This window comes from Callithrix jacchus, chromosome X (assembly GCF_049354715.1).
Source record: "Callithrix jacchus isolate 240 chromosome X, calJac240_pri, whole genome shotgun sequence".
NCBI lineage: Eukaryota > Metazoa > Chordata > Mammalia > Primates > Cebidae > Callithrix > Callithrix jacchus.
In genome coordinates this window covers 20,660,679-20,938,328 of record NC_133524.1, presented here as the reverse complement: position 1 = coordinate 20,938,328, position 277,650 = coordinate 20,660,679, and the positions used below count along the sequence as shown (strand labels likewise).

Below are 277,650 nucleotides of genomic sequence, written 5' to 3'. Positions count from 1 at the left end.
TGGGCCTACTACATAAACAATATCTACATAACATTCATGATCCAGGTTTCAGTTATCTACGCTTGCATAGCAAAGTATCCCCAAACTTAGCTTCTTAAAGCAACAAATAGCTTATTTAATCACAGTTCTGCAATCTGGCCTGGACTCAGCTAAGCAGTTCTGCTGGTCTCGCCAGCAATCACTCATGTGCCTGGGCTCGGCTGCAACACTGGGATGCTTAGGTCTCTCTCTCTCTCTCTCTCTCTCTCTCTCTCTCTCTCTCTCCCGCCCCCCCCCCACATGGCCTCTTCATATGTTCTCTTCAACAAGGGAGTCAGACATTTTTTATGGTGGTTCAGAGCTCCCAAGAATACAAAAGCAGAAAGTAGTAGGTCTTCCTAAAGCTTAATCTTTGAATACACTCTACTAATTAAAATAAGTCACAAGGCCAACCCAGGTTCAAGGGACGGGAACTACACAAGGGCAGGAGTATAGGCAGACATAATTCATCGAGGCTATGGATGGAATAGACTACCACAACTGCCCTCATACTCTAGTCCTAGGTGCTTTAGGCTATTCTTTCATTAAATAAATCTAGAGGGATCCTCATTTTATAAACGATTAAAGTGAGGTTTACAAAGGTTAAGAAAGTATTCCAAAGTCATCCAGTTTGACTTGAATCCAAAGGCAGTGCTCAATCCACTAACCACAGGATGTCATACTAGCTTCAGAATACGCAATTAAATTCAGTTCCTGGGAAGATTTTCATCAGGTGTTTCAACTGGGTGTTCCCTGGCAAAAGGGCAAAACACTGATGCCCTTTTATCTTCTCTTCTCACTTCCTTATCCTCTACCCCAATATCAGCATCCTCTACTTCTGGACTTCCAGCAACTCAGATTTCAAAGGTAATCTCATCTGTTTTTTTCTGGGCACAAAATTAGTGGGTGTCCACATACAAAATGACACCCACTTAATAGCTAAGGCTGAGCTCAAGCACATCTACACCTGGGCTTCCCTTGTCCCTGATTCCCCAGCCTTCCATGTCCCAAGGTGAAGGCTCTCAATACTCCTCAAAGGTGCTACTATGCTGCCACTCCCCACTTTGAGGTCCTTGAATCAGCTTTCAGCCCAGGTAGTAGCATCAAAGGGGTCTTGAGGCTGTAGACTGTGGGCCATTGAGCTGAAGGTGACAAGCCTAGACTGACAATCTCAGAAGGAGGAGAGGGCACCTCAGGATATAGAGTCAGGAATCCATGTGTAGGAGTTCCAAAAGCCACCAGGAAAGGGTGTTTTTTAATTAATCAATATCCCCAAAAACTTACCAGAGATTTAATCTATTCACAAATAACTTTAAAACATACTGACATAAAAAATTGACTTTACCAGCTATTCCTAGAAGACTGGTACCAAGCCAGTACACTGTTCAATTTCAGTTCCTGTTTTCCCTGCCTTGGGCACCAAGATGGCTTGGGAAGATAAGGAACAAAGAAAACGAACAGAAGGCCCACTTGAGTCACACTTGGGTACACTGTTCCTCACATGTCAGTAGTACACCCTCCTCCTATGATGCCACCACTCTCAAGCCCACAGTCTATTACCCAGAGCCTTACAGCCTTAAAACCTCCTTGACACCTACAACCCAGGCTGAAAGATATTCGAGGACCCCAAGGTGGAAAGCAGCAGCATAGGAACTCTTTTGAGGAACATTGACAATCTCCACCTTGGGCCCTAGAGGGGTGATGAATGAGGGACAGTGGAAGCCCACATGTTGGTATATTTCAGCCCAGCCTCAGCTTTAAGTGGGTGCCATTTTGTGTGTGCATGTGACACAATTTGAGATGAGAGAAAAATCTCATCTGCATCAGAACGAGAAGAGAAAAGCACAAAAATTGATTCCCCTCTGTAAATGTAATATTAATTACATCATTTAAGTGATCTGATTACCTTTTAAGCTAAATTACCCTTTAGTATTAATAGCAATTATGTACATATCATTAACATGTGTCCTGTTGATATGGTTTCAATTTACAGTTGATTATGACAGTAATCCATGAGACTTACTCTATGAGAAGTAATATATGAATATGAAATCAATCTTTTCGCTTTATAATTATATCATGAATTTTCAGTCTGTAATTTGCTGCTCATAAAATACATTGTAGTCACAACTTAAACAATTAAATGTTAACTATTACTCAAATCATAATATTGTTTTCTCTCTATTTAATCATTTGTCAAAAATTCTGTAATTTTCTATTTAAATTATGATCCTTGGCTGTAGCACCATGAAATTTCTTTTTTTTTTTCTATCAGACATACTTTTAAATACATGGTGATATGGTTTGTCTCTGTCCCCACCCCAATCTCATCTTGAACTGTAGCTCTCATAATCCCCACATGTCATGGGAGGGACCCGGTGTGAGGTAATCGAATCATGGGGGCAGGTTTTTCCCATGCTGTTCTCATGATAGTGAATAAGTCTCATGAGATCTGGTGATTTTATAAAGGGAAGTTTCCCTGCCCATGTGCTCTTACCTGCTGCCATGTAAGACATGTCTTTGCTGTTCCTCTACCTTCTGCCATGATTATGAGGCCTCCATAATCATGGAGCCATATGGAACTGTGCATCCATTAAACCTCTTTTTCTTTATAAATTACCCAGTCTTGGGTATTTCTTCATAGCAGGATGAAAATGGACTATAATACATATGGTGTTTCTCTTCGGTTACGCTTAGGCACATCTAACATCTTGTATTTCCTAGGACCAGGGCCTTAGAAGGAAAATGTAGCAGAACATTTCACCTTTACCTTTCATCTATACATAATTTTTTAAAAAGTTTACCTGAGCTTTATTGCTGGGCATTAGGAAAGCCATATATGGGAGAAAGTGAAATCCCAGTTATCGAGGTGGTGGAGTACCCAGCTGCATAAGAATGATTTTTTTTCCCAATTCTTTTGGGCAGGGGCTATACATTACAAGATGCTAAGGGCCAGGGATGATAGGATTCCTGGGTGAGATCGCAACAAGAAGGCAAGTATCTCCAAACTGAAACAAAGATTGCATGAGCAGGTTTACCCTTCCATTTGCTTCCAATAAGATACCTGCTACAAAATGCCCTAAGCAAATCTGTGATTCACACATTTTAGGATTTTTTGGATGCACAGGGGTAGCCTTCAAGAGTTAGAAACAGGTCTTCTCACCAACAACCTCACTATCAAGTAGTGTGTTATAATAAAAGCAAGTATCAGACCAAATGCTGACACTCATACAGTCATGCAAAGAGACATCTAGAATGTCTAATCTAGACTACAGCCATCTAATCGGTTCTGGAAGTTCAATGTTCTATCTTGGTGACCCTTTAGCTGCTCCTACTACATCTTACATGACGGTTCACATGAGGTAAATGTGCAATGTTGATTGAAACTGGTGAATTTACCAAAACTTCTAGACATAATCAGGCAATCAAGTCCTCCAATAAACAGCTAAACAAGGGACCAGTCTGGAATCCTAAGCCCAGAGTGCCATTTTAAAGGTCTGTGGGTTATCGGTCTCACTGGATTCTTATACCCCTATTGTGCAAGGCCAGGACATCATAGACAATACTACTAACAACACATCTTATTGAATAACACTCATTTCACCAGTGAAAATCATTTCTAACATCCATTAGGCTAATTAACAAAGTCTGTGATATTGAGCTGAGGATTAAGATATTTGAAGGCTTATAGTAGTTGCTTTGGGAATGTTGATTCCTGATTAGACTCTCTTAAAAGCTAATAGTCTCTGGAATGAATATCCTCAATTAGAGGAATTCAAATGTTAACTAACAGTCCCTGGGGCATAGATTAATACTAAATGCACAAATATATATTATACTATCTTCACTGAAGCATTTTAAAGTAAATTATACCACAGCAGCCATACACTATGAGATGCAACGTTGTTATGACAATGACTATAACAGAAGATGGGTTTTAATATTTTTGTTTGCTTAAATGAACAAGCTTTTGTCAAAATGAATGCCTTTGAGCTAGGCTTACAACATGACATTTGGTAGAATTACCATGTGATCCAGCAATTCCACTTCTGGATATATCTCAAAAAAAAAAAAATGAAAGCAGGGTCTCTAACAGATATTTGGACACTCACGTTCATAGAGGCATTATTCACAATAGCTAAAATGTGGAAGCAACCGAAGTGTTCATCAGTAGACAAATGGATACGCAAAATGTGTTATGTACATGCAAAATAATAGTATTAAACCTTTAAAAAGCAGGGAACTCTGACATGCTACAACATAGTTGAACCTTGAGGACATTACGCTAAGTGAAATAAGTTAATCACAAAAGTCCAATTACCATGTGGTTCTTCTTATATGAGGTACCTAGAATTGTCAAAATTATACAGACAGAAAGTAGAAGAGTAGTTGTCAGAGGCTGAGGGGAGGGAGAATAGGAAAGTGTTATTGTTTAATGAGTATGCAGTTTCAGTCTTGCAAGATGAAAAGAGTTTGAAAATGGATGGTAATGACAACTGCACAACATGAATGTACTTAATATCACTGAACTACACATTTAAAATGGTTAAGATACTAAATTTTATATTACATGTATTTTTCCACAATAAAAAAAAATTGAAGAAAAAACCCCATCCACTGCTCTCTTGATGCTTGTGATTCATCATGAGATGAATGCTACCTGGGTTTCTGTCACTCCATCATTACCCTGACACTCCAGAGGAGTCTGCTGCTAAGGCAGGTGTTATGGTAACCGTTAAGGGGTCTGCAAGCAGCCCATGTGTTAGAAATGAGGACTTGAGTGAGGATGTGATGAGAGATGACACCAGAAAGGGTAGCAGGAGCCCTTGCAAAGGCAAAGCAACTAGCGTGGGACAAGCAAGACATCTAGGGATTAACATTGAAAATGACACTCTCAAATGCCAACACTGCACTCGAAGATCCTAAGAGTGAGTGTCTCCTTAGGTTTTGTACTCAAGGCAACTTGCTTGCCTCACCCTACTTGTGTTCCTGCACTAGGGGCTTCATTTTCAAGGGCCCAACGAGATAGCTCATACCTGTACTCTCAGTTACTCAGGAGGCTGAGGCAAAAGGATCACTTTAGCCCAGGGGTTCAAGGCTGCAGTAAGCTATGATCATGCCACTTCCCTCCAGGCTGGGGCACAGACCTAGACTCTGTCTCAAAACAAAAACAAAGTGAGGAACTTGGATTACATCCTGATTACTATGAGAAAGTTTCAAGGAGCCTAAGCAAAAGATTTAGGTTTTCAAAAGACTTTCCACTGTGTAGACAATTGATTAGAAGGAGGTAAGACTGGGAACAGGAAGATTAATTCAGACAAATAATTAAGAAGGCCTGATCTGAGGCAGTTGCCTTTGGGCTAGAAAACAATAGATGCTTAAAGAGGTGTTCAAAAGGCAGGATTGGCAGTGTCGGGGCTAATTCAGTGTGGTGGTGAGAAAGAAAGGAATGGTCAACATGACTTGTTTTCTAACTTGGGCAATTTGGTAACATAGTGATGCTATCACCAAGAAGAGATATGTGGGAGAAACGATGCATTTCATTTTAAGCATACAGTTTGAGGTATATGTTTTATATCCAAGTATCTACTCCCAATAAGTAGTTGGATTTAAGAGTCTGAATTGAAGAGTCTGGAGCTCAGAAGAAAAGGCAGGACTAGAGGATCAATATAGGAACCGTCACAGAGGGATAATTTTTGAAGCCAAAAGTGGGACTAAATCACCAAGAGCACACACAGAGAAACATGATCAGAGATAAGATTGTGGGCAGATCAACATCTAAAGCCTTGGTTCTTAACCAGGGGCGAGTTGGCCCCCCAGGGAAAATTAGGCAATGTTTGAAGATGTTTCTGGTTGTCGCAATCTAGGGTGGAATGCTACTAATAACTAATGGGTAGAAGCCAGGACTGCTGCTCAACATTCTACAGTGCACAGGATGGCCTCCCACAGTAGAGAATTATCCTGCCCAAAGTGGCAGTAGGGCCAAGTATGACATACCCTGGTCTGAGGATTTCATGAGAGGCCTTGTCACTTGTCTCACTGAAATCTAAGTACACTGTTTCTAACATCTTTCTCTGATTATGTTTTAAATTGTATTTAACATTTCAAAGTAAGAAATGAGATTATCTCTTCCTAGAAAAACTCTCCTTATCCTTTTGTCTTCAGATTTGCCCAGAAAATGAGCTTTCTACTTCCCTTTCCATTGAATCTCTTGGTCTTCTCCAAAGGAAGAGGAGAGGTGAATATGAGTGGTGTTTGCCTAACCTGACAATATTTACCGCTGGGGAGGACTACCTGCCTCTGACATGAGAATGTAGCTCCACACTGCCTCTTTGAAAGCCTGCTTTGTGGGTTGGATACGGAGACCAGGACTTGCCTCTGCTTCCAGCTCCTATGATGTAAGCCCCCCAAGCAGGTCTTTCCCATTACTCTCTCTCTCTCCAACTTGTTGGAACGCAGGGGCATGGACTTCTCCAGCTCTTGCCAACCTTTTCACTCCCTGTCTCCATAGGGAAGGAACACCAAACAAGGTATCCTCATGATGGGACACCTGTGTTATCTAGTACACTCTATCCAAGCCATGACTAGGAAGGAGGCTGGCCTCTGGTCCAGAGCTGGCTGATTACTGAGCCCTCTCTGCAGTCAGATCCCCATGGGTGTATCTGAATGCGTACCCAAAAAGTATATACATTTGGGGTAGGACGTAAGAAGCCTCAGGTATATGCCACATTAGTCACACAATTCATCAGAAGCCTTACTTTTTGCCAGATTGTAGAAACTTTGGGGAGGGAGCCAAAATGGCCAATTAGAAGCAGCTGCGAAGTGACGCACTCATGGAGGGAAACAAAAGGGGCAAGTGAATACAGCACCTTCAACTGAAACATTCAGGTTCTTGCACTGGGACAAATCAGGGAAACAACTTAACCCACACAGAATGATGAATTGCAAGGAGGGGCAACAGCCCACCTGGAAGCAACGCAGAGCCAAGGGAACCCCCACCTTCAACCAAGGGAAGTGGTGAGTGAATGTGTAACCCTGGGAAACCACAGTTCCCCCCAGATCTTTGCAACCCTTGGATCAGGAAATCCTTGTGAGCCCACACCACTAGGGCCTTGGGTTTGACACACAGAGCTATGTGGAGTCTTGGCACAGCAGCTGCTCAGGAACACAGAGACCCAGGAGCTTTACGTACTCCAGTCCCGGGATCCTCAACAAAGGTGACCGCAACTCAGGCAAGGTGGGAGGTCCATACATACTCCTAGGAAGGGGGCTAAATCCCAGGTGCTGAGCAGTGTTGGTCTGTGGGTCCCACTTCCTGAGCACCTCACAAGATAAGACCCACTGGCTTGGAATTCCAGCCAGCAACCAGCAACAGGGTGAAGCCTGCCTGAGACAGAGTGAAGCCCCTAGGGCGAGGGGCAGGCCACCATCTCTGCTGTTTGATCAACTCAGCCATCCCAGCCTGCAGGCTTCAGAGAGTCCAACTGGTCCCCACAGGAAGGGTCTCCCCAGTGCAGCACAGCTGCTTTGCCAGAATGTGGCCAGACTGCTTCTTCAAGCAGGACCCTGATCCATTCCTCCTCACTGGGTAGTACCTCCCAGCTGGGGCTTCCAGCTACCCCTGCCCTTATAGACAGAGCTCGGATCTCTCCCTAGGACAGAGTGCCAGGAGGAGGGAGAGGGGAGCAGAGTGGGCTGCCACCTCAGTTGTCTGGATGCTGTTCCAGCCTGTGAGCTTTGGAGATTCCAGGCTGACAGGGGCAGAGGCAATTTCCCAACACAGCACAACTGTTTTGCTGAGGCGTGGCCAGACTGCTTCTTTAAACGGGACCGATCCATTCCTCCTTGCTGGGCAGGTCCTGCCAACTGGGGCCTCCAGCAACCCCCGCCTGTGTTCTACAGCCAACAAGAGTTCTAATTTCTGCCTGGGACAGGGTGCCCAGGGGAGTGATGCAGGCCACCTCCTCTGCTGTTTGGACTTCTCGGCTGTTCCAGCCTGCAGCCCAAACTGATCAGGGGCTGAAGAAAACCCCAACACGGCATAGCTCCTCTTTGAAAACACAGCCACACTGCTTCTTTAAGTGGGTTACTGATCCCATTCTTCCTGACTGTGTGAGACCTCCCAACCAAGGTCTCCAGCCACCTCCTATAGGTGCGTTCAGGCTGGCAGCTGGTCAGTACCTCTTGGGAAGGAGCTCCCAGAGGAAGAGACAGGCTGCCATCTTTGATGTCTCACAGCCTTCACTGGTACTGGAAAAACCAAGGTGACTAGTCTGGAGAGGACCCAGCAGCCTTAGGGAAGAGAGGCCAGATTATTAAAAGAAAAACGAATAGACAAAAACCACATAAAACCTCAATCCAAAGGTCAACAACCTCAAAGATCAAAGGTAGATAAGCCCACAGAGAAGAGAAAGAATCAACACAAAAACACTAAAAACTCAAAAAGCCAGAGTGGCCCCTTTCCTCCAAAAGACTGCAACACCTCACCAGCAAGGGTTCAGAACTGCGCAGAGACTGAAATGGCTGAAATGACAGAAGTAGGCTTCAGAATGTGGATAACAATGAAATTCACTGATTTAAAGTATAATAGCATGTTGTCCCACTGTGAGGAAGCTAAGAATCATGATAAACAATGCAGGTGCTGACAGCCAAAATAGCCAGTATAGAGAGGAACATAACCGACTTGATAGAGCTGAAAAACACACTACAAGAACTTCACAGTGCAATCACAAGTATTAAAAGCAGAATGGACCAAGTGGAGGAAAGAATCTCACAGCTTAAACCCTGTCTTTCTGAAATAGGATAGGCAGACAAGAAGAGATTAAAAAAAAAAAAGAATGAAAAGGAATGAACAAAACCTCTGAGAAATACGGGATTAGGTAAAAAGACTGAATCTATGACTGATTGGCGTACCTGAAAGAGACAGGGAAAATGGAACCAATTTGGAAAACATATTTCAGGATATCATCCAGGAGAACTTCCCCAACCTAGCTAGACAGGCCAACATTCAAATTCAGGAAGTGCGGAGAACCCCAGTAAGATACTCCACAAGAAGGTTGTCCACAAGATACACAATCATCAGATTCTCCAACGTTGAAATGAAAGAAAAAAATGTTAAGGGCAGCCAGAGAAAAAGGCCAGGTCACCTACAAAGGGAAGCTCACAGACTAACTGCAGATATCTCAGCAGAAACCCTACAAGCCAGAAGAGACTGATGGCCAATATTCAACATTCTTAAAGAAAAAAAAATCCAACCCAGAATTTCATATTTGGCCACACTAAGCTTTATAAGTGAAGGAGAAATAAGATCCTTCTTAGACAAGCAAATGCTGAGGGAATTCATTACCACCAGACCTGCGTTGCAAGAGCTCCTGAAGGAAGCACTAACTATGGAAAGGAAAAACTGTTACCAGCCGCTACAAAAACACACCGAAGTACACAGACCAGTGACACTACGAAGCAAGCATGTAAACAAGTCTTCAAAATAACCAACTAGCATCATGATGACAGAATCAAATCCATACATAAAAATACTAACCTTAAATGTAAATGGGCCAAATGCCCCAATTACAAGACACAGAGTGGCAAGCTGGATGAAGGACCAATACCCATCAGTATGCTGTCTTCAAAAGACCCATGTCACATGCAAAGACACACATAGGCTCAAAATAAAGAGATGGAAGAAAATTTACCAAGCAGATGGAAAACAGAAAAAAGTATAGGTGCAATGCTAGTTTCTGACTAAACAGACTTTAAGCCAACAAAGATCAAAAAAGACAAAGAAGGGCATTACATATGGTAAAGGGGTCAATTCAACAAGAAGACCTAACTAGCCTAAATATATATGCACCCAATACAGTAACATCCAGATTCATAAAGCAATTTCTTAGAGAGCTTCAAAGAGACTTAGATTCCCACACAATAATAGTAGGAGACTTTGACATCCCACTGATAATATTAGACAGATTACTGAGACAGAAAATTAACAAAGATATTTAGGACCTGATCTCAGCACTCAATCAAGTGGACATACAACTACATGGAAATTGAACGACCTGCTCCTAAATGACTTTGGGTAAATAATAAAATTAAGACAAAAATCAAGAACTTCTTTGAAACTAATGAGAACAAACATATAATGTAACAGAATATCTGGGACACAGCTAAAGCAGTGTCAGGAGGGAAATTTATATCACTAAATGCCCATATCAAAAAGCTAGAAAGAGCTCAAGTTAACAACCCACATCACAACTAAAAGAATTAGAGAACCAAGAGCAAACAAACCCCAAAGCTAGTAGAAGACAAGAAATAACCAAGATAAGAGCAGAACTGAAGGAGAAACACGAAAAAAACTTCAAAAAATAAACAAATCCAGAAGCTGATTTTTGAAAAATCAATAAAATAGATTTACCACTAGCTAGACTAATGAAGAAGATTCCGATAAACACAATCAGAAATGATAAGGGGGATATTACCACTGACCCCACAGAAATACACACAATCATCAGACAACACTAGAAATACCTCTTTGCACACAAACTAGAAAATTTGGAAGAAATTGATAAATTCCTGAGTGCATCCACCCTCCCAAGACTGAACCAGGAAGAAATTGAACCCCTGAATAGACAAATAACAAGTTCTGAAATGGAGACCATAATAAATAGCCTACCAACCGAAAAAATCCCCAGGGCCAGATGGATTCACAGCTGAATTGCACCAGAGGTACAAAGAAGAGCTGGTACCAGTCCTACTGAAACTATTCAAAAAAAATTTAAAAGGAGGGACTCCTCCCTAACTCATTCTATGAAGCCAGTATCATCCTGACACCAAAACCTGGCAGAGATACAACAAAAAAGAAAACTTCAGGCCAACATCCTTGATGAATATTGATGTAAAAATTCTTAACAAAATACTAGCAAACCAAATCCAGCGCTACATCAAAAAGCTTATCTGCCATGATCAAGTAGGCTTAATCTTCAGGATGCAAGGTTGGTTTAACACAGGCAAACCAATGAATGTGATTAATCACATAAACAAAACTAAAGACAAAAACCACATGATTATTTCAATAGATGCAGAAAAGGCCTTCAATAAAATTCAACATCCCTTCATGTTAAAAACTCTCGGTAAACTAGGTAGGATAGGAACATATCTCAAAGTAATAAGAGCCATATATGACAAACCTACAGCCAATATCATACTGAATGAGCAAAAGCTGGAAGCATTCCCCTTGAAAACTGGCACAAGACAAGGTTGCCCTCTCTCACCACTCCTATTCAACATGGGATTGAAAGTTCTGTCTAGGGCAAACAGACAGAAATAAAGTGTATTCAAATAGGAAGAGAGGAAGTCAAACTATCTTTGTTTGCAGTTGACATGATCCTATATCCATAAAACCCCATAGTCTCAGCCCTAAAGCTTCTTAAGCTGATAAGCAACTTCAGCAAAGTCTCAAGATACAAAATCAATGTGCAAAAGTCACTAACATTCCTATACACCACCAACAAGCAAGCTGAGAGCCAAATCACGAATCAACTTCCTTTCACAATTGCCGCAAAAAGAATAAAATACCTAGGAATACAGCTAACAAGGGAAGTGAAGGATGAAGGACTTCTTCAATGAGAACTACAAACCACTGCTCAAAGAAATCTGAGAGGACACAAATGGAGAAACATTCCATGCTCATGGATGGGAAGAATCAATATCATGAAAATGGCCATACTGCCCAAAGCAATTTATAGATTCAAGGCTATTCCCATTAAACTACCATTGACATTCCTCACAGAATTAGAGAAAACTATTTTAAAATTCATGTGGAACCAAAAAAAGGAGCCTAAATAGCCAAGACAATCCTACGAAAAAAGAACAAAGCTGGAGGAGGCATCATACTACCCAACTTCAAACTATACTGCAGGGCTATAGTAATCAAAACAGCATGGTACTGGTACAAGAACAGACACATAGACCAATGGAACAGAATAGAGAACTCATAAATAAGACTGCACACCTACAACCATCTGATCTTGGACAAACCTGACAAAAACAAGGAATGGGAAAAGGATTCCCTATTTAATAAATGGTGCTGGGAGAACTGGCTAGCCATATGAAGAAATTGAAACTGGACCCCTTCCTTACACCTTATACAAAAATCAACTCAAGGTGAATTAAAGACTTAAATGTAAAACCCCAAACTATAAAAACTCTAGAAGAAAACCTAGGTAATACCTTTCAGGACACAGGCACAGACAAAGATTTTGTGACAAAGGCACCAAAAGCAATTGCAACAAAAGCAAAAATTGACAAATGGGATCTAATCAAACAAAGGAGCTTCTTCACAGCAAAAGAAACTACCAACAGAATAAATAGACAACTTACAGAATGGGAGAAAAATTTTGCAAACTATGCATCTGACAAAGGTCTAATATAAGGAACTTAAACAAATTTACAAGAAAAAAACAAAGAACTCCATTCAAAAGTAGGCAAAGAACATGAACATGAACTGACACTTTTCAAAAGAAGACATACATGTGGCCAACTATCATGAAAAAAAAGCTCAACATCACTGATCATTAGAGAAAAGCAAATCAAAACCCCAGTGAGATACTGTCTCACACCAGTCAGAAAGGCTATTATTAAAAAGTCAAAAAATAACATGCTGACAATGTTGCAGAGAAAAGGGAACACATATACTGCTGTGGGAATGTAAATGAGTTCAACTACTGTGCAAAGCAGTGTAGCAATTCCTCAAAGGGCTAAAAACAGAACTACCATTTCACCCAGCAACTCCATTACTGGGTGTATACCCAAAGGAATATAAATCATTCTATCATAAAGACACATGCACATATGTTCACTGTGGCACTATGCACAATAGGAAAGACAGAATAAACCCAAATGCCCATCAGTAATAGGCTGGATAAATAAACTGTGGTACATATACACTGTGGAATACTATGCAGCTATAAAAAAGAATGAGATCATGTCCTTTGCAGGGACATGGATGGAGCTGGAGGCCATTATCCTCAGCAAACTAACACAGGAACAGAAAACCAAATACTGCATGTTCTTACTTATAAGTGGGAGCTAGTGATGAGAAGACATGGACACATGGGGAGCAACAACACACACTAGGGCATGTTGAAGGGTGGTGGGTGGGAGGAGGGAGAGCATCAGGAAGAATAGCTAATGGATACTGGCCTAATACCTGGGCGATGGGATGATCTGTGCAGCAAACCACCATGATGCACGTTTACCTATGTAACAAACCTGCACATCCTATACATGTACCTCTGAACTTAAAAAAGTTGGGAAAAAAAGAAACTTTGGACTGTACTATCTTAGCCTATATGCCATATAAAATAGAGCCTGAGGCCAGGTGTAGTGGCTCACGCCTGTAATCCCAACACTTTGGGAGGCCAAGGTGGGTGGATCACCTAAGATCAGGAGTTCGAGACCAGCCTAACCAACATAGTGAAACCCCGTCTCTACTTAAAATACAAAATTAGCCAGACGTGGTGGCTCATGACTGTAATCCAAGCTACTTGGGAGGATGAGGCAGGAGAATCACTTGAACCCAGGAAGCGGAGGTTGCAGTGAGCAAAGATGGCGCCATTGTATTCCTGTCTGGGCAAAAAGAGCAAAACTCCATCTCAAAACAAACAAGCAAATAAATAAATAAACATAATAAAATAGAGCTTGAGTCAGGCCTAAATGCTAAGACTACCAGGATGTGCAACCCTAGGACAAGGAGAGTGAAGGAATAGGGAAGTGAGGCAGCGAAAGATGAAAAGCAAAGGTAAAGATGATGCATTCATGAGCTAACACCACTTCTCAAAGAGACACAGCCAGTCACTTAGCTGTGCAAGATGCCTCGGAACAGTCTACCTGCAAAAAAGGAAAAAAAAAACAACCTTGGTGTTTCAGAATAGTCCATGGAAGGAGGTAGGGAGAGGGAATTATCTGCTGATTAACCTCTGCTGTTTCCCATAGGTCAAAGTTCACCCCATGTGGAGTTAAGTCACCTGCACTTCCCCATTGCATCACTTGAGCTCTCTGACAGTTAGTCATTGGGAAAATCAAATCCCACACCCTGAGGTTGTACTTGAGTTGGGAAATGGTGAGAGGAGCCAAGAGTCTGGACCCCAGGCTCAAGAAAAAGACCACTTAGGCCTACACAGAGAGAATTGCCATGGAAACACAAATAGCAGAGGGTCCAGGAGACAAATGAGGCTGAGAGAATCTGAAGAGGAAGATAAGATGGTCTAATAGACAATGCACTTTCATATGCCATTGACTAAAACCCAGAAAGGAGGGGGAACCACTTTTCCATCCTTAGCATTTCTGTCATGATTGCTTAGAAAATGCATGCTGGATTCTACTGGAATGGACAAAGCATCTGGAGCAGATACTATTAGTTGCTTACTCCAAAATCTATCCTGCCCTTCTCTGTAATAAAACTTCCAACTCTTAGGTGAGCACATGGTCACCCAAAATTAAGACTACATTTTCTGGTGTATGTATGACTCTATGGTTTAGGTTTAGCTGATGAGATATAAGTGAGCTTGTATGGCAGCATCCAGAAAACCTCTCTAAAAGATTAGATGAATTATTTCCCCTTCTCCACTTTTTAAAAATATTCTGGAATGTAGATGCGATGATTGGAACTGTAGCCATCACTGTGGACCACGAGGATAGAGCGGGTGGAATAATGAGCTAAAAAGAATATGAGTCCTCAATGACTTCATGAAGCCACCATATCCGCCTCGTAGTCTGTTTTATTTACACAGAGAGAAAAATAATCTTCCACATTTTATGCTTCTGTTATTTTGCTTTCTAACACATGCAGCTGAACCTAATCACTCTAATCATGTCTTTTAGCATCTTCTTGGGATCAAAATCAAATTTTGCAGTGATTCCACTTTCTTTACATTTTTGAAAATGGCAATGACATTTACCTGTCTCCAGATTTCTGGGACATCCCTGTTTTCCATAATTCTTGTAAGATGTTTTTATTGATTTTTCAGCAATCTCTTTTACAATATTCATGTCAGGCTTGACTTTGAATTAATTAAGATTAATTGTTTACAAACATCCAATCTAATTAACCAGTTCTCTTTCCTGATGCAACCTTTTCACTCATCCTACTTTACTCATGCCTCTTACCATTGTTTTATTCTCCATGTCAATTATTACACAGACAATAGGGTGAATTAAACATGGTCAGAAATTATTTGTTATTCTCCCATCAAAAGATGGAGTTTATTTCCCCTCATCTTGAATCAAGGATGGCTCCATGGCTGCTTACCAAGAGAATCCAGCACAAGTAGCACTGAGCCAATTGTTGGCCTACCTTGTAAGAAGACTGGGCAGCTTCCACTTTTGTTTCCTGTCTCTTCAAATACTCACACTTAAGACATTCCCTTTTGAAAGCCATCTGCCATGCTGTGAGAAGCCTAGGTAATGTGGAGAGTCCATGGGTAGGTTCTACTCAACAGCCCTGACTGAGCTCCCAGCCAACAGCCAGCATCAACTACCAGCCATGTTAGTGAGCCACTGTGATGTCCAGCCCGGTCAAGCCCTCAGATTATTACAGCCCAGTCAATATCACAGCAGAAGAATTACCCAGCTGAGTCCAGTCAACCCTGAAAATCATGAGAGATAATAAATGGTTATTATTTTGAAACTACTAAATTTGGGGGTGGTTTGCTACACAGAAGTAATTTCTGTGCAGTAATAATTTTATAAATGATACAGTAGTTGGCAATTGAAGTGGAATTTTTTAAATGACAAAATTCCCAGGAAATGCTAGTGATTTAAGAGAGGAGAAAGCTTTATTGAGGATGTGATATTTCATTATTTCATGCATTCATTCAGCTCACATTTATTATCCCTGCCAGGTATCCGTTAAGTGCTAAATTACCATGAGGCACATTTCTTGATCTTAAGGGACTCACAGAGTAGTAGAGTTTGAACTAAATGGAAACAATTCAAATCATTTTACATGTTTCTGAACTATTTTTTCCAAGAGTCATATACAGTGAAAATTCCTCACACTGAATTTGACAAAAGAACACCTATTTCTGTCCATGTATTTCTCGGGAACAAATCTTGAAGGCCATTTCAGATAGAATCAACTATAGTCAACTCCTGAAATTCTGTGCCATTGAGGGCTCAAGAGAGGTTAAAAACTAGCTTACGAGAAATGCTGCCAGGTGCAGTGGCTCACACCTGTAATCCCAGCACTTTGGGAGGCTGAGGCAGGCGGATTATGAGGTCAGGAGATAGAGACCATCCTTGCCAACATGGTGAAACCCCATCTCTAAAAAAATAAATAAATAAAATAAAAAAGAATAAAAAAAGAAATACTATTGCCCTTGACCCAGAGCAATAGTGCTACTAGCTTTTGAGGGTGTGGTCAAAGCAGGCATTTTAACATTTCTGATAGGTTCAGCATTTTTCCTTTCAATAATGATCAGTTTATATAAATAAGGGCACAGGCCTCCCCACCTCCCATCCTACACCTTCCCACATCAGAATAGGCAGTCTGAAACTGTCTCAGCGAGGACTTTAGGCTGCAGCTGGAGAGACTCAGTAAATCTTCACAGTTCTATAGAAACAGGGAGACAGGAAGGGAAAGAAATATTGCAGAAACTTCCAGGAGAATTATGTGAAGAACTCCTGCCAGGACAATTCAGCTGGGCAACAGCTTGCCTTTCTTTTTTCTATGGAAACTCTGCTCAAAACACACACACACACACACACACACACATCATACACACAACAACAACACGCACGCAGTAAGCAGAATTTGCCAGTTTTGCTAGCCAGGCTTAGTTTTGCAATCAGCGATAAACCCCAGCAGGACCAGCTTCTTTGTGGCTATATTGGAGTAACCCAGGGCAACCAAAACAGATGGCCAAAATACTCTTCAGAATGCAAGCACGGGTTTCTGTTGCCAGGCCTAGTGGAACCCCCCAGGAAGTAAGGCTTGAGAGAAGGAAATTTTGGAGGTTCTTCTTCAAGAGTGAAAAATGCGAATTTCACTTATTTTTCAACTGCACTTATTAGGAAACTGCCGTGTCAATAGTTCTGGGTTAACTACCCAAAGAAGGATACCAAGATGTAAAGAACCCAGTTCTTGCCCTCTCTATGAGAAAAAGTTATTTCTTCTCTCTCTGTGCCTCCTTGGCCCTTACATAGGTAGTTCTAAGACTTTCTCAGAGAAGCGGCACACAGAAGCTTTCACCCTACACTCCCCTCCTAACATGAGACATTTCATGAATACAGACAGAAGTCTAACATCCATTCATCTTTCCTCAGGTGGCAAAAATGTCAGTGAGCAGAAATGCCCCTTATCTTGCACCTGATTTTCCTGATCCAGCCTTCCTACAGGAGGAGCTCCTTTCTCCATTATGAGCACACCAGGGCAGGGCTTCCTTGTCTTGCAAAAGAGACCTTCCATTTTCTACTTTTCCCGCCCTTTACTTGGGCAATTAAAGGCTAAAATAGACAGATTGATGTGAGCCTTAGTTCTGGCGAGAGGCCCTCTTTCTTGCTTCTTTTATCACTATGAGAAGAACAGATCATGATTAAGCCAATAATTCAAGAAGGATGAGACGTGAAGAAAACCTCAACTCAACCTACGGTTAGAGCTGCCCAGCTGAATCTAGTTGGAATCAGTAACGCTGCCCCCACCAAGCTGCAGATGTGTGGAAATTTAAAGCTTATTATCATTTGCCACTGAGATTTCGTGGTTAGTTGCAACAATAGCTAGCTGATACAGAAACTGGTGTTCATAGGTTATTAAAGGGCTGAACTCTGGATTCCAATTGCTTGGGTTCAATGGCAAACTCTCCAAACCAAAAGCTGATAAACTCAGAAAAGTTACTCGCACTCTCTGTGCTTCTGTTTGCATATCAATAAACCAGGATAAGACTGTTTTCTTTCCTCAGAGGACTGTTGTGAAAACTAGATTTCTCAATACACTCTGAGTATGTGAAGCAATACCTGGCACACAGTATACATTCAATAAATGTTTTCCATCATCATTTTATCTAACAAAGCTGATGTCGTATTTTTGCACACGAATACAAGTTTTTGAATCAACTTCCAAACTTCCACCAAAAGATTCTGCAGAGATTTTTTTTGGGAATTGCATTAAATCTATAGGTCCAATCCATAAATGTGCTGTATCTCTCCATTTATTTAGGTCTTTAGTTTTTCTCAGCAATGTTTTCCAATGTTTAGCATTAAAATCTTGTGTGTATTTTGTTACATTTATACCTTAGTATTTCACATTTTAACAATATTGTAAATGATATTATTTCAATTTCTAATTATTTATTGTTGGGACCTAATTAAACTAAAGTGCTTCTGCATGGCAAAGGAAACTATGAACAGAGTAAACAGACAACCTACAGAATGGGAGAAAATTTTTGCAAACTATGCATCTAACAAAAGTCCAGCATCTATAAGGAACTGAAAGAAATTTACAAGAAAAAGGCAAACAACCTTATTAAAAAGCAGGCAAAAGACATAAACAGACGCTTCTCAAAAGAAAACATACATGCGGCCAACAAACATATTTTAAAAAGCTCCATATCACTGATCATTAGAGAAATACAAATCAAAACCACAATGAGATACCGTCTCACACAAGTCAGAAAGGCTATTATTAAAAAGTCAAAAAATAGCAGATGCTGACGAGGCTGTGGAGAAAAGGGAACATTTATACACTGCTGGTGGGAGTGTAAATTAGTTAAACCACTGTGGAAAGCAGTGTGGCAATTCCTCAAAGGGCTAAAAACAGAACTACCATTTGACCCAGCAATCCCATTACTGGGTGTATACCCAAAGGAACATAAATTTTTCCATTATAAAGCCACATGAACACATATGTTCACCGTGGCATTATGCACAACAGCAAAGACATGGAATCAACCTAAATGCCCATCAATAGTAGACTGGATAAAGAAAATGTGGTACATATACACCATGGAATACTATGCAGTCATTAAAAAGAATGAGATCATGTCTTTTGCAGGAACATGGATGGAGCTGAAGGCCATCATCCTTAGCAAACTAACACAGGAACAGAAAAACAAATATCACATGTTCTCACTTGTAAGTGGGAGCTAAATTTTGAGAACACATGGACACATTGAGAGACACAATGCACACTGGCGCCTACTTGAGGAAGGAGGGTGGAGGGTAGGAGGAGGGAGAGGAACTGAAAAAATAACTAATAGGTACTAGGTTTAGCACCTGGTTGATGAAACAAACCTCCATGACACAAGTTTACCTACATAACAAACCTGAACATGTAGCCCTGAACCTAAAATAAATATTTTTGAAAAAAATATTCATTGCTAGGATAGTGTATTTTGATCTTGTATCATGCAATGTTGCAAAACTCACTTAGGAGTTTTAGTAGCTTTTTGATAAATTCTTTTAAGTTTTCTTTTTTTCCCCACTTTTAAAAAGCTTCTTTATTAAGGCAGTTAATACACAATAAATATTTTTATTCTTTTTTTTAATTGCATTTTAGGTTTTGGGGTACATGTGAAGAACATGCAAGATAGTTGCATAGGTACACACGTGGCAGTGTGATTTGCTGCCTTCCTCCACTTCACCTATATCTGGCATTTCTCCCCTTGCTATCTCTCCCCAACTCCCCACCCACGGCTGTCCCTCCCCTATTCCCCTCAACAGACCCCAGTGTGTAGTCCTCCCCTCCCTGTGTCCATGTGTTCTCATTGTTCAACACCCACCTATGATTGAGAACATCCAGTATTTCATTTTCTCTTCTTGTGTCAGTTTGCTGATAATGATGTTCTCCAGTTTCATCCATGTCCCTACAAAGGACATGAACTCATTGTTTTTGATTGCTGCATAATATTCCATGGTGTATATGTGCCACATTTTCCCTGTCTAGTCTGTCATCGATGGGCATTTGGGTTGGTTCCAGGTCTTTGCTATTGTAAACAGTGCTGCAATGAACATTCGTGTGCATGGGTCCTTATAGTAGAACGATTTATAATCCTTTGGATATATACCCAGTAATGGGATTGCTGGGTCAAATGGAATTCTATTTCTAGGTCCTTGAGGAATCGCCACACTGTCTTCCACAATGGTTGAACTAATTTACACTCCCACCAGCAGTGTAAAAGTGTTCCTATTTCTCCACATCCTCTCCAGCATCTGTTGTCTCCAGATATTTTAATGATCGCCATTCTAACTGGCGTGAGATGGTATCTCAATGTAGTTTTGATTTGCATTTCTCTAATGACCATTGATGATGAGCATTTTTTCATATGTTTGTTGGCCTCATGTATGTCTTCTTTTGTAAAGTGTCTGTTCATAGCCTTTGCCCACTTTTGAATGGGCTTGTTTGTTTTTTTCTTGTGAATCTGTTTTTGTTCTTTGTAAATTCTGGATATCAGCCCTTTGTCAGATGGGTAAACTGCAAATTTTTTCCCATTCTGTTGGTTGTCAATTCACTCTAATGACTGTTTCTTTTGCCGTGCAGAAGCTGTGGAGTTTGATTAGGTCCCATTTGTCTATTTTGGCTTTTGTTGCCAATGCTTTTGGTGTTTTGTTCATGAAGTCCTTGCCTATTCCTATGTCCTGAATGGTTTTGCCTAAATTTTCTTCTAGGGTTTTTATGGTGCCAGGTCTTATGTTTAAGTCTTTAATCCATCTGGAGTTAATTTTAGTGTAAGGTGTCAGGAAGGGGTCCAGTTTCTGCTTTCTGCACCTGGCTAGCCAGTTTTCCCAGCACCATTTATTAAACAGGGAATCCTTTCCCCATTGCTTGTTTTTGTCAGGTTTATTAAAGATTGTATGGTTGTAGATATGTTGTGTTGGCTCCAATGCCTCTGTTCTGTTCCATTGGTCTATATCTGTTTTGGTACCAGTATCATGCTGTTTTGATTACTGTAGCCTTGTAGTATAGCTTGAAGTCCAGTAGTGTGATGCCTCCCGCTGCATTCTTTTTACTTAGAATTGACTTGGCTATGCGGGCTCTCTTTTGGTTCCATATGAATTTTAAGATGGTTTTTTCCAGTTCTGTGAAAAAGGTCATTGGTAGCTTGATGGGGATAGCATTGAATCTGTAAATTACTTTGGGCAGTATGGCCATTTTCATGATATTGATTCTTCCTAACCATGAACATGGAATGTTTCTCCATCTGTCTGTGTCCTCTCTTATTTCGTTGAGCAGTGGTTTGTAGTTCTCCTTGAAGAGGTCCTTTACGTTCCTTGTTAGTTGTATTCCTAGGTATTTTATTCTCTTTGTAGCAATTGTGAATGGCAGTTCATTCTTGATTTGGCTCTCTTTAAGTCTGTTTTGGTGTATAGGAATGCTTGTGATTTTTGCACATTGATTTTGTATCCTGAGACTTTGCTGAAGTTGCTTATTAGTTTCAGGAGATTTTGGGCTGAGATGATGGGATCTTCTAAATATACTATCATGTCGTCTGCAAATAGAGAAAATTTGGCTTCCTCCTTTCCTATTTGAATACCCTTTATTTCTTTTTCTTGCCTGATTGCTCTGGCTAGAACTTCCAGTACTATATTGAATAGGAGTGGTGAGAGAAGGCATCCTTGTCTAGTGCCAGATTTTAAAGGGAATGCTTCCAGTTTTTGCCCATTCATTATTATATTGGCTGTTCGTTTGTCATAAATAGCTTTTATTATTTTGAGATATGTTTCGTCAGTACCGAGTTTATTGAGGGTTTTTAACATAAAGGGCTGTTGAATTTTGTCAAAGGCTTTCTCTGCATCTATTGACATAATCATGTGGTTTTTGTTTTTGGTTCTGTTTATGTGGTGAATTACATTTATAGACTTGCGTATGTTGAACCAGCCTTGCATCCCCAGGATGAATCCTACTTGATCATGGTGGATAAGCTTTTTGATATGCTGTTGCAATCAGTTTGCCAGTATTTTATTGAAGATTTTTGCATCTATGTTCATCATAGATATTTGCCTGAAGTTTTCTTTTCTTGTTGAGTCTGCCGGGTTTTGGTATCAGAATGATGTTGGTCCCATAAAATGATTTGGGAAAGATTCCCTCTCTTTGGATTATTTGGAATAGTTTCAGGAGGAATGATAACAGTTCCTCTTTGTGTGTCTGGTAGAATTCGGCTGTGAACTCATCTGGACCTGGGCTTTTTTGTGTGTGGTAGGCTCTTGATTTCTGCCTCCACTTCAGATCTTGTTACTGGTCTATTTGTGGTTTCGACTTCTTCTTGGTTTAGGCTTGGGAGGAGGCAAGTGTCCAGGAATTTATCCTTTATTTCCAGTTTTACTAGTTTATGCGCATAGAGTTGTTTGTAATATTCTCTGATGATGGTTTGAATTTCTGTGGGATCTGTGGCAATTTCCCCTTTATCGTTTTTTATTGCATCTATTTGGTTATTGTCTCTTTTCTTTTTTATTAATATGGCTAGTGGTCTGTCTATTTTGTTGATCTTTTCAAAAAACCAGCTCTTGGATTTATTCATTATTTAAAGGGTTTTCTGTGTCTCTATCTCCTTCAGTTCAGCTCTGATCTTAGTTATTTCTTGTCTTCTGCTAGGTTTTGAGTTTTTTTGATCTTGCTCCTCTAGCTCTTTCAATTTTGACGATAGGGTGTCAATTTTGGATCTCTCCACTCTTCTCATGTGGGCACTTATTTCTATATACTTTCCTCTAGAGGCTGCCAGAGATTCTGGTATGTTGTGTCTTTGTTCTCATTGGTTTCAAAGAACATCTTTATTTCTGCCTTCATTTCATTGTTTATCCAGTCAACATTCAAGAGCCAATTGTTCAGTTTCCATGAAGCTGTGTGGTTCTGAGTCAGTTTCTGAATTCTGAGTTCTAACTTGATTGCACTGTGGTGCACTTGATTGCACTGAGAGACTGTTTGTTATAATTTCCATTCTTTTGCATTTGCTGGGGAGTGATTTACTTCCAATGATGTGGTCAATTTAAGAGTAGGTGTGATGTGGTGCTAAGAAGAATGTATATTCTGTGGATTTGGGGTGGAGAGTTCTGTAAATGCCTATCAGGTTTGCTTGTTCCAAGTCTGAGTTCAAGTCCTGGATATCCTTGTTAATTTTCTGTCTGGTTGATCTGTCTAATATTGACAGTGGAGTGTTAAAGTCTCCCACTATTATTGTGTGGGAGTCTAAGTCTCCTTGTAAGTCATTAAGAACTTGCCTTATGTATCTGGGTGCTCCTGTATTGGGTGCATATATATTTAGGATCGTTAGCTCTTCTTGTTGTATTGATCCTTTTACCATTATGTAATGTCCTTCTTTGTCTCTTTTGATCTTTGTTCTTTAAAGCCTATTTTATCAGAGATGAGAATTGCAACTCTTGCTTTTTCTGCTCTCCATTTGCTTGGTAAATCTTCCTCCATCCCTTTATTTTGAGCCTTTGTGTATCCTTGCATGTGACATGGGTTTCCTGGATACAGCACACCGATGGGTTTTGGCTTTTTATCCAATTTGCCAGTCTGTGTCTTTTGATTGGGGCATTTAGCCCATTTACATTTAGGGTTAATATTGATATGTGTGAATTTGATCCTGCCATTTTGATGCTAGGTGGCCATTTTGCTCATTAGTTGATGCAGTTTCTTCATTTTGTTGATGCTCTTTACCATTTGGTATGTTTTTGGAGTGCCTGGTACTGGTTGTTCCTTTCTGTGTGTAGTGCCTTTTTCAGGAGCTCTTGTAAAGCAGGCCTGGTGGTGACAAAATCTCTGAGTACTTGCTTGTTCGCAAAGGATTTTATTTTTCCTTCACTTATGAAGCTCGGTTTGGCTGGATATGAAATTCTGGGTTGAAAGCTCTTTTTCTTAAGGATGTTGAATATTGGTCCCCACTCTCTTCTGGTTTGTAGGGCTTCTGCTGAGAGATCTGCTGTGAGTCTGATGGGCTTCCCTTTGTGGGTGACCCGACCTTTCTCTCTGGCTGCCCTTTAGCATTTTCTTCTTCATTTCAACCCTGGTGAATCTGACGATTATGTGCCTTGGGGTTGCTCTTCTTGAGGAATATCTTTGTGATGTTCTCTGTATTTCCTGGACTTGAATATTGGCCTACCTTGCTAGGTTGGGGAGGTTTTCCTGGATAATATCCTGAAGAGTATTTTCCAGCTCGGATTCATTGTCTTTGTCACATGCAGGTACCCCTATCAAAGTCTCTTCACATAGTCCCACATTTCTTGGAGACTTTGTTCATTCCTTTTTGTGCTTTTTTCTCTAATCTTGCCTTCTCGTTTTATTTCATTGAGTTGATCTTCGTCCTCTGATATCCTTTCTTCTGCTTGGTCAATTCAGCTGTTGAAACTTGTGCATGCTTCGCGAAGTTCTCGTGTTGTGTTTTTCAGCTCCATCAATTCACTCATATTCCTCTCTAAGTTGTCCATTCTTGTTATCATTTCATCAAATCTTTTTTCAAGGTTCTTAGTTTCTTTGCATTGAGTTAGAACATGTTCTTTTAGCTCACAGAAGTTTCTCATTACCCACCTTCTGAAGTCTGATTCTGTCATTTCGTCACACTCATTCTCTATCCAACTTTGTTTCCTTGCTGGTGAGGAGTTGTGATCCCTTGTAGGAGGAGAGGTGTTCTGGTTTCGGGTGTTTTCCTCCTTTTTACGCTGGTTTCTTCCCATCTTTGTGGATTTATCCACCTGTTGTCTGTGTAGTTGCTGATTTTCAGATTGGGTCTCTGAGTGGATGTCCAGATTGTTGATGATGAAGTTATTTCTGTTTCTTAGTTTTCCTTCTAACAGTCAGGCCCCTCTGCTGTAGGACTGCTGAGGTCCACTCCAGGCCCTGCTTGCCTGGGGATTACCTGCAGCAGCTGCAGAATAGTAAGGGTTGCTACCAGTTTCTTCTGCTTCTATGTTTGTCCCAGAATGATGCCCACCATATGTCAGTCTGATCAGTCCTTTGTGAGGTGACTCTTTGGATATACGGGGGTCAGGGAGCTGCTTGAGGAGACAGTCTGTTCTTTATAGGAGCTCAAGTGCTGAGCTGTGAGCTCCGTTGTTCATTCAGAGCTGCTAGGCAGGTACGTTTAAGTCTGCTGCAGCAGAACTCATAAACCCCCTTTTATTTCCCCAGGTGCTCTGTCCTGGGGAGTTAGGGTTTTATTTATGAGTATCTGTTGTGCTGCTGCCTTTGTTTTTCCAGGGCTGCCCTGCCCAGCAAGGAGGCAGCCTAGTCACTGTCTGCCTGCAGAGGCTTTGCTGAGCTGCTGTGGGCTCTGCCCTGCTGCCGTGTGAACTTCCCTGCAGTCCTGTTTATATGGGTGTGGTTAGAACTGCCTCAGCAATGGTGGCCCGCCTCTGTAATGGTGGACTCTCTCTGCCATGGCGGGTTGCCTCGGCAACGGCAGGCTGCCTCAGCAATGGTGGACTACCTCCGTAGGGGTGGAGTGCCTAGGTAATGGCAGACGCCCCTCCCCCACCAAGCTGCACTGTCCTGGGTTCAGCTGTGCTTGCCATGAAACTCTCAACCTCAAGCATTTACAATTGCTGTTTTTTGTTTGTTTGTTTGTTTGTTTGTTTGTTTTTGTGGGGATGGGACCCGCCGAGCCTGATCACCTGGCTCCCTGCCTCAGAGCCTTTTTTTTTTAAAGTTGAATGGTTGACTCTGTTTCAGGTATTCCAGTTGCCTGCTGAAAGGACACCGGTTCTTTTAAATTTTCTACCTAGATGATCATTTTATCTGTTCACAAAAACAATTTTATTTCTTCCTTTCCAATCTGTATGGCTTTATTTCTTTTTCTTGCCTTCCTATACTAGCTAGGAGCTTCAGTATAATGTTGAATAGAAATGGCCAACACAATATACTTGCATCATTCTTGACCCAAGGGAGGAAGCATAGCCTTTCGCCATTAAATTTAGCTGTAGATTTGTCAGAGATGCCCCTTACGTTGAGGAAATTCCCTTCTATTCCTAGTGTTCTGAGAGTTTTTGTCAAAAATGAGTGTTGAATTTTGTCAAAAAAATTATGCTCAAGTCCCCCGGCTGGCCGTGTATACTCTTCCATATGAAAAGTCTGCCCTTGGTGTCCACGAATTCTGCATCCAGTGATTACTATGTTTTATACTCACAGTTGGTTGAGTCTGTGGATGCAGAATTCATGGATGCAGAGGGCCAACTCTATTCCTTTATTATCCCTTTAATGTCTATATGATCTTTAGTGATGTCCTTTCTTTAATTCCTGATGTTAGTAATTTCTATCTTCTCTTTTTTTCTTGATTAGTCTGGCTAGAAGTTTATAAATTTTATTGATCTTTTCAAGCCAACTATTAGTTTCACTTATTTTTCCTATTTTTTTCTGTTTTCTATTTCATTGATTTCTGCTATTATTATTATTATTATTTTGAGACAGGGTCTCACTCTGTCACCCAGGCTGGAGTGCAGTGGTATGATCATAGCTCACTACAGCCTCGACCTCCTGAGCTCAAGTGTTTCTCCCACCTCAGCCTTCTGAGTAGCTGGGACTATAAGTTCGTGCCACAATGCCCAGTTAATTTTTTTTTTTTTTTTTTTGTAGAGATGGGGTCTGCCCAGGCTAGTCTCAAACTCCTGGCCTCAAGAAATTCTCCCACCTTGGCCACCCAAAGTGCTGAAATTACTCTTATTTTTATTCTTTCCTTCCTTTTCCTTGCTTTGGATTTAATTTGCTCTTCTTTTACTAGTTTCTTAAGGTAGAAACTTGACCCATTGATTTGATAATCTTTTTTTATTTCTAATGTAAGCATTCAATGATGTAGATTTTCCTCTAGACACTGCGTTACCAGCATCCCATAATTTTTGATATATTCAGTTACAAGTATTTTCTGATTTCCCTTGCAGTTTCTTCTTTGGCAATGATGCTATTATCTAATTGCCACATGGATCTGGCATCTATTTCTCAGTTGGTTCACAGTGTGTATGACCAAGGAGTGTGTACTATTCGTATCCCCAACCCAATTACCCACCAGGATCTTACTGTTGATACGTGAGGTCAGATGCATGAAGGAAGTGCTAAAGACCAGTGGATCCTATAGACCTCGTGTATCATAATTACCTAAGTCATTTTTTAAAATACATTGATGACTTCTACCCTCAGAGATTCTAATTCAGTGTATTTGAAGTGGAGATACAGAAATCTACGTTTAAAAAAAACCACTAAGAATAATTCCCTAGGGGACCATGATTTTCAGCTAGATTTGATAACTCGTGTTAGAGTATAGAAAAAGTGTTTTCAGTAGAGCCTGGACTAGAGGGAGGCAAGATAAGCGCCTAGGGTACAAAATTTAAGGACACACTCACTCTGGGGGTCTCAGGTATACTTGTCCACACCTGAAAGTGAGTACCACCTTAAATTTTGTGCCTTGGCAGCTCTCTTGCCTCAGCCCTGGTTTTCAGCATGGGGGGGGTGGGTGGGGGGGAGTGCACATGTAGCGGGAATCCCTACTCAGCCTGACTCCTTGTCCCACTTAGCTCCAAGGGTTGCCCTACAAACCATACTGAAGTAACACTAAGTTCCAGTAATTCTCCTGCCTCAGCCTCCTGAGTAGCTGGGACTATAGGTGTGTGCCACCATGACCGGCTACTTTTTTTTTTTTTTTTTTTTTTTTTTTGGAGCGATGGGGTCTGCTCAGGCTGGTCTCAAACTCCTGGCCTCACTTGCTTGCCAGCCTTGAATGAACCCTTTCTGTAGGTTCTATCTTCTTAGCCAATCCCAGCACCCACATTCCTATCTTTTGCCTCCTATGTGACCACATCTCAGCCTTGTGTTATTATCTCCTAACCACTAAATACTGCCTTGTTCCTAACTCTTTTCCCCAACTTGAGAATGAGTTGCTTCCAAGTCTGTTCATATGCCAGTCGTTTAGGGTTTGAAGGATTTCAGTCTTAATTCTAAGGATAATGGAAAGTCATTAGGAAATAACTGAAGAGTTTTAAGCAAGTATCATAAATTCCACGTGTCTCAAACTGTATTTTCCTGCTGAACCTGCTCCTTTTGTATTCCCAAAGTAAATATTACCACTGTCTACCCAAACTAAAAATTTGAGAATCATTCTACACTGTTTTCTTTATTTCAGCTTCAGTTTCCAACTAGCCACAAAATCCCATCACTTCTACCTCCTAAATATCTCCAGATCTATCCAGTTCTGTCTATCCCCACAGCTTCTGTCTATCCCCAGTTCAAGCTGTCCTCATCTCTTACCTGGAAGCAGTAACCTCGTAACTAGTCTTAGTACTTCTAACATCCATAGTGTGATAATTTATTGGGACCGTTGTGTAAAAAAGAGAACCAAAGAGAATTAAAATTATGTAATTTTAGAAATGTTTACTTGATTAATAAATTAGCATTGTTATATTGCTATAGAAAAAGCCATAAGATAGTTATATTCAGAAACTATTTTAAGTGAAATTCTTTCTAATAATAAAAGTTTTGTATATCTATACATATTAAAGCAAAAACTCTTGAACTGTATTTATTCTTTGATCATTAAACACACACAACCAGAAATTATTCTCAGTGCATATTCACATATACATCTTGACGTACTTTAATTGGTTTCTTCACCATATCCATCTCTGAATAATATTTCATTGTATGGAAAGACCACATTTGGTTATCCATTCATCAGTTGATGGACATATGGATTGTTTCACATTTTGGTTATTATGAGTAATGCTGCTATGAGCATTCATGTACAAGTTTTTACGTGAACATGTTTTCAATTCTCTTGGGTATGTACCTAGGAGTGCAACTGGTAGGTCAAATGGTAACTCTATGTTTAACTCTTTTGAGGAGCTGCCAAACTACTTTTCGTAGGTGCTGCACCATTTTATATTCCCACCAGTAGTGTATGCAGGTCCAATTTCTACACATTCTTGCCAACACTTACTTTTCAGTTTTTGTTTGCTTGTTTGTTTCTTATTATAGCCATCCTGGTGGGTATAAAGTGGAATATCTGGAAGATATTCTAATTTATTTTTTGTTGAAATATATAAATATATAAGCTCAAATATTTTCTCAGGTAGTGTCTTTTTTACTCCATTTGGAATACCTTTCTTTGACAAATATTTTTATGAGACAAAACTAATTAAATAAATTGTTTCTATGATCTTTCTTACTGCTTTACCCAACTCAGAGGCTGCCCAATTTCTATTTATTTTGGTACAAACTATAAATTTTTCCAATTAGAAATAGCAGCTTCATCAAAAGCCACTTCAGAGTTGAGATATTCTAACATTCAATTATAGAATTGTGAAACTAAATCTTATAAAGCATTTGAAATCTCATTATTTAATTTATTTAGTTCTCCTCTTGTTTTGAAGGAGTAAATCTCAATGTCTTTCTGTTTGAAAGCTTTGTTTTCAATGATTTTACTTTCCTAAAAGCTTCAAATGTGAACCTTCTTTGAATATTTTGAGTAAACATTTCCAAATGACTTTGAGAAAACAATGAAATAAGATTTAGAGGACTTGTAAAACTGTTCAATGCCAATGTAGGACACTTAGACTGATTTGCAAAGTAGTTCTTCAAAGGCTAAAACATTTCTAAAGTCCACTTGATGACATATGTGCTGTCATGCTAAGTATTTTTACTTCAACATAAGTTTTATTGTACAATTTTTGTATTTCAGTTACTCTAACATTGTATAAATAGAAATATTTGTAAATTTTGACAACTACAGCTTCTATTTTGATTAGTATAATATTGCAGCTTGTTTGTACATAATTATGAATTATGTATGCACCATGACTATAGTTCACTTCCATGGATTTTAAAATTTTAGAAAGAACATCGTTTTCACCATGCTGCACCAAATTTGTATTTTAACCATCATCCCCACAACAAACAATTTTATCTTCAAATGTTGAATTTTTTTTTTGAGACAGAGTTTTGCTCTTTTTGTCCAGGCTGGAGTGCAATGGCTCGAACTCAGCTCACTGCAAACTCTGCCTCCCAGGTTCAAGTGATTTTCCTGCCTCAGCCTATGGAGTAGCTGGGATTACAGGTATACACCACCACACCTGGCTAATTTTGTATTTTTAGTAGAGACGAGGTTTAACCAAACTGGCCAGGTTGGTCTCGAATTCCTGACCTCAGGTGATCTGCCCGCCTCAGACTCCCAAAGTGTTGGGATTACACACGTGAGCCACAGCATCCAGCCTAAATGTTGAACTTTTAAAATGAATTTACTATACTGTTTACAATAGTGTTTGACAGACTGAACCTCCAAAAGCTTATTTTAGATCCATGAATTGAATAAAAATATCAAATTATAATTGGAATGAACTGATTTTGCTTTCTGCAAAGCATCTGAAGACACTAATAGAAAACTGGTATCACTTATCTGTGAACTTTATCTTCAGTTGCAGTTAATAGATTGACAGCTATTGCTTGACTTCTTTTATATATATACTTTAAGTGCTGGGATAAATGTGCTGAATGTGCAGGTTTGTTCCATAGGTATACCACGTGCCATGGTGGTTTGCTGCACCCATCACCCGTCATCTGTATTAGGTATTTTCCCTAATGCTGTCCTTCCCTAGCCCCCAACAGGCCCCATTGTGTGATGCTCTCCCCCCTGTGTCCATGTGTTCTCATTTTTCAACTCCCACTTATGAGTGAGAACATGCAGTGTTTGGTTTTCTGTTCCTGTGTCAGTTTGCTAAGGATGATGCTTTCCAACTTCATCTGTGTCCCTGCAAAAGACATGCACTCATCTTTTTATGGCTACATAGTATTCCATGGTGTATATATGCCACATTTTCTTTATCCAGTCTATCATTGATGGGCATTTGGGTTGGTTCCAAGTCTTTGCTATTGTAAATAGTGCTGCAATAAACATACATGTGCATGTGTCTTTATAGTAGAATGATTTATAATCCTTTGGGTATATACCCAGTAATGGGATTGCTGGGTCAAATGGAATTTCTATTTCTAAGGCCTTGAGGAATAGCCACACTGTTTTCCACAATAGTTGAACTAATTTACACTCCCACCAACAGTGTAAAAGTGTTCCTATTTCTCCACATCCTCTCCAGCATCTGTTGTCTCCAGATATTTTAATGATCACCATTCTAACTGGTGTGAGATGGTATCTCATTGTGGTTTTGATTTGCATTTCTCTAAGGACTAGTGGTGATGAGCTTTTTCTTGTGCACAAGAAAAACCTGGAATAAATTTCAGTCAGTAGAGCTATATGAAAATATATGCTGTAAGAAGTGGTATGTACATACCCTTAGACAAGAACAAGGATGACCCCTTCTGTGTCCAGAACTCTAGGGAGCCTAGCATATCACAAACACACATCAAAAAATAAGTACATTAAAAAACTGATGGGCAGTTCTCTCACTGAAGATCCAAAATTCAGTGCTGGCAAACTGCAAACCAACACCCTAACTGTCCACACTCAAGACATACTTTTCAAAGCTCAGGAATCTTTTTTCCACAACTCCTTCCAAGTGTTCTAGAAAGAAAAAGTAACTGCATCCAAATGCTGTTACTGAAATCAGAGACAGAAACAGTTTTAGAGTGCAAAGAGGAGGTAAGCAGTGGAGAGACTTATATAAGAGAAAAAGGAAATTAATTAACATGTCAAATGTGCTTCCCTACAGATAGAGAGAATGCTGTGGATTTATGCAGGACCAAGTATCATTTTCCATTAATGCTGAGCACCTTGCTTTTCTTTTCGTTCCACTTCTTGGTTCCAGAGATACTAATGATTTAGTATCTATCTGTAACATTTTCCAATATTAAACAGTTCATATTATTCTTAAATGCATATGTCCACATATATATACATTTATTTAGTTTTATATATTTATGTACAAGTATATATAAATCCAGCTGTAATATGCATAAAGCATGCTTCAGATTCTTTACACTGGCAACTAGACACTGAACCCCAGAATTTTGAATGGTTTTATTTTTATAAAATTCCTTAACATACTTGGATTTTAATTTCAATTTTAAAGATTGAATAAAATTTTTCACCTTTATTTAATTTTGATTTTAAAATTTCATGATATGCATTATAACTTGTATGTTGCCTTTCATTTTTAATTGATAAATTTTAATATTTTATAAGAAAAATATTTTTAAGAACATGAAAAGTCACTTAATTTTTTACATTTTAAATTAACTTTATACATGTGAATGAACACGAATTCAAATTGTATATATTTTGAATGTAATTAGATTTTAGTTTTTAATCCTTTAGATCTTTACTGTCAATAGAATGCAAACTATATGAAAATCTTGAATACAGAAATATTAATGGTTTTGCTGAAATGAAGAACACTAAATTTTATGGAATCAACATCTATTCATTTATGAATTACATATTACTCTACTTGTCTTACTCCTCTAAGCTTTGCCAAGCCATCAAGACAACATTCAGACATGCTCAATATTTAAGTTCAGTCATCTTTGAGTTTTTGCCAACTCCATATAAAAACCATAGCTTTACACATTTTTTTAAAATTTTGTCATAATGAAGGTATTTTTGTTAAGGTAGGAGCACAGAGCGTATTTTATTTAACAGTTTGCTTGCTTGATTTATAACTTGTAAATATTTAAACCTAATGGAATGTAGGCTTTCATTTGTCCTCTTGTTGCCCCAGGCCCACAAATGCCAGGGGCAGCCAGAGCACACCATCTGCAGCTGCATGTGGTAAATCACCATCTCCAGGCAGTCTTCTCACGGTGACAACTACTTTTGAAGCAGATAATAATGCTTCTTCAGCATCTTTGTGCCTTCTGTTTTCCATGTGGTCAGTGACATTTCTATGGCCTCCATGGCAGGTGATAAATGTCCACAAACACTTTGTGCAGATTATACACTCAACATCAACGTTCTTGAGAGGTGAGAATTCAGTACTTCATTTTTCACTTAACATTCCCTTGAGTTCATTGCTGCCAAAAGGATTTATTACAAAAAAAAGGATTAGCTAACAATACAATAAGTAAGTAAATAAATATAGGTTTGTGTTGTACAATAAATGACAAAAGCCTTGTGGGAAGAACAGAAAACCAAACACCGCATGTTTTCACTCATAGGCAGGAGAACACTTGGGCACAGGCGAGGGAACAACACTCACTGGGCTAGGTGGGGAGGTGGAGGGGAGGGGAGGGGAGGGACAGCAGGGGCGGGGCAGATGGGGAGGGCTAACACCGGGAGAAATGCCTGATGTAAGTGAGTGGGGGGTTGGGAATGTGTCATGTATGTTCTTACGCAACAATCCTGCAGGATGCAGTATGGGCACATGTAGCCCAGAGCCCAAAGTACAAAAAAAAAAAAAAAGCCTTGTGGGAAAAGCATTGAGATGACTCTTTCTATCCTCCATAGCAGAATTGCTCAGCCTTTCTTTCCCGCATATACTTCACATACATCTAACCTATGTTGTCCCACGTTTCTCAGTGACATTGCCAAGAGGTAGCCTATGCAGCTTCACATATGTCTCAGGCTGCAGCATGAGTCGTAGCAACTGCCTGGTAGACAAAGAGGCTGGCAGGGACAGTGGCTTAAGTATTTCTCCCATCATCACCAGAGACCAGAAGGACTTTGATCACAACCACTTAGTCTTATCAGGGAACAGCCCACATGTTCCCCTTCATTGAAAGGCAGGTATTAGCCACCTTGCATCTGGAAAGGGTAAGAAGAAGAGAGTCAGGCTCATTGGTTTTATTCCAGATTTATCTGCATGATAGAGACCTCTGCTCGGTGAATATTCATGGAAATACTAGGTAAGACCATGACAGAAAATGAAAGTACTAAATGGAGGTTTACCGAATTTGCCCCAACTTATTTTAATGCTTATTAATAAATATACTTGATCTAAAAATGAAAAACCTACAACAAATGCTAAACTGGGCAGAATCCCAGGACAAGGGTAAATCAAAACTGCCTCAGGCCAACCCAGACCTAAAGTCACTCTAAGTATTCCCCCTCTGATTCATTCTCCGGAATGCAGCCAGGGTGATTTTTCTAAAGCATAGCCCTGATCAGATAGTCCTCTGTTCATAACTCGTTAATTACTCTCCACTACTCTAAAGTTAAAATGTAACCCCCTTGATGCAATAGGCTCTCTGAACCATGCCCACCATCTCATCTTTGACCAGTTCTCCCCATCCCTCCACTTGGCCTGAACTGAGTCTCACCTGATCTCCCCTCTTCTTAGACTATTCCCCATCCCCCATGACCTGCATTTGATTGACAAACTGTCCATTCATCAAGATGCGTGTTAGCCATCCTCTTTTCTGGTAAGATTTCCTGACCCCTCTCTTGCAGCCAGGCTGTCTGTCCCCTCTTTCCCAATAATGCCTTTTATGTATTCCTAACATGAGGTTTATATCACAAATCTATTTATTTGTCCCTTCCTCCTCATCTGCGAGCACTTGGAAGATAGAGACCTTGTCATCTCTGTATCCTCAACACGTAACACTTTAGTCTAGACAGAGCTGGGTTGGATTGGGTTGGGTTGGACACAATTTGAAATAAATACTTGAAGCCCAAATATGGAGAAATGTTGGTGCCTGACTGATAAAATTATGCTGTGGTAGATGGCTGATGAAGACAAACGGGGAGATTTTGAGCAGAAGGCATGTTGACAGTATTATTTTTAGGAAAATCAGTCTGGAGGTGTATAGAGGGTGAACTGAATTTCCGCTCACTGTAACATGCTCCCCACTAATAATGTTCCCAGTCTCTCTCCACCCACTCCATCCAAGCCTATCAAAGTAGCTAGCACAGGAGAATATGGAAGGCTTTTCTAAGTTAATATTTTTCATTTTTAATGGGAAATGTGAATATCCTTACTATATAAACAGAGAACCCGTATAAATAAATAGGAAAAACACTAACACCAATTGGACAACGAGAAGAGGCCACAAATAGAAACCTCACAAAAGAAGAAATTGGGCCAAGTAATCAAAGAGACTACAAACTAAATTAATAATGAGATGCCAGTTTTGCCTATCAAGTTGTCAGAAATTATAAAACTAATAACAGTCAGCATTGGCAAGGGTTTAGAAAAAATGGCCTGAAATAAGAATTTCACTCCTATACAGTAGACAGAGACATGGAAATTAGCCCAAGGTTTCTGGAGATGAAAAGAATTCAGAGATAAGGTCAAAGATACATGAACAAGATATTCAGCATATTTATAAATACTCAGAAATCTGTAAAACAGTTAAATGACGGACAAGAAAAGAATTTAAACTATCATAATGATTTGATTTTGTTTAAAATCACATTATAAAAGAATATTAAGGACTTAGGGAACTTCATATTTATATGATAATTTTAGTTTAGTTTTAAAAACAGAATATAGACATAGACACACATAAAGTCACACTGAATACGTGTTTTGGATGAATGTTAAGTGGCTGAGTATTAAAACTGATATTTGTCTGAAACTGAATCTCACTATCACAGAGTGAACTTCAGGGATACAAGAATATATCAAGACTTTTATCCAAAATTTAACTATAATTGTAATCATACGATTAAAATTTTTAGTAGTCAAAATTTTAAAATCACTATTATAGTACAGGAACAATAATTTGGAATATTCAATAAATGCTCACCTTCAGCTTGAAGCTAGTAGAAGAGCAAGATATTTTTGTGTCATTCATTTTTCTTCCAGCATAATTTCCTCATATTTTTATGCTCTTTGTATTTTTTCCTTATGTAGTGATTGAGGGCAACATGTCAGAAATGTTGTTATATATAAGTTTAGACTTTCTCCTTTCATTATTACTTACATTTTCAAAAACATTTGTAGACTAAGAAAGAATATCATGAAGTCCCTGAAGTTTTGAGCTAACACATTTTCTTAATATCCTATCATCTTTACACTTATTTCTTCATCTATTTTAGAATTCCTAATAATTATTTTATTTAAAATTAACAGATTTTAAAATCTTGTAATAATAAATAGACGTCTATATTACACCTGATGAGTAAATTTTCACTACAAAATGCAAATAAGATGTTCACTTCAAGTTACATCTAGAATGCTTATCCATATTTGAAAGCAAACAAATAATTAAAAAATCAAATAAATACAATTGACATACCATCTTCTTATTTCTGAAATAGCTGAGTTTTAACAAATTTAACAATTTCTGCCTTTCAATTGAGGTTATTTAGACTATTTATACTTAAACATATTATTGATATGGTTGTATACAAATCTGTCATCTTGCTATTCGTCCCCTATTTGTCTCATCTGTTCTCTGTTCCCTTTTTTTCTTTTCTTCTGCCTTCTTTGGGATTGAGGATTTTTACGAGGCTGTTCTTTTTTGTTTTCTTATTAGCTGAAGTTATGTGTCATTCTATTGTTTGCTTTAGGGTTAGTAGTACACCCTTTAACTTATCACAGTCTACCTGTCTACTTTACATATAAGACTACTTTACATATAAGAACCTTACAATATACTTCTATTTTCTGCCTGCTAGCCTTTGGCACTCAGAATCTCTAAGACTCCACATCTGCCCTCTGCCTGCTTGTCCCTTAATTCCTCCTCCATTTTTCACTCAGCTTCACTTACCCCAGTAATACATCTTTCCTGCTGATACACTTTGACCCTGTAACACTTAAAAAAAAAAAAAAACTTAGTGGAGTAGCCTGAATGATAACCCCTAAAAACATCCACAAATTAGTCCCCAGGACCTGTGAGTGTTACCTTATACAGTATAGCAAAAGGAATTTTGCAGGTATGATTAAACGGAGAGATTATCCTGGACTACCTGAGTGGGCCCTAAATGCAATCACAAGGGTCCTTATAAAAGGAAGGCAAGAAGGTTAAAGGAGACAGTAGAATCTATGATAATAAAGGCAAGAGGTTTGAATGAAGACATTAGAGTGATGTGAGTAAAGGATCATGAGCCAAGGAAAGCAGATGACTTCTAGTGATCTAGAGGTGAGGAAACAAATTCACCCCTGAAGCCTGCAGAAGGAATGCTACCCTGCCAACGCGCTGACTTTATCTCAGTGACACTGGTTCTTGATTTCTGACCTCTGGAACTGTAAGACAATAAATTTATGTTGTTTAAAGCTACGAGCTTTGTGGCCATTTGTTACAGAAGCAATAAGAAACAAATATACACATTAAATTGCAATTTTGAAATATGTATGCATTTCATGAAGATGTTTATGCATAAATACATTTCTATCAGAAGATTAAGAAAGAGGCTGGGAGCAGTGGCTCACACCTGTAATCCCAGCACTTTGGGAAGCTGAGGCAGGTGGGTCACTTGAGGTTAGGAGTTAGAGACTAGTCTGGCCAATATTTTGTAGGCCCCATCTCTACAAAAATTAGCTGGGCATGGTGGTGCATACCTGTAGTCCCACATACTTGGGAGGCTGAGGCAGAAGAATCACTTTAACCAAGGAGGTGGAGGTTACAGTGAGCAGAGATTGCACCACTGCACTCCAGCCTGGGCGACAGAGAGACTGTCTCAAACAAACGAAAAAAAAAGACAAAAAAGAATCTGAACTCCAAGGCCATTGTCCTAATAAACATTGTTTGGTGGCAGTCAACTGGAACCAATTCACATTTGCATGAGTAAAAAAGAAATGATGACAGTAGGGATAGAACAGGCAGTAGTGCAGGCGGACATCCAAGGAGGATGCATAGTCTTCTCAGGCCAGGAGGAGGCGGCCACCAGCAAGTAGGAAAAAGAGACTCGTTCTGGGGTCTCCCCTGGGTCCCAAAGGTCCCTCAGCAAGCCTGATTCAGACCCCAGTTTCTTTCAGCTATCACTTTTGAAAGCCAGCTTTAGATAAATTTTCAATTCAAGAGTCCTCCATGGAGTCTCTATCTGGGTTCTTCTGTTTCAGTTCTCAAAAGAGATGATTAAGAGACAATAAGCCAGCCCGCCTCATGATTAGCTGACCTGAATCAGGTGTCTATACCCAGCCCAATCAGCTGAGGCCAAGGGTTACACAAAACAAACATGGCTGTCTATGCCCTTCCCTTCAGCAAGGTCAATTGCAAAGGAGAGGAAATTCGCTTGGCATCCCCAAATGGGCGTGACACATACGTGTAAATAAATGTAGTATGAAAGGCCAAGACTGTCAGCTCTGTTTCTCTTTGGATAACTCATCAACAGGTGACTAAGTCGCTGAGGCTTGGAAAAAAACTAACATTTGCCCAGCACCCCTTTGAAGTCAAGGAAATTGAGGCAATAATGAGCAACTCTTATCATAATTATTCATATTAGCTGACCTATAAAGCAGCCTGAAGGGAGAGTATCAAAGGGTGTGGAAAAAAGGGAAAGTGAGATATAAACAGAGAAGAAAAAGGAAAAGGAAAGGAATAACTATGTATTGAACACCTACTGAATGCCAGACAATATGCTGGGAGCTTATAGGTTTTCTGGTGTGTTTGTTTGACAAGGAGAAGAAGGGAAAAGGGAAAACAGGCTGGAATAAGAAAGGCGAATGCTGCTGCCTGTTTTCACACGGTATGGATTTATTTTAAGAGAACTCACTATTTTTATATTACCTGAAGAGCAAATCTATTATCAGGAAACCTTAGGTGACAGTTCTTCCAGGTTTAAGCACAAAACTTCTTTTAATTTTAATCAGTTTATATGGATGAATCTCAAATATTATGCTTAATGAAAGAAGCAAGACAAAGGACTACCTACTATGTAGGTAACAAAAAATGTACAAAAGTCCTAGAAAGACACACCTGAAAGGATGAATCTTACTGCATGTAAATTATGTCTCAATAAACCTGTTTTTCATTCTTTTCATCAGTTTGGATTGAAATCTTTTGAAATTCTGTTACATGTCATCTTGAATTTTCTGTAGCTAAGCGTAATCTTACCTTTATCTATTGATTTGGGATTTGAACAGAATTATGAATTCTAATAACTGTTCTCTTCTGTATAAAACTGAGGCCCTCAGAGTCTATTTGCCCTATACCAAATGGTCCTAGATGGCTGTGCTTTTGGAGTCTCTGTGACTGCTTTATAATTTTTCTTTCTCCCTCCTCCTATAAGCTCTCAGCAGTGACTCGCCCTGTGGATGTACTCTCCCAAAACAACATTTCTAAACTGCTGCTTCTAATCTGTTGGGAACTGTTGGGGATAGGAGTGAAGGCAGATAACTATATTGATAAGAACTGTGTGTGTTGTGTGTTGAGTACAAATAAATAAGCTCTGATTAAGAGTCTAGGGCTAGGCGCCATGATTTATGCCCGTAACCCAAGCACTTTGGGAGGCTGAGGCGGGCGAATCACTTGAGGTCAAGAGTTCAAGACCAGCCTGGCCAATATGTGAAACCCCATCTCTACTAAAAATACAAAAATAAGCTGGGCATGGTGGCAGGTGCCTGTAATCCCAGCTACTCGGGAAGCTGAGGCAGGAGAATCCCTTGAACCTGGGAGCCGGAGGCTGAAGTAAGCCGAGATGGTGCCACTGCACTCCAGCCTGAGCGACAAAGCAAGACTCTGTCTCATTAAAAAAAAAAAAAAAACCACTTTGGGAGGTCAAGGCAGGTGGATCACAAGGTCAAGAGATCGAGACCATCCTGGTCAACATGGTGAAACCCCGTCTCTACTAAAAATACAAAAAATTAGCTGGGCATGGTGGCGCATGCCTGTAATCCCAGCTACTCGGGAGGCTGAGGCAGGAGAATTGCCTGAATCCAGGAGGCGGAGGCTGCAGTGAGCCGAGATCGCGCCATTGCACTCCAGCCTGGGTAACAGCAGCGAAACTCCATCTCAAAAAAAAAAAGTCTAGAGTCTAGAAAGCATTTCAATAATAAAGTGAATCAGCTTTTGTGCAAACATTGAGTGATATCTTATTTAGCTACTAAGAGATCTGTTTTACTTATTTATTAGTTCTTGACTCAGTTCCCTACAGGTCAGTTTGCTACATCACTGCACTCATTTGAGGAGAAGTGTTATTATAATATTTTATTCATACACACCGTCGTCACACATACATATTTACACACCAGACAAAAAAAGAAAAGAAAAACACTGCTTAAGCAACAAGCAGAAAAGCACCAAAAGAAACTTTCCATTCTGGATGATTCAGAATAGGTACAGCATAGAATACTACAGTTTAATAGCAAAAATGACACTAAGTGGTAAAAAAGTAATGTGTTTCTTTAGTTAGACAGAAAGAATATGGTTCATTGCCCACAGGATAAGGTCTCATATGACTCAACCAACTGATAATGCCAGGAAAGCATTTTTAAAGGAACACAAACAGTAAGGGCTATTTTTTTTTATCTCTTCATCAAACAGGACATTTGATTAACCTTTTTTCTAAGATACAAGAGTCAATTACATGAATATCCTGTTGTATGTGTATCTGCCCACAATGCAACCATTTAAAATCTTTGTAAAAATAAGATTACTACACTCACAAGTCTAGATGAAATTTTATTAATTCATTCTTAGAGGACATAGTAATTAGCGCAATATTTAAAGTGACAGGAAATAGTAATGAAGCGTTGGCGTCCTGGCATAAAATGGCATCATGACTAGAATGCGGAATTTCAAGTCTTGGCTTCTCTGTGCTAAAATCTGCACAGTTCAATTTGTAGATTACATTAGTTACATTCGTCAGACATCCTCATTTTGCATCTCTATCTGCCCTGTAATTGCTATCATTTTCAGAATGGCTTTGTAAGAATGAAGGCATTCATTTCAGATTTATTTTCTTCTATTTTTGAACTGCTATTTTGTGTCAGGCACTGTTCAGGCCCTTTTAATCCTCAAAAGACTAGGTACTAATATTGTCTTCATTTTGAAGCTGCAGAAACCAAGGCTCAAAGAGGTTTCAGTAGATTTCCCAAAGACACAAAGCTAGTAAATCGGAAACTTGTGAATTTGAAGATAGGACACCACACAAATGTCCTTGAGCTCAATGACATTACTTTTACGAAATAAAAGGTAGACTCCTCCATTTCCTTTCAATTTTCATAGCAGAGAGTCTCTGTGAAGTTCATATATTTGTATATTTTTAAAATTGATTCTACCTCTTGTGCCTTTGCTCATCCGAATTATTATTCTGTCATCATTCTATCTGAACCAACAAAGTATTTTTAGTAAATGTGAGCCATAATCTGCCATATCCAGGAATTTAGAATTCTCCCTATAATGGGCCAACTTCTTCAGAATCTTCCTTTCATTGTAAAAACATCAGTTTCATCCTTTCCAAGTATAAAGATGGACACCACAAGGCTAAGCTTTATAAGACTCAGCAAAAGAAAACTAACTTGAGGTCTTCATTTTCTGAAGAAGGTCTACATACTAAACTGTAGTACTCTATGTTGTACCTATTCTGAACAATCCTCCCTCCCCTCATCAGTAGAAATGATCATCAGATCTTAGTATGAAACAAATTTGGCTGTCTTAGCAGCTCCACATGATTTAAAGAACCGAAGTAATAGGAATACTTCATCAATCCCTTCACTTCGTCTTTTTATGATTGTATGTAGTTTTTAAAATTTGTTGGCTCTGCCTCTCTTTTCAAGTGACACTGTAGAAACTGTAGGAAATGGAGGACTCTACTTTTTATTTAGAGTTTTGAGGAAGTTTTACAGTGAAAGAAACTGTTGCCCAAAATGCTGGCCTCAGTCTCACAAATTGATGTAAGAGCCAGTACTGAAGTTTGCTCCTGTCATCTTCCTCTTATTTCACGTGACCTTCAGCTGGCCTCATTCCCTCTTGTTTTCTCTTGATATCTGGCTTTCTTCAGTCTCCCTGTCAAACTGCTCAAAGAGAAAGCTGTGTTCACCACTTCCCTAACAGAAATATCTTCCAAAGTTCTAATAGGTACCCATTTGCTTCTCTTAATGATACTTAAGCACTGCCCTGCTGGTGTTGACTTTCCAGATCATCAGATAATGAATTGAGTCACCTCTATGTGCCATGTGGCTGGGACATGAGTTGCTGACTAATGAGAAATTCAATGAAAGGCAGGGAAGCAACTCTGAGGCATGGAATCAGAGGAGTAGATATCAATTCTTTTAGTACAATTCTACTTAAACTTATCAGGTCGAGATAACCTACCCCATCGCCAAAATCTTAACAGGAAAAGAGAAATGAGAATTCCTTATAGCTCTCTCTAGTCTTGTTTCAGCTTACACGTCTTTCAAAAATTATAAACTAAAATGAAAGCAGGAATGAGAGTAAGGAGAGAAGAGTGATGACCCTAAGGTACAAGACGAAGTTAAAAGGAGAACATCGAGTCCAAATTTCCGACACTCCCTGATAGACAGTTGGCTCTCTTCCTCTATATTAGCAGGAAGACTGTTCCAAGCAGTTGGCCACCTGTGAAATATTGCCCCATGCTAGGTTTTCACTGGGAAAAACAAATGCAAGCCAAGATTCCTCATAGAAAATGCAAAACACAATACATACCTCAGAGTGTTGTGAGAATGGTGTGAGATAACAAATGTGAACATGCCCCAGCAGAGGCCTGACACAGAGAGCACGTTTCTGGAATGTTAAGGCATGCAGTGAATATGGGAGCATCACCACCGGAGCTCCCTTCAGTGGTGGGCTCCTGTACCTGCCGCTGAAAATGCAGTCAGCAGGCAGCCTCCAGCTGTGGGACCCTCTGGAGATGCCTCAGCTGCAAAGAGACACCTGAGCCCTAAGACACACCCTTCCCTGAGCAGCCTAGACCCTGGAAAGGCAGGAGTATGATGGTCTGTGTAGGCTTGAGGCAGGGCAACTTCGATGGGCCATTTTAGTAGCTCAGCTCTCTCATGGGAGCTGGGCCCTGAGCTGGGCTCGCTTCACAGGTCGACTTCTCTCTTCTCCTTTTCTCTCCTCCCTTCCACAGGTGTTGGCCCCAAGGGCACACTTAATAAACATCCTTCCCACTAAACTCTCAGAGCCTGCTTCTTGGAGAACCCAACCTGTAGTAGGAGAATATGGAAACAAATAAATAGTTGGAATTTAGGGTTTGAAATGGTGTGTAGCCCTGGCTGGTACTACTAAACTTGTCCAAACCTATTACCACAAGACCTATGCAGCACCAGGAATCCAGAGCAACTTTCAAAAATGAACTCAAGTTAGTACTACTTGGTAAATGGGACTGGGAAATTTGATATTGGGAAAATTGATTATTTAGGGAAAAAAACATACATATAGGCTTCACTTTCTATATCTACCAATTAATTTTCAGATACATTTGAGAGTTAGAATCATCTTTTTAAATACAGGAAAAGAAAAAGGAAATACAGGTGGGTATTTAGCCAATTCTTGCCTTTTATGAGCTCGTAAAAGTAATTTTCACAAGTGTTAAATTTTTAATATTTTTTGATAAACTTAGAAAGTTACAAAATTACAAAGAAAAACATAAACTCCTCTAGTCCTATCACCCAGAGTTAACAAGTTTATTTTTTTAATTAAGATTTTATAATATTTGCTTCTAGTTATTTGTTAAAATTTGCATGCATGATATTTTCTCAGTTTGAGTGCTTGGATGCCAGAAAGTAGAAAAAGGAATTACTGGTTATTGGGTCATTAGCAGATAGAAGGAAAGTCTGGAGATGGTTTCGTAAGACAAGCAAGTGCAAAGACAGCCAGACAATAGGAAGCACAGCCAGGTTACGGCATAGGAACAGTTTTAGCTACCACCATTGCTCCTACCTTCCCTGCACATTAGACACCCCTGCTTCTGGTCTCTCAGTGTGGCTGTTTCAACCACGAGTAAGTTTTCAACTCTTTCTGAATCTTAGCATCACCCTCTCAAGATTCAAAGTCCATTCAGGTGGCCTAGGTTGCACTGTAGCTGCAAAGGCTGGGGAGAGGGGGTATCTGACCCCCTTGCAGAAGCAAGACACTATCTCCCCAAAATCCTCACAAAATAGGAAGGTGCTGGTTATGAAGCTATTTTATCGCTGCTTCAAGCTCAGTCTCCTGCATATCCCTTTGTGATGTTAGGGCTGAGACTCTCTTTTTCTGTAAACTGCATTTCTCCTTCACCACCTGCTCCCTATAATGACTCTGCCAATAGAGGACTCAAAAAGAAAACTAGAACTCTGGGGAAGAAAGAAAGGTCAATGTTCCTTCCTATTTATTTCCTATGCCTGTCAGCATTACTTTAGTAATGCTTCTTCACCCCAGCAGTGGTGATTCATACCTGCAGTAGCAGTAAATTCCAGATTGCAATACTTCCAGCACTCCCAGAACCAGCTCATCATGCCCACTCTAAGCTCAAAGACACCAATACTTTCAGCATTCAGCCCTCATCCTCCTCAGAGGTCCAAGTTTATGCCCCATGGGGCTTCTCCTCCAAGCCTCTACATTTTAAAGACTCCAACCTTTTCCCTTGGTTCTTCAGTCCTTAGGGGTGGTAGTCCTTAGTGGCTCCTTTTTGCCTTATGAGTACCGCACGCCAACCGATTGCGCCACTGGAGCCGTTCCTTTTTGCTTTCAGTTGTCCAATACCTAATTGGCAATTCTTTAAATTAAATTCTCTCTGTTAAAATTGCTGGTAGGTTTTCTGTTCTCTGGTTGAAAAAAGGGATTCCCCTAAAATAGGAAGAGTGTTTAAAGGGTGAGTATTTCCCACCAAAAATAACCCCAAATGTCTGCTACAGATATTATCCTGTTTCTTCACTATATAGAGAGAGTATTTAAGTCCTATCCATGCTGATATAGACACATATGTTTATCATTTTTGACTACCATATACTATTTCATTGCATGAACATGATTTGTTTATTGAGGTACATTTATGTTGTTTCTAATTTTTCACTATTAAAACCAATGCTGTAATTAAGAGAAAACCTATGTTTGTCTCAAATGACTCCAGAAAAATGCATTTGACAAAATTCAACACCAACTTATAATGAAATCTCTCAACAATCTAGGAATAGAAAGGAACTTCCTTAACCTGATAAGAAATATCAATGAAAAACCTACGGTTTTTATCATACTTAATGGGGAAAGACTGAATGCTTCCCTCCAAAGTCCAGACCAAAGCAAGAATATCTGCTCTTGCCACTTGTATTCAACATTGTACTAAGGGTCCTGGCCAGTGAAATAAAGCAAGAAAAATGAATAAAAGAACAGCCTGACAAGCAAAAAGTAAAACTGTATTTATTTACAGATGACACAATGACGTGTAGAAAATTCTAAGGAATCTATAGAAAAAGCTATTAGAGCTGATAAATGAGTTTAGTAAGGTCATAGTATATAAGGTCCATGTATAAAAATTAATTGTATTTCTATATGCTAGCAATGAACAATTAGCAATTTAAATTAAAAATCATTACCATTTACAACAGCATCAAAAATATTAAATACTTAAGTATAAAACATTTGACAAACTTGAAATATGGATGCACACTGAAAACTATAAAACATTAATTACTGAATTTAAAGATGACCTAAATAAATGTGAAAACATATCGAACTCATGAATTGGAAGACTCAATCTTGTTAAGATGCAATTCTCTCCACATCAACCTATACATTCAATGCAATCACAATCAAAATCCCAAAAAGCTTTTGTTTAGAAACTGACAAGTCAATTCTGAAATTTATATGAAACAAAAATTTATGATGAACAAAATTAGAGGACTTATACTACCTAATTTCAATACTTACTATAAAGCTACAGTAATCAAGACCAGTACTACAGAACAGTATTGGTGAAATGATAGACATAGATCAATGGAACAGAGTAGAGTGTCCAGAAATAGATTCACACATATATGACCAATTGATTTTACATAAAAGTAGCAAGGTAATCACATGGGGAAATAATCTTTTCAGCAACAGTGCTGGAACAAGATATCCATTTGGAAAATGATTAACCTCAGCTCTTACCTCTCACATCACTCAAAAAACTTAACTCAAAATGGATCATGGACCTAAATGTAAAGGTAAAATTATAAAATTTCTAAAAGAAAACATAGAAGAATTATTTCATGGCCTTCACGTAGGCAAAGGTTTCTTAGGGCACAAAAGCATGAACCATAAAAGAAAAAAAATTGATAAGTTGAACTTCATCAAAATTTAAAATTTCTATTATTCAAAAGAGCCTATAAAGAAAATGGAAAGAGAAGCCATAGCTAAGAGAAAATTTTATACATATCAAAAGACTTATATCCAGGTTTTATAGAGAACTCTTAGACTTTAATAAAAAATAAGACAATCTAATTTTAAAATGGTCCAAAAGAGTTGAACACTTTTTTAAAGAATATATGCAAATGGTCAATAAGCACACAAAAAGATGCTTCACATCTTTAGTCACTAGAAAGATGCAAATCAAAATCACATGGAGATACCATTATATATCCATTAGAACAGCTAAAATTAAAAAGGCTATAACAAGTGTTGACAATGATGCAGAACAACTGGAACGCTTATGCATTGCTGGTGTAAATTAAAAACAATACAACCACTTTGGAGAACAGTTTTACAGTTTTTAAAAATGTTGAACACATAGTTAGGATACAACCTAGCAATTTCACTCCTGTGTATTCCTATTTCCCAAGAAAATCAAATATATATGTCCATACAAAGACTTGTACATCAATGTTCACAGCAACTTTATTAATTACAGGCAAAATTTGGAAACAACTTAAATGCCAATGACCAGGTGAATGGATAAATTGTGATATGTCCATACAATGGAATGCTAGTCATCAATAAAAATTAATCACTTACTAACACATGCAAAGACATTGAGAATTTCAATCACATATACTAAGCAAAAGAAACTAGATGGAAATTTCTGTGAAACTCTAAAAAAAGACAAACCTAATATTTAGTGACAGGGCAGACCAGTGGTTCCCTGAGGATAGGGTTGGGGGCTGGGAGAGAGGATAATTGACTGCGATGGAGCAGAAGAGAACTTTTGGGGTGATAGAAACATTCTGTGACTTGATTGAAGTGGTAGTTACACGAGTATACAAATTTGTCAAAACTCATCAAAATGTCCAGGTAAAATGGGTGCATTTTGTTTATAAATTATCGTTCAAAAGATCTCTCAAAAATACCGCCATGAACATTGGTGTACATATCTCCCCCCACCATACTTGTGAAAAAAATAACCAGAGGATATTTAACTAAAAGTTCATAAGATATGTGCATTTTCTTTTTTGTACATGTTATACATTTTTCTCCAAAGTGGACATTTTTTCTGACTACCCAGCATCTGTGCCACCCCATATTATTAGTCTGAGCCCTGAGCCCATCATGGAAATTCCATCTTCCTTGCCAGCGCTAATTTCAGGAATGGGTGTCTGACTCAATTCTGGCCATTGAGATATGAGGAATTGACTGGGGCCTTTTGGAGAGGGTTTCTTAGATCCTAAGCGAGAGACCTATAGCTTCTAAATGTAAATTGCAAATTAGTCTGAATGTTGAACTGCCTAGATGTCACATCTGGAACTTCCATGACCCTGTTACTCATCATTATGGACGGAATTACGTCCCCTCAAAATTCATATGTTGAAGCCCTAACCCTCAATTCTTCAACTTGTGGAATCCTTGGATATAGAACCTTTAAAGAGGTAATTAAGTTCAAAATGTTGGCTGGGTACAATGGCTCAGGTCTGTAATCCCAGCACTTTGGGAGGCCAAGGTGGGAAGATCCCTTAAGCCCAGGAGTTTGAGATCAGCCTGGGCAAGACGGTGAGACCCTGTCTCTACAACAAATATTAAAGGTTAGCTGGGCATGGTGGTGCATGGCCATAGTCCCAGCTACTCGGGAAGCTGAGGCAAGAGAATAATCTGAGCCCAGGAGTTCAAGACTGCAGTAAGCTATGAATGTGCCACTGCATTCCAGCCTGGGCAACAGAGTGAGATCCAGTCTCTCAAAAAAAAAAATGAGACTCTTAGGGTGGACTCTAATCCAATATCATTCCTATGTTTATAAGAAGAGAAGGATAGTACACAAACACCATGGATGTGCTGGCACAGAGGGACCTTCATGTGAAGCAGCAGCAAGAGTGTGGCCAACCACAGGACAAGGACAGAGGCCTCAGAGGAAACAAACAGCCATGCCCACACCTTGATCTCAGACTTCCAGCCTCCAGAAGTGTGAGGAAATAGATTTCTGTTGTTTGAGCCACCAAGTATGTGGTACTTTGTTATGGCAACCCTAGCAAACTAATACACCAGCTGAGACTGAAACCAACATTAAAGACGGCAAAAAGGAAAGATAAAAAGAACTTGAATTCTTTTTAGCTATTATCAAGTCACCAAATGAATCAGTCCTGGAACCTGTCCTGCCTCAGAACTAATATAAGACAATACATTTTCTTATTGTGTGAGCTAGTTTGAGTGAGTCCTCTGTTACTTGCCTCCAAGTAACCAAAACGCCGCATATACTTCCAAAAGCAATGTATGAAAGTTTCATTTCCCCTTGTCCTTGCAAAGACCTGATATGTTTCAACTTCTTTCTTGCTATTTATATGGGTGGACAACAGTATCTCATTGTTGTTTTAAATTGTACTTTCCTGATAATGAAGTTAAACATCTTTTCATATGTCTATCTGCCACTCAGATTCCTCCTCTGTTGAATAGCCTAGCCATACATTTTATTCATAACTATTGCATTTGTCTCTTTCTTATCGATTTATAAGAGTTCTTGATGTATCCTTGATCAATGGCCCCCAACCTTTTTGGCACCAGGGACCGGTTTTTTGGAAGACAATTTTTCCACAGACCAAGGGTGGAAGGGAGAGGGCAGGGAGGATGGTTTTAGGATGATTCAAGTGCATTTCATTTATTATGCACTTTATTTCTATTTTTATTACTTTGAAATATATAATGAAATAATTATACAACTCATCATAATGTAGAATCAGTGGGAGCTCTAAACTCCAGAAAAACCTGCAGTTTTCCTGCAACTAGATGGGTCCCACGTGAGGGTGATGGGAGACAGCAATAGATCATCAGGCATTAGATTCTCATGAGGAGCACACAACCTGGATCCCTCACACGTGCAGTTCACAATAGGGTTCATGCTCCTATGAGAATATAATGCCACTGATCTGACAGGAGGCAGAGCTCAGGCAGTAATGCGAGCGATGGGGAACAGCTGTAGACACAGATGAAGCTTTGCTCACCCACCACTACCCTGTCACCACTCCTGCTGTGCAGCCCAGTTCCCAAAAGGTTATGGACTGATAGGGTTGGGGACCCCTGTTGTAGATACTAATCTTTGCCAGTTATAGGTATTTTGAATACTTCTTCTGCTCATCATATGGCTTTTAACATGTTTGTGATATCATGTGCCAAACAAATTATTTATATTTTAATACAGAAATTTATCTGTTTTCTTTTATGTTTGTGCTTTCTGTCTTATTGAAAGAAATAAAGAAGGGAGGAGGAGTAGAGAGAGAAAGAGAAACAGGAAGAGAGGGAGGAAGGAAGGAATAAAGAAAGGAAGGAGCTGACCCAAAATTACCCATTAATTCATTGAACAAATGTTTATTGAGTGTCTACTTTGTTCTTTGTTCTACTATTCCTTATAGTAATAAATAAGACAGACAAAGCTCCTGCCGTTGTGGAGCTCACATAAATATATAATTGGCTGTCTGGGAGTGAAGAGGGTATGAAGAAAAGTAAACAAGAGTAAGTGGACAGAGAGGAACTTTACCTTGGGTGGTCAGGTGATCCACTCCGAGCAGAGACCTGGATGGAGTAAGAGAATAAGTCAATGCACGTATCAGGGACAAGAGCATTCCAGGCAGAGGGAAAAGTCAAAGAAGAGGCTCTGAGATGGCAAAGATGCCTGAAGTGTTTAAGGAGCCATCAACAAGAAGGCCACTGGGGCTGGAAGTCAGTGAGCAGGGCCAAGCAGTAGGAAACAAAGTGAGAGAGGTACACAGGACAGGAGACATCTGTGGGCCACTGTAAAAGAAGCAGAAAGAGACCTTATCTTACTTACAAGGTAGAAGAGATGAAGGGAGGCATAAAAGAAGGCAGGGAGATTCATTGGAAGGGTACTGCAGTGTCCACACAAGAGATAATAGCTGCATATACTAGGTCACCGAGATCTATATATTATTCTCTTTTAGAGCATTGTTTGCTGTTGCTGTTGTTGTTGTTGTTGTTTTAACCTTTAGAACTTTAATCTAGCAGAATTTATTTTGAGATGTGATGTAGGGATCTCATTTTAACTTTTTTCCATATGGAGAGCCAATTGTCCCAGCACCACTTTGTGAATATAGTCATTCTTTTCCCAATTGATCTGTGAAATAAGTCATGTTATATACTAATGGTTCTCTTTTAAGGGAGCTCTCCATTCCGGTTCATAGATTAGTTTTTCTATTTCTGTGTGAACACCATCTTTTCAAATTGCTGTAATCTTGCAATGTCTTGATATCTGGTAGAAGGGGTCTCAATCCCCTATCCCACCACCTTTTGTTTCTATTTTTCAAAATTTTTAAAGACTTTTGTGCACTTCATAGTTGCATATTAATTTTAGAATCAATTTGCTTTTGCGTTTCCCCAAAATTCTGTAGGTGTATTGTGTTTTAACTACACTTAATTTATAACTTACCCTAGGGGGAATTGACATCTAAAAAGTATTAAGTCTCCCAAGTATAGACAGAACCAGTTTTCCATTTATCAGGTTCTTCAGTAAAGTGTGAAAATTTTCTCTTTATAATCTTTTCAGGAAATTTATAGTTTTTATTGTTATTACAAACATCTTTTTTCCTATTGGGTTTTTTATTGGTTACTACTGATGACAAAAAACTAGACTTTTAGTTTCAAGAAATCCTTATCAAGTATAAAAAAGGCAAACCAACAGAAAAATAGTGGACAAAGGACAAGGACATGCACAAACAATTTTCAGGAGAAACACAAATAACCAATTAACATATTAAAGTTTTTAGCCTAATTCATGATCAAAGAAATGCAAACAATTCTGAGATAATCATTTTACAACTGCCAAAGTAAAAAAGTTTGTTTCTAAATTCTTTTCTTGAGACAGGAGCCTCACTCTGTTGCCCAGTCTGGAATGCAGTGGTACAATCACAACTCACTCCATCCTCAACCTCCTGGGCTCAAGAGATCCTTCCACCTCAGCCTCCTGAGTAGCTAGGACTCCAGGCACATACCACCGTGCCCAGCCTGTTTTTAAATTCTTGTGCTGACTTTGTTTTAAGGATAATAGTAGCAGGCATCTTAATATCCACTTGGCAAGACTGTGATTGGTACAACTTGGAGAAAAAGGAATGTAAGAAAATGTTCTAAGAACTTTAAAAACTGTTCATGCCCAATCCTAGGGAGTCCAGCCTGAGGCAAAAAAAATGCAAGATTGTCACAAGTGAATGTTCATCCAAGAACCATTTCTGATGACAAAAACTTGACAGAATCTAAATGTCTGACACCAGGGGAACACTTAAGAAAGTGTGGTACAGGCCATGTGATAAAATGATGTAGTCATCATCATAACCATGTCTGAAAATTTTTTAATGGCTGAGAAAATTTGCAGGAAGAAACATCAAATGAAAAGAATCTCTAGGTACATATAATTAGATTAGAGAAAATACATCATAATATAATCATATTCATCTCTGACAATGGACTACAGTACTTTTCATATTTTCATTATGGTTATATTTTCTGAATTTTCTACGGTAAGCATGTATTATCAGGACATGAAAATATTAAATAGATAAATGATCAAAACTGCTATAAGAAACTAAAAGTGTGAAAAGATCTATCAGTTTACTTTTCAGTATTTGGTTTATTATATGTAATAACATACACACTGCCTGTGGACAGACTATTCTCTGCTTGAAAAGTGTGAAGTGTTGGTTATAACAATCTAGCTCCTACAAAGAAGGAGCCCACATGATACTCTTACGATCCCTGATTAAAGCAAATGCACTGGTGAGACGTGAGAGCTGAAGAGTGTCAGGAACAGGAGGTTTGTCTAGGTGTCTTAAAATGCACAGGATTTCTTTAAGCCAGCAACTCTTTATAGCTCTGAGTTACATATATTGTTCACTCATTCACTCAATAAATACTTCCATGCATATTTGAATCTAGACTTTAATGCAATGTTGACATTTTAAGAGAGATGAACGTGTTGTTATTTTGGCAAAAACAAACATGCTATTTCAAAGGTTTCTGCTGTTACTTGGTCCGGTGTCCAAGTCCAGCGTACCCGCGAATATAATCACACCCACAACCTTGCTGGGTGCTGTAATCCACTCCTCTCGCTCTTGCAGCCAGGAAAGATTTCAGAGTATCCTCTTACACTTACGTGTAACTGCCTACCGAGATATTTTTATCGTATCCTCAAACCACTCATCTCCTTTTCATTTGCCTTTTATACTTAGAATAACTTCAACTCTTTCCTCTTTCTGAAAACAAGGAAGTTCTCTTGATATTTATGTATTTATTTTGCTAGGAAACAAATTGGAATGGAGCCCATATTTCTATTCAGTGTCAATAGAGCTCAAAGAGACCAGTTTCCCCCTCAGTTTAGGCCTCTTGGTCAAATTTACTCAGCTTGCCAGTCAGCAATTCATCCCACTCACAAGCCCTGAGCTCCTCCAGAGAATAAATAACCTAGGCCTGGAGCTCTGTGACTAATCATGTTTGTCCAGTCCTCACCATTCCTTCATTAAATGGCTTTTAGAATTCAGCTTCCTCTGTCTACCAGTGAGTAACAAATACAGAGACGCCCCGACCCAAACTCCACTCTAACATGGCAGCTTCCTCTTCACTCGTTCCCAGCAGCATGCATGTGGGTGTACTTATTGTTAACGTGCTGTGTGCTCCTGCTCAGCATTTGCTCAATACAGACATCCTCACCCCAGTATCTGCCCCCATCGGTGCTGTCTACATTTAGATGCAAGCCCTCAGTCAACAAGTGCATAGCAAATATCTCTAGGCAGGATTTTTATGCCCACACACAAAAAATGATGACACTGCATAGATGAGGCACCTAGAATAGTCAGGTTCATAAGGGAAGGAAGTATAAGGGTGGTTGCCAGAACCTGGGGGAAGCAGGGAAGTGGGCAAGTGGGAGTTGGTGTTTAATGAGTACAGAGTTTCTGTTTGGGAAGGTGACAAAGTTCTGGAGATGAATGCACGGTGGGGTGCACATGAGTGGGCATGTATTTAACCGTATTTGAGTGTGCAAAAACTGGACTGAACACTCAGGCACCTAAATGGTAAATTTTATGTTATGAATATTTTGGAACAATTTTTTAAAACCCAGATAGATCGAAAGAAAAAATGACCGGGAAAAAGTAGCCCTGTTTCTCTTGTGTAATCCAAGTCCCTTTTATCTAGATGCTGCCTCTTAACATTCCAGATGGGTGAGCTCTTAAATTTTCAGAGTTCCACACCAGGTCAACTGGTGACAGGGAGCTGGGAAGAACAGGAGAGAAAGGAGACTTAGATGCACCAGTGCCCATGAGAGCTTGCAAAGAAACTGCATAAAGAAAGCACCCAGGCGGGCTCTTTTTTTTTTTTTTTTTTCCTTTTTTGCCCCTGGCTTCAGAAGTCCTTTCAAGGCACTTGTTTCTGGACTTCACCTTGTTTTGGGGTGAGCAGCTTCCTCTCCAACTCCAACCAAGTTAATTCTTGTTATTTGCCCAGCAGCTTCACATACTGCCACCCTGGATAAAAGGTAGTTCGTTTCTCCCTCTCCCCAACCCTATCCTCCAGCCCCTTGGGACTCCGCCCCAGCTGTGCCTGCCCCTAGCCCAAATATCAAAGACAGACGAGACTGGACAAGTAAATGGCAGCAAGCATCCAACTCTGCATTTTTCTGAGCCTCCTCCCCAATTCCTAAGTAAAATTCCTAAAGTAAAAGTGGAATTTTTGCTGGAACAATTTTTAAGTCTAGCAAATCTGCCACATTTCTTAAACGACAGCTGCGGTAAGTGCAGCTACCGGGCTGTTGTGTAACATTCAGCCAATATTGGCACAACCGAGCACATGGGTAAAACATGACATGCTTTCTCTGGTTTCCATGTTTTGCCACAGAATTCTGTTCACAAAAGTCTGTGACTCTTCAATGTCTGTCATTTCTGTGGGCTCATCTGGAAATTTACGAAGTGCCCTTTCAGTTGAAATTCCTCCCCCGTCAAATGACAGCGGTCTCTCCTTTGCCTTAGATAACACATTCCTTTCTTACCTGAATAAATGTTTACTTGCATATACTAAAGCAGCAACAACCATTATTTTTGTTTTGAATTTTCAGGGGATAATATGTCAGGTTGAGGATTTTTTAAAATCCTGCTTTCTGAGATAACAGAAGACCCACTAATTTGTAAAGATCAAATTCTTCCATTCAATTAACATTTTACAACCTCCCTACTCTGTGGAAACAGTACTGGTAACAATTCTAAACAATTTGCAATGTTTGAGTAGAAATTGGTAGAAATTAACAGCAAGGTGATATTTGAAGTGAACTAAAACAACAAATTTTGAATCTGAAATTATAATTTATGCTTTACAGGTCTGACATATCAAAAAGGGGAGGAAAATTTCAGAAAGCTATTCATAACAGTATCTCTAATTTAATTGGACTATCCTCAGCAATAGGAAAAACAAACATTTTCATTTCTAGGAAATTGATTTTTTAAAAATATTCAGAATATCTCCTGCCTTCTTGGAAAAAAATTCATTATTCTTTTAGTTAAAGGATTCTAACAAATTGAAGAGAAAACTAGTAAAGAGAGTTGAAAAGCTTTGTCAGATTAAAAACAAAATATCTACTATGCCAAGCCAAAATATTTTTCCAAAGCCAGGTTCTAAGAAGTGAATTACATCTTTCAAGACCCCAAAGGATCATTCCAGATTGGATTTCATGAAAATAAGTACAATCTTGACCAAAAAAGTTTATTCAACAATAAGATTGCCAAACCCTAACCAACAACCATGCACTATAACAAAATTTTAACACAATATTAATATTAATGCTTTCAGTGAGCTGTGATCATGCCCGTGCACTTCAGCCTAGGTGACAGAATGAGACCCTGTCTCAAAATAATAACAATTGCAATGCTTAAAGCAGGCCTTGCAAAGCTCATATACAGTAGATGATAAATATAAAACAATACAGAAGCAGCTTGCTTAAATATAATGATGCATTCCTGCAAAGATGAAGAAACTCTCCACCTAAAAGAACACTTTGGTAAGCTTATTAAATAAAGCATTTATTTATGTGCTAACTTACGTGCTTATTTCAGACATCACCCTTTCCTAAATGGGAGATTCCCACATAATACAACCTTCAGACCTTTAACATGGCCCCCTATAAAATGAGAACACATGGACACAGGGAAGGGAGTACTACACACTGGGGTCTATTGGGGGGAATAGGGAAGGGACAGCAGTGGGGGAAGCTGGGGAGGGATAGCCTGGGGAGAAATGCCAAATGTGGGTGAAGGGGGGGAAGGCAGCAAAACACACTGCCATGTGTGTACCTATGCAACTATCTTGCATGTTCTGCACATGTACCCCAAAACCTAAAATGCAATTAAAAAAAAGAGTTCATGTCCCCTTTGAACACCTAACTACTAATGATGTAAAATATCCACATTGTGGAGAATCACACTTATATAGGCAACTTTATGTGATCCAATCGTTTTCAAAAGTAGGATTGAAACAAAAGATTGACAATAACCTAAATGGCCACAAATGGGGGAACTGGTTACAAAATCTATGGTGTTTCCTTACACTGGAATTCTGTGTAGCTATAAAAAAAATGCATGAGGATGCTCTGTATGTGGAAAGTCCTCCAAAATATAATGTAAGAGTAAGGGAAGCGAGATGCAGAACATGGAGTATAACACTCCATCATTTGTGTAAAGAGGATGGGAAAAGGAATATAAATCTGTATCTACTTGTCTATGCATTTGTATCTTTATTTGTCTATGCAAATTCTTGGAATGATGTATTAGCAATTAACAACTGCAGTGACCTATGAAGGGAGGTAAATGGGGAGACAGAGGAATGGGTTAGGAGACTTTTCACCACATCTTATTCTCTACTTTTAGATTTTTGAACCATGTAAATGTATTACCATTTGAAAAAAATAAAAATTTTATAAAAACTCCAGGTCAGATCAAGCCATCATGAGTCATGTATTTTCTACGAACTCATTCCATCCATGGGAGCCTTTGTTTCGCTTGCCCGAAGTTAGAGCCATCCACTTTTCCTAGAAGCAGAGCCTGAGACTGGGATTTGAATGCTAGTAACTGACTGAAGGAGTGCGCTCAGGAGAAACCCGTTCTACTGTTATGGAGTGGAGGAAGCAGAATAGAGCAGGGAAAGCGTCAAGCAAAGTTACAGTCTCAGGTAAAATCCAGCCTTGAGCTGAACCACACAGGGACTTAGGAGCATCACAAACTCTCTCCTCAAGAATAAAAGGCCAGCTTTATGTACCCCAATATCAGACTCTAGGCCCTATAGTAGGAGAAAGTGGGCTTTAACCTCTCAGATTATGTGACTCCTGTTCAGCTAAGGGCAAGTCTTCTGAGATGGGGAGCAACTGTGATGGTTAATTTTACGTGTCCACTTGATGGGGCCAGGGTTGCCGAGATATCTGGTTAAACATTATTTCTGGATGTGGCTGTGGGGGTGTTTCCAGAAGAGATTAGTTTTTGACTGGTAAAGTGAGTAAAGCATATGGCCCTCCCCAATGTGGGTGGCCATCACCCAATCCATTGCTGAATGAATAGAATAAAAGGGTAAAGGAAGGTTGATTTCACTCTCTGCCTGTTAGCTTGCACTGAAACATCAATCTTCTCCTGCCCTTAGTACTCCCAGTTCTCAGGCCTTTAGATTCAGACTGAAATCTATACCATTGGCTCTCTGGCTCTCTCAGGCCTTCAAACCACACTAACTTTCCTGGGTCTCTACAAAAATCAGATCATGGGACCTCTCAGCTTCCATAATTGTATGAGCCAATTCCTTATAATAAATTTCTGTTTCTCTAAAGAACCCTGACTAATACAGCTGTATTAGTTCATTTCATGCTGCTGATAAAGACATATTCAAGACTGGGTAATTTATAAGGAAAAAAAGGTTTAATGAACTCACAGTTCCATGTGGCTGGGGAGTCCCCACAATCATGGCGGAAGGCAAAAGGCACATCTTACATGGCAGCAGACAAGAGAGAACAAGAGCCAAGAGAAGGGGGTTTCTTTCCCCTTATAAAACCATCAGATCTCATGAGGCTTATTCACTACCACTAGAACAGTATGGAAACTCCCCCCATGATTCAATTATCTCACACCAGGTCCCTTCCACAACACGTGGGAATTATGGAAGCTACCATTCAAGATGAGATTTGGGTGGGGATGTAGCCAAACCATATTACCAGCCAACCAGTATTCACAGCAGCCTGGAGTATTTGGATAGGTAGGGTACAGCAGCATCCACTGCACCAGGGGTCCTCAACCTTTGGTGCATATCATAATCACATGGACAGTTTCTTAAGACAATTCACTAGGCACCTGCCCCAGAGTTTCTGATTCAGTAAGTAGAAGAGGGGAGGGGAAGGAATATGGAGGGGCTCATCTGGGAATTTGCATTTCTAGCAAGTTCCCAGATGATGCTATGCTGCTGGTCCTGGGACTGACTATATGAGAACCACTGTCCTACATCATCTTTGCCTCTTGCTTTCTCCTTTACCTCTGTAGCCAATCTCAGTACCTTCTTAATTTCCTTCTAATTCCTTTCTCAATGTACTGCTTCCTCTCTGTTCCTGTTGCTGACACTCCAGTGCAGGTCCTTATTTTGTCTGACCTAGATTAGAGGCAAGTATTACATAGACAAAGAAAAAGCAAGACTTCTTTATGAATTACCTTTATTGGCTGACTATACCAATTAAAACCATAAGGTAATTGTCCAACTCATTTTGTCTGCAAATACCACATGGAGGGCTTGACGTGTGTTCAAGCAGTGAAGGAACTGCTGAAGTTCCTAGCCAACAATCCACAGGCTACCTTTATTCTTTTCTAGAATAAGTTATAGAGATCACCTAGTTCAATTACTTCTCATGGCATAGTAGCACTCTGGTACAGAGAACCCGTTCTCAGAACTGGGTGAGGATTGGTCTCCTGGAGTGGAGGAAGCAGAATAGAACAGGTGAATTGTCAAGCAAGGATATGATCTCAGGTAAAGTCTACAAACCTTCTACTTTATAGACGAGGAAACTGAGGCCCCATTCACAGGCATATGCCCTAAAGTAATGCATAACTCCTTGTCCTGGGGACACCCCAGCTTGGTATCCAGAATGAGGACCTCAGGTTTGGGCCTTTCACAGTCCAATAACTTCCGCAGCAGTTAGTTCACCAACTTCAGCTCCACCTCCTGCTTTCCAGGATCCTTGTCCCGAAGAAACAATGAAACTAACAGTCATTGAGCCCCTAGTTTGTTCAAGAAATTGTACCAGGGCTATCACATATACTATCTCTTTTTCTCCCTTACACAGCTCACCAAGACCAATGTTGGGAGTAGGGTGAGGCAAGAGACATGCCTCATCCCAACATGAGTCAAGACTACTACCTTGAGAATGGGAATAACCATCTTCTGGATGCCTGGTCCTGGTATCCCTGACAAAGCCAAATCATCACAAGTGACACTGTACATGCAATTATGACAGTACTACACACCTTGAGAAATTACAGTTGTGTCACAATTGTCAATAAGAAATGACCATTTGGTTCCAACAATCACCAACTCCTTTATAAAACAGAAAGCGGTGGCAGTCACCCAGAAAAGCTATCTGTAACCTCAATTTTATCTCCTAGGCCCTGTCCTTGGGGTCATGTGGGAATGGAGAATTTGTTCTACATGGATTATCTCCAATGGGAAGATTTCTTGCTCCTCTGATAGAGTGGCTTCCTTCAGGCAGTTCCTGTGTCTAGAACTCTGTCATCCAATATGGTAGCCACTAGCCACATGTGTCTATTTGAATTTAAATTTAAATCAGTTAAATAATAGCATTAAAAAATTTTATTCCTCAATCTCATTATCTGCATTTCAAGTGCTCAATAGCCACATGTGGCTAGTGGCTACAGTATTGGACAGAGCAAATAAACATTTCCACCATTGCAGAAAGTTCTGCAATGGACAGGCTGGCCTAGTTTTCCCTATACTTGATTCACTCAAAATCTTATTTCTCAGAGTCACCTAGAAAGAAAAACACTCATTTCCTCCTTAATTAGACAGAATGTGCCTTTGTCCTTATCATTCCTTAGTTCCTCCATGACTTTTAACTGCCTGAATTCACTTTAAAAATAAGTTTATCTATGTCCACAGTTCTCAAAGTGGAATTCAGGGATCTATGAGTGTCCCCAAAATCCTTTTGGGGGATCTGCAAGGTCAAAACCATTTTCATAGTTGTATAACCCACAAAATAATAGCTCTTTGGGACCCTCGATTATTTTTAAGAGTATAAAAGGGAGCCTGAGATGAAAAACTGCCAGCACTGCCAAGCTATGTTATTAGTATAAATGATATAATTGGCCATTTTTGTTTTGATTCTTATTTTTGACATACCCATCACTAGATAAGAAAGACTAGTCCCAGCCCAGAGTTCCATTGTTCTCAGCTTGTCTGCAGCAGCATTAAGCAAGCAGTCATCTCAAATCCCTTGTAGAACAAAACTGGCATCAATAGGAGACTAAGAGCTCTGTTGTCCCACTTATAAACAAGCAAAAATGAGCATCTTTTCAGGAAACAGAACAGCAGGCAATAAAAGTGAACGGCAGAAATGTTCCTCTACCTATTATCTTTGCTCTCCCCAGACCCACTCCTGCCCTCTGTACCTTAGAGAAGAACTGAAAAAAGTCCACAGCTGAGGAGGGTACAGAAGCCAAGCCCAAGGGGTGGGATGCCAAAACAAGACTAGAGTGAGCAAGGGTCACATTTGAATCAGTAGCTGCTAATAAGATTGGTATCAAAATAAACTAATTAAAAATCAATTAAGGAGTGAGCAAATGTGCACTTGCATATTTTAGGGGTCAATTTTTTTAAAAAGCAAGTCTAAAGAAGTATCTGTTTCAAGCTGTTTAAGCTTAGTGAGATGTGCTTTTTCACTAAAGAGTTCGAATGGTACAGAAATCACGAACAGAGAAGAGGTAAGGCCTCTTTTTAAAAAAAGTTGGTATCAGAAAAGATAATAAAATTTAAGAGCATACCAAAGCTATGAATATCAATAAAGTGAAATCCAGAACCTGGAACCTAGGCTGCAAATCTGAGGGAAATTATCAAACGGTTGAAAAAAATTGTATTTTTTTCTGTCCATTTTTCTCTTTGGAATGAGAATTTTAAAAGGGACAAAAGGAAGCTGGGAAGGGGGAAATATTTTCGGAAGGCTTAGCTATGCTTCTTCTTCCCCCTCCTTCCTCACTTCACCCTCTCTCATTCCCTCAAATAAAAACAGCAACAGTAGTGGCAGTAATACCTGCCACGTATTGAAGCCATGCTGTGTGCAAGGTACTGTTCTAAACACTTTAGATGTAGTAACTCATTTAATCATCACAAGCCTGTGAGGTGGGTACTCTTACGAATCTTCATTTTATAGACAAGGCAAGTGAGACCCACAAAGGTAAAGAAATTGTCCAAGGTCTTTGCACTTCTAAGTCAAAGAGTTCTAAGGGGTGGGGAAAGCGTAGGTTTAAGTGGGGTATATGATACTTGCAGTTTACTATAAGAAAAAGTACCATTTGAGCCTCCATTTTCTTCTTTTAAAGTTATTCTTCAGTATAGCTAAAAATAATTATTGGAAAATTATTTCATATTTATACTGTTTAATATTTTAGTGTTTTAACAACTTCCAGATGTTGACGAGGTGGTTAACGGTGCACACACTTGCCAAAACTCATCAAACTATACTAGAGATTTGTGCTTTGTATCGTATATAAATTATGCCTTCATAAATTTTAATACTATAAAATTATTTCATGTTTATACTGTTTGATATTTTCTATTTAGGCCTTAATAGGAAAGAGCTAAATAAAAAGAAAAGAGAATGGTATTTGTATTTCCTTCTCTTTACTGCCTACATTTAAGAAGAGCCTAACTGCTAATACTCAGCTGCCTTTTCTGAAAAATGGGGATAAAACCCCAATGTTAAGGTTGCAGAAGGATTGGATGACAAAAGTACAAACAGTGCCTAACACTGCCTGGCACATAGTAGGCGATTAATAAGAGGCAGCTGTGACAGTGGGTCTCCCACCTCCACCTCACTTCCACTGCCTGTGTCGATCCTTTACTTTCCTCGGTATTGGATCCAAGGCAGACAAGCTCTTCTCTTACGGTGACAAGATGGCTGCAAGCAGGTTCAAGTTTACACCCCCATCTCCTCAGAAACTTCAGCAGAAAAACAACTAAGAGTTACAACCAAAGCATTAAGATCTGTGAAGGATCTGGGATTTTACATTTCTCCATGTTTTGTGAATGCTACATGAAGATAGGAGACACCTAGGTCAGAAATGAAGGACAGTTTCTTACAACAATAGCAGTAGCTAGAGTATCTGCTAACCAGCACTGTGCTGGTTCCCCAATATCCAATTCCCACAGGGCAAGATACAGAGAGCCAGGTGACCCCTCTGCATGCAACAGATTGCGTTACAGGAGAGGAGCTTTAAGTTTAATGAACCTGAAACTTTTATAATGGGCAGAAAGCATGCCTGCTCCTTGTTCTAGAGAGAGAAATTATCTTCATTAGGCTGGACAGTAAGTACCTGTCTTTTTGGCCTGAGGGAGATAGTATCACAGTCTTTCAAGGTTGTTGATACATGAACCTCCTTGAAAAGATAATCTTCAACAAAGAGCATTTGATGCCTCAGTTGTAAGCCATGCAGTAATGCTAGAGACCAATGGAGAACTGGCTCCTAATGCAGAGTTCCAGAAACGAGTTTCATCGGTTTACCTTGGGCCATGTTCTCATCCCTGAATCTATCACTGTGATCAAGTGGAAGGATTGCACTGAATGGCTGGGCCTGAGCCATGTCCCAGAACTGGGGAGAGGGATTGACTCCAAAGCTAAACAATATAATAGCACCACACCTTCCATTCTCAGATGTGACAAGGGATGGCGAGCATCACGCTATGGTTACACATCTGTGAAAATACCTCTCAATTCATAAGGAAAGTTTCTATTTTGGTACTGGAACCACAAAATTATAGCACATTAGTAATATGTATCAGCTATAACTAAGTACAATGCAGTAGTAATACCAAAAGAAAGTAAAAGTAAAACCAAAGAATATGAGATGGCATTTTGAGGATAGCACTCAATAATTAAGAATTCCTCTAGACAGTCTTTCTAAAAATGAGCTTTGACTGTAAGATTGTTTGATGAAAGTTACATTGATAAACTGCTAGCTTTATGTTTTAACTCATCAAGTTATTCTTTTGTAACTTAATAGTTTAGGTGAGTTCTCCCTTAGAATGTTCCAATGAAATAATGAGAGTCACTGCGTTGCTCATCTCAGTACCAAGGTCTATTTTTTTAATGCTGTTTTTGAATTTGCCAAGGTAACCATCAAACAAAGTCTGGATGACCAAATGTTTGGCAAGGGTGTTCTGAATGGGATAGGACATTATGACAGATGTGTTTTCCAAACCGAATGGAGCCTTTGATTGTCTCATATGTCAACAGGTTTTTGTAAAAAATAAATAAATAAACAAAAGACAAGTTTCGCGGTCAAATTTAAGAAGCATGCTACAAAAATAACCAGGTGTCTTTACTGCAGGCCTTTTCGGTGCCTTTGAAGTATTAACATGTTGGGAATCTCCACACAAGAGGTATAGAATGCAGCATTCCTTATACTTCTTTGACCTCAGAACCACCCCTTTTTTTTCACAGAATACCTAAAAACAATGCCATGAAACACAGGACAAAATGCATATTAACAATTCTTACGAAATCCAAGATTTCAGAATTCTATTATTTTATCTTCCATTTCAGACCTAATCAAAATATGACCAGTGATTTACACTTTGATATAATTAAGTGACAATGTGTACAGGACTAAATTTTCCCCAGCAGATTACACAATTCTTCTACAAATTACTGAAATTTTAGTTCAGCTCCAAGTTCTTTTACTGTAACAAAGCATTTACGGTTTCATATTTCTAACTGAATGTGTCAAAATTAAACATGATTATTACAGACCAACAGACAAAATAAAGTCAAAACTATCTCAACACTGGCATTTTCTTCAGGCTAAAATATACCTTTTCCTGCGTGTGCAGCCGTAAAACTAGCATTTATGTCAGGCTAGGATTAGTATTATTGTACTGCAGATGCACTGAGGTGCTTTTAGCAATTTTGAAAGGCAGCTTCATATTCCCAACTGTAATAGAGTGCCTGAGAAATCACACCCACCTTTCTAAGACCAGCATAATTATGGGAATAAACACAACTAAATAGCTTTGACACAGCCCTTTGGCTGTCTCAAAATACGAAGACATTAAGTTAATGCAGTCAGCTGCTCTGAAGAAATGTGGATTCTGCCCTTCCATTCTAGTTTGAAACAAAAATTGGTAGCATGAAATTGAGAAGTAAATGAGCCAAGAAACATGTCCATATTTTTTGTAATAACCTTGCCCCTGAAGAATAAATCCCACACTGAAAAAGTAGTTAGCCATAGAAAATGAGCAAATCACAGACAATCAGATGCAAAAAGGACCTTAGAGATCATCTGGCAGTATGCAGACCAAGTTGTGCAATTTATTTTTTTGAAAGCAAGAAGTTTGGCCATGGGGAAAAGATGCCTTGAGGTGGATAACATCTTACTACACTTACGATTTCACATTCCTTGCCAGTATGATACTATTCCAACAATTGCACACACTCTTCCCAGACTAAAGTTGGGAACTAACAAAATATAAAAGCTGGGACAGTGGAGAATCCATCTTGGTGTTGGTGGCAACAGCATTGACAGCAATGGCAGCCACATCAAGATTCCAGGGCAGAGGGGATAGCATCCACTGTCCAACTCTACTGGTGTGGTCACACAAGCTGTGGCATCCAGTGTTCACTGGAAGCAGGAGTGCCACATTGAGATGTGATTTTTAGTGAAGTTTTGACCGCATCAGCTAATATGTGAGCTAGTTTCCAGCCATCCTGGCAACACTATGAGCTACCCAAAATCTTTTTACGAAATTTTTTCCCACTTAAGTCATCCAGATTTCATTTTATGCTTCCAGAGCAAGAGAGGGTGTGGGATGGTCTCCTAGAAGTGGTCTCACTGAAGTGTACTACACTCATGTATCCATGGCAGATACCCTCTTTTTTTTAATGGTCGGAAGAGCCATTATTGGTTGCAACAGGAAGTGGAAGAGGGAATAGGAAAGTTCCCTCTCCTGGGGCAGCATCTGCAGACTTGGTTGTCACCCTCCAAAGGCCAGATACCCTTATTTGACACCAGTCTTTTGTTCAGATTTCAGGAACACTTCTGCTTTTCTGGGTTGCTTCAGAAATATCATCAAATTCTAAAAGCACCATGCTGTACTTTCATGTACTGGCCACAGGAGAAAAGGCTAGAAAAGTCTGCAGGGCCAGGCCTAAGAGGACTTTGAATATCAGACATGAGCTTTGCAATTTTTGAACAGAAGGATAGTATGACTACAGCAGCACTTTCATCAGCTAATGATACACAGAATTAACTGAAAGGAGGTGGGACCCCTCAGCCCACTTCTGCTTTCCATTGCAGCTGTGTGGACAGTTGCCAGCAGACTACAAGCATCCTAATGTCCCACCTCATGATCTTCTATATCTCTCAGCTTTTCTTTTTTTGCCTCAGGACTTTAACTAAAGCTTTTTCCAATGTTGTTTCCTCATGCAGAGCAGTCCAGAAGCACAGTTGGGGTGGGGGATGAAGTTATTGTCCCAGAGAAAACTCTCAACAAATGGACAATGAGAGTAGATAAATGCTCCTGTGTCCCCCAACAATGGGGAGGCATTTCAAAGATGTATTCTGCACATTGAGCCCCAGTTGACCACCGGGACAACTAGCTCATTAAAGCACATTTGATTGGTTATTCCTGCTTCCCTATCTCACTCACACAACTCCCTCATCCCTACTTCCTGGGACCATTTCTCAAGCTACCAGGTCATTGTTTCAGGGTCTGCTTTCAAGGGAACCCAAACTAAGACCATAGTGGACATTTGCTCTGTCCAGCATCTTTTGAACAACTCTCTTATATTTGGGAATTCCCACCTTAGGTTCCCACATCCCAGAGGTGGAAACCCACATGCTTCTCCACCCTCCCTCACAGCTTGGGCACAGGTGTTTTTCCTAAGCTCAGCCAATCACATGCACCCACCTGCAACTTTCATTCAGAAGACAGCTGGGTGAGAAAGTAGACATTACATAGAATCATTGTTTAGGTGAGTGTGGCAGATGTGACAGAAAGGCATTGACCAGTGCTGGCTATAGCATTCGATGCAGTTCTGCCATGTTATGAGGCTATATGGTGACTGTACCCAGCAAGACCTCGACTGGAGCAGACAAGTGGTGTAACTCAGGTATTATTCCTAGCTGTATAGCCTCCAAGTGAGATTATTTGACCCTCCCCGTGTTTCCTGAGACACCAAATTCTTTTTTTTGTTGTTGTTGTTTGAGTCTTGCTCTATCGCCCAGGCTGGAGTGCAGTGGCACAATCTCGGCTCACTGCAACCTCCGCTTCCTGGGTTCAAACAGATTTCTCCTGCCTCAGCCTCCCGAGTAGCTGAGACTACAGGCATGTGCCACCACACCCAGCTAATTTTTGTATTTTTAGTAGAGACAGGGTTTCACCATTTTGGCCAGATTGATCTCGAATTCCTGACCTCAGGTGATCTGTCGGCCTCAGCCTCCCAAAGTGCTGGGATTACAGGCATGAGCCACCTTGGCCCGGTCAGAATTCTTTATAATAAATTATCATGGGACAAAACTAGCTAGAGTGGTAGGGTAAAGCCTAACTAGTGACTCACCAAATCTCTTCTTCCTGGCAGAAAACAGGATTACATTTCCCAGCCTCTCTTGCAGTTGGCTGTTGCCAAGTATTTGAGTTTGGACAATGAACATGAGTGGAAGTGATGTATTACTTCCAGGTCCAGCCCATCAAAGCCTCTCAGGCATTATCCTCTAGCTTCTTTCACCTTTTCCAGCTGAATGCAGAGAATGCTGAGACACAAGGCCATAAGAGAGAAGGAACCTGGGTCCTGAGTGGCCACTTGGAAGGCCGTCTATGAATCAAGAACACCCATTTTGAGCTTTGCTATGGTCTGAATGTGTCCTCAAAATTCATGTATTGGAAACTTGATTCCCAGCGCAACAATGTTAGGATGTGGGGCCTTTTGGGAGGTGTTTAAATCATGAGGGCTCTGTCCTCATGAATAGATCAATGCCATTATAAAAAGAGATTTGGGAAGTGGGTTCACTCTCTTCTGCTCTTCTGCCATGTGAAGATACAACATTAATCCCTTTTTGTCCTTCTGCTTTCTGCCATGTGAGGACACAGCAAGGAGTTCCTCATCAGATGCTGGTACCTTGATCTTGGACTTCCCAGCCTCCAGATCTGTGAGAAAATAATTTCTGGTGTTTATCAATACCCAGTCTTAGATATTCTGTTATAGCAGCACAAATGAACTAAGACAGGCTTCATGGGAGTGATATATGGCTTTGTATTGTGTTAAAGCCATGCAGATGTTGGGATTTATCTGTTATAGCAGCTAACATTACCCTATGTGGTACAGTGGGTTCTACTGTTCACAACAGAACTAAAACCAAGGCTATGGAAAATTCAGGACAATAAAGATAGTTCAGTAAGTTGACAAATAGAGAGCAAACGAGACTGTAGCAATAGATCGGACTGGAGACTGAGGCAGGGGACAGATGAAGGAACATGGCCTCATGGAGTTTGTTTTAGTAACTGCAAACTCCAGCAATGTCAAACCTCTAGAGAGCGCAGTCAGAGAGGCACACAATATTCTCATTGTATCCACAGTCATTGTTTTCTCCTAAGCTACTGATTTTCTAGCCAAATAAATTAACAAAAGGGTTCTGAAGAAGTTGATGCATCTTCAGAGAGAAGCCCCTGAAATAAAAAGGAGCAGGTAGCTAAAAATCTTTGGAGGAAGGATAAATTATTTAATGTGAAGAGGAGAAAAAAACTCCAACAAAACTACTCTGGTGATGGGAAGCAATGACTATGCTAACAGAAATGAAGGGGTAGCATAGGGTCCTTCCACATATTCATAGAAGGGCCATAAGGAGGGGGTCTAAATGAGTTTGCTAAACCCAAGCATTCCGATAGGTACCCAATTGTGAAAGAAGAGTAGGGAGGGGCTTAAAATAAGATAGATTTGGTTGACAGGAACTCCAGAAATCTATATAAATCAACACAGATTTGCTTCTCTGTGCTCTGGGATGAGTATAGGCAGTGCTAAAGAACAGAAAAGGCTGGTTTTCAGCCAGATGAAATTGCGTTTGGAAGCCTATATCTCTCATAAACTCAGCATAGATGCCTGGAGTGCTGGCTTTTGATTACAATGAGTTGGTGCATCATCATTTGGCAAACTCCAGCACCTTCTTCTTGTCTCTTTGAAAGTACACCAAATGTCAATGATTATTCGACAATCAGTAATTTAATGGGGGAAATTGGTAAGTAATGGAAAAATCATAATGGGCAAATAGAAAGTTAGGTGTAAAAGACATGCATAAGGTGAGAGAAAAATATGCTAAATTGGGGAAAATTCTGTTTAAAGAGATTATTTGTAAAATACTAGCTATGTCCTTCTTGTTCCCAGAATTAGGGGCTTCCCAGATGGTCCTAGTATGATATTTTTATCTTACTTAACTCTAACAAAACTGTGTTGTTGCATTCTCTCTGTTATCACAGGCAACATCTTCCCTTATTAGTTCATTCACTGGTTTTCTTAATAGCACTATATTGCACTACATTTGGAAAATTTCAGTGTATGGGCTGAACCAGCAAGTCAAGCCTTTATATCTTACAAAACCCTCACAAAAAGCCTTCCACTAAACAGTGTTTGCTGAAAATTATACCATTATCAAGATCCCATGAGGCAAAGAACATTAGACATCCTGGTGAAAATGGCTGCCATCCTCAAGATGCTGAGACAACTCTATTATTTTCCCTTTGTGACAGTTCACACTCGCACCGGGAGCAATTATACTCAGCAAAAGCCACTTCAAGGATTATTTTATGTGGAAGTATGACTGATTAGCTCTACCCTCATCTCTCCTCTGGCAACAGAAAGTCTGACCTATGCTTCATGGAAAAGCACACATCTAGCTAATGGCTTGTTTAAGAAATATAATCTGGGTAATTAATTCGGAGAATTTAAGTGAAAATCCAAATTCCTCATTTTTCACTTCAGCCCAGCACCTTTCTTCCAGGTGGCTACTGTCACCTGTCAAATGGTGTTATACATGATGAGCTTTGCTGGTCTCAGGGATGGTGCTAGAGATCAGTACCTTGCTGCCAGAAGGAGCTCCTAGAACTTGTCTACTAACTAAACTTTCTATCTTAGTCAGATGTGCAATGTTCAAACTCAGTTGGTCATCTAACACTGGTATTCGCCTTCATATGAGTAATCTGAAGCCCCTTTGCTGGACACAGAAAATTATTTTGGAGTTAAACCTCTTCCTAATTTGTTCCTCATCATCTCATTCATTTTGATAATTCTTTGGTGTTGCACAAGAGCCAAGAACTTTCTATAAAGTATTTCATCTGTTACTCTCTACAATCTGTAAGCATGTAAGGCAGATGTTATGTCCACTTTACTTGTAAGGAAGCTGAGATATAGAGGGGTTCAATAATTTGGCCAGGGGCATGCAGCTAAAAGGTGACAGAGAAGGAACTCAGGTCCACAACTCCTGTCACCTAACCCAGTGCTCTGACAATTATTCCCCTGCTTGCTTGTCCATGATCTTCTATAAGGAACCATCCTTGTGGTTTCTGATTATTTGCCTAAACTATCTTGGCTCTGCTGTCTTTGAGATTGGTGTTCTCTTGGTTCTACTTGTCCCATCTCTGACCATCATGTATATGTATACAGCAGATGCTATCAGAGCCTTGCCTATTTCCCCTTGGAATATGCCATTCCTATACATCCTGATTCAATAATTTTCAACTACAAGCACCTGTAACTGTCTGCCTGGGACTTTCTCTAACTACTGGAGCCCTCTTAGCCTGTGTGTAGGTAATTAACACCTCGTCCCCTCAACACAACCAGAAACAGCCCTTAACCAATGGCTGATGGAAGTTGGTAGATAAATTCCCCAACTCCCTTGCCTCTTTGGTAGACTATGAAGCATTTCTACATTGTCTCCTACTGTTCTCCAAAAGCCCCAAGTGCTCACAGCAGTTTGCTGCTAATAATCCCTGCCATATTGGTGTATTAGTCTGTTTTCATGCTGCTGATAAAATCATATTCAAGACTAGAAAGAAAAAGAGGTTTAACTAGTCTTACAGTTCCACATGGCTAGGAAGGCCTCAGAATCACAGTGGGAAGTGAAAGGCATTTCTTACATGGTGGCAGCAACAGAAAACAGAAGAAGCAAAAGTGGAAACCCCTGATAAACCCATCAGATCTTGTGAAACTTGTTCACTATCACAAGAATAGCATAGAAAAGACTGGCCCCCATGATTCAATTACCCCAATGGGTCCCTCTCACATCACATGGGAATTCTGGGAGATACAATTTAAGTTGAGATTTGGGTGGGGACACAGCCAAACCATAACCTTCTGCCTCTGCCCCCCACCAAATCTCATATCTTCACGTTTCAAAACCAACCATGCCTTCCTAGCAGTCCCCCAAAGTCTTAACTCATTTCAGCATTAACCCAAAAGTCCACAGTCCAAAGTTTCATCTGAGACAAGGCAAGTCCCTTCTGCCTATGAGCATGTAAAATCAAAAGCAAGCTAGTTATTTTCTAGATACAATGGGGGTACAGGTATTGGGTAAATACAGCCATTCCAAATGAGATAAATTGGCCAAAACAAAGGAGTCACTGGGCCCATGCAGGTTCAAAATCCAGTGGGGCAGTCAAATTTTAAAACTCAAAAATGATCTCCTTTGACTCCATGTCTCACATCCAGGTCACACTGATGCAAGAGGTGGGTTTCCATGGTCTTGGGCACCTCTACCTCTGTGACTTTGCGGGGTACAGCTTCCCTCCTGGCTGCTTTCACAGGCTGGCATTAAGTGTCTGTGGCTCTTCCAGGTGCACAGTGCAAACCATTGGTGGATCTACCATTCTGGGATCTGGAAGACAGTGGCCCTCTTCTCACAGCTCCACTAGGCAGTACCCCAGTAGGGACTCTGTGTGGGGGCTCTGACCCCACATTTCCCTTCTGCACTGCCCTAGCAGAGGTTCTCCATGAGAAGAAGCAAACTTTTGCTTGGGCATCCAGGCATTTCCATACATCTTCTGAAATCTAGATGGAGGTTCCCAAACCTTAATTCTTGACTTCTATGCACCCACAGGCTCAATACCATGTGGAAGCTGCCAAGTCTTGGGGCTTCCATCCTCTGAAGCCACAGCTCAAGCTGTATGTTGGCCCCTTTCAGCCATGGCTGAAGTGGCTGGGACCAGAGTACCAAGTCCCTGGGATGCACATAGCACAGGAACCCTGGATCCGGCTTATGAAATGACTTTTTCCTCCTGGGCCTCTGGGCCTGTGATAGGAGGGGCTGAAATGGCCTGGAGACATTTCCCCCATGGTCTTGGATATTAAGGTCTCTGACATGGCCCGGGGACATTTTCCTGATTATCTTGGGGATTAACATTAAGCTCTTTGTTACTTATGCAAATTTCTGCAGCTGGCTTAAACTTCTCTGCAAAAAATGTTTTTTTTTATCATATAGTCAGGCTGCAAATTTTTCCAAGCTTTTATGCTCTACTTTCCTTATAAAACCGAATGCCTTTAACAGTACCCAAGTCACCTCTTGAATGCTTTGCTCCTTAAAAATTTCTTCCACTGGATACGCTAAATCATCTCTCTCAAGTTCAAAGTTCCACAAATCTCCAGGGCAGGGGCAAAATGCCACCAGTCTCTTTGCTACAACATAACAAGAATCGTCTTTACTCCACTCCTCATCTCCATCTGAGACCACCTCAGCTTGGACCTTATTGTCTATATCACTATCAGCATTTTGGGCAATGCCACTCAACAAGTCTCTAGGAAGTTCCAAACTTTCCCACATTTTCCTGATTTTTTCTGAGCCCTCCAAACTGTTCCAATCTCTGTCTGTTACCCATTTCCTAAGTTGCTTCCACATTTTCAGGTATCTTTTCAGCAATGTCTCACTCCACTGGTACCAATGTACTGTGTTAGTCTGCTTTCACACAGTTGATAAAGACATATCCAAGACTGGGAAGAAGAAGAGGTTTAATTGAACTTACAGTTCCACATGGCTGGGGAGGCCTCAGAATCATGGTGAGAGGTGAAAGGTACCTCTTACATGGTGGCAACAAGAGGAAGAAGCAAAAGCGGTATCCCCTGATAAAACCACAAGATCTCACAAGACTTATTCACTATCACAAGAATAGCAGAGGAAAAACTCACCCCCATGATTGAATTACCTCCTACTGGGTCCCTCCCACAACACATGGGAATGCTGGGAGATACAATTCAAGTTAAGATCTGGGTGGGGAAACAGCCAAACCATATCATTTGGCTTCCTTTCTTTCCCTGTCTCACTTCCTACTTCCTTACCAATGCTTCCTGGTCACCTCCTGCATAAACTGTTTACACTCAAATTCTCATCACTGGGTCTGCTTCTGAGCAAACCCAAATAAAGACAACATACATGTGTTATGCTCTTATCCCAGCTTGACTTCCTATGAAGAAACAGTTTTACTCAAAAGCATTCCCTTGGCCTCAAACAACTGCTTCCACCTTGGCTGCTAACTTCCAGATTGATCCTAATTCCAGCCATTCCCATGCCTTTCTCTTACAGATGCTCTAAGCACACCTCTTTTCCCTGCACCCTCAGCCAACAGTGCCTCACACTTCCATCACCAATACCATAGCCCCATACATTACTTGGAATTCGACTGTATAGAATGTCGAGGGCAAATTTTTAAAATTAATTTCTTGTCTATCGTTCACATCAATTATAAATGAATTTCTATATTTGGATCAGAACACAGGATCCTCTCAGAGAAAAATAACCTAATACATATTCAGTAACTTTCTAGGTCATTTTGTAGACTGTAAACTTTTTGAGCTCATTTTGCAAAATTTAATAACTTACACCATCGATTGTATAGAAACAACCACATTCCAGAGAAGTATCCTCCTTCCTGTTACATTATTTACATGTGAGTATAACTGTTTTTGTTAGAACAATGGATTTTTAAGAATGCCCCTAAAGGGTAGTTGGGGGTGGAGGGGAAGTAGGAATAGTTAATGGGTTCCCAAAAAATAGAAAGAATGAATAAAACCTAGTGTTTGATAACATAACAGGGTGACTATAGCCAATAATAATTAAACTGTACATTTTTAAATAACTAAAAGAGTACAATTGGATTGTCTGTAACACAAGGGATGAATGCTTGAGGGGATGGATACCCTGTTTTCCATGACGTGATTATTGCTTATTGCATGCCTGTATCAAAATATCTCATGTACCTCATAAATATATACACCTACTATGTACCCACAAAAATTAAAAATCAAAAAAAGAATGCCCTAAAACAAACCTCTTATTTTTTTGTTCAAGTACTAGACTATCAATTACTGTCTGGATATCTTTTTAGGAAAATAGTTCTCTCCTCACTTCCTATCCTAAAGCCAATTTAGAGGGAAACACAGGAGGTCCAACTGCACAAAAATCCCTGATCTGAAACACACTAGAGTTCAAATGCCTTTTTCTATCCCCCAAGTCTAGGCCCAACACACTGGTAGTAGAGTAGGGGAATCAGCCTCTGGTGGGAAAGACATACTACCAACAAATTTCCTCTACCCTACCCAGAATGCTCTAGCATTTCTAGTTGCAAAAAAATAGAAATACACTCAAATTAGCTGAAGGAAAAAGAGATACAAAGTTATGTCTCAGAACTCAATGGCAATAAGCACAGCCAGGCATCAAAGAGGCCTAAAACAGGAAATTGGGAGGCCTGAAGGCTGCTCTCTCCAGGGCTGCTCTCTGAGGTTACATAGGCCTTACTTTGCTTTTTTCTGTGCTAATGCTGCTCTCAATCCCTCTCTAGGGGCTGGCTGTCTCTGCCTTAGGGAGCATGTGATAAAAATGGCCACTCCAGATGCAGCCTACATGACTTCCCAGCTTCAAGGCCCAACATTGACCAGCTAAAGTCTCTGTGTCTGAATTCAGATCCCCAAGAGACACTTGGATTGACCTGTTCCTGGTTCTGTGGCCAAGGAGGTAGTCACACAGTACTATCATGAAGGCTACAACCACCCATCAGCAGGGATTGAGGTTGGAGAGAATGGCGGGTTCTTAGAGACAGGGCTATAGCCTGGGCTTCTTGCTAGCTACCTTGTTAGAGTATCATTTCCAACTATTCAGAATTATGCCTATGATATTGATTCAATGGCCAATAGAGAGGAAACCTTATTCCATCCATCTAGTTTCCTATCACTTCCAGGATGGTAGAATGAAATGAACTTTGTCCCAGGAGTCAGAATAACCTGGATTCCTAAAGTAGTTCTAACCATTATGTTGAACACGTTTCTGCCCTTGTAAAATAGAAATTGAAACAGGGCCTTGCAGCATGGCCTGCTTCAGAATTTTTTATTTCTTAGATTTTAGAAAGGTAATATGGCATAAATGCCATGTTCTTCACATACTACCAATGGGGTCTGGGCAGCACCCAATAACCAAACACCCCAATGTTTCTGTCACAAACATGAATGTTCACACTATATGAGCCAAAAATGAACCTAACAACAGCCCGGGGTAGGTTTTGTCACCAAATGATTTTTGGCACACATTTCAGGAAAAAAAAGTCTTGTTCTTTGGAATATTTTTAGTGTTGGAGTTATGGATAAGGCATCATGGGCCTGCAGCTGCCTTTACCTGCCTATATCACAAGGTTGCTATGAGGAAAAATAAATATACATTCAGTAATATTGGTTGCCATGTGATTTGTGCCATGTATTACGCTGAGCTCTAGTGAATCAGAATTAATAAAACACAGCCCCTGTTGCAGAAGATCTCACAGTCTGGAGAACACAGTAGGGAAGATGAGTGAATACAGTTGGTATAACAAATACTATAACAGAGATCAGCAGGGGTGTTATAATTACCAAACAAAGGAGGAGCCCAGAAGAAGGACACCTTACCTTCAGGAAACCTTAAGACACCATCCCTTAAGGAAATTTAATTAACTGCCCATATCCCCTCAGATTTCAATCTTCTTGGTTGTTTCTTTCTTTTTTTTTTTTTTTGTATTTTAGGTTTTGAGGTACATGTGAAGAACATGCAAGATTATTGCATAGGTACACACATGGCAGTGTGATGCGCTGTCTTCCTCCCCATCACCTATATCTGGCATTTCTCCCCATGCTATCTCTCCCCAACTCCCCAACCCCTGCTGTTCCTCCCCTATTTCCCACCGACAGACCCCAGTGTGTGATGCTCCCCTCCCTGTGTCCATGTGTTCTCATTGTTCAACACCCGCCTATGAGTGAGAACATGCAGTGTTGATTTTCTGTTGTTGTGTCAGTTTGGTGAAAATGATGGTTTCCAGATTCATCCATGTCCATACAAAGGACACAAACTCATCGTTTTTTATGGCTGCATAGTATTCCATGGTGTATATGTGCCACATTTTCCCTGTCCAGTCTATCATCAATAGGCATTTGGGTTGGTTCCAGGTCTTTGCTATCATAAACAGTGCTGCAATGAACATTCGTGTGCATGGGTCCTTATAGTAGAACAATTTATAATCCTTTGGATTATATACCCAGTAATGGGATTGCTGGGTCAAATGGAATTTCTATTTCTAGGTCCTTGAGGAATCGCCACACTGTCTTCCACAATGGTTGAACTAATTTACACTCCCACCAGCAGTGTAAAAGTGTTCCTATTTCTCCACATCCTCTCCAGCATCTGTTGTCTCCAGATTTTTTAATGATCGCCATTCTAACTGGTGTGAGATGGTATCTCAATGTAGTTTTGATTTGCATTTCTCTGATGACCAGTGATGATGAGAATTTTTTTCATATGTTTGTTGGCCTCATGTATGTCTTCTTTTGTAAAGTGTCTGTTCATAGCCTTTGCCCATTTTTGAATGGGCTTGTTTGTTTTTTTCTTGTAAATCTGTTTTAGTTCTTTGTAGATTCTGGATATTAGCCCTTTCTCAGATGGGTATCGCAAAAATTTATTCCATTCTGTTGGTTGCCAATTCACTCTAATGACTGTTTCTTTTGCTATGCAGAAGCTGTGGAGTTTGATTAGGTCCCATTTGTCTATTTTGGCTTTTGTGGCCAATGCTTTTGGTGTTTTGGTTATGAAGTCCTTGCCTACTCCTATGTCCTGCATGGTTTTGCCTAAATTTTCTTCTAGGGTTTCTATGGTGTTGGGTCTTATGTGTAAGTCTTTAATCCATCTGGAGTTAATTTCAGTGTAAGGTGTAAGGAAGGGGTCCAGTTTCTGCTTTCTGCACATAGCTAGCCAGTTTTCTCAACACCATTTATTAAACAGGGAATCCTTTCCCCATTGCTTGTTTTTGTCAGGTTTGTCAAAGATCAGATGGTTGTAGATGTGTGATGTTGCCTCCGAGGCCTCTGTTTTGTTCCATTGGTCTATATCTCTGTTTTGGTACCAGTACCACGCTGTTTTGATTACTGTAGTCTTGTGTATAGTTTGAAGTCCGGTAGTGTGATGCCTCCAGCTTTGCTCTTTTTGCTTAGAATTGACTTGGCTATGCGGGCTCTCTTTTGGTTCCATATGAAGTTTAAGATGGTTTTTTCCAGTTCTGTGAAGAAGGTCATTGGTAGCTTGATGGGGATAGCATTGAATCTGTAAATTATTTGGGCAGTATGGCCATTTTCACAATATTGATTCTTCCTAACCATGAGCATGGAATGTTTCTCCATCTGTTTCTGTCCTCTCTTATTTCATTGAGAGTGGTTTGTAGTTCTCCTTGAAGAGGTCCTTTACGTTCTTTGTTAGTTGTATTCCTAGGTATTTTATTCTCTTTATAGCAATTGTGAATGGCAGTTCGTTCTTGATTTGGCTCTCTTTAAGTCTGTTATTGGTCTATAGGAATGCTTGTGATTTTTGCACATTGATTTTGTATCCTAAGACTTTGCTGAAGTTGCTTATCAGTTTCAGGAGATTTTGCGCTGAGACGATGGGGTCTTATAAATATACAATCATGTCGTCTGCAAATAGAGACAATTTGACTTCCTCCTTCCCTATTTGAATACCCTTTATTTCTTTTTCTTGCCTGATTGCTCTGGCTAGAACTTTCAATACTATATTGAATAGGAGTGGTGAGAGAGGGCATCCTTGTCTAGTGCCAGATTTCAAAGGGAATGCTTCCAGTTTTTGCCCATTCATTATTATATTGGCTGTTCGTTTGTCATAAATAGCTTTTTATTATTTTGAGATATGTTTCGTCAGTACCGAGTTTATTGAGGGTTTTTAACATAAAGGGCTGCATCAATTGAGATAATCATGTGGTTTTTGACTTTGGTTCTGTTTATGTGGTGAATTACGTTTATAGACTTGCGTATGTTGAACCAGCCTTGCATCCACAAGATGAAGCCTACTTGATCATGGTGGATAATCTTTTTGATCTGCTGTTGCAATCAGTTTGCCAGTATTTTATTGAAGATTTTTGCATCTGTGTTTATCATAGATATTGGCCTGAAGTTTTCTTTTCTTGCTAAGTCTCTGCCAGGTTTTCGCATCAGGATGATGTTGGTCTCATAAAATGATTTGGGAAGGATTCCCCTCTTTTTGGATTGTTTGGAATTGTTTCAGAAGGAATGGTACCAGCTCCTCTTTGTATGTCTGGTAGAATTTGGCTGTGAATCAATCTGGACCTGGGCTTTTTTTGGGTGGTAGGCTCTTAATTGCTGCCTCAAATTCTGCCCTTCTTATTAGTCTATTCAGGGTTTTGGCTTCTTGCTGGTTCAGGCTTGGGAGGATGCAGATGTCCAGGAATTTATCCATTTCTTCCAGGTTTACTAGCTTACATGCATAGAGTTGTTTGCAATAATCTCTGATGATGGTTTGTATTTCTGTGGAATCTGTGGTGATATTCCCTTTATCATTTTTTATTGCATCTATTTGATTATTCTCTCTTTTCTTTTTTATTAATCTGGCTAGAAGTCTGTCTATTTTGTTGATCTTTTCGAAAAACCAGATCCTGGAGTTATTGATTTTTTGAAGGGATTTTTGTGTCTCTATCTCTTTCAGTTCTGCCCTGATCTTAGTTATTTCTTGTCTTCTGCTAGGTTTTGAGTTTTTTTGATCTTGCTCCTCTAGCTCTTTCAATTTTGAAGATAGGGTGTCGATTTTAGATCTTTCCTTGCTTCTCATGTGGGCATTTATTGCTATGTATTTTCCTCTAGACACTGCTTTAAATGTGTCCTAGAGATGCTGGTATGTTGTGTCTTTGTCCTAGTTGGTTTCGAAGAACATCTTTATTTCTGCCTTCATTTCATTGTTTATCCAGTCAACATTCAAGAACCAGTTGTTCAGTTTCCATGAAGCCGTGCAGTTCTGAGTTAGTTTCTGGATTCTAAGTTCTAACATGATTGCACTGTAGTCTGAGAGACTGTTTGCTATGATTTCCATTCTTTTGCATTTGATGAGGGTGATTTACTTCCAATGATGTGGTCAATTTTAGAGTAGGTGTGATGTGGTGCTGAGAAGAATGTATACTCTGTGGATTTTGGGTGGAGAGTTCTGTAAATGTCTATTAGGTTTGCCTGGTCCAGGTTTGAGTTCAAGTCCTGGATATCCTTGTTAATTTTCTGTCTTGTTGATCTGTCTAATACTGACAATGGGGTGTAAGTATCCAATTATTATTGTGTGGGAGTCTAAGTCTCTTTGTAAGTCATTAAGAACTTGCTTTATGTATATGGGTGCCCCTGTATTGGGTGCATATATATTTAGGATCATTAGCTCTACTTGTTGCATTGATCCTTTTACCATTAGGTAATGCCCTTCTTTGTCTCTTTTGATCTTCGTTGGTTTAAAGTCTGTTTTATCAGAGATGAGAATTGCAACTCCTGCTTTTTTTTTTTTTTTTTTTTTTTTTTTTTTTTTTTTGCTCTCCATTTGCTTGGTAAATCTTCCTCCATCCCTTTATTTTGAGCCTTTGTGTATCCTTGCATGTGACATGGGTTTCCTGGATACAGCACACAGATGGGTTTTGGCTTTTTATCCAATTGCCAGTCTGTGTCTTTTGATTGGGGCATTAAGCCCATTTACATTTAGGGTTAATATTGATATGTGTGAATTTGATCCTGCCATTTTGATGCTAGCTGGCTGTTTTGCCCATTAGTTAATGCAGTTTCTTCATTGTGTCGATGCTCTTTACCATTTGCTATGTTTTTGGAGTGCCTGGTACTGGTTGTTCCTTTCTATGTTTAGTGCTTCTTTCAGGAGCTCTTGTAAAGCAGGCCTGGTGGTGATGAAATCTCTGAGTAACTGCTTGTTCATAAAGGATTTTATTTCTCCTTCACTTATGAAGTTTAGTTTGGCTGGATATGAAATTCTAGGTTGAAAGTTCTTTTCTTTAAGGATGTTGAATATTGGCCCCCACACTCTTCTGGCTTGTAGGGTTTCTATTGAGAGATCTGCTGTGAGTCTGATGGGCTTCCCTTTGTGGGTGACCCAACCTTTCTCTCTGGCTGCCCTTAGCATTTTCTCGTTCATTTCAACCCTGGTGAATCTGACGATTATGTGCCTTGGGGTTGCTTTTCGTGAGGAATGTCTTTGTGGTGTTCTCTATATTTCCTGGACTTGAATATTGGCCTACCTTGCTAGGTTGGGGAAGTTTTCCTGGATAATATCCTGAAGAGTATTTTCCAGCTTGGATTTATTCTCTCTGTCACATTCAGGTATACCTATCAAATGTAGATTAGGTCTTTTCACATAATCCCATATTTCTTGGAGACTTTGTTCATCCCTTTTTACCCATTTTTCTCTAATCTTGCTTTCTTGTTTTATTTCATTGAGTTGGTCTTTGACCTCTGATATCCTTTCTTCTGCTTGGTCAATTCAGCAACTGAAACTTGTGTATGCTTTGTGAAGTTCTTGTGTTGTGTTTTTCAGCTCCATCAATTCACTTATATTTCTCTCTGGGCTGTTTATTCTCATTAACATTTCGTCAAATCTTTTTTCAATGTTCTTAGTTTCTTTGCATTGGGTTAGAACATGTTCTTTTAGCTCAGAGACGTTTCTTATTACCCACCTTCTGAAGCCTGTTTCTGTCAATTCTTCAGAATCATTCTCCATCCAGCCTTGTTCCCTTGCTGGTGAGGAGTTGTGATCCCTTGTAGGAGGAGTGGCATTCTGGTTTTGGGTGTTTTCATCCTTTTTGCGCTGGTTTCTTCCCATCTTTGTGGATTTATCCACCTGTCATCTTTGTAGTTGTTGACTTTCAGATTGGGTCTCTGAGTGGACGTCCAGTTTGTTGATGATGAAGTTATTTCTTTCTGTTTCTTAGTTTTCCTTCTAACAGTCAGGCCCCTCTGCTGTAGGACTGTTGAGGTCCACTCCAGGTCCTGCTTGCCTGGGGATCACCTGCAGTGGCCTCCGTGCTTTCTCTGGGAGCTGCAATCCTGAGCTGCTCCTAATTGGCCATCTTGGATCCATTTCCCCCTTCTTGGCTGTTTCTTTTTGCAAGCACCTCTGATTCCCTCTCTGAGCCTGCACGTACACCAGAAAATTCAAGGAGCTAATGCCCCTAGCCACAGCCTGTGACCAAGGCAAGTAGGAGTTGGTGGGTTTATAACCCAGCTTCCTCATCCCATGGGAGGGACAATTCTGAAGCCTAGTATATGTAATCTCCCACAGGTCCCTAGCAAGATTGAACCCCAGTTGTCCACAGTAATAACCTGCTTATTAAACACACCCAGTATTGTCTCATTTCCCCCTTCCCCAGCCAATACTTCCTGGGATCCCCTCCCAAAAATAAGCCATTCACACTCAAATCTCTGTCTCAGCATGTTGTGGTTATCTATTGCTGAGTAACAAATCACCCCTAATCTAGTGGCTCAAAACAATAGCCATTGAAAATACTATAGGAGAGGCAGAAGTGAGTGGAGGTATATATGAAATAAGAATGGCCATGAGTTAGTAAGTGTTAAGCTGGATGAGAGGTACATGGGGCTTTATTCTACTCTACTTTTGCATATGTTTGAAATTCTTCAGAATTAAAAATATTTTCAATCAAAAAAGCAGTTACTTATTGCTTATGATTCCAGGGGTCAGGAATTTGGGTAGATCTCAGCAGGGATGGTATCTTGGCAAGTTCAGACTGCTATAAAAAATTACCATAGGCTGGATGGCTTAAACAACAAACATTTATTTCTTGCAGTTCTGGAAGTTGAAAGTCTGAGGTCAGGGTGCTAGCAGGGCCAGGTTCTTGGTGAAGGCCCTCTGTCTGGTTTACAGACAGCCATATTCTTGCTGTATCCTCACATGGTGGAAAGAGAGCTAGCTAGCTCTCTGACCCCTTCTTATAAGGGCACTAATCTCATTCATGAGGGCTCAGCCCTCATAACCTAATTCCCTCCAAAAAGCCCCACCTCCAAATATCATCACATTAGAGGTTAGGACTTTAGCATATGAATTTTAGGAGGACACAAACATTTAATCCAAAACAGATGATGGTCACTGCTCCAAGTGGTGTCACCTGGGTTGTCCTAACTAGGGTGGAGGATTCAAGAAGGACTCACTCCTGGTCTAAGGCCTTGGCTCTAAGCTGTTGACTGGAGCACCTCTGTGGTCCTCCACATCCTCTTTCTCTACATGGTGTCTCCCTCCAGCAAGACAGCCTGGATTTTTTACATGCCATCTGGGTTGTGAGAGCAACAGTAGGAACTACAAGAACTCTTAATGATTTGGTTTGGGAGGACCAGAATGTCATTTGAACCACATTCCACTGGTCAAAGAAGTCCCAAGGCCAGCCCAGAGTCAAAGATTGGGGAAATAGACTTCACCTCTTGGTGGGAAGAGTGGTAAAGTCATGTTGTAAAGGGGCATGGTCACAGAGAGATATGATTTGTCAGAGGCCACTATTAATGATCTACCCACAGAGAGCTTGCTTCTGAGAAAATCCAGTCTAAGAGAGCCAGCAAATTGTTTCATGAGAAAGTACCCTTGAGCGAATTCCTAAGGATGGAGGGGAAACATAAAGTAGATAGACGAGGGTGTATTCTAGCCAGAGACAATAGCATGAACAGAGACAGAGATGCATTTGTGAATGGGAGACTAGCAGAGGTTTCTTTATGTCTGGAGAGTTCTGTATATCTAAGGAGAAGAGATAGCAGGTGATGACAAAGAAGAGGGGAGCAGAGACTACATCTTGAAGGGCCAGGCATGCTCTGTGAAGTTTAAATTGCATCCTGAAGTCAGTGGTCAGCTCTACAAGATTTCAAGCAGAAAAGTTCCAAGACAAGATTCATATTGAGAAAAATTATACTGAAGCCTCTGTGGAAGGTAGACTAGAATAAAATCTTGTATTAAATCAAATAATGGGTATGAGAGCACAAGATGATTGAAAGCACAAGTAACATATTTTGAGTTCTGGGGTAAATTCCCCTCGAAGTCTTTGTTTACATAATGTAATGCCCTCCCCTGTTCCTCCTCCAACCCAGGCTGGGATCCCTGATGGCAGGAGGCAGTAGTTGATTTATTCCACCATTTACTCAGTACCTGCTATGGTTCTAGGCACTAACTAGGATTGTGTTGGGGATAAATAATATCAGTCCCTTCCCTGGCAGAACTTGCTATTCAAATTCTGGAACTCCCTGCCCCTGGAACCACCCACATGTCCTACCATAGGCCTAATTACAAGAGTTTATAACTAGGCATTCCAAGACTCTGATTACACTGTACCCACTGATGGGAACTCTGGTGTGATACCAAGAGGGATTGGAAGATGGGGCCAGTACCAGATGTGGAGACAATACTCTTGACTCTAACAAGTGAGAAGAAATGAAGTAAAGAAAAACAGAGGAAATAGCATGACCGATTGTAGGCATATTGCACACCCACAAGCACTCAACGTACCTTGTGTCATCCGGTTCACACAGCCACCCTGACAGTGATACTATTATCCCTGGTATAAAGCACACATCAGAGAAGTAGCAGAGCTGAGAACCCAGAATAGTCCACCACAAAAGTGCATGCTGGTAACCACTACAGCTAATGAGAGATTCAAACAGACCACTGGATCTGGATGGGGAAGAACTAGATGTGAATGTATGAAGGAAGAATGGCTGATTGGAAAAGATGAGACAGGAGGGGTCTTGGAGCAATCACCTCCAGGGAGGAGACATGAGGTGATGTATTTCCATAGACTATCTTTTACATGAAACTGACAATATATTAAAGTATGCATTACTCAACTGTCATCCTGCAAAATACCAAAATTCCTAAGACAACACACAACACTGGTGCCTATTATTTCTTACTAAAATCATTATTATTCCTTTAATTTTAGTGTACCTTCTAGATTATTAATCCTATATTCCCTAATGAATTGTCGAAAAGTAGACTATATAAATAATTTTGCATGGTTTTATATTAACAACAGGAGAGGTTTTCATCATTAAAAATAAAATTTTTACAGCGCTGATGTTTCTCTTTTTCTTCTAAAATAAAACATAATGCCACTGAATCTAAATGGGATATATTTTAAAATTCACTGACAGTTATACCAACAGTATGAATAATAACTAAATGATGCATTGCCTGAATGAAACAAGAGCATTTGCTAACTTTAATAATATAAAAAATAAGTTTTTCTATGGATGATGCTAATTCTCTAAATATAATGTTTTTGCATTGTAATATTCTGCATAATAGCTACTTTATAGCTAACATTAATTCTCTAAATATGACTCAACACACAATAGGTTTGCATTTCAATATTCTTGGTAATGGTTGGTTTATGTCAAAGAGAATAAAGGTTATTATTTGATGTAATCACTACATTATATTTTTACATACTATTTTTGATTAAATGTTCCCTTCCAGCAACAGAACTGACCTTTTACAAAAAGGTCTGGTGTAGAGACACCAGAACAGAAATTGGTCTCATAAGGCAAAAGGGATATTAAATAACAGAGCTTGCCAGGAATGTACTATTGCATCCAGGTCTAGCATTTTGCTGCTTTTGTATGTTGCTGACTTCCTACAGACATAGTTAATATTCAAATGTGAACTCATCAAGGCCATTAATAGTAAACACAAGTCAGTGAGATGGATGAAAACCAAGGCATATGTCAATAAGCATCTTGACACATGACTTATAAATGTAAAAAGTAAAACTCAACAAGAGAGAGCTTCAAACTTCATCTTTGGCTATACACTCTGAATCCCTCTCCTACCCTCACACTAAAATGTTTTTGCTTTTAAAAAATCTCAAAATGGAGAAGGAATTTGTGCTTCATGTTGTCTCCGTGCACTTTTCTCCTCCATCAATCTTTACAGACCTTCATTTCTGGTGTCTTTCCTTCAGCTTTAGAATGTTTACAGGGCCCATTCCATTTTTCTTGCTCTTGGGAGGCAGAGAGACTGGCTCATTTTAGAAGGGATAAGAAGACTTGTACAAAATACAGAAAATGATAATATTACAACTTTTCTAAAGGAAAGAAATCTGAAAAAAACACACTTAGATCCCATATTGCAAAGATTTCTAGCTAAAAAGAAAGAATGACAAAGAATCTTTGTCTAGAGCAAAGGACTGTCTTGATAAAAGATTCTTCTTTTTAACTTTCCCAAGGTGAAGCTGATTAAGATGGTATTGGGGAGAAAGAAACTATGGATTTTTTAGTAAATATAGACTGAGAATAATTGATGACATCATCTGTGTGAGTTTTCCTTACCACTGACTCATTATGTAAGTAGTGAATTTTGGCCATGCTTATCTTTCCATCTTTATCATGAGAATTAAGCCCTAGGTAATAGCGATGTTTTGATTCTTCAAATGAGCTCAATCATCTTTGAGTCCTCAAATGACTAAAGTCAGAAGGTCAATCAAATCTTGGTTGGAATTGCAAATCAAGTATCCTTTCCTCCAAACCCATCCATGTCCACCTTATATTTTACAGTGCTTTCTATAGCCTGGTAACTAATGACTGACATTCCTAAAGAAGAGACATGTCAGGATCAATTTACAGGCTACTAAGTATTTTTGAGCTACTGATAGGTTCAGTGCTCTGAAGGGTGATATGGAATCTCACTACTTGAAGTGAGTGCATGGACCAAAGGTATCAACATCCCCTAGGAGCTTGTTAGAAATGCAGATTTTCAGGCCCCTTCTCAGACATACTGGATTAGAATCTGCATTTTAACAAGATCCTTAGGGATTCCAATGCACATTAAAGCCTGAGAAGCTCCAATACAAAGGACTGAGGAAAAATATTGCCCACACAGGCATCAATGTGATGGGACCTTTCTGGAGAAAATACAGGGACTCAGAGAAAGACCCCAAAACATGCTCATTTGCAGGCGAATACCTCACATCCCTTAAATAAGGGTCATGGCATTTCATTCACTCCACAATCACAAGTTTTAAGAAAAGAGGCTCCTGGAAGAGGACAGGCACTGAAAGTTCACACATCAACCTGCTTGCTCTGACTCCACAGCTTGGGTTTCTCCCGCCACCTTGGCTTGGCTTCCCATGACCTGTGCTGGGTAAATGGGAAAAACTGTGGTGCCTGAGCCAGAAGTGGCTGTATCATCTACCTACCCACTCACACCCCAACCCCTACTGAATCAAAAACCCCAAAGAGGCAAGCTACTATGGAAGAAACATAATCCTACTTCCTGAAGTCAGGGTTTCTATAGCCAGATCTTGAATGTATGTGCCAACATATACACATGTTCTCTACGGGACTGGGTTCAAATCCCAGCTGCATCATTTAGAATGCTTCATTCTCAGAAAGTTAAAAAAAAAAAAGAATATTTTATCAAGACAGTCACCTGCTCTGGACAAAGATTTGTTGCCATTCTTTTCAGCTAAAAGTCTTTGCAATATGAGGTCTAAGTATGATTGTTCAGATTTTTTTCTCTTCAGAACCATTTGTCTAAGGCTGTGTGGCCCTAGAGAAATAACTGCTCACTTTCCATATCTATAGACCCAGACATAATCACGGTTCCCACGTCATGATGTACGTAATTGTGAGGTATTTGCCTGCAAATGGGCATATTTGGGGGTCTTTCCTACCTCATAGAGTACATAATTGTGAGAGTTAAGTAGCATCATACACAAAAAGCATTTCTGGCAATGTCTAGAAGATAGTAAGAGCTCAGTAAGTAACTGCAACTATTACTGTCATCACTGTCATTGCTATTATCATTATTATTACTATTACTACCAGAGTTCTTCTGGGTTAGCATTAAATCAGCACTCTCTGGGTAGAGTTGTTCAACCAGCTCCAGACACACACCATCCCCCACTGTTTTTCATCCTATTTTTAATTCTCCATCTTAGCAGGAAATGGATTTTTGTAAAAACACTGTGACAAACCCATCTAAAATCTAGTTGTGGAGTCTCGATGCCAGAACATGCCCCTGATCTGCCAGGGCACTAACTATTCACGTGGAAATGGGACTCACCTAGCATGATTTAGTGGCTCCAAGCTGTTTGCTAGCCAACCCCTCTTCCCTTTCTAAGTACCCATAAGCCACTCAATTTAATAATTCATTTTAGAATTTTGAGTGAATTCCATTTCCAGTTTGAGGTTAGAGTTTTTGGGAAATTGGGACACTTTCCCTTTCCTATCTTTGAGCTCTTCTCTTCCCCACAGTCCCTCAGAATTACCAGCAGTGGCTCAGCAATTTCAACTGCATTTGTCTAAATTCCCTCATATTGTCATTTTTTCTATGTCAGAAGATGAAAATCCATTTATAGCTGCTTGTGGCTCTCTTATGATCACTTCACTTGTCTCTGGCTTCAATTCCTCTCAGCCAAGTGCGTTCTGACCTTTCTACATTCTCTCAGGAGAGAATGCCCACTGATGTGACACCATCAGACCCAAGCAATCAAGCTAATCCCATCCATATTTGTGGGGAGCAGAGGATAAATTGAAAAACCTACCCCAAAATGAGTTAGCCTTTTTGGTCAAAGTGCAATTTGTTTGGGGTTAAAGTAGTTCTGATAATAGTTTTACAAGATTGTATTTGTTCTTTTATAGGAAAGAATGTTGACTGGAACTTTGGGCCTAACGTTGAGGACAGAGAAGGAGTGAGTAGCTCCACATTCTAAAGACAGCCACAAACTATTAGGACCAGGCACTTCACAGAATGGGCCCCCTTCCTGTCAGTTATCACACCTTGCAGAGGAGGAAAGGGGAGGCACGATTTCTTCCAATCTCTGTACGTTTAATAGTGGGGAAGGAGTTGCTGGAGTCATGGGGTAACCAATCGTCATATGGAAGCACAATGTGATAAGTGGGTTACTTCATCTCCTCCCCGTGGAAAAAGGATGAGGGTGTCTTCTCTTCCACATCCTTAGGCAAGGTCAAGTGGTGTCTACAAAAAGTATGGACTGCAAAACTACAATGAGATATCACTTCAAGTGGTCTGGCTTTAATCAAAAAGACAGACAATAACAAGGTTTGGTGAGGATGTGGAAAAACTATAACCCTCATATGCTGCTGGTGGGAATGGAAAAATGAGGCAGCTGCTTTGGAAGAGTCTGGCAGTTCATCAAAAAGTTAAACAAAGACTTAACATATGACCCAGCAATTCAACATATGTCCACACAAAAACTTGTTCACAAATGTTCACCACAGCACTGTTCATAATAACCAAAAGTGGAAACAACACAAATCACCTACTACCTGAGGAGTGGATGAACAATATGTGGTCCATCCACGTAATGGAGTATTATTCAGCCACAGAAAGGAATGAAGTCCTGATACAAGCCACAGCATGGATGGACCTTGAAAACATTATGCTCAGTGACAGAGGCTGGACAAGAATGACCACATACTATATGATTCCATTTATATGAAATGTTTAGAATAGGCAAATCCATTAAGATAGAAAGTAGATTAATGGTTTCCTAGGGCTGGGTAGAGGGGAAGGTGGAGGATAATGGCTAAGTGGTACAGGGTTTCTTTTTAGGGTGATGAAAATGTTCTAAAATTGATTGTGGTGACGTTCCAAAAAAAATCCATGAATATATTCAAAGGCATTGAGTTGTACACTTTAGATGGGTGAACTACATTTTACATTAATTATATCTCAATAAAGCTGTTGTGAAAGAAGAGAAAGAGGAGAAGGGAAGAAAGTGGGTGAAAAAAAGCAGCAACATGGACTGGCTCTCCTTCTCCAGCTGTATGCCTGTCAAGGGGCAGAACCTGCAGTCTCACCCTAGTGCAAACATCAGAGTATGATGAGGGAGTGCTGGGCAATGTTGACGCTTATGTGAACAAAGAAACTAGTGCCTACTTCCAGCCTGGAAATATAGAACAAGGTAGGGCAAAGTGGATGATGGAACAGCCCACCCCGATATGACAGTGAAAAGGGGTGGCAGTGGACATACCACTCAAAAGAGCTGCCTACTAGACAAAGGACTCCCCGCAGCAGCAAGAGGCTTGGAGCAAACCCCAATGGTAGTAGCTGAGGGAGAGAGAGAAAAAGAGGCTGACCGAGATCCCCCCCATCAGGCACCTAGAGGTGCACTTAGAGGCCCCCAGGTACCTCTAAGGTAGCATGTCTCAACCTTTCTTATGCCTATGGATTACCTGGGGATCTTATGAAAATGCAGGTCTAATACAATGGGTGTGGGAAGGGGATTGCATTTCTAATGAGATCTCAAATGATTCAGATTCTGCTGGTCCAAATCAATTTGGAACAACAGAGCTCTGAATCAGTAGTTCTAAGACTCTGGTCTCAGCATTCTTTCATACTCTTAAAAATTATTAAGTATCCTAAAGACTTTTTGTTTATGTGGGTTATAGCTACTGATATTTACTGTATTTTAAAGCAAAATTGATCATTTTTATATTTATTAATTGATTCATTTAAAAGTAACAATAAAGCTCATTTCATGTTAACATAAATAACACATTTTGTAAAGAAAACCTTTTTCCTAAAGAAAAATAACGTGTTTCCCAAAACAAACCAACTAGTGAGTGGCATCATTTTACATTTTTGCAAATCTCTGATTTAACAGATGACAACTGGATTATCACATCCACTTCTATATTCAATCTTCTGCAGCATATTGGCTTTGCTGAAAAATACAAATATCAAACCTCACACAAATATGTAGTTGTAAAAGGAGCATTTTAATAGCCTTTTCAGGTAATTATCAATATTATTTGATACCACACCAAAAACCTTATAACAGATCGTTTCTTAAAGGTTAATGCAATGTGGAATCTGAAATCATAACAGTGAACTTTTCATACTGTGTTACATTAAAATCCATTGGCCTGTCTTGCACTTTGAACGTATCTTTTACATGGTTTTGAAACATCATGCATTAGTAATTTGAAAATATTGGTTTACTGAGTTATGCAGATGTTCCAAATGTTGGTACATTTTATTAGACAATGTCAAAAAGTTGTGTTTGTTAATATCACCACTGATCTCACCAGTCATCTCACCAGAAAACTTTTTAAGTACTGGGAAGCTTTCAAGCTCACAGTAATAAAGACAGGTCTTCCAAAATTTTAATTTTTGCTTGAAAGCTCAAGTTGTATCATTGACAACAAACACTGTCAGTTGTTTTCCTTGAAGAGACAGGCCTCGCTTAAATCACTTGCAAGAAAATGGCTCCAAATACCCATGTCTAAATAGCCAATTTGCCAGTCAGGCATTTCTTCCAGTGAAAATGATGTTCCATGAAAATAAGTGGCTAGTTCAGCTCACAACTCAATCATACACATAATCTTTCTCGAGACAACTATTATACTTCAATATGAGACATAAGTGCTTTATGCTTTACTTCTTTATGCATTCTCTTACACAGAATAGTAAAAAGACATGTACTCAAAGATCAAAATTTAATATAATTAGCAATTTTTACTGTTTAATCAAGGACATTCTTAACTGCAGTTGGAGTTTGTTTTGTTTTGGTTTGGTTTGGTTTGGTTTGTCACTAGGAGTACATGACAATGAAGAATACCACAATTACTGGTACAGTTCGGTGCTGCTGCCTTGATTCGTGCTAAGGCACTGGCAGTCTTATCCATCACTGCCTTTACACCATCATTGTCAATGCCAACACAGTTAAATAGACAAATGACATCTTAGTATCAACATGAAAATAGTTTTCATTTTGATTTCACAGACCAAAGAAAAGGTCTCTGAGAACCACTGCCCTAAGGAATTCCCCATGTGCCCCCCCACCAAGAAAGCTGGCATTTGGAAGCCTGCCATCAGAAGGCACAGAGGCCTGGCAGTGTGTACCAAAGAAGACACACCAAGCAGCAGAGAGAATGACAACAGTAGCCCGTTAAGTAAAGAGACCCTTGTCCCTTTTCTTCGCTCACCTGGCCACAGCAAACATGCTTGGCGAGCTGTCTTGAAAGGTGGGTTGGGGATATTTTAGCACTAAACCAGGCCACTCCAACCCAGCTCAATTTGGGCTCGGAAAAGGAGAGAAAATGAGATTGAGATCAAAGTTGATATTGAGATTTTAAAACGGGACTAGATGTCTAATAATCAAAAATGACCAGAATGCTATAGAATTTGCTCAAGATATTATTAAGAAAATGGGAAGGGCAATAAGACAGAGCACAGCTGGAAGCAGGGATTAAAGCTAAATAAAACACTTTCATGTTTCTATCTCCACCAAGTTGAGACCTTTCATTAAAAAATTATTTCTAGTCACCCTTTCATTTACAATTCATACATATCTGAGTTAATTGAAAAGCTCCCTATGCGACAAGCCATATTCCTTTTCTTCCTTGTCAACACCGTATCATTCATCTATGCAACAAAGTTTGAACGAATGCCTACTGTGCCAGGCACTCTTCAAAGGGCTTGTGAAACGCCAGTGAAAAAAACAGATCCGTTGGTGGAGCTTACATTCGTAATTGTTTCTTTCTAAAACTTTTTTTTCAATTAACCATGCAACCTCAGCTGCAAAGCATGCTCGGGCGTTAGAGCAACATCCAGCAATCTATATGGCAATGTTCTGGGGCCTGTCCAGCTGGCTCCAACAGTCAAGGTTATCTGACAATCTAGTGGGAAAGATCAATACGAATGGCAGCATCTTGATTTCAGTGGGATCTAGGAGGCATCCAATCCCAGGCAATAGGTGGGTACAAGGAACAGAGTTCCAACTCCCTCCAGTAAAGGAGGCAGGTGAAGGCTTAGCAAAGATAGGATCTTAGTCAAATAAGTTGGTGTTTGTTCGGGAACTTGAGCTTCAGAAACAAAAATCAACACATAGGGTAGAATAGACACTCCAGATTGGATTTGGGACAAAGGGTCATTTGGATATGTGACTGCTGCCTGCTGGGGTGTGCTCCAGGGCCAGTTTAAAACCATTACGGGCAGCTCTGGACCCTGAAAAGACTTGTAATATAGAATAAAAACAACCCTACACCAGAAAATACATGTAAGAAAGTCCAGAGTAGTTCTCCTTTTTCCCATAATGTCTTCTTCAAAGTTGTCTCTTAATATCCCACTCCTTTAACTGTATGTGTGTGTGTGTGTGTGTGTGCGTGCACACGCGCACACATGCATGTATATACTCTATAGTGTCTGTGTGTACCATGATCTCATGCTTATTCTGTTGTTTTAGGAGTCATCTCCACTGATCTGCCCCCCGCCCAGCAAAGAACCTCAAGGATATACAAAGTGAACCACTGGCATTCATGCGATTAACCCTGAATGGACCTTCAATTTGATTACCCCCTCTCCTTACTCTCAGACTGTTCCTTTACCTCTTTGGATTTATTTTAGGTCAGTGTTTCCAGTTTGTGACCCAACCACCCTACTGCTCCAACACTTTGCAGTCTTATTTCATTCCTGCACTTGTCTTTCTTCACTGTGGTGCTCCCTTGGAACAGTTCTTTCAGGGATGATTCGTTTCAATTTGTCTCTAAGTCCCCTTTGTACACTCTGACTTTCTGGGAGACCTAACTGGGCACGATCCAGGTTTCTACCCCACCTCAGCTTGGACCCTGGAGGAAAGGCATAAGACCTGAGGGAAATGCCAAGGCTTTAGAAAATAGACCGATAAAAAGAATGCTCATAACCTTACCTTTAATTATCATGAAAGTATTAGAGCAGAGCTTCCCAAAATGTTCAATGTCGTGCCATGTGCATTGAATCATTGTAGGCTGCTTGTAAAAACAAAATGTAGATTACTGGACTTGACCCCAGACCTACTGTCTTAGTTTGAGTTCTCTGAGCAGAAGACAAGGATTCTATTGAAGAAATTTGATTTGGGAGGTGGTCCCAGGAAACATTGATAGGGGAGTGGGGAAATGAGACGGGGAAAAGAAGGCAGCCAATAAAAGGTGCACTCTCAAGCCAGCTACTACTGTGAGCAACTAGAGTTTAGTCCACTGGGAACTTTGGAAACAATATAGTACATGCATCTCAAAATCATGCCACTGAAGAGGAGGGGGAGTTGAGGCAATTGGACACCAAGTCCTTCAATAATTGGTCAAAGCTGCATTTGGGGACCATTAATTCCCTAACACTTCTGGCCTTCAAAATCACAGCCCTCTGGAAAAAAGATGCAGGTACTGGGAGTTGGAGATCAGGCTGGGGTACACTGAAATAATAAGGGCTGAAGAAATATGGTGGGGGGGCAACATTATCTGCTATACCCACCAAATCACCATGCCTGAGCATGGGGCTGGAATCTGCATTTTTGAACAAACTCTTCACGCTACAGCTGGAGAACACAGGGTGTTAAGAATATGTAGTACAAGTGGGATTGGATTTCTAATTGCCTAAGGTTTCTGTGAAAGAAGTCACCTTCACCCTATCATCCCTCCCAACCAAAAAAAAATCCCTAATTTTAGTCAACCCTCTTTTTCTTATAATGAAAGCATAAAACTTGAGTCTACCACTCACCATTATGATCCCTGGGCTGAATTTTCATTTTGTACCTGAGGAGCTATTTTAGACAAACTCTGTGAACTTAAATAGGGAAAGTGATTCATTGGCATGTAAGGTCCGTTTCATGTTGATGTCAGGATGGAGAAATCAGATGGTGCTAAATGTTCTCTCAGGTCAATACTTGATGACTTCATAGCTTTCACCAGCATTCTTAATGGTTCGACATTTAGCACTCAAGTCCAGGAGCTTTTTGCCAGCTCTTTGTGAAGGGGGAGGAAGGGGGAGATGCTATTGAAAGGGTTTTTCAAAAGGTTAGTTAATGCACTAGGGCATGGATTTCATTACATGATCGCATAACACTGAGTAGCAGAACGTATAGTAGGCAATCTAAAAATAATTACTGCTCAGATGTCGATTAACCGAGGGTTGGCCATGAGCTGGGCTTTGGAAATGTAAGGCGGGGGACTAAGAGTGCAGGTTCCTAGGACCCCACGCTTCAATAACACTGAAAGTTGGAAGGAAATACCATCAAATTTCTGCCATTGCCATCCTCACTCCTTCTCCCTTCCTGTTCTCCATAACTGGCACCTACTCCATACCCACAGGAGTTGCAAAGGGCTAGAGTCAGGAGCCATTTTGTGTATGTTCAGTATCAATGTAGAACCTCATGAATGCTTGCTTATCTGTGCTGAGTGCCACGCCCTTAATACTGCCCTGTTTCAAAAGTACAATGATTGATAACAGACACCAAGGGAAAGAAAAGAAACTAGCCCAGGGTGTGGAGCTGAAACTCCTCCTAAGAGAACCAGTAAGAAATGCTCAGGAGAGGAAGGGAAGAAGCATATGTGGAACTGAATCAGACATCCTGAGCTTCTGCCCTCTGCCAAAGTTCTCACCATGCTGTCTTGTCCTGATCTCTTTTCTTGCTTATCTCTCCTCTCTTCTGCTACCCACACTGAGAGTTCCTTGAAGGCAGGGGTCAGGTACTGTTCATTCTTCAATCTTCTGTGCCTGATATATAGTGAATTCACACTGCATTTTGGTTGAGTGAATAAAGAATTAACTTTTTTTCCTTTTTTTTTTTTTTTTTTGAGACAGAGTTTCACTCTTGTTACCCAGGCTGGAGTGCAATGGCGCGATCTCGGCTCACCGCAACCTCCGCCTCCTGGGTTCAGGCAATTCTCTTGCCTCAGCCTCCCGAGTAGCTGGGATTACAGGCATGCGCCACCATGCCCAGCTAATTTTTCTTACATATTTAGTAGAGACGGGGTTTCACCATGTTGACCTGGATGGTCTCGATCTCTTGACCTTGTGATCCACCCGCCTCGGCCTCCCAAAGTGCTGGGATTACAGGCGTGAGCCACCGTGCCCGGCCTAAGAATTAACTATTTTTTAAAACAGACCTGTAGTGCCAGAAAGTAGGGAAGGGGCCAACACACCCAACACACACACACACAAATAGGGATATGTCAGAGTGAAATACAAGCCAAATAAAAGGGCTTTCAATAGCCACAGCTGGAACAGTTTGAGCAAAAAATAATAATAAAGTAGTATTAGATTATAATCCAAAGTATAAAATATTCATGAGTCCATACTGATGTAAGTAAATGAACAAATTAGTACGGGGGAAAAGAAACAAATCTTCCATGCAGAAGAATTTCAAATACATTTTGTAGATACTCCACTCTAAACAAAGTAGAGCAAAACTCCCCATTCCTTAAACCTGGGCTGCACATAATGACTTCCCTGCAAAGGGTACAGAATGGAAAGGAGGAATAAGAGTAACTTCACAGTGGAGAAAACGGGGCAAACAGTATTTCAGCCAAGTGATGAAGGCAAACATCAAGTCATAAAGCATCTTGATGGTATGTACACTTGATATGATGTGATGAAAATGACATTTTACCTCTGTGGCCTTCCTTCCAAAAACTCACAAACCCCAGTCCAACCATGAGAAAAACACCAGATAAATTCCAGTAGAATGGCCGCCTACCAAATACCTGACTGGTACTCCTCAAACCCGTCAAGGTCATCAGAAGCAAGAAACATCTGAAAAACAATCACAGCTAAGATGAGCCTAAGGATAACGTGGCATCCTGGGTGGGATCCAGAAACAGAAAAAAGACTTTAGAGAAACTAAGAAAATTTGAATAAGCTGTATGGGCTTTAGTTAATAATATGTGTTATAATTGGTTTATTAATTGTGATAAATATTCTAATTTTATACTAATATCAAATGTTAGTGTTAATAATAGGGGAACCTACATACTGGATGGGGGGCAGGAAGTATCTGAGAACTATCTGAACTATCAGCTAAATTTTTCTGTAAATATAAAACTGTTCTAAACGATAAAGTCTATTTAAAAAGAGAGAGAGAAGGGAAGGATGGAGGGAAAAAGAGGGAGAAGGGTCATGTGCTCTAGGTTATGGCCAGACCTGCTTTGGAAAACCTGTAAGTAAATATGAATGTTTTCACTCCTAGGACCCACCGCACAAACAAAGATAAAAGGCCATTGCCCCATGGTGCAGCAGCAAGAATTTCAAGGATCAGATGTGAGCTTTGGGCCTGAGTGAGGGGGTGTGTTGAGTACCAGGCCACCGCCTTATTTGGCTGTACGAGTTGTTTCTGGATGGTGACATGCTGGAGTTTTGAAGGCAATGGGAGGTGAATGTGGTGACTCACACCTGTAATCACAATTACTTGTGAGGCTGAGGTGGGACTATCACTTGAAGCCGGGAATTGAAGACTAGCCTGGGCAACATAGGAGACCCTATATCCACAAAAATTTTAAAAGTTAACCAGGTATGGTGACACACACCTGTAGTCTCATCTACTCAGAAGACTAAGATTGGAGGATGTCTGGAGTCTAGAAGTTTGAGGTTATAGTGAGCTATGATTGTGCCACGGCACTCCAGCCTAAACAACAGAGTGAGACCCTATCTCAAAAAAAAAAGGAAAAACAGGGGCAGGAAAACGCAATGGCCCATGAATCTGGGCTCCTCTGGCCTAGGGAACATCTCTCACTGTTTTCAGGCTGCCAAGATCACTAAGAAAAGCCAGACAAGTAATGAGCAGTAGCTTCTACAACCCTCTGTTCTTTTCTATACATTTGCATGCCTTGTTAGCTGCTTTGAGAGAAAACGGAAGTAAAAGCAACCTAAACTTGAGTTCAAGTGATCAATCTGGCTCATCTTTGTCCTCAAGCCAGAATCTAGCCTAATCTCTGTGTAATCATGGACTAGTTTGGCCATGGGGCTGCCTCATCAGGTGAATACTGCTGTCTTCTTCCATTCTGAAAATCTGGCCTACACAGTGAACTGACATCTACCTAGAGCCTCCTGGGTGCCAGCAGGTTTTATGTGTCAATCCAACTGTACAGCAGGGGTTGTCTTTCCCCAGCCGGAGATGAGAATTTGAAGTTCTCTGAGAAGTTGAGATCACACCATTAAGGGCAGAGCTGTCTTTACACTTCCCCATTGTGAGGACAGCAGAGTAGACAAGTAGAGATCACAGGAGACCCCAGGCCCCTGGTGATCTCACAAGTTCTCCAATCCACAGCTCTACTTCCTCCTGCTCACCTACCCTTACCCCTGGCCCACAATGAACTAATCTGTTGGAAGGTAAATCCCGGATCTGTTCAAGCCTCATACAGTGATCAGCTTAACTATGGCCTAGAGTCAGAGACCATTGGTTTTATTTCAGTTCCGTCACTGACTTGTTACAACAGGCTTTAGTGTTCATGCTGACAGACACTCCAGATCGGTAACAGCATAGAAAATGCTGACAAATTGGGCTCACATGTTTGTTTACTCATATTGATAATAACTAGTATTCACATCATACTTTGCAGTTCGCAGTGTTCACACAAACCTTGTCTCACTGATTTTCAAAAGAATTCTCTAAGATAGAGAGTTATTATTCTCCCTGTTTTACAGAGGAGGAAGCCAAGGCTTGGAGAAATGAAGCAACTGGTAATAAATTAATACGGCAAGAAAGGCAGTAAGGAGGCAGTGAACATAGCAGACGGCTCCTCTTGACACCGTTAGGAAGTGGATGAATAAAACTCTAGCTTAATGGTGTCTCCCAGGGTGCCCTTTCTGCTCCCCTGATAATTTCCATGGATTGGACTTATTTTTTTTAAATGTTGAACTCTCACAAGTCTACAAATTGGGGTCACTGTTAAAAATAAAGACAGATTCAAAATTACTCGCCCAATATCCTACAGCTCATAAGATCTCAGCAAATAAGAACCCAGCTCTAATGAGACAACAAAGCTCATGTTCTTCCCTCTGTTACAGTCCTTTCCTAAAGTTACAATCTCCCTGGACGACATTGCTCACAGCAAAACCTAAAATGCAACTTAAAAAAAAATCCATCTCCAGCCCAGACTTCCTTCCTGAGTTCCAGACCTATTTGTACAATGGCTAGTAGAAATTTCCTCTTAAGTGTCCCATACACATGTCAAGGCCAACATATCCTAGACTGAATTCATTATACATACCCCAAGCCAGCTCCTCCTTGAGGTCTTCCAATTGTAGTTAGTAGCACCATAATCTAGTCCACTGGGCAAATCAGAAACATGGAAGTCCTGTGTCATTCCTCTTTGCCCCCACAGTCAAACAGTGAGCCTTCTCAAGCCTTTCTCCTAAACATGTCTCCAGTCAGTCTTCGGCTTCTGCTCCCCAGTGTCTCTCAATCCTTTATCGTTGGTAATAGAGTCTCCATTGATTTCCTTGCCATGAATCTCAGCCCCATCCCTCCCTCCCAGGCTCAAAGTCCTCTCTGCCTGACCAAGTGACCCTCTTAGACTTGGCCCCTGCCTAGCTACTGCTTCAGCCTCATTACCCTCACTTTACCTCTGGCACATTGTGTTCCAGCAAACCCAAAATATGTGTAGTCTACCAACAGTCACGTACCTTCCACCTAAAATGCCCCATCCCCATTTCTGGGCTCAATTCAACAACTACTGTCACTTCCTTCATTCCATTCCCCAGGAAAAGTTACCTGCACATACTTGGTCAGGCAGAGAGGAGTTTGAGTCTGGGAGGGAGGGATGGGGCTGAGACTCATGGCAAGGTAATCAATGGAGACTCTATTTTCAGTGATAAAGGATTGAAAGACACTGAGGAGCTGAAGCAGAAGAATGATTGGAGACATGTTGCAGCTATGTCTCCTTTGTAACACCATTGTAACTTGAATTTGCCCCCTATCGCATTGAACCATAATTCTTGGCTTACATGCCTGCTCCTCCTGCCTACCATACTGGGAGATCCTTGAGAATCAAGACCAGGTTCTACCAATCTTTATAGGTGCAGCACCTAGCCCAGTGGTCAACACTTAGCAGGCACTCCATAAATATTCATGAAATGTATGCTGGAATTGATCACTGCTGCATTTTAGAATATGAAGGAAACTTAGAGTGAATTGAGTCCACTCCAAAGCCTACTTTTACAGATAATGACACCAAGGCTCAGGGATGATGTGACTTGCTGAGCTACATAATGCCTTGGCAGCAAGGGTAATAAATAGATTCAAATCTCCAGATTGGATTCACTCCTTAATTAGTTCTTTTTCCATGATTCCTCATTCCCTCTCAGATTCAAAGCAGAAAAGCCATTGAGCCTCTCAGTGTCTCTGTTTTCACTCATAGACAATAGAAATTACTAATGCCTTCCCTTTCTATGGCATAGGGATTTTATTTAACTATGGTTGAACGCTGTCTGTAAAACTGCTTTGACTTCAGAGAGAGATGCACCACAGCCGCGACTCGGCAGCCCACCACTTTGATTTCAACTTCTCAGTTTACTCTCTCACTTCCTCTATTGACTTTTCCTCCCATGCAGCCTGCAACCCAGCAGAAGCTGGAAGAGAAAGAGATTTGTGATTTCCTCTTCTACCCCAACTCTATTTAAGAAGAAAGGCATTGTAAATAAAATGAAACAAAGGTTCTTGTACAAACGCATACAAAATATTGCTATTGATTACAAGTTGAGAATGAGAATAAAAGCGGGTTTAAGTTTGGAGTCTTGCACTGGGAATGATTATGACACTATTTAGAGACTCCACATCTATCCGTATGTATATATATAAATAAAATAGGCTGCCAAACCTAGGAGGTTTTCAAAATTCTGACATTCTTTTAAAAAGCAGGAGGATGAGAGTTAACTTGGAAAAATAATATCATAAAAGACAAAGAAAAGCTGTAGAAATGTTCCAGATTAAAGGAGGCTAAAGCAACATGACAAGCAAATGTAATAGTTGACCCTACTGGATCCTACATTGGTGGGAAAAGGGTGCCATAAAGGACATTATTGGGTCAATTGTCAAAATTGGAATGAGAACAAAAGATTAAATAAAAATATCATATCAATATTAATCAAATGAAAGTTAATAACTATTGTGATTAGGTAACAGACTATTCTTAGGAAATACTCACTGAAGTATTTAAGAACAAAGGCCCATACTGTATGTAACTTACTTTCGAACGCATCAGAAAAGCACTGTGTGTGTGTCTGTGTGTGTGTGTGTGTGTGTGTGTGTGTGTGTGTGTAGAGAAGATACACAGGTAGATATAAAGTAAATGAGGTAAAGTGTATACAGTAAGTGAATCTAGATAAAACATATGTAGATGATATTTGCGTCATTTTTATTCTTGCAACTTTTCTGTAAGTTTGAAATTATTTCCAAATGAAAGTTTTTTAAACATCATGTCTGCGCCAGGCACAGTGGCTTATGCCTGTAATCACAGCACTTTGAGAGTCTGAGGCAGGAGTTCGAGACCAGCCTGGCATCACAGAGAGACCACATCACTACTGAAAATGTTTTAAATTAGCCAGGTGTGATGGTGAGCACCTGAATTCCCCGCTACTTGAAAGACTGAGGAGGGAGGGTTGCTTGAGCCCAGGAGATCGAGGCTGCAGTGAGCTATGATAGCACCACAGCACTCCAGCCTGGGCAACAGAGCGAGACCTTGTCTCAAAAAAAAAAGCATGTCTGCACAAGACTTCACGTTTTTGATATTTAACGAGTTCTATTGTTACATCTATATTCATCCATCTGTCTTCAGTAATCATGTCTCCAGCACTCAGCAAAAATGCTGTAGAGATTGAAGAGAGAAATAGGCATGATTTTTTTTCTTTAAGTAGTTCATTTGTAGTTCAGAAGAGAGGATGCAAACACATAAAAAGACGGAAATCATGATTAACAGCAAATGCTGACGACCAAATGAGTAGTAGCAGTAAAGGGAAGACAAAATGGAATTTCAGGGCTTTAAGGAGGAGGTGGAAGTTGAGTGAGGGGCTGGGTTTGGAATAGAGCAAGAGAGCAGAAAGGGCACTCCAAGTGGAGGGCACAGAGAGACCCAAGGTGGCAAGGTAGGAAAGCACACCCTGTTGTGAGCAGTATGATTTAAGAGGTTTCATTGGCAGGAGTGCGGAGAGGATTGGGGTAGGATGTTAGTTGGGGCCAACTGTAGACACCTGGAAATACCAGGTTAAAGAGTGTGGAGTTAGTTGATTGCAGAGGCCAGAAGTCAGCAACAATTTAGAAGTACTGACCCCTCTTTCTTCTGCTTCTAGACAATACAGTTTACACTGTGAGTGAGCTATGTCAATGATGGTGGAAAGACACCAAGAAGATTCCAATATTTGGAAACATCTTCTTCATAGATCCTACCAACCAGGAATCCATCTGAAAACACAACTATCTTTCAGAAGCAAATCTGGTAGTTATTGCTTACAATTAAGTGCACTTTACTCCGTTAAACACACAGCTGTTTGCAGCTATGTAGTCAGTCACACTGAGGGAATGGAAACGTTTAAAGGAGGATGAAGAGCAGAAATTTTGGATAATTGGGTGAAGGAAGACTGACAGGACAGGTGTATTAATTAGGGTAATTAATGCTAGCTGCTGTAACAGAAAAAAATCTCAGCAATTTAACATAGTAAAGGTCTATTTTTCTCATTCATTCGTGTCAAAATCTGGTACAGGTGAGGCAGCTCTCTTTGGTAGGTCTCTCTTGATTAGTGATTCAGAAATCAACTTCTGTCTTGTGAGGCTGCCATCTTAAACACATGGCCTCTGAAACCACCATAGGAAGGAAAGATTGAGAGGGATTACCACACCAGGAGTTTTGTGGCCAGGCCTGAAGGTGACATCGATCACTCTGCCCATGACTGCAGTCACATAGGCTCAACCAGACTACAAAAGCCACTGGAATATGTAGTTGTTCCATGTGCCCAGGAAGAAGAAATAAGATTGTAAGTATCATAGTTTTGGGTTCCCCTAAGAGCCAACTCTGAGACAGGGATATGGGTATGAGTAGCTTAGGTGAGAGGTGACCTCGGGAAATGCAAAGAAGAGAACAGGAATAGGAAGGAAGCCAACACAGAGTGTGTTCATGAGCCTACGCTGGGCACCTCAGGCTGAATCCTACTGGAGACTTCTTGGACAAAACTTCTATATAAAACAAGCCCCAAGTTGTTCCACCTGAGAGGTGAAGAAGCTGAGCAATTTCTCCACCAACTCATGTCCTTCATGGGCTGTGGGCTAATCCCTGGGAAATTAACTCTGGCATTTCTGGCAGCAGGTCAAGCATGCTCCAGTGGCCAGAGAAAGTCCTCAGGCAGAGAGTCACATGTGCTTCTTGTGAAGCAGCCGTGTATACTGAATAGTGAGTGCTGAATGCATGTGAAAGGGACACTAAGATCATCTGCTACACTGAGCACCCACCAGTAGCAGATAACCCTGATCAAAGTGTTCCTTGGGGGCCAGAGAACAGCCTGAGGTCGTGGCTCTGGGGTGAGTCCTGGAAATGCATTTTCAACAATCTTGCCAACTTGGGCTCGAGCAGTACATTTATAGATGAGCACTTCGAAATACTTCCCATTCTTTACTCAAACCTTTGTCATTTCACTTCTCTCAAAACCACTTTAGTGGAACTGTTCCCTGTAAGGTCACCACTGCCCTCTACTTCAAATTTCTTTGTCTCCTCAAGTCCTCAACTTAGTCAATCGACGACTGTTACTATTACCTTCTTCTTGAAACACTCCTCTTCCTTACAGGATCCTCTGCTCTCCCAGTACTTCTCCTACCTTCCTGGATGCTCTCTCCGCACCTGATAACCACGCAGCTCACTTTTCCGTGGAGGCCCGTCATTGCTCCTGCTCACCACACCTAGACTTTAAGAAGAAACCAGAAATGGTAAGTGGATTTATTGGTAATAGCTGCCTGAAGCCATGCATTGAGAAGGATTCGGAGGCTGTGTGGCCATTTAGCTATGTCTGCCATGGGTGTTGGCATAGGGTGGGCAGATTCAGACTTTAGTCAGCTCTGCTGTATATCTTTCTCAAGTTTCCATCTTCTGTGATCTCTCTTGGCAATCTCATCCACTCCTGAGGCACTAGCTATCATTTCTATATAGACACCACCTAAATATATATTTCTATTCATGACCTCTCTCAGGAGTTCCAAACCCATATTTCTAACTTTTCAGGGAACATATTAACCTCGATTTTTATTTTCTAATTACATTCTCTCTCATCTACATTCTCCATGTCACATGATGGATTTACCATCTTTCAAAACACCCCATCTTAAAACCTTGGCAATACCCTCACTCCTTTAATATTTTCTCATCACCTTTCCCTATAGTTTAACGTCATGCTCAATGAATTGTTTTGGAATTACTTGCTTACTCTCTGTCTGCCCTAAAACACTTTGGATTCTCTAAATAAAAGAACCAGATCTAATTCATCTAGCATCTTAAGCTGCCAGAACTGTTTCAGGCACAAGGTAGACACTGAGCAAGTGCCTAAGGATATATTTACATGTATATGATGTATATATGTGTGTATATTACATATATATAATTACATGTGCACATTAGGGGTGTGTGTGTGTGTGTGTGTATTTTGTTTCTTTAACTTTTCAACCCCTTCCACCCTATATAGCTAATCAGTCAACAAGCTCCATCTATTCAATTGCTTCACAAAGACATCCACATATGCCAGCTTCTTTTCCATCCTCATTGCTTGTCACAGGTTGTGTGCCCTGGAAAACAGACTCTGAGATAGAGATTTAAATACAGGAATTTTATTAGGAATGTTCTCAGGAACGGCACCTGTGGGGCAGTAAGGGCAGCAGGATTAGGCATGTTGGGCTACAACACACTCATAACAAAAGTATTAGTTGACCCTAAGGGGAGCTCTGGAGCTAAGAGGGGCCTTTGGTGATTTTTCCAAATTGGGAACACTGCCTGGGCCTTTGTAACACCCCCTCTCACCATCGACCAATTATTAGATGTGGGCTGCTCCAGAGAAATTGTGTGATTTTGGGACAGTAAGTTCTCTTCAAATGAGAGCAAGTCCCAGAAAGAGATTCCAGTGAGAGCCGTCAGTCACCAACATTTCCTGCCGCTGGGGTAATGAATGTCTCATTCCTGAAGTGGGGATCTAAGAAGCATCCACTACACGACTGGCAGCCTAGTTCAGGCCTACATGACCTCCCCTACTGCAGGCATTGCTAGGCAGTCTCACTGCCTTCAACCTCTTTTTTCCAATCCATTCTTGGTCCTGCCACCCAGACTAATTTTTCACAAATCAATCTGATATATTCCTGATATCAGAGTCAAGACAGCTTATTTAGCAGTATGTGAAAATTCAATTTGCATGTGGGAAGGGGGAGAGAAACGTGTGTGTGTGTGTGTGTGTGTGTGTGTGTGTGTGTGTGTGTGTGTTTATAAATATACACATAGAAAAGTATTTCTGGAAAAACCCATGGGACATAAAGTAGATTCGTGGTTGCCAAAGGTTGGAGGGAGGGAGAATGAGGAGTGACTGCTAATGGATATGAGGTTTCTTTTTGAGGTGATATAAATATTCTGGAATTAATGGTGATGGTTCCATAACCCTGTGAATATACTAAAACCCACTGAACTGTACACTCTAAAATGGTTAACTTGATGGCATTTGAATTATATCTCAAGTATCTCAGAGTTGACATATGAAAGTGATAGTGGTGATTATATCAGGTTTTTATCCTTTATGTACCCTGGCTTTTCAGATTTTTATAACATATTTTTTAATATCAATTTAGGGAGGATAAAAATTCACCCTTCAAAATCACTTTTCTGCTTTAAAACCTCATCCCTATGCATGGAGTAGAGGCCACGCTCCTTGCAAAGTTGTCCTGGCCCTTTCTGAGCCGGCCCCAACCTGCTCTGACAGACACTCATCTTTCACTCCCCTGTGACTCTCCTCCCCTGACTTCAGCCACTTGAGATTTCTTCATTTCCTGAACGTACCCTGGGCCTCCTTGTCCCTGAGGGTTTCCTCCCTGACACTCACAGCCACCCCTTTCTTTGTCTGCTCTCTGATCCAGTCCTACCTGCAGGAACATTTCCTGGTTCAAAACAACTCTCACTTCCCCAAAACTGCAGCTGAAACCCCTCTCTCTCTCTCTCTCTCTCTCTCTCTCTCTCTCTCTCTCTCTCTCTCTCTCTCTCTCTCTCTCCAGCTCTGCTAATAGTTTGTGTAGCATCTGCTTTTACAGCATTTATTACATGCTGCCATTTTATATAATCAGTTATGTATTTCTTGTTAGGCTGATTCACATTTGGTTCCTCTACAATATACAGCACATGGAGTAGATACTGAATAAAACTTAATTTTTAGTTCAAATTTTTTGAAAAAAAAAAGCAAATCTACATTTACACATTTGCTCAGTCAACGAGTCCTTAGTGGTGACAGGCACTATGTGTCAGGCAATAGTTCCCAAGTCTGAAAATGTTCTCGTTCTCATGGAACCTACTTTTGAACTTTTTATTCATCTATGACATACATAGACTATGCACAAATCTTGAGTATATACCTCAATGACTTCTTAAATATGTATATATCCATGTAATCACCACCCACATCAAGGTATAGAATATTTTTAGCACCCCATGCTCCTTCCCAGCCAATGTCCTCCTATCCAGAGGTAACCATTATTCCAAATCCTACCACCATAGATTAGTTTTGCCTGTTAATGCCATATAAGTGGCATGTAATATTTTGTCTTTTGTGCCAGGCTTCTTTTATTCATCATCATTTCTGTGAAATTCATCCATGTGGTTGTCTGTAGCAGCAGCTCATTCCTTTCATTGCTGTATAGTATTCCATTGAAGATATTCCACTGAATATTTCACAATTTATTTATTCTCCTATTGATGAACATTTGGTTTGGTCCAGTTATTAATAAAGCTGCAGTAAACATTCCTGTATATGGCTTTTGATGGCCATAAGTATCCATTCCTCCTAAACATATATTTAGGAATGAAATTGCTGGATCAAAGGTGGCTTTACTAGATACCGCCTGACAACCTTCCCAGAGGTTTTGTGCCCACTCTTACCAACAACATATGAAAACAAGCAAACAAATAAATAAGTAAAATATCTAATAGTGAAAAAAGCAATATGAAAATTAAGATCAGATGACAAAGCTACTTTAGATTTGGTGACCAGTTAAGGTTTCTTTAACAAGGTGAAATTTAAGCCTGAATGACAAGAAGATGCCAGTCATGTACATGTCAGAAGAGGAGCATTTCAGACAGAGGGTGAAACCACAAAGGCCCCAAGGCAGGAAGTAACTGGGCTTGCTTAAGGAACAGAGAGGAATCTAGGGACCTTGGGGTAAGTGGGGAAGTGAAGACAGCAGATAAAGGGTGCGTTATTAAGCTAGCTGCCAGAGTAGGCGACTGGAGCTTAATTCAGTGGGGGAAATCATGAGGAAGGGATAAAATACATGCTTCAGAATTATCCAAGAAAAGGGAACGCTTATACACTGTTGGTGGGAATATAAAGTAGCCCAACCTCTGTGGAAAACAGTAGGGAGATTTATTGTTTTCTTTCTTTCTTTTCTTTCTTTCTTTTTTTTTTTTGAGATGGAGTTTTGCTCTTGTCGCCCAGGCTGGAGTGCAGTGACGTGATCTTAGTTTACTGCAACCTCCACCAACCTCCACCTGCCGTGTTCAAGCAATTCTCCTGCCTCAGCCTCCCAAGTAGCTGGGATTACAGGTGCCTGCCACCATGCCTGGCTAATTTTTTATATTTTTAGTAGAGACGGGGTTTCACTATGTTGGCCAGGCTTGTCTCGAACTCCTGATCTCAGGTGATCCACAGGCCTCAGCCTCCCAAAGTGCTAGGATTATGGGTGTGAGCCACCACACCCGGCCCAACATTTCTTAAAGAACTCAAAGTAGGTCTACCATTTGATCCCACTACTGGGTATCTACTCAAAGGAAAAGAAGTTATCACATCAGAAAGATACCTGCACGTGTATGTTTATTGCAGCACTATTCACAATTGCAAAGATATGGAACCAGCCTAAGTGCCCATCAATCAATGAGTGGATTTTTAAAATGTGGTATATATACACAATGAAACACTACTCAGCCACAGAAAAAGAATGAAATAATGTCTTTTGCAGCAACTTGGATGGAGCCGGAGGCCATTATTAGAAGTGTAGTAACTCAGAAATGGAAAACCAAATACTGCATGTTCTCACTTATAACTGGAAGCTAAACTGTGGCTACACAAAGGCATGCAGAATGGTATAATGGACATTGGAGACTCAGAAGAGGGGAGGGTGGGAGGAACGTGAGGGATTAAAACAACTACATATTGGGTACAACGTACACTACTTGAGTGACGGGTGCACTGAAATCTCATCCTTCACCTCTAAAAAATGGAAAATAAAAGAATAAACAAATAAATATTTTAAAAGAAACTATTTTTTTTTAAAGAGTTAGTTACCCTACCCAAGAGCTGAGAAAGCAGGAGTCACTGGTTGAGGATTACTGCTAGCAGGTTGGGGTTGGAGATGTAATTTCCCAGCATATCTGTATCTAATATAGGCATTTTCTTCCATGACTGATATTCAGTATCTTCCTTATCTGGGCCTTTAACTTCATCTTGTTTTCATTGTTCTTTCCTTGACCCTTGGCCCCACACCCAGCTCCTTGAATTCACACTTCTCTACCACCATAAATGTCATCAGCCATTTGGCCCACTTTGATTCCCGTGGTCAGCCTCTCTTAATCAGGTCCACCATTGACTTTTGCTTTTCCTGGACGGCCATTAACTATGTATTCTACTTAGCACAGAGTCTTGCTAATACTAGACTCAGTACATGCATGCAGCATAACTGTTGGTAGGGAATCCATAACTACAGTGATTTGCAAAGACTTCAAATTACTGTTAAATCACAGTTTGATTCTTGCTACTTCCTGCAATCCTTCCAATCCTTAGGTACTTCCTGGATGTTTTCCTGACAACTAAAGCCTCACTTTCTGTATCAGTTATTAATGGCCACAGAATTCTGTGTAATAAAACACCCCAAGACTCAGCATTTTTAAATGATAAGCATTTATTTTGTTCACAAGTCTGTTGGTTGGCAATTTAGGCTGGGCTCAGATGAGCAGTGCTTCTGATTTCAACTGAACTCACTCATAGATCTTACAGTCATCTGCAGTTCAGCTCATCTAGGATAGCCTCAGCTGCTATGACTAGAATGACTCAGCTCTGCTCCTCATGTCCCATCTTCCAGCAGGATAAGCTGGTCATGTTCTCATGGGAAACACAGAACAAGTAAGTGAAAACACTCAAGGCCTTTTGAGGCCTAGACCTGGAACTGGCCCACCATCATTTCCACCACATTCTATCACCCAAAACAAGTTATGGGGCCAGCCCAGATTCAAGGGAAAGGAAGATAGACTCTGCCTCTTCAGTGGATGAAATTCCAAGGTCACCTGGTAAAGGAAGAGGTGAAGGAAGAGGTGAAGAAGGAAGGTCATTAATGTAATCTGTTGTACTGTTACCTTGCTTTCTGACTTAGAAGTCTGAGTATATTTTGAATGTCAATCACACCTCAGTCAAATGGTTTTTAAAACAAGAAGGTTGAATGTTTATTTCCTTTCCTTTTTGGCTCAAAGTTTCTATAGTTTAAAACATCCAAATATATTTCTATATAATAGGCAGCGCTGGCTTTTTGGTTTGAATTATTTGCTATTATTTTAGTTCTCCATTTCTATAGCTGCAGACATCAAAAAGTATGGAAAGTATGACTTCACACATAAATATCCCCAGTAGTCCTTAAAGACAGGATTTTAAGTAACCAACTAAAGACCCATCTTGAACAGAAGTCAGATAGCATAACCCACAAATTAGAGTTTTTTATTTTATATTGAAGATAAGGATGTTCTCCCTACATCTAATGTCTTCACCGGAAGAGAGGCTGTGCGAAAAGGTGCTTAAATTGTGCGTCATCCACAAAAGGGAACAAAGGAGTTGCCACTATTACTGCCGTTGCCATGGCCATATCATATTAAATCAGGATAGAGGAGGTTATTGAAATGGCTTTTCAAATAAGGTGTCTTCCCATAAGATGTCTCTGCCAGTGACATCAGCTGGAACATTGGGTACAGAGTGTCCACTGGAGAGAACATACAAACTATTCAAACTGATGAAGATCCTGTGAATCAAATGGCCTTGCTATGCTCCACTCAACACTATTTCTGTCTTACATGAGGTGTGTGTCCTGAATTTGACTTACTATCTTTTTTTTTTTTTTTTTTTGAGACGGAGTTTCGCTCTTGTTACCCAGGCTGGAGTGCAATGGTGCGATCTCGGCTCACAGCAACCTCCGCCTCCTGGAGGTTCAGGCAATTCTCCTGTCTCAGCCTCCTGAGTAGCTGGGATTACAGGCACATGCTACCATGCCCAGCTAATTTTTTTGTATTTTTAGTAGAGATGGGGTTTCACCATGTTGACCAGGATGGTCTCGATCTCTTGACCTCGTGATCCACCTGCCTCGGCCTCCCAAGACTTACTATCTTTAATGCCACGCATCTACAATCCATGCATGGTATACCATGTGGATGCAGCAAGGCACTCCAGTTAGGACCTGGAAGTCCACTACAGTGCAATTGAAGCATAACGATTTGAAACATAGTAAAACAGTGGAGAGAAAGAGGGATGTAAAGGCAACACGTTCCTAATGTCCTGCTTAGAAAGAAAGGGCAATGCAGAATGGTGATTGAGAAGCCATGTTTCTGTGACAGTCTCAGGTTTGAGTCCAGGCTCTGCCACTGCTCGCTACGTGACTTCAGGTAGGTTTCTTATGGTCTTTAAGCCTCAGTTTCTTTATCTGAAAATGAGAGTACTGTTGAAACAACCTCAAAGGTTTCATGGAAGGGAGAAATCAATATGTAAAACATTTTGCAAGGTGCCTGGCACAAAGTGAGCACTTATTTAATGAGAACTATAATTTTTGTTTTGGAGACAGGGTCTCACTGTATTGCCCAGGCGGGAGTGCAGTGACGTGATTTTGGCTCCCTACAACCTCTACCTCCTGGGTTCAAGTGATCTTCCCACCTCAGCCTCCCGAGTAGCTGGGACTATAGGCGCGAGCCACCACACCCAGCTAATTTTTGTATTTTTTGTAGAGACAGGGTCTCACTGTGTTGCCCAGGCTGGTCTCAAACTACTGAACTCAAGTGATCTACCTGCCTTGGCCTCCCAAAGCACTGGGATTACAGCATGAGCCATCATGCCTGGCCTAAGAACTATAAATTTTTAAACTGGAAGGGGCCTAGGAGGTCACTGTATAGAAGCTCCTCATTCAGAAGATGAAAAACAAACACAGAGAAGGCTAAAGGAGTTCCTCCTCAGTTACACAGCTTAGTGGCACAATTAGGGCTGAAAACCTAAGACTTTCTGATTCCTCTGCCTCTCTGTATTATCCCTCCACCAACAAGCCCCTCTTGCCTAACCTCTTCCACATCGTGGAACTTCAATAAGTAGGTAGGAGTTTTCCCCTTTCTCCTGGAAAGCCACATCTCAGGCACAGGAAACTCTGAAAGGTATGGAATTTTCTAATGAGGTATTTGCCGCCTGCTCACTTTAATCCACTGCAAGTGTCTCTGGGAAATAAAATATTGGCAGGTCTGTCCAACAGCTGCTCAGCCTAGAGACCACAGCTTATTTTGGTCCATTTATGTTAACTCATCTGTCTTAAGCTCTTTGTTAGTGACTCACCGCATACTGCTACCAAAAATATACACCAAAAATCCAAGAATCATTCATATGAAGGGCAAACGTCTTCCTTAAAATACCACATTTCTGCCGTCGTGTTTTTGTGAAGTTTTTCCTTCCTCCCGCCTCCACATCACATTTTCTTCTCTCCTTTCTTCCTTCTCCATCTTTGATCGCCTTCAGTGGCATGGAAGCTGCATGGGGTGATCAAGAGAATTCTAGAATGGACATCAGAAGGCCTGGTTCTGGTCCTGAGCTGGCAGTCTTTAACAGTAAAAGCCTAGCAAGTCACAACTGGTATGTGACTCGAATTTTTCTTATCCATAATACAGGAGGGTTGTATTAGCTTTACAGTTTCCACCAATACAACTGCCAAGAATTTCTTCATTGCTTTCCCTTGAAAGATTCCAAGCTTTGAAAGATTTTCATCTGCCACATAATCTGCCTTTTAAAATAAAAATTACTATTCCAATATTCCCCATTTTCTATAAAGTTTGGGTAAATAACCTAATATACATTAGAATCAATAAATAACAATAAGCAGGAAACAAAAATGTTTAAAGTATTAAATTGACTTTTTTATTAAGATGGCTGCTATTTCAAATACTATACCCAGAGGAGTCACAGCAAAGTATATCATCTTTGTTAGAATTGTTGATATATTGAAAATGGTTCAAATACTATGTCATGTATTTAAAAATAGGTGGGCACAGTGGCTCACACCCATAATCCTAGCACTTTGGGAGGCTGAGGCAGAAGGATCACTTGAGGCCAGGAGTTCAAGACCAGCCTGGGCAACATAGGAGACTTCCATCACTACAAAACATTTTTTTAATAAAAAAAAATTAGCTAGGCACATTGGTGTGAACCTGTAGTCCTAGCTACTTGGGAGGCTGAGGCAGCAGGATCACTTGAGCCCAGGAGGTTGAGGCTGCAGTGAGCTATAATTGTGCCACTGCACTCCAGCCTGGACAACAGAGCAAACCCACATCTCAAATAAAAATTAAAATAGACATGGTAAGGATACACAGCAACTTCAGGATGATGGTAACTTCCAGAAAAGAGGAAAAGGATGAAGATGGGGGAAACAGCCTTTGAGTATATCTGTAATATTTCACTTATTAAGACCTGACACAAATACAGAAAATAATTAACATATTAAATCTGAGTGATAGATACATGGTTATCAGTTAATATTATCCTTTCTTTTTATGACTGAAATATTTCAAAATTAAATATTTTAGATTTAAAGAAGCTTATCAATGGAAACTCTTATACATTGCTGGTAGGAGTGTAAAATGCTATAACAACTTCAGAAAATTTTAGCAGTTACTTAAAAAATTAAACCTACCCCTACCATACCACCCAGCAATACACTTCACAGATATATGCCCAAAATAAATGAATACACATATTCATAAAAAGATATGTACAGGAATGTTTATGCCAGCCTTATTCACAGGCCAAAAATAGAAAAGAGCCCAAATGCCTATCAATAGGTGAAAAAATAAACAAATTGTGATATAGTAATACACTGAAATACTACTTAGCTGTAAGGACAGCATACCTTTTATCCAATAATATGGATAAATCTCAAAAAACATGCTGAGCAAAAGGCCAGATACGAAAGAAAGAATACATACTGTGTGATTCTATTTACACTAAGTTCTAAACCAGGTCAAACAAATCCGTAGTAATAGAAGTCAGAGCAGTGTTTGCCTATTGTGTGGGGAGACTGCCTAGAAAGAGGCACAGGGAAATTTCTGGAGTAAGGAACATGCCTTGAGGAAATAAGTATCTTTTAAATTTTTTTCTGTATTTTTAGTTTCTGTGGGTACACAGTAGGTATATATATTTATGGGGTACATGAGATATACCCCATTGCAGGTATGCAATGCATAATAATCACTTCATGAAAATTGAGTATTCATCCTCTCAAGCATTTATCCTTTGTGTTACAAACAATTCAATTATACTCTTTTAGTTCTTTTTAAATGTACAATTAAATTATTATTGGCTAGAGTCCCCCTGTTGTCTTGATTGGGGTAGTGGTTACACGAGTGTTTACATTTGCAAAAAAATAAAAACACGTCTTCAAATTGTGCATTTGAGATCTGTGCATTTCACTCTGGATAAATGTTATCTTGGTTTTTAAAAATACCTAAAGCTCATAAACTCACGTACTAGTTTCAAGGACTCCCAGGAGATCTAGGGACCTCAAGACAGGAATCAGTCCTGGAATGAGGATCCCTGCCGTGATTCTCATTTCTGAACGGTGTAAGATTTTACTTTTCTATATTGCTCTTTACTCTCATTATAAACGAAGTCTTTCTTTTAGGCGGTCTTTCAAAGCAATGTGCTGTAATGGAAAGAATACAGACTTTAGAAAGAGCCAGAGCCCTGGGTTTGAGCCTGTGCTCCTTAGCTCACTGGCTATGTGACTCTGGGCACGGAAGTGACCTCCTTAAGTTTATTTTCTTAACCTTATGCAGGAGCACACAAAGTCTACTTCCTGGGGTTATTCGGAAGATTAAATTAGATCACACAAGCAAAAGTGTATTTCACACAGCCAGGCTCAGCACAGATGCTCCATACATTCTGGTTTCCTTTTCTTCCTTCCTTTACTTTTTATAGACCCTCTGCAGAACGAAAGCTTCATATCTCCTCCATCATCACAGTTCAAATCCTGAGGATATAGGAATAGCTTCCTTGTTCCTCCTCAAAGGTAGCAAGCAAAAATGCCACACTCAAAGGTAGCAAGCAGCAAAAGGGGCTGCTTCCCTGAGCCCCATGATTCAGCGGGTTCTGTTCTGACACCCCCCCATAGCCACAGTCTTCCCCACAGGGCAGGAATCAGTAGGGCCAAAGGGCTATGCCCATCCAGAGGCCACGCACCATCTAGACCACATTCCAGGTACCAGGACCCCAGAATACACTGCCCAGGTGACCAAGAGCTGGCTTCCACGGGCACCATGGTCCCCTCCCCTACTCCATCTTCCCAATAGCAGACCTTATCACAAATGAGCACATCCCTAGTCCCAGTGAATTATCAAAGGGCAGTTGTTTGGGGCTGTATAAACAGAACTTGGACACATAGGCAGAGTGTCCATCCACATTGTGCAAACCCCCTCGTGGTGTTTGCAGGACTCTGAGGTGGGAAGAGAAAGGGAGCTTGACCTCTGGCCTGGGCGCAGGAGCCAGGGGCTGGCTCACCCTATACCATCAGGTTCTGGTGCAGAACTCTGAGGAGGCCAAGAACTCTAAATCTAGACTTTGCCTTCTAGGCCAATACTGATATGTCAAGAAGATGAAAGAATACATTTTATAATATTTTATAACTTTCCACATTTACACATAGAGTACATGGGTTTCTGTGTGTGTTCCATTTGCTCTGGGCTTGCCAAATGTTAGGGATAGACCTGCCCAGCATATTCCCCTCTCAGGGCATTTGTGCTTGTGTTCTTTTACCTTCTCCCCAGATGTCTACTTAGCCTCCTCCCTCCTCATTTCCTTCATGTTCCTCTTCCCCTCTCCCACTTTCACTTCTCTGACCATCATGTTTAAAATAGCTCGCCAGCCCTCATGCCTCTATGCCCTTGCTATAATTTCTTTTTCTTATTACAACTCGATATTTTATTTGTTAAGTGCCTGACTCCTACATTAGAGTATAAATGTCAAACTAACTGAAAAATTTCTGCCTTGTTCACTACTGTGTTTCCCTCACTCGATGTAGTATCTGGCACATAGGAGGGGCTAAGCAAGGTAATTATTGCATTAATGCATGAATGATTTCTATTCCCATGCCTTATTCTCTGTTCTGGTCCTAATGTTTCACAACATAAAAGCCAAAAAAAAAAAACTTTTTAAATAGGCCAACTCACTTGCATTTCATGTTTTATTTCAAATTTAATAAACCTGCTGAACACAACCCCCAGTCTTCCAGCTCTCTTGGTCTATTTTTACCACTGCCGTCTGTTCTTATTACAGAGAACTCCGGCCCCTTGACATCCTCTACTTTGTCTTCATCCATCAACCTTTATCTACCTCCATCTCCTGCCCTTTTCTGCCTAGAACTCACGGCCCATCACTTCAACCATTCTTTGGGTGATACTCTCAAGTACTTTGCCCTTTCGCCTGGCAAAACCCTAACTCTGGATCGAATCAAGGAACGTTTCCATTTCTACACTTGAGCTACATCACAGGATAATAAATTAACAGGGGTAGCAAAATGATCTAAAAATATAACCATTTCTTTCCTGGCCAAAACTCTTGCCTACCAACTATTGCACATTCTTTACATGGCTAAAATTAAATATGCAAGTCTTCCGTGGCATTTAATTAGCAATCTGGCAGAAAGAAAATGCTGCTCTACTTTCATTCACAAATTTTAGTTTAATTACATTCCATACCCTTTTCCAAGCCAAGATGGTTGGGTTCAAATTTCTGGTTAAGAAAATCTAAGGTAAATGTTACGTCACTTTTGAAAAGCCTGAAACTCACACAATCAACACATGTTCTCTGTCTCTCTCTCTCTTTCTTTTTCTCTGACTTCTTCCAGCCAGACTGACTTAGCTTCCTTAGTCCCATTTTGCAATATTCCTATAGAAAATTCCAGATCTCTTTTCAAAAGTGAGTTGACAATAAGCAAAATACAAATTTCAGTTATATATGAGGAACAAGTTCAAGAGATCTATTGTATAACATGGTGACTATGGTTAATAACAACATATTGTAGTCTTGAAAACTGTTACGAGTTTACACTTTAAGTATTCTCAGCACAAAAATGATAATTATGTAAGATAATGCATATGTTGATTAGCTCAACTTAACCCTTCCACAACATACATAGATTTCAAAATGTCATGTTGTACGTGACAAATATATGCAATTTTGTCAATTTTAAAAAATAAACATTTAAAAAGAATACAATATTGTATATTAAATATAGTATACAGGTTGAGTATGTGTAAGAATACAATACTGTATGATTCCTACTATGTTTAAGAACATAAATGTGTATGGAGAAAAAGTAAAAGCCAACAAACAGAAATGATAGTGATATTAGGAATTTGAGGGGTTTTTTTCTCTGAACACTCTTAGATGTTATAATATTGTTTTTACAATTGAGAGTGAGGACAGGGTAGGAAGAAGGGAGAGAAAGCCAAATTTACTGCAGAGAGGGTATGATAACCTTTTCAATTTCAAATTACCATTGGTTCCATTAACACCTAGAAGTAGCATTTCTCTGACCTTTAATAAATGTCCTAAATAAGTCAAAGTGGTCACAGTAGCACCATTATAATCCTGTAGTTTTATTTATTTTTTTCATATATTTTTATTGCATTTTAGGTTTTGGGGTACATGTGCAGAGCATGCAATACAGTTGCATAGGAATCCTGTAGTTTTAATGTCACATGTACTCCACCTGTTACAAATATCTTACTAGCCTGTGCCTTTGTTTGTTTTAATCTCAAAAATACAGAAAATTTAAGCCATTTCACATTAATTCCAGGGTCTGGATCAAGTTGCAAGAGAAAATCACTATTAGCTCTACTGAAAATGCAATATTTTAAAGATTATAAATAATAAATGTCTTACTAAAATTACCTCATAATATAGACATATTGCTTTTCCAAGGATAAAAATGAAAGCCTAAGAGCCCAGAGGCTCAATTCTTGCAGATGAGAAAACAAACTCCTTAAAACTGGTATTAAATCTCTGAACTTAGAGAAAATATGAAGAAGGGCCTTACCATCCCCTTCAGGTCCATGTTCACAAAGAACCCAGAGTTTCAGTAAACAAACAAGGTACATAATCCATTTCTGATAGCACTCAATTCATGTGGTTACTTCCTAATCGAGACAAAAATAAACCCTAGATGTAAATGCATCTTGCTAGTGGCTTCTCCATAAATAACACTGCAAATCAATAATTATGTTCATTTCCTTAGAAATGCCTTAATCATTACTCCACATTTTTGCATAGAAATATGAGTAGAAAATAAACAAAACTAAATAGAGAACATTCCAGCATCCCCATAAATTGACTTTGGATATATTTTTCTCAGCAAATCTACTACTGTTCTTTTTTTATTTTCATTTTTATTTTTTCAAACACACATGCTTGTTTATCTTAAGGAATCCTTTGGGGGTAGGAGGACCAGACTGGTACAGTTAAATGTCACAGTACTTTCTAATAAGGAATGATGATAAGTTATAAACACTTCAGTTGAATTATCAGTAGTAACATGTCTCTGCTAACATTCAATTTTCTTCCAAGAACAAGCTGTTTGTTATTTCATTTATGTATGTGTTCCTTTTATTTTGTGCCAAAATTCGTTTACGGAAATAATGAAAGAGGATTGTAATAAAAATTAAATGGATTGATCACGAACAACTTTTGCAGAGGCAGCAGCAAGTGAATGTGCCACCTCTTAAGCATGAACTGTAATCATTTCTTAGGTGGCCTGCTTACTCTTTATGTAAAAGAGCATTATTAAAGCACAAACAGAGTGAAGGATGATGTAATAATTCACACTTCCCACTTCGTGCTGTTTCAGCTCGAGTTGAGTTCCAGTCAAGGGACAGCTATACCACTAAATGTGTTTTACTAAGCAACAATAAAGAGTCTTAGGAGATTCTCTTGTAATTCTCATTTTTAATTAATAGCCAAAGAAAAAGAATCATTTCTAACAACACAGCAATCCACTAGGACTTCTTTTTACACATAACTTTCATATAAAATGTAAATTGTACTCAAGGGAGGGAAGCTAGGCCTGGGGAATAATGATGGTGATTCCTCAACTATCTGCGGTGTGTCCCCAGCGGCACAGGTATTCAGTGCAAGCCAATAGGTTCCTTTTGGGTTCTTGATACTTTTAGGTTTCTGTGTTGGGGAGGGGAGTCATAAAAGGAAAATAGGCTAAAGTGCTTTTTCAGAGTTTACCTGAATTATTGAAGAGAGTGTGTGGAACCTCACAGATGCAAGACAAGTTAGCAAAGAAAAAAGACTGAGTAATAGGCCATGCCATATTCTATCATAGAATGCCTTCCTCCATGCAACATGGACTATCATGGAATATTGGATTTCTGGGGTTCTAGATATCATTCTGTATTTCAAGCTTTATATATCTAAACTAAAGATACTCATATCTTGACAAATTATAAGATTCTTCCACTTCTTCCTGGTTTGAGGGATCCTCTCCTATTTTTTATTGTTGATGTCAATTAATCAAGTAGACATAAATCAATGTTACTCTAGAAATAAGAGATACTAGGGGTAGCAAGTACAGTCACCAAAATATCTCTGTAGGTATCAATATTTTTTATCCAATTATGAGAATGAGAGAGAATGGATGAGTGAGAGCATGAGAGAGAAGAAATTTTTTCCACTCCTTTTACATTGTTACCACGAAGATGTAGACTATTTAGTGGTTTTCAGCTCTAATACAATATACTGAAACCAGATTATCCTCTGATTTTACTGCCTCTTCCTAAAATACTCCATTGTCATTACCCAATGATGATGTTCTTTAAGGATATTATACTTTCAACTTGGTGTTTGTTGAACAGGGATATTTATTGTCTCTTGGTGGCCTGCTGAATTGTATGGTGAAGGTATCCTAAAGGGAAAACTAGAAGTTGTTTGAAATGATCATTTTAATTTGACTCTTGTTCTGAATATTCTGAACTGTTTTCTAACTTTAAGGTTATTAAGTCATTTTTAAGATTTCTTATTGGGTGAAATAATAACATCACACAATGCATAACTGAATGAAAACCTACCCTCTTCTTATATGGAGGATAAAACAAGCCCAGAGAGAAAAAAATGACTTACCGAAGTCATAGAACTTAGTAGTAACAGGGATCCAGCACCCAGGTGTTCTTTTTTTCTTTTTTAATGTTTTTTAATGACTTCATTCTTCCACTCTTATGTATATACCCACAGAACCCAGGTGTTCTAACTCCTGGACAAGTGATCTTTGGCCTACACATACAGTAGTACATAACATCTGAACACACCAACTTTAGGCAAAATTGTTATATTAGATTTGTATCCTGACTCTCATCCCCTATGCCCTGAGCTTTTCCTTCCTCCTCAAGAAAGCGTAAGCTTTTCTTTCACTGTTGTCATTCCCAACCCCTAGCAGAATTTACTTGTCCTAAACTCAGGACCTTTTCTTCCGTGTTTCGGGTGGCATCTAATTACTTAAGTAATTAAGTCATATAATAGTGAGTGTCATGTGGCTTCATGCTAAGCTTTTCAAATATAGATTACCACCAGTATAAGACCAACTTCTGTGGGTTAAGTTAAGCCAGGGATTAAATATTATGGTCCATCTTCATCAACCATCGAACTTTCTGAAGAAATTAGTTGTGGAAGAGAGTGATGAATATCTTTGCCCCACTCCAGATCCACTCTCTACCCCTCTTTACCTGGTTCTGTGCTCCTGGAGGCTGACCTGTATGGAATGCATCAATGGGTTCCCATGTCTTCTGGATCCTAGTTGGGTTTGAAGAACAAGAGGCACCAATGAGAGATCAGAGGGTGCGGGGAACAGGAGGTTGAAGTATTGATTCTTCCAGCTCTGTCTCCACAGGATCTCTACAGGTTGGCTGCATCTCCCACTGTGGAAGGCCACAGCTACTGTCAGACAGCCTTCTACAGACAGCTGAGTCACAATAGCCACTCTCTCCTTTTGCCCCTCCAGGCCTACAGGTGGTAATAGCTCCTCAACATTACTTATCCCAGGGTACTGCACTAGCCCTTCCTGGTTTCCCTAACACCTGAGGATGCTATTGTAAATAGTCCCTCTATTAAACCCTCCTGGGTTACCCAGTTTGAATGGGCCATCTCTTTCCAGGCAAGACCCTAACCAATATAGAGTCAAATAGAACATTAAATACCTTGACTAAGTAATTTAAATATTTTTATATTTTATTATAAAAATATATTTTATGATATATTTTATTTTAATATAAATATTTTATAATATCACAAACATTATATATTTTTATATTATTAAAGCACAAACACAGATATATAAAAGAGCTGAATGCAAAATATGAATTTATTGTTCTCTGCTAAAGGGCATCTCCGTGGAAAATTTCAGGGCTCACTGGCAAATGTCATTCTCTTTCCTTAGGGAAAATGTATAATAAACAGAACTCAATCAGAACTTCTGCATTACCACTTTTTCCGGTTCTTTGGCTTGTAGTAAAAGAAGAAAAAGGAAAGGAGAAAAAATGAAAAGAATTTCATGGCAGTAATTCACCTTATAAAAATGTTTTCAAATTATGCCCTGAGATCAGAACACTTAATTTCCTATTTTTAAAAGTGGATCTTTACATTTACAACTTTTTCCTTTTTATATTTCTACCCACAAATATGATTTTACAAAAATGCATAAATGTGATCATATTATACACATTTGGATTTTCGGTGCAGTCTTTTTTCCTTCTTTTTCCTAGTCAGCTTGGCTTCCCTCTCCCCTTCTCTTGCCCCACCTCCTGCACATATCCCCCTTCCAAATAATCCATGATAGCAATTATTCTATCCAAACATATATCCTCCAAGCTCATATGATTTTATACATAACACGCACATATGCATACATGCTCATACACAAATAACGGGTTATTTTGGCCATTGCTTTAGAAAGATGAGATTATATTATACATGTTTTCTGAATCTTGCTTTTCTCACTCAAAAATACCATTTGGAAGTTTTCAAGTACACTGGTATACCTCTCATTCATTTTTTAGCTGACTGAACAATACTCCATTGGATGGATATACCATAATGTATTCAACCATTTCCTATTGATGGGCATTGAACTTGGTAACCATCTTCTACCACTACAAGGTGTGTGTGTGTGTGTGTGTGTGTGTGTGTGTGTGTGTGTGTGTTCACAATTGTTGTTCTTAATTTATAAGAGTTGGATACCCTGAAAAGGGATGACTCGGTCCAGTGGTATGGGTATTTTTAGTTTTAATAGATGTTGCCAGATTGTCTTGCAAAAAGCTGTAGCAGATCAAATTTCCTTTAGCAATAAATGAGAGTGCCCTTTTCCCTGCATTCAACCAGCAATAATTGTTATAGATCCTTTCAAATTTTGTACCTGTTTCATGGGCAAAATCTTATTGTTACTTTAATTTGTGTTTCCCTTTGCTAAGAGAATCTTTTCTTGTGTTATTGACCATCTGGATTTGCTCTTTGGCCCATTTTTCTATTTGCAGAGAAATTACATGTATAAAATAGAAATGTTGAAAGCTTAACACATGTAACTGCAATGATTTTTATATTTATCTTCAAATTGCCTATTCTACAAAGGATATTTTTGAAACCTATAAAGAGTAAGCTGGTCTAGATTTTCAATGTTTTTCAATTGTTCAGTAAAACATGTGTCCCTTCAAAAACTTAAGCTAATAAATTACTTTCAAAAGTAAGTTTTGAAATAACTGCCTCTTTAAACTCTTTGACCGTTTTATATTGAGTTTAAAAGTTCCTTTTATTAAAGATATTATTGTGTTTGTCTGCTGTTGCCAATGTTTTTCCAAATATATTGTTTGTCCATTAACTTTGCGGGCATTTTTACATTTTTATAAAGTTAAATATACCTCAGCCCAGTTCTGGTTAAGAAGGTCTAACCCACTCCAGCTTCTACATGTAGTTTCCTAGATTTTCTAATGGAATGTTCTGTTTTTTATTTATTTAATCCAGCTTAAATTTATTTATCTTTGTCTACAATGTATAAGGTCAAATTATATTTTCTTCCAGATCCACAGGACACTTGTGCATGCCCTAGGTATTTAATATTAAGTCCATCTTTTGGCTGGGCCTGATGACTCATGCCTGTATTCCCAGCACTTTGGGAGGCCAAGGTGGCGGGGGAGGGGGGATCACCTAAGGTCGGAAGTTCAAGACCAGCCTGACCAACATGGTGAAACCCCATCTATATGAAAAATATAAAAAAATTAGCCAGATGTGGGGGCATGCACCTGTAAACCCAGCTACTCAGGAGGCTGAGGCTGGAGAATCTCTTGAACCTGAGAAGCAGAGGTTGCAGTGAGCCGAGATTGCATCATTGCACTCCAGCATGGGCAGCTGAGCAAGACTTCATCTCAAAAAAAAATTTTATATATATTTATATATATATGTGTGTGTGTGTCCATCTTTCACCCACATTTCTCCCTTCTGTTTTGTAGTTCTTCCATTCTCTCCCATAATTCCTTGTCTCTGCCACAAGTCTCCACTTTCTCCCCCATTCCTGCTTCTCCCACAATTCCATCTTTCTCACAATTCCCTATTCTCTGCCACAATTCCCTATTCTCTGCCACAATTCTCCATTCTCTCCCACAATTCCCTATTTCTCCTATAATTCTCCATTTTCTCCCACAATAATTCTCCACTCTCAATTTCCAGTCATTCGTGCAAATTCTTGTCACTCATGCAATTCCTGATCTCTCCCACAGTTCTCCCACAATTCATTATCTCTCCCACAATTATCCAATTTCCCCCACAATTGTCCATCCTCTGTTTTCTCCCACAATTCCTTGTCTCTCCCAACTATTCTCTGATTTATTTCGTGACTCCTTGTCTCACACAGTTCCTTCTCTCTCACAATTTCCTGGTGTGGCCAAAGTTCTCCATTCTGTCCTACAATTTGCTGTCTCTATTACAATTCTGTTTCTATCTTAATTTCCTGGCTCTGTCTCTCACACAATACCTAACCTTACACAATTCCATATCTTTCACACAGTTTTCACTATCTCACAGAATTCTCTATGCCTTTCCACAATTTTTTGTTTTCTCCTACAATTTCTTGTCTCTCCCACATTTCTATGTTGTCTCCCTCAATTCCCTATTTTCCCCAGAATTCCCTCTCTTCTGTTTTCTTAAAATTCCCTTTCACATAATTCCTTGTTTCTCCTCTAATTCTCTGTTCTCTCCAACAATTCTCCATTCTTTCCAACAATGCCCTGTCCCTCCCACAATTACTTGTCATGTATTAAATTCTTGTATTGTTGAAATCTTTTTCTGGACTGTCTATTTTGTTCCACTACTATTTGTCTATTCTTATTTAATTACCATATTGACTGGACCTTATAATATAGTCACTTATCTGGGAAAATATATTGCCCCTTATATTCTGATATTTTCTAAAATGTTGACTTTTCTCAGACATTCTCCTACTCAAGAAAAAAGAATATTTTATTCAGTTTTTTTAAAAGACATACCAAAAAATCACCTATTAGGATTCTAGCTTGAATTAACTGAATTTATATGTTAATTTGAAAAGAACAAGGTTTCGGCTTTTTTTAGAGACAGAGTCTTACTCTGTCACCGAGGCTGGAGTGCAGAGGTGTGATCATAGCTCACTGCAGCCTCGACCTCCTGGACTCAAGCAATCCTCCTGCTTCAGCCTCCTGAGTACCTGAGACTACAGGTGTGTACCACCACACTTAGCTAATTTTTTTGTTTTCTAAGATAGGGTCTCACTATGTTGCCCAAGCTGGTCTTGAACTCCTAGCCTCAAGCCATCCTCCTGCCTTGGCCTCCCAAAGTGCTGGGATTACAGGCAAGAGCAACCGTGCCCAGCTGAGAATCAAGTATTTTATATTGTCTTCTTTTCTAATATTTGAAGTTTCTTTCCATTTAATCAGGTCTTGTTTTATGATCTTCAATTCAAATTTATAGTCTTTTCATGGCAGCTCTGAATCTTTCTTGATATCTTTCTGTTATGTATCTCATGGGATTTTTCAAATAGTAAAGCTATCACCATGGCTGGTGTTAGTGGGCAATGGAACAGTAGTAGAAGATGCAGTCAGAGAAATATCCTTGAACAAGATTACATAGTACCTTACAGGCTTCATCAGTTATCTATTAGTGCATAACAACCTACCTCAAATTTAGCAACTTAGAGCAACAACAAACATATATTATCTCACAGTATCTGCAGATCAGTACTTTAGTTGGGAGTTCTGGCTCTTGATCTCTCTTGAGGTTAATGTCAAAATGTCAGCCACAACTTCAGTCATCTGAAGGTTTGACTGGGGCTGGAGAGTCCAATTCTAAGATGGCTTGCTTGTAAGAACTCTGCTGCAGTTATTTGTGATTTACACATCCAAAGCGAATTCCTACTTAATGCCTGAAGTAAAACCCTGAAATGTGTGCATAACCACATTTATTTGACTATATATCCCTGGCTTCTGGGCTAATTTTGAAAGACATGTTTTGAATATGAATTCATCTAAATGTCAAATCTTGGCTACAAATGTCATGACTCATGTATATTTCTAAAGCCTATAAGTAATCTCTTTTGGAAACATAATAGCATTTATGAGATCAAGGGGACAGTAAGTAAGGAAGCATGAATATTTTAAATCAGGAAATATGGGAGCCTACAGATTTTTAAGAGAATTTCTTTGACAAAATACTGTATATAGCTCCTCTTCTCTTGCAAACATAGTATCTCTTAGCACAGAGGCTCTATTACAGCCACCTATTTATAAAAGGGGAGGCCCTGTGTAAATGAAATTGGAGCAGACTGGGCTGGAGAAAATTACTCCATCCTCCAGTAGCCAAGTATCTCCTTTCAGAGTTAGGTTACAAGTTTATTCTCAGGCTGTGACCCTAGAATTTGCATAAGTTATTGTTCCATCTTTTTGGTTGTTTTATTAAATTTATTCTTATTATGGGAAGTGGAGTTGCACTCAGTAGCCAACTTTCTGTGGACCTTCTCCTGATGAAACTTGCTGAACCTTAGAAGTAATAAAGAGCTAAAGGCCCAGGAGGTAAAGGCAGAAGCCAAGAACTGGGTGAATCAGGCAAAAGACAGAAAGAAGACAATGTCTCTGATGAAAACTAACAAAATTCAGGAAGATATCCAGGACCCATCCAGCAGAACAGCTGCCAAGAAAAAATTGTCAGTGCAATGAAAAGGATATTTAGAACTTTCCCACCGACTATAATTTTGTTTTCAAGAAGAGTAGTTCATTAGCGTCTAGCAAAACCTGGATACTATATTGCTTATCGTCATCTGATTTCCTGTCTCTGTAATTCTATCCTCATCAATGTGACCTTCTGATGAATAAGATGGTTTCTAGGTGTACCAGCAAGATAGTACCTTGGAGGAAAGACTCTGTGGTTCAAGTCACTAGAAAAGTCTACACCCTTCTGTAAATTAATAAAAGTATTCTGGCTCACAAACTGAACACCTATAAATTTTACTTTATGATTTGCTGGGACCTGATTGCTTTCCAGAACAAGAGGAAATAAACTGGTGTGCTATTGTTTCTTTTCTTTCTCATTTTATATTCAAAAAGAAAATCAATACACTAATGTTAAAAGCACTTAAAACGTTTTTAAAATCTTTATAAATATAGATGGAGAAATCTGAAATAGGGGAAGTCTGAATTGTAGGCCCCTGCTATGAAACAGACTTTGTTACATACACGTATACAATAATCTAACCTGCTATCAGACTGTAAATGGGAGACATGTAGAACTTACTTCATGTCTAATTAGCAAAATCCATTTGATCATGAGTAATTACACTAATGCACAGAGGACTTCTTAGCCACTAGTGAATCCCCTGATATTGCAGGGACAGTTTCATGTACATCTGGGTGTATTAGGTAGTACTCTTTCTGATGCAAGTGAGAAATTCTCAAACCAAACTTGTTCGAACAGAAAAAGAGAAGTTAGGATAATGATTTCTCACAAAAATCTAAAATCAGACACATGATTTGCTGAGCCTTAGAAACTATTAGAATAAGAGATACATTGAGATTCTCTTATGAAGTGGATTCTCTCATACTTCTCCGTGCTCCTTGGCTTTATTCTTCTTCCTTGTTGCAAACTGACTTCCTCCATGTGATGGGAAACATGGCTAATGATGGGGTTCAGGACACACCAGCCCAAAATATGAGATTTTGGCATTTGAGAAAACCACAGAAGCAGGAAGGTTACTCTCTGGCCTTCCCTTAACCTTTATCCCCTGAATCAGGTAATAAAAGCGAGGAAGGATTCTCTAACCTTCTCCTAAAGCAAGTCATAAAATCCTCATTCAAGAGATGCCCTCCTTGTATCTATAAGGAACATTGTGGGAACAGGTGTGGTGTCTCATGCCTGTAATCTCAGCACTTTGGGAGGCTGAGGCAGGTGGGTCACTTGAGGTCAGGAGTTCTAGACCTGCTCAGCCAACATGGTAAAACCCCGTCTCCACTAAAAACACAAAAATTAGCCAGGCATGGTGGCAGATGCCTGTAATCCCAGCTACTTGGGAGGCTGAGATAGAAGAATAGCTTAAGCCTGGGGGGCAGAGGTTGCAGTGAGCCAAGATTTGCCACTGCACTCCAGCCTGGGTGATAGAGTGAAACTCCATCTGAAAAAAATAAAAATAAAATATGTTTTTAAGAAAAGGAACATTGTCTTAGTCTGCTTTGTGTTGCTATAACAGAATGCCACACATTGGATAATATATAAAGAAAATAAACTTATTTCTCAAAGTTCTGGTGGCTGGGAAGTCCAAGAGCATAGTGCCAGCATCTGACAAAGGTCTTCTTACTGTGTCATCCCATGACAGAAGGTGGAAGGGCAAGAGAGCACAAGAGAAAGAAAGCAAAAAAGTACCAAACTTGCTTTTATAACAAACTCACTCTCACAATAACAAACCCACTCTCATGATAGCAACATTAATCCATTTATAGTGGCTGAGCCCTCACACCTAATTGCCTCTTAAAGGCCCCACCTCACAACACCATTGCACTGGGGATTAAGTTTCCAACACATGAACTTTGAGGAACACATTCAAAACATAGCCAACATCCTTATCTCTGAAGACAAAGAATCTGAACAAACAGGTCTTGTTAAATTCCCCTCCAGTTTATTAGATCATACTTTTTGATCCAATCATACATCTCTAAGACTATTCACTTCTCCATCAAACCTAGCAAAGTATACAATTTTACCTGTTTCTTGGTGTTTTAATTTCCTTATGAAGGCTCCTATGTCACATAAAGCTTATATTTTACAAATTTGTATGCTTTTTTCTTGTTTATCTGTCTGTTGTTATAAAGGCCTCAGCCATGAATCTAGCATTGTGTGAGGAAAAGATATTTTTTTATCACCTACACTAACAAGTGCTTCTGAGCATTATGTCTTACTTTTTCAAGCATGTGAAGAGAGATTGGCTGTCTGTCTCCCTTCTAGTTCTAAAGTCTTAGATTCAGACTCTGCCTGGCTTGACTTGGGTCGGGTACCTGCTAACCAATCAAATGCAGACATGGATGGGTTCTTGTTGTATCAGGGTTGGGGCTCGTAGACAACCAAGTGAATGGAAAGGCAGTTCCCAGAAGGGAAGTACTAAGCAGATAATTCCAGTATGTGTCTGCCACACTGTATGTAGGTTTTGGAGGGAGATAGATCTATAAATTCCATGAAATTCTCATAGGGTCCTGACCTCAAAATGTTTATGAACTACTATCTTAGTGCAGATTATGTTCTTAAATATTCTCCCACCCCAGATCAGATAAACATATACTCCCCTCAATGTTTCTATACTAAATTGTTGCTTAAATTTTGTTAAGGATTGTACAAGGTAAATGCAAATAAAATTGCCATAAATTCTAAATTATTAGAATCTAAAGTAACGACTTCATCATCCCAGACATATGGATTCCATAGTCAACCTCTTGACGGTGTTTAATTGTTTTCTCTTGTTATACATTACTATTTAGTTACTGTGATGGTAGGCACCAATCATGTTTTCAGTTGAAAAAGAATTATCATCATGTGTGTGACATTTTATTAAGGTCTAGCAATTATAGTTCTAAGATTTAGACTAGTAAGAAATGGAGCATTAGTAATTTCAGACTGAGAACCAGAAATCACTAGAGAAGTCCCTGCCTCTGTCCTTGAATACTATTAATATATTTGATAGTTAAGGATTTCTCTCAATACCTTCTCCTGAGCTTCTTTGTAAGGTAATAACTTCTAGAAATTGCATCAGCTCTCATGACCTTTTTATTCAGCCTTTATTATGCAAGCCACAAAATAGTATGAGTTATTAATAAACTTGGCATACAGACAATAAAATAAGGAGCTGTTTTCTGCATCAACCTAAACTTATGCCTAAAGAACATTCAAGTTAGAGTAGATTATGTTGTATATAGCTATACCAATTTGTTAAGCATTATTTTATAATTCAGCTGTATTAGCCCAATTTAATGCCCTCATAAACAGATATAAAATTATGCTATTTTGAAGCACACAGTTAAGGGATTAACAGATGGAAGGATTATCTCCTTTTCCATCAAATACTCAAGTCAACTCACTAAAAGGTTATTTACTTGTGACTGGTGATACCTGTAATGTAACTTAAGTCAACAGAAAAAATAGAAATCAGGTTACAACTGTTTTGATAGATGTATATCATTAAATAGGCAACATGGAATAAGAAAGAAAGATCTGAAGTGAATTGGATTTTAGACCTGGATTTATTCCCATTCTACTTTTGTGATCTTGGTATGATTTAACGTCCCTGGTCATCACCTGTCAAATGAGAGCAGTGAACTACATAAGCTCTGATTGAGCCATCTTCCAGATGTAAAACCCTAAAATCTTCTTTCTATCAGTAGGATTAGATTTGGTAGCAAATAACAAAGATGCAAAATAACTGTGGCTTAAACTAGATAAAGATTTATTCCTCTCACACATAAAAATTGAAAAGTACTCAATTCAGATCCAGTATAGCAACCTTGCTTCACAAAGTCCTCAAGAACCCATGCTCCTTACAACCCTGTGGTATGGCCCTCATCCTCATTGTCTAAAATGGTGGCTAAAGATTACCATCACATCCATGCTTTAAACAGCTAGATACAGAAAAGGAAAATAAGATGAGAAGCAAAGGGCACACACCACCTGTCTTTTAAGGGATATACCTGAAAACTGCCAAACAGCTTTTCTGCAAATATCCCATTGGCCACACCAAGTTGCCAGGGAAATTGGGAAATGTACTGTTCATTTTGGGTGGCCATGTTCCCAACTAAAGGTGGGGAGAATGGTTACTAGGAGCACCGAGAAGTGTCAAACACATACATGATCTAAAAGAATTAATGCTTCTAATAAGGTGCTGGGAAATCTCATTCAATATTTATCAGTGGAGTTATTCACATCCATAAGGAGTTAAGATCCTTTCTGTTTCAATTCACTTCAAAAATATTTGATAATTTCTCTTTGCCAGTCAGTGGAACAGGTTCTGGGGATACAAAAAAATATAAGACATGTTTAGTCCCATTTCTTATGGGACTTACATTAGAATGGGTAAGATTATAAATAAGTAATTATAAGTGTAATGATTATTACAAAAGAGGAAGAACATGGAGCTTTTATATCTGTATCAATTTATCTGCCAATTTGTCTGTATTCTCCAGATGTGGAAAGAACATGATATCCATTCCCCATCTTTTGTCACAAGGATCAAAAATGAATTTTCTAGGACATTAATTAGTTCCTTTCTCCCCTATTTCCTTTACTCCTCTTTCTGTCAATGATGGGAAATGGTCTGAGTTCACCAATTTTCCACAGAACTCTGGTAAATTATTGGCCAGTTTTTACCCTGAGAGGCCAGCATGTTAAAATCTGTGTGGGAGAATAGCACCAGAGGAATGTATGGGTTTCCTTGAGTTTATATTATTGGGAGAAAGAAGCCCTGAGACAGAGTGAATGAAGAACTTTATAGCTAATTGGACATACTTAGAGAAATTATATTGTATTGAGAATCCTTCTTTGTTAATTACTGTCCAATAAGGATTTGCCATTTCTGTTTTTGCTTTATTTTAATATAATTTTATTGAAACTCTTCAAATGTATATTTGCCATTAATCATTCACTATGAAGCAAGTTGTCTTCCATCTACAGTATTCATGTAAGGTTTCATACATGTATACATATAGTGCATGAGCATTTAACAGAGAATTGCTCAATACCTATAATGTATTCAGAGGTTTTAAAAGGAGCCCTTCAGAAATAAAACAGGTTTAACAGAATTGTATGTAGAGGAATGTGTTAAACACTTATGTATGGGAGTATAATTTTTTTAATAATGAAGGAAGTTCATTACAAAGTTCTTCACTTGCCTTCAAACAGGCAATTGACTTTCCTTTAAAACAATCATTTCTTTCCCATTAAATTACTAAGGGTCAAAGAGCTCCAGAAAGAACTTAACTACAATATTGGGTTAAATAGTGTCCCCCCCAAATTTGTGTCTACCCAGACCCTTAGAATATGACCTTACTTGGTATAAGCCAAGGAATGCCACAGATTGCCAGCAACCACCAGAAGCTAAGAGAGAGAGATGGAACGGATTCTCCCTTAGAACTTCCAGAAGGAACCACCCTGCTGACACCTGATTTTGGACTTCTAGTTAACAGAACTATGAGAGAATACATTTCTATTGTTTTAAGCCACTCACTTCGTGGTACTTTGTTTTGCCAACCCTAGGAAACTAATACAACCATCATGCAAGTAAAAAGGATTCTCAGGAATTGCTGAGTCTATATAGCTGAAGGATGGAATAGTCTCCAAGATAGGGCAGTCAATAGGAAGTACATTCTGATGTCATTATATTCTAGAGCTTCTGTGAGGACCATTCACAAAGCCAAATACAGTAAACTGATTCTGTGCAATGATAATCTACTCAGTGCCTAAGACTGTGCTAGACACTGTGGGAGGTTGCCAACCCCTGCAGGAAGTTGCCACCTGATAGAGCTGGGTCATGGCCCTGTAGCTTATCTTTTCCCCACTCACGCCACAAACACTACATTTTCCATCTTTTACCAGCTGACCTGTGTTCAGCACAGGTCTTCTTATTGGCATCTCCTGTGGCTATCATTATTGATTATCCACCAGCAAGGAATTGCCTGTCCCTACCTTCTTCCTTGCTCATAGAATACAATTTCATTAATTCATTCATCAACAACTATTTCTTGATGTGCCTGCCACATAGCTGGCACTGTTGTATGCACTGCAGGCACAGTGGTGAACAAAACATACCACCTTGTTTCAGTAGAACTTATAATTTAGCCAGAAAAAGATTCCCTCTCTCTCTCTTTTGCTCACTCTTGCTCTCACTCTCTCTCTCACTTGCTCTCGCTCTCACTGTCTCTCAGTCTCTCTCTCCTGCTCTCTCTCTCATTAAGTACTATCAAAAATTAAAACAGGGAAGAAGGATAGAGAACAATGGAGGTGAAGGCTGCTATTTCAGATAGAGTGGTCTCTGTTCTTATGTCAGCTGAAGGAAATAAGGGATTAAGTCATGCAGACACCTGGAGGAAGAGCTGTCTAAACACTGAGAATAGTATATGCAAAGCCTTCATGTATGCGTGTCATGTTAAGAGAACAAGGCTGAAAGTGTGGCTGAAGCAGAGAGAGCAAGGGAGAGAGTGGTATGTGATAAAGCTACAGAGAAGGAGGACTGACTATATTGGGCCTTGAAGGTGCTCTAGGCCTTGAAGGCTGCAATGGACAGATACCTGCTTTCCCAGCCTCCATTGCAGCTAGTGCATGGCCATGTAACCAATCCTGGCCACTGGAACATGAGGGGAAATATGCAGGTTGTCAGGTTTATAAAAGGGATTTTCTTCTGATTAAAGAGAAAGAGAGAGAGAAAGAGACCTATGAGGAGAAATTCCCCTACAGTTCCTTAGGCTACTATATTGTCTACATATGACAGCTACAACTGTTGGGCACATCTGGCAACCATGATGGGACAAGCCAGAGGACCAAGCAAATTCTCTGAGAATTCTAGGATGAAAAATATGGAAACAGCCTGGCCTCCAACTGCACTTTCAAGCCACTGAATTAACTAACCTCACAATCACCCTACAACTAGTCCTCTTATTATATAAGGAAATGAATACCCTTATTCCTTAAGTTACTTTACTTTGAGTATTCAGTTCTTTGCAGTCAAAAACATTCCAAATGAGAAGCTTTCCTTGGTATAAATACAAAGTACAACACTTTAACTTCATTTTACATTTGCTTTTGTGCACCACTCTAAAAGCTTAATCACTGAGATAGAAAGATGAATAGAATAAAAATTTTGTGTGAAAAGGGGAAAATCTTTTCTAAAAAATAACTTGAAGAGAGAAAAGATTATTCATCTTCAGCCAAATATGTTTATACAGATAACAATGACATCAGTGGTCTTGAATTATTTAATACTTTGTTCCACACTGTCACTTATGAGCAATGTCTTTTGCAGTTCAAGATTAGAAGCATCTTAACTTTGCATTTAATTTACCTTGGTCCTGCAGTCTTCGATCATATATTTTTCCATGTTGGATATGCTTCAAGTTCTTTTTTCAGTTTTTTGAAAACTTCTGGGTTGAACCTGTGCAAAATACAACAGAATACATGCAAAATACAAAAAAAAATAGAGAAAATGGGAATAAGTAAATAATCACCCCAAATAAAAATTCACAATCTAAAACATTGATCTTATTATACAAAGAGTTAACAAAGCAAGTACAAAGAACTGTAAATGACCAGCAAACTATGGCAATAAAACTTGTGAATAGTTCTATTAGATAAAAAATGCATTAAAAAGTATGTCTCTCTGAGGTGAAGCTCTTATGACATTAATTTGTTTGGTGAATGAGTCTAGATGCTGAGTAGAAGCTTGAAATAGTACCAGAGAAAAAGCATAGTTCAACAGCAAGAGCTGGAAAACTAGAAAGAATAAGTAAAATGAAGCCAAGGAGGAAGATGAGATCACAAAAAGCAATCTGCTTAAGGTCCAATCTGATATTTGTGTAATTAAAGTGAAAACTTTTCCATTTCAGAGACTGGAATTATATTTAAATGGATTTTGATAAAACTCGCTATTCAAACTTTATGAGTAAAACCCTATAATTGTTACCTAACCATTATATTGAATATACCCATGGAATTCTGCTGGCCAAATTAGTCATGACTCATTGACATGTTTTTATAACACTGAGATATATTAGTTGCATGAACGGTTCAGGGAGTGTTGTTCAAATGTGCCTCAGTCAAAATACTTCAGTAGTCCCTACTATTTCCAATAAAGCACTAAAACATTAAGAACCATTAATGATATAAAACCATTCATGACATTTTAAAATTTTCATAACATAGACTTGGTTGAGTAAATTATGTCTCATTAATTCCAAAGAAATTCAGCAATAACCTAACTAAGACCGTCGTTGGCACTGTTTTTAATATTAATAATACTCCCTTTCAATAGAAATAAATATTGACTTCATTATTCATTCATTTACTCAACATTCATCAGCATTGCCCTGTGCAAAGTCCTGAAGTATGCCACATGGGGAATGCTCAGATGAATCAGGCAGGGACTCTGCCCATTCTGATGTCATAGTTAATGACATAGTTAAGGAAGATAAAACACACACAAAAAAACACCATAACGTGATATAGGAGGTAGTAAATCCTAAAAGAGATATGAATAAAATTTAAGGAGCATGAGAGTATATTTCCATCAGAGAGGTATATGAAAGGCTTTATGGAGAAAATGTATTGATGTTGAATTCATTTCTTCTTTCAAGAAAAATTTGCTGGAAATGCCCCTACTCTCACAGAAAGTGCAACCTGATAGGGAAGACGGACAATGGGCAGATAAAGATTTAGGGGTGGAGTGTTGTAGGGAAATACAAAGAGCTTGGTGAAATCAAGAAACAGAAATAGGGCCAATGTGGGCAGAGGGTAATGAGAAAAGGGGAAAGCCATCAGAGATGAGGTCAAAGATAGGGTTCAGATCATGTAACACCATGTAAGCCATAGAAGGAAATTTGGATTTTACTCTAAATGCTTTGGAAAGCTACTGATGGGTTGAGCAGGAGGGTAACATGATTTGGTTTTCATTAAAGATCACTGTAGCTTCTGGGTGAAGAATGCATTATAGGGAGGTAAGAGTGGGAGCAGGAACATCTCTCAGGAGGCTACTGAGAGAGTCCCAGTGAAATATCATGGTGACTTAAATTCTAATGATAGCAGAGGGGCTAGAGAAAAGTGGATGTACTGTGAAGTCAGAGCCAAAAGGACTTCCTGACGGACTGCACGTGGTGTGTAAGGGAAGTACAAGAATGTAGATGACTCTCAGACTTTTGGCTTGTGAATTGTGGTGACATTTACTGGAATTGAGAAGGACTACAGAGAGAGTGAATTTGAGGGGAGAAATAAACAAGAATTCTAATTTGACCATGTTAAGTTGAGATGCCTGTTGGACATCCAAGTGGGGATATCAAGTTGACAGTTACAGTTACAAAACTGGAATAAGAGTTGAAGATTTGTGAGTCATTGGCAAATAGACAGTATTTAAAGCCATGGACCTGGATAAGATCCATAGGGAAAAAGTGTTGATAGAGTAGGACAGAGACCCAGGACCTAGCCCCAGAGCACTTAAAAGATGGATACTCTTTTAATAGGCAGAGATGGAAAGCACTTTGAACAGGAAGGAAAAGCTCAGAGACAGCAAAGTGCTTAGCATAAGTGGGAAAGCATGGGCAATTCATTTAGGGAGAACTCATAATAGATACCAAGTACTCGATTTGGTCCACAGACTTCAGTGAAGAATCGTGGAAGGTTTTAAACTTATGGAATTGTTCTGTGTCTGATAATATGTGAGTAGCTCCCATATGTGACCACCCTTCTCTAGATAACAACTATAAACACTGGACAAAAATATTTTTTAAACCCTACCTAAAAGCACAGAGAAAAAAACAAAAGCAGGCAGATACTAGAAGAGGTCGATACTTGAAGAAAAACACAAGATTTTTGTGAGTTTCCCATATTGACTTTACAGCTTTTTGCCGGAAGAGCAAGTCCCAGTTTTAATCAAGCCTGGTAGATAAAACCAGCAATATTATTGGCTCGAAGAACCAGAGGACAGAGTTTGGAAAACGGGTGGAAATTTCTGAAAGAAGAGAGCTTGAAAGGGGGTACTTTAAGTTCTGTGTTTAAACTTTGTCTAAATCTCTGGCTGATCCTGGAAGTACACACATATAGGGCAGACTCCAAGAAGCCTAGCTAAGGCTAAAAACATTGGACTAAGATTTCAGCTGCTCCCTACCACATGGGAGACAGAGTTTGAAATTTGAGCTCAACCAAATTCACTGCCTGCAAAAACGAACAAAAAGACCTTTGAAGGTACAGAACAGAATCCACAATCCCTAAAATGTGTCATTTATAATATCCAGGATATAATTCGAAATTGTTAGACATATGAAGAAATAGAAAAACAAGACCCATGCTCAGAGGAAAACGATAATCAAATGGAGAGAATCAATGGAGATAACCCAGATGTTAGAATTAGCAGACAAAAGGAAAATATGCTTGTAGTGAATAAAGCTGAGAAGTAAATTTATTATTCTGTATCTCAGAAGAATGAATCTTAAACTGGTAAATAAGATTAATTTGAGGATGCAGAGGCCAGAGGTGGGAAAAAGGTAGGGAAGCTATTAATAGGCCAGTAGTTCTATAGATACAAAGAGAGTAAAGTTGACAAATAGATACTTTGAAAGATGTCATTTAATTATAGAAAGAAGAGAGAGGAATCAGATGACACTGTGGTTTCAAGTATGGTTGAAACGATGGTAGTACCACCAGCAGAAACAGAAACACCAATGGAAAACATAAGGCTTGGATATAGGATGACAAATTCCATCTTGGAAATATTGAGTTTGAAATGTTAACATGATATCCAGTTGTAGTATTCAACATGGAGTTGCAAATTCAAGATGGAGCTATAAGAAAGGCAGGGTCAAGGCTGAGGAGAATAATTTTGAGTCTTTTCAAGTGATCATTGAAGTGTGAAATTATATTAGACTTCCAAAGAAGAATGTATATAGCTAAGAGAGAAAGTATATGTATTAGTTACCTATCATCATGTAGCAAATCACAAATGCTTAAGGCAGCAACCATTGATTGATTTATAATTCCACAGGCTAGCAATTTGGGTTGGGTTCAGCTGGATGTTTGTACTTGTCTCTTGTGGGTTCATTCATGCATTTGCATTCGGCTGTCAGGTCAACTTTGCTGATCTTGACCAGGCACCCTCCCATCTTTCAAGCCTTATCTAAGATGGCTCATCTCTGCTCTAGGTGCCCTCTCACCCTTTAATAGTCTAACCTGGGTTTGTTTATACAAATTCCAAGAGAGCAAACTGACATGTGCAAGATTTCTTGAGGCTCAGACTTGGAACCAGTACCACATTGCTTCCATCACATTCTATTGGCCAAAGCCAGTCATCAGGCTGTCCTAGATTTAAGTAGTAGGAAAATAAACTTCATAGTTTGATGGGAAACTGTAAAGTCACATTGCAAAGGAGCATGGATACAGGAAGGGGAATACTTTGTGGCCATTTTACAATCTACCACATCAAGGATAGAACTTTGGATTTGCACACCTATGTTCAGAGCAGAATTATTTACAATATCCAAGAGGTGGAAGCAACCCAAGTGTCCACTGACCATGAATGGATAAACAAAATGTGGCATAAACATTCTGTTTATTATAAAGGATATTACAAAGGATATGGATGAACAGCCAGATGAAGAGGTATATGGAGTGAAGTCCAGAAGGGTTCTAAGGCACCACTTTCCTAACACATGGATGTGTTCACCAACCTGAAAGCTATCCAAACCCCATAGTTTAGGGATTTTTTATGGAGGCTTCATCACCTGGGCATGACCAATTATTAACTCAATCTCCAGTTTCTCTCTCTTCCCAGGAGGATGTGGAGTAGGGGGCTTGAAATTTCCAAGTTTCTAATCATGCTCAGTCTTTCTAGTGACGAGCTCTCATCCAGAAGCCCACCAAGAATCACGTCATTAGAACAAAAGACACTCCTATCACTCGGGAAATTATAAGGGCTTTAGGTGCTCGGTGTCAGGAACTGGGGAAAGAGACCTAATGTATATTTCTTATTATGTCACAACATGCAATTTAGTATTTTTCAGCCTTAAAAAGGGGGTGGGCATGGTGGCTCATGCCTGTAAGCCCAGCAATTTGGGAGGTTAAGGCAGAAGGATTACTTGAGCCCAGGAGTTTGAGGCCAGCCCGGGCAACATAGTAAGACCCCCCATCTCTACTAAACATAAAAAATAAGCCAAGAGTGGTGGCATGCACCCATATTCCCAGCTACTCAAAAGATTGAGGTGGGAGAAGGCTTGAGCCCAAGAGATTGAGACTTCAGTAAGCTATGATTGCACCACTGCACTCCAATTTAGGTAACAGAGCAAGACTCTGTCACTTAAAAAAAAAAAGGAAGGAAATCCTGTCACATGCTACAACATGAATAAAACTTGAGGACATTATGCTAAGAAAAATAAGCCAGTCACAAAAGGACAAATACTGTATGAGTTCACTTATATATCTAGAATAGTCAAACTCACAGAGACGGAAAGTAGTAATGGTGGTTGCCAGGGGCTGAGGATGGGGGAAATGGGAAGTCGCTGTTTAATGGATGCAGTGTTTCAGTTCTGTAAGATGAAAACGTTCTGAAGATTGTTTGCACAACAATATGAATGTACTGAGCGCTACTGAACTATATATTTCAAAATTGGCAAGATGGAAATTTTTATGTTATTTGTTACCACAATTTAAAATAAAATATTATAAAAATAGAACTTTACACATGATCCATATTTGGGGGTGAACAGTAAAAAGAGAATAAAAGTAAACAAATTTTGCCCAATCTGGAACTAATGGAAACCAGTTTACCAAGTGGAGTTTGAAAATGGTTCTCTTCTCTTCATTCTTCTCTACTACTTTCAGATAAGGGGCTCCAGATTTTAGCCTTTTCTCACTGGAGGGAAGATAAGAGCCATCTGCTCATCTGGCCCTCATCTCTTCAGGATTCTAGAGTTCACATGATTTATCCTATTTTCCAGCCTTATAATATCTTCATGAAAATTCCAGCCCTAGACCTACCTTCTTTTCTTATTTTTGCCAGTTCCATCTCCTGATCCTGGACCTCAGTTCTAGCCTTGGCTTCACATCAAAATGACTATCCACTATTAATAATATGGTCTGCCTCCAAGGCTTCACAGAACCACAGCCCCATCTTGCTCCCGGAGAGCAGACATCCCTGGGAGAGTGATACATACCTAGAGTGGTACTAAAGTTCTGCCACACTCAGGGATTTGTTTACTGTGGGCTGTTCTTTTGCCTTGGCCCCTGCTTGCTCATTCATTATATCCAGGATGTTTTGTGATCAGACCTGGAAAACTTCTCACTTGAAGCTACCACGGATGTTAAAATTGGGGAAATGGGCAGATACCAAGAGCCAAATGAGATTCCAAATTGAAGCGACATTTAAAACCAACCGGAATTCTGTCCATAGTCACATTTTCATGATGGTCTCAAAAATGTATTTACAATTAGTTTGTTCAAATCAAGATCCAGACAAGGTCCACACATTACCTCTGGTTGTCTCTCTCAATGCAAAGAATTACCACTCCTCTTTTTCATTCATTCCATTGACTTGTTGCAGAAAGTGAGTTAACCAAACCTAGAGAATATATCACATTCTGTATTTGTCTATTTGCATCCTTGTGTGTCATTTAATTTCTTTCTCTAGTCCTTTTGTCCCCCGACAAAAATGAAATTGACTCTAGAGCAATACCTTCCAATAGAACTCTCTGCCATGGTGGCAAGGTTCTATAATGTGTGCTGTCCGATACCATAGCCACAGATGAAGATTGACACATGAAATGTGGTTAGCGTGAATAAGGAACTGAATTTTTAAAAATTTATCATGTTGGACAGTGAAGCTATAGAGGATTAACTGAATTCAGCTTCAGGTTTTTGAAAACAATGCTTCATAGGTAGCACTATGTATTTCTTATTGCATGACATAAGAGTCTTATAGTGTCTGGTTGTCTCACCTTTACTGATGCTAAGATTAATCAGTGGTTTCACGTGGTGATAGCCTGATCCTTCTCATTTCAAGTTCCCCATCCACCTTTCATCTAATGGCCTTATTCATTTATGATTGTCACCTGAATCAATTATTCCATTATGGTTTTCAAAGTGGTGCTTTTTTATTATTATTATACTTTAAGTTCTGGGATACATGTGCAGAATGTGCAGGTTTGTTACATAGGTATACATGTGCCATGGTGGTTTGCTGCACCCATCAACCCATCATCTACATTAGGTATTTATCTTAATGCTATCCCTCCTCTTGTCCCCTACCCGCCAACAGACCCCGTTGTGTGATGTTCCCCTCCCTGAGCCAATATGTTCTCATTGTTCATCTCCCACTTATGAGTGAGAACATGTGGTGTTTGGTTTTCTGTTCCTGTGTTAGTTTGCTAAGAATAATGTTTTCCAGCTTAAACCATGTTTCTGCAAAGGACATGAACTCATCCCTTATGATGGTTGCATAGTACTCCATGGTGTATATGTACCACATTTTCTTTAAACAGTCTAACATTGATGGGCATTTGAGTTAGTTCCAAGTCTTTGCTATTGTGAATAGTGCTGCAATAAACATATGTTTGCATGTGTCTTAATAATAGAATTAGGCCGGGCACGGTGGCTCAAGCCTGTAATCCCAGCACTTTGGGAGGCTTGGGGCGGGTGGATCACAAGGTCAAGAGATCAAGATCATCCTGGTCAACATGGTGAAACCCCGTCTCTACTAAAAATACAAAAAAATTAGCTGGGTGTGGTGGCATGTGCCTGTAATCCCAGCTACTCAGGAGGCTGAGACAGGAGAATTGCCTGAACCCAGGAGGCAGAGGTTGCGGTGAGCCGAGATTGTGCCATTGCACTCCAGCCTGGCTAACAAGAGCGAAACTCCATCTCAAAAAAAATAATAATAATAGAATTATTTATAATCCTCTGGGTACACACCCAGTAATGGGATTGCTGGGTCAAACAGTATTTCTGGTTCTGGATCCTTGAGGAATCGCCACACTATCTTCCACAATGGTTGAACTAATTTACACTGTTACCGACAGTGTAAAAGCGCTCCTATTTCTCCACATCCTCTCCAGCATCTGTTCCATTCTAACTGGCATGAGATGGTATCTCATTGTGGTTTTGATTAGTGTTTCTCTAATTACCAGTGATTATGAGCTTTTTTCATATGTTTGTTGGCCACATAAATGTCTTCTTTTGAGAAACGTCTGTTCGTATCCTTCATCCACTTTTTGAGGGGGTTGCTTTTTTCTTGTAAATTTAGGTTCCTTGTAGATTCTGGATATGGCCCTTTGTCAGATGGATAGATTGAAAATTTTTTCTCCCATTCTGTAGATTGCCTGTTCACTCTGACGATAGTTTCTTTTGCTGTGTAGAAGCTCTTTAGTTTAATTAGATCCTATTTGTCAATTCTGGCTTTTGTTGCAATTCCTTTTGGTGTTTTAGTCATGAAGTCTTTGCCCATGCCTATGTCTTGAATGGTAATGCCTAGGTTTTCTTCTAGGGTTTTTATGGTTTTAGGTGTTACATTTAAATCTTTAATCCATCTGGAGTTAATTTTTAATAAGGTGTAAGGAAAGGGTGTAGTTTCAGTTTTCTGCATATGGCTAGCCAGTTTTCCCAACACCATTTATTAAATAGAGAATCCTTTCCCCATTGCTTGTTTTTGTCAGGTTTGTCAAAGATCAGATGGTTGTAGATGTATGATGCTATTTCTGAGGCTATTTCTGTTCCATTGGTCTATATATTTGTTTTGGTACAAGTATCATGCTGTCTTGGTTACTGTAGCCTTGTAGTATAATTTGAAATCAGGTAGCATGATGCCTCCAGCTTTGTTCTTTTTGTTTATGATTGTCTTGGCTGTATGGGCTCTTTTTTGGTTCCATATAAAATTTAAAGTAATTTTTTTCTATTTCTATGAAGAAAGTCAATGGTATTGATGGGAATAGCATTGAATCTATAAATTACTTTGGGCAGTATGGCCATTTCCACGATATTGATTCTTCCTATCCATGAGCATGGAATGTTTTTCCATTTGTTTGTATACTTCTTTATTTCCTTAAGTAGTGGTTTGCAGTTCTCCTTTAGGTCCTTCACATCCCTTGTAAGTTGTAGTCCTAGGTATTTTATTGTCTTTGTAGCAATTGTGAATGGGAGTTTGCTCATTATTGGCTCTCTGTTTGTCTGTTATTGATGTATAGCAATACTTGTGATTTTTGCACACTAATTTTGTATCCTGTGACTTTGCTGAAGTTGCTTATCAGTTTAAGGAGTTTTGGGGCTGATATGATGGAGTTTTCTAGATACACAATCCTGTCATCTGCAAACAGAGATCATTTGATTTCCTCTCTTCCTATATGATTACCCTTTATTTCTTTCTCTTTCCTGATTGCCCTGGTCAGAACTTCCAATACTGTGTTGAACAGGAGTGGTGAAAGAGGGCATCCTTGTCTTGTCCTGGCTTTAAAACGGAATGCTTCCAGCTTTTGCCCATTCAGTATTATATTGGCTGTGGATCTGTCATAAATAGCTCTTATTATTTTGAGATATGTTCTGTTTCATCAGTACCTAGTTTATTGAGTGTTTTTAGCATGAAGGGGTACTGAATTTTATTGAAGGCTTTTTCTGCATCTATTGAGATAATTATGTGGTTTTTGTCATTGGTTCTGTTTATGTGATGGATTACATTTATTGATTTGCATATGTTGAAGCAGCCTTGCATCCCAGGGATGAAGCCGACTAGATCATGGTGGATAAGCTTTTTGATGTGCTACTCGATTCGGTTTGCCAGTATTTTATTGAGGATTTTTGCATTGATGTTCATCAGGGATATTGGCCTGAAATTTTCTTTTTTTTGTTGTGTTTCAGCCAGGTTTTGCTATCAAGATGATGCTGGCCTCATAAAATGAGTTAGGGAGGAGTCCTTCTTTTTCTATTGTTTGGAATAGTTTCAGAAGGAATGGTACCAGCTCCTCTTTGTACCTCTGGTAGAATTCGGCTGTGAATCTCTCTGATCCTGGGCTTTTTTTTTTTTTTTTTTTTTGGTTGGTAGGCTATTAATTACTGCCTCAATTTCAGAACTTGTTATTGGTCTATTCAAGGATTCAACGTCTTCCTGGTTTAGTCTTGGGAGGGTGTATGTGTTCAGGAATTTTATCCATTTCTTCTAGATTTTCTAGTTTATTTGCATAGAGGTGTTCATAGTATTCTCTGATGGTAGTTTCTAGTTCTGTGGGATCAGTGGTGATCTCCCCTTTATCACTTTTTATTTTTCCTATTTGATTCTTCTCTCTTTTCTTCTTTATTAGTCTGTCTAGTGGTCTATCTATTTTGTTAATTTTTTCAAAAAACCAGCTCCTGGATTTATTGATTTTTTGAAAGGATTTTTGTGTCTCTGTCTCCTTCAGTTCTGCTCTGAACTTAATTGTTTCTTATCTTCTGCTAGCTTTTAAATTTGTTTGCTCTTGTTTCTCTAGTTCTTTTTTTTTTTTTTTTTTTTTTTTTTTTTTTTTTGAGAATGGAGTCTTGCTCTTTTGCCAGGCTGGAGTGCAGTGGCACGATCTAAGCTCACTGCAACCTCCATCTCCCGGATTCAAGCGATTTCCCTGCCTCAGCCCCCTGAGTAGCTGGGACTACAGGCGTGCGCCACTACGCCCAGCTAATTTTTTTTATTTTAGTAGAGACGGGGTTTCACCATTGCCAGGATGGTCTCAATCTCCTGACTTCATGATCCACCCACCTTGGCCTCCCAAAGTGCTGGGATTACAGGTGTGAGCCACCACACCCAGCCCATCTCTAGTTCTTTTAATTGTGATGTTAGGGTGTCGATTTTAGATCATTCCCACTTTGTCCTGCAGGCAGTTAGTGCTATAAATTTCCCTCTAGACACTGTCTTAAATGTGTCCCAGAGATTCTGGTATGTTGTATCTTTGTTCTCATTGGTTTCAAAGAACTTATTTATTTCTGCCTTCATTTTGTTGTTTATCCAGTGGTCATTCAGGAGCAGGTCGTTCAGTTTCCATGTAGTTGTGTGGTTTCAAGTGAGTTTCTTAATCCTGAGTTCTAATTTGACTTCACAGTGGTCTGGGAGACCTTATGATTTCCTTTTTTTTTTTTTTTTGCATTTGCTGAGGAGTGTTTTGCTTCCAATTATGTGGTCTGTTTTAGAATAAGTGTGATGTGGTGCTGAGAAGAATGTATATTCTGTTGATTTGGGGTGGAGAGTTCTGCAGATATCTATTATGTCCATTTGGTCCAGAGTTGAGTTCAAGTTCTGAATATCTTTGTTAATTTTCTGTCTCATTGATCTGTCTAATATTGACAGTGGGGTGTTAAAGTCTCCCACTATTACTGTGGGGGAGTCTATAAGTCTCTTTGAAGTTCTCTAAGAACTTGCTTTATGAATCTGGGTGCTCCTATATTGAGTGCATATATATTTAGGATAGTTACTCTTCTTGTTGCATTGATCCCTTTACCATTATGTAATGCCATTCTTTGTCTTTTAAGTCTGTTTCATCAGAGACTAGATTGCAACCCCTGTTTTTTCTTTTCTTTCAATTACCTTGGTGAATCTTCCTCCATCCCTTTATTTTGAGCCTATCAGTGTCTTTGCACATGAGATGGGTCTCCTGAATACAGCACACCGATGGGTCTTGGCTCTTTATCCAATTTGCCAGTCTGTGCCTTTTAATTGGGCCATTTACATTTAAGGTTAATATTCTTATGTGTGAATTTGGTCCTATCATTTTGATGCTAGCTTATTATTTGGCCCATTAGATGATGCATCGTGTCAATGGTCTCAAGTAGTGTTTTTCTAAGCCTAGCATTCTTTCTATATTTCTAAGCCAAAATTCTTCTATAAAGACCATTCTTTCATCAACTAATGCTATACGGGTTCACCTGAAATACAGTTTGTACAAGAAAAAGCAAGATAAATTCTAAATTTTTTAATATTGCCATTAATGGCTGGCAAAAAAAAAAAAAAAAAGGCAGGCATCTTGCATCTAGGCAAATCTAGGCAAAGGTGCCAGGATTTTATCCTGAGCTGTGGAAAGCCATTGTGGATTTTAAGCATGGGATGAACAACATAACATTTTTATTTTAGGATGCACCCTTAAGCCATTGTGTGGAGAATGGGTGAAAGTCAGGAAGGCTCTGAAGGGAGCCATTGTAATTCAGGCCAAAGATGGTGAAGGCCCAAACTGGGGTGGGGGTAGTGGAATGAGAGAGAGTTTGACAGAATCCAGATTAGAAAGGAAAATCCAAAAATCTAGTAAAATAATCTGGGAGGTGCAAGAAGAAGGGGAGACAGAGCAGGGTAGGATGACGTAATGAATCCTATATTTCTAATTTAGTGAATTAAATAGATGGTGATGCCACAAAACACCTTGAGAAATACGGAAAGAGAAGTACAGAGGAGATAGTTTTTAAATGAAAAACAAAGTCTGCCAAAACATGGACTTCCCAAACAGAAGGAAAGTTTTAAAAAGCTACAGTATATTTTTTTTCACTTCAGTCAAATAATAGTGAGTATATACTAGGGGAAAACTACTCATATATAGTGTTATCTGGATTCTGGAGATATATAAAGAAGAATCAGGGATTATTTTGTTAGCACTAAATGTTTAACCTGAAGAAATTAAATTCTAGGCTCTATTCCTAATCCATTTGTAAACACATTCCAAATTCCTCTCTATTGTTATTTTTTTCCCTGTTTCTCACAGAGATATGCCTACTGTTTTAGGAAATCCTTAATAGTAGACATAGTGTTTTCAGAGGTGAAAAATGCTTTGAAAGTGTATAAGCAAAAATCTTCCCATTTGTTGTATTAGTTTCCAAAGACTGTCATAACAAAGTACCACAAACTAGGTGGCTGAAAACAAAAGAAATGTATTGTCTCAGAGTTCTAGAGGCTAGAAATCCAAAATCAAGATGTTGGCAGGGCCGTGTTCTCTCAGACTCTGTGTAGAATCCTTCCTTGCCTCTCCCTAGCTTCTTGCCACTTCCTAGCTTCTGGTGGTTTGTCAGTAAATTGTGGCATTCATTGGCTTGCAGATGCATCATTCCAATCTTCTGTCATTACCTGGCATTCTCCCTGTGTCTCTCTTCACATGGCTATCTTCTTAGAAGGAGACCAGTACTAATGCATTAGGGGCCCACCCTACTCAAGTATGACCTCATTTTAACTAATTACATCTGCAACAGTCCTATTTCCAAATAAGGTCATATTCTAAAGTAATGGGGATTAGACCTTCAACATATCTTTTGGGGGGAATCATAATTCAACCCATAACAGTGGTCTAAAGACCCACGGTAAACTATGAAAACAAAAAATTTCATTTGAAAATTATCTATTTTAACACCCTTTCAAAAGCTTTATATTGCTCTTTGGAGAAACTAAAACTTATTTTCTTTTTTTTTTTCAAAATGAAATTTCATAGACTCTTACAGTGTTCACCAAGGCAAAATAAAATAAAGAATAAGAGAGCAATATGGCATATGAACATATTTAATAAACGTAGTCTTTTAAATACTTATTTGATGGTATTTTGGGGTACATTTTCCTAAGCATTTTCCTGAAATTTTTGAAAGAACTCATTATAGTAAGAAATATTCATTCTTTATCAGAATGAAACACTAACCTTTGCTAACAGTACCTATTGTTTAAATAAAATGAGATAATATATGTAAATCATCTAACAGTTTTCAAGTACTCAACAGCTGTTAGCTGCTTTTTTTTTTTTTTTTTTTTGAGACAGCGTCTCACTCTGTTGTCCAGGCTAGAGAGCAGTGGAATGATCTCTGCTCACTTCAACCTCCACCTCCCAGTTTCAAGTGATTCTCCTGCCTCAGCTTCCTGAGTAGCTGGGACTATAGGTGCACACCACCGCACCTGGCTAATTTTTGTATTTTGAGTAGAGACAGGGTTTCTCTATGTTGACCAGGCTGGTCTTGAACTCCTGACCTCAGGTGATCCTCCCACCTCGGCCTCCCAAAGTGCTGGGATTACAGGCATAAGCCACCATGTCCAGCCCTGTTAGCTGCTACTAATTTATATTTAGTACTCTCAGCATTGCAATGATGATTTAATTATGTGTAAAACACTTATATCAACATCTGACACATAGTAAGTACTCAATAAGTGTCTAGCCATTGTCATCCTTATCACCATCATTATAAAAAGTGTCCAAAATTTTGGTAAAGTGTCCAGAACTGCCAATGCTACTTCCAGATGGCTGATTCTTGTTCAAACATGAACTCACCATTTGCATATACAGTCTTATTAGGTGGGGTTTCTTAAAATTTGTAATAAAGCCATTTAATCTATAGAATTCATCTCCTATTTACTAGGCAGTTGTAAACTATTTCAATTTATATTTCTTATTTAAAAAAGGAATTCCTTAATATTTAACCCCTTTTCAGGCATTTATTCTTATTTCACTAGTTGCCAAGAACATGACTTGAAAATAAACTAGTGAAATATAATTGATCGGTTGCTTAATGAAAATGTACTTTATTTACAAATATGGCATTATTAATTCATGGGCAGTTTTTCCAGCAATGGACCTGATTTGAAAGTGCCTCACTCACACAACTTTTGTGCTTAATGCTGCAGAGTTCCCCAACATAGAGATTTGGGATTTAGCTGGTGGTCAAAGAAGGGAGTTCCATTTGATTCCATAGTGTTCTGCAAAGACACTTCCAGTTGAGGTCTGGCTATAAGCTGGTCTTAAATACAAGTCACTAAAAGAATTTTTTTAAAAGTATCTTTTGCAGCTGCATACTCAAATTTGCATTCAAAAGCACAACTATAAAGTTTTAAAACAGCCATATTTTAAAGCAAGAGTTCCATAAAGTTTGAATTTTTTTTTTCATGGTGATGAGTAGGAATTGGTGGTCCTTGAGTTTTTGCTTCAAAATGGTTTGTGGACTGAAAAAAAAAAAACGTGAGAACCACTGTTCTAACCAACCGAAGTAAATTGATAGTTATAAAACGGGAATGTTTATTCTCTGAAGGAATACTTTGTACTGACATTTTTGCTTAATGTTAAAGCAACCATTTTCAATATCAGTTTGAAAATGAAATTTTAATGTATTATCTCCCTCTTATGAATTAGTGTTTATAAACAAGAATATTTAGAGGGTCTTTTCAGTTCTAGTAAAATGAAAACTAAAGCAAAACAGTAGCATATTAAAGCTCCCAAAATGGCTTCTCAGTTCCTTGTCAAGTATCAAAGCCCCATAATTCTTTCCCTTCAAATGACTCCTGGAACAAAACGACACCTCTAAGGATTAGACATTTTGGAAACCAATAAAAGAAGAAAACATTAAAGCACATCTGACACAGGCCTCTCTTTCATACTTCCCTGTTCCTCCCATTCTCCCTACGTAAGTATGAGTCAGGTAATGTTAACTTTGAATCATACATTTGTTAGTTTATTTTGAGCATTATATAAACAAGGTTTTGATCCTAGCCTATGAGGCAATTGACCTGTAATCATTTGCATTTCAACATATGTAGCTCAAAAAACAGAAGAGTAGGTTGCTCTACATTCTCTTTTATTTGCGTTTCACAGGAAGTTACTCACAGTATCATTTTTTGTGATACAAGAATACCCTAAATAAATAGATCACACTACAATAAAATGCTCACACAACAAATGGAAAGGGGTAACTTTCAAGAGGGAGATATTTGAATTACATTATGTTCGAAGGAGTACTCCCTTTCTGAAGCTGATAACAATAGCTCCATTTATTGAATGTTTCCTACGAGGCAGGCACCATACTTAATGCTTTACAGACGTTGCCTCCATTTAATCTTCCCACCAATCATACAAGGCAAGTATTATTATCCCTATTTTCAGATGAGAAAAACAAAGCTTATTCTGCAAATATTTGTTGAACAGCAACTATATGCTGGTCTAAGCAAAGTTGAAGCTTAAAGAGATAAAGAAAACTGAAGTTTGGCCACGGGCCTGTCTCTGCTCTTATCATAACCCCATCTTGCCTAACTGGAAAGAATGTTAAACATTTCATGTTTTTGTATTATAGACTGCCTTCACCTTTATAGATTTGACTGTCTTTCATCATACACAACTCTAAAATCTTTGAATTTTATATCTGGAAGGAAACCTAGAACCTTACATTTTCCAAAATTCAAATTTTCTCAAATAAAATGTTCAAACTGATGTAGAAATGCCTGTTCTTTAAAATGTGTGTTGATGAGGAAAACAGCCTTAATAATATTTACTTGAGACATTTCAAGGGAAAAACAAAATTCACACATATGAAACATAGGTCACCATGTATTTTGTTAAACTGTTGTCTTACATGAGATAAGATTTAGTGAATTAAGATTGGAGCCTAAATCTTATCTTTCTTTCTCTCTGGAAAGAAATAGTTAAATAGTCTCTGATGATTATCTTTCTTTTTTTGATGAAAATAAATAGGCTTTGGATAAATACAGATCCAAATAATTATGCTTTGGATAATATGATTTGGGTAATCTGGATGAAAGGAAAAAACTTCTTCCTAGAGGGGATGATGATTGCACTTTTTGGGTTTTCTATAGCAATGACAAATCTATATGTATAGAGCTGTGAACTTTGGATGTATTTGAGGTAGAGATTGCGCCATGAGCCATAGTTAGTCATCTTGCAACTTTTCCAGACTGATGTAACTCCACTTTTGAACAAATGTTATTTTGTTAAATAAATGCCCATTTAAACGTGTATACAAAGGTTATAATTATAGCAGGAAATTGTTGGGGGCAGAGGAGGTTAAATCTAGTTGTCCCGTCATACATTAGGAATGATTTCTTGGAAACCTCCTTCAGATTTTCTACTGAGGTTTGCTGTTTCCCTCTACTGTAGTTTCAAGTAATAACTTTCCAATATTTTGGTTCTGACTGAGAGATTTGTTGGGAAGGGTGGGGATCAGTAGGTAACTGAATCAGCCCTTTCTGCTGATTCTGCCCTCAGGAAGCCAAAAAGTTGTTGGAATCTGAAGATATCATTTCACATTATATGAATTGTAGGAATACATAAAAGGCTCAATGTTAAAAGACAGCTCTAGAGCATTGCTCTCCTATAGAACTACAGTGTGAATCTTGACAAGAAAGCCATATATGTAAGTATACATTTATAGTGGCCACATTAAAGTTTTTAAAGGGTGAAATTAATTGTAATGAAATATTTTAACTCAATATATTCAAAATATTTCAACATGTTGTCAATATAAAAAATTATTAATGAGATATTTTATATTTTTTTTTTTACTAACTCTGAAACCTTGTATGAACTTTGCATTTACAGCACATCTCAACTTTGACCAGCCAACCTCATTTGAAGTGCTCAGTAGCCACGTGTGGCTACTGACCACCACATTAACACCTGCAGGTCTATCGATCTGAGACAGCTATTCTTTGAACAGCTACACTTGAAGTTCTCCTTTGTTAAACAGAGGGGAAAGTAATCCTGCCAAAGACAGTATCAGCTTCAATGTTCAAATAACTCTTTTTGCTGCTACCTACAAGAAAAATCCTCCAGCTTCATTTAATTTTTCCAAATTATCCTAACCAAAGAGAGTGGTTGCACTGCTCTTGGATTTAATAGAAGAAATAAAAGAGAAAAAGCTTATTGTTAACAAAAAAAAATTCATTTTCTTAGCCTTTGGGGCAAAAGGAAAAATAATGTTCTTCTAAATCAATTCATTCAATTCACAAATACTTATCAAATTGATCCTATGTGCAAGACATCTGTGGTAGTGGTACTTTAACTTTTTTTTTTTTTAAACATTTTCGATCTTGTCTCCCAGGCTGGAGTGCAATGGCACGATGTCGGCTCGCTGCAACCTCCGCTTCCCAGGTTCAAGCGATTCTCCTGCCTCAGCCTCTGGAGTAGCTGGGAGTACAGACATGCACCACCATACCCGGCTATTTTTGTATTTTTACTAGAGACGGGGTTTCACCATGTTGGCCAGGCAAGTCTGAAACTCCTGAGCTCAGGTGATCCACCCACCCCTGCCTCCCAAAGAGCTGGGATTACAGGGGGGAGCCACTGCACCCGGCCACTTTAACCCATTATGAACAGTTCATTTAATGCTTAATTAAATGAAATGTGACCACCTCTCATATTACTTTTACAGATCAGGTAACTCTGTTTTTTAAAAGTTATTCCTCTGGTCCTCAAGGTCAACAGAGATGAATAAAAGTTGATATTGAAAATGGCATACAATTTGCTTTAAAATGTCAGTTCGTTCTTTGCGTGGAGTAACTCGCACTGAACAGTGTTAGCCACATAACTATCTCTCTTCAACTATGTATGTTTTTACTAAAGCAAGAATGTTAACTAGAATAATTGATCAACGGGTAGGGAGAGCTAATTTACTTTAAGCCAATCGAATTAACGAACTTCTTTTCGCCATAAGGAGTGGTCATGTGACTCTGCAATGTAAATGAATAAATTAAGCATTTTGTACATAAATGCAAAATAGTACACAACTCCTTATCCTCCTAACTTCTGCAATCGTGTTTTGTCGTCGGGAATTAACATAGAGAAGGTGCTGTCAGATTAGCTGAGTTTGGGCCCAGGTTGGATTTGCAGCACCTGAATATAGCATGTTGGGGGAAGTGACAAAATCATGAGCCAAGTGGCCCTATTCGCCTTCTCCCTCAGACCAGGTTGAGTCTGCCCAGATGTTGCCCATCCTAAGCTGTCCCCCTGAGTCCAAAGCTTAGGTAGACGGCTCGCCACGAGGACTTCCTGTCGTCTTCTCAGGCTCTCTAAACAGTTGGAGCCTCCCGAAATGGCCACGAGGCTCCCCCGCCTAGAGCCTGTGTCAAGGGGCGCGCTGGCGAAGGCAGCAGAAAGAACCTAACACCTGCCTCTAGCAGGCCCAGCGAGAAACCTTGCACCGCCCGCGCAGACCTGGTCGGCTGGGTGTGGGGCTCTAATCTCATCCTCACACCTGCTTAGGGAGGCAGGCGAGGGTTCTCCAGGTGTCTGGGTGCCCGGAGGATGAAAGGAAGCTGTTAATAGGCGTTCGCTGGGAGCGCAGCAGGGGACGCGCCTTGGTCGCTGGGCGTGGGAGGACCGGGATGCCTGGGCCGCGGCCTGAGGGACTGAAGGGACAGGCTGGCTCGGAGATTTCCCTTTGCTTTTTCTCTTCCCCTCGCTGGGCGACTAGCCAGGGGCTGCAGTAGCTTTCCACTCAGCCCTGCGACTTTTACACGTTTCTGCCCGGGCGCACTCAGCGCAGCGGCTCCTGGCGCAGTGAACGCAGGGTCGTGTCCTCCTGGGACGCACCCCCGACGCTCAGGCCTTCCCCCACAACCTCTCCCGGTCCTGTGGCGCTCCGTCGCCGTCGGGGCACCGGGTTTCCTTAACCCAGGGCTTCCCCATCTTGGGCAGGAGGAGGAGTCAGAACCCCTCCCCTCCTTCTGTCCTCCTCCTCCGCCCACTGCCAGCCCGATTTTTAAATCTGATCTCTTATTTAAAGTCAACAGAGGAGCAGGAACCCCGCGCTCCTGCCTACAAGATATTTTTAAATAATTCTCCAACCTCTGCCGAGAGGGATAGCCTTAAGGAACATCCCTGTTTTCTCCCTCTTGAAGATGTAGGTAGCAGAGGTGGGTGGGGCAGGGGGTCGAGGGTCTAAGCTAAAGGCCAAGAGCTCTGCGCACTTGAGGAGAATTTGGGCCGGTCGGGGGTGGGGGGTGTGCGAGGGAAGCGACTAATACAAGCTGAATGAATACCAAATACCACAATTTAACACAAGAGCGTCAACTTGGAGAGACTTGAATCAAGCCGGGAGCCGAGCCCCAGGAACCTCCCAGGCACGAAGCCTCCAGTGCCTCTGTAGGGGGAGTTTGGGGGCAGGTGAATTCCCAGCATGTGACCCTGGAGAGGGAGGGTCTTGGGCCATTACGGGATGCCCCCAGAGAGTACGAGCGCCCGCACGCACGCACGCACCCCCGGAGGAGACAGGCCGAAAAGACACTCCACACCCCTCCACGGGTCCTTGGCTCGGGACTGCGCCCCCAATATTTTGCCCACCTCCCTCCCCAGCTGGGCGGGGACCACTGTTCTCCCTCATTCCCAAGGAGCCTACGACCTGCTTGGACCCTTGGTAGTGAAAGGCTACTAGCCTTTGCCCCTGCTGCCTTTCCCATTTCTTTCCCCCGCCTCCCGCCGACGCCCCCAGATCTCTTGGGCTCGCCCTTCCTGAAAGTAGGCGAGGCCCAGAAGCTGAGCTTGGGGCGCAGAAGGAGGGGGGTGGGAAGAGGGAGGAGCGGAGCGCGGCAGCCAGGGGCGTGTCCTCCGCTGGCCCAGCCCCTGGGTGCGCGCGGCGGTGGCGGCAGCAGCCGAGCCTCGCTTTGAGAGACAGGTATCGCTTAGGCGCCATGTTGTGAGCGGAAGTGGGGGAGCGCGCGGCGGTCGCTGTTCGGCTGGGAGCGGGCGCGGGAACCGGCGGGGGGGGCGGAGCCGTAGTCTCGGCGGCGGAAGGAGGAGAGGAAGAAAGGGGCGAGACCCGGTGCCCGGCGGAGGCGCGAGGCTCTCGCTCAGCGCGCGGGCGTCTCTGGCCAGGCGCGCGGCTTTCGGGCGGTCGGCGTCGGCGTCGAGCCCTCTGCGGGGCCGCCGCCGCTGCTACTGCTGCTGCTGCTGCTGCCGCTGCCGTGGGGCTCGGGCGGCAACGGAGCGGGGCCGGCCGCGGGGCGGGCGGGGAGGGAGGAGGCGGTGAAGGCGGCGGGCCGGGGGGGAAGATGCCGCTGGCGCAGCTGGCGGACCCGTGGCAGAAGATGGCTGTGGAGAGCCCGTCCGACAGCGCTGAGGTGAGTGCAGCAGGGTGGCTGGGGCCGGCGCGCCTCCTCCCCGCGCCCCCGCCTGCTCGCTTCGCTACCCGGAGCTGGCCACTCGGCCCGTTCTGATCCCGCTCGCGTCTTTCCCCCAGGTTCAGGGTTTTGGTTTGGGTTGTCTGGGTGGGTCTCTTTGCCAGTCTGACTGTCTATTCCTCCCACCCGCACTCTCACCTCCTTCCCTGGCTCAGGGGGCTGCCAGTGTGGCCGTGCGTGGGGTTTGGAGTGGGCGCTGGGGCTTTGCAAGAAGCCAATTTTAATCAACTTTGCGTGGGGGAAGCGGGAGGCGGAGCGGGGGCTGGCGGGGAGTTGGGAAGTTTGCCCCAGCCGGGTCAGGGGCTTCCCCGGACCTTGGCGACTTTGGGGGATGTGGGAGGGGTAGGGATCGGATTCACCGAGGAGCTGGGACTCTCGAGTCTGGCCAAGGGAGGGATTGCTGCGGAGAGACCGGCGCGCAGGGCCAGGGGCGGCGACCTGCCGGGGGTTCGGGTAAGGGGTGCAGGGTTTTGCCTCCCCTTCCCCGTCTGCGGCAGCGGTTTCTGCTGCTGCAAAGGAGAAAGTGGAAGCCCAAGGTGGTCCCCTACCACCTCCGTTTCTGAGGTCGCAGAGCTCGCCCTCCGTCCCTTCGAGTTTAACTTGAGTTTCCTGTCCATGGAGGTGAGAGGGTGATATTCAAGGAGATCAGCGGCCGCCGTAAAGGGCTTTCTGGTTTTCCTCGCTCGGGATCTGGTGACCGTCCCTGAGACATCCACCCGACTGCCCAAAACCCAAACAATATACCCAAACAGCGCACAACAGAATTTCCCAGGGCGCATCACTGCACCGAGCTTTTCTCAGCCGCCCCTATCCTAGAACATCTCGGGGTCTGCGAAAATAATCCAGACAAGACCCTTTGCAGGGTATCACCTCTCCTCTCCGGAGTGGAAAATCAGTTCCTGATGGTGGCGCGTCTGTGATTCTTCCTTCTTGACTTTTCGCTGCCTTCTCTCCCCGCAGCGGACTTTGGGGGATTACAGGATGATAGGCTGCGTGTGTGTAATAGTTACTGAGTGAGTGACCCCATTTCTGGAAAGCATGACTGAATCGCGGGGGTGGAATGGGGCAGGCTCTGATGAGTGGTGTGCTTGGCGGCTGCCGCTGCCCTGCCGGCCTCCGCAGTGTGAGAGGTAGATAAGGTTACCGGTTACGTCAGTAAAACCGGGACTCAGTTTGATCTGAGATGCGGGACACTTGCATTCTCGGGTATAATGGAGAGGGCGGGAATCAGTTCAAATCGCTTTTCACTTTTTTTCCCCCAGTCACCTCCACTGCTGTATAAAAATGTTTGTTTGTTCTCCTTAACGCACGAAGAGTTGTAATAGTGCTTATGATTGGTGCTTAGTATTTTGCGACTTGGATCATACTTGTAAAACCTGAACTAAATGCTGCTCTTCAATGGAAAATACATTCATATATGTTGAAAGAAAAGGAAAGAAAGAAAGGAAATCATGTTTTTAAGACTGGCAGAATTATAAGAACTTTATTTAAAATTGTTGACCAGACTAATACTATAAATCTTTTATTAAAAAGCCAAATTTATGACGTTTAATCATCCTTTGAATGGATAGTGTGAAACAGTGTGCAAGGGCTCTTTTCATATTTTTCCCCAGAAAATTTTTTGCATTAAATAATATAGCTACAATATTAATAAAATGTTCTCAAAGTACTGAACTTGTGGAAAGAAATCAAATTTGCTCTGAGTCTGATTTTTAGATACAAACATTAACAATTGCAGCTCAAGATCAGTCCACATTTCTGCTTGGCATGTATCAATGTGTAGGAAAACAATATCATTTAAAATTCCACCTTATCTTTTTTCTGCAAGGAATGCATTTGGATAAGGAAGCACAAAACTGATACTTATTTAACACAAACTACATGCCAGGTACTGTGCTATGTTACTATTTCATTTTATCCTTCCTATGAACCAGCAGGGTAGGATTATGGTCCCCATTGTTATAGATTAGGAAACCAAATCTCAGAAGTTAAAAGGCACAAAGATTATAAATAGTAAATGGCAGAGCCATAATTCAGACCCAAGTGGATCCAATTCATGTGTTTCATTTTATATCAGGGTAGCTGCTTCAAATCTTCTGTGGAAAAATTCAGGGTATAAATAAGCCAGTAGTTAGAGGTCATATATTTTCCAGAAACAAATAGAGTATTATAAGAGGTCTCATTTGGTAAAGCCTTATTATTTCAGTCACTATCATGTTTTCCAGAACTTGACAGATAGGATTCCACAATTTGCTATTTTCAAAGAATTTTGCTATTCTGGCATGAGATGTCAAACAGAGCCAATGTTGCCAAGATTTATTAAAACTAAATTCTAACAAATTGCTTTTAGATATTTAGTTTCCTTTGCTTGTTCAGCTATTTCAAGTATAAATTGCTTCTGATACAATTTGGAAATATAGAAGACAGTGAGGGAAAGGTTGAAAAAGCCCTCTTAGTGGTCTAATATTTTCACTGTTATGCTGTTTCCTCCCCAGTAGGTTCCTATGAGATAATAATTGTATTTTACCAGAGTAACATCGTTTTTTTTTAAAGAATCATTTACTTGAGTAAATACATCAAAATATTTCTCTCCAGGTTAAAAGATTTCAGGATTGGTCTGTGTAGGAGTTTATATTTATGGTCTCATCCCTAGTACACTGTGAATTCTTGAAAGCAGACTCTTCCCCCTCCCCCCTTTGAATCGTCAGCATTTAACACAATGCCTGGCACTTACATATTGTAGACTTAATAAATATCTGCTGAATGAATCATGAAAGTCAAGAATAGAATGATTATGAATCTTATCTGTTTTTTTATCGTTTTAATCTCATTAAAATATGAACAATTTAAAAAGACCTCAGTGCCTCAGTAACAACACAGGCAGTTTCTTTAGTTCCTTTACACTGGCCTTCTTGCTTTAAGACCTCACAGGAATCTCATGGCGTTCAAAACAAAAAAGCCCTTGTGGTTAAACTCAAACGTGGGTCAGAACATGATAGGCTAGAACTAGGCCAAATGTTTAAAGAAGCAAATTTAAGATAATAAAGGAAGTACTATGTAAGCAAAGTAAGGGTTGGTACAAGATAAAAAACAAACTAGCTTCCTAACTGGTCTAGGTGAACTCTTTAGTGAGTTACTTAAAAATACTAATATGCTTTGGAATATTTGACTGTTTAGAGGATGAATAGGTAGGAACTATGGCTCTTCTGTTCTGCAAATTCCTTGTCACTGCTGTCAGAGACAGCATTTACTGGATCATAAGTCTGACCTAGAGTAATATTTTATTCTTCATTGCAATAGAGTAGGTATAAATGATAGTAAATCTAAATATGAAGTTTTCAAAATAATAAAATTATGGAGGTTAGTTTTGTTTTATAGAAATGTGTTATATAAAATAGCCACAATATAATGTGTTATATACGATGTGTATTATACAATATGTTGTGTGAAAATAGTTACCTTGACTTCCTTTAAATAACAGGTACCCACGATACACTGAAAAAATATCGAAAAATATCAACTATATAAATATTTTATTATAGAAAATGAGGCTTTTGTGCGGGAGATCATGTTTAGTGAATGTGCAGCCATTTTTAACCTCAAAGATTATATAGTACTCTACAGTATAGTACATAGATTTTATAGTATTTCTACTTTATCAGTATATATGGATTTCTTATATTTTATCTATAGGGAAATGTTCTATTAAAGTATAATCATTGATTTTGAAAAAAATGTTTTATTGTTTCTTTTCCTTTTCCTGTTTTATTTTTACCACCTTTCAGGTTTTTTTCTTTCCCCTAAGTGAAGATCTGAGGAGAGGACAGGTATTGTTACATGTCAACTGTCAAGTAACTGTGACACATTACTGAACACTTCATTGCTTTCAGTGATTATGGTAGAGGATGTCAGTTTTTTAAAATCTAGAAATCTTTGCTTAATTTTGGCAGCTTGATCCTGTAGTAATGGGGTAGATTCAAAATGTGAAACTTCCTGGATTTAAATTTTATTAATAAGGTAAAACTTTAATTACAGAAACAAGTATAGGCAGACCTTGTCTTCTCTTTAGTGTGCATTTCTGGAAACCACAATAAGTATATCTTATTTTTAATAAGAAGGGTGGCATAATTGGACTGTGCACTCCTGACCAAGGACTTGACATTTGCTAAATTATAGAATGATCAAAAATATAGATCACTTATCTAGAGGTTTGAATTGCAGAAGAATTGTCCTAATGTTTTTTAAGATTTTTATTACTAAGAAATTCATACCATTGTGATAATTAACAAGATTTCCTCCAGTTCCGTTCTCAGGGACATGTGGTCTGCCAGGCTGTGAATAATGTACCCAAGGTCACACTTGCCTGGTTGACCCAGCGCAGAATGGGTGATTTAGACCCAGCAGTTCAGATTATGATGAATGACACACTGACATGTTGGTGGTCTCACTGGTAATTCTTGAGTGTGATAATGCTCAGTTGTTTATGTGCTTTGCTGGATAACACATTTTAAAGCATTGGAATGCAGCTGTGCAAGTACATATATTACACATCCATTCCCCTGTTCACATAAATAGGAAAAAAAAGTATCTAAATTGTAATACCTAGCATTCAATGTCTTTCTTTCCACCCCACCCCCATCACTGTGTTCTTTTGGAATTAATACAGTGACCTGTATCATTAACCTGGAGATATTAGATTTCAGATATTCTGGTTTATCATTTTAACACCAGAAAGCATTAAACCAAAGGAAAACTACCCTATTTAATCATTAAATTTCATCACGATTTAGCAAAACAAACACAGATATATCGTGTGTGTGTGCGTGTGTGTGTGTGTGTGTGTATGTGTGTGTGTATTTTATAAAACAGGTTCAGGATAAAATGTATCCATATAGCATATAATGATTATTTCATACATTTGGACTATTTTTGACAGTTTATCAAGTTGTACAATTTAAAAGCCAATATTTATTAATCCCTAATGTACAGAAACATAGGAGGAAGTTGTCTTTTTGGTTAAACAAACTGTTAAAAGATAAACTTTGGCACACCAAAATTTTTACTTTTTAATTGATAAATAATATTTGTATGTTCTTATGGGGTACATGCAATGTTTTGTTCCATGCATATAATGTGTAATGATCACATTAGGGTATTTGGGGTATCCATTAATCATTTCTATGTGTTGGGAACCTTTCAAGTCCTTTCTTCTAGCTATTCTGAAATATATAATACATTGTTATTATCTGTAGTCATCCTCCTCTACTCTACTATCGATTATTAGAACTTATTCCTTCCATCCAACTCTGTATTGTATTGTACCTATTAACCAATCTTTCTTCACCCCCACCCCCTCTGTAACCCCCACACTCACCCTATCCTCTAGTAACTCCCATTCTACTCCCTACTTATGAGCTCCCCCATGTTAGTGAAAACATGCAATATTTGTCTTTCTGTCATGTGGTCTGATTTAAGCAAATACATTAGTTACTACTACTTAAGTATTTTGGTTTTTGCTTATTCTTAAAACTTAGAAGGAACTTTGTGGGATTATTTGGATTAATAGCAAAGTGTTAACATAAGCTCTGGAGCCATGAAGACCTGTGTTTGAGTCCTGGCTCTGCCACTTAATAACTTTGTAACCTTATGCAAGTTATATTTAATATCTCTATACTTCAACATCCTAATTTGTAAAATAGTAATGAAAATAATGTCCACGTCATAGGGTTTTGGTGAGAATTAAATGAAATGATACTTTATGTAAAGTACTTGGTTCAATACATGGTTTAAGGTTTTAATAAGCAGCAGTTACAACTGTCTGAGTTCTTTGTTTTTCCTCTGGGGTAATTTTTTAGAATCCAGCAAAGCAATTAAAACTTATTTATTTGATTGATCGGTTTTAATAGTCATTGTGATATCTGAATGTAATTGAAAGGGCAAGGTGAAAAGAAATCTCTTGAATCTTGTCCTTTTTGCATTGATCCCTTCCTCAGTATTATCTTTAAAGGGAAAAAACAAAGAACATTGTAAAGAATATGTGGAAGAAGGAATAAAGGAAAGTTTGTTCACATTTTAATATTGCTCAAATTGGAAGATGTCTCACAGTCCATGGCATGTCACAGTTTATTTACCAGCATGTTTTTTCCTTAACAACATATAAAATAATAGTGTATCTGATACTTGATTGTATCTTTTAATCTATAAAATATAATATATCCTGTACGTCTACCTCTTGAAGGTAATATGTCCCTGAAATGGTTAAAGTCAGTTTATAGCATCAGTAGGTAGAATTTTAACTTTCTTTCTAAAACATACCAACACAAAATGTGCATACCTTTTTTGTATTTTAGGATGAATCCATTCTATTAATTTAATTTTTAGGGAAAGAAATTAATGTCACCTCCCTCCCCATTACTATAAACACATTTGTTTTAGTTATTTGGAAATGCCATAGGATAACTGGGTTTTCCTGTCTAGAAATGTAATCCTTTAGATTTTGTCTGTAAAATATGCTGTTGGTACTTACAGAACTCTAAATAGTATAGTATTTTTCAAGCTAAAAAGTCTCTGGAGATGTGATGTTAAAAGGTATATCCATGCCTCAAGAATCACTCCCCTCTGAAAAACAAGGGAGTGTGGCATAATCAAGTGACTCTGGCAAATGTGGCATTAAACAAGATTTAACCTGTCTTTACTGTATAACTTAGAACTTTTAAGATGTTGTATACAGTGAATCTGCAAAATGGATAGGGCCCACAGCATTTGAAACTTGATGTCAGAACCCCTTTTTTGTAAACCACCTATTGAAGTCTCAATGGACACAAAGTGCTTTGCGGAACACAGTTTTGGAAAGTCTGATAACCACAGTAATGTGATCCAGTATTGCCTGGAAATGAGCTGTTATGTTTAATTGACTATATTGAAGTGTTTTCTTTAACTGTCAAGAGTTTTGTTTCATTTTGAATTGAAATCTTTCTAAATTAAATTGTATAAAAATGTTCCATCTTAATAGTGAATATAAATTTAAATATAATTTAATAAAAATTAAAAATAATTTACACTTTTGATTTGATGTTCTGAAAATTAATGGTCATATTCTACTTTAATATCAAACGAATTGCCCCTACTAAATGGCCTGTACATTGACTGTTTCTGTAGCTTATGTCTAATATTTGTAGTTTAAAACTTCTCTTACTATATGCCACTTTATACCACCGTTAATCTGCTTTTCTCTCCCATTTTCCTATTTAAATTAATTGCTTCTCATTTTCACTTACTAGAGAATAGAGCTAGGGTTAGTAATATAAAAAAGTCACAGTTTTCAGATAATATAAAATAGCATCTTCACCCTTTTTCTGGTCTCTGCTCATCATGTACATATACCTCTGGGGTTAGGAATGTTTGCTGGGCATATTAGTGAATAATGAATAGTGACTGTACGTTTTACATACCATAACCGAATGGCCCAATTGCTGGCATTACCTCCCCTGCATATTTATCTTCCTCTCTTGAAGATGTCAGCTAGAAAGTAGAACATAAATGAACTAAAAAACAGGCAGCTATAAAATGGAAACCTTGCCTACTACCCCACCTGGAGTCAGGTCTCCACATTGTGAGTCCTTTTCTGTTGTTCTCATAAAATATGCTAGTTCCCTAAATATTTGTTACTGTACTTAGGTGTAAATCTAAAAGCACTTTTAGATTTCTTGTCATAATAGATTTACAATCATAGCATAGGTTAAATCGAATTTTCCCATTTTAGCTAGTATATCTGTGGTCTCTTACATACCTTAAAAACTAGTTTTGTTTTGTCCACCGTATAAATTGATTTTTATAATCTTACGTGTGATGATTATCTCATCTTCAAATCTGACCTGGTCATCTAGATTTCTGTGAGCTTGGCTAACAAAGCTTGTTATAGGAAACTTGGTTCAGTCATTTGATATATGTTAGAAGCAGATGTCAAATGATAGCCTGAAGCAAAAGATCATTTTGACATTAATAGACTGAAATGCATTTCCAGTGCAGTGGTTTGGGATAAATCTTCACTCCAGGAATCTTGTAAAACCTATAGCAAAAACCTCAGCTACCTAGAATGTTATTTCAATTCTTCACAGAGACATCTATCTGAAAATAATATAATAAAGATTTACTTAAAATAACAAAAAAATTTCTAGATCAGCACTGTTCAGTACATTAGCCGCTACCCATATGTGGCTTTTGAGCCACTTGAAATGTGGCTAGTTGTGGAACTGAATTTTTGAATTTTAACTAATAATGGCTTGGCTACCATGTTGAACAATGTAGTTCTAGATTATAGGATTAGTACAAATTGAATCCATTTTTTACACCAGTGTTTTTTCGTTCCTACTTTGTATGATTTTTATCTTGAAATTAATAGGCTAAAGCTTTTCTAAAAAGAAATATTTAACATGCTTTTTCAAATTATGTTTGATCAGGTTTGTTTTGTCCTTTTCTACCCTAAAGATTCTGATAAACCCCCTTGTGTGGTAGATACCCCACACATCACCATTCTACTTTTCTTACAACTTTAATAGTTTTACTGTGATACCTAATTCAAGTGATAGCACTGAAGTATTAGGGAAAATTTAAATATCAAAAAATGTAATTATAAGTTTCGTCTTGTGTACCAAGCTTACAGACAGAGATATAAACAGTAAGAATAATTCTCTGGGGAGAAAAATATATAATTATCTTCTATATTATTGGATGAATAAATTACTGTATGGTAATTTGTTTAAATATTGTGTTGTGTTCACTGTACTGTGTTAGTTAAAACCGAAAAAGTGGATTGGTACATCTTGAAACATGAAAGTATTTAAATTTTTTTAGCCTAGAATTTTAGAGCAGAAAACAATTTAGCCCTACCCTATTTATATAAGAAAATTGAGACCTATTCAGGCAGACCTGCTCCAGGTGATACGTTAACAAAGTCAGAGCTAGGGTGTGCAACACATTCACTTCACTAAAATTTATTTTGCCATCCACAGCATATCAATACAGTTTTTTAATTTTATCAAAACTATCTTAAGTACAAATTCTGAAAGAGCCACAATGCATAAAAGTTCAAATATTACTTTTTCTCTACCCTCCACTAATTTTAACTCATTTGCGGTGGCAGAGTACTCAAATCCAAAATAATATACAGCCTTGTCTTAGCCTTAGTTTATAAGTATGGAAAATATAGTCCTTAGTTTACAAAAACAACTTCAGAATGTTCCTGCCTACAAACAAAGGGCGAAGGGTATGTTGAGATCACTGTTCTTTCTTTCCCAAGTGAAGATGGAAGGTAGCTCACGTGTATTGAATGCTCCCCTTAACAAGTCACTTTGTGTATATCAGCTTGAATGAAGTATACATAATTATCCTCAACTTAGAGATGAGGAAACTGAAGCCTAGAAGGGTTAAATAATGTGCTTATGGTTGCACAGCTGCTAACTGGAGGAGCCAGAATTCAAACCCAAGTCTCAGATTGCAAATTCTATTGACTTTTCACTACACAGCCCTGTTTGAGTTGAGAACATCCAGGTGAGTGACTCAGTCTAGATGAAATCTGTTACAAGGGAAAAGGATCCAGATAGTTGACATGAGTAGCTATTGTGGAGATATAGAGATAACCTAGAGAGAGAGATGACTTCTCATATATATAAATATATATATATGTATGTAGCACAAAGCCTTCTTACCGAGGAGGCCTGTAGAGATGATGTGATCCTGGCATGAACTAGGAACGCTGTTCATAATAGAGACAATGCTTAAGTAAGTAGTCAATAGGTAGTTAGAAAAGTTAGTAAACTGGGTGAAGTTGATACTAGTTTCCAAATACAGTGGGTTAAATAGGCTTTTGTGAGTTGGCCTGAAAAACAGCATTTATGACATTGGATAGGAAGACTCTTTGAGATTTCTAAGCAGCTGTCTTATAAAGAAAATAAAATGTCTAATGTTTGAAATAAAAATTGCCATATTTGGGATAAAGGGGATCTGCCTGGTTATTGCTTAACAGCTGTCCTTACAGAAACCCTTAAGTATATGCCTGATTAAATGTGTTCTGTTCTTTGATTGCAGCTTATTAAATCATTACCTCTCTATCTTTTCATCCTCTTTTCAGAAAATCTACTTGATGTTCCCTCAAAGTGCCAGAAAACAGAATTTGGCTCAACCCAAAAAAGTTAACAATTATCTTGCTATAGTATAAGAAAAGGAAATTTAAAAGGAAAGTTATAAAATCATTGCTTTTTTATTTCTTAGACTGTCAGGTCAAATAGTCCTAATTAATTCCTTTTTTTTGTTTTTTGTTTTTTTCTTGTCCTTTGTTTGTTTTTGAGACAGCTTCTCACTCTGTCACCCAGGCTGGAGTGTAGTGGTGTGATCTGGGCTCACTGTAACCTCTGCCTTCTGAGTTCAAGTGATTCTCCTGCCTCAGCCTCCCTAGTAGCTGGGACTACAGGTGCCTGCCATCATGCCTGGCTGATTTTTGTATTTTGGGTAGAGATAGGGTTTCACCATGTTGGCCAGGCTGGTCTTGAACTCCTGACCTCAGATGATCCACCCGCCCCAGCCTCCCAAAGTGCTGGGATTAAAGGTGTGAGCAACTGTGTCCGGCCTAATTCCTTTTTTTTTTTTTTTTGAAATGGAGTTTCACTCTTGTTGCCCAGGCTGGTGTGTGCAGTGATGCGATCTCAGCTACTGCAGCCTCTGCTTCCTGGGTTCAAGCGATTCTCCTGCCTCAGCCTCCCAAGTAGCTGGGATTACAGGCACCCACCATCACCCCCAGCCAATTTTTTGTATTTTTAATAGAGACAGGGTTGTGCCATGTTGACCAGGCTCGTCTCAGACTTCTGGCCTCGGGTGATCCAGCCGTCTCGCCCTCAAAATGCTGGGATTACAAGCATGACCCACCATGCCCAGCCTAATTCCTTTTTTAATTGAGATATTTACATACTATAAAATTCAGCCTTGTAAAGTATATAATTCAGTGGCTTTTACTATATTCACAAGGTTGTGCAACCATCAATACTATCTATTACTTAGAACATTTTCTTCACCCTAAAAAGAAATTTCATACTGATTGGCAGTCACTCCCCATTTCCTCCATTCCCCCAGCCCCTGACAATCACTAATCTACTTTCTGTCTCTAGATTCACCTATTCTGGACAATTCGTATTAATGGAATCATACAATATGTAGCATTTGTGTTTGTTTTTAAGGTTCATACATGTTTCAAGGTTTATACATGTTATAGCATGTATCAAGACTTTATTCTTTTATATGGCTGAATAATCTATTTTGTATGGATATACCACACTTTGTTTATCCATTTATCAGTTGATAGACATTGGAAATTGTTTCTACTTTTTGGCTATTATGAATAATGCTGCTGTGAACATTTGTAATAAGTTTTTATGTGAACATATGTTTCCAGTTTTCTTGGATATATACCTAGGAGTAGAATTGCTGAGTCATATGGTAAGTCTATGTTTAGCCCTTTGAGGTACTGCCAAACTTTTCCAACTGGCCTGCACCATTTTACATTCCCATCAGCAGTGTATGAGAGTTCCAGCTTTTCCACATCCTTGCCAGCACTTATTATTGTCTTTTTTACTATAACCATCCTAGTGGGTGTGAAGTGTTATCTCATTGTGGTTTTGATTTGCATTTCTCTGATGACTAATGATGTTAAGGATCTTTTCATTTGCTGCTTGTCCATTTGTATACATAATTCTTGTGCTTATTTTGTTACTGTTTTAGGAACTTAAATGCGCTTTGCTCTAATGCTGATATAGAAGTGCCTTGTGTTGTATATGTATTTCTTCTCAGAAAAGTTAGTTTCAATATGTGCTTTTAAGATATTTTCTTTGTTTTTAGGTTTGATAAATACAAAGCTTTTCCTAAAATAGTGGTTTTCCACCTCAGTTAATAGAGCTCTAGGTTCTATGAAAGTACGTAGGATACCTCTCACCTAGGGCACCCTGTCTCTCAGCCAGAGAGGAGTTCCTAGAGGAATACAACAAAGAGTTAAATATTGGTTATATAACTAAAAAAAAAGAAAAAGAAAGTTCCAGAAATAAAAGATTGGGGCAGTGATATTTTTCCTTAGACTCTCATCAGCCTAAACTATTCTATGGTTTCTTATTTAAAGCAAAAGTACAGGAGTTAATTTAAGATTAATTATTTATCTTAATAATAGAAAACCAATAGGCCTAGAATCTCTGAAATTAAATATAAGTCAACAGATAAATGAATTCAAGAATCCACCTCAAGTGAAGTAACATATACGGTATGTTATTTGAAGAAGTAAAAATGCAAAGAAAACAAAACCTTATTTGCCTCCCTTCCTTCAAGTTCCTGCTAGCTACTGGTGTAATTCAAGAGTAATAGCTATCAAAATGGATGTTCAGGGTTGGATGCTGTGACTCATGCCTGTAATCTCAGCACTTTGGGAGGGCAGGGTGGGTGGATCACGAGGTCAAGATATCGAGACCATCCTGGCCAACATGGTGAAGCCCTGTCTTTACTAAAAATACAAAAATTAGCTGGGCATGGTGGTGTGCACCTGTAGTCCCAGCTACTCAGGAATCTGAGGCAAGAGAATCACTTGAACCTGGGAGGCGGAGGTTGCGGTGAGCTGAGAGTGCACTGCTGTACCCCAACCTGGCAACAGAGCAAGACACTATCTCAAAAAAAAAAAGGTGTTCCTGTTAAGTAATCCTTAGAGAAATGTCATCGGCAAATTAAAAATAAGTTTTGCCTTGGATTAATAAAAAGAGCTCCTAAATGAGTTTTAAAGCTATCTCCTGTCCCCAACCCCCACTCTTATGAGTATACGTAGTATAGTACTAGGTGAAATGAATTAAATGGAATTCTTTCCTTTGGAACATTAAAATCTAAAAGTACTGGGGTGGACAGGAAGTTTAATAGCATGAAACAAGGTAAACTAGTAAAGAATAATATAAGCAGATGTAATCGGATCTTCAGGAGGAAATTATGACCTATAATGTACAGCAGTTTTCCATAGTACATTTTGAACCATAAAGTGGAAAACTAGAAAATAAATGTTATTTTCAACATAAAAGTTAATCACTTGGAGGACACTTCTGGTTCTGCCAAGATAGCGAACCCCTATTCCTCCTTGATCCTCCCTTACAGCTAAAACACCTTAGACATAACGCAACAGACACACAGCAACACTCTAAAGGTGGAAAACGAAGGCAAACAATCTGCAGACCTTGGGACTCAAGAAAATCTAGGGAATTCACTATTTGTATTCTTCCTATTGCCTCCCGTATATCCTCGGCAGGGTGCTATGAAAGCCTCTAAACTAGAACTGCCAACAGGCACAGACAAAAAGCTCTGAGAAAAACATGTTTTCTTTAGACAGACAACTAAGGGAAAGGTAGCCACATAAGACTAAACCTTTTTGACAATACTCAACCTACCCTGGCCAAACACCTTCAGAAGAACCCCAGCCCGCCCCAAAGAAGCAAATAACAGTGCGTTCACTCCCCAACCCAGTGGTGTGGGCTGGGGAGATCAGAGACCTAAGCACCCATTTCTTTGCCCAGCAAAAGTAGACAGCACTTTGGTTCCACCTGCTGGGTGGTTTTGGCAGACCAGGCAGGAAGCTTTTTCCCTCATTTCTCTTCAAGCAGAAGGAAGTTGTGCTCTTGCCAGGGTAGTGTCTAGCAGCAGTGGGGTCTAGCAGCAAATTGAGCTTCCACCCCAACCCAGGAGTAATGTTAATAAGGTTGCATGAGCCAGGGCTAATCCATACTCTACCCTCACCCGACATCGACAAGGCAGAACAACATAGTTGGAGGTAGGATTCTCAACACTGCTTAATCTCCACTAATGTCAGTGGGACCCAGTGGAGAACTGAGCCTTCACTCCCATCTGGGGGTGCCAGGGCTAGTTGGCATTCTGCTTCCTCCTCTACCCTTCGCTGTTGTTAGCTGAGTCCTTTGGGGAGCTGATCTTTTGACTTTATAGTGCAGCAACAAAGAAATATGAGTCAGCCCTCTGCTTTCCTCCTCCCTGTCATCAGTGGGGCCCAGCAGGGATATGAGCTTACACCCCTACTCAGAGGCAATGAGGTGATACAGGTTGGTGCCCTACTTTCATTGGGACTAAGAACGGAGCTGAACTTCCACCCATCTGCAACAAAGCAGTGTGAGTCATTGCTCCACTTTTGCCTGGGTGATGTTGGTGGAGCCCAGGGGGAAGCTGAACATAAACACTCACCCTCTCCTCACACTCTGCCTCAACAGAAGGACTGCCTGCTTCAGAAAAAAAAGATTAAATAGGAAAGAGTCTTATAATCTCCAAAAATATCCATTAGACAGTCACAAATCACTTATACCAAAAACCAGGATAATTGCAACACGAATGAGAAAAGACAACAGATATCAGCACTGTGATAATTCAGATGTTGGAATTATCAGACCAGAATTTTAAAGCAGCCATCACAAAAATGCCTCAGTGAGCAATCACAAACACACTGAAACAAACGAAAAATTAGTCTCAGAAAAGAAATGGAAGATACAAGGAAGAACCAAATAATACAATAACTGAAATAAACTTGCTACATGGGCTAGATAGAATGGAGATGCCAGGAAAGAATAACACTGAAGATAAAGCAATAGAAATGAACAATAGAGAAAAAATAAACTGGAAAATGAACAGAGCCTCAAAGGCCTAGTGAACATTAACAAAATATTTAACATTTATGTCGTCAGAGTCTCAGAAAGGGAGTAAAGAAAGTGGACCTGAAGAAATAATGGCTGAAATTTCCCCAAATTTTGCAAAAGACATATTGTACAAATTCAGGAAGCTAACTGAATCCCGAACAAGATAAACCCAAAGTAATCCACTCCTAGACACAATCAAAATCAAACTTTTGGAAATAAGTCGGTTTTTTGTAGTTATTGTATAATAAATACAGAGTTTCAATTGTGCAAGATAGTTCTGGAGATTAGTTGCATAATGTGAATATACTTAATACTACTAAACCATACACTTAAAAATAGTTCTATGACAATTGAAAATTTGAAATATCAAAATTTAGAAAATTAAACACAAATCTTTAAAGTAGCTACAGAGAAATAACTATTACCTATAGGGAACAATTGACATGACAGCAGATTTCCCATCAGAATCTACACAGTGGCTTATACCTATAATCCTAGCATTTTGGGAGGCTTACGCCTGTAATCCCAGCACTTTGGGAGGCCAAGGCTAGAAGACTGCTTGAGCCCCAGAGTTCGAGACCAGCTTGGGCAACATGGCAAGACTCCATTTCTACAAATAATAACTAAAAATAATTTTTATTGTTATTATGTGTAGAATAATATATAAAATGTATAATAAATATAAAAATAATAAATAGCCAGGCATGGTGGCACATACCTGTAATCCCAGCTACTGGTGAGGCTGAGGCTGGAGGATCACTTGAGCCCAGATAGTCAAGGCCGCAGTGAGCCATGGTTGCACCACTGCACTCCAGCCTTAGCAACACAGTGAGACCTCATCTCAGAACAATCTGTGAATTCTAGAAGGATATGGCACACAATTTTTAAAGTGCTGAAAGAAAATACTATCAACCCAGATTTCCATATTAAGTGAAAATTTCCTTCAGGAATAAAGGTAAAGTCAGAGTGGTCTTGGATACAGGAATACTAAGAGAATTTGTGAGTAGCAGACCCTGAAAGAGAATGACAAAAGAAGGAAACTTAGACGATCAGGAATAAAGAAACAATAACATAAATTCTACATAATCTCTTCCAGAAAATAGAGAATACTTCACAACTCATTTCATTAGGCCAGTATTACCCTGATAACTAAACATAAAGATAGTACAGAAAACTACATGTCAATATCCCTGAAGAAGATAGACACAGAATCCTCATCAAAATACTAGCAAAACAAATCCAACAACACATAAGAATTGTATGCCATGACCAAGTGGGTTTTATTCCACATCAGACTCTTTCAGCATTCAAAAATCATTCAAGGTAGTCTATAATATTAAAAGGTTAAAGAAGACAAATCACATGATGTTAGTGAAGAAAGCATATTGTTTCTTGGTCATAAAATGGTTTATAGGAAAGAGAAAAAACTAAAGTTAGCTAAGTTAAACATTCATTCATAATAAAAACTCAGCCAACTAATAGAGGGGGACTTGCTCAACTTGGTAATGAACCCACAGCCAACATAAAACTTAATGGTGAACGATGGAATGCTTTCCTCTTAAAATCAGGAACAAGGCAAAGATAGCCACTCTCTCCACTGCTATTCAACATTGTCCTAGTAGTTCTTACTATGTAATCGGCAAAAAGGCATAAAAATGTAAAAAGGAAATAAAACTTCCTATTTGCAGGTGATGTGCAGTTTCTAGTGAAAATCCTTGGAAATCTACAAAAAATTAGAACTAATAAATGAGTTCAACAAGGTTGTAAAAATACAAGATCAGCATACAAGAATAGATTGCATATATACTAGCAATAAATGTGTGGAAACAGAAATAAACTATCATTTATAATTGCTAAAAAAATACTTGGGCATTAATCTAACAAAATTTGTATAGGACTTGGATGCTGAAATCTGAAAACTTGATGAAAGAAATCAAGTGCTAAATCAGGGATGTATGATGTTCATAGATTGGAAGACTCAATGTAACAAAGATGTCAGTTCTCCCCAAATTTGTCTATGGGTTTAACACAAGCTTATTCTAAAAGTTATGTGGAAAAGCAAAGAAACTAAAATACCTAAAACAATATAAGGGCTGAGTGTGGTGGTTCATGCCTGTAATCCCAGCGCCTTGGGAGATTGAAGGATCACTTGAGGCCAGGAGTTCAAGACCAGCCTGGGCAATATAGCAAGGCCCTATCTCAAGAAAACCAATTTTTAGAAAAAATTAGCAAGGAATAATGGCATGCATCTATAGTCCTAGCTACTTGGGAGACTGAGGCAGGAGAATCACTTGAGCCTAGGATGTCAAGGCTACAGTTAACTGTGATCATACCACTGTATTCCAGCCTGGGCAACAGAGCAGGGGCCTGTCTCTAAAAATAAAATGGAAGGAATCATTCCACATGATTTTAAGACTTGCTGTATAGCTTCACTACTCAAAATACTATAGTATTGGCAAGGGGATACACACATAGATGAGAAGAATAAAATAGAGACAGGACAAAAGATAGACCCACATAAGTACAGCCAACTGACTTTTGTCAAAGTTACAAAAGCAGTTTGATATAAGGATAAATAGCCTTTTCAACAATGGTGCATGGAGCAATTGCACATCTATAGGTAAAACAGCAAGCCTCAACCCAAACCTCACACTATACAAAAGTTAATTTTAAATGAATCATGGATTTAAATGTAAAACTAGAAAACTTTTAGAATTTAGACATAGGAGAAGATCTTCAGGACTGTGGACTAAATGAAGCATTTAAACATGAGACCAAAAGCAAATTCTATAAAAGAAAAAAACAACACATTGAAGTTCTGAAAATTGAAAACCTTTCTATCTATGAAGAAGACTCCGTGAAGGGGATGAACCTGTAACTGAGACCGGACTTGTATCTACAATATTCAAAGAACTCTCAAAACTCAGCAGTAACACAAACAAGCAATCCAGGCAAAAAATAGGCCAAATAAATGAACAGATACTTCGCTAAAGAGAATAGCAGATAAGCATATGAAAAGATGTTCAGCATGGTTAGCTATCAGGGAAGTGAAAAAAATGCGATATCACTACATACCTATTAGAACAGCCAAAATAAAAAATAGTGACAATATCAAATAGCAAGGATGCAAACAAACTGGATCACTCGTATGTTGCTGGTGAGGATATAAAATGATATAGCCCCTTGGGAAAATAGTTTGACCATTTATTAATAAACATATACTTGCTATATGATCCAGCAGTTGTACTCCTGGGCATTTAACACAGAGAAATAAAAACTTACATCCACATTAAAGTTTGTGCACAGATGTTCATAGCAGCTTTATTTGTACTATACAAAAATTAGAAGCCAAATGTCCTTGAATGGGAAATGGTCAAACAATCTAGCATATCCACATCATAGAATAATACTACTCAGTAACTAAAGAGGAATGAATTGTTGATACACACAAAAGCTTGGATGACTCTCAAGGAAATTATGCTGAGTGAAAAAAGATTACATGCTGTATGATTTATAGGACAGTCTTAAAATGACAGAATCATTGCAGTGGAGAATGCTGATTGCCAGGAATTAGGAAAAGGGGAGGGAAATGTGGTCATAAAGGGGCCACATGAGGGATTCTGGTGGCAATGAACTGTTCAGTATCTTTACTGTAGTGGTGGATATAGAGACCCACACATGGGATAAAATGAGCTAGAAAACACATATACCTATATACCTGTAAAACCAGTGAAATCTGTGTAGGATCTGTGCATTGTACCAGCAGCAATTTCCTGGCTTTGGCAGGAAGTTACATAAGATGTTACCACTGGGGTGAAGTGGTGTGTGGGACCTCTCTATTATTTTTACAACTTCCTGTGACTTTATGATCATTGGATCATTTCTAAAGGTAAGAAAACAAGTTTAAAAGCATTAGATAAAATGTCTATTCTCAATTAAAAACTTATTCCTAGTAATTTTACTCATAGGAACAAAAGGGTGTGTGCTTAATACTTAAAACATCATCTCAAACCAGTAACCAGCATCATGCTTGATAGGGACATTTTATAGGCATTTTCATTAAAGCTATGCCTGCTATTTTCACTTCTATTTTACATTCTAGAAGAGCTTGCTAATGCAATTAAATAAAATCAAAGAGTATTCAAAAGGATAAAAGATTATTCATATATGATATAATTATCTACGGAAATCCTCTAAAAAGGTTTATTAAAACTAACGATAGTCTAGTAAGATGATATTAGACAAAATGTATTCAGAAATCAACCAACAGCTTTCCTGTTTATGAGCCATAAACATAAACTATAATGGAAAAAAGATCTCATTTGAAATAGCAACAAAAATATTGAATGCCTAGAAATAAATATAACAAGCAAAGGACAAGACCTAAATGAAGAACTGAATTGTGTTAAAGAACAATTTGAAAAAATGAGAAAAAAAAAAGCTATGGTTCTTTAATGTAATTTAAATTACTTACAAGAGGATTTGAAGTTTGTTTTTTCTTGGTTTTTAAGATTTGAGGTAACTCTTCCTTTGTTTTGAATAAACTCAGATTTTTAGTTTTTAAAAATTTCCTTAGGTTTCTCTAAGTTATTGCTTATGTGAGCAGTTAAAACAACAATTTTTAGTAATTTTTTTTTGAGACAAGGGTGTCACTCTGTCACCCAGGCTGGAGTGCAGTGGCATGATCTCAGCTCACTGCAACCTCTGCCTCCCGGGTTCAAGCATTTTTCCTGCCTCAGTCTTCAAGTACCTGGGACTACAGGCATGCGCCGCAATGCCCAGCTAATTTTTACGTTTTTTGGTAGAGACAGGGTTTCACCATGTTGGCCAGGCTAGTCTTGAACTCCTGGCCTCAAGCAATCCACCCATCTAAAATGCTGGGATTTCAGGCATGAGCCGCCACGCCCAGCCTAGTATTCTTATTAATACTACTTATGCTTAATACATATGCATGTAGAATTAATCATGGAGCTCTAATTAGAAACTATATTTGTGGTTATCTTTTCAGAAATTAGTTTTGGCGGCTTTGCTGCTAGGTTATGTTTATACCTAGGTTGAGTTTTAAATATAGATGTACATATTTTAATTAGAGTGAATCATTTGAATTGTTTCTTCCTAAGTCACTTCACCTAGAAACATGTCTAAAACACTTTGTATTGAGATACAGTTGATACTACACAAACAGGAATCCTGTTAAACAGGTTCTGATTTATTGTGTATTTGAGCAAGTACCATTGTATCATTTTACTTGTAAGTTATTAAAGATGTTTGTAAGAGTATATATAAGTTTAAGTGTTAACAGTTATGTTATCAATAATGTTTATTAGTTCAGTTCAGTAGACATTTAGCATCACTTGTCTTACAGAGGGGGAAACAGAGGTTTAAATGATTTTTGCCACAGTCACAGCAAATAAAAGCTTGGACTTTGAAGCCTAGCATAATCGTGTAACTGTTTTGGATAGGAGGGCTTCATTAAACCTCTGGAAACCAAAATAAATCACTGGACTTGTTCATAGGACTCCTGAATTAGCTAAACCAAGTAGTACGTTAAAGGGTTATCCAGAACTCAGATTTTTAGCCATAGAAATGGAATTGGACCCATTAGGGCAAGGGGTTCTTCAAAATCTGCTTAAATAATAGTAGTTGTCATTTCCCCTGCAAGATGAGCAGGAGGAAAGAGAAGCTGATACCTCCAAAACAGCCATTGTGGCTGGGCATACTGAGCTGTACCACAACCTCCAGCATAATTAGTATCCAAATTTTATGGATTAGAAAACTGAGATTCATGTTAAGTCACTTACCCAAAGTCACACCTATAATAAAGAACAAAGCCAGGCTTTGAAACTTGATATATCAGACTCCAGAGCTCATGATCTTTACACTGAGATTTCCCAGTCTTGTCTAATCACAGGTGTCCTCTAACATGCCTGTTTAAAAAATAATATACTTAACCATGGGGCTTCTGGGAATTCTGATTCAGTGTCAACCTGAGATAGGTCCAGGTAATATATATTTAACAGGAGCCTTAGGTAATTTTGATCATCAGGCAGATTTGAAGAATATTACCAATGCCATCGTCTGCTGAGAGGTAGGGTTTGAAGGTATTGGAGAAGCAGGAATAGGATTAGGAGTGGATGCCATTTTTTTTAATTGGTACTTTACTACTTTAGTAAAATAATAGATCATATTGTGGAAATTATAAAATTGCTTTAAGTTCCTTGATCTGCACAAAAAAATATTTTTTTCTTTCAGTTGACGACAGTCGTACAATCAGTTCTTTGGCATTATCTGTGTTTACATTGGGGAACAAAAGTACCACTGACAAATATAGATAAAACTATTCTGAATCCAGAAGTGGAAGAAAAAGTTATACTTAGAAGTAACATAAAAACAGCTTCAAACATGGAATCAGTAATTTCCTTGGGTATGAAAACCCCATGAAATTTTAAATAACTTTAATCTAAAACTATAATCCTTAAAGTTTTATAGAAGATCATAAAACTTTCAAGCTGGGAAAGCTCCTGAATAGTCACATATTTATGGATGAAGCAACCACAACTTAGAGAGGCTTGGGGGCTTGCCCACAGTTAGTGGCAGACTTTCAAATCCATGCTGGCCAAGATTACATAGAACTCTTACAGATTACAGATAAGTACCAGAAAAAAAGTGACTTTTCCAAGCATACACCAGTTTTTAGAAATAAATATAGTGGCAAGTCATGTTTTTCTTATATTCCCTACTTTGTTTACCTAATTTTTATGTTTTCTTTCATTTTTCATTGCCCTAATGAGAATGAATATATTTAAAGAAATCCCTTTTAGGAGATTATATAATTTGAAATATTATATCTGATCAATGATATGTTAGAAAAATGAACCATAATCTTCCTAGAATAGCATATTTAACAAATAGATACTTTCAGAACTTGTTATGTTAAAGAACTCTAGTTTTCTCCACTTTTATTACAAAACTATTTTATGAATGGAGAAAAATGAGCATAGCTAGATGCCTGTATATGAATTTTTACAGCAATGTAACAGTATTTCTATGTAAGTAGTAGGAGCTTTGATTTGAACTTGGGTTTAATTATCTGCAAATTTAATAGCTCTATGATCTTGGACAAGTTATTAAACTGTCAGCCTAACTTTTTTTTCTTCTCTACGTAATGACTTACCTCATAGATGGTTTTTAATGATAAATTGGGATTAAATGAGAATATGTGTAACACAGGTAGCACTGTAGTTTGAACAAAATAGGCAATGAATAAATGATAGCTGTTACTTGTTTCCTTTACCCAGTAGTTATTTAGAAGAATATTAATTTCTGAGTGACTGCTTTAGTTTATTTCCTTAATATTTTATTATAATCCAAAAATATGATCTGTGTAATTCCTGCCTTTAAGAATTTTAAGCTGGCCAGATGCAGTGGCTCATGCCTGTAATCCTAGCACTTTGGAAGGCTGAGGTGGGAGGATTGCTTGAGGCCAGGAGTTTGAGGCTGCAGTGAGCCAAGATTGCACCACTGCACTCTAGCCTAGGTGACAGCAAGATACTGTCTCTCAAAAAAAAAAAGTTTTAAATTTACTTTATGGCCTAGAACATGGTCAGTTTTTATAACTTTTCATAGAAACTTAAAAGTTGAAAAGAACCCATATTCTTTTTACATTATGAAATTCAGTATCTACCTAATGTAAATTATTTCAAATGCTCTGTCCTTTTGTTCATTATGCTAGCTGATATTAGTGTACTAAAATTTTCCCATCCATTTTGTTTCCATTTATTTTATGTCATAGTCTCCAAAGTATCTGCTTTTGTGTTTTGTGGTTGGTTTAGTCATGGTTAAATGTTCAATACTATTCATTTGCTGTTTTTAATGACTTTTTTGCTTAAAAAATAACACATGCTAATTGTAGAAAATCTAAAAAATAAACATACACAGAAGGAAGTAAACCTCTGCACTCTTACTGTGGAATATTATTAAAAGATTTTTATGTGATTAAGAGTAGGGGTTTTAGGGCCATGTGCAGTGGCTCACACCTTTAATCCCAACACTTTGGGAGACTGAGGTGGGCAGATCACTTGAGGTCAGGAGTTTGAGACCAGCCTGATCAACATGGTGAAACCCAGTCTCTACTAAAATATAAAAAAATTAGCTGGATATGGTGGCATGCAGTTGTAGTCCCAGTTATTCAGGAGACTGAGGCAGAAGAATCATTGGAACCTGGGAGGTGGAGGTTGCAGTGAGCCAGGATTGTGCCACTGCACTCCAGCCTGGGTGACAGATCCAGACTCCATCTCAAAACAAAAAACAAAAGAGTAGGGGGTTAGAATTAGATTTAGGTTTGAATTTGGGCTCTACTTATTAGCCTTAGGCAGTATACTAGACTTTCTCATCTATTCAACAAATATTTATTGAACACCTACTGTACGTGCCAGGCATTTTGCTAGGGGGCTGGGGATCCAGTGCTTAGAAAGATTGAGATACCTGTCTTGGCTTAATTTCCTCATTTGTAAATTGGTGATAATACCCCACGAAGTTGTTAAGCATCAAAGATAATAGTGCTTTGCATTTGCCTGGTATGCGACAAGAGCTCAGTAAATGATAGCAATCATTATTACTGTGTATATTAATGTTGATTATATCTTTAATTAAAATAAAATGACTTTTAATCAGCATAAAGTTTTTGCCTTATATTTTATTTTTGGTATTAATGCCATAAACATTTGTTTTAATTTTCTTTATACTTACCTGTTTGGTTTGAGTTTCTCTTTAAAGTAGTAAATAGTTGTTAGTTTACTTTTTTAAAAATATAACTTGATTCTTAAAGTTTTGATTATCAACCATTTTAAACACATACCAGACTGGAAAGAGTAGTATAATGAACCACCATATTCCCATAACCCATCCTCAAGGATTATCAAACTCATGGCCGATTTTGTTCCATTTCTGCTTCCTTTTCTCATTCTCCCAACCACCCCCTTCCCCAATAAATATTTGCATTTATACTTCTTAAAAGTTAGAGTTTTAAAACTTGTAAACACCTTACCATCATCACTCATAAGAACATCAGTAATTCTTTAATAACATCTAGTCACTTCCTTGTATAATTAGACACTTAAACTTTACATTTCTTACATTATTACTTTTCGAATGATTTCTGTCATTTTATATTTTTTATTCTTGTGAGGTTTTTTTCTTCTTCCATACGAATTGTTTGAGGAGGTTATAAAATACAGAAGAAAGAATTACGGAGGTAAAAAGACCTGGGTTTGAATCCTGCTTCTGCCATTCAGTAATTAACTTGGCTGAGCCTTGTTTTCCTCGACTATAAAATAGAGTAATTATACCTGACTCATGTTCTTAGGGTTGAATGTGATGCCTGTAAAAAGTATTATTAATAGTCACTGCCAGTTATTTCTTTAGTGATTTGGACTGTAATATCTATTCTTGGTTACTGTATGGTTTTTCAAAACATTCCAAAATTTATATTTAATGTTACTAAAAATAATGGTTTTAAAATACCTTCTAGGAAAGAGAATTTAGAATCTTTGCTTCTCCTACTACCTCTTTTATTTTGAGTTCACATTAATTTAACCTGAGATTACAAATCCTACTTTTAGCTTTCTAAGGTGGTTTTTTCTTTTATATTGTTTATATACTTATATCAATTATTCTTCCTTATTGACCCCTTTCCTTTAGTGGGATTAACTATTTTACTCAGTTTTTTCTAGATACTAAGTGGGTGTCAGTATACTTCTCCAGTTCTTTTCTACCTCAGTATTCTTTATCTCTTTTTTTATTCTCTTTTGATGGTCTAGGATGTACCTTTGAACAATTTATTTTTTTTTAACTACCAGGATGGTGAAAACTTGACTTTGCAGATCTAAGAATAATTTCCTGTGACCTTTGTACATGAAAAGCTAGGATGAGGTATAAAATTCTTAGATCATAACTTTTCCTTTTCAACTCTCTGTAAGTGATTACTTCATTGTCTTCTGGCATTTTATTGTTGCAGAGGAGAAATCTGAGGTCAATCTGATTTCAGTTCCTTTGAAATAACCTATTTTTTTTCTGCTTGTATGCTTGTAGGATTATATCTTTATCCTTGAAATTTAAAAACATTTGCCAGGACATGTCTTGGTGTTGATGATCTCTGTTGAACCTTCTCAGTCTCCAGTCTCAGGTATTTTTTTCAGAACTGGAAAGTTTTCTTATACTTTTGATTGATTAAAACTGCCTGTTTTTTTTTTCTTTAGGAACATCTGTTATTCATAGATTATTTCTATGTCTGTCTTCCATAGTTTTTTAAATCTTTTTTTTTTTCATTTACTCAAGTTTGTTCTCTGTGGCATGGATTCCGTTTTCTTCAGTGTCAATTCTAATACTTGCTATTCACAATGCAGATTTACTTTTGGCTACTATGTTTTCATTTCTTTATTCTTATCTCAACATACTCTTGTTTCATAAGCAGAATTCCCCTTAGAGGGTAACAGTTCAAAAAACATGAGGTGGATCCAGGCCTGAAACTTGGCCACAATCACAGGACCAGGAAAAAACAAAGTTTCTGAAAGGGTCCTCTTAATCTTAAAAATGTAGATATAACCAGAGGTCATTCCTCCCCTCATCTAGAAAATAGAACAGTGTTGGGTACTAACAGACCTTAAGTAGCTAGAGGAATAGTAAAGCAGGCACAAGGGCACCTTAACTAGAAATAAACTGATTTTTCTAATTACATGTATTGTTTTCTCTTTATAAAATTAATACATAATAAGTGCATATAACTTTGAAAATACAGTACAAAGAAGAAAATCCTATGACCCAGGTAACAACTGATAAGATTTTATATGTTTTGCCAATTACATGCACACATGTTGGGAGGGGGGATGCAAAATTGGGTCATACTATATAGTTTTGTATCCTTTTTAATTTAATATATTGCAAGCATATTTTTTGCATCATTAAATTTTCTTTGAGGCCCTGATTTTAACCATTGCATAGTATTCCTACATATGAATAGATGTATTATGATTTATTTAACCAGTCCCTTGTTGGTCACTTAGATTGTTTTCTATTTTTCAGTATAATGAGTATGATGAATATCACTGTACATAAGTCTTTATGCACATCTCTGATATTTCCTTAGGATAAATGAGGAGCTGATTCTTAATCCTGTCACATTGGTAAGGATTATATACATTCCTTATTAAGAATATAAAGTGCTTGTTACTTACTGTTTCAATGTGATTGCATAGAAGATTCGTTGGATTCTGAACAATTTGATGGTATCTTAACCAAAGTTTGAGAGAGGTTTCTAATGCCTCATGCTCAGCACCTTCATGATGGAATTCCTACTGCATAAGCTTTTCGACAGGAAAACCACTGCTGATATCAGGGAGTTTGGAAGGTAGATGTACCTGTGGATTAAAAAAAAACTATGGTCCTTGCTCATTCCTACAACCTGGGTCTCCATATTAATACACTAGGGCTCTGGATCCTTTCTTTTCCTCCTCCCTTCCTGTTACTTCAGACTGTTACTCTCTGTGAAGATTCTTCGGATGTCCATTTGTCCATTTCATTTCTAGGTAGGAGAATGTCAGTAGATGGTATGCCCTGCTGAGTTCAAGTTAGCATTTTATCAGTCACAGATTAATTTTTGGTCCTAGCATACTTATACATGATGATCTTCTGCCGAAATCAAAGTATTTTTTAACTAATATTATATTTTCAGAGGTATCAAACAGCAGACTGGAAAAGGACATTGTTGTAACATGCCATTACAACAAAGCAATCTGCTTAATAGAATTGCTTAAAATGCAAGTGTTTAAAGTAATAAAATATTTTTAACATCAGAATTTTCCTTAAAATACTTAGGAATACTCTAGTGTTCCTGAAGCCTTGGTTCAGAAATACTTGTTTGAATTATTCTTCCTCTTTAAGCTTGGAAAATGATCCTAGGTGATAATTTTTACAACATTGAAAGCAATACCTGCTGAAAGTCAAGGGAACAATCTGCTTTATCTGATTTGTTCTGATGAGACCCATATTGTAGGTTATTCTAATGTGTGACTTTATACACATTTCAGGCTAACAAAGTAAAGCATGATTAGCAATTCCTAACCTTTTCCAGTATTTCACATCACATTTGCATATATACAATCTGCCAGGCTCAGATTTTTTGGCTGAAAGGCATTATGGTGGGATGAGAGAGGATAAATACATTTGCCTTACTTTTAAACTATTTTTTGTCCATACTCATTCTCTAGCTACATTGTATAAAAATATAGCACATATATAAATGATCTCTTCCACCCTGCTTGGTGGAAAATTGACTGTAATGAATGGAAAATTGAATGTAGCGAACAGGTATTTCAATACTCTCCTATACTTCCGCATTGCATTACATCTTTAGAAGTTATCTGTAGAAATGTAAATGTTATACAGTCAATTGAGGCAAAAGAGAGGAAAAGAAGTAACATTTACTGAACATGTACTGTCTCTTGGTGGATCTTTTTAATTACAACATCCTTATGAGGTAGATATTATGTGCATCTTGTGAATGAAGAAACACAGGCTCAAAATGTTAAATAACTTACCCAAGTTCAGGTAACTACACCAGTAAGTGACAGAGTTGGGGTTTAAACGTGGTACTGGCAAGCTTTAGAACACTTTTTTTTCCCACTTGTTTCTTAAAATTAAATATGTTTTCTTGTTTAACAGATACTATTCCTTAAACTTGGGGAACAATAGGAATAAAATATTGAGTAAGACTGATAATCCATATAACCTAATCTCTAATAAAAGCAAGGGTCATTTTCCAAATGGGAAACTTAACTGCAGAAGTAACTTTATGCTCATTTCTAATAGATATCATTTGAATCCTTGTTTTGATTAAGTGATAGAAAAGTTTCATTTAAATAGAGATGCTTTTTTGGTAGAAAAAGCTCTTTGTAAAGCTTTACTGGTATATAGGATAACACTGGCTCACTGCTTTAAAAATTAAATTGTTCAATATTTTAAATTTTTGCTAAACTCAGGATGTAGATGTTTTTACAAAAAGTGGAGCATAAAATACCCTTCAGATTATGTTTCACTCAATTTTTTTCTTAGGTTGCTTTGTTAGTATATACTATACTCTTAGCTGGGTGAGTAGTTGAGAAAAGAAAGTTTATTGTAAAATTTGAGATGACATGAAGCTAAAAATAGTGAAGAGGCTGATTGACAGATTTGGAATCTAATCTATAGAGACTAGCAATGGATCACAGCTGGAAAGACATAATGAAAAAATTTAAATAAAGGTTTATTCATGGAACGAAGAGTAACAACAGGTATGGTTAGAGGATGCAGGGTGTGGTTGCAGTGCAAGTAAAGAAGACAAGGATTCAGTCAGAAAACTTGACATGTCAGCATTGTGTTGAGGGCATTCCAAAAATAATGCATATGTGAACTGTATTAACATAAGTTTATTTTCTAGGTCAAAAGAGGTAATATGCCCTTTACTCTGCATTGGTCATATGAGGGTTGAAATGTTAATTACATATAATTCCATATACCACCCTTTAAGATAAATTGGAGCATGCTCAGAAAAGAAGGTGGTGATGAGTCTTAGCTGTCTTAAAGGAATGTTTGAAGGAACTTGTTATCTAGAAAAGACAAGACTCAGGGTGGATTAGAGTCATAGATGTAGATTTATGACTCTAATCAAAGTCACAGACTTCCTGTGACTTTGCAGATAGAGTACAGGCAAGTTAGTCATCATTTATTAGTAATCCTCTTAAAGAGAATTCACAGCTGAGAAAAGTTGCTATATAATGAAAAATTTCATGTAGCAGGCAGTACTTTTTCAGAGATAGTATAGTGCCTAGTGAGGTAGTATTTAGGCGTAAGTATAAGAACAAAGTAGAAAGAATTTAAACATATGATGTATAATAGGAACAGAATATTTTTATGATGCCGTACCAATTCAAAGATATTTTTAATTCCAAGATCAAAAGAACTTCAGAGAGTATTATTTTATCCTCATGAGGCTACCTCACCTTAGTAATAGTAATGTGCATTGATAACAGCTCTTTACCATTTATAAAGTTCTTTCTTCTGAATTATCTTGTTTTGGAGCCTGGTAATACTCCTTTGGGTAGACAGGACAAGTATCCTCATTTTGAACAGGTAAAGAAATAGGCTAGCTAAGAGAAAGTCTGAATTGCCTCAAATCATAAAGCTTATAAGCAGCAGCCTAGGGCTCTACCCTTGGTCTACAAATTCCAAGTTTAGTGCTGTTTCTCCTGTACCACTTTTCTTTAAAAGTAAGTTATAAGTTGTGATACTTGTTTTGCATACATTAAAAATTGCAAGGAACAGATGGTTCTTAAATTTTATTCCTGAGAAAAACGTACATGTAGCTCAAGTTAGACTGAGGGTTCTAAATGCCAAGCAATGGGGAGTCATGGGGGCAAGTCTGTGTTACAGAAAGATAACCATTTACAATTAATGAAAAAATCTGGTTTGGGCTGCTAGATGAATGATGGTGCCTTTCATTAAGATGGCAAATACAGGAGAGGGAGCAGGTTGGTAGGTAATTGAGCAAATGAGGTAATTGAATTTTGGACATAAAAAATAGCTGATATTGATTGTTTACTAAGTGCCAGACACTATGCTTAGGGTTTTATATCATTTAACTCATTTAGTCTTTACTACAACCCCCTGAAGATAAAACTTTTCAATCTTCATTTTCCGTATGAAGAAAGTGAAAAGCTTAGATTGTTTAAAGAACTTATCCAAGGCTTCATAGGGCAAGAATAGGAATTTGAATCTCTATGTCTGACAACAGAGCCACAGTTGTTAGGAGCTAGTTCTTTGGAACATTCGGATAAGAACAACCAGTAGTCAGTTGAATAAATGGTTGTCACTTTGAGGAAACAGAAATATTCTAGAGATATATGAGTGTCTTTATACCAAAGAAGAGGACAGTGTTACAGCCTTTGAACATACCTTAGGAAAATAAAGATTTTATACCTGCCTCTCCACCTTTTCCTGAATTTTGGCACTGTTTCTGTGCTTCGTAGTATTACATAGGCATTCCCTAATCTAGGAACATCTTCTATGAATGGGTGAAAGTGAAAGGTACCCTTTGTATAAGGTCAATAGACCCTTCTAGGATGGGGGCCATGTTTTATTAACTTTTATCTCCAGCTCAGTGCCTAGAATATAGCTTGAATGAAAAGAAATGAATGAATGAATGAATGAATGGTAAATAGGGATGCGAAGAACAAAGAGGGGAGTTCATATTCAGAGCAGCTGCCTCCTGTGTAGTTTGAAGTGATAGGTGGGCTGCCTTTTTTTCCTAGGTAATAATGCTCCAAAATGGTTAGTTTACATCCTTGTATACTTGTTGAATTAATAGTCAGGGGCTACTCCTTTTCCAACTGAGGGAATGAGAAAAGAAACTATGTGTTCCTGACTTCCGCTTTTGTGATTTTTAAAACTTACACAAATAATACATATTCATTGTAGACATTGTAGGCACATTAGAATATTCAAATAAGCAAAAATAAACCATTTAAATTGTCTAAAATTCTACCACCCAGAGATAGCCACTGTTAACATTTTGGTGTATATCCTTCCAGAGTTTTTCCCATAAAAATATATACATTGAAACATGTATATATTTATTTTAAATGGGATCATTACAATCCATATTGTTTTGTAAACTGCTTTTTCACTTATTACATGTGACTGTCTTTCTATGTCAATGAATTTACATCTTTATCATCATTTTAATGACCTCATAGTATTCCATTATAAGGATGTACCATAACATATTTAACTAGTTCTCTATTGTTAGGAATGTAGGTTTCCAATTTGAAGTTCTTTTGGGATAAAAGTTATGGTGAGCATTCTTCTATGTATATCTTTGTACACTTATCTACTTTAAAAAAATAGAAGTAGATTGATGAGACATTTCAAAATTTTATGTGTACTATTTCGGTTTTTAAAAAATACAAACTCAGATTGCCTTCCTGAAAGGTTGTGCTGATTAACACTTTCTCCAGCAGTATGTTCAGAGTACTCTTTCCCCAATACCCTCATTAACACTGAGTGGTTTTTTGTTTGTATGTGGTTTTTATTTATTTATTTTTTGTAAATCATTACCAATTTGAAAGGCAAAAGGTGTCTTTGGGTTAAATGCATTTCTTTGATGAGTACTAAGGCTGAACTCTTTTTTCCCTTATTGCTCATTTCTGTTGAGGTTCATCATTTTTTCTTACAGGTTTGTAAAACAAAGCTCTTTGTGTATTGAGGATACCAACCCTTTGTTATATGTTGCCTTTTTTTGTAATCAGTTTGTCTTTTATCTTTTTTCATGTCTGGCAGAAGTTTTAAACTTATAGACTAAAATGTCATTTTTTCTTTATGATTTCAACCCTTCTTACCCCATGAGTATTGTTCACTTATATTCTAATACTTGTATAATTTTATTTTTGACATTTAAATGTTTAATCCATCTGGAATTTATTTTGATGTAGAGATTGGGCTTATTTTCTCTGAAATAATTAATCAGTTCCCTTGATTAATTATGAATGAAGTTGGAATTTAGAATGTGTTTTGCCATACAGTGTTGTAAATGATGTTTGGTGAGGCTTAAATAAGACCATTTGTAATGCATTTAACTATTAAACTCAAGGGCTCACCTGGAAAGGTAATAATCATTTATTATATTACTTCCATGGAAAAAATGTTTTTATAGTTTCAAATAATTAACTTTTGAAGCACAGCCTGTTGCAAATTTAGCAACTGAATATTCATGTGGTGGTTCTACTTCATTAGAGCCCTTTAGGGGTGAAAATCTTCCTCAGTTGTTTTTTGTTTTTTTTGTCTGCCTTCATTTAACTTTAATTGATGTGAGTTATGTTTTGGTAACTTTCTGCTTGCTGTGCTTTTCACAGAATGGACAGCAAATTATGGATGAACCTATGGGAGAGGAGGAGATTAATCCACAAACTGTAAGTAAAATATTTTATCACAAAGGGTATAGATAAATGAAATACTAAAAAAAGAAAAATAATGGATAAGCACAGACCAAAAAAGATAAAAGAAATACTATAAAGTTATTATTTTTCACCTGAGCAGAGTAATCATTTTACAGTATTAGAAACTCGTTGGTCCTTTCACATTAACTTTATCAAAATACATTATTGAGTATTCCAGGGACCTCTCTAAAAACTATTTGATAAGAGTGATTTTTAAGAGAAAGACAAAACAGATTGCTTTATATTGTTGAAAGTTTTTCATTAGTGCCTAAAGCTTATGTTTTTTCGTTTCTTGGGGTTTTTTTTTTTTTTTTTTGAGATGGAGTCTATCTTGTCACCCAGGCTGGAGTGCAATGGGGCAATCTTGGCTCACTGCAACCTCAGCCTCCCGGGTTCAAGCAATTCTCCTGCCTCAGACTCCTGAGTAGCTGAGATTACAGGTGCCTGTCACCACACTCGGCTCATTTTTGAATTTTTATATTTTTAGTAGAGATGGGGTTTCTCCATGTTGGCCAGGCTGGTCTCGAACTCCTGACCTCAGGTGATCTGCCCACCTTGGCCTCCCCAAGTGCTGGGATTACAGACATGAGTCACTATGCCCAGCCTAAAGCTTATGTTTTTAAAGAACCAAACTGATCAAAAATTTGTTAAAGACAAAATATGAAGGTCATACTTCACAGATATGTCTAACATAGAAAGTGGATGTTCACCATTTTCTCATCTGGTTTTTTGTTGTTGTTTACTCCTGAATCCCCAGTAACTAAACCAATATGCCTGGCACATAATGGACACTTATTAAATATTGCATAAATGAATTAATTAATTGTTCCCTACCACCACACACAGAATAACTATTGTCAGCAGCTCAGTTATAGTCGTCTTGACATTTTTACGTAAGATAATTATTATTTATGATTACAAAATACATATTCTGCAACTCGCTCTTTTTACTTAACATGTCTTGAACATCTTTTTATGACATTACATATAGATCTACCTCTTACTTTGTTTTTTTGTGTTTTGTTTTGGGGGATTTTTTGAGACAAGGTGTCTCTCTGTCTGTCACCCAGGCTGGAATGCAGTGGTGCAGTCATGACTCACTGTAACCTCGAACTCCTTGGCTCAAGCAACCCTCCCACCTCAGCCTTCCTAGTAGCTAGGACTACAGGCACATGCCATCACGCCCAGATAATTTTTTTTAATGTTTGTGTTTTTTGTACAAATGAGGTCTTGCTATGTTGCCCAGGCTGGTCTTGAACTCCTGACCTCAAGCAATTATCCTGCCTCAGCCTCCCAAAGCATTGGGATTACAGGTGTTAGCCACCCACGCCCAGCCGGATCTATCTACCTCTTTTGAAGTGGTTACACAGTATTCTATTTTATGAATATTCTATATTTAATGTAATTTTCTCCTATTTATTTTTGTGAATTTGTGTTTTAGTAGGATATAGTCTTAGAAAAGGATGTACTGAAACCAAGGGTATAAACATTTAAATCCCAATAGACATTTATCAAATTTTCCTTCAAAATTTCAGTATATGAGAATACCTGTTTGAGTATTACCTAGTCAACACTAGATATTATTAGGAAATATTTTTAATTTGAGTGACTCTAGATAAATAATACTTTCCCTTTTTTTTTTTCTTGTTTGAGACAGAGTCTCGCTCTGCCACCCAGGCTGGGGTGCAGTGGTACGATCTCAGTTCACTGCAACCTCTGACTCTTGGGTTCAAGCCATTCTCCTGCCTCAGCCTCCCAAGTAGCTGGAATTATAGGCACCTGCCACCACGCCCAACTAATTTCTACATTTTTAGTAGAGACAGGATTTCACTATGTTGGCCAAGCTGGCCTCGAACTCCTGACCTCAAGTGATCTACCCATTTCAGTCTCCCAAAGTGCTGGGATTGCAGGTGTGAGCCAACATGCCTTGCCAACTTTCCCATTTTAATTTGCATCTCATTTGATTACTAGTGAGGTTGAGTATCCATACATTATTGGCCTTTGTTATTTTATGTTTTGCTCAGTTTTCTTTGGGGTTACTTGTTGTCTCCTTATTGGTCTGTACAGTCTCTGTATATATTCTGGATATTAACTCCATGTCTATTATATATCTTGTAATATGTTTTTTTAAACATTGATTATGTGTCTTTCATTGTAGTACGTACAGAAGTTTTCATTTTTAAATAGTCAAATCTGACTTCTGGGTTTCATGCTTTGGTTAGAAAATCCTTCCCTACACTAAGGTTATAAAAATATCCTTTTACATTTTGACCTTTTATGGTTTTTTGGTGTTTTTTATTTTGCTTTGCATTTAGATCTGTGATCCCCTTGGAATTTGGTACCTGGTATGAGGTAGAAACCTAACTTTTCTTTCCAAATAGCCTATTGTCCTAACCTCTATTTATTGAATTAATAAAATCTATTCTTTTCCCCACTCATTTGAGATACCTCTTTTATCATGTATAAAATTGCCTTATACCCCTTGTATCAGTTTCCTAATTTGCCATAGCAAATTACCACAAACTGGGTGGTTTAAAACAACAGATGGTTCTCGGGGAAGTTCCTTCCTTGCCTATTCCAGCTTCTAGTGTTTGCCAGCAATGCTTGACATTCCATGGCTTGTAGATACATCATTCCACTCTCTGCCTCAGGCATCAGATGATCTCCCTGTTTGTGTCTGTGTCCAAATTTCCCTCTTCTCATAAGAGCACTAGTCATTGGATTGGGACCATCCCACTCCATTTTGACTTTATCTTAATTACATCTGCAAAGACGCTGGTTTCAAATAAGGTCAAATTCATAGGTACCAGCGTTTAGATTTGAACATACCTTTTTGGAGGGCACAATTCAACCTATAACCCCCCTGAACATTTTGACTTTACCTACTTTTTCAATTACTGTCATTTTATTAAATGTTTTTTTAATATGGTAAAGCAAGCCTTCCCATCTTTTTTATTTTTGTAAGAACTAGTCTTAAGTCTTATAAATGTAGTCCTACACATTTAATCTTCCAGATAAACTTTACAATCAGTTTGTCAAATATGTCTGAAAAATTTATTGGGATTTTTATGAGAATTGCCTTAAATTTACAGATTAACATGAAAAATTATTTTAACAATATTGAGTCTTCACATTCATGAACATTTCTTTTTTCTGATTTTCTTTTACATCCTTTTCAAAATTTTATGGTTTCTTCGCTGGGCGTGGTGGCTTACACCTGTAATCCCAGCACTTTGGGAGGCTGAGGTAAGAGGTTCACTTGAACCCAGGAGTTCGAGACCATCCTGGGCAGCAGAGTGAGACCCAGTCTCTAGCACAAATTTTAAAATGAGCCAAGCATGGTGGTATGTGCCTGTGGTCCCAGCTACTTGGGAGACTGAGGCAGAGAATCACTTGAACCCAGAAATTTGAGGCTGCAGTGAGCTATGAGCATGCCACTGCATTCCAGCCTGGGCAACAGAGTGAGACCCTGTCTAAAAAAAAAGTTACGGTTTTTTTACATGTAGTTCTTATACATTTGTTAAGATAAGTTGTGAGCGTTTTATAGTTTTATCGTCTTTGTTATGTTTTAAGTGGAATTTTTTTCTGCTATGTTTTCCATCTGGTTACTGCATATATATATTTTAAAAGTTATATGTTTCTGTATGGTTTTTAGCATCTTAGGAGTGTTGACTTTTCAGAAGTCAAACAAATTGTCATGAACATTATGTCAGTTGTGGAAGAATAAGATCAGTTTAACCTGCTTAAAACACCTCCATAGTTTTATGGTTCCTTTAAATAAAACCCCAAGCTCCATAACATGACCTACCAGGCCCTGCATAATAAGGCTTTGCACACTTCTCTCCACATCCTCTCTAGCCACATACCTCTCCCCTCTACTGAAAGTCCAGTCACTCAAATGTATCACCTTTCCTTTTGCTTCTGGGCTTTCATAGGGAATGTTCCTTCTCCCAGAATTCTTTTCCCTTGCTGCCATCCCCACCACTTAATTCCTGATCATCTTTCAGATCTGTTTAGATATCATTTCAACTGAGATGTCTTCCCAGTACAACTACCACTTCCACTTTCACTTTAAGTGTTTTTCCTTTTTGCTGCCACAGGACCTACGCATACCCTAAATGGCAACACCATACTAGATTCCACTGCGTTTTTACTTGGTCTATATTCCCTACTAAACTGTGAGTTGAATGAGGCTGTGACCAAGTCTGACATATTCCTTGTTTTATGTCTGTGTCTAGCATCCAGTTGCTGTTCAATAAGTATTTGTAAATTAAATGAATAAATGGATTAGGTTTTAACTACCTTAGGGACCCAGGCATGGAGCCTAGTGCTCAGAGCTGCCTTCAGATTCCTACCTTCTCCAAAATCATTTGAGGCAATTTACTTAATTAGTTTATAGTACATGTAAGCAAATGTAAAAACAATCAGAAGGAAAACCTCCAAATTTTTTATTCTCTGTAGTCTAAAAGCATTTTCTATTGTGGTGTTACATGGTTTGTACTTTCTCCTACTGATGGCTTTAGTAGCATTTACATCTGCAAGAACCTGCATTCTAGAGATAGGTCAGAAAGATGCAGTACTAAGATATTACCAGCAATGTGGATGAAGCTGTTGAGCAGATGATTCCAAATTATATGAATTAGGCTTAGATGTCAGATAAAAGCCTGGTATTTAATATTTATTTAATGATATTAAATCCAAATGATTGTCAAAATATTTATTAACCTTATAATTTAAAATTGTATTTTCCTTTTATATATAATTAAAAGTTTTCCTTTTGTCAACTACTAATAATTTACATAGGGAACTTTGAGATGTTTCAACCAAGATATTTTCAGATACAGACGTACTTTAGGAAGTTGCTGGAAAATGGGCTCTGCCAACACTAGAGGGTTCTTAACTAAGTAAGAGAGACATAGGATTTGGCAAACAAAAGATCGAGTACTGCAAGCATGATGAAAGTTTCTTCCCATTATGTTGATTAAAGGAAGCTTCAGAAGACTAGTTCATTCCGTAAGCTTAGAGAGTAGTCAGTCCAGATTGAAGTAGACAGATAATTCCGGGAATGTTATCTCCAGGAATGGGATTAGGGGAGGAGGTGGGGGAATACAATTGATGAATCTAAATAGGCTTGAATATTGAAAATTCACTTGAGAGGCTCTTGCAGAGTAGGAAGACATTGAAATAGGTACAAGGAAGAAAAAAGCGAATTTAAAAACAGAGCAACGGTAAACTGAAGGAAAAACAAAAATCGTACACAAGAGATGTAACTCAAGTATATTCTTTACTTCAACAGTGAACAGTGTTTACATAGTCATAATAATTTTAAAGACTTAATAGTAACCAAAATCTGTGATATGAGTGCCAAGTCGTCTATAATAGGATGTCTAATGGTAATATCTGAAATTGATGAATCAAGAGCAGGTATTATAAGGTTATTATTTATCATATAAAGGAAAATACCAGAGGGAACAACGAAAAGAGCTGAAAGGGTACCAAGAGCATAGAGTACTGCTGCTTTCTCATTATAAGCCTTGAAATGCTTTTTGACCCTTTGGCCTTTGATAAAGATTTAAGTGGAATTTTAAAAGTAGTTGTAACTGGTATGACCAGGCAAAAATTCACAGAAGGCATGAAATTTAATCTGAGTCTTGAAAAATAGCTGCAGGATTTTTGAGAAGTAGATGTCAACATTTGGGTAAATGCACTTTTATGGGAAAATAGCGTAAACAAAAGTCAAAGAGAGGAAAAGTGAGATGTGTTGGAGATAGCTAAATCAGTTTGACTAAAAGGATAGTGATAAAGGAGAGCCCGATTTCTCCTGAACAATAAATAATCGTAACTCAGACCTTAGTGTATAGAGTTTGTCCTGTGATGTCTTTTGTACATGTCCCCTAGGTTTCTATTTGTGATGGAGCCATTCTGTTCTGGCTGGACTTTTCTGTTCTTCATATACTTCATCTCCTCTTCTCTTGCCTTTATTCTTTGCCCTGCCATTTGCCTGTCTCCTGTATCTCAGATCCACTTCTTTTGGTTTTTTTTTTCTTTTTGGAAACAGGGTCTCACTCTGTCACCCAGGCTGGAGTGCCGTGGCTCACTGCAACCTTCACCCCCCCAGGTTCAAGCAATTCTCCTGCCTCAGCCTCCCAAGTAGCTGGGATCACAGGCACATCCCACCACACCTGGCTAATTTTTCTATTTTTTGGTAGAGACAGGGTTTTACTACGTTAGCCAGGCTGGTCTTGAACTCCTGACCTCAAGTAATCCACCCGCCTCGGCCTCCCAAAGTGCTGGGATTACAAGCATGAGCCACTACTTCTTTTCCATCTTCTGGAATTTTAATGCTGTTATTCTTTCTTCTGGCTTTCTAAAGGTTCAACCCTTTCCTGTCTTTACTCACCTGAAGTAAAAACTTTTACTTCACACAAAGCTGCCTTAAAACTTGCATTTGAGTATCCAAAATGATCCTTACAGCCATGTGTCCAGCACACCATTGCACACCTATTATAGTTACTATGATTCAGACACAAACTGTGGGAAGAGAAGCCCTAGCAGAGTAGAATTACTCACTCAACACAGGAAAATACAATAGAGTGCTCATTGGCAGGGAAAATTTGTACCATGGTGTATTAATAACACTTATTGACTAATGGTGTAGAGTATTGTCTGCCATTGTTAGCCAATGAGTTATTTCATTGGCTAAGAGTGTATATGAGAACTCAGAGCTTGGGGGAAAATACCGTAGTAGATTTAAGTATATACCATTTAGGAAAATATTTCTGAGATAAGTAGCAGTATAATTAGTAGTACATGGTGGAATTAGAGTGTGTATACACCAGGAAAATTTTCAAGCACAAGCAAAGATTTCCCTTTGCTACATTTTTGGCTCTTTCAGGGCTATTTTTTCACTTCCTAGTATCCCGTTTCTCTACCCCTGAGAGCTTAAAAAAAAGACCTTCCCCTTTTTATCATGGCTTGCCTCCCTTGTGTGGTGCCTCTGACCTAAAATTGCCTCTCTTCTCTTTTAGTGTATTCAACACAATACCCATTTCTTCATTTTCAGTGATCTCAACCATATTTTGAAAGAAAGCAAAGTGACTTAATTATGTTCAAATAAGAATCATTGGTTGAGTCAACCTGAAATACTGGCATATGGAAAGTTGTAACCCCTTTACCTAAATGAGTGTTTTAATTTAACTGTTTTAGACAAGCATGACTAAGTAAAAAGAACTTCAGTCTAAGCAAGAAAAAAAAAATGTGTGGACAGGGAGAGAAGTGATACCATGTAGGGTATATTGTGACTTACTACAAAATTCAGACCTGGGGCTATGGTGCTGCTGCCTCTCACCCTCTCTTCATGACCATGGGAGATTCTGTGAGTGAAACACAGCATGCTTTCCATGGAGACAGGGCCTGGAAAGTGCTCTAGAAAATCTTGCTCACTGCTCTAGGAAGTCACTACCATTTGTTTCAAGTTGATCATCTTCATGAAACTTATTTCCCATCTCTGGTTTAAAACCTTAGGCTCTTACCACTTTATAATACTATCTATTGATGCTTAAAAAAATTAACTGCTGCACGTAGATGGAAGCCCTTATAAATTAAACCTTTTAGTGTCTGAAAAAAGGAATGATCCACACACAAAAATGTATCCAATGGAATCAGTTAAGAACATGTTAATTTTAAGTTTTTATCAGATGGATCTTTTTTTTTTTTCAATAGGGTTCAGTCATCATGGGGTCATGAAGATGGTTAATAATTGGGTTTGACTGTGGTTGGGGTTTTGCCAGACAAGTATAATGTATGGTGTAGAAAAGTTTTCAGGAACTCTACCATGGTCCCGATACTCAGCCCTCTTCCTTCAGGGTCTGTTGAAAAGGTTTAGCACCTCCTGTTTTTTTACCTAAGTCAGCCACCAATCATTCATGTGCACTCTCCTTCCCCAAACCAACTTACCTGGTTATTCTTCCACCAACATAATGACCATTTCCACGTCCAAACTATAAGAACTTGGGCAGCAAATTATTTAACTTCTCTTTAAGCCTCAGTCTGTTCATCCATAGTGTGGATGGATGATAGTTCGTACCTCATTGGTGAGAATCAGCTGAGATAATTTCACGTAAAACACAGTGCCTAGAATATAGTAGTATCTTAAATGTTTTTGTTATACTTGAAAGAAAACTTTATTAATAAAAGAATTCAAATAAAGCAACTAATGACTCAGTGAAGGAAACTAGAAAAAAAGAACTACAAAGTAAACCTATAAAAAGCAAGAGGAAGGAATTAAATATAATTTCAAAAATCAGCAAATTAGAAAACAAGGGAAAACACACAAAAGCAAATCCACAACATTAGGAAAGCAAAACAGGATATAAGCACAGATAGGAAGGAGATTAAGACATCATAACAACCCAAATATTTACAGATACAATGATACAATGTCTGAGATTTGCTTCAAAATAATTACAGGAGTTGGGGGAGTGAGCATAAGAAACAAGATTGGCTGTGAGTTGAAAATTATTAAACTTAGGTGATGAGCACATGAAGGTTATATTATTTTGTCTACTTTTGCATATGGTTGAAATTTTTCTTAGGTTTAATTTTGGAAACTTAATAGAATACTAAATGTGACAGTATACTAATATGAAAGTTGGTGAAATCTGTGGTTTTTTAGGAAAATCTAAATTTGGGAAGGGAGAGAGAAACAATAGCCTTGGGAGAAATTTAAATCATAAAATATTAGCACTACCAAACTTTCTGCTCCCCATTATAGTGCCAAGCTCAATCATTTCTTTTTTTTATCTTTTTAATATATGATTTTTATTGTACTTTAGGTTCTGGGGTATATGTGCAGATCATGCAGGACTGTTGCATAGGTACATATATGGCAATATGGTTTGCTGCCTCCATCCCCCTGTCACCTATATCTGACATTTCTCCCCATGTTATCGCTCCCCAACCTCCCCACCCCCCGATGCCCCTCCCGTAGTCCCCCTAAACAGACCCCATTGTGTGATGCCCCCCCTCTGTGTCTGTGTGTTCTCATTGTTCAACACCTGCCTATGAGTGAAAACATGCAGTGTTTGATTTTCTGTTCTTATGTCAGTTTGCTGAGAATGATGGTTTCCAGATTCATCCATGTCTCAACAAAGGACATGAACTCATTGTTTTTTATGGCTGCATAGTATTCCATGGTGTATATGTGCCACATTTTCCGTGATTTCTTAAGAGAAAAATCTTTGAAACTTTCAAGAAATAGATCACTCTGTGGTCTTTAAGTTGCCCCAAAACATAGGAAAAAGTCTCCCTTGCCTTCTAGTTTGTTTTATAGAATTAGCAAAGCCCTGAAAATGAGTTAGCATAGAAAAGGAAACTATGTGCCAATTTAATTTATGAATATAAGTGCAAAACTCCTAAGTAAAGTATTTACAAATTAAGTATAAAATTATATTAAAACAATGGGTTTTTCCCGGAAATATAGGCATAGGTCAGTATTAAGAAATCTCTTTGTCTAAGTAATCAGTAGATCAAAGGAGGAAAAATTAAGTGACAATATTAATAGACAAAAATACATTACATAAAATATAACCCTCATTCCTCTTTTAGTAAAGAGAAAATTGTCAGACTTTAACATGATATATCTAAAACCAAATATTCACATTATGTCTGAATGAATTAGTGAGCATATCTACAAGTCGGGATCAAGGTAGCATTTACTACTGCTTACTTAAAGCTCTGTAGACTATGAAAGTTTGGAGTTTGTTCTGTGTTGGGCAGCCATTGAAGAATTTGAGGTAGGGACATAACTTGGTCTGATTTCTGTTTTAAGATTATTATGGCTGCTGTGAAAATAAAGGATTGCACAGGGAAAATTTAGAAGCAGAGAAACCAGTTTTCTGGCAATAGATGATCGTTTGTACTGGGAATGGCAGAGGAAATAGAAATAGACAGATTTGAGGTTTATTTTTTAGATAAAATTAGAATTTGTTGAGGGGTTGAATATGAAAGGAAGGAAATTAGATAAGAAAGGAAAGACCATAAAGGACTTAACAGGTTTTTGAGAAAGGTAATAATGTCATTGCCTAAAATGAGGAAGATTGGTTTCCCATTCCACTTGAAATAAAATCCAAACCCAAACATCTTGGGTCTAAGGCCTGACTTAATATGGCCCTAAGCTACCTCTTCATCTCCTTTCTCTTTCATTGATGTTCCTCTCATTCTAGCCACTGTGGCCTTTCATTTATGTCTTAAATTCATTAAGCTAATTCCTATCTCCGTCCTTTGGCATTTGCTCTTCATTCTGTTTGAGGACTCTAGACCATGAGTCAGCAAACTTTGTCTATAACGGGCCAGATAGTAAATAAATATCTTAGGTTTGTAGCCATATGATCTCTGTTGCAAATACTCAACTCAGCAGTAGCCATTGTAGGGCAAACACAGTTGAAGTTAGTATTTAAACAGAGATGAACATGGGCAGATTTGGCCCTTAGGCTGGACAGGCCTGGCTGTAGTTTGCTCCTTCCCAAGGTCTTGATGTGGTTCCCTCCTTATTATTCAGGTTCTTCTTGGAGGACAATGTGCCAAATAAGTTAGGATCAAAAACCCTGATGCTGCATACTCTTGACTATACAGTTCTACTTCTAGAATTTATTTCTAAATGTGAATGTATACAAAGGATGAGACAGCACCATGGAGTAGATCAGAGACCCAACAATAGGAGATTTATATAATGGAATTTTCAACAGTCATTAATAATGCATTAAAGGCTATTTAATAATAGAGAATGGGGTCAGCAAACTCTGCTCATGGGCCTGTCACCCGTTTCTGTAAAAGGTGTTTTATTGGAACACAGCTACCTATGCGTTTTCTCACTGCATTGGCAAAGTTGACAGAAACCGTATGTCCTGCAAAGCTGAAAATATTTACTATCTTTCCCTTTACAGAAAAAGTGATACTATGTGTAGTATGGTCCATGTGTGTACATGGAAAAGACTGGAAAGAAAATCACCAAAATAGTGACTTTTTTTCTTTTTTTTCCCCTTTTTGTTTATCTTTATTGTCTAAGTTTTCTATAGTGGGCATGTGTCATTTTTATGATAATAGTTACTTTTTAGATAATAAGGTAAATAATTAAATCAGATGTTTAAAACACATTTTTTTTTTTGAGACAGAATCTTGCTCTGTTGCCCAGGCTGGAGTGCAGTAGTGTGACCTCAGCTTATCGCTGCCTCCGCCTCCCAAGCTTCAAGCAATTCTCCTGTCTCAGCCTCCTGAGTAGCTGGGACTACAGCCGCGCGCCACTACGCCCAGCTAATTTTTTGTATTTCTAATAGAGATGGGTTTTCACCATCTTAGCCAGGATGGTCTCCAACTCCTGACCCCATGATCCACTCACCTTGGCCTCCCAAAGTGCTGGGATTATAGGCGTGAGCCACCGCACCCAGCCTAAAACAAAAATTTAGTGAAATAAATTTTAAGAAAAGTATGGATGGAAAAAAAGAACAGTATCTGGTTTCATGTGCACCACCACACAAGTAGTATCCATTTCAGATTTCAGCATATGATACTTATTTAGGCAGCCATTTATTTGAGGTCTTACTGTGTGATCTTTGGTATTAATCTCAAGATTAATCTGGGCAATGGGATGTGCTTAAACAATAATAAATACCATAAGAGATGTACCAAAGGACTTGAAGAGCTCACATTCTGGTTAGGAGATAGATAACACCTGAATAAAGCAATTGCTCATTGATGATTTGTAATGTGAGTATAAGGAATTCCAATCACATGAGCTAGTCTTTAACTTTGTTTATGGTGCCTTTTGATGTAAAACCCTTTTAAAATTTCATAATCAAATCTGTATTAATACTTTATGGTGTCTACATTCCCCAAACATGTAACCATATGTCCTAACATCTCCCTCTGATGTACAGTGCCACATTTATTCTTTTCTGTTGCTCTATTTGTCTTTTATAGCAATACCACACTTTTAATTATGGTATCAATTTCAACTCAGAGACTTATTTCAGATTTTGGTGTCTGAAATATTGCTTCATTTCTTAGTGCCAGTATTAAAAAGCATAACACATGGCAAAATGTGAATTATTAACCTGAGCACTAGTAGTAATTACAGCCAATTTTCACTAGTCCTTTAAGTTTAAAAAACTTAAACTTTGATATTTGGTTGCTCACGTTTAAAAATATTACTTGAATAAAGTCGATGACTGCTACTTATATCCTACTTCGAGTTGTGCAGTGAGCATGATGTTTGCTTTTTCCTGGCATAGTTTCAAGAGCCACCTCATGTTCAGACTGCCATTCTGTGTTAGGTGGTTGTCCTAGCCTCACTGCCCTTTTAGTGTAAGGAGTCAAGTAATTCCTTTTGGGAGATGGGAGAGTTCCTAAGTACCTCCCTTGCTGAAAAATTGAGGCATGTGTTTTTAAACAAGAGAAGTACACAATTTTCCAGACAGAATTCAAAGTTCTATATTGGATATTTATTTGGGTTTCCTGTTGCTGCTAATGTATTTGGTTATATAAGATAGTTTTTTTAATTGAGCAAGTTTTTTGTTTTTTTTTTTTAGTTATTCTTCAACTTCCATTCATTTGTTTATAAAACATTTTCATAAAAATTTGATAGAGGAGGAAGAGCCCTAGCTTTTCATGGAGGATCTGTAATGTTTGCTCAATAAATGGGTACTAAACTGGACCCCCGTTATAGGTAGCTCTATCACCAAATATGGACCTACCTTGACCGCAGTTTCTTCATCCAGAAAGTGAGCTGATTATTCTTGGTATTTTCTAGAGTGTCTTCAGGTTTTGAAAATTCCATGATTTTATTAAATTCTTACAAGCTGTGTAGGTTAACACTTGAGGTTTTTGTTGGTTCCACATAGATTAAATGTCCATTAAGTAGAGCATTATCCCACAACTCTTGAAGCTGCTGTCCTTTGGTTGTTCTAAATGCCACTATTACAGTGATTGTGTTCTGAATATTGGTATACTTATAATTTTCCAAAGCACAGTATCTTAGAAAAACTTTTGTAAGGTATTAGAGGATGAAATGAAATGGAGTAAGGAATTATATGGTAGCTTGACCCCTCCTTTTCCAAGATGGCTTCTTAAGTGTTCCATTTCGCTAATAAACCCAAGGATTGGAGTTTTTTTTTTAATCTTAGATTTTATCAACTAGGAATATGAATTTTAGCTGTAAACCTTTACATCTTTAACCTGGTTGATAATTAATGCTTATAACTAACATAAATTCAAAAGTGATTTACTTTCATTTAAGACAGGTAGCATTTGTCCTTATATCACAGTTTTTAAAGTTTCTTGCCTATGGTCTTTATTTTCTACCTATAGTTATGAAACTCTTCCTCATTGACAGGGAACACCCATGACATGCCTGTGTATAACCTTAAAATTGCCTTGAGACCACAGCTTGAGAGTGTGTGTATAAACACCACACAGGGTCAAATTCCACATGTGCATCCAAGTTAGCAACTTTTAGTAGTTTAGTAGTGGCAACTAGTTTCAGTTGCTTTAAAGGGTCATATTGTTAAGAAATTCTGGCATTTCTCAGGATTCTAAAATAATAACTTTTGTTTCACTGCTTGTGAAAATTGTCTGGATTGCTGGGAACCAGGAGAAAAGAACATTTCAACAGGATTTGGCTATCAGCAAATCTGTTTTGGTTTCCTGTTCTGGCCTCCCTACCTATCCAGCTACATTATGCCCCTGCCGGCAGGTTTCTTCTTTCTTTTACCACAGGAAAATTGTCCGGCCTCTTTTTCTAGCATTTTCAGGACCCGCCTGACAGGAAATTTTCTAATTGCCGGAACAGCTGGTAGGAGAAAACTTTGCAAGGGCTTGGCCTTCCCTTTCTAACTTAAGTTTTACTGGCAGAAATTCTTTTGATACCATCATGGTTTCATAGCCATGTTTAAATTTTTGTCTTTTCGTGTTCGCTCTATACAGGTAAGCTCTGTTCAGCTTCTTTTAAAGAATAAAATGTTTTCGTTGGCGCTAACTCTAATTATAGTAATTAAATAGTTATTTCGTTTTATATGTTCTTTAAAGCAGCTTTTCAAGATTCAAAGCCAGTTTTGACAGAATTTTTAAAGGATAATATATCTGTTTACTAAAAGTAAGCCAGTTATGTGTATTATACATTTCAATTCTATATATTTTATCAACTTATTTTTACAGTTTTTTAATGCTAGAGTAATTTTTATCTTGTTAGTGTTTGTAATTTTGTATAGTAAAACAAATGACTGTAACTTTCAGCATTAAACCAGGCATAAACAGAATTGCAAATTTGCTAATATTTAGGAGATTACTGTAATGAGAACAACTTTAGTGGGCAAGAGAGTATGTTATTTTAAGCAGTCAATAACTTAAAATCACATTTTGGTGGAAATTGGTTCCTGTAAAAGAAAGTTTTTAAGCAACTCCAAATTTAAGTAATTTAAGCAAGTAATTTTATGTTAGAGTAGAAACAATTTTCAAAGAATTATTCTGTTAAAATGGGCTTAGTGGATGTTAATTTGCAATATATTTAATCTACAATCCTGCCAAAATCAGCTTGATGTTTTGCCATGAGAATTGTGCCATCCAGCAACTCTTTAAAGAGAATTAAATTTGCCAATCGGTATTCCAGATTGGGAGAAAACTCTGCTCTTTGTGGCAGTGATTAGTAATGTTTATCTGGAGAACCAGCTTGCTGTTTTCTCAAACGTGGATAAAAGGAGCTGACTTAAATGAGCTTAAAGCTTGCTTAAAGAATTTGGTTAAATGAAAAATGTTGAGATTATTTATCATTCCATTAGCAAATGAAGTAAATTGAATTCAGATTGTAATCTAGAATATATTAATACGCAGTTTCATACCATGGCTTGAATAACCAGCCTAATTTTGTATCACAGCCAAATAATTTATGTGTATCTTGATTGTCTAAAAAAAGGTTAACATATCATTTTAAAATTAAAAAACTACGTATTATAGAACTATAGGTATCTATATAAAGGGTGATAGCTTAATTACTTAAATTTAGAATGATAAGGGCCAAATAAAGTATACATTTTTCATTTGTAAGGTCTTTTTTATGGTACAACAAAAAATGGTTACATATCCATGGTTAGAAAATACTTACTGACTTTTACCAAGGAACATTTAAATATTTTACTTCAAGCTTCAATAATGTTTTCTGGCATTCAAAACAATTTAGAAAATACAAATGCCTCAAGAACACACTTCCTGACTCAAGGGAGGGGAGGAAAAGGAAATTATGTATACAAGGCAGGGCATAATGCCAAATGTTGAATCATTCTTTGAAATCAGTTAATATCTCTCAGTTTGTTTTCTTAGCATGTTACAATATTAGGTTTTCGATAATTCAAATGGATAGCATTAATTTCAGTTTCTTTTCTTTAATCCTTTTTACATTTTAAGATCAAAATGATATTTTTCTTTCACAACTTGAAAAGAAAACATTAGATTATTTTTTCCCCCACTAAAAAGTGGACCTTAAAGACCGTTGGGGTATAAACCTAAGACCTTTTGCTAGTCCTGGGAAAAAAAAACTGGGTGGCTTTCTGTGTGACTGAGAAACACCAAAAGATTTACCTGCCCATAAATTTTCTCCTCCCATTTTTCCATGATGTCCAAAATGACACTCTACAGAATTTCTAAAATTACATGTTTGAACTGACTTTGTTTTGTCTATCAGGGGTCCTATCTAATAATAAATCTTTGAGATCCTGGTAAATTATCTTACTATCTCTAACACCTAGTACAATACCTGGCCCATAATTTGAATGGCCTTCGAACAAAAAGGAATGGTCCTAACAGAGTACGTCATAGACCAGAAACATTTTCATTGGAACTAGGCATTCAGTAAAAAACAAAAGCAGGAGAACCACCTGAGTTTTAGTTCTCTATCTGACCTCATTCTTCTCTACCTCTCTTTCATACCCTCTGATCCAAACTCTAATGTCCAGGTGTGCTCCCACTCTGGCCTTTGTACTGGCTTGTCCCTCTGCCAGGAATGCTTTTCCCCTAGGTGGTTGACTTCCTTACCTCCCTCAGGTCTTTCTTAAATAGCATATGCTTAATAAAGCCTGCCCTGACTACTTCATTGAAAATTACAACCCCCACTTCCATGTCTGCTATTCTCATCCCTTCACTCAACTAAGTATCTTTTCTTCATAGTATTTATCATGTTCTAACATTTATTTACCTATTATTATTATTTGGTCTGTTGTCAAAAAGGCAAAGTTTTTGGTCCATTTGACTTATTGTATATCTCAGTGCCTAGAATAGCACCAAGCATGTATCAGATGCTCAAAACTAAATGTTTGAATGGATGAATGAATTAGTGAATTCCCATACGTAGCTTAAGGGTATTGAACACCTAGGCCAAGGAAGGTGGCAAATGTCTGAAAGGGGCGGAAATGTAGGAAGAATGAAACAGAGTGCGATGTAGCTCTGTTGCCATCCTCAAAATTTTGCCTACTTTTGCTTATCAAATAAACATAGACTTTGTAAAAACAGTAACATGGAATTTATTATTACTATTTTTAAATGCACAAAGTAAGTTTTTTATGGTAATGAATGGACAGATATCCATGTGTCATTTAAAATACAGTTGTGCCAGAGAATGTAAAAATATGTGAGCTTCACAGAATAATTAGAATATATATAATTTATATCTATGCTCCAGTTAATTAATAGAATTATCTTTCCATAAAACTATTGATATAGCTGCTTTACCGTGTACTTACAGGCAAAAACACAATTTTACAAAATGTCAGGTGAAACTAATTTTATGTTTTCATGTGACAGATTTATTTCAGTAACAGGTGATTTAGTGACATAAGATATGTTTGTCACATGTACATGTCAGTCTGTTCTTGGCTTATCAGTGCCCTTGGAAATCTGATATTCCTTTCTGCATTCATCTCATTAGATTTCAAGTATGAGCTAGAAAAGTACATTGTTGCTTTCCTACTTGTTGTCTAAGATTGGCCAAGCATAGTATTATGTCCTAGTTGAACCTTAGATTCATTTCTAAAATAGTCATGTTCCCATGACTTGGTGACATTAAGTACAATCTGGGCATTGAGATCTTAACCCAGGATATTTTGCCTGTTAGACTGCTGTAATTTTGCATACATATAAAGTAGTTAGAAAATAGTTTGCTGCTGTGATTAGTGAAAATTTGGGTCTTACAAAATTTAAACTTGGAACAGAAAAGCATGTTCAGGATAAAACAGTGACAGGTTTTTGAAACTTGAGCCAGTGTCAAACTTGCCACAGGAATTGATCTTTTCTCTCCACCCTCAAGAGTATTTTCCATACGGTCTGAGCCCTGATTTAGAAAAATATTTTATAAATCCCTGTTTGTGTCCTCAAAGAGGTTTGAAATGATTGCATCTATTTTGGGGGTAAGAGGGTAGGGAGTAGAGGAAGATGCTCTTAAAAACACACACGCGCACACACACACACACACACACACACACACACAAAGAAAAGGAACACTTGAAAATTTACTTTAAATTAAGATTTGCCAGAATAAAAAATTTAGTATGAAAGTGGAAAGGTAAAGTCAAGAAAGTCTCTCAGAAAAGTAGAGACAGTGCTGGACGTGATGGCTCATTCCTATAATCCCAGCACTTTGGGAGGCCAAGGCAGGCGGATTGCGTGAGCCCAGGAGTTCGAGACCAGTCTGGGTAACATGGTGAGACCCTTTCTCTACAAACAAATCAAAAAATTAGCCAGGCGTGGTGGCACATCGCTGTAGTTCCAGCAACTGGGGAGACTGAGGTGGGAAGATTGCTGGAGCCCAGGAGGTCGAGGCTGCAGTGAGCTGAGATCACACCATTGCACTTTAGCCTGGGTGACAGATCAAGACCCCCATCTCAAAAAAAATTTTTTTAAGTGGAAACAGAAAATACAATAAAAAATGGCATAAAGGATTCCATTTTAGACATACAATATTCAACCAGTAGAGGAGTCACAAAAAGAGAAGCTCTGAAAAATGGATGGAAAGAAATTATCAAAGTTATGTTAGAATTCCCCACAAAGATAACGAATTCAGGTCTTTAGATTATAAAGGTTCACCAAGCATCTAGCATTCTGAAGGGAAGAAGACCCTATTTATCTCACTAGTATGGAATTTCAGAAACACAAGGACAGAGAAAATCTTTAAGGCTTCCAGAAAGAAAAAACAGACCTAGCAAAAAGTGTGAACAGACTAGCATCACCCATCTCATCAGCAGAACTGGAGGCAAGATTTTTTTTTTTCTGGAATTTGATACCAAGCCAAACTGTACACATGGGAAGACAAAATAAAAACATTTACAGATGTGTGGCCGGGCATGGTGGCTTACACCTGTAATCCCAGCACTTTGGGAGGCCGAGGCGGGTGGATCACAAGGTCAGGAGATTGAGACCATCCTGGCCAACATGGTGAAACCCTGTCTCTGCTAAAAGTACCAAAAAAAAAACAGCTGAGCATGGTGGCGCATGCCTGTAGTCCCAGCTACTCAGGAGGCTGAGGCCAGAGAATTGCTGGAACCCAGGAGGTGGAGATTGCAGCAAGGTGAGATCATGTCACTGTACTACAGCCTAGATGACAGTGTGGGACTCCATCTCAAATAAATAAATAAATACATTTACAGATGTGTGATGTTCAGAAAGTTTTCTTCCACATCACCTTTCTTAGGAAGTTGCAAGAGGGTAATCTAAGAAAGAGACAGGAATCTGAAAACTGGATTCAACCAGAAAATCACTGTAGAGCTATGCCAAGGTGATAGCTGTGCAGTGGGCCTACAGAACCACCAGTCCTGATGGGAGGGAGAGAGAGGTCTCCAGGATAGAAAAGAGCTCTCAGAAGAATGAAAAATTCTGCTAAGGGCTAAGAAAATAATAAGAATAATGGTCACATTACTTCTCCCTTACCCCAAGAATAGTGGAAGGCTGTTAAAAACAGGAAAAACAGAAAAGTGCATGAGAAATCCATGATCCTAATAGGAATCAAAAGTAAAATTTATCATGAATGTAAACATTTAATGAAGTGGGAGGCAGTTGTTTTGTTTTTTTTTTTTAAGTCCCCTTGGACTGGCCTAGGAGTCATGGGCTCATATAAAAGGAAATTTAATATATTACCTAGCCTTCATATGAACCATATATTGTCACAATGATGTGAATGCTGTTGTATATAGGCTTTCAACTTTAGAATCAGGCTATAGAGAGAGCATGAATGATTTGGTTGTGGTTGCAGGAGAAACTGTTAATTTTCTTAAAATTAATAGCCTTAATAAAATTACAGCTAGAAGTGCAGGAGAAAATGTTAATTTTCTTAAAATTAATAGCCTTAATATTAATAAAATTACATACAGCTACATATTAGCCTCCTTTTTCAAGGGGAAGAGTTAGGATTCTGTCCAACAGAGAAAAGACAAGAAGTTTATGTAAAGGTAATATAATTGCCAAAGAATGTAGAGGAAGATGATGAAATGAAGTGGCATAATATAAGTAAGTCCCTCACCTTTCTTATTTTAAGTCAGTAGACATTGTCTTAAGGTTGATAAATTAAGAAATTATCAAAGAAGATGCAGAACTAATTTTTTTTTCAAGTCCAGGCATGAGGGTGAGAAGAGACTTGCTTTTCACCATAAGCTATTCTGCCACTGTTTATTACCAGTGTGCATGTATTACTTTGATTTTAAAAACAAAGAGTTTAGGGAGTAAGAAATAACCTAGGCTGACAACAGGCTGTGTGTAAGAGAGTGTTGGGAGATAATATCACAAAAGTAGGTTGAGGCCATATAATAGAGGAGCTCGAATGCCAAGGTGAAGTAGTACATTTAATTTGAGAAAGCTTGGAGTTTTTGAACAGCCTGGTCAAATGACTGGAGCTGTATAATTTCAGAAAATGTATTTTTCAGAAGGATGAATTGGACCCAGGTGGAAAGCAATATTATAAGTAACCAATCTAGTTTCAGTTTTCTAGATGAAAGGTAATGAAGGCTTGTACCCTGACGATATCACCAGAAATAGAAAAAGAAAGAATGGTAAAGTGTTCTCAATACTGTACTTGATACATAGTAAGTGTTTCAGCATGTGGTTGTTATACAGAAGGGACCAAAGGGAGATACTACTTTTTTTTTCTTTTGAGACGGGGTCTTGCTTTGTTGCCCAGGCTGGAGTGCAGTGGCATGATCATGGCTCAGTGTAGCCTCGAGCTCCTGGGCTCAAGCAGTCCTTATGTCTCAGCCTTCTGAGTATCTGGGACTCTGTTGGCTCACACCAACAGCACATCTAGCTAATTTTTAAAATTTTTTGGTAGAGAGAAAGTCTCACTATATTGCCCAACCTAGACTCTACATTTTTTTTTTTTTTGTTCTTTTGAGACAATATCTCACTCTTGTTGCCCAGGCTGGAGTGCAGTGGCATAATCTCGGCGCCCTGCAACCTCTGCCTGCCGGGTTTAAGCAATTCTCCTGCCTCAGCCTCCCAAGTAGCTGGGATTACAGGCACCCGCCACCATGCCTGGCTAATTTTTGGATTTTTACTAGAGGCAGGATTTCACCATGTTGACCAGGCTGGTCTCGAACTTCTGACCTTAGGTGATCTACCTGCCTCGGCCTCCCAAAAAGCTGGTGTTACAGGTGTGAGCCACCATGCCTGGCCAGACTGCAATTTTTAGGAACTTATTTGACATGAGATGAAAGGAAGGGTAGTCATCAAAGATGTGAGTAGTAATTGCTGTGTATTTTGAAATTCATGGCCTGATTGTAGCTCACACTACTTTAGGATAAGGGTTGATCCTGTATGCCTGCTACAAAATGGAATGTGTTTATAATTCAGTGATTGTTCTTCCCTGCTTGTGTTGCTTCTTTATTTGTGACAAACAAAATTTTTGTACATATTTGCTATGAAATGTAAGGTGGAAAAATACTGTAACCTGATAAATCACATCCCACTTACCTAAAAGAGAAAAATGGTAAAAAAATATTTAACATTACAAAGTAGAGTTCTTCATGACCTCATGATTTAAAAGGCATAAATGGCTGCTAGATTCCAGTTAGACTGTTGGACAGATAGTTGTTTTTTGGGTTTTTTTTTTTAAATACAAGACTAACTGACACATACTGGAATGCAGCCCATGAACTTGGCCCCATGAGTTCAAGTCTGTAATCCATTAGTCTTCGAAGTGCGATGTGACAGAACTTTGGGGTATAGAAAAGAAGATAACTTCTTTACGTGTATATAATTTTAAGGATACAAGTATTGTGTATGTAGTTTTTTTTTTTTCTGCTAAGGATGTGCTACCAAAAAGTTCAAAGAACACTGCTGTAATCAACTGAGCTAACAGACCAGTTACAAAGACCAGGGTCATAAGTCTATAGGTTTCCTGTCATTGATCTCAGTGTGGTGTAATGGTAAGGGCCTTGTTTTCAAAGTCAGGAGACCTAGAATTGAGCCCTAAGTCTACCACTTACTGGCTTGTGATCTTTGGCCTTCCATTAATCTCTTTAAACTTCAGGCTGTAGAATATTCAAACCAGTTTGTTTTTAGAGGATCTGTCACATTGCTACTGGTAAATGGGGGAATACATAGAAAACTCTGAAATGTTTATGCTTGTTTTAAGGTTTACTTGTTTATGTTATGTCAGTCCTCTCTAACATTAATATGTGGTCAAAGATTTGTCATGAAACATGAATATAAAACATAAAAAAACGCCTAACACAGAGTTGATATGTGGTAGGTGCTCAGTAATAGTATTTGCTGGATTTCTAGTCTTATTTGGAGAAAAGGGTGGTCTGAAACCCTTGTACCTTGGTCTTATTTGGAGGAAAGAGGTAGCATCTTAAGAGTCAGCTAATGCTTGGTTCTATGCTAATACCTACTGCGCAGGATTGTTGTGAGAATTAAAGGACAAAATACACAGGAAATTATGAAATAAAGATCTAAACTGATGTTAGGAAATGATTTGATTATTGTTACCAAAGTTCTAGGGGAGTCCAATATGATTGAACTGCCTAAGTAGTAAATAACCTACAAATTACAGCCTCTGTCTGAGAAATAAAGTAGTGGGCCTGAATTCCTTTTTCTCCTCTTCTGGGAGCTTTTTTCCTTTTACGACTCATTTTCAAAAGCTACCATGTTAGGATATTCTGGTATGTCTTTTTGAGAAATCTTCGTAATTCTTTATATTGCCAACATTCTAAGGACATCTCAGAAAATGTTAATTGAGCACAAATGTTTGTATGGGATATGATAATAACAAAAACAATGGATTATTTATGTTCACATAACACATTGAGATTCTACTAATGGTACTTACGCACCTAGAAAAAAATTATAGTCAACAAAAATGGTAGTCTTTATTTGACAGGTTTATGTTTCTAATTTGGTCAGATTTTGTTTTGTTGTAATTTTTGACTATAACATACAGTTTGTGTCTTGATTAAATAAGGTAACCTAATCTGCTGATCTCACATAAGTAATTGAAATCCTGTGTGTATTTCATATATTTTCTCTTTGTTATGCTTTTTCTCAAATATATTAAAATGTCCACTATCTTTTAAAAATCCTTCTCTTAATCTAGATACCTCTCATTGTTCCATCATGCTGAATAGTCGTTTTTTTCCATGTCTGATTCTCCATCCAAATGTTAAATCTTTTCTGATTTTGTGTTTTAGAGTTACTCCTTTCTCCCCTCTGAGATCCCAGATTATTCTAGAAACAAAGTAACTTAGAAATTTCAAAGGGATAAAACTTCAGTGTACTTAAACAGCCACATTGAGGTTAGAAATCTCCATGTTTACCCTGGAATATTTTTCAACCCCTCTCCTCAATAAATAGTTTTTTTTAAATAGCATTAATTCTGAGTAACAATAACCATACACCAGAGCACAGCAGATTACTCCGATCTGTTATTTGCAGACTTCTTTACACCCTCTGCCCCCACCCAATAAAACTATTGTAATTATCTCCAGTAGAGAGAATGAAGACTTGAAAATACTGAGTACTAAATGTCATGTAGAGGTTAAATTGGCCTATGTGATAGGCTGGTATAATACTATCTCTGACATTTACCCTGAAAGTATGTATGTGTGGCATATACACTTGATAGGTTGGTAAAGGGTGGTTTTATATATGTTAATTTCAGGATTTCTAATATACTTAGAAATTAGATTGATTTCTGATTAATTTCTAGTATGATTAAATTTGTATTGTTTGATTTTTAGCAGGAGAGAATAGCTCTGGCTAACTCTGTTTGCTCCCCTTATATTTACCTCAACAGGAAGAAGTCAGTATCAAAGAAATTGCAATCACTCATCATGTAAAGGAAGGACATGAAAAGGCAGATCCTTCCCAGTTTGAACTTTTAAAAGTATTAGGGCAGGGATCATTTGGAAAGGTAAGTCATGAGTGTGTGCTTTTTTAAAAGTTGTTTTTTGGAATTCGTATGTATTTCACACACATGGGGAAACAGAATTATTTTATGAATTGCCTCCAGTCTTCCTACTAGCAGTGTTTCTGTGTTTTTACATTTCTCACTATCAGTAAGTGTGGGAAAGTGAATAAAGTCATTCAAAAGCACATTGGAAACTAGTAAATTGGTAGTATTTGCTTCATACTTTATCTTCAAGACCACATGACCTCTCCAATTATGATTTATGAATGGTTGAAAATCACAAGATATTCCCTTGATACACTGGCCTCTTTTTGAGTCCTTGGGTAGGGATGGAAGGTGATCTTGCAATACGATATAACAGTGCATCTCAGCCTCCCTTCCAGCATACTCTATTACTAGCATAAAGTGAATAATTGTTCCCAAAGAAGTACAGTTGGGGGTTACTGCTACAAGTTTGAAATTTTCTTGACCACTGGCTTGTCTTTAAAATGAATGCAAAGTTTGCATTTTATTCAGTAACATCATGTTTGTTTTTAATATCAAAAAATGTTTCCCAAAGGTACAAAGTAAAATTCCTCTAGAAGACAGAGTCTGCCTCTGTCACCCAGGCCAGAGTTACAGTGGCATGATCTCAGTTCACTGCAACCTCTGCCTCCCAGGTTGAAGCGATTCTTCAGCCTCAGCCTCCTGAGTAGCTAGGACCACAGGCACATGCCATCACGCCCAGCTAATTTGTGTGTTTTTTGTAGAGATGGGGTTTCACCATGTTGCCTAGGCTGGTCTCAAACTTCTGCACTCAAAGCTATCCACTCACTTCAGCCTGTCAAAGTGCAGGGATTACAGGTGTGAGCAACCATGGCTGGCCAAAGATGCAACATCTTTATCAGTGTTTTTCATGTAGTGCTTGCCTCCCACCCCATACATACATACTTCACACCTCAGGGGCACTTCTGTACTCCATTTTGAGAAGTACAGCATTATAATTACTACTACTTGATCTGTCTAGACCAGGAGTCCCCAACACCTGGGTGAGCATTGCTGCCTGAGCTCCACCTTCTGTCAAATCAGTGGCAGTATTTGATTCTCATAGGAGCACGAACCCTATTGTGAAGTGCACATGCGAGGGATCTAGGTTGTGCACTCCTTATGAAAATCTAATGCCTGATGATCTGAGGTGGAACAGTTTCATCCCAACATCATCTCCCCCTTCCACTGTGCCAGTCTGTGAAAAAATTGTCTTCCATGAAACTGGTCCCTGGTGCCAAAAAGGTCTAGATTGTTTCTTGGCAAGAAGAAAATTTGGAAATTGTATTCAACTTTCATGATGCGGTGATTCCTTACCACCACTCTGTAAGGAAACATTTGAAGATACCATGCTTTGCAAGTTTCAGAGCAGCACCATTTTAACTCTCTTGTGTATTTTACTGTGACTATTTAGCAATTCTTGGCCAACATAGGTAATTTGTTACAGTTATTAACCTCTTTTGAACCCAAAACAATGCTTTTAATCCAAATATAGAATAAGTAGCCAACAGAGCATAATGGTTGTAAGTTTGGACTCTAGGTCAGCCAGACTTTGATTCAATTTTTTTTTCTTCTATTTATTCACTGTGTGTGTGCTTGAGCAAGTGTGTGTACTTAACCTCTTGGGTCCCCATTTCCTTCCTCTAGCCAGTCATTAAATATTGAAGTTCAAGGTTCCATTCTAGGCTACCTTCTTCTCTATTACTAATACTCTACTGATTGATTTTCTCTGTGCCTGCTATCTTAATTGTCACTCACATACAGCTGATGTAACAGATTTATGTCTCCAATCTAGATTGCTCCTCCAAGCTCTGAATACTTATGCACAGCTGCTTATTCTTTTTCTGTGTCACAAAAGCACTTTAAAGTCAACATGTCTGAGACCAAACTCATCTTTCCCTAAGCCTCAAACTGTTCTATTTCATTTTTCTCTCATTAAGCTCAGAAATTTGGGAAGCATTCTTGATGTATATTTCTAGTCCCTATCTCCCCTATCCCACTCTAACCTGGCCCCAATCTTATCTATCATCAAGTACTATAGATTCAGTAAAGATTTCTCAAAGCCTGCCTGCCACCCCTCCAGAATATGCTACCACCTTTCTTCATGGTCTTTTGAAGGGGTCTCCTAACTGGGACTTTCCAAATGTATTCTTACCTCAATCCATTATTTACTGATAGCCAGCATGAATTAATCTTTTACTCTACCCCCCCATAACCCTTCAGTGGCCTCCCTTTGCTTTTACAATAACGACGAATTCTTTTTTTTTAATGCAATGTATATTTATTGTAAACAATAATATACAAAAAAAAGAAAAAAGGAAAGTTAAGTTTCACAGAGAGAACAAAAGGTTTGGTGGTAGGAGGGAAACAAGTGAAACAAACAAAACACGAACACAAACCAAAGCTTACCTAAAGACAAAATAATGATTTAAATGCCAGGATTCTTAAGTTATAGAAATATCTTTTTTAAAAGATCTGCTTTTATATAGAAATTGAAGGATGCCATATTATGAGTGCTTTAAGATTTTATTCTACTGACTTCTAAAACTGTTAATATATCTTTTTTTAAATAAAAAAAAAGTTTGCTGTCTTTTTCAAAAAGCAATCCTCAAACTCTCCAGCCACAGCAGCAATTAAGATTAAGGTCTCTCAGTGGGCTGATCCCCTCCAGGTTAGCCTCCTTCACTCCAAGAGAAGATGCAGAATATTGATGACACATGCTTGCATTGTTTTGTGTCAAAACACACACACACACACACACACACACACACACACACAATATAGGGCATCCCAAAGGTCTGTGGCAGAAAACACTGCAAATGACTCAGTGATACACTATATTTGCAATCTCTCATTTGTACAAAAAGAAACATGTTTCCAGTTTGTTTTCAACAAAAGCAACAAAGAAAAAAAGGGACGGACAAAAAGGCATTTATACAAATCTAGGATGAGGAATCCAAAAAAACTTGCTTTTAATAAAAAAAAAAGATTAAAGAGATAAATTTTAAAAAAAGTTACAGTTAAGAACATAATTTAACAACAGATGACCATACCCTTTGAGGAAGGTTCCAACAACCTATTTTAAAGAAGGTAAAATTAAAAAAAAAAAAAGAAAGGAAGTTTTTTTTTTAATTAAAACCTCTCCTTACAAAATAAATAATTTTAGCGCATGGAATGTCTTGAAGGTTAACTGCTGGTGTTCAGAGAGGCACAGGTGACAGAGTGAGAGCAGGCATCTGCCTTCCACATGGGGCCCAGGCAGGCAATCAGGGGACTGTGGCTCAAGCAATTATTGGCTGCTGAAACATTCCCAGAACAGATTTCGTCTCCTTTGCTTGCCTTTTACCTCTTTCTTAAGACTGCAGTGAAGAAGCAAAGGCAGGAGAATGCACTAAAAGAGAGTGCAAGTATTTCCCAGCAGCATGGATTTAAGGCTCAAGGTGTTTTTATCTTGTGTAAAAAATATATATATGATAAAGTTTACCAAATGCTTCTCTAGACTATTGTTTACTCCCATGATTGCAAAATAAGGCCTTTATTTTTCTTTTTAAGGCAGCTCCTCCTTGAATCGGAAAGCCTGAAGAATTAAGCAAGGCTAACCCCCAAAACTGATCACATAACACAATTTTTTTTTAATGTTAATACAACAGGCTTTTTTTTTGTAAGAGAAAACAAATCTGTACAAAAATACTCTGCAAGAAAAGCTAGGGCACACTTTCCAACTAAGAGTAATTTAGCTGTTGGAAAAATAAGAGCATTTAATTTTATCTAAAAATACGTATAAATCCCCTCAAAATGGCAATGAATCATACACAGTACATACTAAAAATATTTAAAATAGAGAATATTCCTCATAGAGGACTTCTTTCTTTAATTACTGCTAAAAAATAATTACAAAGTCCAAGAAGGCAGAGAGATTGAGCACACCGATCCCAACGATTCTCCATTATCCTCCACACTTGCTCTCAAGAGGGTTTCAAAAGTCCAGTTTCTTGTTTTCACTGGTCCATTTAGCTAAGGTTTGGCCTGGCCATTGATTCACCACAAGTGGGTAATGCGCTTGGATAGGTCATGTTTCTGTCTTGGAAATCTGGGTACGAGTTGCCTTTAGCTTACATGTCTTTAAGGAAGAAGAAGAAGAAAAACAAACAAAAAACAAATGTCCAAAGGGAATTCTGGCTGGTCCTCTCTTTGGTTTTGTTTAGGATCATCTCGGCCACCTTCGCCCTTCGTGGGAGGCCTCCTCAAGGTCGGGTGAGCTGTGTGTAGACGGGTTGTTCCCAGTGCTGGGGGCTGTGGGTCTGCGGGATGGAAGGTACCCCGGAGATGTCAGTGATGGGGGTGTACATGGGGCGCTGGGCGGGGTTCATGTAAGTGAAGGTGGAGTAGAAGCCTGTGCCCTGGCCCGCCACGTGGCTGTAGTAGGAGCTGGAGTTCTGGTGATCAGTGTAGTCGTATGCGAGCGGGTGATGGGTGGGTAGGAGGGGCTGTAGTGTGGCAGGCTGAAGGGGCTGTAGGAGATCTGCTGGGGCGAGTGCTGCTGCTCGCTGTGGTGGCTGGGGCTCAGCTGCTCCGTCTTGATGTGCGTTCGCTGGGACTGGCCCAGCTCGCTGTTCAGCGTGGTCAGCGTGTGCGCCTGCGGCTGCTGTGCAGGGCGCGGCTGGCTGCTGTGTCTGGCCTCTAGCTACCTCTCCAGGTTTACATACTTTTCACTCTCTGTGTTCTGGTCACATTGGCTGCCTTTTCTGATCCTTAAGCAGGACTCAAGTCCTTAAGCTCCATCCCACTAGAAAGCCTTTCCATATTCGATTCCATCTGCCTGAAACACTCTGCTCTGTCCCTACCTCTTCCTCAGCTGGTTAGCTCCTCTTGCACCTGTGATCTCAAAGAAGCTTCCCTGCCATCTTGCCCAGGTCATGTACCCTCTCAGAACATTATATACCTCATCTTCATGGCATTTGCCATAACTGCAGTTTTTCATTTGTTTAGTTATTTGTTTAGTGGCTGTCTCCCCTACTAAACTAAATGTTCCATGAGTGAAGGGTCATGCTTTGTATCAGTCTCACCATTGAACCAGTAGCACAATGCCTGGCATATAATTCTGGAAAGAATTAATGAGTGTGCAATAGTTTTGACGCCATAGGACAGTAATGATAATTAAATGATAAAAGGTCAAGCACATAATATCTGGTATTAAATTGAATTATCACACCATTCAGTAAATTCAAATAAATGGGTAATTTTTATACATTACATTTTCGGGGAACACAATATTTAAGTTATTGGAATTAGCATGCTTCTCCCTTTATATCTATAAAAGTATCTTAAATATCATACTATAAATACCAAACATTCAAAATAGGATGTCTCCTTTCTTACTCATTCTGAAAGGCCAGAGTAAGCCAAGGAAACAGGAATGACCTGTCAGAGACTAGAATAGCTTCATGGGGGAGTGAGAAAAGGTCAGAAATGCTCTGGTGGAGGAAGTGATGGCAGCTGGGACCGCTATTGCTCCTGCTGGGCTTGGCTGGTTACTGGGAAGGGAACAGATAAAGAGCACCCTGAGCAGAAGCAGAATACTGGGTGACTAACATGGACTTTGTCCTAATACCTCCATTTTGACACTGAGCAAATTACCTAACCCCATAAGCCCTAGTTTGGACAGCTATAAAATAGGCATTGCTTTAGTAGGTCTGCCTCCCAAATTTGACATGATGATTTATTACAAATGGTTGTGAAAGTGCTTTGCAAACTAAGAACTGCTGGAGTATTAAGAAGATGCATTCAAAGAACATTTGAAAGTGTGGAATTCATCAGGAGAATTTTTCTTACAGAATGGAACAAAAAACTTGGTTAGGGAATCTTAAGGATGATTACATATCAAATCCTAATTATCTCCAACTAATTAAATTTTATTTCCATCAGAAATATTAATAATCTCTGATTACCTTTAATACTTAAACATCATTCCAGAGCCTAGATCCACCCTGATTAAGGATGCTTTTCTCTCCCCATGTTGGCTCCTCACTAACTGGCTGAAAGAAGCTAAAATGTGGGGCATAGTGAAGGGGGCGGTGATTATAGGAGAGCAACACACCCTGCATCAGGCTTTCTGTGCAAGTTTCAGTGCTCTTCACTTGATTTGGGGTCATTTCCCATTGACTCGGCACAGTTTCTCAAAGTGAAAAACTGCCTTGTCCTAGAATCAGTTGAATGAATCATTTTTTAATTTTGTGCTGATAACCTGATATGCTAATTCAGAGGAATGAAAGCTGATCCTAAACTTAATTCTTGATTGTGATTGCCTCTCTTCTTTCCCACCTGTGGCAGCATAAGAACACTGCTACAAAAGAATGGACAGGGGGAAAGAGTTGAAATTCAAGTCTATTTGACATATCTATTTAAAGGTTCAATGGAAATGATTATGAACCTAATGGTTAAAATTAGTAGAAGGGATATACTGGTAGTCTTGTATTAGCCACATTATAGAATGACCATGAATGATTTAGAACAGGCTTTATTCATTTTGCACAAATATTTGGGAAGTCAGGATGCCCAGTAACATACCTAAGAATTGTGGTCTTCATATTTAGGTATATGTGATAATTTGACCATAAAAAGGTGGGGAGATAGATTCCGACTTAAGTCACATTAACTAATTTGTGCATAGGATTCTTCAATGTAAGTGTTTTAAATTGTTCTGCTGAGCAGTGAGATATATGTGCAGCTTTTGTATACAGAAAAGACCCTTCATCAGTGAATACTTGTATCAACAGCAAATTGTGGTCAAGAGGAACCCCTGTGTAACAATTTTGATGGACTCAGTAGAATTTTTGTTTTGTTAAAAGCAGAGCCATCATACCACCTGTGCTGTACTTTAAACATTTTGGGCTTTTTTCCATCTAATTCATACATATGTAGTTTCAGGATTTTTTTCTATCTTAAAGTGTTACATGCTCTTTGGGAACTGGCAGACAACAAGATGAAAAAAATCTATTCACTTAAGTTGACACTTCAAGTTATAACCACTATTTATAACTAGTATTTATAATTGATACACTTTAGGGGAAATAATCTACAGTATATCGGGATCTATATTATAATAATAAACTGTATTACAACAGGGTCTTATTTTAACAAAAGTATAGTTGACAGTACTTTGTAATATTTATTTTCTCTTATTTAAATGCAGGTTTTCTTAGTTAAAAAAATCTCAGGCTCTGATGCTAGGCAGCTTTATGCCATGAAGGTATTGAAGAAGGCCACACTGAAAGGTAAGTGCTGCTGCTATTTGTAATGTTCATGTAATCTAAACAAACTGAAAGGTCTCAGTAGAGCTCATGGGACTCCTTGGCATGTTATTTACATTCTGAATAGGTTCCTGTTACCAGCTTTAAATTTAGACTGACTTTTAGTGAATTTTTCCTGCTGGGCTAAGAGTCATATGTCTAGTGAGAACCAGAGTTGCCACGTTACAAAAGAAGTGTTATAAATTCATACTGGGTTTTATACAAGTAGATATTTAAAAGATTAAAACTGGGTTTGATTCATCTTTAGATTTATATAATTATTTTAATGTTTTTTAAAACTTACTGATTTACTGGATGCAGAATAGCTTTTATTCTAAAGGTCTTTATTATCTTGACTTCTGGTCTCCAAATAAGTTTTTATTCTGTGCCTGTGATTTTGAAAACCCTAATGCAAGATTTGGCTCTCATAGGTAAAAAGTAGTTAAGAAGAAATTGTATATAAATTTAAAAATACTTAACTCTTCCTTTAATTTACTGGTATCATTTATTTTAACCTCATAACCTCATGTTTTATGTATGATTATTAAAAGTCTATTTTTTCCTCTTCAATTTATGTGTGATTTATAAAGCTTTTAAAATATTCTGGAATATTTGCAATGATCATTTATTACTTCTTTTTTTCCCAGTTAGTCACCCACCATGGATATCCCAAGAAATTTCACCACTCTCTATAAACACTGTCCTTTGCTTCCATTCTGTTGCTCCCTTCCTGAACATATTTTCTCTCCTATTCAGTCCTACCCCATGGCATTACCACTTATTTGATTCTTGCTAGGACCAGGAAATTAAATTACATCCTCAACGCCCTACCTTTCCATCACTGTGTTTGTGACTTTATGCTAATGAATCCCATGTTACAAAGCTGCATAGATGAAACTCAGAGAGTTCATACACAAAACCAACAAAAGTAGTTTGATTTTATGTATTTAACAGGATTTGTATTGTGCATAATGTACATAAAGAAAACGACAAAACTCTGAGAAACCTAAAAGATACTAGGAAAGGAAATAAATGCCCAATTCCTATTAGAGAAGGCTAACTGGTAAGAATCTCACTACTCCTCTAGCCATTCAGTTAGCTCAGTGTCATTAAGATTCCAGTTGTGTTTTCCTTAAAACTTAACAAAATAATTCAGAATTTTACTTCTGAATCCAGAATATTTTGGAAAAGAATAATAATAAGGGAACAGTCTCTCTCAGTTGCTAAAGCTTAAAGTAGCAGTAACAGTATGTTATTGGGGGGAGTAATACAGGCATAGAATCAGTGGAACAAAATATATATATCAAATTTTAGTATATTTGTTACAAAAATATTGAGTACCTGCCATGCTGTATGACAAAACAGGCATACAGAGCAATGGGAAATTAAGTCATGATTTCATAAATTTTGTTTGAAATACCCCTGAGCTCGGCCGGGCACGGTGGCTCACGCCTGTAATACCAGTACTTTGGGAGGCCGAGGAGGGCAGATCACCTGAGACCAGGAGTTTGAGACTAGCCTGACCAACATGGTGAAACCCTGTCTCTACTAAAAATACAAAAAAAATTAGCTAGGCATGGTGATGCTGGGTGCCTGTAATCCCAGCTACTCAGTAGGCTGAAGCAGGAGAATCGCTTGAATCCGGGAGGCAGAGGTTGCAGTGAGCCAAGATCAAACCACTGCACTCCAGCCTGGTGACAAGAGCGAAACTCCATCTCAAAAAAAAAAGAAAGAAAGAAAAAATTACACCTGAGCAACCTGGAAAACAATTTAGTCTTCTCTTAAACCCTGCATCATAACAAACTACACACTAACTGAATTTTACAACTTAACATGTCTAGGAAACTTGTAAGGAAATATTGAGCAAATTACAAACAAACTGGTAATACAAAAATTGTTAACATTTCATGCAATGAAAAATAGTATAAATAGGAAAACAGGGAAATGTTTACCTCAAATATGAATATAAGGAGTTGGCTAAGGGGCTTGTACTGGCCAAATCTGGGACAACTTAAACATTGCAATAATAAATGATAGTGATAGATTACAACCCAGTTGAATAAAATAAGAATCCATAGGTTAATTCATAAATATAATTAATGGAGGAAAAGGGAAAACTCTTTCTTGCAATAGAGTTCCAACTAATAAAAAGAATGAAGGAGTTGGGAATTGATAAGAAATATCATTATATCCTCCATCTGGAGGATTTTTGAATAAAGTTTATACAAGGAGATAAATAATCTTTGAGGCAGTGTTCATTTTTGGTGAAAGTCAAAGATGCATATTAAAATAATAAAGTTTGCTGGGCGCAGTGGCTCACACCTGTAATCCTAGCACTTTGGGAGGCCGAGGCAGGAGGACAGCTTAAGCCCAGGAGTTCGAGACCAGCTAGAGCAATATAGCAAGACCCTGTCTCTACAGAAAAAAAAAATGAGATGGGCATAGTGGTGCAAGCCTGTGATTTTAGCTACGCTGGAGGCTGAGGCAAGAGGATATCTTGAGCCCAGGAGTTTGAGGTTGCAGTGAGCTGTGATCACACCACTATACTCCAGCCTGGGTGACAGAGTGAGAATTTTCTCTAAATGAATGAATGTATGCTATCATTTCGTATGATGGCACCATAAATTGGAAAATAGTTTTGAAATAAGTAAAAAGAGCCATTATTGCTGCTACATTAACCTGAGGAAATAACCTTAAAAAAGGATTTATAGGCTTGAAAATTCTTGTTGCAACATTATTTATAATAGCAAGAAGTTAGAAGTCACATACATACTGGAAAAATAGAAGAATGTGGCCAGGTATAGTGTCTCATGCCTATAATTTCAGCACTTTGGGAGGCTGAGGTGGGAGGATTGCCTGAGCCCAGGAGTTCGAGACCAGGCTGGCCAGCACAGTGAGACCTTATCTCTAGAAAAAATACAGTAATTAGCCAGGTGTGGCGGGGTGGCCTGTGCCTGTAGTCCCAGCTGACTGGGGAGGGGCTGAAGCAGGAGGATCACTTGAGCCCAGGTGTTCAAGGTTACCGTGAGCTTTGATTGTACCACGGTCTTCTACCCTGGGTGGAGGGAGATCCTGTTCTAAAAAAATTTTTTTAATAAGGAAAAATAGAGGAATTTTATAAAATTATGGTTTACCACCTAATAGGATATTACTAAAACAAAGTATCTTAAATGTAATTACAAAAATGATGTAGTAAAAATTACAACAAATTGAGCTACTACAAATATGTAAAACTTTATAGATATAAGCTACAAAAGAGATCATAGAAAAGTGAAAATATTTGGCTTATTGGAATTTTAGACTGCTTAATAATTCTGAATGTGTTCTTAAATTTCGTTTTTATTTTTATCAAAAGAATCTCTGTAGAGTCTTATCATGTACCATAGCAATGCTTTGCCCAGCCTCCTGCCTATCCTAATTCTTGGATAGGCAGAGACAATGACTTTCATCTCTTTAGCTGCTGGCATTTACATTTATATTCAACACTTTAATATTGCATTTCTTTGTTTTTGTTTGGAGACATAATTTGTTGCCTTTCTAACATGGATGACTAAGATTCAGTTCTCTCATGCTGCCACCCACTCACAATTTCCCTTTTCACATCTTCCCAATATTGTTTTCATTGTTCCAGCTTTCCTTTATAAAAATTGTTCCTATCTGAACAAAATAGTATACTAGAGTCACATTTCCTTCACTTCTTTTTCAATCTCTTTTCCTAAATTCTGTACCTACCTTTTTCTCAGTTTACTTTCTAGTTTTGATGGAACACATCTTCTCATAGCTACCTCAAAATGAATAAATGGATACTAAATTTTCTGTGACCCTGCGTGTCTGGAAATGGCTTTATTCTATCCCCTCACTTGGTTTCTAATCTGGCTGAGTGTAAAATTCTAGGTCAGAAGGAATTTTCCACCAGCTATTTGAAGGTATTGCTTCTTTTGTCTTCTAGTTTCCTGTGTGGCAGTGATGAAGTTAATTGCTGGTCTCACTCCCAATCCTTTGTGTGTAAGCTGCTTTTCCTCTTTGGAAGTCTTTAGAATCTACTCTTTATCCTGGTGTTCTGAAATTTATATAATGGCATTCTTTTTTTTTTTTGATGAGACAGAGTCTCACTCTGTCGCCCAAGCTGGATTGCAGTGGCATGATCTCAGCTCACTGCAACTTCCAACTCCCAGGTTTAAGTAATCCTCCTGCCTCAGCCTCCTGAGTAGCTAGGACTACAAGCACATACCACCATGCCTGGCTAATTTTTGCATTTTTGGTAGAGACAGGGTTTCACCATGTTGGCCAGGATGGTCTTGAACTCTTGACCTCATGATCCACCCTCCTCAGCCTCCCAAAGTGCTGGGATTACAGGCATGAGCCACCGCGCCCAGCCTTATAGTGGTATTCTTGAGTGTGGGTTTCTAAAATTTTATGGTATCATATATGAGGCGGTCTCTTTCAACCTAAAAACTCACTTCTTTAGTCTTGGAAAAGTTTTTGTCATTTATTCTTCATTTTGTGAGTGCTGCTCTTCGGATTTGTTGGTTAAACCTCCTGAATTTTTTCTTAATTTTTTTTTTATCGTTCCACCTTCTATTTTCTATTTTTTCTATTTTCTGTGAAATTTCTTCAACCATCTTCCAACCCTTCTATTGACCTTTTTGTTTCTGCCATCACTTTTCATTTCCTAGATTTTCTTGTTCTCTGATTATTTCAATAAAACAATTTTTTAATTATGGAAAGTGTCAAACATTTAAGAAAGAGACATGAGAGGTGGGGACTCACTTGAACCCTGGAGACAGAGTTTGCAGTGAGCCAAGATTGCGCCACTGCACTCCAGCCTAGTGACAGAGTGAGACTCCATCTCAAAAAAAAAGAGACAAGAATATAGTGAACCCCCATATACCCTTCTCTCTGCTTCAACATTTATCAACTCATGGCAACTTTTATTCATCAAAGTTTTTCTTCTTCTCCTCTTGATATTTTGAATGAAATCCCAGACACTATAGAATTTATTTCATAAATATTATATATCTCTAAAAGAGAGACTCCTGGCTGGGCACTGTGGCTCACGCCTATAATCCCAGAACTTAGGGAGGCCAAGGAGGGCAGATCACCAAGTTAGGGGTTCGAGACCAGCCTGGCCAACATGATGAAACCCTGTCTCTACTAAAAATACAAAGATTAGCTGGGCGTGTTGGTGGGGGGCGCCTGTAATCTCAGCTACTTGAGAGGGTTAGGCAGGAGAATTGTTTGAACCCAGGAGGCAGAGGTTGCAATGAGCGGAGATCACTCCATTGTACTCCAGCCTGGGTGACAGAGCGAGACTCCGTCTCAAAAAAAAAAAAAAAAAAAAAGGCTCCTAAAAGAAATAATACAACTCTGTTACCATACCTTAAAAATGAGCATAAAGATACCTAGTCTGTGTTCAAATTACTGTTGTCCCTGCTATTAAAATTTATGTTTCTTTATGCAATTTGTTTAAATTAGGATTCATACATAGAAGGTCTCAACTTTGCAATTGGTTGATACCTTTTTAAGTCTTTTCATCTATGAGCTCTTTCTACATTTCTTATCTTTTCCTTGCAGTTTATTTGTTGAGGATACTTGTTCCTTCCTCCACCCTAACACCCTTTTTAAACAGGAACTCTTTTTAAACAAGAAGCTTTTAAAAAGATGAGGTGTCATATCATCTTTGCTCCCACACTGGATATAAATTACAAGATTGAGTTTTGTTTTGTTGTATTGTGTTTAAGTTATCTTCTGTTCCTCACATCATCTTTGTTTCCCTTTATTCCATTTTTCTGTTTATTTTTATGTTTTTCATGTTTAGAGCTTTTCTCCAAATGCCTGGGGATCTTTTGTTATCTTTCCATAAGAGTCAGTTGCTAGAAAGCTGATTAGAAAGAGTTCAATGGCAAGAATTTGCCTATTTTTCATTGGCTTCTTTTCCTTAGGCTTAGATTTTCAGCTTTCTCTGGTCTGCTTGGTAGTTACCACTTACCCATCTTCTGCTATTGCTTCCTGTCCTTGTGAGTTTATACAGTTTTTCCACTATTGTCATTTCCATGAGGTTTTGGAAGAATATAGAGAGTAAAACATTCATGTTTAACCAGAAGTCTCTTCTCATCTTAAGGTCCCTATTAGTACCATAAATGGGGTCAAATAGAAGTTAATAACATTAGACAAAGTTAATTGGGACTTCTGTCCTATTAAGGTGGTCTGTTTGTCTAAAAGGTTTTGTAAACTGCTTTTAAAGGTCTCTTATTACATAGTCCTAGAAACATAAACAACATTTATTCTTCTTCATTCTCATATTGAGTCAAGGAGGGCTTAAATCTAATAACTGCTGTAGAAGAAAAAATATTTCAGAGGAATCTAGTTGCTTTGCCAGCATGAGTCAGTATTAACCAATTCTATGTTTGGATTAGAAGTTGGCCCATATAAAACAAGCCTTCTTATGAATTAGTATATTCTAATCAAAATTCCTCAGGATAGGATGATTTAGGACTGTCACTAGGTCTTTACATGAGCAAAAGAAACAAAATTAGAATTATGACACAGTCCACCTCAGACAAAATGAAGGAATTCTTAAGTGAGGGAATCTCACTGCTTGTTTTCAGCTAAACAGTGTCTCATCAATGTTACATATAAGGAAATGATGAAAAGAAAACTGTCTCAAAAGAGTATCATCTTAGTTCTAACCCTTCATTTTATAGAGGAGGAAGCTGGAAATCCCTGAGCAATGAAATGATTTGACCAAGGTAACTCATCTAGTTATTAGTATGCCACTAAACTGCAGTTCTTGACTCCCAAATAATTGTTCTTTCCATTGTGGTAAAATAATAGAAGAGGGAGATGCAGTGCATCTATTGGTGGATATTTTTGCTGCTGACTGAGCAGAGGAGTTATATAAGTGACAAGCCTTGTATACTGATTGAAAGAGGTAGAACTTTGGAATCCACACAATCCAAAATTGTGTGGTATTAATGAGAAAAGGACAGATTTAGGCTAGACTGGAAAGGAAATATCAGCAGGCCTTGGAGATGAACTTCACTCACATAAAAAGTAGAAAAGGCATATCAGGCTGGGCGTGGCCCACGCCTGTAATCCCAGCACTTTGGGAGGCTGAGGTGGGCAGATCATTTGAGGTCAGGAGTTCAAGACCAGCCTGGCCAACATGGTGAAATGCTATCTCTACTAAAAATATGAAAATTAGCCAGGTATGGTAGTGTGAGCCTGTAATCCCAGTTACTCAGGAAGCTGAGGCAGGAGAATTGCTTGAACCTGGAGGTGTAGGTTGCAGTGAGCCAAGATCACACACCACTGCACTCCAGCTTGGGTGACAGCGATAACCTATCTCAAAAATAAAAAGGGAGCATGTCAGACAAGGAAGACACCAGAGTTGTAGTGATAGGGCAAGGTAATGAAATCAGAGATTGCTATTGAATTTGATATACTAACTGGACAAGTCAGTTAAAAGAGCTGCCTAGATGTCAAGATCAATTTATTCCTATTTCTGATTTGCCCATTTTCAGTCAGTGGCATGAAAATCTCCCAGTTGGGATTAGAAAATTGGTAGAATAGAAAAAATAGGGCGTTTTTTAGCTCCTCTATTTTCCCCAGATGTCTTATTTCTATATTTTAAATATCTGCAGTCACAAACTGAAAATAAAACCAACTCAACATTATTTCTCTTCCAAAGATTCTCTTACTCTTTCTGTTTTAATCTTTGATATAACCATTCACAGTACTTAGAATGTATTATAATCATTTATTTACTTGTCTCTCCTTCCCACTGGATCATGAGCTTCTTGAAGATTATCTTACTTGTAGATATATCCCTAGTGCATTGCACATATACTTTGCTCAGGAAATATTTTGTTGCTGAAAAAGAGCTTTGCTCACCAGGTCAAATAAAAATTTATCTTGGTATTCCAACTTGTCAAGATTCTGGATCCTCCCCATTTCACCTTGACGCAGTAGTAAATCTCATTTGGTTCCTCCCTGTTCATCATTCAGGCCTTCATGTCTTTGTTTGCACTGGGTACTCCATGTTTGGACTCTTGTTTTCTAGGCCCTGTTGTTCCTACCCATCTAAATTCCACTCAAAAAGTCTTAAAGCTTGTGCCCTGATCCTACATCTTTCTTCTAGCCTTCCTATGTAAGTTAAGACTGATCTTGCCCTTCTCTGAATCCCACAGTAATCATTGCTGTAGTAAATTGGTTTTTTCTTTTTTGCACTAACAAATTTTTATTTCACTCAAATTAGAGCAAAAAATCTTCTATACATAAGTATCTTCCCTGCCCAATAATTCAAAGAAAAAAAAATCCAAAATGATTAGTAAAGAAAAATATAAAAATTAATAGACCCTTTAAATTTGTTTTAAATATTTTTAATGTTAAAAAGGGTTTAAAGTTGGTAATAGGAAAACATTATCTGAATGAATACCCTAATGGCAAACCACTGTAAAATGCTTCAGCTGCATTTGCAGAAGAGGAATAGGGATTATCTTCAGAGCACCCCAGCTCTTGATGAAAAGGTCGGAGGTACACTGGTTTATATTATTGCAACATCCATAAGGTGATCTAGGTTGCTTTTCCTTCAGCAAAGGCTTTATTTATCAGGACATTACGCTTGACCTCCAAATTTGGCTGACAATTTGCTGATAAGATTCATAACCTTTGGGTTGTTCTGGTATTTTGACATATTTGCTGGGTTCTGAGCCACATCCTGGAAGGCCACCATAACTTCTGGATCCTGAATGACTGCAAGATCCTTTGGATCACTAAGAATTTCATTGAGTCCAGGCATTCCGGCCATTCCAGACATGCCCCCTCCCATTCCAGGCATTCCTCTGGGAAAACCACCAGACATTCCCCCAGGAAAGCTACCTGGAAAAGAGCCATACTGAGCTCCTGACTCGTCTGGCTTCTTCCTCCCTCTGGGCTCTCATGTGCTCTTCTCAAGCATTCTTAACTCTTTCTGTTCTTTCTTTGATCTCTCGCTCTTCACGTTTTCGCTCATACTTTCTCTGATGTTCTGCAATTTTCTGTGCCCTAGGTTGAACTTCTTTCAGCATTGCACTCCCATCTTCATCATAATCCAATTTACAGGCAAGGGCAAGATCATGGGCTGTTTCTTCCCAGTGGCCTAGATGTCTGTGTGCTTTCCCTCTCCACTTGTAAGGCTGAGCTGAATCAGGATTTATTTCAATGGCCCTGTCACAGTCTCGGATGGCAGCATTTGTGTTCTGTAATTTGACGAACACACTGGCCCTCTTGGCATACAAAATGGCCAAGCAAGGATTCAGCTTTATGACATCTGTGAATAAGTCAATGGCTTTCTGCAATTCACCGTCATTTAAGGCTTCAGTAGCAGCCACTTTCTTATCATTTGCCTGATCCATCGTCTCCTCTGTTACCTCTGCATTTTCATCTCCCATTTCTTGAGGGGCATCAGTGTCTGGTTCAGTCACACCTTCATTATCAATTTCTAGATCACTTTCCTCACTTGATGGTTCGTCTGCCTTTAAGTCTTCCTCTGCCTTCTTACTATCAGGTTTTTCTTCCTTGGTATTTTCTTCTGATTTAGCTTTCTGAATAGCAGGTGATACTTTACCCCCCATACTCTCCACCCACTCCCTCAGGAAGCGCATTTCCTCGGTGTGCAGAATGCTTGGATCTTGCTTACACATCTTCACAAAGGCCCGAAGCTCGTTCACTTTGTGGGGGTCCACGGTCGGGAGGTGGTGGGTGAAACAGGATCTGTGGCCCACTTCCAGGCCCAGGCGCTGGATCGGCGTGACCGTGCAGAAGGGGCTGCTATAGTAAATTGTTTTATCCCTTAATCATAGTCTTGGTGCTACCTTGGATATAATAGCAATAGCTACCATTTAATTGAATATCTCATACATACCAGGCTCTAGGTATATACCTTATCTTCTCAAACGGGCTCATGCTCCTCAAATCTACAGTAGTGTTATCCCCATTGTGTAGCCAAAAGGTAACTGAGGCTCAAAGAGTTCAAATAAGTATCTTGCTTATGATTGCACAGATCCTGTAATGCTTAAGTTTTTGTCAAAAAAAAATGATTACACAGATCTGAATTCATATCTTTCTGTCTAAGCTCCAAAAAACATTTGCTCTTTCAGCCGTACAACAGTATGTCCTCTCTCTCCCTCTTGCTTCCTTCTCTCCTTCCCTCAAAATAGACCTTTTTGGATATAAGTGTTCTTTCCCCCATGTCTGCCCCATTTTAGGTATCTTAATGAATGTTGAGTTTCATTGATAGGACTTATGGAATGTTGAAACCTATTTGGTATTTGGTTTATTTATTTATTTATTTGTTCGTTTGTTTTTTTGAGACAGAGTCTTGCTCTGTCGCCAGGCACCAGGCTGGAGGGCAGTGGTGCAATCTCGGCTCACTGCAACCTCCGCCTCCCAGGTTCAAGCAATTCTCCTGCCTCAGCCTCATGAGTAGCTGGGACTACAAGTGTGCGTGACCACACCCAGCTAATTTTTGTATTTTAGTAGAGATGGGGTTTCACCATTTTGGCCAGGATGGTCTCGATCTCTTGACCTCGTGATCTGCCTGCCTCAGCCTCCCAAAGTGCTGGGATTACAGGCATGAGCCACCACGCCCAGCCAGAATGCCTTTTTTTTAACAGTTGCATGCTTTTTTGCCATTTTCCACAGCTGTGATTAAAATGTGTGCATTTGATGTTAAAGCCAATACCTAATGTTTTCTCTGTATTTTTTCCAACTTAAAAGCATGGATTTTGTAAATATTCACAACTTCCTTTGGTTATTGATTTTGTAAATTCAAAAATAATAAAACATTCGCATTTTCGCAAAATTTAATTTAACATGGGCACCAAAAAGAATTTGCTTTGAAGATTATCTTTGAAAGATATTACAATGTAGCATACATACAATCTTTTATAGTTCGAGACCGAGTTCGGACAAAAATGGAACGTGATATCTTGGTAGAAGTTAATCATCCTTTTATTGTCAAGTTGCATTATGGTAAGTATGAACCATCTCCCACATCATCCCTTCACCTCATTTCTCAAAATCCCTGAGGACATTCAGATATACTAATATAAATAAATATATATTTGTATGTGGTTAGCAGATCTATATAGTAAAAAATCATGAAAATTAAAACATTATTTCTTAGACAAACTTTAGAACCTTTTATTGTGTTTAGCTTATGTTTTCCTTAAATATTATAAAGTTAGTTTCTGAGTGGTAGCCGTAGGAACAAGTAATGATAATCATTGCTTTTTTATTATAACAATAATGAATAATAATATGCCAGCCTTTTATAGCCTATATGTGTTAGCCCACCCTAAAAGCCAAACATATCTCTAATGTCAAGGTCCTAAAACTGTTGTCACTGCTGTTCTTTTCCCCAAAGCCATATGCTTTTTCTCAATGGGTAAAGGTATGGTGATTCTAACTATGGGTAATTAAAACTAACCAACCCACATTTTTTTCTGTAGCTAGTGGCATGGTTTTTCTATGTTATTTCATGGTTAACTAAGTTTTTTTTGGTTAGGATTTTTTCTTATATAACATGAGTTTAGAACTGTTGTATTCCTGAGTGACTTGCCTGTAGAAAATCTAGTTCCATAATAAGAAACACTGCATTTTAACATTTCCACATGGAAACTAAGATAAATCAGTGGTTTTCTTCTAAGTAAAAGTAAGTTAGACATTTGATATAATTAATTTGCTAAAATATTCACTTTTGAATGACCTAATATAAACCTAAAAGAATTGTGGTGGACTAAATGAAAATTTTCATTTTTTCATTCAGCTTTTCAAACTGAAGGGAAGTTGTATCTTATTTTGGATTTTCTCAGGGGAGGAGATTTGTTTACACGCTTATCCAAAGAGGTATATAATTAATCTCTGTTTTCAATCTATTTATATACATCCTGTTTGAACTAAAGCTTTGTTATATTTCAGTATTATGCTTACTGCATTTTCTCTAGTGGCACAAGATTCTTGAAGAATCAGACCCCAAAAGAGTTCTTTTCCTACCTCTTGAATTTATTTTGAAAGCAGGACTTTAAATTGACAAGCAATCTTTGTCTTAACTCTGCCTCTTTGATAGTTTTTTCCAGAAACAATAATATATCAACAAGGTATCCTTAAACAATTAGTACTAGAAATTCAGCATGCATTTTAAAGACTACTTTTCATTTCTAAAATGTTACTGTCATGGGACAACAGTGGCACAACCTGAATATACTTGTTACTTAACAAAATGTAAAATCATTTCTCCTATAGTGCATAGTTAATATTAAGTAATTGGTTGACTGATTAGATAACTTTGCAAATTCCTTTCATGAGAAAATTGTAGATAAAGCTATGTATAATTATCAGATTTAGAAAATTTTTAGACTATTTAAACTGTAGAGTGGAACTTTAAAAATTACACAAAAGAAAATAAATTTAGAAAAATTACTGTTTTATTTTAGGTGATGTTCACAGAAGAAGATGTCAAATTCTACTTGGCTGAACTTGCACTTGCTTTAGACCATCTACATAGCCTGGGAATAATCTATAGAGACTTAAAACCAGAAAAGTAAGGAATCATGCTTCTAAGTTGAATACAATGTAATATAATTGTTTAGGAGGTTATAAAAAATAAAGTGATTTCATGACGCCCCCACAATATTGCACTAGCATTCCTGTGCTTCACATCTCTGCTAACACTGTATTTTCATACTTTAAAAATCTCAATTAATCAAAAAAATATTGTTTTCATGTGCATTCTTTAATTTTTTTTTTTTAAGATGGAATTTTGTTCCTGTTGCCCAGGCTGGAGTGCAGTGGTGCAATCTTGGCTTACTGCAACCTCCACCTCCCAGGTTCAAGAAATTCTCCTTTCTCAGCCCCCCAAGTACCTGGGATTACAGGCAACTGCCAACACACCCAGCTAAGTTTTGTATTTTTAGTAGAAACAGGGTTTCACCATATTGGCCAGGCTGGTCTGGAACTCCTGACCTCAGATTATCCACTTGCCTCAGCCTCCCAAAGTGTTGGGATTACAGGCATGAGCCACCACGGTCAGCCCATTCTTTCATTTTTGATGAGGTTGAAATCTACATTCATTGATTTGTATTTTGTGTGAGTTTTCTATTCATGATTTTTGTTCATTTTTCTTTTAGAATGTTGTTTTTGGCCTAGCATGGTGGTTCTGTAATCTCAGCACTTTGGGAGGCCAAATCACATGAGCCCAGGAGTTGGAGACCAGTGTGGGCAACATGGTGAAACCCTGTCTCTACAAAAAATTAGCTGGGCATGGTGGCACATGCCTGTAGTCCCAGCTAGTCAGGAGGCTGAGGCAGGAGGATTGCTTGAGTCTGGGGTATTGAAGTTGCAATGAGCCAGGATCGCCCCACTGCACCTCCAGCCTGGGCAACAGAGTGAGACCCTGTCTCAATAACAAAAAAAAAAAAATTACATTTTTCCAGTCTTTTAATTTAAACTTTATGTTGTTCAATATATGCACTTTTTTTCCTTCAGGCAGATAGACCAATCTTCTTTCACCATTTATTCCGACTTTTATTCTTAGGCTTTCCCCAAGTCTATGATCAGATATTTTCCTTCTAATTTTATAGTTTCTTTTTTTTCTTTTAACTCCTTTTTTAGAATTTTTTTGGTGAGAGGGATGGTATAGAGCTAACCCTTTCTTTCTCCCCAAATACCACTTATTGAAAATTTACTTCTCCATGTAATTTCAAATTGTAAGTGTGAGTTGAGCAACTTTCCCACAGGTTTGATAGTAACAGTCATCAAGAAGCAAATATCATTTAAATTGTACATATTTCTCTTTAATTTGTTGATGTTTATTTACCACTGAGGAAGAAATATTCGGGTTTTTTTTTTCATTTTTAAAGCATATAAGCAAGAGCCTTGCTCTACCAGGAATATTTTTTAATAGCTTTATTGAATTATAATTCATATATTATACAAATCATCGGCTGGATGCAGTGGCTCACACCTGTAATCCCAGCACTTTGGGAGGCCGAGGGGGACAGATCACTTGAGCTCAGGAATTCAAGACCAGCCTGGCCAACATGGTGAAACCCTGTCTCTACTAAAAGTACAAAAATTAGCTAGGCATGGTGGCATGCACCTGTAATCCCAGCTAGTTGGAAGTCTGTGGCAGGAGAATCGTTGGAACCTGGGAGGTGGAGGTTGCAGTGAGCCGAGATCATGCCACTGCACTCCAGCCTGGGTGACAAGTGTGAAACTCAGTCTCAAAAAAAAAGTGTACAATTCATTGATATTTAGTATATTCACAGAGTTGTACAACCATCATAATTATCAAGAATTTTGAATATTACAGATGTGAACAGGCAATTCTCAAAAGTAGACATTTACGCAGCCAACAAACACAGGGAAAAAAGTTCATCATCACTGGTCATTAGAGAAATGCAAATCAAAACCACAATGGGATACCATCTCATGCCAGTTAGAAAGGCAACCATTAAAAAGTCAGGAAACAACAGATGCTAGAGAGAATGTAGAGAAATAGAAATGCTTTTATACTGTTGGTGGGAGTGTAAATTAGTTCAACCATTGTGAAAGATAGTGTGGCGATTCCTCAAGGATCTAGAACCAGAAATACCATTTGACCCAGCAATCCCATTACTGGGTCTATACTCAAAAGATTAGAAATCATTCTACTATGAAGACACATGCACACATATGTTTATTGCGGCACTGTTCACAATAGCAAAGACTTGGAACCAACCCAAATGCCCACCAGTGATAGACAGGATAAAGAAAATGTGGCAAATATACACCATGGAGTACTATGCAGCCATTAAAAAGGATGAGTTCATATCCTTTGCAGGGACATGGATGAAGCTGGAAACCATCATTCTCAGCAAACTAACACAATAACAGAAAACCAAACACTGCAAGTTCTCACTCACAAGTAGGAGTTGAACAATGAGAACACATGGACATAGAGAGTGGAACATCACATACTAGGGCCTGTCAGTGGGGGGCTAGGGGAGTGATAGCATTACGAGAAATACCTAATGTAGTTGACAGGTTGATGGGTGCAACGAACCACTATGGCAAGTGTATACCTATGTAACTAACCTGCACGTTCTGCACAGGTACCCCAGAATTTAAAGTATAGTTTAAAAAAATGTTAGTACAAAATTTTAATTATATATTAAGACAGGAAGAGAGAAAATGTTCATCTGGAACTCTTCTGAGTGATCATTTAGAAATTGTTATACTTTTATATTCTACTTTGTTTTTCATTTTGTTTTTGGATAAGTTTCATATGGTTTTGTTTTTATTTCCCAAATAATTGCTGAGTTTTCCTGATTATTTTCCCAACTTATGACTGTCATAACACCAAATATAATTATTGGTGAGAATGAATATTCAAGCATATAGTCCTTAGAAAAATTACTATAAGATTAAACATTCATAAAAATGTGTGTTTTATACTATTTAATTGAATATATTTACCATAGACCATTGTATTGGCATTGGTCATAAAGTTATATTAAAGTATGAGCCCTGTCTCAAGAATTAAATAAGATCAGATGTAGATAAGATTGCTTATATTAAGATCTTACACATACATGTCTATATGATGCTATTAACTTGAAATAACACATACTTGGTAAATTATACAAGTAAATACCACCATACAAAACTTGGGAGAAATTTAAATTTTAAGGCCCAATGTTTTATTAACTGTTAGTTGTTTTTCAGGTTCTTTTAAACTAGAACTCTGTTATAATAAATATGACTAAAAATAATTATTAACAATTGAAAGGGCATGTTTATTGAGAGTGATACAGTTGATTTTTTTTTTCAAAGATAACATATAGGCATCGTTTTCTTAAAATAATGCACTTGCTACAAAAGGCATAACTAATGCCCTTTTAGCCATATTGTCTTTTTTTTCCTTTCAGAATTACCAAGAATGACTTGAAGCTTGTTTTGTTTTTAGAATTGTTTTTCATGTATTCATTAGAAGGGGGGATGATTTCTACAATACCTAATAATGCCATATATATTCTCTAAATGTGTTGATCGCTTCATAATCAAGCATAATCAATATTAGTGCTTTTTCATAACAAGTAGTTGTGATAAAGGAAACGTGAAAAATATGTCTCTACTGAATTACCTTCTGTGGTAAACATTGTAATGGTGTTTTTATGAAATAGAAAGGTTTATAATATTTTCGTCATAGTAAAATTTTATAACAAAATTTGACTTGCACATTTTTCATAAAAATAAAAGGAAATCCCTATATTGTGGGATAGCTTTAAATATAAGTGAAACAGTTTATTACTTGACCCCATACCTATCCAGAAATAATTAGGTTGGTGCAAAAGCAATTGTGGTTTTTTTCATTACTTTTCATTAATTTTGCACCAACTTAGCATAATTATTGACTTACAGCTTAGTACGCTCTCCTTTCTGTAGCTCCTTGATTAATAGCATTACTCTCCACTCAAGTATCTGCTCAAGCCAGAAACCTGAGTGTCATTCTCCATTTGTTCTTTATCATGACCCAATGAGCTAACTAAATGCCCTTTATTTTCTCCGTAAATTTATCTGTCCTCCATGAATATATACCTTTTATGGTCTCCCTTGTCCTTGAGAGGAAGCCCAAACTATTTGGAATGCCCGGTAGGCCCTTTACAAACAGGCCTTACTTATTCAACATTTCTTATTTGTACTGTTCTCTGCCAGACCCTGAGCTATAAAGATGAATAAGGTCAAACCTTCTGGGAACTCACAGTTTACTGGGGAAGAGAGAAAACTGTGGAGCATGTGTATAGTGAAGGGAAGGAGTATGGGAAAGGAGAAGAGGATTGTGTAGGTCGTGTCAGGAAAATGAATAAGGAAACAATGATTGAGTCAGATACCTTTATAATGACCAAGATAGCTGGCCACGCAGTAGCTCATACCTTAGGGAGTAATCCCAGCACTTAGGGAGGCAGAAGCAAGAGGATAGCTTGAGCCCAGAAGTTCAGGATCTGCCTGGGCAACATAGTGAGACCCTATTCTCCACAGAAAGGAAAAAAAGGCAAAATGAAATAACCAACAGCATGACAAGTCTGATGTTTGAATTAAATGTGTGGAACTTCTGTCTATTATGCAGGCACTAGGGGGTTTAGTCAGACCACATCCGCAGAAAGGCATTAGAAAAGCAACTGGGAAGAATACAGATGATTTCTTTTCCTAATAATTTTCAGGTGCCCCTGGCATATTAATAGAAGTTTATGGCATTGCCTTTGAGATTTGTTATAAATGTATGTCCAAAAAATAATTTGGTTTTCCTTTACCTTTGCCATCTTATTCACAGTTTAAAGTAATATTTTAGAATAAATGTGCTGATCTGATGCTTAAGGACATGATTTCAGTCTTAGCTTCTGTAAATCTTTATTTAGTATTTTTTTAAAGATTTTCTTTGTTTTTTTCAGCATACTTCTTGATGAAGAAGGTCACATCAAGTTAACAGGTAAAAAATCCTCATTTTATTAAAATACTTTCTCCTACAATATATACTTTCTTTTAAGATTGACTGTGGTACAAATACTGAGTAATACACTGTATTAAAGTTAAAAACTTACATTAGGGCCAGGTGTGGTGGCTCACCCCTGTAATCCCAGCACTCTGGGAGGCCAAGGCAGGTGGATCGCTTGAGGTCAGGAATTCAAGACTAGCCTGGCCAATGTGGTGAAACCAGTCTCTACTGAAAATACAAAAAATGAGCTGGGCATGGTGCACGCCTGTAATCCTAGTTATTTGGAAGGCTAAGAGAGGAGAATCGATCGAACCCGGGAGGCAGAGGTTGCATTGAGCCAAGTTTGCCCGGGCAGCAGGGCGAGACTCTGTCTCAAAAAAAACAAAATAAAACTTGTATTAGAAATTTGAAATGATTAATATAAATGTCAGAACTCAAAGTTTAAAATTTACATATGCAAATTTATGTAGGATATTTATGATACTTGTTTCGACAGATTTTGGCCTAAGTAAGGAGTCTATTGACCATGAAAAGAAGGCATATTCTTTTTGTGGAACTGTGGAGTATATGGCTCCAGAAGTAGTTAATCGTCGAGGTCATACTCAGAGTGCTGACTGGTGGTCTTTCGGTGTTTTAATGGTAAGGTTTGGATTTGGGGTTTTTTAGGGGGAAGGGGTTTGTTTGTTAAGTGAGGATCAGCAGTGAATGTTACAAGAGAGAAACTGGTATTTTTATTTTGTGTATTTTATACCATATGTAATAACCAAGAAAAATTATTACATTCAGTATAGAAGGACTGAAATCTATTAGCTGTTTCTATCTCATCCTAATTTGAAAAGGAAAAAAGATATTACCATAGATTTCCTGCTAATCGTAACAGTTTAAACTATTAATGATGTTTAGTCTTCTGGAGAAACTGGTCCAGAAATCTATTAAATGACCCTTAAAAATAAAATAAGTTTGTTTGGCCAGGTGCAGTGGCTCACACCTGTAATACTAGCACTTTGGGAGGCCAAGGCGGGTGGATCACCTGACATCAGGAGTTCAAGACCAGCCTACCCAACATGGCGAAACCCCATCTCCACTAAAAATACAAAAATTAGCCAAGCAGGATGGCACACACCTATAATCCCAGCCACTCAGAAGGCTGAGGCAGGAGAATTGCTAGAACTTTGGAGGCAGAGGTTTCAGTGAGCCAAGATTGCACCACTGCTCCAGCCTGGGCAACAGAGTGAGACTCTGTCTCAAAAAAAGTAAAATAAATTCGCTGGGCACAATGGCTCACACCTGCAATCCCAGCATTTTGGGAGGCCAAGGCAGGCAGATCACTTAAAGTCAGAAGTTCAAGACCATCTTGGCCAACATGGTGAAACCCCGTTTCTACTAAAAATATAAAAATTAGACTGGGCGCAGTGGCTAATGCCTGTAAGACCAGCCTGGACAACATGGTGAAACCCCATCTCTATTAAAACTACAAAAAATTAGCTGGGCATGGTGACACACACCTATAATCCCAGCTACTCAAGAGGCTGAGGCAGAAGAATCACTTGAACCCAGGAGATGCAGATTACAGTAAGTCAGGATCGTGCCACTGCACTCCAGCCTGGGTGACAGAGTGAGACTCCATCTCAAAAAAAAATAAATAAGTTCATATGAAATTGGCATATCTATCAAATTGTTCAAATATCTACACTTTAAAATTGCCATGTGAAATGTGATTGATGAAGCTGAGCATGGTGGCCCATGCCTGTAATCCCAGCACTTTGGGAGGCTGAGGTCGGGGGATCCCTTGAGTCCAGGAGTTCAAGACCAACTTGGGCAACATACTGAGACCTTGTTTCTACAAAAAAAAAAAAAAAAAAATACAGAATTACCCATTCATGGTGCCATGGGCCTGTAGTCCCAGCTACTTGGGAAGCTGAGGTGGGAGAATTGCTTGAGCCCAGGAGATGAAAGCTGCAGTGAGCCAAGATTGTGCCATTGCACTCCAGCTTGGGCAACAGAGCCAGGCCCTGTCTCATTAAAAAAAATGTGATTAATTTTTACTAAACTGTATAGCTCAGTTTTAGGAATCATCAAGTTCAGTAACAAATATAGTAGAAATAGAAAGCACTTGTTTTATTATGTAGCAATTTTAGAAGATTTGATTATAGTTAAGATGATGCTTTTTTTAACCTTCTAACCTTGAAATTTTATATTTATTGACTAATACTGATTATTTTGCCTTTCTATAGTTTGAAATGCTTACTGGTACACTACCTTTCCAAGGAAAAGATCGAAAAGAAACAATGACTATGATTCTTAAGTAAGTACTCCCTTAATGTAGATGTCTTGATTAGATTTTGACATAAAAGCTTCAGGCCAGGCACTGTGGCTCATGCCTGTAATTTCAGCACTTTGGGAGGCCGAGGCAGGTGGATCACTTGAGATCAGGAGTTCAAGAGCAGCCTGACCGACATGGTGAAACCCCATCTCTACTACAAATATAAAACTTAGCCGGGTATGGTGGTGCACACCTGTAGTCTCAGCTGCTTGGGAGGCTGAGACAGGAGAATCCCTTGAACTCAGGAGATGGAGGTTGCAGTGAGCTAATATCACACCACTGCACTCCATCCTGGACAATAGAGTGAGACTCCTCAAAAAAATAAAACAAATCCTTCACACTAAAAAATAAGATTTTAGAGTGTTGGCATGTTAATAGTGAAATACTGAAAACTTTACTTTTGAGATTTGTAATATGTCCAGGATGCCCATTACTTCATTTCTGTCTACATTGTCCTGGAAATCCTAGCCAATATGATAAGTCAAGCAAAAAATTAAAGCATAAGGTTTAAAAAGAAAAAATAAAATTATCATTATTTAGAAAACATGACCCTATCCATAGAAGATCCATTCATCAGCTTGTACCACATAGCAAAACCCTGTCTCTACAAAAAATGCAAAAATTAGCCAGGCATGGTAGTGAACACCTGTAGTCCCAGCTACTTTGTGGGGTGAGGGATGGGGGCTAAGACTGGGGGATCATTTGAGCCCAGGATGTTGAGGCTGCTGTGAGCTGAGATGATGCCCCTGCACCCCAACCTGAATGACAGAGAAAATCCTGTCTCAAAAAAAAAGAAAAGAAAATCCAGTGATGACGTAAATTCTTGGAATTAATAAGAATTTAGCAAAGTTACTGGATACAACAAAAATGTATTTCTTGTCTCTATACTAGTAATAGAAAATAGAATTTTTATCCAGGCACAGTGGCTCACACCTGTAAGCCCAGCACTTTGGAAGGCCAAGGTGGGCAGATCACCTGAGGTCCAGAGTTCAAGACCAGCCTGGCCAACAAAGCAAAACCCTATCTCTACTAAAAATACAAAAATTAGCCAGGCATGGTGGCAGACGCCTGTAATCCCAGCTACTTGGGAGACTGAAGCAGGAAAATCACTTGAACCCGGGAGGCAGAGGTTGCAGTGATCTGAGATTGCATCATCGTACTCTAACCTGGACAACAAGAGTGAAATTCCATCTCAAAAAAATAAAATTAAATAGAATTTTCAAAGAGGCTACTGTTTACAACAATATAAAAATTATCAGATACATAATGATATATCTAGCAGAAGTTGTGTAAGACCTCTGTACAGAAAACTAGAAAATATTATTTAAAGATATTTTAAAAGACCAAAATAACTTGAAAGGATATACCATGTTCATATTATGACAAGCCCAGTGTTGTAAAGTTATCAGTTGAAATATAATGTGAACCAACCAGGCATGGTAGCTCATGCCTATAATCCCAGCACTTTGGGAGGCCAAGGTGGACAGTTTGCCTGAGCCTAGGAGTTTGAGACCAGCTTGGGCAACATGGGAAAAACCCATCTCTACAAAAATAAAAAAATTAGTCAGATGTGGTGGTACATGCCAGTGGTCCAGCTACTCAGGAGGCTGAGGTGGGAGGATTACTTGAGCCTGGGAGGTCAAGGCTGCAGTGAGCCCTGATCACACCACTACACTCTAACCTGAATAACAGTGAAGAGGGAGACCTGTCTCAAAAAATATATATATATAATGCGAACCACATACATAATTTTCAGTTTTCTAGTAGCTACATTTAAAAAAGTAAAAAGAGGCTGGGTGTGGTGGCTCATGCCTGTAATCCCAGCACTTTGGGAGGCCAAAGTGGGTTGATCACCTGAGGTCAGGAGTTTGAGGCCAGCCTGGCCAACATGGTGAAACCCTGTCTCTACTAAAAATACAAAAATTAGCCAGGCGTCATGGCACACACCTGTAATTCCAGCTACTTGGGAGGTTGAGGCAGGAGAATCACTTGAACCTGGGAGGCGGAGGTTGCAGTAAGCTGAGATCACACCACTGCATTCCAGCCTAGATGACAAGAGAGAAACTCCTCCTCAAAAAATAAAAAAGTAAAAAGAAGCAAAGTTAATCGTAGTATTTTATTTAACCCAGTTTGCCCAAGATGTTATTTCAGCATGTAACCAATGTTAAAAAGTAATTGAGGTATTGTAAAATATTTTTTTCATACTCATTTGAAATTCAGTGTGCATTTTACACTTACAGTTTGGATTGGCCACATTTCAGGTGCTCAGTAGCCCTATGTGGCTAGTGGCTACTATACTGGGTGACAAACTATAGTTTCAATTCAAATCACATAAAAATCCTAACAACTTTTTAATGTGGATCTTGATAAACTGATTCTAATATGATAATACAAAGGACCAAAAATAGCTGAAACACTCTTGAAGACCAAGATAGGAAGACTTGCTTTACCAGGTATCAGTCTTATTATAACAGTAATTAAGATTATATGACATTGAAACAAGTGTAGAAAGTAGATCTGTATAATAGAATAAAGAGCCCAGAAATAGATCTATATATATGGATACTTAATTTGCGACCATTGGGAATTTCAGAGCAGTAGGGAAAGAACAGCCTTTTCTTAATTAATCATTCTGGAAAAGTTAATATTCGTATAAAAAATAGGCAGGAATTGGTAGCTCACCTGTAATCCCAGCACTTTGGGAGGCTGAGGCGGGAGGATTACTTGAGGCCATGAGTTCAAGAATGTAAAAATATCTGGGTGGGGTAGTGCACACCTGTAGTCCTAGCTACTTGGGAGGCTGAGATGGGAGACTCACTTGAGCCCAGGAGGTCAAAGCTGCAGTGAGACATGATCATGCCACTGCAGTCCAGCCTGGGTAATAGAGCAAGACCCTGTCTCGCAAAAGAATTTACTTTAAAAGAATTAAAAATTGGCCTGGCATGGTGGCTTATACCTGTAATCCTAGCACTTTGGGAGGCCACGGCAGGTGGATCATGAGGTCAGGAGTTCAAGAGCAACCTGGCCAAGATGGTGAAACCCTGTCTCTACTAAAAATACAAAAAAAATTAACCAGGTGGGGTGGTGGGTGCCTGTAATGCCAGCTACTTGGGAGGCTGAGTCAGGAGAATCACTTGAACCTGGGAGGTGGAGGTTGCAGTGAGCCGAGATCGTGCCACTGCACTCTAGCCTGAGTGACAGAGCAAGACTCGTGTCTCAAAAAAAAAAAGAATTAAAAAAAATTTTTAAGAAATCCTACCTTCCACCATACATAAAAATCATTATCTTAAGAGGGAAAAAAAAATCATTGTCAATCTATCAAGAACTCCAATCAGTAAGAAAAAAACCAACTCAATAAAAACATGGGCAAGAGACTTAGGGATCTGACAGAGGAGGATATTGAGTGGCCAAAAAACTTATGAAAAGATACTCAATCTTGTTAATCAGAAAATACAAATTAAAATCACAAGGAACTATCACTGCATACTCACCAGAATGGCTAAAATTAAAAAGATTGACAAGAGCATTGTGAATCATTTTTGGCCTAGACTGCTGCCCTTTAACAGAATTTTTAAAAATTTAAAGACTGACAGTACAAAATGGTGGGATGTGAAGCAGTGGCAACTTTTATACATAGCTAGAGGGAATATAAATACTCATATAACCACTTTAGAAAGCAATTTTTGTCCTTCTAAAGACAAATATATGTATACCATCATCCACTAATCTCCACATCTAGATAGACATGCACCCATGTTAAAAGAATCTGATTACTCACACATCAAAAAACAAGTACAAAGCCATTCATAGCAACATTATTTGTAATAGCCAAAAAGTGGAAACCTGATTATGAACAGAGGAATGAATTAATAAATGATGTTATATTTGTACAGTTGAATACAATAGAATTTTTATTTACTATATGTATTTTAGGTTCTGTGGACCACACATAGTCTCTGTCACATATTCTTTGTATTTTTTTCCAACCCTGTAAAAACATAAAACAATTCTTAACTTGAGAGCCATACATAAACAGGCTGAAGACTTGGCCCATGGGTGTGTGTAGTATGCCATATAACAAAGAAAATGAACAAACCACAGTTACATGCACCAACTTAGATAAATCTCACAAGAATTTGGAGCTAAGGAAGTTCAAACACAAAAGAATAAGTACTATGTGATTCTATTTGTAAAGTTTACAAAGCAGGCAAAACTAAGGTGTAGTTTTTAGGGTTCATATTTAGATGGTTAAAAGCCTGAGGCAAAATAAGGAAAGTGGTTACACTGGATAAGGGGTTCTGGCAATGTTATGTTTCTTGGCCAGATGACTATTCAGTTTGTGGTAAATCACTGAGCTGTGTACTTTCGGTGTTTCTGTTTGGGGTTTTTGGGGGCATTTTATATTCTTCTACACAATAAAAAAGGTCTAAAAAGATGTGCTACGTAAGTGAATGTTCAGTGAACTTTCATCACTGAACCTTTATCACTTCATCTACTTTGATCCCTCCCTTTCAGCAAACAAACACTCTCTTGTGTTGAAGAAACAAAATCTTTCTTTGACCTGGCCTTCCTTTCAAGTTACCGTACCATCTTCCTGCATCCTTTCAACACAAAGCCTCTTTAAAAACTAGTCTATGCTTTCTGTTAATACTTTTTTGGCTTCTTTTATTCCACAGCCTATTTGTCATTCATCCCCATCACTCTACTGAAACTGCTCTCACTATAGCTATACGTGGTCTTCTGGTTGCTAAACCCAGTGGCAGGTTGTCAAAAGGCTGACTGTACCATTCATTCACACAATTCATTTAACAGATGTTTGAGTTCTTGCTACTCATCATACTTGAGATGTAGTATGAACAAGGCTGAAAAGGTGTTTGGTAGTCTTCAGAACTTATATTTTAGTGGGGGAGACAAGGAATTAATTTCTAAACAAATAGTTTCAGATAGTAATAAGAGATATAAGGATAATAAATCAGAATAATAGTGTGAGGGAAGGAGCAGAAAGCAGGAGCCATATTAGATGCGACACTTAAGAAAGGTATCTCTGGGGCCGGGCGCAGTGGCTCAAGCCTGTAATCCCAGCACTTTGGGAGGCCGAGGCGGGTGGATCACTAGGTCAAGAGATCGAGACCATCCTGGTCAACATGGTGAAACCCTGTCTCTACTAAAAATACAAAAAATTAGCTGGGCGTGGTGACGCATAGCTGGCCTGTAATCCCAGCTACTCAGGAGGCTGAGGCAGGAGAATTACCTGAACCCAGGAGGCGGAGGTTGCAGTGAGCCAAGATCGTGCCATTGCACTCCAGCCTGGGTAACAAGAGCGAAACTCCGTCTCAAAAAAAAAAAAAAAAAAAGGTATCTCTGGCTGGGTGCGGTGGCTCACGCCTGTAATTCCAGCCCTTTGGGAGGCTGAGGCAGGTGGATCACGAGGTCAGGGGTTCAAGATCAGCCTGACCAATATGGTGAAACCCATCTTTACTTAAAAAAATACAAAAAATTAGCTGGGCGCAGTGGCACATGCCTGTAGTCCCAGCTACTCGGGATGCTGAGGCAGGAGAATCACTTGAACCCAGGAGGCAGAGGTTGCAGTGAACCAGGATCGTGCCGCTGCACTCCAGCCTGGGCAACAGCGAGACTCCATCTCAAAAACAAAAAGAAAGTATCTCTGGGTATTTGACACTGTTGGCCACTCCCTCCTTAGTTTTTCCTAGTTTCATCTGCTTCTCCCATCTCTCTAACTATTCCCCTTTTGGTCTCTTTTACATGACCATTTCTTCTCTTCCTGTTTTTCTTTTTTTAGTTATAAAACATTTTCAAATATGAATTCTCAAAAACAGAATAATTCAGTGAACACATATACCTGTCATCCAGATTCAACATTTATCAAGATTTGGTCATTTGCTTTATTCTCTTTTTCTTTACTAAAGTATTATAAGCATTCCAGACGTATCATTTCTTATCTACTTAATTCAGTTTGCCTTGCTAAAAATTTGGATGTTTTCTTACACATCCACATAAAGCTAGTAATATTGCCCAGGTATGTATCATCAATCCTTAACCAGGTTTTTCAGATTTTCTTCAAAACTGTGTCTTTACAGTTGCATCCAAATCAAGTCTGTACATTGCATTTGGTTGTACTTCTTAAATGTCTGTTACTATAGAACAGTATATCCCTGTTTTTACCCTTCTGTTTATTCATAGAAACCAAGACAGTTGTTTTATAGAACTCTGCTTTCTGGATTTATCTCGTCAAAGAATGAGACCCTCTCTCAATATCTGAAACAAAAAGCATAAAGCTTGTTTTATTCCTTGCTATAGTAAGTGTAGAGTCTCCCCAAACCTAGTAGACCACTAATCTTATGTAGGGTTTAGAGGAAGGATGGAGATCAAGAACTGGCAGATTTTCAGGTCTATAAGTGGGTTGACATTAGCTGGTTAAACTTTTTAGCAAGATTATTTCACAACTAATACTGTGTGGTCCCTATTACATCAGGATGCTTACAATACCTGGTTGCCCCCACTTTAAGTGATGGGCTCCAGTGGTTGCAGCTGATTCCTCCATTGTACAGTTCCCTGTCAGGCTTTTAACTAATGGTTCTATCCATTAATAATCATTACTTGAAATGATTATTTTATAAGAAATTCAAAAGTGATGAATTGCTTTTTTAAAAAGTGTTTTTTAGAGATGAGGTCTTGCTCTGTTTCCCATACTGAATGCAGTGGCATGATCACAGCTCACTGCAACGTCAAACACCTGGGCTAAAGCAATCCTCCTGCCTCAGCATCTCGAGTAGCTAGGACTACAGATACACACAAGTTCTTTAATCTTTTGTACCGATGGTATCTCGCTATGTTGCCAGGCTGGTCTCAAACTCCTGAGTGCAAGTGATCCTCCCACCTCCACCTCCCAAAGTGTTGGGATTACAGGCATGAGCCACTATGCCCAACCATAATTTTCTATTATTATTATTCCTTCCTCATTTATTAGCTGTTATTTTCTCGAACAACAAACTTTCCCTCATCAACTATGATGATTTTAATTACTTAAAATAAGGCTCATTCAAGAAAGAGAATAAATACTTAATTCTTTTCTTGTTTCTAATGTCAGAGCCCTAGTTACTTCCAGTAGGAGTAGTATCCAGTGAGTTGAGTATTTGTGTCTTGGCTTTGCTTTTTCTTATTTTACTATAATAAACTCATGGGATTTAATAATCAGTGTGATTCAGGCAGTCGCATTCATTATTTTTAATGCCCAAATTGTTCTTTTTCTGACTACCTTTTAAATGCTCTTCTCCCCCAACATCCATCTATGATATGCTTTTCTTCCCCCTCTGTACTTACTTTCCTGACTGACTTCTGTCTTTCCTATAACTACCCTCAACATTTTAATTACTCTCAGATCACTCTTTCTTACATGAATTTACTGGGCATTAGACCTGTGTTTCCATTTACTCACCTGCCTGGCCCTCCCAAAACATATTACATGCATGATTTCACATCTTTGAACTAAATGTATCTTTATTTGCTGTTCTTTTCTTCTTCTTATACTGCCAGTTATCAGCATTTTCATGCACCCTCTTTCCTAAGCCAGAAACCTGGAAATCATTTTTTATTTCTTACACATAACTAGGTATTCTCCAAATTCAATTTCAGAATTATTTCACTGTTCCAGCCTTTCCTCTGAATTGCACTGCTTACAGTATTTAGGCCACAGTAACCTCTTACCCACACTATCTGACCACATTCCTAAGTTGACTGCTTTCCACTTAGGACATCTTCCCACTCCAAATTGTTCTCTACTACCCTTGGAGTTAACCTCTTAAAAATAAGTCTGGTCATGTTAGCTCACTGTTTCAAGACCTCTGCTGCATCCCTGTTACCTAATACAGCATTGTTTCCCCAGATTTGTTCAAGGGAGTATTAATTCTACAAGATGTTAATAGGTATTATTTGAAAAAGAGGTGCTGGAAATAAATACTTAGAAAATACTGATTTCACCCATAATCCCAGCACTTTGGGATGCTGAAGTGGCAGGATCACATGAGGCTAGGAGTTCAAGACCAGCCTAGCCAACATGGCAGAACTCCATTGCTACAAAAAAGTAAAAAATATATAAATTATCCAGGTGTGGTGGCATACCTCTGAAATTCCAGCTACTTGGGAGTCTGAGACATGAGAATCTCTTGAACCCATAAAGCAGAGGTTGCAGTGAGCCAAGATTGTACCACTGCACTCCAACCTGGATGACAGAGTGATATTCTGTCTTTAAAAAAAACACTGATTTCTTTTTTTTTTTTTTTTTTTTAATGGAGTCTCGCTCTGTCACCCAGTCTGGAATGCAGTGGCATAATCTCAGCTCACTGCAACCTCCGCCTCCCGGGTTCAAGCAATTCTCCTGCCCCAGCCTCCTGAGTAGCTGGGATTACAGGCACACACCACCACACCTGGCTAATTTTTGTAATTTTAGTAGAGACGGGGTTTCACCGTACTGGTCAGGCTGGTATTGAACTTCTGACCTCGTGAATCCACCTGCCTCAGCCTCCCAAAGTACTGGGATTACAGGTGTGAGCCACCATGCCTGGCTGATTTCTTTTCTCTAGATTTCTCAGCCTTTTTATATGCGGTGTATTTTAATTCTGTGTCTCTAATAAGGGGATATAATAGATGCCATTCTACAAGCTCATTGGGTCATGAATTTTTTTATTGTTGCTAAGTATCTAGAGGGATTAATATTATTCAGTAAAATTTGGGGAAACACTAGCCAAATGAATCAATTATCAGCCTTTAGATTGTATTCAAGAACTTTCATTATCTCCCATGTTAAATTAAATATCCCCTACTGGTCCCTTATCACTCTTTGTGTATGCTCCTCTGCATTTGTCTCTTAGTATACTAGGATTATCTGTATCCATCTTCACCATGGACTGTGGGGTCCATGGACTCTGTTTATCTCTGTATAGACCTCAGCACTAAACAGTGTCTGGCATGTAATAGCTCACTAACAACTCACTGAATAATATATGGATCTGTTTCTGAAATAGGAATTTTCCCTAGCTGTGTTATTATTGTCATACTTACAGGATCATTGGTTTCTTTAATTTGTAGGTCTGGAAAAAGAATTAAAATTATATATTAGAGCTGAAACAGACCTTCAAGTTCATCCAGGCCAGCAGTTTTTAGACTGTATATCTTCAGTATTCCATAATCCTCTTTCCCACCAGTTCCCCTTCCCTGCAGGGGCTGTTAAAGGGAATGGAAAGGAAAAAGTGGCATATGAAACACATGTTCTCTTAGCAGTTTTAAATGTTAGGTTTCATAAATTCCCTTTGAGGAGGAGTTCTGAGGCTACATTTTGGGAGCCATTGGTCTAGTGACCAATACCCTTGCTTATGAAGAAGTGATAACAGGCCCAGAATAATTGACTTTCCCACTGTCACAAAGTTCTTAGTAACAGAGCCAGAACTAGGATTCAAATGATCTTACTTTCACAGTGCTCTTTGCAATATTTTGAAAAATTAAAAAACTCGTTAGATTATGAACTGAAATTTGGTTATGTGTTCACATGAAAACTTGTACATAAATGTTCACCATAGCTTTATTCATATTAGCCCAAAACTGGACACAACCCAGATGTCTTTCAACAGATAATGGATAAACAAACTAACGTATTCATACAGAAGCCATATATGTAATAAAATGGCATAGAACTAAACACACAAATAAGTGCAAGTAAAACCAGTGCCATGTGAATGAGATAGTTGGATTGTTTCCTTGTCAATATCCTGGTTATGATAATTGTATTGTAGTTTTGCACAATGTTACCATTGGGAGAAACCGGGTAAAGGGCGCAGGGGATCTCTCTGTTTTATTTCTTACAACTGAGTGTGAACCTACAAGTATCTCAAAAAGCTTAATTTAAAATTTTTTTAAAATAAAAGTACAGATGCCTCCAAGAAATAAAATATTATGTGGATTTATTATTTAGAGCCAAACTTGGAATGCCTCAGTTTTTGAGTCCTGAAGCCCAGAGTCTTTTACGAATGCTTTTCAAACGAAATCCTGCAAACAGATTAGGTAAAAATTTTAATTAATTTGTTTATGTTGTGTATTTGTTGGTGTTTGTTATAGTGGGGAGTGGATATTTGTTTTATGGTGGAAGATTAACTATTTAGACAAAGCTAGGCATGGTGGCTCATGCCTGTAATCTTAGCACTTTGAGAGACCAAGGTGGGAGAATTACTTGAATCCAGGAGTTCAAGACCAGTCTGGGCAACATGGCGAAACCCTGTCTTTACAAAAAATACAAAAATTAGCCAGGCCTGGTTGTGTGCACCTGTAGTCCCAGCTACTCAGGAGGTTGAGGTAGGAGGATCGCTTGAGCCTGAGAGGTTGAGGCTGCAGTAAGCTGAGATTACACCACTGCACTCCAGCCTGGATGATAGAGCAAGCCCTTGTCTCAAAAGTAACTAATTAATTAGGCAAGTATTGAAAGCAAAGGCTGAACAATATGTATATTTCTCCTTGAGATAAAATTACCAATGAATCCATTTTTGATAGGTGCAGGACCAGATGGAGTTGAAGAAATTAAAAGGCATTCATTTTTCTCAACAATAGACTGGAATGTAAGTATAGAATGAAAACTTGCTTGAAATATTTCATTAGAATTAAAATATATCTAAGTCTCTTTTTTTTCCTCCAGAAACTGTATAGAAGAGAAATTCATCCACCATTTAAACCTGCAACGGGTAGGCCTGAAGATACATTCTATTTTGATCCTGAGTTTACTGCAAAAACTCCAAAAGGTAAGGAGAAAATGTGAAAATACAGATATAAGATAACAAATATATTTTTTTTCTTGTTCAATCAGAAAATCTTTTCCAGACTCTGGGCACAGTGGCTCACGTCTGTAACCCCAGCACTTTGGGAAGAAGGCCAGGCAGGCGGATTGCTTGAGGCCAGGAGTTCGAGACCAGCCTGGCCAACATAGTGAAACTCTGTCTCTACTAAAATATAAAAATTAGCCGGGTTTGATGGCATGCGCCTGCAATCCTGGCTACTTGGGTGGCTGAAGTACGAGAATCCCTTGAACCCGGGAGGTGGAGGTTGCAGTGCATCAAAATCACACCACTGCACTCCAGCCTGGGTGACAGAGTTGCACTCGGTCTCAAAAAGAAAAAATGCAAACCTTTTCCAGGATAACCTTTATGCTATCTTCAAATCTCCTAAATTTGCTGTAGATCCACCTTGTCTCCCCTGTTCCACCCCAGCTGGGTTATTATTGAGGGCCGCAGTGTCTAAAATGGTAGCCAGTAGCCACATGTAGCTAATTAAATTTAAATTAATTAAAATTTAAAATGTAGTTTCTCAGTCACACTAGGCACATTTCAAATGTCAAAAAGCTGCATGAAGCTAGTGGCTATCATATTAGACTGTAAAGATAAAATTTCCATCATTTCAGGAAATTCCATGGGACAGCATTAATTTTGAATATCATTAACCCTATAATTCATCAATTAATTCTTCAAATGAATTAGCTATTTTCTAGGCTCCAAGGGACTAGGATGTTGGTGTTGTAATGGCAATACACAATCAGAAAAGATCTGATACAGTACCTCACAGGTATCCTGGAAAGCAAGAGGTATATACTGTGTACCTGAGAAACAGAATTCCAGAATAAGTGAAAAAGGTCATAGTGTCAACAGTTTTTCCCTTAGTTACCTTTCAAATGAATCTTGTCACTTCTTACTCTTTTCAGATTCACCTGGCATTCCACCTAGTGCTAATGCACATCAGCTTTTTCGGGGGTTTAGTTTTGTTGCTATTACCTCAGACGATGAAAGCCAAGCTATGCAGACAGTTGGTGTACATTCAATTGTTCAGGTGAGTGGATGTCTAAATAATTTTAGATTTGGAATGTTGTAAGATATAGTTCATTCTGTGAATAATTAGATTTTTTTCTGCTGACTTTAAATGAGCAATTTAAAATACATTTTAGACTGGGTGCAATGGCTCACACTTGTAATCCCACCATTTTGGGAGGCCAAGGTAGGTGGATCACTTGAGGTCAGGAGTTTGAGACCAGCCTGGCCAATATGGTAAAACCCTCATCTCTACTGAAAATACAAAAATGAATTGGACGTGGTGGCGCACACCTGTAATTCTGGGTACTCAGGAGGCTGAGGCACAAGAATCACTTGAACCTGGGAGGCGGAGGTTGCAGTGAGCAGAGATTGCACCACTGCACTCCAGCCTGGGTGACAGAGTTGAAACTCTGTCTCAAAAAATAAAATAAAATAGAATTCATTTTATATCATTAACTTTACTCTTTGAAATTTTTTTCATTTATCATCGAAAAGGTTGCAAGAGCCAAAATCCTAGATACCTATGTCACTTGAAAATAGAGTTGAGCTGTTTTATTTATGTCCTCTCCTGTGCCTCAAAATGTTTTTCATGCTGAGTTTGTTTCACCCTTTGCCTCCATCAGGTCAGCTATGGTGAATTGAGGTCTTCTGGTTCTTTGATGCCTTAGAACAGGGGTCAGCAGACTTTCTCTGTGAAGGGTCAGATTATATTTGAGGCTTTGTGGGCTATATGGGCTCTGTCACAACTACTCAACTCTGCTATGTAGCACAAAGAAGCTGCAGACAATACATAATTAAGTGGACATGGCTGTGTGCCAATAAAACTTTATTTACACACACAGGCAATAAATCAGATTTGGCTCAGTGACCATAGTTTGGCAATGTTTGCCTTAGAAAGATACAAGAAATAAAAATGAACTCAAATCTTAAGTCATCTTTCTAATCAAAGGGAACTAGATATATGTTTTGAAGCAGTGGATTGTTTTTAGTATATAATTTGTACTTGGATTTGCTTGATGATTAAGTTGCTTTTGCTCTAAAGATTTTTCATGAGTCAGTTACGCTGCTTTCCACTTTGTAGAAAACCAATTAAAACACTGGTTTTTAAGCAGAGCTCATGTTGGAATAGTCTGTGCCATTCACTATGCAAGCACATGAATGTATGGCAACTTTTTAAATTATAAATTCTGTACCTAACATAGAAACCACAAACTTGTATATTCTACAGAATTCAAGTTTTAATGCATAGTATACAAAGCTCATGGGCATGGAGGTCTCATATCAGTATAGCAAAGGGCAGCACAACTTTCCTCAGCCTGTTTATGGAATCAGTAAGTTGCTGTTTATCATCTGCTGTATATGTTATTAGTCCCTAACCCATGACCAGCTTCTTTAGCAGAAATTGTATAAAGCTATGACTTCAGGGTGAAGAAGGGAGGGTGTGGCTACTGAAAGTCCAAAATGCGCTAATAAGTATTGCTTGCAAATACATTGTTTTATTTAATCTTCAGCATTACTCTCTGAGAAAATACAGGCTCAAAGTTACACAGCCTGTAAGTGGTACATCTGAGACAAGAATTCAGATGTTCTAATTCTGAATCCTCTTAAATCCTTTTCTTCTATACATAGGTTTCAAACCTCTCATTTGCAAAGGTGCTTGAAAACTTATAGCCAATTCAGAAGTGGAATGAGGCTGAATCACAGACAAGGATATAGGTCTCACATCAAGTAGCTCTGCTTTTTCTATTGTGCAAATTCAATTTTTATTTTTAACATAAGCTTTTTTAAGGCACATTTCTTCCTGTACATTTCATTAGTAAACACTTCCAAAATCACTTATAGAAGAATAAGTACTATAAAGATGTATTTATTCTTACTCATTTATATGTAGAGCGTCAACAATGCATGCTGAGTAACATTCTTCCCTATTATAAAATGCACTAAAGGTATTATGGGACTCTTCACCAATTTATAATTTTTTGTAGCAGTTACACAGGAACAGTATTCAGTTTACTGATGGATATGAAGTAAAAGAAGATATTGGAGTTGGCTCCTACTCTGTTTGCAAGAGATGTATACATAAAGCTACAAACATGGAGTTTGCAGTGAAGGTAAATATTTTTTATTTAAAATCTAAGTTGTACAGTTATTGTTAATGCATGTCAGTACCAGTTAAAAATTACACTCATTGTTAAAAATGTCTTTTATTATAAAAAAAATTAAATTTAAATATCTGGCTAGTGATATTCAGAGACCTTAATCTATCTAGAGCCCTATAAGCTAAAGGTAAGGTGGTTATACATCTAGTTTGCCCAGAGTAGTACCAGTTTACACCTCAAGTGATTTTTAAAGTATCTTTTTTGCTCTTAGAAGTCCCCATTTTATGCTCAGGGTGTCAGCAAATTCCTCAAAATTGTATGCAAAATTTTGTATGTTTGTATCTTCCCTGGCAAAAATGTTCATACCTTTCTTTACATCTAAAAGGATCTTGGAACTAATAAAAGAATAAAAACCACTATCATAAAATTCATTATCATTGGCTGTTTTAATTTCATCAAGTATCCTAAGACAGAACTTTCTAAGGCAAAAGCCAAGGAACCTAGCTCTGCAATAAAGTTTGAATTTCAAACCTTTGTTTGTTCACTTACAGCTAAGTAAGTGAACAAACACTATATTCAAATCTGTCTTTTCACTTCTTGGAATAGTAGTAGCCTCTGCTCTCCAATCTCAAGCAATTCAAACAACATCTAAAGCTTTCAACTTATTTAAACCTTAAGACTGGTTTATAAATATGCATAGCTCCTGTGTAGAGAGATAGTGACATTAGTTATTACTGTTCTAAACTCAGATATAACTGCTTCAGAGTCATCAGTATGTATAGGGCTTTTGTGTGGATAGGATGAACCATAGAAATACATTTAATTTGCTTCATTGGAAGGACAGTAAAGCTAATTTTAAAGAAGGAAATAAATTTTTAAAGAAATACTTAATTTTCTATTTTCTTATTCCTTGCTCTTACTGAAATCTAAGATACATAGAAATTTTCAAATTGCTTACATGAAAGGAAAAAAGACTGATAACATATTTGGTGGGCAGTTTAAGGATGTGTCTTGCCTCCATAAATACATGATAACAAGCAGAAATGTCCTGAGGCCCCTTTGCATTACAGAAACCTTGAGGACTATGCCTAAAACCTCGAAAATATCTCCAAGCTATTTGTGGATATTTGTGACTTAAATGATTCATAAAACCCATCCCAATATAACTGGACTACTGAAATTACTACATATTTGAGGTCCACAAGCACAAGTATAGCTCTAATGTAAACTGGGCTCAGATTAGCAGATGTACGCCAAAAACAACCCCTCCCAGTGTCTTCTGGTTTTTAAAAAACTAGTCCCAGATCATCTCTTAAATTAGCATGTCTGTTCCATATACCTGTCCTCTTAATCACCCATTTGCCTAATTCCACACTATCATTTGCAGTTGATTACAATGGGCACCTATATGTTTATCTTCTCTCTTCTCCAAATACAGAACTGTTTTATGACTACAGTCCATCCTTGAATAACACAGCACTTAGGAGTGCTGATCTCCAAGCAATTGAAAATCTGTGTATAGCTTGACTCCCCTAACTTAACTACTCATAGCCTACTGTTTACCATAAGCCTTACTGATAGCATATACACACATTTTGTATGTTATATTTATTAGATACTGTATTCTTACAACAAAGTAAGATAGAGAGAAGGAAGTGTTATTAAGAATATCATGCCGGGCACAGTGTCTCACATTTGTAATCCTAGCACTTTGGGAGGCCTAGGTGGGAGGATTGCTTGAGGCCAAGAGTTTGAGACAAGCCTGGGCAACATAACAAGACCCTGTCTCTATAGAAAAATTGTTTAAAAATTAGCCAGGCATGGCTACGTGTACCTGTAGTCCCAGCTACTCAGGAGGCTGAGATGAAAGGATTGCTTGAGCTCAGGAGATTCAGGCTGCAGTGAGCTATGATGGTGCCACTGTACTCCACCCTTGGCAACATAGCCAGACCTCATCTCTACAAATAATTTTTAAAATTAGCTGAATGTGGTGGCATGTGCCTGTGGTCCCAGCTACTCAGGAGGCTGAGGTGGGAGGATCACTAGGACCCAGGAGTTCAAGGTTGCAGCAAGCCATGATTGTGCCACTACACTCCAGCCTGAGCAACAGAGCAAGACCCTGTCTCAAAAAAATTATAAGGAAAAGAAAATATATTTACTATTCAATTAAATGGAAATAGATCATAATAAAGGTCTTTATCCTCATCATTTTCACCTTGGATAAGGTGAAAATGTAAGTAGGCTGAGGAGGGAGGAGGAGGAGGAGAAGGAGTTGGTCTTGGGTGGCAGAAGCAGAAGAAAATCCACGTGTGATTGGTCCCTCATAGTTCAAACCTGGATTGTTCAAGGGTCAACTCTAAATCTATTTCAGACAGAAGATTGGGTTCATACTGACAGTTGTAACCTCTTTCCTAGGTTGCTGGAGGGCCCGGGTATTTAGTACATACATTAATTACTAAGCTGTTTAAAATTGAACATACAAAGGCCACCTAATTTGTTTCAGACCACCCTTTGAATGAATCGAAAGCAAAATTTATCCTTTTTATATAATATTAGTTTAGCAGAGTAAAATATTAAGAGAAATATTACTATTTTAAAGGGCTTTATTATAATAATTAAACTGAATTCTAACCAAATATAATTCTAGGTATGATTTTCTGTGTAGCTTTCTGCCTAACTTCAAAAAGAAGATTGTTCTGCTTAACTGGTAATTAGCTTTTATAAGTAGCTTACAACTAACAGGATATTCAACTGAAGGATTTTATTAAAGGAAGTAAACAATTCAATAAGCAGATATTAGTGGTGGTGTTTTATCTAGCTCTTAATTATCTGTATTGATGGGGGTTAGAAGTTGATTGGAGTTCCCAAATGTTTAAGACCTTCAAGGATAGAAGAAAAGATACGTTGACTGTGTTCTTGGTACCTTTTCTCAAGACTTTTTGAGCTTTTGGTAAGTCCTAAACTTACTACAAACTTAACATTGGAGAGGCATGGTGGGAATGTGACTCATGAGTTGTAATTTTATAGCCTTGCCATCTATATTAAGACTGGCTTCCTGATTAAACAGTAAAGGTAGTTGAATAAAACTGATTGATAAATGACTTATTTATACACTATTTACATGAGGTAATGCCCAAGGTCTGCAGTTATAAACAGTTAATAACTGTATAGTTCATGAGCTTCTGTTCTAAAATATTTGCCTTTTAGATTATTGATAAAAGCAAGAGAGACCCAACAGAAGAAATTGAAATTCTTCTTCGTTATGGACAGCATCCAAACATTATTACTCTAAAGGATGTAAGTAGACTCTAACATGGATCATTTGAATCAGTTGTCTAACTCACATTGAAAATAGTGTATTTTCAAAAATCGTATTGTAGACAAAGGACTCAACATAGGCTGAGCACAGTGGCTCACTTCTATAATCCCAGCAGTTTGGGAGGCCAAGGCAGAAGGATTACTTGAGGCTAGGAGTTCAAGACCAGCCAGGTCAACACAGCGGGAACGCCATCTCTACGAAAAAAAATTTTTTTTTTAATTAGCTGGGCCGGGCACAGTGGCTTACACTTGTAATCCCAGCACTTTAGGAGGCTGAGGCAGGAGGATTGTCTGAGCCCAGGAGTTCAAAACCAGCCTGGACAACATAGGGAGACCCTATCTCTACAGAATATTTAAAAATTAGCCAGGCATGGTGGCTCACACCTGTGGTCACAGCTACTCTGGAGGCTGAGGTGGGAGGATCGCTTCAACCTGGCAGGTAAAGACCGCAGTGAGCAGTGATTGTACCACTGCACTCCAGCCTGTGTGGCAGAGCAAGACCCTGTCTCAAAAAAAAGAAAAAAAACCTCAGCATGATAAGTTTAAAGTAGATTTGAAAACAATGTATATATGTATATGGCATAATTTCATTTATCAAGAAAGATATGTTTATACAGTTTTTTTTATACTTTTGCTTTAAGAAGAAAAGTACTTAGGATATTATTGCTTTTAATATCTGCATTTACTTGAACATTTACCTAAATGTTCAGTGTTAATATTACTGTTAGTTAATATTCAATATTGACTAGTCTCATTCTCCAGCCTCCCCTAAGGTATCTTCCACATTACTAGAAAGAGATCTAACACTCATAACTACCCATTTAACTTCCCTGCCTATAGTCTATAATCTCCAGCCCCTTAAGACCCTGCCTTCCTCTGTAGTTTTCAGACTTCTCACATACACTTTTTCATCCACCTTATGCTCTGTGTTCCATTATGTAAATTTCTTGCACATGCCTCATTTTTACCATGCTGCTCTGTCTAAATTTATAGTTCCCTTAGTTGCTAACACCACTTATTTTCTTTGCCTGGCTAACTACCACACATAAAGATTTTGCTAAGGCATTGCTTCTTCCAGGAAGCCTGCCCTGCTCATTGCCACCCCAAGGACAAGTAAAGTATCTTCCACTGGACTGTTATGATACCCTGCTGCCTATGGCTCTCTTGACTTTTATTATAACAAAGTGTCAACAAAGAGTGTGAACTCCTCAGGTAGTGTTCAGTCCTCTCTTGCTAATGATGTTCACAATAGGCCCAAAGGCCATATCTGGTTGTTGTCAAAACTCAAATTTCCTCAGATTATCATTGCTCATGAAGACATGGCAAAACCTCATCTCTACAAAAAACTGCAAATGTTAGCCAGTTATGGTGCCATGTACCTGTAGTCCCAGCTACTTGGGAGGCTGAAGTGGGAGGATCACTGAACCCAGGAAGTAGATATTGCAGTAAGCCAAGATTGTGCCAGTGCACTCGCGGGCGACAGGGCAAGACTCCGTCTCTAAATAAATAAATAAATAAAATTTTTCTTGAATATAAAATGAGTTTCTCTTTTATATTTTAAATTCTGTTTTGGACACATAAATTACATTTTGATGTTAAATTTTATAGGTATATGATGATGGAAAATATGTGTATGTAGTAACAGAACTTATGAAAGGAGGTGAATTGCTGGATAAAATTCTCAGACAAAAATTTTTCTCTGAACGAGAGGCCAGTGCTGTCCTGTTCACTATAACCAAAACCGTTGAATATCTTCACGCACAAGGGGTAAGTCTTTTTAACACTCTACACACACATATGCACACACGCACACATACACACATTTTTTCTTTATGTTTGAGCTAAAATTACAAAGATAGAAGTTGCTTTATGCATGTAATGGAAAAAAGCTGCTATTAGCTGAATTATCCTACTGGTCTTCCTCTATGTAAACTTTTCTCATTGAGATGGAAGTGTTCCTTTGATATCCTAGCTTGTTTATGTTAAACTCCTGTGCTTCCAAGAAAAAGTAACTGATCTCTTCCGACCTGGAAAACATAGCATTGTGTCTGCTAGCTCACTCTGTACTCATGAAAACCAGGCCCACTTCAGGTTAGAAGCAGAAACAAGGAATCCTGGTTTGTATTCATGTATAAAAGGAAATCCTTAAAACAATGAGGTCAAGTAGTCACATGCTTCTGGCTGATGGATATGCTCTTCATTTCTTCTTGTACACAGATTTTTAGTAAACAGCAAAACGAGAAATCGTATTTCTAGGCTGGGCACAATGGCTCATTCCTGTAATCCAAATACTTTGGGAGGCTGAGGCTGGCAGATCACTTGAGATCAAGGGTTTGAGAAAATCATATTTTTAAAAGAAGGCAGCCGGGCATAGTGGTTCACTGTAGTCCCAGTACTTTGGGAGGCCAAGGCAGATGGATCACAAGGTCAAGAGTTCAAGACCAGCCTGGCCAAGATGGTAAAACCCCATCTCTACTAAAAATACAAAAATTAGCCAGGTGCAGTGGCAGGCGCCTGTAAGCCCAGCTACTCAGGAGGCTGAGGCAGGAGAATTGCTTGAACCTGGTGCAGCAGAGGTTGCAGTGAACTGAGATCATGCCACTACACTCCAGCCTGGACAACAGAGTGAGACTCTCTCTCAAAAACAAAAAAGAAAATCATATTTTTAAAAGAAGGCGGCCAAACATAGTGGCTCATGCCTGTAATCCAGCACTTTGTGAGGCCGAGGCAGCAGATCACCTGAGGTCAGGAGTTCAAGACCAGCCTGGCCAACATGGCAAAACCCTGTCTCTACTAAAAATACAAAAATTAGCCAGGCGCCATGGTGCACACCTGTAATCCCAGCTACTCGGGACGCTGAGGCAGGAGAATTGCTTGAAACCGGGAGGCAGAGATTGCAGTAATCTGAGATTGCGCCACTGCACTCCAGCCTGAGCGACAGAATGAGATTCTATCTCAAAAGAAAAAAAGGAAATCTGGGAGGAAAGGAGAAAATGAGGGGAGAGAGAGAAGAAAGGAGAATAGCAGAGGAGTGAAGAGGAATGGAAACAAGGGGAAAATAAACATTTTTTTTAAAGTTTTTAGTTGACGAGTTATATATATTTATGGTATGCAATGTGATGTTTTGATACATGTATATATAAAAGATTACTTTGTAAGGAGTTCAGTTTCAATACATTCTTCTTGTTTTGTCTTTGCCTCAAAAGCCAACAAGTAGAATGTGTTAATTCTAGCACTTCCAGACTTCTAACTTACCAAGATTTGTCTAGGATTATACCTTGAAATTAGTAGAACTCAGTATTCGCTGAGGAACTTTTGACCTTGCAGTCATCAAAGTCTTTTGTGTTCTTTTCCTAGTGCCTCATCAGTAATTCATTATTAAAGTAGTCTGGGAAAGTGATGTCCTGGATGTGAGGAACTAAATCTAATTTAATTGATTAGAACATAGACTCAGAATTTGATGATGGAAGGCACACTTAAGTCTAAAAAGGAATGTGAGAGAAGCTTATGATAAAAGAAGTAGAGTAGTCCCCTACTAATCTGCAATTTCACTTTCTGTGTTTTCAGTTACCCACAGTCAACCATGGTCCAAAAATATTGCAGCATTTTGAGAGACCACATTCACATAACTTTTATTACAGTATATTGTTACAATTGCACTACCTTATTAGTCATTGTTGTTAATCTCTTATTGTGCCTAATTTATAAATTAAACTATATTATAGGTATATATATCTAGGAAAAAATATATAGTTTGGTATTATCCTCAATTTTAAGAATCCAGTGGGGGTCTTGGGACATATACCTCACAGATAAGAGAGGGCTGCTGTACTCAGGTAGATCGTTAAAGGAGGAAAATAATACAGAACTCTAAAGAAAAGGTTTCTTTCTGCATGTTTAACATCTTGTATAACAAATAACCAATACCAAAAATAAAGTCCAGATTTGTTTTGGTTTTTTCCTTTTTACTCCTCAATGCCCTCTCTGTTATTTAGTCTATCAGAATGTATTTATTGTGTATGTACCTTGTACATGCTGTTCCTTCTAGTTAGAATGACTCACCCACTGTTCTTATGGCTCATTCATTCTGTTCTTCAGATACTGGATTAGATGTTACCTCATCTAGAGACCCTTCCTGTTACCCTATTTAAAGTGACCTCCCTAGTTATGCCCCATCTCTCAACCTGTCTGTTCTTTACTTCCCCCAGAACTGTGTAAGCTCCTAGCACGGAAAGGCCAGGATCTTTTGGGTCTTGTTTACCACAGTAGCTGCAGCAGCTTTTATAATACCCTGGTACATGGTAGACACTCAGTATTAAATGAGTGATCAATCCGGAGGTAGATACATTATTGCTGTTTGCATTCTTCTTTAACCCAGTTACTCAATCAGACAAAGAGGAAGGAGGTAAATACTATTCTTTCTTCCTCCTCCTCCTTGTCCCACGTCTATGTTAGAGAGTTATGGTTTATATTATCAGCATTTTATAATGTTGGGCTAATGTGAAGGTCAGCACTCATCATCTTGTTAAGTGCATTGCTTGACAGTTTGTGAATAAAGAACTTTCAGTAATGGAAATGCATTGTTAATATAACTCTTTAATTTGTATTTCAATTAGGTGGTTCATAGAGACTTGAAACCTAGCAACATTCTTTATGTGGATGAATCTGGTAATCCGGAATCTATTCGAATTTGTGATTTTGGCTTTGCAAAACAGCTGAGAGCGGAAAATGGTCTTCTCATGACTCCTTGTTATACTGCAAATTTTGTTGCACCAGAGGTAATTGTGAGAGAGTTTGCTTGCAGTGTTTTAGTAGGTTTTAAAACTCATTCCCTATGTTTCATACAGAATTATTAATAATCATTTAACTGAAGACTTGCTGAACAAATAATTAGGATAAAATGCCAGCCTTTCATTTCCCTGTTTAATGTTTCAGTGACATCTGATAGCCTACAGAAGAATCTCAATTTCCTAACAAGGTATTATAAAAGCCCTTGAGGCTGGGCACAGTGGCTCATGCCTGTTATCCTAGCACGTTGAGAGGCTGAGGCAGGAGGACTGTTTGAGGCCAGGAGTTTGAGATCAGTCTGGACAACATAGTGAGACCCCATCTCTACAAAAAATTTAAAAATTAGCTGGGCATGGTGCCATGCCTATAGTCTCAACTACCCAGGAGGCTGAGGTACGAGGATCACTTGACCCCAGGAGTTTGAGGTTGCAGTGACCCAAGATCACACCACTGAACTTCAGCTTGGGTGACAAAGCAAGAAGACCTCTCTTAAAAAACGAAAAAGCCCTTCAGTCTCTCTGGTATTCCCTACCCGAAGTTATAGACATACTGAACTTCTGGCCTATCTCTCAGCCTGCTCTGCTTTCTTCCCTATAGGTCCAATATAAGCAGGCGCCCTCCCGCCTTCTTTCTCTCCCCATGTCAAGAATAAATTGCTTCCTCATTTTCATACCTATAACATTTAAGACATGATTTGGGGTTCTTGTTTGTTTAAGGACAAGGTCTCGCTCTGTTGCCTAGGCCAGAAGGCAATCATAGCTCACTGCAGCCTTGAACTCCCCAGTTCAAGCAGTCCTCCTGCCTCAGCCTCTCAGGTAGCTGGGACTACAGGAGAACACCACTGTGCCTAGCGTCTTTTTAATTTTAATTTTAATTTTTAAATTTATTTATTATACTTTAAGTTCTGGGGTACATGTGCAGATCGTGCAGGTTTGTTACATAGGTACACACATGCCATGGTGGTGGTTTGCTGCATCCATCACCCCATCATCTACAGTAGGTATTTCTCCTAATGCTATTCCTCCCCAATCCCCCCACACCCTACTATTCCTCCCCTAGCCCCCCACTCCCCAGGCCCTAGTGTGTGATGTTCCCCTCCTTGTGTCCATGTGTTTTCATTGTTCAACACCCGCTTTGCAGAAAGTTGAAAATGGATCCCTTCCTTACACCTTATGCAAAAATTAACTCTAGATGGATTAAAGATTTAAACATAAGACCTAACACCATAAAAACTCTAGAATAAAATCTAGGAAATACCATTTTATTTTTATTTTTAAAGGTGAGGTCTTAGCCAGATGCCATGGTTCATGCCTGTAATCCCAGCACTTTGGGAGGCCAAGGTGGGTGGATCTCTTGAACTCAGGGGTTCGAGACCAACCTGGGCAACACGGTGAAATCCTGTCTCTACTAAAAATACCAAAATAAGCCAAGTGTGGTGGCACATGCCTGTAATCCCAGCTGCTTGGGAGGCTGAGACATGAGAATTGCTTGAATCCGGGTGACAGAGGCTGCAGTGAGCAAAGACAATAATAATAATAATAAAAAGAGTTCTTACCATGTTGCCCAGGTTGGTCTCAAACTCTTGGCTTCAAGTGATCCTTCCACCTTGGCCTCCCGAAGTGCTGGATACCAGGTGTGAGCCACCATACCCTACCCAGACTTGATTTTATTATAATATTTACCAAATTGAGTTAACTATTTTTATGTTTATTTCCCATCAAATTCTGTGGTTTTTTTTTTTTTTTAAGGAAATCAGGGTTTTTTGTATTTGTCATAGTTCCTACCTGATAAAAGTTGCTGATTTTTGTACTAGGTTATGTGTGTTCGTGTGTGTGTGTGTGTGTGTGTGTGTGTGTATGTGTGTGCTTTTAAAAGCATTTTTTGTAAATATTTCTGTAGCCCCAAACAAAATATAAATTCATTAAAATAAGAAAGATATCTTCAGTTTGTTTTATATTCCTGTGTGTCTATAACACTCAATAAATATTAATTTGAATACCAAAATTAAATTTATTTATAAATTATTCGTCATAGAATGTTCCAGAATAGGATTAATGTATTGCCTTATTTGGTAACCACGTACTGTTGAAATTTTCCTTATAGGTGTTGATTTGGAAGATATAATTCAGTTCATAGCCTGTCCAAATATATATACAAAATGGTGGTATAGTAATACTGAGATTTTACTTTTTCTAGGTTTTAAAACGACAAGGCTATGATGCTGCTTGTGATATATGGAGTCTTGGTGTCCTACTGTATACAATGCTTACCGGGTGAGTATATATATATATACACACCATATGTTCTAAGCACCTAAGCATTTGTGCATCAATATTTTGCTTAAGTTATCTAGGTTTTTGTTTTGTTTGGGAGCGTTTTTTGTTTGCTTGCTTTTTTCTTGAGAGGCAAGGTCTCACTCTGTTGCCCAGGCTGAAGTACAGTGACATAGTCATCGTTCACTGTAGCCCCAAGCTCCTGGGTTCAAGCAATCCTCTGACCTCAGCCTCCCAAATAAGAGTAGTAGGATTACAGGGGTATGCCATAACACCTGCCTGATTTCTTTATTTTTTTGTAGAAACAGGGTCCCGCTGTGCTGCCCAGGCTGGTTTCAAACTCCTGGGCTCAAGTGATCCTCCAGCTTTGGCCTCCCAAAATGCTGGGATTATAGGCATGAGCCACTGTGCCTGGCCTATGTAGGTTTTTTTTTTATCCAGATGTCATATCTTTCCATGTTTTCTCATGTTATCTAATATATACAATTCTTTAACAAGTCCACATTTATGGCTACATCATTACTGATTTTTATAATGTACTATTTATTAATGTCTTGAGGTCCTAAATTGATTTTTTCCATACTTTTTTGTATTCTTGTCATCTCAGAAACATACACTGTTTCTTAGTATTTTATTCTATAATGTGCCGTGTCTCAAAATATATTATTATATATTAAGTCTAATTAGTATTTTATAGCCTATACCTTGACCTGGTACTTTATGGAGCTTTATTTAATTGAGTTTTTTCACTTTGGTAGATTTTAATAAAATATTACATTAACTTAATTAAAGTACTTTTGAGATTACCGACCAAATAAAAAATTGTATTCATTAATATTTTAATTTTATTATAAATTAGTTACACTCCATTTGCAAATGGTCCTGATGATACACCAGAGGAAATATTGGCACGAATAGGTAGCGGAAAATTCTCACTCAGCGGTGGTTACTGGAATTCTGTTTCAGACACAGCAAAGGTAAGTATGGCTTCTTATAAGCTTTTGAGAAAATAATTTTTTATGATCCATAGTGAGAAAAAATACTACCAGTTAGAAACTTTTGTTTATAAGTTAGTATGTTGAAGTAATGTTACCAAATAATGTGAACTCAAAAATTGACCCATTATTTTGTTTCTTTCCCAGCAGAGTTTGGTTTGGCCTTATTATTTGTACTTCTAAAACTGTTTCTCAGGCCGAGCGTGGTGGGAGGCCAAGGCGGGTGGATCACAAGGTTAAGAGATTGAGACCATCCTGGCCAACATGGTGAAAGCCCATCTCTAATAAAAATACAAAAATTAGCTGGGCGTGGTGGCGCACACCTATAATCTCAGCTACTTGGAAGGCTGAGGCAGGAGAATCGCTTGAACCCAGGAGGCAGAAGTTGCAGTGAGCCGAGATCGTGCCATTGCATTCCAGCCTGAGCAACAAGAGCAAAACTCCATCTCAAAAAAAAAAAAAAAAAGAAAAACTGTTTCTCACTGAAGAACATGATAAATTTTAACAGTGGTAGTCTTCATGATTTATCTGTCTATTGTGTGCCTCTTCACATGCCACTTTACCAAAATTATTTCATGTAATCCTTATAACACCCTGTGAAATAGGTGGTAGTATCCCCATTTCACAGGAAGAAACCAGAGCCCAGAATGTTAGTTTGAACTTGTCCATGTTATATACCAGGTGCTTCAAACGAAATATGACTCCACAGCCCTCATTCCCTAGAATAATTACACCATGTTCTATTTTTAATTTAGATTATGAAGAAAGGGGTTTCGGTTTTTTTCACAATAAACAGAGGTGTAGTTTTATAGTATCTTCATGAAATCATTTGAAGAGCCTTTCTCACTGGAAGATCTGCCATCCCCTGAATAGCACTGACTTGCTTTCCAACTCTGCTTTATTTTTACTTTTTTCATAGAGACTTCTTTAAAAGAAAAAAGAATTACGTTTTTTACTTCAAAATAAGAAAAGCAGAGTAGATAAAGAGGATACATGTTGGTAAAAGTGCATATTCTTTTTTCTTAGGGGTGAAAGCTTGAGTTGAGGTGATTGTATAAGTAAATAAAACACATAAAAAATGTATATAGATTCTGTTGGCATAGGGCCTGAAGCCTCAGTTAACTAGTTTAATGTCTGTATAGATAATATTTGGTTTTATAACTGCATTTAAAATGAAATGTTGGCCAGGTGCAGTGGCTCACACCTATAATTCTAGCACTTTGGGAGGCCGAGGCGGGCAGATTACTTGAGGTCAGGAGTTCAAAACTAGCCTGGCCAACATGGTGAAACCCTGTCTCTACTGAAAATACAAAAAATTAGTAGGGCATGGTAGCGGGTGCCTGTAGTCCCAGCTACTTGGGAGGCTGAGGCAGGAAAATCACTTGAACCAGGGAGGTGGAGGTTGCAGTGAGCCAAGAGCATGCCACTGCACTCCAGCCTGGGCAACAGAGAAAGACTCTGTCTTGGATGGATAGATGGATGGATGGACAGACGGTGTGTGGGAGCTGGCACCCTACAACAGACAGACAGATAGATAGATAGAAATGTTAGCCTTCACCTTTTTCTAACAATAAAATGTCTTAAACCAGATAATTTATTTCTCTGGGTACCTGTTTCTTTTGTAGTTCCCTTTTTGAGTCCCTTCATTTATTAATGTGCTTAATAAATGAAGGCCTTAGAGATAAAAGATGTGACGAAGATAGAATTCCCTGTCTCAGGTTGCTCACAGTCTAGTTGAGAGACAGCCAGAAATATACAGTACAGTGTCACATGTGCTGTAACAGTGGTACAATTTCGGTGCTAAAAAAGTTCACAGATGATGCTTAGTCAGAAGGATTTTAAGGAAAGCTTTCCAGAAGCAGTGAAGGAGTTTGCCAGGCAGATTTGGGGACCAGAAAGATGTAGTCCCAAGCTGAGGGATCAGCACATGCAGATAGGTGGTGATGATTACATTGAGAATAGCAGAATGCCTCCAGGCTGGTCATTCCATGTGACTAGTGCAGGGTGCGGGGTAGAGGGGAGCTGATGAACCCAGATTGGGAAACGCTTTGTGCCTCCTACACAGGATTGTAGGCCTAACTCTGGGTATTGTGGAGCTGTTAAAACATGTTAAGCAGTGCAGTGATCAGATTTTCCTTTTTTTTTTTTTTTTTTTTGAGATGGAGTCTCGCTCTGTCACCAGGTTGGAGTGCAGTGGCACAGTCTCAGCTCGCTGCATCCTCTGCCTCCTGGGTTCAAGTGATTCTCCTGCCTCAGCCTCCAAAGTAGCTTGGACTGCAGGCACGAACCACATGCCTGGCTAATTTTTGTATTTTTAGTAGTGGCGGGGTTTCACCATGTTGGCCAGGATGGTCTGAATCTCTTGACCTTGTGATCCGCCCGCCTCAGCCTCCCAAAGTGCTGGGATTACAGGCATGAGCCACCACACCACGCCTGGCAGATTTTCCTTTTTTTGAGATGGAGTCTCGTTCTGTTGCCCAGGTTGGAATGCAGTGGCATGATCTCAGCTCACTGCAACCTCCGCCTCTCAGGTTCAAGTGATTTTCCTGCCTCAGCCTCCTGAGTAGCTGGAATTACAGATGCACGCCACCACATCTGGCTAACTTCTATATTTTTAGTAGAGACGGGGTTTCACCATGTTGGTCAAGCTGGTCTCAAACTCCAGACCTTGTGATCTGCCCACCTCAGCCTCCCAAAGTGCTGGGATTACAGGCGTAAACCACTGCGCCCAGCCCAGACTTTCCTTTCTAAAAGTGCATTCTGTGGAGCAGTAAGTAATTCTTAGCTATGGAGTCTACCACAAACTTTGTCATGATAGGTTGGGAGGTATATTAAGTAATGTTACCAATAATAAAATATCAGAGCTTACACAATTGATTTTTTAATAAGTTAAAGCAAGTTGAGGTTATCACTATGATTTTATTCATTCACTTGCTTTCTGGTATGCTTTTTTGGTGAGAGAGAAAGGGCAGGTAAGGATGGAGACATGGAGCACAAATAAATTACATCCAACTCACAGCCTATCTTATAGACTCCATGTTATTACTAGTAACTGTTACTAATATGTACCATTAAGACTTGTGATTACAAGCATGATATAATTCCATGATTAGCCACAAGATAGAAGGGAAGGCTCTGACTGGGCGCAGTGGCTCAAACCAGTAATCCCAGTACTTTGGGAGGCCAAGGTGGGTGCATCATGAGGTCAAGAGATCGAGACCATCCTGGTCAACATGGTGAAACCCCGTCTCTACTAAAAATACAAAGAATTAGCTGGGCATGGTGGCGCACGCCTGTAATTCCAGCTACTCAGGAGGCTGAAACAGGAGAATTGCTTGAACCCAGGAGGCGGAGGTTGCAGTGAGCCGAGATCGCGCCATTGCACTCCAGCCTGGTAACAAGAGCGAAACTCTGTCTCAAAAAAAAAAAAAGAAGGGAAGGCTCTATCAATCTGGGTATATGCCCTCAAGAGCAAGTTACACATGTGAGTGTTGTCAGTCATGTGGGTCATATGTGGCTTTGAGAACAAGAAGACCACAGCTGGCATTTACTGAGCATTAATGTGCCAGGGACTATGTTAACACTTTTACCTATGTTGTTTCATTCAGGCCTCACTGACCTAATTTTAAGAACAGTACTTGTAAGGTTTTGCAATATTTCAGGTCATGAATGATGAGGGCCTACACTAGAGCAGTTGTGATGGAATTTGAGCTAAATGGAAGAGAAATTGAGGAGGCAAAATAGACTTGATGGTTTATTATACATAAGAAATGAGAGAGAAGCAGGTATAATGTATGTAGTCCCCAGTTCTACCTTGGGCAGATGGATGAGGAGTGGTATCCTTCACTGATTTGTATTGAGAGGAGTGGTGGTTGCAGATTTGACATTATGAATTAGGAGATGTATGTGCATCAGGCAACTGTCTATATAGTTACATGTCTTAAAAGAGAAATCTGGGGTGACGCTTAAGAGTTGTCATCATTCATAGTAGCTAAAGCCATGAATATGAATGAGATTATCTGAGCAGGGTGGTGAGAGAGCCAAGGAAGGAATTCCAGAGAGCACTGCTTAAAGAGAAAGCTTAAGAGGAATAGCCATTAAAGGGGTGGCAGTAAGAGAAGCAGTTTGAAGTGAGTTTGCCAAAAGTTCATTAGCATACAGATTTGATTAAAATTATAATTGAGTTTTGTTGTACCTGGACAATTTTGCAACATTTCATGCAATTTTAAGCATTTTTGCCTACTTTCAGAATTGCCAAAGGGAGGTTCCTATTTTTTTGTTTTTTTACTTTTTACTTCCAGCTGTGTTCAGTTGCTTATCCCTGTTAGCTGTTAATAACTAAAAGTAAGAAACCATAAATGTTTCATAGCAGAGGAGTACCTGGGACAACATCACCCCAGTTTCAAAGATCTGGTCAACTACCAGATTCTCTCAGTTCTTTATCCTAAATACCTCAGTTCCATCCATTTTTCTCCTTTTTTTTTTTCTTTTTTGTGAGTCTCACTCTTGCCCAGGCTGGAGTGCAGTGGTGCAGTCACAGCTCACTGCAACTTCGAACTCCTGGACTCAAGCCATCCTCCTGCCTCAGCTTCCTGAACAGCTGGAAACTACGGGCATGCACCACCATGCCCAGCTAATTTTTTAATTTTTTGTAGATGGATGGTCCCACTATGTTGCCCAGGCTGGTCTCCAACTCGTGGACTCAAGTGATGCTCCCACTTTGGCCTCCCGACGTGCTGGGATTACAGGCATGAGCCACCATGCCCGGCCCAGCCCAGTTTTCTCCGTCTCATACACCTCCGTGAAGCTGTCATCTTTCACCAGTTCATTTTCCTCCACACTCAGTGAGTGTGATCTATTTAACCACATCACTCCCTAACTTTAAATACCTTATTGCCATCAAATTAAGTCCACATTTGCAAATATGGTTTACAGGGACTTTCCTGGTCTGGTCTCTTCTCACCTCTCCCACTTTATCCACTGCCACATTCTCCTTGACAGTAAATTTATGATTCAGCCGCATTGTACTCCTGCCACAGTTCCTTAACTGTGACATCTCTCTCACCTGAGGGCTTTCCTCCAAACTCACTCTCCATTCTCTCCATTCTATCTACGCTACCTGAAGCAGTGTTTCCCCCTTTGTTTCTCTAATCCAGCTCCTGCTTATCCTACAGGTCTTAACTTCCTCTTAAAGAGTCACTGTTAAGCCACCTTGCCCAGTTCAGATCAGGTATCTCTTTGTCCCTCTAGCTACACCTGGTATTTGTTCATCCTGTCAAAGAACTTATTTGCTTTGTGATTGATTCTTTGCCTCTCCTTCACTGAACTGAAAACTTCATGAAGTTAGAATTCATTTTGTTTTTTATTATTTGTTTGCTTGTTTGTTTGAGACAGGGTCTCACTCTACTGCCCAGGCTGGAGTACAGTGGCTCAATCATGGCTCACTGCAGCCTTGACCTCCTGGGCTAAAATTATCCTCCCACTTCAGCCTCCCAAATAGCTGGGACCTCAGGCATATGCCACCACACTCAGCTTTAAAAACTAAAATTGTAGGCCAGGCGCGGTGGCTCACGCCTGTAATCCCAGCACTTTGGGAGGCCGAGGAGGGCAGATCACAAGGTCAAGAGATCGAGAACATCCTGGCCAACATGGTGAAATCCTGTCTCTACTAAAAATACAAAAAAATTAGCTGGGTGTGGTGGCATGCACCTGTAGTCCCAGCTACTCGGGAGGCTGAGGCAGAACTGCTTGAACCCAGGAGGCGGATGTTGCAGTGAGCCAAGGTCGCGCCGCTGCACTCCAGCCTGGCGCCTGGTGATAGAGTGAGATTCCGTCTCAAAAAAAAATAAAATAAAATTGTAGAGACAAGGTCCCACTATGTTGCCTAGACTTCATTTCTGTGTTGTTCACTGCTAACTACCCAGTGCCTAGCAGAATGCCTGGCCTTTAATGGATACTTACCAAATGTATTTTGAATGAAGAATTTTTAAAATGGTGGCTTTTATAAATGACAGTTGTGTTATTTCAAAGAGTGTAAAACCATGTGGCGATTATATGCGTCTATATTCTGTGCATAGGAATGGCATGTAGATAGATATGCAGTGCTAACAGTGACTTGTCTCTGGAAGAGTGGGATTGTGGTGTTCCTCATGTGCTTTCACTTTTCCTGTATTTTCTGATTACTCTCTAATGCCCATGAGTTGCTTTTGAAGTAGGAAGAAAAAAAAAGGAATACTATAATCTTTTCAGGGGCATTTAGAGCCCTCCAATTAAATTCCTATTATTGGACATTCATGTTGTTTTTTAGTATTACCAGAAACACACCAAAAAAAATCTTAAGTAGCTGAATATTACTTAAAAATAAACTAGCCAGGGACGATGGTTTGCACCTGTAATGCTAGAACCTTAGGAGGCTAAAGCAGGAGTAACACTTGCATCCAGGAGACCAGCCTGGGCAACATGGTGAAACCCCATCTCTACTAAAAATACAAAAGTTAGCACACACCTGTAGTTCCAGCTCCTCAGGAGGCTGAGGTGGGAGGATCACTTCAGCCCAGAAGACAAAGATTGCAGTGAGCCAAGATCACACTCCAGCCTAGGCGACAGAACGAGACCCTGTTTCAATAAATAAATAAATAAACCTACAAAAATATCAGAAACTGAGAAAATCTGAAGGAAAAAAGAGCCAGAGTACTTAAAGATACATAAAATGTGCTCAACTGACCCCTTGTAATGCACCAAATTACTATTAGCAGGGGAAAAAAACAGACTTATTTTGTTTTTTTCCCAAAATTACCATGTTGACCAAAGGGGCTGTTACCAGTAAAAGTAGTGTCATAGAAGCTAAGAAAGAATGTTCATTCATATCAAGAGCCATAGAAAAAGAAGCAAAACAGGCTGGGTAGGCGTGGTGACTCATGCCTATAATCCCAGCACTCTGGGAGGCCAAGGTGGGCAGATCACCTGAGGTCAGGAGTTCGACACCAGCCTGGCCAACATGGTGAAACCCCGTCTCTACTAAAAATTCAAAAAATAAGCCTGGTGTGGTGGTTTCGTGCCTATAGTCCCAGCTACTCCGGAGGCTGAGACACGAGAATTGCTTGAACCCAGGAGGCAGAGGTTGCAGTGAGCTGAGATCATGCCATTGCACTCCAGCCTGGACAACAGAGTGAGCCTCTGTCTCACAAAAAAAGAAAAGAAAAAGAAGCAAAACAAAAGGTTTAAGCTTGTTTTATTATTATTCCCATTACAGGACCTTGTGTCAAAGATGCTTCATGTAGACCCTCATCAGAGACTGACTGCTGCTCTTGTGCTCAGACATCCTTGGATTGTCCACTGGGACCAACTGCCGCAATACCAACTAAACAGACAGGATGCACCACATCTAGTAAAGGTGAGTGGCCCCATACAGTCACTGTTTTCCACATGTCCTCCAGGAGAGACTTCAAGAAGCCTGTCCGTGCCCCCAGCACCTTTCTCTTTCATCCTGCATCCAGTTCTGTTGTGGGATTCTCTTACAGTGGGTGACTTAGAAAAGCTCAAGGCATGTCAATATATTAGTAATAAAATGAGTTTAAGAGCGACTTCTGATTTCTCTTAGTCTGCATAAGTAGGTATTCACTAATAAAGACAGATTAAGGTTATGGATTTCCCAACTTAAAGAGCATGCCTTGCTGCCTCTTTAGTTACTTTATGCATTAAAGGAGTGCAAAGAGAAAAAATTTTGAATAGTCCTGAGAAAAATGAGGACTGCCTATTATGAGCCTATCTTTGTTCTCTCTCATACCTAATTTTAACCTCCCACATTGGCCTCTACAGTTTTGGTTAAGTCAGTAGATTTGAGCAGTGTGGTTATTTTCATTACGAACCAATTAAAATCTATATACATTGAGTATGAATAAATTATTGGAAAAAACTCTTCATTTTGTATTTGTGTACATGTGACTCTCCGTTGTCATTTTTGTTATTATCTTTATTTCCTTTGTTCAGGGTGCCATGGCAGCTACATATTCCGCTTTGAACCGTAATCAGTCACCAGTTTTGGAACCAGTAGGCCGCTCTACTCTTGCTCAGCGGAGAGGTATTAAAAAAATCACCTCAACAGCCCTGTGAAGTGACCTCAGTGAGATATTTGGTACCATGGTGTAAGCTGATAGCACAAGTTCTGGCGACAGGTAGCACATATCTGAGAGACACCTGCAAGCACACACTGTCCCAAGTGGTACCCATAATGCTGCTGCTCCTGCTGCTGCTCCTGCTTTCGTCTCTTCTCGCTTTAAATGATTGTTAGCAAGTTAGATTTTCCTGGAGCTTCGGATGAAATGAAAATGGAAACATGATGAAGATATAGTCACTGAATCAACAAGAAAAATAATGAACATATGAATACCACCTAAAAATACACTGAATAAAGTACACCATATAGCATTATTTTTATAGGAAATATTTCATGTCCCTTAAATATTCTTTGTTAGTTATAGGGATGGACAGTTTATGTTAAGCACTTAGCTTAAACAATCCGTTTATATTAGCACTGTATCCCTTGTGCCATCCAACATTTTGTATGTTTTTGTAAACAATTCATATACAGTACATTTCTGTACTGCTTTCTTTAATGTATACATGCCTTGTTTAACTTGGAATCTATTATTATTAATCAATTGACTATTAAATCTGGTTAAATAGTTCACCTGGATTAACAGTATTGTTGGACAGCCCTAAAAATGGCCAGATTGTGGAACAGCTGTTGAATGTAATACTTCCAAAATGTACATATCTTTCCCCATGTCTGTTTCACTGGTTCATTCATTTGTTTGTTTCTTAAAGTCAGGTGCTCTGTCAGACTAACCTAGAGAGCCGTTACAGTAGAGAAAGTTATCATATGTGTATGGCATGAACTCAAGAATACACCTATTTAAGTTAGTCCATATACTTTGCAACTCCTTAGAGTTCCTTTTCCCTTAATTAAGGAAGTAGTCCTTGCACTTTTAATCTTACATAGCATCCGTACTTAGAATTTGGTATATCATTTGGGATTTTGCCAATATACATCAAAGCCCTTTAAGAGTCATGGTAAAGAGATTGGTGAAGGAAAATTTAGCAACAGGAGATTGAAGTCCTATTGGATATTTCATGTTTAAATAGATATTCTATATTAAACACTAATTTGAACGTAATAAAGGCCAAAGGCCTCTATATGAAATTGAATTTAAACTTTCTTATTTTAGGGATTAAAACATTATTGATCAAACAGTATCTGTACTAACCTAAAATTAGAGGTAGGGCAGGCTAAGTGAACATTCGGCATTGAGTGTTTTCTGAATTCCCCATGATAATTTATAGCCATATACTGCTTCCTTTGACTTCAGGAATGATCAGGTTTTATGACAGCCACTGGGTCTGCTTATATCACTGTATTCATTATCTGCATCTAATTTGGTAGTTTCTACAATTTTATCTGGTGAAAGAAACTTCAGTAGCCATTGTTACCTGGGTCTTTGCCAAGCTACCTAGCATACATCAACATTTAATGTAAAAGACATATGAGCAAGGAAAAAGTGGTTTAATTTACCTTATTAAGAAAGTACCCAAATGGGCCAGGCACGGTAGCTCACACCTGTAATGTAATTTTAACACTTTGGGAGGCCGAGGCAGGTGGATCACCTGAGGTCAGGAGTTTGAGACCAGCCTGGCCAACATGGCAAAACCCAGTCTCTACTAAAAAATATAAAAATTAGCCGGGCGTGGTAGCACACACCTATAATCCCAGCTACTCAGGAGGCTGAGGCAGGAGAATTGCTTGAACCTGGGAGGTGGCAGTTGCAGTGAGCCAAGATCACACCATTACACTCCAGCTTGGGAGACAGAGTGAAACTCTGTGTCAAGGAAAAACAAGAATGTCCCCATACGGATTTTTCGTAGTCATGTACTAAGCCATGTATATCAGAAACCTTTTTTCCTGCCAGAAGCTTTAAATTTTCCCTTAAGAGTACAAAGCCAAGAGACTGTGGTTTATCTAAATGTCCTAAAATCCACTTGTCATTCCTTAATTTCTCCTCTATGCAATTAAAGAGAAAGGGAAAATCTATAACGTTTCTTTTGCCCAAGTGACACAAAAATGATTATTGCATAGAAATCAAATGTAAGTTTAGTTTCTAAATGAAAAACGTATAAGAGGGATATCAGAATATCTAGATAGAGAAAGTATTTTAATGTTCTTGAATATATGGATGCTAACTATTTAAAGCTGCTTTCCATTGCTTGGAAAGAGAGCTTTTTTCCCTCCTCTATTCAGTGTTTCAAATTATGGTTCATCTCAAATTATTGTCACTTTTAAAATGTTAATGTCATTCTGAGCAGAAAGAAAACATGTGTTTTCAGATTTTTTACACTGATGCTACTCCATAATTGCTTAAGTGTATTGTCATCATAGTCTTTTAGAACTAGAAGTAAACACATAAATCCTTGTGAATTACTCAGTCCAACTTTCTCATATTGCATGTAAATAACCTGAGACAAAGTCTAGAATCCTTAACTTCTCCCCATTTAAGGTTTTTTTTTCCTCATAACACCATGCTGCCTTTCCTTCATATCACCAACCAGTAGCTGAGTTCAAAAACTATATATTTCTTGGGCAGTCCTCTACTGGTATATGATGCCAACTTTATTTCTTTCAAAGATAATTGCCGCCTTTGCCTAGTCAAGCAGCCAGTTTTATTGGAGAAAAGCAAGTTATATGTTCACAAAATGGAAGGCTTTCTACCTACATTTATTTCATCTATGGTTCTGGTGTTCCCTTCCATTGCTTTTGACGTACAGTCAAAAAAACTTGGCCAACAATGTGCTCTAAATATAGTGCTTGTTCTGAGTTAATTTTTCCATTAATTTCTCAACATCAATTCTTCAGTCCCCTACAGTTGTGGTATTGAGGCCCCTGAAGGCTTCTGCCTTTCACCAATTAGTGCTGCCAGTTACTGGGGCTTCTCTCAGAAGGTATCAGTCCACAAGCCTCCTCTTAGTCTCTAATCCAAAATAATATCCAAAGCGAGAGATTGAATTAACCTTGTCAAGCACATACTGGAAAGTATGAATTACACTACCATGTGTTCGTATCTTCCTTTCAAGTGATGATGTTAATGAAGGTAAGTTTTCATCCTTTTTTAATTTTTGTTTTTTATAAATCGTTTCAGCTTTTTCTGGTTTATAGAGGTGTCTTCTTTCTAATGCAACAGACCCCTGACTTTAACTGATTTGATACGGATGCGTTAATTACAAGCAACCTCAAAAGTCCAAAAATGGAATAATTTTGACAAGGCCCAAAGTTGAAATGCTATGAAGCTTGTGTGTTTGAAAAGTCACTGATGATTATCTGGAGAGAAGGTGTGGTGTGTATGCTGTAGAGTTTCCACATTTCACATGCAGTGCACTCCAAAAAGCGGGTTTGGGTCAACCATTTCCCATCTCTTTTTAAGACGTGACTGCTCTTGGGGCAGGGAATATGATGGGAGGTGAGGCTGTCCAGTAAGCTGTGCCCTGCACCTTCAGCCCAGGAAAGATTTGAACAGAGGGTAGGTGGGTGCAAAGGCTTAAAGAAAGAGCAGAATGTATTGGCAGGAAAGGGACTGGGGTAAGCCCAGCCTGGGGTGAGAGCAGAAAAGCATTCAAGATTTGCAGGCCTTGCTAAGGTTGTGCTTAATCACCATGGAGGCCAGCAATACACATCTTAACATCGCTTTGATATTCTCTACTTCCTGGCCTTCAAAAATGACCTATAATTTTTCAGTTTGCTTCATATTATATAAAGAAAATTCTATCTTATGGTTGATTGAGCATTGAGACTTATGAAGGCATTAGGGTAAATAGCTCAGGAATGTAAAGGTTCAGAAAAGGTCTGTTTTCTCAGATTAACAAATACAATGTATTCCATGGCTGACCTTGGTGCTTAAATCAGGAGGTTTCAATCTGGTTCTAGAGTTCTGGTCCTCTGAAAGGCCCAATGCCATGTGACTAACTTTAAACTGGATATACACTTTGAGCCTTACTTAATTCACAGATAAGTTGACTTAACTCAGTATTTTTATTTCAATTAATGAAAATAGTCCTCTTTTCAACCCCAGGTTGCTTACATTTTGCTGGTCTCCCCAAGTGACCATTGGTGGGGACCAATTAATGAAGGAATGAAATTCACTTTCTTGGGACTGTGGTATTCTACAGAGCCACACTTAACCACTTTTTCCAATGAAGAATCTCCAGAATGATAATGCCCAAATATGGATGACCAAGAAGAATTTGTATCTACAGTGTGCTTTATGTATTTTTGACACTGCTGTATTCTGTGTGATCAAGTGATTTGCAACTGGTTCCAATGTGACAGGGTTCTCAAAGAATTCTAGTAACTAAGTCAATTTTCTTAAGCCTGGTATTACTGTCAGCCTCACATTTACCACTTTGATTCTAGTTTTTTAACTGTTCATAACAGGGCATACCAAGGGTTGGGATGAGAGCCTACTTCCTACCTCTTAAGGCACTTTCCTCATTATTTTGCCATATAATCTTGAAGTACGTGATACGCTGTTTAAATGTCCACAATTTCTCTCAGAGCAACTAGCAAAGTATATTACATTTTGATTAGAGATTAGTGGAAAGGAAAATTTAGAGATTTAAGTTCAGAGGTACAAACCTCAAGAAAACCTCTTTAGAGCACATACCGTGAGTAGAGTATATGTAAGTGTATATGGGAAGAGAGTCGCTATAATAGTCCTCTCTAAGTAGATTAGTTCATTGTCTGATGGAAGTGAACATCTTCACTCCTATTATCACTATAGTACTGAATGAACTGTATACTGAGTTTTTCAAACAAGTATTTAAAATAGAACTTTTACCTACAAAGCAAGGGCATAAAGATAAAGATTTTGGTTTGTGTTTCTATAAGTGTAGTTTACCACCTAAAACTTTGTTTTTTAATTTTTAAAAAAAGCTTCAAGGTATTGCCATTCCTTAGCATCTTTATTCATTATGGGTGATGAGTTTTTAACTCTTAAAATTATATACATGTATTAGTTAATCTTAACCATTGCCCTAAGCAAAAGGGAAGGTATACACCTAAGGGATGTACTTACTCTGCATTTTTGGCCAAGGGTGGGAATGGGGTGGGTGCCTACTTAAATAGTTTTTAAAAAAGAAAAAAATCACAAATATTTTTCTACTATTATATATGATCTTCCTTTATACTAGTTTCCCTCTAGTAAGGCATGCCAGAAGCCCAAGATACCATATCATGAATTCTTAACATATTGTACCTTTTGTTGGTGGTTAAATCGCATCAGATGCTTGGCATTGCTGCCATAATTATGAAATGCTTGTAAAGGATCAAATATCACTAAATACTTTAAATTGTTTTACTTAAGAGTCTAATCTGGGAAGTTTTCAAATCATACTATTAATGTGTAATCTAAGCTCTTCCGATGTATCCATGAATAATCCTGGAACAATATTGCTTGTACTCCTGTCATAGAACAGGTTTTGTAATCTTTAAAAGAAATGAAAATTTATATAATAAAGTTTCAAATCAATGCATGTTTGTCCCTTTTATCAGATTATTTTGGTCATATAATCCTTTATAATATGAAATTCTGTCCAAATTATATTGATGCAATTAGATTGATAGAACTTAAAACAGGAATATTTGAGTTAAGAAGTGCAAAATAATTTTTCAGTGCATAATCTTGTTTCATTCAAAGGGTTTGTCGAGTCAAACACATAAATCATAGCTCTTACCCAATACCAAACTTTAATGAATTAAAGGATATGGGATGATCACCAGACACAGATGAAACATTCTTTTAGAGAAGTCCAAAATGTTACCGTCCAGTTCCAAAAATGCCCTTTTTCTCTCCCAGTACACTTTGGATTCAAACTTAAAGGACAAGTTATTTTCTGGGCGTTGTATGTCGAGACCTTGTTCAAACAAAGGGAGTCATTTAATTTTGCAACATCTCCTTTTTATACTTCATTATGCAGTTTAAATGAGCCCTCATTCTCCAGCCAGTCATTACTCACAAATCCACAAATCCCAAGTTTTACAATAAACCATCTATAAAGACCAAGTATATCTTGCTAAAAGCATTTTAGAGTTAAGGACTTTCCATTTTCTCTCTGGTAATAAATATCAGCACATCTTAGAGGAAATTTGATTGAGGTCATTGATTCTTGGTGAGAGAGAATGGGTTATACAGGCCTGAAGTTAGCCTCTTCTTGCCCAGTTGACATTTCTTAGTAGTTCCATACTATGAAATACCACACATTGAGTGACTTAATCAAAATTGATTTTCTCAGTTCTGGAGGCTGGAGGTCCAAGACCAGGGTGCTTGTAGGGTTGGGTTCTTTAGAGACCTCTTTCTTGGGCTTACAGGTGGCTGCCCTCTTGCTGCCTCTTCACATGGTTGGTCCTCTGTGCATGTGCAGCCATGGTATTCCTTTTTTTTTATAAGAATACCAGTCATATTGCATTAGAGCCCCACTCTAACAGCCTCATTTTAATTCAGTCACCTTTAAAGACCTTACCTCCAAATACTGTTACATTCTCAGATACTGGGTGTTGGGACTTCAACATAAGAATTTGGGGAAGAGGCCAGGCGCAGTGGCTCACGCCTGTAATCCCAACACTTTGGGAGGCCTAGGCGGGTGGATCACGAGATCAAGAGTTCAAGACCAGCCTGGCCAACATGGTGAAACCCTGCCTCTACTAAAAATACAAAAATTATCTGGGTATGGTGGCGTGTGCTTGTAATCACAGCTACTCGGAAGGCTGAGGCAGGAGAATTTCTTGAATTTCTTGAACCGGGAAGTAGAGGTTGCAGTGAGACAAGATTGAGCCATTGCAATCCAGCCTGGGTGACAGAGACTCCGTCTAAAAAAAAAAAAAAAGGATTTGTAGAAGATATAATTCAGCCCATAACAGCTGGTTTAGGGGGTATCCACTTGGATTTAGGTACTTGAGATAAGATGGCAATCTTCAAGGTCTACTTGGCATTATGCTGAGGCAAGGTAGGAATGTTAATTATATTTGCTTTCTACCATTTTTGTAACCAATTACCACAATGTAGTGGCTTAAAACAACACAAATTTGTTATCTTACAGCCCTGGAGATCGGAAGTCCAATGCAGGTCTCACTAAGCTAAAATCAAGGTGTCAGCAGGGCTGCTGTGTGCCTTTCTGGAGGCCCTAGGCAAGAATTGATTTCCTTGCCTCTTCCAGTTTCTAAAGGCTGCATTCCTTGACTTATGGCCCATTCCTGTATTTTCAAAACCACCAACAGTGGGTCAAGTCCTCTCCACATGCATCTCTCTGCCCCTTCTCTTCTGCCTCTTTAAGGACTCATGTGATTAGATTTCACCTACACAGGTAAATGGAGGATAATCTCTCCATCAGGGTCAACTGATTAGCAACATTAATTGCATCCGAACCTTTAGTTCCCTGTTGCCATGTGAGATAACATATTCACAGATTCCAGGGATTTGGACATGGACATCTTTGAAGTTCATTAGTCTGCCTACCATGATTAATGATTACAGAAACACCTGGCTCCTCAGACAGACTGACATAGAGTAGCAGTATTGGCCATGGTCAGGCTTCTGCAGCTTTATATTAATGTACCCTGAAATGACAGAATTGGCACATCTAAAAAGCTAGGAAAAGGAAGTGCAGGATGCTGTAGGAATATGTAGCAAGGTTGCCTAGGACAGAACTTCTAAGGAAACAATTATTAATCTGACACCTAAAAGGGCAAGGGAGAAGGGTAGAATAGAATGTATAGAAATTCAGAATTAGAGGCACTCAAAAGTTCTGTATGACTAGAACTTAAAATGTAAGAGAAGAAGCAAGATATGAGGCTCAAGAGATAAGCAGGAACCAGATAATCAAAGGCATAATAAATCATATGAAGGAATTTGAATTTTATCCCTTTGGGGTTTCCCCCACAGTCCCCAGTCTTTGTATCCTTTTCTATCCAGACTGAATCTCATGGCCCTATAACTGATAATCTGGAACTTCTCTCAGAAGCACCCAAAACTTCCTTATATCTTTCCCTTATTCTGCACCCACTGAGCAAAAAATCTCCAATTCTGGATCATTTTGGTTAATGATTGTATGTAGTGAGCTATTGTATGGAAGAAATGTAACCACCCAATGGATTAACTTTGCTCTGCCTAGACAGAGCCAATTTATCAAGACAGGAGAAATGCAATAAAGAGAGTAATTCACACAGAGCCAGCTGTACAGGAGACTGGAGTTTTATTATTACTCAAATCAGTCTCCCTGAGCACTGGGGAATCAGAGTTTTTAAGGATAATTTGGGTAGGTAGAGGGGCCAGTGAGTCAGGAGTGCTGACTGGCCAGGTCAGAGATGAACTCATAGGGGGTTGAGGCTGTCCTCTTTCAATGAGTCAGTTTCTGGGTGGGAGCCACAAGATCAAATTAGCCAGTTTATTGATCGGGGTGGTGTCAACTGATCCATCAAGTGCAGGGCCTGCAAAATATATCAAGCAATGATGTTAGGCTTTACAATAGTGATGTTATCCCCAGGAGCAATTTGGGGAGAGTCAGAATCTTGTACCGGCTGCATGACTCCTAAATCATAATTTTCTAATCTTTTGGCTAATTTGTTAGTCCTACAAAGGCAGTCTAGTCCCCAGGCAAGAAGGGGATTAATTTTGGGAAAGGACTGTTATCATCTTTGTTTTAAACTATAAACTAAGTTTCTCCCAAAGTTACTCCAGACTATGCCCAGGAATGAACAAGGACAACTTGGAGGTTAGAAACAAGATAGAGTTGGTCAGGTCAGATCTCTTTCACTGTCTCAGTTACAATTTGGCAATGGTTTCAAAAATCATACAATTATGCAAACTGCCACTGCAAATTTATGTTTTCTAATCTCATCTAAATCCTCAGTACCATTTGTCAACTATTTTGTTTTTCCTTAGATCCATCTCCTATTTCTTTTTTTAAGCTTTACTGAGATATAGTTTACATGCCATAAAGTTCACCATTTAAAGTGTACAATTTAATGTTTTTTAGTATAGTATTTATAGAGTTGCGCAATCATTATCATAATGTAATTTCAGAAAGTTCTTACCATCCCAAAAAGAAATTTTGTACCCTAGTCCAAGCCACAGCTGTCTTTTGTTTGGACTGTTACAGTAGCCTCCTGTGTGGTTTCCATTTCCACCCTTGTCCCCTACAGTCTGTTCTTAACACAGACACCAAAATTATCTATTTAAAAACCTACTTACTGAAAGACCGGGCATAGTGGCTTATGCCACTGTGAGCCTCCCAGCACATTGGGAGGCTGAGGCGGGCGGATCACTTGAGGTCAGGAGTTCGAGACCAGCCTGACCAACATGGCGAAACCCCATCTCTACTAAAATACAAACATTAGCCGGGCATGGTAGCACATACCTGTAATCCCAGCTACTTAGGAAGGCTGAAGCGAGAGAATCACTTGAACCCAAGGGGCGGAGGTTGCAGTCAGCGGAGATCATGCCACTGCACTCCAGCCTGGGCGATACAGTGACACTCCGTCTCAAAAAAAAAAAAAAAAACCTACTGAAGATTACAAGTGATCTGGCCTCTTTACTTCTCCGATCTCATCTCTTCCAAACTCTTCCCTTGGCTCAATTCATTCTAGCCACACTGGCCTTTCTTTTCTTCCTTCCTTCTTTCCTTTCCTTCATTATGTTCTTCCCCCCTTCCTTCCTTCCTTCCTTCCTTCCTTCCTTCCTTCCTTCCTTCCTTCCTTCCTTCCTTCTTTCATGGCATCTGACTCTGTTGCCCAGGCTGAAATGCAATGGCACGATCATAGCTCACTGCATCCTCAAACTCCTGGGCTCTAAGGATCCTCCTGCCTCAGTCTCCCAAGTGTCTGGGACTACAGACATGAACCACCATGCCTGGCTAACCTTTTTATTTTCATGTGTTTATTTTTTTTAATAGATGGCCAGGGGGTGGTGCTCACTATATTTCCTGGGCTGGTCTTGAACTCCTGGCCTCAAGTGTGATCCTCCCACTTCAGCCTCCTGAGTCACTGGGATTACAGGTGTAAGCCTTTGCGCCTGCCTGACTTCTTGCTATTCCCTGCATACGCCAAGCATGCTCCCACTCAGGGCCTTTGCCCTTGCTGTTCTCTCTCCTTCCAAGTAATTAAGATGATCAATCAGATGGGGAAACCATCCTACAGTAGAGAAACGAAATCTGATTTTTTTTCTCCTTTGAGGTTTTATACTGGGTAATTGGCAGAGACTTTTTATTTTTACACATTTAGAGTTCCAGACTCTTAGAGTCTAACTACTTACCATGTACCAGACACAATTGCTAAACACCAAATGCATTGCATTATATCAATTTAATTCCTGCAACAACCTAATGTGGTAAGTACTATTTCTTTTTTTTTTTTTTTTTTTTTTTTTTTTGGTTGAGATGGCGTTTCACTCTTGTTGCCCAGGCTGGGGTGCAGTGGTATGATCTCAGCTCACTGCAACCTCTGCTTCCTGGGTTCAAGTGATTCTCTTGCCTCAGCTTCCCAAGTAGTTGGGGCTACAGGCACCCAGCTAATTTTTGAATTTTGAATTTTTAGTAGGGATGGGGTTTCACCATGTTGGCCAGGCTGATCTCAAACTCCTGACCTCGGGTGATTCACCCACCTCCGCCTCCCAAAGTGCTCAGATTACAGGCTTGAGCCACCGCGCCCAGCAGGTTAGTACTATTCCTACACCCAATTTACAGATGAGAAAACAGGGGCTTATAAAGAGATTAAAACTTGCCCAAGAATATAGAGTATAAGTTACTGCAAAGCCTGTATTTTGAACCCAGGTCTGTCTAACTCCAAAG

The 277,650-nt window shown here is 38.7% G+C and overlaps 1 protein-coding gene and 1 pseudogene across 11 annotated transcripts; one reads left to right on the top strand and one right to left on the bottom strand.

The window, feature by feature from the left end:
- Positions 1-100,865: 100,865 nt before the first annotated feature.
- On the top strand, positions 100,866-272,339 carry RPS6KA3 (ribosomal protein S6 kinase A3). 11 transcript variants are annotated; one of them, XM_078364253.1, is made up of 25 exons: positions 150,565-150,621; positions 175,921-176,014; positions 176,911-177,011; positions 182,075-182,095; positions 182,772-182,828; positions 206,170-206,286; positions 213,500-213,581; positions 224,529-224,609; positions 225,406-225,485; positions 226,073-226,179; positions 231,068-231,105; positions 231,608-231,750; positions 233,346-233,416; positions 243,420-243,508; positions 243,992-244,056; positions 244,134-244,236; positions 245,190-245,314; positions 247,281-247,406; positions 250,602-250,691; positions 252,321-252,479; positions 255,329-255,490; positions 257,697-257,773; positions 258,633-258,750; positions 266,021-266,161; positions 266,758-272,339. In XM_078364253.1, the coding sequence occupies exons 5-25, from the start codon at positions 182,787-182,789 to the stop codon at positions 266,878-266,880; spliced, it is 2,139 nt and encodes a 712-aa protein (XP_078220379.1). In that variant the 5' UTR covers positions 150,565-150,621; positions 175,921-176,014; positions 176,911-177,011; positions 182,075-182,095; positions 182,772-182,786; the 3' UTR covers positions 266,881-272,339. The 11 variants fall into 11 exon arrangements, with proteins under 11 accessions (XP_008987308.1, XP_078220377.1, XP_078220379.1 ...); XM_035289154.3 differs by lacking the exon at positions 182,075-182,095 and having other exon boundaries at positions 176,975-177,011; XM_078364254.1 differs by lacking the exon at positions 182,075-182,095 and having other exon boundaries at positions 247,284-247,406.
- LOC118150648 (hsc70-interacting protein-like) lies at positions 222,214-223,541 on the bottom strand (annotated as a pseudogene).
- Positions 272,340-277,650: the final 5,311 nt, after the last annotated feature.

Coding starts and splice junctions, on each gene's coding strand:
- RPS6KA3 (XM_008989060.5), top strand. Junction 226,180..231,067: donor AGAGACTTAAAACCAGAAAA/GTAAGGAATCAT, acceptor TGTTTTTTTCAG/CATACTTCTTGATGAAGAAG. Junction 247,407..250,601: donor ACATGGAGTTTGCAGTGAAG/GTAAATATTTTT, acceptor TTTGCCTTTTAG/ATTATTGATAAAAGCAAGAG.